This window comes from Peromyscus leucopus, chromosome 3, assembly GCF_004664715.2.
Source record: "Peromyscus leucopus breed LL Stock chromosome 3, UCI_PerLeu_2.1, whole genome shotgun sequence".
NCBI classification, from domain to species: domain Eukaryota; kingdom Metazoa; phylum Chordata; class Mammalia; order Rodentia; family Cricetidae; genus Peromyscus; species Peromyscus leucopus.
The window spans coordinates 3,705,256-3,993,613 of NC_051065.1; the positions used below are offsets into that span (position 1 = coordinate 3,705,256).

The 288,358-nt window shown below is 38.3% G+C and overlaps 1 protein-coding gene, 1 long non-coding RNA gene and 1 pseudogene across 2 annotated transcripts; 1 reads left to right on the plus strand and 2 right to left on the minus strand.

Annotated features, from left to right (window-relative positions):
- Positions 1–71,745: 71,745 nt before the first annotated feature.
- Positions 71,746–76,679, minus strand: LOC114695584 (annotated as a pseudogene).
- Positions 76,680–78,162: 1,483 nt separating this feature from the next.
- Positions 78,163–128,150, minus strand: LOC119087572. The gene is made up of 3 exons (XR_005091030.1): positions 126,951–128,150; positions 93,966–94,001; positions 78,163–78,473 (listed from the first exon to the last, which is right to left on the minus strand). It is a non-coding gene; the product is annotated as an uncharacterized LOC119087572 (long non-coding RNA).
- A 3,346-nt stretch (positions 128,151–131,496) lies between these two features.
- Slc13a1 (solute carrier family 13 member 1) lies at positions 131,497–214,345 on the plus strand. Its single transcript, XM_028872979.2, has 15 exons — positions 131,497–131,644; positions 145,749–145,877; positions 160,592–160,728; positions 162,850–163,037; positions 163,679–163,736; positions 163,818–163,866; positions 180,316–180,467; positions 195,087–195,206; positions 199,679–199,777; positions 200,205–200,306; positions 203,107–203,213; positions 204,774–204,883; positions 210,458–210,619; positions 212,050–212,187; positions 213,817–214,345. Exons 1-15 carry the CDS (start codon positions 131,546–131,548, stop codon positions 213,952–213,954), a joined length of 1,788 nt encoding a protein of 595 aa, XP_028728812.1. The 5' UTR covers positions 131,497–131,545; the 3' UTR covers positions 213,955–214,345.
- The last annotated feature ends 74,013 nt before the right edge of the window (positions 214,346–288,358 follow it).

Here is a 288,358-nt window from a genome sequence, read left to right on the forward strand (position 1 = left end):
GCTCTGGCCCCCTGAAATTTTGGCCACACGAGTTGGAGATCTGGCCTGCAAGTAGCTCTAGCTGTGCATAGCCGGACCACTTGTAGCTATGGTTGAGAGCAGTTGTGGCTGTATGTAGTCCAGATTGCTTGTAGCTCTGTCTGGGCCTGGGGCCCTGTAAGCTCTGGCTGAGCTGAGGCATGTAACCCCTGGCCTATAAGGCCACTAGTGGTTTTTTAAAGAATTCTTGCCACATGGGCGCCAATTGTAGATGAATTTCTAAAAAGTCTTATTAAATAAGAAACACAGAGCCACATACAGAGGTGCAAGCCATAGAGATCAGAGCAATAACCACCAATTAATCTTAGCTTAAAATATCACCGTAGCTTCCCAGGAGAACTTCTTTCTGTCTAATCTGTGCCTTTATTGTCTTGCTATTCTGCCTTCTCATTGGCTCTAAGCCCAGCCACATCACTTCCTCATCACTGCCTGTCTATACAGGTCTCTATGGTTAGTACTGGGATTAAAGGCATGTGTCACCACACTTGGCTGTGTCCTTGAACACACAGAGACTCTGCCTGCCATGTGATTGGATTAAGGGCATGTGTGACCACCACCTTACTTCTGCTTATGGCTCGCTATAACCTCTAATTTCCAGGCAAACTTTATTTATTAACATGCAAATAAAATATCACATTTCAGCACAAATAAAATATCACCACAGTGGTTATCATGTTTGCCTAAACCATTTTCTATCATAACTTGTATTATCAACCTAAAAATATCTTTTTAGACCTAAAAACATTCTTAGCTAAACAACTTAATCTGTTATGTCTCTCACCCTTACACACTTTACATCTCTTTTTGTGAGTTTCTATTCTGAATTTGATAATAAGAAAAACTATAACTATTAGTCTTCAACTCATCAAAGATCTGAGAAAGATATAATATTGTTTGGGTAAACAGGAAGTGCAGAGCAAATAACTTCTAAAACTATAGAAATAACAAAAAAATAGCTGGCTGCCTGGACAGTCACCCAAGGTTTTTCTGCAACATTGGGGTATCCATCTTCAGGCTACAGGCCTATAATATCTGACAGACTTTTCTGTGAAGTAGGAATTTTGAAGGACTCTCCCACCTTGTTTTGGCAAAGGCTGATAGTTGCTTTCTTTTGTGTCCTGCTTGTCCAATTTGTATAGCATACTATCATTAGTTGAGGCAAGGGCAGTTTCTTTGCCCAGTGACTAACTTTGCCACAATGAAAGCAAATTTCCTATGGAGTTTCTTCAATGTCTATCATTCTTTTTTGCAGTAAATTGGTGTTGCCAGAAGCAGACATATCTTATTGTCATGAAAAGCCTTAGGTACTAAAATGCCTTAAATGCCATATTCTGTATATCTCTGAAGTGTTTGAAGACCAGAATATAAAATAGGTATATGTTTGACCTTGAAAAACATACCTAACATGACTATATGTTTGATTATTATAGACGATTAATTACTAACCTGTATTTCTTAATTATCTTAAATAGTTTGTAATAATAATTTTCAAGGACTGGACATTTACATTATATTGTTAAATGAACTGCCTAGGCACAATACCTTAAACAAGAGTAGAAACATATATACAGTATAACAAAAATAACCTTAATTTGTATCAATATAGAAAAATCCATTCCAATGTAAAGCATTTGAGATTAATAGTTGCCTTTTAGTTTAAAGGACATTCAATAATTTACTCTTTTATCCTAAAATCCCTGTCTTCCCCTTGTTCTTTTCAGAAAGAGATCTTTGAATCTAACCTCCCTTGCTTAGTTTTCTCCCTTACCCTGACCAATAACAATTTGCAACCAACTCTGCCTAAATGATAACAAACATTCATAACCCACTGAATGACCAAAAACCACCCACCTCACCTCTTGGGAATGTGGGCATTGTGTTCTTAAAATTATTTCCTGCTCTCTGGGGGCAATAGCATCTTTACGGGACCCTGAGAAAACAGATGTAATTGGAGGTTTCTGTCCCACAAGCAATTCCCAAATACCTAGCAGCTGCTTCCCAAATAATTGATTCAGAGGCTTAATATTACTTATAAATGCTCAGCCAGTAGCTTAGGCTTATTACTAACTAGCTCCTACACTTAAATTAACCCATAATTCTTATCTATATTTAGCCACATGGCTTAGTACCTTTTCTCAGTATGACATTCTCATCTTACTTTCTCTCTGTCTGTCTGACTCCTTGACTCTACCCTTCCTCTTCCCAGAATTCTCCCAGTCTGACTTTCCTACCTAACTTCCTGCCCAGCTACCAGCCTGTCAGCTTTATATTAGCCACTGAGAGTAATACATATTCATAGTGTAGAATTGAGATAATGGTCAAGTTCTGGGAAAACTAGTTGTTGTCCAGTCTTGGTGTAAAGGGAAAGTGCAGGGCTTATCTGAAGTCCTAGCCTAGCTAAGATGGTCATCTTAGCTAACTGCTTTGAAGTTCTCATTAGCAGTTTGTAATCCAAAGCTGACCTTTGGGTTGTGTTTGTTAGGTTTAGTGGCATTACCATAACCCAGGTGGAATCATCATTGTGGGGCCCCACTATCTTCTTAGAGACAACAAAGTTCACTGCCAGGAATGGTCATGGGTCACTGTAGAAAACTGAAACATTTTAAATGTCATATGTAGCAGATCTCAAAGAGGATAAATGACCACAATTTGTTAAGTACATCTGGGGTACATAAACTTAATTCCAAGTTATCTGCTTCAGACTCAAGCCTGAAATCATATACAGAAAGCTAGATGGAGCCTATTTCTAGAATTAATTAGTGATTTATATGACTATTACTATCATGACAGAAAGTTTATATATATGCATATATATAATATAAATTTTGAGACATTAATACCTTAAGAAAAGTTTTACAGAGTCAAAATAAAACCGAAGGATTATGATATTAGTGGCAAACAGAATGTAAGTTTGGTTTTTCTTTTGTTTCATATCAGGTGGCTCTTCTGACAAGAGAGAGATTTTGGATCCTCCTTTAACAAGCATGCTTGGGTTTAGAGAAGGAGAGAGCCACACTCCAACTCCAAAGGCAGTTTTAATTTTTAATTGAATTGGGACTACAAAAAGACCATTTGCCTTATATGTCTGTAGATAACAACAGAAACCAACATTTGGGAAGATTTATGAAATTTTACCCTGTTGGAAATGCATTTTACTATTAGGCCAATTACTCTTTTTCTTTGGACATTTTCTCTGGATGATTCGTACTTTTTCTTCAGATGTCTCATTTGTCCAGTAGTATCTGGATTTCTTAGTTGGATGCTTTTATTCTCCTGGAAAGACAAAAACAAAACCCTGCCCCAAGTCTAACTTTGGGGAGATCCTTTTTGGCAGCTTATATCCGATCAAATGAAAGGTGTTTGTTAGTCTTATACATTAGTTTAGATTGAATAGCCATGCTGTTTGATGAACTGTTGCTGTTCCTAATCAAGAGACTTATTTTCCAAAAAAAGCTTTTTGGAATGTTGCCCTGGAAACTGTGTCTTATCATGAGATACACCTTAAAGATCTCAGGATTTCTTGAGCTGGTCTGGGTCCTTGTTGGACTACACTGGTCTAATTTCATATTGATAAGATAAAAGGCCTTGGCAAAAAACCTTTTAACTTACAGTTCAAGGTTATACCCCACTATTATAAGGAAGTCAAGGCTGCAGCAACTTGACGCAGCTTATCATATCACATCTAGTCAAGATTAAAGAAGAATGAATGCATGCTCACTTGATCTCTGCTCTTATCTACAGTTCAGAACTCCCTGACTAGAGAACCCAGACCGTGAGCTATGTAGTTCCAAATCAATTAACTGAATTAGGACAATCCCCTCCACATACACAACCACAGATCGACATAGTGTAGACAGTCAGTGAGATTCTCTTCCCAGGTAATTCTAGGATGTGTCAAATTGACAATTAGAGTTAATCACATTGTTGCTACTTTTTCATTCTCAGTAGATGTCAGCCATGAATGTTTGAATAAATGAGCAGCTTTGTCTCTGAGAATTCAGAATTGAAGTGTGATTTTTTTTTTTCACACAGGTTTCTAACTCTCTGGGAAGAGTCCCACTATGATGTCCCTCCTTCCCACAAGGATTTGGTTTGCATTTATTCATCTGTAAGTAATCAGGAATGCTCAGGTATTTGCTGAGGTAGACTCAAAGGTGAATAACCTCCAGATTCTTCCTGAAAGAGTTCAACAGTTTACAGTTCACAGCCTAATTAGGAGCAATGACAGCTACATGCATGAGCAAGTACAATGCCTTAGGAAAAATACTTTCCTGTGAAACTCTGAGGCTGGGTTAGCACAGTGCTTTGGCACATAGGCTTTGGGACAAGGAAATTCAGGGTTCAAATCTCAGGTAAGTTCATTACTGGTTATTTGAGAATAATCAGTTACAAACTCAGAAATGATTTAGTTTTTCCACTTATAAAATAGATAAAATAGTATGTATTTTAGTTATAAAGTTTAAATTATTAAACACATATAAAGCCATAATAAGCATTAGGCACTCAATATGCTGTACACACAATATAAATTTATGTTTAAACTTGTTTTTAATTTGATTCTGTGCACGACTTTGGCAATGCTAAGATTTATAAGGCAAAGTATGTAGTGTTAAGGGCTTGAGTGTTAAAGGCTTGGGATTCTTCTGAGGAAAATAATACCTTCATATCTCTTATCAGTGTAGACAACACATGCAAGAGTCAAGTCAAAAACTATACATTCCATGTGAGCACATGGGTCCTGATTTTCCTCACACAACTTTACTTCTGCATGCTTTCAATCCACTTCTCTCCTTTAAAATAATTCTTCAACCTAGGAAGTTTAGAAAACTAATTTTAGTAAGTTCTAATGTTTAACGAGTATGTCCAGAAGTACATTTTCACAGAAAGAGATAATTAACTAGCTTTCATTTTCACATGACTGTCTTGTGACAAGTGGAATCTCTGAAAACAAACAAACAACAACCACCACCCCCGCCCCGCCCCCGCCAAGAAACCACCAAATAATAAACTCATAAGCAGGTTAAACTATTATGTACTTAGCTATATTTTCTTTTTGAGCAGCATTCCTCTCAGTCAAAACCAAAACTGTTATGACTAGTACAATGTCTTCCTATTGTCTGTTCCTGACTTTGCTTGAATATGCATTAGCAAAATGGATTTGTCAGAACCTGCTTCTAAGGGGAGTTCAGCCTTCCCCAGGTACATAAGATCCAAAAAGACGTATTTAACCAGCTCAAAGGTTAAACATATAAATTGTCAGTTCATATCTTATGATGGGAGAACATCATCGTGGGGGCCAGAGGGGTCGAGGACATCAAGTGAGCACAGCCCACAAAATCAACTAGCTGGGCCCAAAGGGGCTCACAGAGACTGGCCTGAGTCTGACCTAGGTCCTCTGTATATGTTATGATTGCATAGCTTGGCATTTTTATGGGACTTCTAACAGTGGGAGTTGGGGGTGTCTCTGAGTCTTTTGCCTGCTCTTCGGACCCTTTTCTTCCTACTGTGTTGCTGCATACAGCCTTGAGGGTTTGTGCCAAGTGTTATTGTAACTTGATATGCTGTGTTTGGTTGCTATCCCTGGGAGACCTGCTCTTTTCTGAAGGGAAAGGAGGAGGAATGGATCTGAGGGAGAGGAGAGGTAGAGGGGAGAACTGGGAAGAGTAGAGAGAGGGGAAACTGTGTTCAGGATGTATGTATGAGAGAAGAATAAATAATAAAATTGAATTAGAATTATAAAGAGAAATAATGAGAGCAGTAAAACACCTTTAAAATACTTGATGTTTAAAGGGCTATATTCTAGCAAAACAAAATTATGCCCTTCACATCAATAAAATATTATCAAGTTGTGGGGATCAAATAAGATAGATGTCACATTTTGAGGGGCTGAAAGGGCAAGCAAGAGAACAGAACTCAGATAGGTGACATAGTTCTCTATGTTTGTGGGTGCTCATTTCTATAGTGGAGACAAGAGAAGAGATAGCCTTTGATCTCTGTGTGTTAAACAATAGATGAGAAGTCATTGTCACAGAATAGGTACCCACAAAACACTGCCTTTCGTTCTTGTATCACATTAAGACTCTAATTGATGAAAAGATTTATATATATATATATATAGTATATATATAAATATATATATAAATCTGACTTCTATTTTTCAGTTAGCATTTTCTTCCTATCAATGATGGATTGTTTATTAGAAGTCACAAAATGACAAAGACAATCCTTCATTTAAAAACTTCCTAAAATTTCAATTTTTTAATCCAATATCCCTCAATTCTTTTCAATCAAAATTTCAAAATGGATTCAGATAAAGATAGTAGAAAGCAGGCCATGCACCCCTAAACCCACTATGATTATTCTGCTAACTGAAGATAATATAAAATCAACTCCTAATGATTTATTGTTAAGCCCATCAGTGTGCCTCTTAGCTCTCATCAGAAAAGCTTCCTTTGCAGAAGATAGTGATGAGCACAGAGACCCACAACTGGCCAATGTGCAGAGAATAAGAGACTGTAAAGTTCTCAACCCTAAATAGGACATCTATATTGCACCCCTCCTCCCAAGGCTCAAGGATCATTGTAGAAGAGGGAACAAAAAGATTATAAAAGCCAGATATGATGGATCATCACAACAAAACAGTGTTTTACGGACACAACAGAATAGTGGCACATATAACTCACAGTGGTTTTGATAGCATGCATAAGACTTACACAAGCTCAAAACAGACCAAATGCTTGCATGGAGAGGGGAGGTGGGTATGAAGTCTGATTCCTACCTAAGGAACACTTAGTAATTGCTCCTCAGGGAGAGTTAGTTTTCTTTAATTATGTAGCTTTTGGTTGCTTAACCAAACTCCAGTGAATGGTTACATTCCCAAGAGTATATGGGCAGCACAGAGTGGATTCAATGGGTTAAAAAAATTGAAGACACAATTGGGGTGTATAGGGAAGTAGGGGATAGATTTGAGAGGACATGGGGAAAAGAAGTGACTATTATAAAAATACAACATATGAAAGTCTCAAAGAATTAATAAAAACACATTTTTTAAAAAATGGCAGAAAGTGATGTCTTTTATGAGAAAACTATCAATCATTTTTTCTTTCTAAATGAATAATAATTTATATCAACACTCTGAAAACATAGAGGACAAGCCTGTGAGTTTTGTCATTGTCATTTAGATGGGCTTTCAAGGAAGCAGTATTAATGCCGGTGACAATGGGAAGATGAGAAAGGGGGAGGTCTGGGAGCAAAGTGTCCTCACATACATCTTACACTGTCAGAGCAGAAACAGTTGTTTTCAGAAATGTATCCACGGAAGGAGGATGAAGAGAAAAGGTATAAAAAGGAACAGCAACCTTACAAGGAGAAGGGAGTAAGGATTCTGACCTCCTGTTACTTAAGGATGCCATCTCTCGGGTTTCTGTGAGCCCATTGTCAACAGTGGTTCCAACAATGGTTTCATGTGGGTAGGAAGTTAAATATTACCTTGCTAGAGCTGCAGTGTAGCACTACTCAGATATCTTCGATGATTTATTCCCAGCTTTGCTAACGTAACTTGGCATGTGAGAAACTACTCTCTCAGCAGCTGTAAATTTTCTAAAAGCTTTGTTTCATTTTGGGGAGAAAATGAAGTGTCCATTCCAACAGCAATAAGGAAGAATAAATCCCGTTATAAGTATACATTACTTGCTGTGAGCTTATGATACAGTTTTATGTAGCCTGTTTCTCCTTTTCTTGTGAGCTGATACTGAATTGCTGTGGTGGGATATTAAGAGTAGAGTTGGAGCTACCGAAAGAAGGGCAAAAAGGATCACACATCACAGATAATTTATTCTCTTGAGTTAATCCATATTTGTGTGCCATGGCTAATGTTCATTGATGCTCAGCAAATGGTTAGACTGCATCTGTATTGACAATTCTATTCTCAAGCTAATGGTTTATAAGGGTGGTTAGCTTTGTCCTTCGACTCGTGGAGGCCCAGGGCAAAGTTTTATTTCCAAACATGTACTTCCTACTTACTTCACGATTATCATTCTGGATATATCCAGAGCCAGCAGTAGTAGTTTTAAATGGCTGTTTGAAGTGCATATAAATAATGTGGCCTTATTTATGACTGAAGCCTTTGCTAAAATGATATTTTTTTACTGCTGCTTACATTTCTCATCTCTGTCTGGTAAGTAATAGTAGGAGAATTTTGCTCTAATACCTGGCATGATGAGTTTTCATACTGCATCTCTTTTATTTATTCTTTATTTTTCTTTCACATACTTTAATGTGGATTCCTGAAGATTATTTCCCCCTGTTCTTGTTGCCAATGATACAGGGAATCACAAAGGTTATTTTATGTTAAAATATTTTTCACTGCACTAGAAACGAAAATATTTTGTGAGTAAGGTGTTTTCCATGAGTACATATATTATTTACTTGTTTTGTTGTAACAAAACATACTGATGAAAGTAAGCTAAGGAAGGAAAGGGTCTATTTTGGCTTACAGGTTCTGGGTAAAGTTCATCATGATGGGAAGTTACAGTAGGAGTTGGTTTAAGCAGCTGGTGGTCACGAAGCAGAGGGAAGTAGTGTGTTTCTTAAATTGTGTACCTCCTTGGCATGGAGACTCCATTTTCTTGTTCTAATGCAAAACAGAACAAAAAGCAACAATACAAATACAAAAACATATATTTATAGTATACTTCACAGTAATGAAAACTGGTTGTAGATTAAATAACTTCCAATGTAGCTATTGGTTGGAATACTGAATGACCATAAAAGAGTTTGAGGAATTTCTATGCTTATTGTCATACAGTATATTCTGATCATGATCTCCCCTCTTCAGCTCCTCCCAGATCCTTCCCATCTCCCCACCCACCCAACTCCATGACCTTTCTTTCTCTATGTCTAGTTAACTTTATGACATATAATATTCATAGTTACTGAAAGATCTACAAATGAAGGCTGGAAAGGGAGCTAGGCCAGTAATCTCAGCTACTAGAAAGACTGAAGCAGGAGAATACAAATTTAAAGTCTGCTACACTGTAACTTCAAGGCCAACATGGGGAAATTAGTGACCTAGTGATCATGTCTTCAAAGAAAATGAACAAAGAAAGCTAGGGCTATAGCTCCATGGTAGAGCATTTTCCTCTCCTGAGTAAGGCTCTTGGTTGACTCTTCAGCTTCTTTTGAAAGAAAAAGAAAGTATCAAGTTATATTATAATTTGTAGTTTGATGTCTCTTTCTTGGTTTTTATTCAAGTCCTGAGAGTCATTTCTCCTCCCTGTTCTATACAGGAAACACAGGGCTTTGTTGAAATTCTTATAACTAAGATTCAGGACTGCCTGATGCCAACAGGGCTGCCTGTGGCCGTAACATAGGGGTGGAAGTGTGTAGAGAGTTAACTTCAGGCCAAACCTTTCAGGTCTGAGAATAGCACACATGCATGTATTGTTCCATCACCACCAAAGCTCAAAGTTTGTTCGTCTAGTAATTTATAGCTTCTTTTTTAAGCCACTAGAAAGGTTTTTAAACTACCCCTTTTTACTTAGGACTCATTTTCCTACTGGTTCTTATATGTGAAAAGCCAAACATTTTCTATTTTAGAAGGTTTGTTTCTGGAGCAAGTACACAGAGCTCCTTTTCCAACTCCAGTTTGAAACATTTTTTTTCCCAAAAAGATTTTTTTTCTTTTTAGAAGAATTTTGTCTGCTAGACTAAACTGTTTACCAGGCAAGCAAAAGAACAAGGAAATTGCTCCCATTAAGTTTCAGAAGAATCAAAGTTCTAGTAAGCCTCTGAAGTTTAGCTTAAAACTGTACATAGTAGCCTTTTCTACTCAAATACATGGAGCCTCCAAAGCAGAAATACTGTGTAAATACATATGAGCAAGTGGATTTATGGTTCAAGATTTAAGTGCTATTGTGTTTTGGAGAGCCATGGTATGAATTTATGTTTAGATGTTATTGTTAGCTACTGATAAAGTTTGGAGTATGTGCAGCAAATTTTTTTTAATATCTGCTTAAGTAGGTTCCTTCAGGCGAATACATTTATACACATACATACATACATACATACCTATATATCTACACACATGTGTTGGTAGGCTTTCCTTATTAATTTTTTTTATCATATATATATTACATATAAAATATCTTAAATAATATAGACAGGTGTAGCTTCTTAGATTAGCTTCTGTATCGCCAGCTAACCTGTCAACATCTCCTATAAGATGGCTACCATTTTAGCATGAAGTTGCCTACATCTATACTGAGATACACTTATGGACTGTGCTGCCAAAACACTCATGTAAACACTTATCACTTTAGAATATATCTTTGAGCTTTCTGACTGGTTAATCACAAAGGTATCATTCCAAGTATTCACCAAAAATCTTCAAAGGTTTTATACAGGGTTATCAAATACTTAGAACTAAAGGAACTTATATGAAAAGAATAATTATTGGATGCATCAGAGAAATTTTATACCACAGAATGGCAATAATAGGAAATCACATTAATTTGTTCCTAGTGTTAAGAATGAATGATAAAAAGTTATAGAATTTGGTTAGAAATAAAAGCAGTGAGTTATTTGTTTACTCTTGATATTGTCTCATGTTTTATTGATAGTAAAACACAATCAACATTTTGCTTAAAACTAGTGTTTAACTTTATTTTTCTTAGTATGATTCTTTGTTTTGACCAAGAAGAAAAAAAAAGTCTTCAAAGCTGAGAAGAAAAAGGAACTAGAGTTAGGTTGTCACTCTGTCATAAATATGAGAGAGTGTATGGATCAGACACTGTCAACCAGAGCCCATTACTACTTGAGAGAATATTAGCTGACAGAAAGCAAGCTAATACAACTGATGGAAGAGAGAATTGAGAGAGCCACAGGCTGTCTTTGGATTTTCCTGCAACTCCTGGCTATGCATACTAGAGTTTCTTCCACTGAGGACTCACAACTATCCTCCACCCCACTCCTGATCTTTTATAGTTCTTTCTTCCAGTACCCCATGATCTCCTTGGAACTCTCCAACATACAATCTGCTAAATGGTTGTGAGCTAACGTCAGAAAATGTCTAAGCATCAAGTACATGCAGGGTACTAAGTGCATGAAAAGTTCCATAAAACCTGGACTTCCTCCCAAGTATCACATGAAATGATCAAGCATTCCCAGTCATTTCTCCAATAGAAGGGAGTTCTGTATACACTGAACAGGTAACATTAGGTGAGTTTTTTAGAGAAAGGACTTGAGATAGCACTTGAATCACACCATACAGAATATAGATGCCAATTTTATGTTGTATCTTTGTGAATCTGAATTTAAAAATCAAGGAGATAATTAATGCTTATTTCTGTATCATACAGTGCATGGAAAATAACAATACTTGGGCAGTAATAGGTGTCATACATCAAAAATACTTTGTATCCCTCAATTTGATCCTTATTTTCTTTAGTTGATGCTTTTACACAGAAATACTTCTTTTCCATTCTGTTTAAGAACAGTATGCCCTCAAATACATAAGTTGTTTATCCTGATTTCTAAGAATAGCAACACTTCCACCCACACCTAACTGAAAGGTAATTTAAAGGCTATTAGGTATACTTTAGAATCTCAAGGTAGCAATAAACACTTTCATTTTCAGTTTGGTTGCAACTGGGAGATAAAATGTATATGCATAAATCATTTGGGGAAACTTGCCTTTTTATTATTTAAGTAGCATCTTAAAAATTTGAAATTTGACAATTGTAGACATTAACTTAGGTTATTTTCCTTAAACTCACTCCATAAATATATTGAAAGTGGTAGCTCTTCAGATGAAGAACATTATTCTGTCCATTAGATATAGCAATAAGGACCTGCGGTCATTACCAAAGACAACCACAAGCACCCCCTTTTTTAACTGCAGTGTCTAGTCTAATGAAATTTATTCAATGCCAGAATGATGAAGAGTCCTACCAGATAGGAATCTCTGCTCTTTCATTCTTTTGACTTGAAGATCATTATTCTGGTAAGCCTCTTGGTAAAACTTGTACAAAAAAAACCAAACAAACAAAAAAACATGAGAGCAATAAAGTTACTCTTTAGAAACTAATTACTTGAACTTTGATAACCTTCATCATTTTCTAAGAGGAAATAAAGTGAATGTGAATTTGCTTGTCTTCTTAAGGTCTTGTTAATTTAAATAACAAGTGCAGATCTTCATGAATGAAGCCCTTAGGATATTTCAGTTCTGTATCATACTATTGTCATCTGCTGTTTATTTAAAAGTAACAAGAAAAAAAGTATAAATTTCAGCTACTTGGGTTTTGTTTTTACTTACTTCATTTTAATTTTTCTTGTTTTAGATTCGGGATTAATTTAGTGCCTACAGTGAATACTGTAGTTTGCTGTTGAGACTCCTCATCCAAGAAGGAGGCATGGAAATTATGTGATGACTTTCAGCCTAGTCCTTCCCCAGGAAACACCTTGAGCCAAGAGACTCATCTTGTCTACAGCCACACCCTTCTGGTGTCAACAGGTTATCCAGGTAGGAGCAAAACCATCTAATCCCATTGTTCAAGAAAGGGGCAACTTTCAACCTCAAAGTACTTTCTCACAACTCTCTTAATTTAACTCTTCCCTCTGCCCAAATCCATTACCTATACCCTCCCATAAATTTTTCTAATAAGATTTTTTTTTTCTGAGACAGGGTTTCTCTGTGTAGCTTTGCACCTTTCCTGGAACTCACTTTGTAGACCAGGCTGGCCTCGAACTCACAGAGATCCGCCTGCCTCTGCCTCCTGAGTGCTGGAATTAAAAGCATTCGCCACCACCGCCTGGCCTTAGCAAGATTTTTGTATGCAAATATTTACTTCTTGGGAAGCATTAATGGATAAGTTTGATAACCAGTCACCTTTGACTCCTTAGATGAGTATTTCAAGGAAAAAATATATGTTACAGGGCAGAATGATCACAAAAAATTTTTTTTTTCAATGAGAACATGTAGCGTGTAGATAATAATAATTATATAATAGATATAATAATTATATATATAATATAATATAATATATAAAATATATATATATATATATAAAATATATATATAATACTTTCCCACACTATCCTGCTGAGCAGACACTGCTCCCTTAGATCTTTGTTTACGCCCCTGAGAAGAATGCTAGGAATGCTTCCACCTGCCCAAGGAATGCTTCAGGCAAAATATTTCCTTTCACCGGCTTGGCACATTCAAGGACATTGCACAAACAGCCTTCATATGGCAGTGAGACCTTCTGCCCCCTGAGTACATCTGGTGAATGTGATGAGAATGACTTCATCTGCTTATCATTGCTTCCCTGTCCCTGCTTTGAACTCTGAGCTATCTTGTAATAAAAGCTTCAGAGAAGTCCAGTAAAAGTTCTTAATCTGTGTCATTTAGAGTTCCCTGGTAAAGGTTCTTGATCTGTATCACCTAGCATCCCGTTTCTGCTGAATCTGGAATTTGACTTTAATTCCTTGGCACAGGTCACTGCCTGGTCACAATAAGAACATTATAGATAGATAATGCAAAGCCTCCCATGAACTGATAGATGTACCACAGGCAAGAGTTTTGAAAAGGACACTGGATGGGAAGTAGGTGCTTACTGATCATCAAAGATGCACAGACTTATTTGTCACCTCTGTGGAGACTGACTTGCATATTCTTTCCCAGTTGCATGGGTTGGGTGTTTTTCCAAGACTGTGGAAGAACAACTACTTACAAAAAGCTCAGCTGTTAAAAATCAGTAGAAACACATGTCTTTCTTCAATGAGAGTGTCAGGGTCCACAAACCAAGATAAATGACGAATTTGTAAATGATGATGATGATGTCCATAATTCATGCAGCAAAGGAGGCATCAGAGCAACCATAATGGTCCTAAAAGACTGCCCATAAGAAGGAAGTACAAGTTGGTAGCATCATAAGGAAGCGTGTAGGGATACGTCATGTCAACAAGTGGTAAAAGAAAATACCACAGAAGAAACAAAAACGGGAACCACAAGCCACAAAAAGATGGAGTCTATTCTGCATTTCTTTCTCCATGGCTTGTGTTTTAGTGAGCTGGCTCAGTTTGAAAATGACCACTGTGACTTACAGCTATAGTGAACTACTTTGTAGCACACTGACAATTCCTCCAAGAAAAACTAAAACTACAGAAAGTACATTACAATTACACAGGCTTTGTTTGAGGACATCAGATAGATGCAGAGTGGGAAATACTTGAGGGCCAGGCTGATGAAAAGAAGGAAAAGAAAATGAATGAGTGTTATTGCCCAGCACTTTTCCCCGCTTAAAACATTTGTCAGCATCCAGACATTTAATATTCTTACTAGGAGTTGTCTGTTTTAGGAGGCATGGCTCAGAAAAATACTATTTGAGATGACCAGGGAGGAGAGATCTAATGATGAATCCAGGATCTCAGTTGGGATTCCTCATGGCCTGTCCCTTAGAGGAAAACTAGACACACATTTGCTCACAGAGAAAGCCTCAGGTTCAAACCAGCTCAATTTTAATTTCACAGAATTTTTGTGATTCTAACTGCTTATCAAAAGCAAAATTTCTAGAGGTAGGTGGTGGCACACACCTTTAATCCCAGCACTCAGGAGGCAGAGGTAGGTGAATCTCTGTGAGTTTGAGGCCAGCTTGGTCCACAGATTGAGTTCCAGGACAGTCAGGACTGTTTCACAGAGAAACCGTCTAAAAATAAATAAATAAATAAAATAAAGAAATAAATGAATATTTTTTAAAAAAGCAAAATTTCTCTAGAATTCTTCAATTACAAACTTATTGGACCACAGGAAACAAGGGCAGAAAAAATTATAAGAAGAGAAAAAATGCTAAAAGTGTTTTTAGACATCCCAGGTACTGGATTTATTATGTACTCACCTTCCATATGTGATTTTGTGCATTCCTGGATTCCTTGTGTCTTAGGAGAATATGTGTTTCATTGAAGATAAAAGCTCAGTTATTTTGTAACCCAAGGTATGAATTATGGATGAAGAGAACTATTGCCACCTCCTTTAGTCATTTGATAAATCTTTTTTTAACATAAATTGTTCTATTTTTTAAACCTTAATTTCTATTTATTCATTGACAATGTGACTCTTTCGAAACATGATCTCAATAGGCTCTCTCCTTGGACCTATGACTTCCATAGCCATGGGTTTTGACCATGTTTACAGCACAGGCAGGAATTCTCTCCTGTAGAGTACACCTTACCCCCACACATAACCACGCCCCTGCCACACGAGTGGGACATTTTGCCTGGCCGGTTGATATTGTAGCAGCACAGGGTCCAAATAACTATTTGCATAATACAGAAAGGCTGTCAGACTAAGTAAGAGATGTGCATATAATAGCCACTCTCTAAGACTTTCTGTATTTCACACCATCCTCTTGTTTTAGAACACACAAAATGTTAAAACACACGATGTACTTTCATAACCAGTCCCAAGGTCACCAGGTCAGGACAGAGGTACCAGGAATACAGATGACCTAGTTGGTCATGCTTAGATGACTTCCTCGGCTTTGCTCAAGGAAGGTGTGCATCTGAAAAGATGGTCAACATGGGGATCTTGCTTTGCTTTTAGAGAAAGGAGTCAGACATTAAAAAGTATTTCTAGGTCTAGTAAAAGAAGACAAGAGCTTTTTTTTTTTTTTTTTGTAAGTTACAGTGTCAAAAAGCATAAGAAAGTAAGAGGGAAAATAAGAAATTCAGTTTGAAGAATGAATGGTTGTGCCCAACAGAGCCATTGTTCTGTCAGTGTTGGCATTATAAATCCTCATCCTTGGGTGTTTATAAAATCCAGTTAGACCTGAACAAAATACACTAGAATCTAGCAGCAAGCAATTTCAAAAAAAATTGAATAATGTACCTCAATCACTTTTAACTGTAGGCTTTGCAAATTGCTCTGCCATCAAACCACCCTGAATGTGCTCAACTTTGTTTGACCTGAGATGGAAGTTGATTTCTTTCAGACACATTTTGGTTTATAAAAGTATGGTTAAAGCACTCTTTAAAGGAACTTTAATTTAGATAAGTGTAGAAATTAAGCTTCATCACAACTTACAGAGGGTATTATCAGAATAGATCTACTACTGGGTACTGCTTGAATTAAGCACTTTGAGTAAATACTATATTTACTACATCAGATTTCACTTAGAGTGATGCTCTGCATTTAAAAACCTTCACTGAAAGTAAAGCCTTAGATAAGGATTGACAGATGATGAGAATGAAGTATGACAGCCCTCAATGTGGCCGCAGCTGCCTGTGTAGTATACTTGCTCAGGAACTATGAACAGAATCAATCTACCCTGCCTTGATCCAGCATTGCTGCATAAATGTTTCAGTGGGCTATTGATCTTTGTCTGAGAGACAAGAATAGGAAAAACACGGGAAAGTCAATTGAATAGGTACTCGAGGATAGTAAAAGAAAGAACTAGAAAGATAACGTGAGGGAAGAGAAATGGTGAAGGTAGAGGTGACCCAGAGCAGATGGACATCATGACCGCCACCTTGCTTGGGATTTTTCTTTAAAGGTTTTGTGGAGGTTACATTATGTGGGCATGATTGATTAAATCATTGGTCACTTATGATTAAATGAATCTCCAGCCACTGTCTCCTAAGACTGGGAAGGGAATACTATGTTCCTATAATTATAATCAAGAACATGATTTAACTGTTATAATATTTATAGCAGTTCGTTTGTTTAGCAGATAATCTCAACACCGAATACATACCAGAAACTTTTCTAAGTGCTAAGGATATGTCAGTGAAATAAATATGAAAATTCCTCTCCATGAATGTATGTGTTCATCTGCGGATGAATTATTGAGCAAAATATGATATATGATATCATTTAGTCTGAAGGAGGAAGGGTATTCTGTTGTGCTACAATATGAACAATACTTCAAGTGAAATAAACCAATTACACCAAAACAAGTACTAGGATTCCACTTATGTGACATATATAGCAACAGAGTAGAATAGTAGCTTATTCCTGGAAGGAGGGGAGACTAGAGAGTTGTCAAATTGACATAAAGGCTAGCCAGTACAGTAGGTGTTAGAAAAATAACAATGACCCTCACATCATACATCTAATGTAAATAGTGTAAGTGAACATGATTCAAGAAGACAACTGGAAAACTAAAGCAAAGGAGAGTCCAAACAGTCAAGGGACTACTAGCCAAATGGCCAATGCCTTCTCTTGTATCCTTCTGTAGAACTGAAAGAGAAACTTTCAGATAAACTGAAGAGAAACTTTCGGATCTTGATATTCTCATCTTGAGAAATTTGTCTGTGAGGGTCTTTAAAATTAAAGATGTGCTACATTGGCCTTTCCTGAGTTGAGTTACTCCTCACTCTTGCTTGCTCTCATACTTCTTTTCCCTTTTGAAGGTCAGGGATGCTTCTATGAGCCACCTGCATCAGATTCAGCTGGATGGTTTCTGAGCTGCCAGGGTTGATTTCTTAGAACTTAGGAATCTGCTTATGTACAAACTTCTTAGATGACTGGAAAATGTGAATGCTTGAGAATCATTACTAATGAAAGAAATTCCCTATTTTTGCCAAATTCAGCTGGGCCTAAGCCTCATGGTCATAATTTGGCTTGAAGCATGGCTGTTACTTTTTACCAGATACCTGCACAAAGATCACTTCAGCTACTGGAAATGATTGCGACACAACAATGTTTCCCAGAGTCCTGTTAGTATTTTGTTGCTGACTAGAGAGGAGATATTTACTTTGGCTCCTGGTATCAGGGAGCAAGCATTCCAGGAAGCATGGTGGGACATAGCTGCTCACATCATAGCAGTCAGAAAGTGGAGGGAAGGCCTGTGCTAATAGGCTCTCTCCTTCTTCATCTTTAACTCTAGTTGCCCTCCACATTCTTGACTGGTGCTGCCCATAATCAGGCAGGTTTCCCTGTACGCCCCAAATGAATTCTTTCTGGAAACATGCTCATAGACACACCCAGAATTGTTCTTTGATGATCTCCCATGATCTTCTTAGTCCAACCCAACTGTTCATTAAGACGAGCCACAGTGCTTGACAATGAAAAACTCTCTCTTCAGGAATGGTTGCTTTGAACAGTGAATGATTTTGGTTGCTGCAGACCCTCTCTGATGTTTCTTCTCATGTAAGTGGGTTAAACAACATTTGTTAGTATAACTTTAAAAATTCAATATGTACATAAATAAAAAGGGTACAATAATGGGGAATGATCATGTATCTGTGACACAGTTGGAAAAATGACAAAGATAATTTACTTCAGGCAGATAAACTCCTTCAAATTAATTAGTGAATGATGTTGGAAAATGGTCTTTTAAATGTTCAACTATGAGTTTTCCATTTCTCCTGAATTTACTGAGCATTTAATAATCATATAACTCAACTGGTAAACTGTTATATCCTTGCATCACTCGGTAACGCAGTGTGTCTAGCTACCTAGTTAGATAATAAATTTCTAGAGGGGAGATATTGGCATGAGATATCTAGAATAAGAACTCTGAAAAGGTTAGCCCTGCTTCCTAAATAAATATGGCTGTAAAACTGTTGTATCTTTATCCTTAGTGTTTCATTCTATATCTTGTATTTTTGAGGCGTTTGGGAAGTTTCATTTGAGTTAATATAAGATATGAGCATTGAGGGCCAGCCTGGAAGGCATGGACTTGGCAGAGATGCTCAGGAACAATGCTAGCAGCATGATCCTGAGAGTCCTGAGGTGTCATATTCTGCTGCCTAAAAAAATATGCTAGAAGATAATCCACAAGCGAACAAGCTCCTTGGGGATGAAAATTCAACGTCAAAAGTAGAGACATCTTTCTAGAAGGTTCTGTTACTCAGACATCACTTTTCTAACTAAGAAGTTCCTTAGCACAAATAAAAAGGAGGCCCAAGGGAATATATTCAAAAGCTATGGCTTTGGTTTTCAGGAAAACTGAGTGGCTTCAAATTCAATAAGGAGTTTTGTGGCTTGATATTGGAGATTCAAATTTCTCTGTATTGCATATCATGTTGGCGTATGCATTTATGCACAATGTCCATTTTTAACTAATGTAAATTTGTAACGTTACTACTTGCTCAAAGTCTGTTACTCAGTTTGTTGAATATTTTGTCTCTGTTAGAAAAAGAAGCAAAGGCCAACAGAGCAGAAGAGACATAAAGGTAAAAGCAACTTGGAAGCTGATCTTTGTCTTCCTCTATAAATGCTGACAAAATCCCCAGTGTGTGAGAAAGCCTATGACTTGTATTCTTTGTCTCTAACAAAGGATAATTTTGGAGGATTAAATTTAGACTAATTTTCAAAACAATTATTTTAATGGGTAAATAAATGTCATATGCATTTTCCTTACATAACTTGTTGTTTTTACATGTGTGGGTACAGCAGAAGGGTTAAGTAAGCCATGAACACGCATGCTACCCTTATAGTTCTTTGTGATGAGAACATTTGAAATAAGCTCTCAGCATTTTTTTTTAGGTTGTACCTTGTTACTAACTCTAGTTGCTGTGGTGCAGTAAATCTGTAGTGGTTAATCTTGAGTGGATGAAGAGATGCCAGGATCAGTAAAGCACAGTTCTCAGTGTGTCTGTAAAGATATTTCCAGAGACAGCTGACATGTGGAATGGTAGGTAAGGGGGAAAGACTCAACCCAGAAACTAGCAGCCCTGTTCACCCCTCTGGGGCCCAGATAAGATAAAAGTACAAGAGGAAGACAGCTGACATGTACAAGCTCCACTCTTTTTTGGTTAAGTGTATGTATTACTGGTAATGTAACCTGTGCACATCCAGCTTTTTTAGTCTTTCAAGACAGATTCATACCAATGACCCTCTTAGAAACTCCTGAGCCATCAGATCATCTGGGGTCTGCATTGGTGGTCTCCTCTTGCTCTGATACTTCTAAGTTCTCAGATTATGTGTCTGCTGGGCTCTCTACCTTTCCAGAATTCATACAACCATTGTTGTACTAACTATCTTCCAATAGTTTAGTATGCAATATATACTCCAATCAAATAAATTCCCATATACCACATTACAAACACAAAATACAAACTCCCTCCTCTGTGTGTGTGTGTGTGTGTGTGTGTGTGTGTGTGTCTACTGTTGGTTCTGTTCCTCTAAGGAATCTTAATTAATAAAAGAGCTCTTAAATGTATTCCTTCTACTTTCAATCAATATCTCTCAATCTCCAACCTCAAACCACCCACCCTCTGGAAGCCACATTTCTATTTTCTACTTTTTTTGAGCCCAGTGTTTTTATTCTTTCCATTACTTGAAGTAAAAGCCCAGGTATTTTTTTCCCCCGAGACAAAGTTTCTCTGTGTAGCTTTGTGCCTTTCCTGGAACTCACTCTGTAGCCCAGGCTGGCCTCAAACTCACAGAGATCCACCTGTCTCTGCCTCCCAAGTGCTGGGATTAATGGTGTGCACCACCACCACTGCCTGGCGAAAGCCCAGGTATTCTAAATCAAGAGTGTTCACTGTGCTTTTGGTGCAGTACTGATATAAGGACTATGAACAAGGACATCTCCTTTCTAATCCTGGTGCAATTTGAGGAGGATGAGGATGGTGAGAGAACGGTGTAGAAGCTGACCTCTGCTTGAGTGATGTAGGGAAGGAAGGTGCTCTTACAGGCATCTCGGTCTTCTTGTCTTTACAAATACTCATTTACTATACAAGCGCCACTGGAGACTTCCTGTATTGGAAACTCAAGGTTACTCTTGGTGTTAGTTCATTTTTTTCATCACTGGGACAAAATCTGACACAATCAACTTTACGGAGTAAAAATTTTCTTTGACTCAGCTTTAGAAGGTGGAGTCTGCAATTTCCTGGCCTCATGCAGTTGGGCAGAACATTATGGTGGCAGGGATTTGTGGCAGAGGAGGTTTTGTCACATGGTGACAGGTAGAAAAGAAAGAGCAGGAAAGGGTCATTGACAAGGTACCTCAGATGACTTGCATGCAGCGATCTATTTCTTTTAGCTAGGTTCCACTTCTAAAGATTTGCAGATCTGTCAAAACAGTACGACCAGTTGAGGACTGAGCATTTACATGTGAACCTTTTGGATAATACTTTATACATGATAATACTCATTTAGCAACCAGGAGATGGGATGCTATGTTCATATGATAAGAATTCCACCAAGCCGGGATAGGTCCTTGTCCTATTATTATTGCTAGTATAGTATTCTCTCTGATGTCCTTCTGTTGAAGAGCAGGGTTAAAAACCAATGGTGGGACATCTTGCACAGCCTTGAGGCAGGGGAAGGGGATTGGACCTGCCTCAACTGAATGTGCCAGGCTCTGCTGACTCCCCATGGAGGCCTTATCTTTTCAGAGAAGAGAATGGAGGATGGGCTGGGGGAAAAGCTGAATGGGAGCGGGAGGAGGGATGAGAAGGAGATCTGTGGTTGGTATGTAAAACGAATAAAAAATTTCTTAATAATAATAAAAAAACAGAATGACCTTCAGTCTGGGTTATGCACCCAAAAGTCTATGGCCACTAAACTGTAAGACAAAAAAAGTAGACTGTTAACAAGTACCGGACATAGAGAAGAGAAAGGAAATCTGTCCCACCTCCACAGATACCTCTACCCTTTGTCCACAAGAACCAGATAACAAAGGAGACCTTATGGGCCAGGCCGAGCACTCCAACACAGATAAGCCTGCCACTGAATCAAGAGGAAATAACTTCTGACTAAGCCACAGAATTTGATCAGAATTGGATTTGATTACAGTACTAGGACATATACCCTATCCTCAAATCTATACTCGTGACTCAGAAGTTAAGTATGTAAAAGAGAGTGGATGTCAAATCAGTCTTTCTCCTAACCATCTTCCAAAGATTTACCAATGGCAAGAAAACACAGACCCCAAGGGGGCAAAATAATAATAATGTTACCAAGTAAAATAATTCAGCAATTTTCTTTCTCCAAAGAAATAGGTTACAAGCTGGAAGTCCACATGGCTACCTTCAAGAGATAAAACAGATAAAAAAAAATTGTTCTGTGGAGAATGCTGTCTGGTTTTCTGAGATTTCAAAGAAAGTGATCTGGGTTTTTAAGTTATTTTTTGGAAGCTAATTTAATATTTTTTAAAAAGTATTATGTAGATCAAACACATATTTTTCGAGACAGGGATTCTCCATGTAGTTTTGGTGCCTGTCCTGGATCTCACTCTATAGACCAGGCTGGCCTCAAACTCATAGAGATCCACCTGGCTCTGCCTCCTGAGTGCTGGGATTAAAGGCATACACCACTGCCGCCTGGCCCATATGTATTCTTACAAAAGGCAAATGGTTGATGATCTACAATTTTGTAACTTTAAAGGAATAAATGTTAAATTTTATAGAAATTAACTATATTGATTTGTTGGGGTTTCCATAACAAAATATTACATGCTGCATAGCTTAAACATTAGATGTTGATTCTAGTGTACAGATGATAACTATTGACAATGATGTACTATTATTTTTCAACACCTAGAAGTTTTTAACCATAAAAATATAAACATGGGGAGGAAGCATGGTTCTTCCCAGAGCCATGACAGATTGAGTGGACGAGGAAACCCACACACAGGCCTGAGGTGGTCTGTCCCGGGTTCTGAAGAGAAAACACAGGTCCACCGGGTACCTCATGGCGTGAAGCAGACAGGCGCTGCTATTATGGTGGGCAAATGTATGGTGTGGTATGGAAGAGAGAGAGAGAGAGAGAGAGAGAGAGAGAGAGAGAGAGAGAGAGAGAGAGAGAGAGAGAGAGAACAATTCAAGTCCTGTGGACAGAGGCTATCTGAAGAGATGAAAGTGGTGAGGAGTGGGTTGAGGTGAATGGCTTGATTGCCATCCAGGACCATGGTGAAGTCTGGGCCTGGGCTGCTGCTGGGGCCCATGTCTGGGTTCATGACTCTGACGCAGCCATGATCTCTGTTGATGTCCACGGATCCCAATAGCAACAAAGGTAGAGAGGATAGGGCTGCATAGTGTTGGCCCCACATCTTACTGGATGCAACTCTAGGGAGAACTGTTTCTGCCCCTCATCGACTTAAGCATTCAGTTGAGAGGGTCCTACACCTCACCTGGGCAGCACAAGAGAGCCAATTCTGTTTGCAGGGGTATGGGTGAGCTGGCTCTGAGGCATGAGAATGGGATAACAGGTCATGCTCCTCTCATCTGCCATGTGGTGTCCTGGGTGAGGGAAAGATGCCTTCTCCGCTTGCCCCCTATGATCTGCAGCAGGTGGGAGACATGACCCAACTCTTTACCAGCTGCAACACTCAGGAGAATGGGCCCTGTGCCTCACCTGGGCAGCACAGTAGAATTGACCCTGTAGACCGGGGTGCAGATGAGCCAGCCAGCCCTGTGGGTATGAAAGGGACATAGTTGGTACTGCCTTCCTCGCCTGTGATGTGGTGGCGGGGGCCAGGGAAAGTTGCCTTCCCCCATCCCTCCTACCACCTCCATCTGGCCAGGAAGCTGACACTTCACTTTACCAGCTGCAACACTTGAGAAAGCAGGCCTTATCATCGTCTGGCCAGCATGGTGGAGCGGACTCTGTGATGGGGTGAACTGCCTGAGAACATGAGTGTGGAAGATCTGACCCTGCCCCTCATCTGCCATATGACAGTATGGGTCCGAGAGAGATGCCCTCCCCCATCCCTTCTATCCCTGACGAGTGGGAGAGCTGACTCTGAGGTCATAAGATCAGGAGAGCTTCCCCTGCCTCTCATCAGCTGCAGCACTTGGGAGAGCAGGCCCAGCACCATGCCTGGGCAACACAGAAGAGCCAATGCTGTTGGCAGAGTGTGGTGCTGTTGGTGTGGGTGAGCAGTCCCTACTACTCATCTGTCATTCCTCCGTGTGGGTGGGGGAGAGATGCCCCCCTTGTCCCTCACTCCTCACCACCTGAGACAGACGAGAGAACTAACCCTCCCTCTTACCAACTGCACCACTTAGGAAAGCAGGCCTTTTTCCTTATCTGGGCAGCACAGTAGAGCCGACCCTATTGGCAGAGGCACGGGTAAGTTGGCCCCGAGGGTGTGAGACTGGGATAGCTGGCCATACTCCCCCCACCTGCCATGTGGTGGTGAGGGCAAGGGAAAGATGCCCTTCCCACCTTGCCCCTGCATGTAGCATGAATCTTAAAGAGTCTTATTAATAAAAACAAACCTGAAGCCAGGTATTGGGGTGAATGCTGGAAGATCAGAGAAGCAGAACAAGCCACAGCCATCTCGCCTCGCCAATTCCTCAGCTGATCCTGTTTCCTCAGACTGGAAGCTTCTGAGTCCTCGTCCAGAATGAATCTCAGCTGAACTGCTGCTCAAAAGCCTAAAAGCTTAACCAGCCTCTAGTTCCTGGTCCTCACACCTTATATACCTTTCTGCTTTCTGCCATCACTTCCTGGGATTAAAGGCTCACTTCCTGTGATTAAAGGCATGTGTCACCACGCCTGGTTGTTTCCAGTGTGGCCTTGAACTCACAGAGATCCAGGTTGATCTCTGCCTCTGAAGGTGTGTGTGCCACCATTTTCTAGCCTCTGTATCTAGTGGCTGTTCTGTCCTCTAACCCCAGATATGTTTATTAGGGTGCACAATATTTTGGGGAACACAATACCACCACACCTGCAACTTGTGGTGGGCGAGGGAGCTGACCCTTCCCCTTATCAGCTGTAGTACTCACTTGGGAAACTGGGCCCTGCACCTCACCTGGCAGGACTATAGAGTTGACCCTGTTTCAGGGGCACAGGCAAACGAGCCCAAGAATTAGAGCATGGGAGATCTGGCCTTACCTTTCATCTGAAATATGGTGGTGTGACCAGGTGACAGATGCCCTCTGCCCTGTCCCTCACCACCTACGATAGGTAGGAGAGCTGGCCCTGAGATCATAAGAGCAGGAGAGCTGTCCCTGCCCCTCACTAGCTGCAGCACTTAGGAGAGTGGCCCTTGTACCTAAGCCATACAGTAGAGCTGGTCCTGATGGTCCAGGTGTGGGAGAGCCAACTCTGAGGGCATGAAAGCAGGAGAACTGGCCCTGGCTCTTGCTCATCACTTGGAAGGGGTGAACTAGCCAGGGCAATGCTGGAGAGCTCACCCTGGTGGTGAGGACAGGGGAGAGATGGCGGGCTGACCATCCCTGCAACTATCTAGGCCCAGAACCAGGGTTCTGAGTTGGCCCACCACAACTTCCACCCTCTCTGTGATCTGCTGGAACACATGAAATGACCTGCCCTGCAGACCCAAAGCTGCAGGATCTCCATGACACAGGGGAACAACAGGATATCCAAGAGGAGTCCCAGTGAAGGCCCAGCATCAATAGTGTAGCAGAAACCAGAGACCTCGAACCCAATCAATTACTCTTTGCAATGAACACTCACAAGTAAAGATATATAGATAAAAGGGTTTACTGTGTGACACACTGTGTCACACTATAGCTTCCATGACAAAATTTTTCCTTTTTTTTTTTCTCTTAAATTTTATTTTATTTTGGAGGTGGGCGGGTTGCAAGGGCAGAAGGCAGATACAAAGGGATGAGAAAAGAAATGGGATCAAGATGCTTGATGCTAAAGACACAATAAATAAATAAAGTTTAAAAATAAAAAAATGATGTTTGAGGAGATAAATCTATATACTGGTTGCTGTTTTTTTTGGCAACTTGACACAGCTAGAATCAACTGGAAAGAGAGAAGCTCAGCTGAGAAAATGTCTCCATCAGATTGGCCTGTAGGTGAGTCTGTGGAGGGTGGGCATTTTCTTTATTGATTGATGTGGGAGGGCTTGGCCCTGAGCAGGTGGTCATGGGTTGTGTAAGGGAACAGGTTGAACAAGCCATGGAATGCAAACTAATAAGCAGTGTTCCTTCATGGTCTCTGCTTCAGTTCCTGCCTTTAGGTTCCTACTTGAGATCCTGCCTAACTTCCTTCAGTAATAGACTGTGACCTTGAAGAGGAAGAACCCCCTTCCTCCATACATTGCTTTTGGTCATGGTGTTTATCACAGCAATAGAAGGCAGAGTAGGTCATTATGTTGAATCTGATTTTAAAACTACGTGATATATATGTGTCCAAAGTTAAATGATACATTATGAACATGTACAACATGTATGTTTTATTATATTAGTTAAAATAGATGAAATATCAATTTATTTTATCACAGTTCTGGAGGAGAGAAAGTCCTAGATAAAGATATTGGCTGGCTTGTTTTCACTGGGAGTCCTCTCTTTTAGGCTTGTAGACATCTGACTTATTTGATTGTTTATATATGACCTTCTATCTGTGTCCAACCAATCACTTTTTTATGGATTCCAGTGATTCTGGATCAGGATCCATCCATAAGCTCTTACTATTCATGTTTAAGTGTATCACATTCTGAGGGAGGGAGGATTAGGATTTCAATGGAATCTTTGGTGATAGACAACATTATTTACAATCACAAATAATTTTCTTCATAGATAAGTTGACTACATGTCCTGGCTTGCGCAGAATAGAGCATTTCTACTTGTGGTATTTGATCATAAGCTTAAAATGCCTATACCCTACTCTCCACAATATCCTTGTTTGGATGACAAATTTATGGTCATTTTATTTACAAAGAATCCATACACATTTTATAAGAGACCAATTAGTCATTCTTTATCAGATATAAGCAGATTAAATCTAAGTATATTGAATAATGTTAATAATCAATGAGGCAGTAAAAAGAAAAATATGTAATAAAAATATGTAATGAATTGGAATAATAAAGTTCAATCATACCCACAGAATATTTATTGTCATCTCTGTAGCTGCTGTTGAAGATGCTGCAGCTGAATATAATTTCGTACTGTTATGGAGTTTCTGTACAGCTCAAATAGATCTAATTAACACAGTCAATAAGCAAAATGTTAGAGAAAATGACACATAAGAAGATATTAATATAAATGATAGAATTTCCTGAAAATAGAGTAAAAGAAACAGAATAAATTTCCAAGGCGTACTTGAAGAGTACAACTTAAATTAAAATTTAGAGCAAAATTGTTATATGAAAAAGTTATATATAAAAGTATATTGTAAAATAATTATAATATGCAATTACATTTTCTGGAGAGGGCTGGTGAGATGGGCTCAGCAAATAAAGATGCTTCACCTAAGCCTGATGACCTGAATGCGATACCTGGAACACACCAGGGGGAGTGTGGGGTATTTGTATACTGTGTGAAAATGTATTGCTGTGATTGGTGTAAGAAAGAGCTGAATGGCCAAAAGGTAGGCAGAAGAGAATAGGCAGGATTTCCAGGGAGAGAGAGGGAGAGGAGGAGAAATCTAGGCATGAAGATTTAACCAGCAGACTCAGAGAAAGTCGGACATGCTGTAGTGAGGAGAGGTAATCGAGCTACATGGCATCACATAGATTAAAAAAAAATATGGGTTAATTAAGTTAAAAAGAGCTAGTTTGAAACAAGCCTAAGTTAAAGGCCAAACTTTCATAATTGATAGTAAGTCTCTGTGTCATTATTTGGGAGTTGGCGATCCAAAGATAATCTGACAAGAAAGCTTATTACAGTGGAAGCTAAGACACTAACGCTGAAAACTCATTTTCTGACTTTTTTTGTGCTCCTTGGTATTCAGTCATACATGTGCCCCATAAATAAAAAATGATAAAATAAAATATTAAGAGCAGAGACTGGAGAGATGGTTCAGTTAAGAGTATATATTGTTCTGTCAGAAGACCTGAGTTTCAGTTCATATCACTTATGTTAAGTGGTTCTTAATGACCTGTAACTTCAACTCTAGGGGATATGCTGCTTCTGGCTTACTAAGAACACCTGCACTACACACACACACACACACACACACACACACACACACACACACACACACACACAGTTTTAACAAGAAATAAAAGGTTTTGAATTTAAAGATTAAACTTTAGACAAATTTTTCTGTCTGAGAAGCAAGCTTGTTTCTCTGGAGGGAGGACTATGCATTTTTGTCATTCTCAAAGAGATCTTTGACTCAAAAGAAAAAACCATAATTACAGTAGATGATGGCGTCCACAATTTTTAAGATTACCTTTAAAAATAAAACTCTCAAGCTGAAAGTCTGTTAAGAGCTTAAGTGTAACCTAGGGTTACAAACTATTTCTTTTGGTGAGACTACAGATGTAGCTCCCGACATTACTAGGAGAACACAGTCTCATAGCAAATTCTCCTATTCTTTGGTACTTACATTCTTTCCACTCCCTCTTCTGCAATGTTTCCTGAGCTTAGGTGTGGTGGTTGTTTCATCAATGTATCCATTGATACTGGGCTCCACAACTGTGTATTCTCATTGACATGGGAAAGACCCCCAGACCTCAAGCTCACACAAAGAACTACAGGCAACTAAGAAATGCTGAGCATGGGAGAAATAGTCTTCTCCAGAGAAGAACTCTCCAATTGGTTATTCAATACCAAAAGACCAGCCCTGAAAACATGCATATAAGTAAGAATAAACAGACTGATCAGGTTATATTCAGGAAAATGCACATATATGCACATTCCTAAATATTATATATATGCATGTAAGAATAATTAGTGACAAAAGATGCTATGAATTTGAAAGTGGTGTAATTACATTATAAACTCAAAATTAAAAGAAATAATAAACTGATTTTTGAGTTGGGGTGATAGCTCAGTTAGTAAAGTACTTGCCTGAAGACCATGAACACGTGAGTAATATCCCTAGGAATCCACAACGACAGAAACCCAAACCCAGACTAACAACCACCACAACAGAAACCTGGACATGATGATGCACGCTTGCAGTCTCAGCACTGAAGAGATGGAGACAGCAGCTCTCTGGGCTCACTGTCCAGCCTACTCAGCAAATGCCAGGTCAGCGAGAGATCCTGCCTCAAATCATACTATGCTTTTATATTCTCTACTGTCACAACTTCTTTTATTATTTCATCTCACTTATGAGGAATTCTAAGAATCCAGTCCTGTTTTCCATGGTGTTAGTAAGGACAGAGGACACAGCCAGAGCTCTGTTCTGTTGTTCCTGGATTCATGCTCAGGGTTCTCCTGCTGTATCCCGTCACCCTTCTACCACCCTGTGGAGCTACAGGTTAACTTTCAAGGAGCTCCACCTTCTTCTAGGGGGCTCAGGCTCCTACCAGGCTACTGTGAGTACTTGCCATGACAGAACCTTCCAAGAAATTTTAACTCAACAAAGACAACCTTAAATTGGTTAGCAGGTGCCAGAGCTAAGTACTGACACCTCTGTCCTTATATAAAAATATCCAATCTCATGAGTTTTGGGGAGCCACAGGTCCTACAAGCACTTCCCCTCTTTGATATCACCTTTCTGCTGAGGCTCTTCCACCAGAGCATTTGATCCTTTTACTTCTCTAATTTCTTCTTTAAAAAATCATAATTTATTGTCTTCATAACAAAACCAGAACTGGATTGCCAGGCCCTTTCTCTTCTTGTCACCTCCCCATTCAAAATACTCTTATCTCTTTATAGTCAACATCTCTTAGATCTGCAACAGAGCTCAACACACTCAAGCCTTAGCACCACTGCCTTCTTCAGATCCTCTCCTTCTCTCCCTCTTCCTCCCTTCTCTTCTTTTGTCTATTTTTATTTTTTGTTTTGTAGAACACAGTCTTAGCCTGCCTACCATGGCCACTCTGCTTCTGGTCATAACGCTACTTTTCCTGGGAATAAGAGAGACTCCTTGCTCTTCTTATGCTGTGCCAGTTTATGGGGTTGGTGACTGCCACAGTTCTCTTGCAGAGTCAAGTGAGTTCCAGAACTTTCAGCATGTTTACAGGAGCACGATTAGCACAGACAGGCCTCTTCTAGTTGTAAGTCATATCTTTGTGCAGCTGTCAATATGAACAAAATTGTTCTTCCTGCTGTTTTGTTCATCATTTGGTTTAGTCACAACTTTCAGTCTCTTTCCAGAAGTCTTGCTTTGGCATGCTCATGTTTTATTTCCTCATCTCTTTAGTTTTCTTTTTCATTTTTTTGTTGTGATACTAGGATTTGAACTAAGTGTCTTGCACAAGCTAGGCACATAAGCACATGCTCTAAACAAAACTATAGATTCCACACAGCCCAGTAATGAAAACAAAACAAACAAGCAAACAAACTCTGTCATTCTTTTAAACACTCCATTTTGTTTTCCGACTGAAGAAATTAAACTAAAAGGAAACCATGGAGCCGGTAAAGAAGATAATGCTGGCACAATCAGAAATTAATGATTAAGAAAAGGAAGGGATGTAGCTGATTATTACAGATAATCAGCAGGCCAAAATCAAGATTCAACTGAAATCCTTCCCATCACCCACTAAAATGGCCTACAGATTAAACTATATCAGACAAAAGGAGGAAAACCAAAAACTCAATAGCTTGCTCTGCTGTGAAAGAGATCAAAGTTGTTGAGAGTTTGTGAGACAAAGAAATTAATGATTAACTTGGAAATAGTTCATGTGATTTAAAAATGTGTTTTAAAAAAAAAGCATTATGAAAGCTCCAATGTCAGAAAATGAAGTAAAACATCTATGTAACAAGTGCACTCAGATGATGGCCTCCATAAAAGCTTTCACCTAGAAATAAAATGAATATAGATTACCAAGTGACAGCACTGACCTAGCAATCAGTTGTGTGAATGAAAAGGTCTAAATTACTTATCAAAAATAATATATTGCATTCAAATCCATACTTAAATGCAACAATTGCATTAATAAACAGACAACTAAAATACCAATGAATAAGGAAAACAGCAAAAAAAGGTAGCATTCAAATGGAGTTCAAACAAATACAGCAAAAACATCTAACACATGCACAGTGCTGGACCTTATGTGTGTCTCAAGTGTATCTCCTAAATATTTAATTCTCACATAAACCCTAGGAGGCAAATACTGTTATTATCCTCATTTTTTTTAGATGTGTGGTGGAAGCACTTAGAAAGGCCAGGTAACTTGGCCAAGATCACATAAAGGTCCAATGTCTGAAGCCAAGTAGCTCTTCTCTATAGAGTATATTGTTTTTGTCTCATTACTATTTGTGAAAAAACCCAACTGAAACAAACACATAGAGAAAACCAATGATGGTTAAAGAGAATTAGTACATATATAAACAAATATTATCAATTATTTGTGCACTCCTATACCAAAATATGAGTTTGTCTATACAACAGAAAAAAATAAGCCTACATAATATGAAAAATAAAATAAGGTACAAATATGGTCATGAGATGGCTTACCAGGCAAAGATGCTTACTACCTATGAGGAAGCCTGATAGTTTGAGTTTGTTTGCCAGAACCCACATAAAGGTGAAAGAGAAAACCAACTTCACAAAAGTGTCCTTTGACCTCAGCATACATACCATGGCATACACACTTACACACATAACACACACACACACACACACACACACACACACACACACACACACACTAATCAAAGAAAACAAAGATACACAAGAATGAAAGAATTTAAAAAATTACCCAATATTGTAGAATATTATTTTAAGGTGTGTTTCTTTTGTTTATGTGGCATTTGTTTAACTCTGTGCAGCTGTGTTACTATGCTGGGGTAGAGAAGCCATGGGCTGACCTGGGTGCCATTATGGCGAGCAAATGTTTGTGGGGTATGTGTGTGTGTGAGAGAGGCAGAGTAGTTCATGTCCTGTGACGAGGGGCAGATCTGATGAGGTGAAGGTGGTGAGGAATGGGTTCATGTGAGATGTCTGCATGCCACCTCAGGTCCTTGGTGACATCCTGTCCTGGGCTGCTGCTAAGGGCCATGTTTGGGTCCATAGCTCTGATGCAGCCATGGTCTGTGTTGATGTCTTTAGGTCCTGTTACTACCAAAGGCCTTGAGGATGCCCTGGGGTCTGGGATACCACATGTGGCCATATTGGTGCCCGAGGGCAAAACCACCACACTAGACATCTCAGTGTGAGTGGCCTGGGCTGCCACCTGGAGCCATGGAGATCATCTGTGCTTGAGCTACTACCTAGGACCATGTCTGGGTCTGTGGCCCTGCTCCAGCCAGGGTCTGTGTTGATATCTCTAGTGCCTGTTGTTATCGTGGATCATATGGATGCCTGGTGTCTGGGCCTCCACCTGGAGCCGGTATGATCCCAATCTGAGTGGCTTGCACTACCACCCATGGCCATGGTGTCAACTGGGCTGAGCTGTTGCCTGGGAATCCCATCTGGGTCTGTGGCTCTACCTTAACCAGGGTCTGCATTGATGTCATTGGATTTTATTACCACCAAAGGCTGAACCAATTCCCATGGTATGGGCTGACATCAGGGCCATGTTGGAATTTCAGGGTCATGTTGCCACCAGGGCCATACAGATCAGAGTGGACTTTGCTGCCACCTGGGGACATGAAGATGTCAGGGCCCAAGATGCGACTTGGGACCATGTCTGGGTCCAGGGCAATGTGGCAGCCAGTTTGTGTTGAGGTCATCAACTTCTATAATCATTGGGTGCTGTGGGACTGTGTGTGATCTGGTTATGACCTAGGGCCATGTTGGAGTCTGAGGACCACCTTCTGCTGGGCCCATCCTGATCTGAGAGGCCTGTACTGCCACCCAGGGCCATGGTATCATCCAATGCTGGGCAAGACAAGATGGCCATGTCTGGGTGCATGGGCCTGCCACAGCTGATGTCTGTGTTGATCTCCATTCCCATGTTTTCACAGGGGACCATGCAAACCATGTGTTGAAGTACTAGGACCTTGATGAGCTGCCCCTCACTGGAGAGCTGACACTGACTCTCCCCGGCCCTGGTTTAACCTACTCTAATGCCCCGTGCATGGGAAATCTGGCCCCTCCTCTAGTAGGAGATCTGGCCCCAGGACTTGGGAAAGCTGGCCCCACTCCTTACCTGAGGAGAATAGTTCCAGTGGAGTGGACTGACCAACTAACTCAGCTGCCACCCAGGCACACATCCAGGGCTTTGAGTTCGTACACTACAACATCGATGACTTGCTGAAGCGACTGGCCCTATGGAGCTGTAGCTGCTGCATCTCCATGACTTGAGACAACAACAGGATATCCAGAAGAGTTTTGATGAGGATCTGGTGTTGATGGTGTACCAGAAGCCAGAGGCCTTGAACCTGACCTACAATAAAATAAGGTACAAATATGGTCATGAGATGGCTTACCAGGCAAAGATGCTTACTACCTATGAGGAAGCCTGATAGTTTGAGTTTGTTTGCCAGAACCCACATAAAGGTGAAAGAGAAAACCAACTTCACAAAAGTGTCCTTTGACCTCAGCATACATACCATGGCATACACACTTACACACATAACACACACACACACACACACACACACACACACACACACACACACACTAATCAAAGAAAACAAAGATACACAAGAATGAAAGAATTTAAAAAATTACCCAATATTGTAGAATATTATTTTAAGGTGTGTTTCTTTTGTTTATGTGGCATTTGTTTAACTCTGTGCAGCTGTGTTACTATGCTGGGGTAGAGAAGCCATGGGCTGACCTGGGTTGATTGTGGTTTTGTCGCATTTTGTGTGTGTTCTAAGAGCCCTGAGAAAAAGAACATGATGTTATGTGGGTAAAGAGATGGGAAAGATCTGGGAGGAGTTGAGGGAGAAAAAATGTGATTAAAATATAGTGTATGAAAATTTTTCACAAAAAATCACTTTAGAACACTTAAGCTAATGAACATCATAGCCTAACACACAGAGAACACTGTGACTTGCTATTCATGATCATGTGGCCAACTGGGAGCCAGTGTCATGAACAATTCTTCTATCATATACAGCACCAGCTCAGAAGATCAACATGAAAAATTTTAAGTTTGATTTGCTTTGAATGTTTTGTTACTTGATTTTTTCCATCACTGTGACAAAAGATCTGACGGAAGCTATGTGCAGACAGATGTGTTTCTTGGGATTCTCAGTTTGAGGGTACCATCCACCATGGCAGGGAAGACACTGAGTCAAGAGTGTGAGGTGGCTGGTCACATTGTATCTGTAGCCTGGATAAAAGAGAGATGGATGCTGGTGCTCAGCTCTCTATTTGTCCCCTCCAGCTGCCCCCCTCCACTTTCTCTAGGCCAGAACTCCTGCCCATAGCTGGTGCCGCCCAAATTCAGGGTGGGTCTTTCCTTCTCAGTTAAAATTCTCTGGAAACACTCTCAACAATGCTCTCAGAGGTATGTCTTCTGGTGATTTCCAGTTCCATCTAGCTGACAATGAAAATGAACCATCCAAAATGTGTATTACTTTCATGCTATAGAAAAGCTATAATCAAATCATTGTCTAAGGACCATTTTTACAGACATTTCAACTTACCACCTGAGCACCCCATGAATAGCCTCACATATAAGCAGTGCAAGTGATAGATGGGTGTCTCATAATCACCAAAGTTTGTGCTAGAGTTCACCCTTGGTTATGTACATAATAATAGTTTGGATAAATGTATGATGAGATGTATTCATCATTATAGCAGTACGCAGATCTGTGTCACTGTCCTAAAAATCCTATGTATTCTGTGTCCTAAAATAAACCCTCATACATTGCTTTTTAAAATACCATTGCCTACTAAAATGTCAAGAATCCACAGAGAAAAAGCCTGATTATAGGACCAAGACTTATAAAAAACAGAAAGATCCATTATGTTAGTCAGCTTTATGTTATTGTAACAAATGCCTACAGAGGCAATTCAAAAAGCAAAAAGTCAGTTTGGATTCACAAGTGAAGATGATTTTGTCCGATGTCTGTCTCCCATTGTTTTGAGCTTGTAGCATCACACCACAGAAAGAGTACATGGTAGAACACACACACCTCATTATGAGTTAGGGAGCAAAAGAGAGGGAGCAGAAGGGGCAGTGGCCCCACTCTGTCCATTGAGAGCACTCAAAATGGCCCGAGCACCTCTCATATGGTGCCACTTAAAGTTTCCATTACCTCCAAGTAGCACCAAGATGGGGGTTCACTCTTTACACGTGATATTTGGGGAACATTCTAGATCTAAATTACAGTACCTCTGAAAACCAAAAGTAGGAAAGAATATGCCTATTTGAGTATGGTAACATACCTACAATCTCAGTACTAGAATGCTGAGGCAGGAAGATGGCTGCACATTTGGGAATAGCCTACATTGAATTCAAGGCCAGCCTAGGCTGCATAACGAAATCTTATTTTAAGACAGCGCCCCCAACGTACCTAACCAAACAAAACCTAAAATGCTTGCATTAATATCATGTAAAAAACATAAAAGTTAAAGGATAAAATAAATGTTACTGTCTTAGGGTTTTCATTGCTGTGAAGAAACATCATGACCATAGCAAAAACCATTAAAGGATAACATATATGTTACTAACTGTCTTATTTAGGGTTTTCATTGCTGTGAAGAAACTCTGTGACCACAGCAACTCTTATAAAGGAAACATTTAATTGGATTGGCTTGTTTACAGTTTCAGAGGTTCAATCCATTATCATCATGATGGGGGGCATGGCAGTGTGCAGTCAGATGTGGTGCTAGAGTTGAAAGTCCTTACATCTTGACTCAGAGGCAACAAGAAGTCAACTAAAAGTCACACTAAGGGAAGCTTGAGAAAAAGAGACCTGAAAGCCCATCCTCAAAGTGACACACTTCTTCCAACAAGGCCACACCTATTAATAGTACCACTCCCTTTGGGGGCCATTTTCTTTCAAACCACCATACTAACCAAATACAAGTAAATTTATGTAAGTGTCATTCAAAGAAAAAAATTAAGCTAAAAAGTGTAGAATTGAAGATGAACAAGATACTATTTTTAAAATATTTTATTTTAAAATTATATGTGTTAAATAAGACTTCAAAATACACAAGAACTAAAACACTCAAGAATTATTATATCTTTAAAAATATAGAGAAATCTAAAACATAATGAGATATTTAAATTCTTCACTAGTTGCCAAAACAAGCAAAAAAAATCACTTCAGTTAACACATTTAAAACATTTAGTCTTTACTTACTTAGTCACATGCACATTAATTTAAAATGTAGGCTAATTGTCCTGAGCTTGCATGTCATTGTGTTATTTTGCTTTTGGAAAACATACCTAACTATAAAGACTTTCTCTTTGCAAATATGTGCTGGACAAAAGTAATGATATAGACAAGACAGTGACATTTCAGATGTAATTCTCTTAAAATTAAGTGGACTTTAGCATGGTTTATAAATAAATCAATGCACACAGAGGCTAAATATGATAGACGTGGCATGTACAATGAAAACAATATGCTTCTTCATATTTCCCAAACAGTTTGATATTCTAGATGTGAAGGCTAATAGCTAGAGCCCAACTTGGTCTTAACAAGTCAAATTTTCATGCACATTCCAGTATCAGATCACTGACATATTTCTGGTTCTATTCATTTGTACCCAGGAGTAAAAACTATGGACCAGTACTTCTCATTATCTATTTACATGTGATGACCAATATTCTTTTTATCTAATTTTATTTTAATGAAAGAATGGCACCTCAGCCATACACATGGGGTCATTCTGTGAGGAGAACACATCCTTGAACTGTTTTTATTTCTTCACCTTGTCCAGCTGTAGTTCAAAGATGTTCACATCCTCTGCCTCACTGGGCTTCAGCTGTGTGCCCTCCTTGCTAGTCACCTAGCATTTGAACATTTTCCTTAACGTCTCCAAACTGAAACTACCTCACACATAGAGCAGAAATCATATTATCTCACTTATTACATGGTTTGAATATTAAGTGACATACCACATAAAGAAAGCACTGTGCATGTATGTCAATATTCCCCTTATCTGACTCTATCTTTGCTCTCTGAGACTGATGTTTCACTAATCACTACCAAGGAAAGATTAGATAAGGGCACTATGAATTACAGCGTTACCTCACAGCATTATGTGTCCAGCTGCGATCCTCGTGTCAGACACCACCTCTTCATGTCTCCCATGTTCCTGTTGTGGTCACAGTCTGAGTGACTTAGACACCAACCTTACCAGTCAGGGGACCTGTATTATTTTTTCTTTCTGTGGCCAATGCTATAACTAGCATGGTATTTTGTGCTCACAGAACACTAGATCACAATTATTATCATTGAGATTGTGATTGATGATAATAATAAAACAGTCTTGAATTTCACAGACAATGCTGTCTGGCTGTTTCTGATATTTTCTCAGCCTGGTCTAAAACAGATCCCTAAGCTGTCTCTGAGCTGATAATGCCTCTCTTCACTCATTTGCTTTCGCTCATTTTTACCCTCCAGATTTTAAATGATGAACAAGTTCTATACAGACTCTTCTGAGAACTGATTTAGTTTAGATTCAGTAGCAGTCTTGCAGGATCATGGAGCGACTGCTAAGTTTAATGCCACAATCATCTCGGCTCCTACAGTGTATTCATTTCATTGTCAGCTGGTGGGAACAGGCAATTGCTGTAGTGTAAGGCTGATTCCCTTCAGTAATGAAGCAAGGCACAGGGACATTTTCATTTTTGAATTCCAAGTGACTACACATTGTCATTTCAGATACTATTCCAAGAGCTATCATTTGCTGGAGTACATCTGGTACCACGTTTATTTACAGCTTTCTAATTTTTTCTTTAAATCTTGGGGAATGTGGGAAGAAACCTAAGTTATTGATTTGGGGTATACAGAGCTCATCTTGCAAGAAAGGACCAACTTATATTCTCCAAGGGGAAAAAGGCTCAATTTCTCATCATTTCTGATACCAAAAACAGCACTAGAAAGAATAATTTAAAATAAGTAATGGACAATCAGCTAGAGGGTTTGTTTGATAGCAACAAGACATCTAAGTCCCAGAGAGAGAAAATCAAGTTACAGTAACAGAGTGCCCCATATAGTAATAAAGGGGATTGTGGCAATTCTTACTTTCATATTGAAACCTCTCTTATCTTGCACTGGATGACAGTGAACAGTATTTCCCCATTCCTTAAGATGAGAAAAGAAAATGGAAGGCTTCTATAGGATAATGATATTTTATGACCCCAAGAAGAAGCCATAAGGAAAGTAAAATTGTAACACAATACTGAAACATGAATCTAATATAGTTAACAAGGGATTCAAGATATTACAGCAGGCTGTAAATCAGAAATGTTGAAGTTCAGAAACTGTCACCATTTGCATTAAAAAGATATATAAAGTTGCAAACACTACAGAGAAATTAAAAAAGCATGTGAACCATGGCTTTATATACTGACCTTCAGTTTTCATAGTTATAAAGAACAAACTTCTATCACTTCTGGAATATTGTACCGACAAGTTCTCCTTAAGGTGTCTCTAAGAGGACTGTCTTTATCTAATAAGGCGTGCTTTTAGTGAAACGACCACTGAAAAATGTCATACATGTGTTTAGTTGTACATCTATGACTAAAACAAAGACGAGAACAAAAGTGAGGTTAGAATTTAAATGTTCGTCACACTAACAATCAGAAATAACACCATGAAAAAATCAACAAAGGAAAACAAATTGAACATGTATGAAACAGGTGTTGAAATGTAAAATATACACGGTATCTGAACATGTGGAAAACCATTCAATACTCTCAGAAAGGATAAATATTAATTCTACACAAAGTCATCTGTGACTACAAAAATTATAACATGATGTACTTAAGTTTAAATACTGTGGATTGTACAGAAATACTGGTAGTCTAAAGGAGAACAATAGACCTAAATACCACTTGGGGAAAGATACTAGAAAAGATAGAACTTGGGGCCAGAGACTTTACTAAGAGTGTTTACTGTCTTTTAGAGGACCAGAGTTTCATTGCCAGCATGCATTTCAGGTGACTTACAACCACCAATAACTTCAGCTCCACGGGGTCCTAGGCTATCTTTTGGGTTCTGTGGACACCCACACGCAAGAGCACATGCTCACATATTCATACAAATAAATAAAATAAATATTTTTTCATAAGAAAAAATAAAATTGGATTCTTCACATTTTATACAAGAATAGCTCCTTATAATGATCAGAAACCATAATAGTATAAAATGAATAAATTATATATGTACAAGAAATAAGTAAATAATTCTACAAGTTGGAAACAGTGAAATTTTTCATAATTAAGATTTATTAAAAAAACTGATAAATTGATAGCCTCCCAATTTTTCAAGGCAAATAAATGTGAGTAAGTTTAAGAGAAAAACAACTTTGAGAAGGAAAAGAAAATATTTCTGTTTTGCACTATGTTTAGTTTCCTCTTTCTAATTTAAGGTAAAATGATTTTAAATTAAAAAATTGGGTAACAATATCTATAAAATGGGTTTAATATCAATACTGCACAATTTTACTATGTTTGGCCTACGTATATATATGTTCATGATCCTACAATTTAGACCTTGAAGTTATTTAAAAGGCCCATGAATGAATGGGGTAGTCCCCAAATGGATGCTGTGGAGTGGTGGTGGACACTGTAAGATGCGGTGGTGATATGATGTGCCTCTACAAGGGATTAACACAAGTCTTTTGCCATCTCAGGCTCTCGTGGCTCTTTGGCTTCTATCTTTCAGTGCACTCACTCTCTCTCTGTACACGCGCTCACCACTGAGATACTATGTGCCGTGACATCTTCAGTCCAATCAAGTCTCTGATGGCTCTAGATCCTTTCTCCTGAACTGTGAGTAAAACAACCCTCCTTTCTTCCCCAGACAACATAGGCTATCGCCACTTCTCTTTGTTGTCCACCAAAAGTAGATGGTAAGGGCCTATTGCTGAAGACACCCCCCCCCCCCGCCCAAATTTTAAGTGTAGGATGTAGAGAAATCAGCCTTGATGGGTCAGGAAACATTCTCTCTGGCTAGATTACTCAGTGCCAGAAGATGCTGTGCAGCCAGCTAGGGAGGAAGAAAGACAACAAAGATCTTAGTCAGCACTGGGCCCTGCATTTTGTAATACTGACCTGCCTCGTAAGGTTCCTGACAGTAAAATACTGGTGCGATGTTTAAGGAGTTAAAAAGCACTTTCTCATTTCCTGTTCAACAGGAGGGACTCCACGCCTGGTACCATAGTGAACCTGGCCAAATGTCCTTGACCGGGGAGATTGTGAGCCTAGAGGTAAAGGTACTAGTGTTGCTTTGCTAAATCATCAGGCTTTCAATTTGCCCTCTAAATATTGATGTTTCTACACATAGGTTTGTGTTGCTTTCAATTTCGGTCAGTTAAACTTCTGTTTTCAGTGGGTAGTAGCTATTGCAGAGACTAGGTTGATGCACCTAGCATAAATAACACTGAGTGCTCAGTTATAGGTGAATCATCTTTATTAACCTACCCTCATCCAAGGCTCAGGAAATAATGTAAGAAGAGGCAGAAAAATGTGGTTGCTAGGGCATAGTGAAGGAAGCTGGGAAATACTGATTTCCAGACATGATGGAACTGTTGCATTCATCAACTCACAACACTTGTGGTTACCTGCAAAGATCTAGACAAGATTAAGCCAATGAAAATTACAACATCCATGGGGAAGAACTTTTCAGACCTTACCTTTAGTAAAGGTACTAATAATGGCCATTGGTGGCTGCTGAGGGAGGAAGAGTCGCTGCTCTGATGATGTGGCCACTGGTGTGCTGCCCACTTCCACATCCTCAGTGGACAGTCCCACATCCTTTTTTATTAAGAAAAAATTTCATTCATTTTACACACCAAAGATTTCCCTCTTCCCTTCTCCTACCCCCTAGCCTCCCCTTCCCAACCCACCCCTGACTCTCTCCCACAAGAAGGCAAGGCCTCCCATGGGTAGGCACATTCAGTAGAGGCAAGTTCAAGCCCCTTCCCCCTACCTCAAAGCTGCACGAATTGTCTCATCATAGGTAGTGGGGCTCCAAAAAGCCCACTCATGCACCAGGGATGAATTCTGATCCTACCGCCAGGGAGCCCCCCGCAAGCAGATCAAGCTCCACAGTTGTCTCACCATGCAGAGGGCCTAGTCCAGTCCCATGCATGCTCTACAGCCATTGATCCAACTTTCATGAGTTCCCACCTATTTGGTTTGGTCATCTCTGCAGGTTTCCCCATCATGATCCCAATGCCATTGCTCATGGAATCCATCTTCTCTCTTTGACTGGATTCCTAGATCTCTGCCTAGTGTTTGACTGTAGATCTCTGCATCTGCTTTCATCAGTCATTGGAGAAAAGCTCTGTGATGACAGTTAGGGTATTCACCTAACTGAAGTAAGCCAGTTCAGTTCAGGCACCCTCTCCACTATTTCTAGTATTTCAAACTGGGGTCATCCTTGGGGATTCCTGGCAAGTTCCCATGCACCGGGTTTTTCTCTATCCCCATGATATTTCCCTCTATCATGATATCTCTTTCATTGTTTTCTCACTCCATCCCTGTTCCAGCTTGACCATCCCATTCCCTTATGTTTTCATGCCCTATCCCTTCCCCTCTATTGCCCACCCCTCATCCCCAGTCTCTGAAGAAAGAAATTGAAGAATATATCAGGAAATGGAAAGATCTCCTGTGCTCATGGATAGGTAGGATTAACATAGTAAAAATGGCAATCCTACCAAAAGCAATCTACAGATTCAATGCAATTCTCACCAAAATCCCAACACAATTCTTCACAGACCTGGAAAGAACAATACTCAACTTCATTTGGAAAAAAAGAAAACCCAGGATAGCTAAAACAATACTGTACAACGAAGCCACCTCTGTAGGCATCACCATCCCTGACATCAAGCTTTGCTATAGAGCGATAGTAATAAAAACAGCTTGGTATTGGCATAAAAACTGACATGTGGACCAATGGAATTGAATTAAAGACCTTGACATTAACCCAAACACCTATTAACACCTGATTTTTGACAAAGAAGTCAAAACTGTACAATGGAAAAAAGAAAGAATCTTCAACAAATGGTGCTGGCATAACTGGATATCAACGTGTAGAAGGCTGCAAATAGATCCATGTCTGTCGCCATGCACAAAACTCAAGTCCAAGTGGTTCAAAGACCTCAACATAAAACCAGTTGCACTGACCTTATAGAAGAGAAAGTAGGAAGTAGTCTTGAACGCATTGGCACTGGAGACCACTTCCTAAATATGACACGAGTAGCACAGACACTGAGAGAAATAGTTAATAAATGGGACCTCCTGAAACTGAGAAGCTTCTGTAAGGCAAAGGGAACAGTAAATAAGACAAAACAGCCTACAGAATGGGAAAAGATCTTCACCAAACCCACATCTGACAGAGGGCTGATCTCCAAAATATATAAAGAACTGAAGAAACTAGACATCAAAATAATGAACAACCCAATTAAAAAATGGGCTACAGAGCGAAATAGAGAATTCTCAACAGAAGAATCTCAAATGGCTGAAAGACATTTAAGGAATTGCTCAACATCCTTAGTCACCAGGGAAATGCAAATAAAAATGACTGTGAGATACCATCTTACACCTGTCAGAATGGCTAAGATAAAAACCACTGCAGACAGCTTATGTTGGAGAGGTTGTGGAGCAAGGGGAACACTCCTCCACTGTTGGTGGGAGTACAAACTTGTACGGCTACTTTGGAAATTAGTGTGGCGATTTCTCATAAAATTGGGAACCAATCTTCCTCAAGACCCAGTATATCACTCTTGGGCATATACCCAAGGAATGCTCAATCATACCACAAGGGCACATGGTCAACTATGTTCATAGCAGCATTATTCATAATAGCCAGAACCTGGAAACAACCTAGATGCCCCTCAACTGAAGAATGGATTAAGAATATGTGATTCATATATACAATGGAGTACTACTCAGCAGTAAAAAAAAATGACATCATGAAATTTGCAGGCAAATGTATGGGACTAGAAAATATCATCCTGAGTGAAGTAACACAGACTCAGAAGGACAAACATGATATGTATCCACTCATACGTGGATACTAGATGTAAAACAAAGAATAAACAGAAACAACCCACAACTCCAGAGAAGCTAGCTAACAAGGAATACCCAAAGAGGGATGTGTGGATTTCCCTGGGAAGGGCAAATGGATGATGTCCTACATTTTTGTGCGTATGACTAGCAGCAATTTTACTCGTGGGCTATTAATTTAAAAAAAGGAAGGCAAGAATTTGGGAGGAAGATGGATTAGTATATACTAGGGGTTATAGGAGGGAAGTAGGTAATGGTAGATCTATATGATCAAAATGCATTGTAAATGTATAAAATTTTCAAATAATAAATAGAAAATATTATTTTAAAAAACTTTTTTTTCAAAAGTTATCAACTTCAGATATTTCATTGTGATTTTAGAAAACTGCCATTTATGTATATATAAAATATTATAGATTAATTTTATAATCATGATTTTATTTATTTATATTAAATAAACATACGTTTGCATATATAAAAGATTACTAATTTATGTATATAATCATGCCTATGTTAAATATTCATTATCTATATATAAAAGATCATATACCCATTTTATCATGATTTTGTAGAAATGAATATGCACAAAGATAAAAAAGAAGTAGACACATTGAGTTATAGAATTCTCCTTTCTAGATAAAAGTAAGCACAACTGGGCATGCAAACCCTGCCCTGGGAGGCACAGGCAGGCAGGTCTTTGTGAGCCCGAGACTAGCCAGGGTTACACAGTAAGACCCTGTCTCAAATAAAAGTAAAATAAAAATAAACACAATGGTTTTTCCAAAAGAATATGTATAATTACTGCCATTTTTTAGTAGTTTATTTCGAGGACCCTACACAGGAAATGGAAAGAAAACCTTTAACCATGAGCCTGTTATGAATCTCCCTCCTCCGGGATGCCCGAGGTAAGATTGTTCTGAAGTAGTATGCAAATTGCACAATGCAGACAGATAAAGGCCTTGTAACAATACTTACAGGAAGGTCTGCACCTTTTGTCTACTTTAATTGCTATAAGTAATCTGAAATTTAAAGATTTTATTCTGGTACTTTGATCAAAGAATTTGATTCAGCTACATAACCAGAACAGGTCTGTGTGATTAATGAGGCATTTAATTAAAAGACATCCCAAACTCAATCATTGCTCAGTGATAGTTTGACTGACATTTGATTACATAGCATAATACCAAAACAAAATGAACCTAAGCACACAAAATATTATTTGAAAATTGCACCTGATGTTTAAGGCCTTATGCATATAGATGTTCCTAGTATTATTGTTTTGCATTCTTTGTTGATCTTTAATAAATCTGTGGATGAGGAAGATAATTATTTCATAAGTCAGGCCTTTGCACTGCAGAGATAAGATAATAAGCTCCATAAGCAACAGTGCACCCAATTTTCTTAGCAAGGAAGGCTGACACGTCCTTACATGGTTGATTACTGTGACAAACTTTCTAACAGGTTAGGGCCCAGCAGAATGAAAACAAAGCGCTTCTATGAAACTCGGAGCTCCCAGGTGGAAATTTGCAGCTTCTTGAAGGTTGAGTTAATTTTAAGGACAGAATTTCAAAAGCCAAATGTGTGCTTTATAGATTCTTTTTTTAAATCCTTATGATCTCAGGGTGTATGTCAAGAGCCCTATGGGGATCTGTTTGGGACAGAGCATCTTGGAGAGTACCTGCAAAGCAAGTATTTGCTGACTGAGAAGAAAATGACTTAAGATTTAGATGTGCAAACAAGGTCTGCAGGGTAAAACTTGACTTTTGTTACACTCCCTTTAAACAGAAGTTCTTTGAGGATATTGGGGTTTGTAGCATGGGCTGGCCTGGAACTATGTAGCTCAGGCTGGGTTGAAACCTGCAGCTCTCCTGCCTCGGTCTCCTAAATGCTGAGATTACAGGTGTGCCATCACCTTCAGTTTGGGATTAGATGTAATTATATATATATTTTGTACTAGACCACTGTACACAGAATAGCAATTCTAGATGAATCAAAAGAGAGAGACTCATTAGTTTGATAGTGCTAATTGATAGCGAAACTACCTTTTTCATGCATTGTGTAATTGCAAATTATCATATAATCTTTGTTCTCCAAGTGTTGTACCCAAAGAAAATATTTTCCTGCCCAACAAAGTGTGATCCATATTGAAAAAAAAATCATGCTTCCTGACATAATTCTTACTATGAATTAAAAGGTGGTCTTTTGTCCAGCCAGCATCAAATCCATAGAGCTTTTTGCATTAAATTTGTATTTGCTTTACTGTGAGTGTCCAACTCTGGACCTCTGGGGACACTACCAAAATACAGATGCCCTAGGAGAGCATACCTGCAGTCCTGGATACAGCCAGTAGGAAAATGCCTCCTTATCAGGAAAGGCAAAGAAACAACACAATGAAACAAGAGAGCAGAGAATGTGGGTTGAGAACAGGAGGTTCAGAAATCTCTTGAGTATCCAGGCCCCTGATAATGAGGAAGTAACGCTTTGTTAGTCTCTGAATACATTGGTATTTTATTGTCTATCTCACAACTAAAGTGGTGAATTTACTCAAATCAGTCGACGGACAAATGTTTTTAATGTGGTTTAATACTAGGGAGACAAGTAGTTGGCAAGGTTGGCAGAGCTCCTGCTCCCTGGGAAACAATTACTTAAATGAAAGACATAGGTTTAATTAAGTACTCAATTGGTTATGCAATTATAATTGTGATAAATCTTCAAAAGGAGATCACTATGTGCAATGGAAGGTCCAGGGGGAGTGGAGGTCTGAGAAGTTTTTTTTTTTAACTTCCCAAGGTCGTGAAGCCAAATCAACAGAGCAGAGCCCTTGAAGTCAGGTGCAATCCAACTCACTCCTTTAATTGTCTCCAAGTACACAAATCTAGCAGTGGCACAAAGCAGCACCACGTGAGGAAAAAGGAGAAAGATGCTGCATTGGATTTCCTATAGATTCAATAACAAACCACTATGGTCTGCAAGGTCTGTAACGCAACAGGCACAAATGTATTTCCTTATAGTTCCATGGAAGCCCATAACAGACCTAGCTAAGTTAAAACAAAGCTGTTAGGTTTGTGTCTCTTCTGGGATCCCTGAGGAAGAATCTGCCTTTGCCACTGGGGAGTAGGGGTCCCATTTCATTAGCTCGATGTCTTCTTCCTGATGTGTGAGTCTTTTGTCATGTCTCACCACTCTGACTTGCTCTCCTGATTACTTGTTCCATTTCTGTTCATTATTTTCACATTTTATTTTATTTACTGTGTGTGTGTGTGTGTGTGTGTGTGTGTGTGTGTGTGTGTGTGTGTGCGCGCGCGCGCGCGCATGTGGGGGTCAGAAGACAACTTGGGGGGAATCACTGTTCTTTTACTGTGAGAGTCCCAGGGACTGTACTCAGGTTAGCAGTCTTGGCAGCAAACACCTCCACCCACAGAGCCAGCTCTCTACCCCCTACACAGCTATTTCCACTTTAGGGGCACTTTTGATGATACCTAGCTCAATTGGGTAATCTAGAAAAATCTTCTCACTTTAAGGTAAGCTGATTAGGTACATTATTTCCATCTTCAGTCTTAATTCCTCTCTGCCATGTGTTGGCACCATTTGCAATAGTTTCAGGAATGAGGATATGGGCATCTTTGGAGATCAATTCTCCCTTGGAGGAGAATACTAACCATAGGACGTTATTAGCTGTGTCACAAAGGTAAAGGAATCAGATGCAGCATTCGGTGAGAAGGAAACCAGAAGAGAGCTGCACAGGAGGAATCTGGGAAGGGGAATGTAAGTACGACTAGAAAGGAAGAAAGTTTGGTTGGTTTTCTTCCAGGTTCCAGCCATTGTGCTGGGAAGGGGGTGAGAGGAACATAGGGGGTACTTGTTAGGATGGAGTGCCTGAGATTATGGCAGGCTTGAGGTCAACTCCATGAGCACTGGTCAGCAAGATGGTATGGTGAACATTAGCTTTTCCTCTAAGATATCTCCTCTGTGACTCACTAAACTACGTTCAGACCTTTCCCAGGCTGAATACCAAGCCGGAGGGTTCTGAGCAGCATGCCCTTGTCTGGAACATGGAAGCCATTGAAGGGGCAGGAATGGTCCCCACATTATCATTGGTGCTGAGTACATGGAATCCTCCTCTTGGTCACAGTCTCCTGTCATGTTTCAACTTTAAGCTAAACAAGTTAAAAAAAAAAAAGCTCATCACATATTATGTTTCAGGTAAAAAAGAAGTATTTCTCTCATTTTTAACTCCCTGTAAGGAGACTTTTAATTTTAATGACCAACTAGTAATCAAAACAAAATACACGCCGGACAGTGGTGGCACATGCCTTTAATCCCAGCATGTGGGAGGCAGAGGCAGGCAGATCTCTGTGAGTTCAAGGCCAGCCTGGTCTACAGAGTGAGTTCCAGGAAAGGAGCAAAGCTACACAGAGAAACCCTGTCTCAGAAAAAAAAACCCACTGAAATTAACAATAAAGGTTTAACACTCTCATAAAACTGCTCATACCTGTCATCAAATTCCCTTTGCAACAGACAAAGACCATTACAGGAAACCATATGATCAAAACTTCGGAGAATAAGAGAGAGTGTTAGTATTGTGCCCAGTCCCAACTGATACATCTATAACATGCTTCCTTTACCTAAGGCTCAGGAATCATCAAGAACAGAAAGATTTTAAGAGAAGTTTGCTGTGATATTGTGTCTCTTAGAAAAACCAGAGAGGTTATCCCTGTGAAGTCACGTCAACATTGCTTTCTAAACAACACCTGAACACTTAGGATGCCAACAGACATGCTAACATGAAGGAGGGAAATTTCATAGTGCCTCAACTCTGGACAAAGAACTAAGGGCAACTACAGAATGCAGAGAACAGGAGAAATGTCTTCCTCAAGGAAGAGCCTCCTAATTGGTTATTCAATAGCCAGCCATGAAATTATATACACATACAGGTAATTCAGTATATGGACTGAATAGGTTGTATTTATATGTCATATTTAAATACAGATACCTAATGTGTGCATGTATTTATATTATTAGTATACACCTCATATTATTTATATATAATATATTAATCTCAAAAAATTTTAAAATATTATATAAGAAACAAGATAAGTCACCCACAACAAACAAACAGCCCTACTGAAAAAAGGAGCAAAGGTCACTCGTGTGTAATTTCACAGACTGACAAAGCTGCACATTCTCTATGCAGTTAATGAAGAGCATATACATTTTAAGTTTATAAACTTAAAAAGAGACAGTATGTAAAGCAACGACTTTGTACTCTACATAGATTTGTTTAAAAAATTCCTGATTTGTAATACGAATATGAACCTTTATAGTAGTTTTAAACTGAAAGCCTCTTAATTTGCAACAGTTGGAAATTAGTAAATAAAGCAAAGATTGAATCATTTATTCTGCCTTTCCTATTAAATTCATTGGTAGAAGAAATGTTTCTTCTTGTACAGGAAGTTCACATTATAAAGTGAACAAGAAACAATAGAAGTAAAGAGTTCTCCCTTAGCTCTTGATGCATTCCTAGATGTAGGCACTAATCAATGATGATATACCACAGAAAGGGGGAACTATCAGACAACATCTGCCTTTTGATGCTCTAACACAACCACACCCGTGGCATACTCTGGTAGGAGGTGAAGAGTCCTGATTTGGCACAGGCTTTTAGATTCAACTGCCAATTTAACAGAAGTGGATTACTTATTAATCCAGACTTGGAGCATGCCAAATGACTGCAGATGATTCAATGACAAAGTTCAGACCACAATGCAAACAACTTAGTTTCTTTAAATAATTAAGTTGGTATGAAGAAAAATAGGGATAAAGTGCTTACAAGTTAACTGAAATTCAAGAAATAAAGCAATGTAATTGCAAGGTGAATTCTATTGCATCCAGAATCAAAGAAACAACTAGAAAAATAGATATTTTATAATTATTACATACTGAAAATGTAAAAACTAAGGTATATCATATCTGATAATACTGAAAGATCAATTCTTTATTGTCTAGGTATAATTTTAATGCCACAATATTATAACCTAAATGTTTCAGAGATTTATTTTATTTTTAATTTATTATATGTATTCATGGATGTATGTGTATGTGCATATGAGTGTAGGTATCTACAAAAGCCTGGAGAAGGTGCTGGATTTCTGGAACTGAATTTTCAGATAGTTATGAGCCACCCAATGTGACCAATAGGAAGCAAATTCAGATACATATTTTTAACCAATGGGACATCTCTCCAGCACCCTAAATGTTTAATATACACATATTGTGGATACATGAATAAAAATTTTCAGTCATACACATGAAATGTTACCAAATGAAGTCACATGACACCTAAGTTTTGCTTCCAGTGTAGAGAAGGGTAGATTCAGGAGAGAACTGGTAAATGGCTGATGATTATTAAATGAGAATTGTGAGAACATGGGGATTCATCTCACTCTTCGTTTGAAATATTTCATACTAAAAATTTAAACTTAACAATAAAGACAACCTATCATACTTTTGCTTATTAAGTAATTTACAAAATACTATGTTATTGTGAGTTCTGCATTAATGTTTTGAGATGTCATATTTCTTCTGGACACTAATTGATCATTCAAGTAATTTTTTTCTAAAGCATATACATCTTTGCTTTCTAAATAAGGATCTTATTCAGGGTTGACACCATACCATAAACTGAGTCTATTGGCAGAGACTTTGAGCTTAGTTATCCACACAGTCAATCACTTCTTATTCCATCTCATAGACTTTTGCTATAATTGACACAGATAATGAAAGACTCTTGACCTTTAACCTCAGATACTATAAAAACACCGAGATAACTCTCAGCATCGTGGTCTTTGAGTCAGTATCTGTGCCACAGCCTTGCCCTCACCCATCATAATGCATTTTTTCATGGTCATGTTGACGACTTGCTTTGGGAACAAGCTAAAAACACTCATTTAATGGTGAATTACAGGAAATGGCATAGAGTTTGAGAGTTTTCTGTGTTAGATTTGATGAAAACAAAAAGATCAATAAGTGCTTCCACAGAAAACAATACCAAATTAGAGGATTGTCTCCTGTCTTTTTTCTCATGACAAGTCATGGATATAACTAAGAACATTAAAGACAGACAGGCACATGTCTTCTATAAACAGTGAGAGTGAGCACTAAGACATTAAGCAGTGACCAACTACCCCCTTCAACTGTTTATAGCTGGGGATGTCTTTCTGTATGCTGTGAATGTGTTGCTATGATTGATTGATAAATAAAATGCTGATTGGCCAGTAGCCAGGCAGGAAGTATAGTATAGGCAGGATAAGCAGAGAGGAGAGTTCTGGGAAGTGGAAGGCTGAGTCAGGAGACACTGCCAGCCGCTGCCACAGCCATGAGAAGTAAAATGTAAAGATACTGGTAAGTCACGAGTCACATGACAAGGTATAGACTTATAGAAATGGGTTAATTTAAGGTGTAAGAGCTAGCTAGCAAGAAGCCTGAGCCATTAGGCCATACAGTTTTAATTAATATAAGCCTCTGTGTGTTTACTTGGGTCCAAGCAACTGCAGGACTGGAGGGTGAGAGAGATTTGTCCTGACCATGGTCCAGGTGGCACATAGGAAAACCCCAGCTACAGTTTATACAGGACCTCATTCTCTGCTTTTGTTCTTCTTTTCCGACTTTACATTATCAAAAACTCACTTGGCTTTGAAGCTAAGATTAACATCTAAAACTTTAAGTTCACAGAGTCAGTTTGCTTTTCCTCTTTGATGCAGATGCTTCAAGCTACTGGTAATATAAGTAGCCCTATTGCTTTGGGCAGAGTGTTTAGAGCAGTGGTCTCAACCTGTGGGCTGCAGCCCCTTTGAGGGTCAAACAACTCTTTAGCAGGGTTGCAACAACCATTGGAAAACACAGGCATTTGCATGACAATTCATAATAGTAGCAAAATTAGAGTGATGAAGTAGCAATGAAAATAACTTTATGGTTGGGGGTCACCACAACATGGGGAATTGTATAAAGGGTTGCAGTATTAGAGATGTTGAAAACCACTGCTTCTGATGATCTCCAGAAGTCAGGGACTTGGAACAACTTGTTCGTGCTCAAGTGCCACCTAATATTTCCTATTGTTTGAATGTAAAGCTGTTGTTCGTCCTTTATCACAGGAGAAAACCATAAGGTACTGTAGAAGTAGTGGTTATAGATTTGTACTGTAATAGTCACAACCTAGTTTCCAGACTTTTCCGAGAAACTTGAATTTGCAGAAGACCAAGCTAGAAACACTGTCACCATCTATTCCTGCAAAAGAATGGGTCTCTGTATAATATCAGTCATGAAATGGAGTATTCTAGAGGCTATAACAACATTATTGACTCATTCATATTAGGAAAGGGAATATCTATTTTTAATTTTTTTAAACTCTATTATAGAAATTGCAAATAAAAAAATCACACACAGAAATAAACCAGACCCAAAGTCTATCTCAGTGAACACCTACACAGTTAGAACATCTATTCTGAAGCTATGGAACTTCACATTGGATTTTACACCTTCACCGTCAAATGCATTGTTATGCACTTATCCTCTACAGAAAATGAAAAGTCCGCAACAGAAGTAGAAAAACAATTAGCTTCATATCGTCTTTCACAACTTGCTTCCATTACCTGTGCTCAGTCCTTCCTCATCCTTTACTTTGCAGCCTTACTCCATTTTTTCTGCAGGGTCTACTGAGCCCATTTGTTTGCATAAATACAGATATTACTGTCTGTGCTCCACATATGAGTAAGGCCCTGTGGGTTTTTTCCCCCCTGAACCTGTGGAGTATTCTGTAGGCTATGACCTCATTATTGTCTTACTCTTTCCTATCAGAAAAGTGAGTCCCTAATTTGTTTTTAAAACTATTTTAAATTTATTATTTGACAGTTTCACATACATACATTTGATTGTGTTCACTTCCATTAACCTCGCTTACTCATATCTCATTCCTGTGATTATCTTCTTCTCAACAAGTTTCTCTTCTTTCATGTCATTTATTTCTTTATTTTTGTCATAACCCTCTGAGTTTAAACAGGATGACTTGCATGTGGAGCATGAGTGAGTTACCAGTGTCTATACCACTGATATAAAATGACTCCTCATCCCCAAGCAACTATTAATGGCCAATAGTTTCCCAAGGACATGTCAGGCCTCTTGAGCCCCTTTCATCCATGATGAAGTGTGGACAAACTCAATCTTGTATAGGTTTTTGTAATCTATACAAAATCACTGAGTTTAGGACAGCACCAGCCATGTCATGTCCAGAAGAAAGCATTTCACAGCATTGAAATGATGTCTCTTATTCTTTGCACACCTTCCTCTGAAATGCTCTCAGAGCTGAGTAGGGGGTGATACAGATGTCCCATTTAGGGCTAAACACTCAATAGTCACACATTCTCAGTATCTTCCAGTTATGATTCTCTGCATTAGCTACTGTCCACTTCAGAAAGACATTTCTCTGACCAAGACACAGAGTAGCATTAATTCATGGGTATGAATGTAAATATTCAGGAGATAATTTGACACATCCATTTAGTAAAAAACAACAGTAGTAGGCTCCTCAGGGGGTCTCTGACCTTTAGAGTATATGCTCTCTCTATATGTATATTGTTAGTATCTGTTGTTTGATAAATGTGTGGCATATGGAGCTCTTCGTGTGAGTGTATGTACAGATACATGTGGTAGACATGCACCCATGAGTGCATATGTGTGAAGGTCAGAAGCTAAAGTTCAGTGTATTTCTCAGTTGCTCTCCACCTTCATATATTTTTGAGATGGGGGAATCTGGTAAACCTGAAGCTCATCGACTTGGCAGTATTGACTGGCCAGTGAGGTTCAGGAATATACACCCACTTTAGTGTTTCCTATTGCTTCCTGTTTGGGAATTACAGGCATGTGCCCTGTGCCCATCTTTTTTAGGTAGGTTCTAGTGATCCAAATTTTCATGGCAGGCACTTTACAAATTGATCCATCTCTTCAGCCCTCAGCTATAGGCTTTTGACCAGACATAAAATTTCCTCCTGTGGAATGGGCCTCAAATTCAGTCAGAAAGCAGTTAGTTTCCTGCATCTCAAGTCATTTCACCAGCAGACACATCTTGCCTGCTAGGTCAGAACTGCAGCCCATGAAGCCTACAGCTGGGTAAGACAATTAACAATTTCTCTCCCCCTCAGTCTACACAGCATCTGTTGGCGATAAGTGATAGCCAGGAGGAAGGAAGCATCCAGCTGAGTTTTAGCTTGATTTCTCTTTGTCTTATAATCAAAATGTGTGGTGTTCTCAGCAGTAAAATAGGGGAACCATTTATCCACAACCATCAAATTAATTCAGAATGAATCCTGAAGAGCTGAGACTCATGAGATGGTTTGAACCAAGACCTTGGGGTGGTAGTTAACAACCCATTTAACATGGAAGATTTACCGTTTAGTATATGTATAACCTCAGAGTATAGAGCTGCTTTCCTGGGTTATGACCAAGAACAAATTTCACTTACAATATTTTATTGGCTGGTGTCACTGTCTCGAATATAATCCATATACTTGAGATTTTAGTGGTTAAGTACTGAGCCTCCAAGTAAAGGAAAAGAACCTGTATAGTGATTTGCATATTTACAAGAAAATGATTGTTCATTATGTATCAGTTTAATAACGCTTGATATCTTCACTACAGGATTCCATGAGGAAATGAGAATACTTGTTTTGCAAAATAGGAATAAATTCATTTATTCCATTATAAAATGAATTCACAATCATTACAAATAACTTTAAAGACACGTCTATGAGGAACAGAACAGCCGTCACCATAGTCTCATCATGGAAAGATAATTTCTACTCACAGTAAGGTATATATTTCCCCAGACTTTAAAAATATTTATTTCTCATTATAAAAATATGACCATGTTATATTACATGGACTACTTTTTCATGACCCAAGTTGCACCCAGAAACTCACTGTCTCTTTCCTCACCTTCCAGTTCAAGAAGTGCTTACATACATCTAGAACTTAAAGATGTTGAATACTGTCCAGCCAGGGATTTTCTGTTTAGGAGCAAAAAAGGTGGTGAAGCGCTATTTTCAGAGCATTAGAAATATCACAAGTATCTATGTTTCACAAAGATGTTTTCCACATGATTAGAAATCACATTCCTGAATTCTGTCTTATAATTTGAACTCTGCATTCACATTTTGTGTGAAAATATTTCATTGCCTCTCTGGCTACTGACAATTATGCATGTATTGGTTACCAGTTAATGAATACAAAGGTTCCTTTATATGGTAAGAATCAGTTAGAGAGAGAGAGAGAGAGAGAGAGAGAGAGAGAGAGAGAGAGAGAGAGAGAGAGAGACAGAGACAGAGAGACAGAGACAGAGAGAGAGAGTTGCCGAGGGAGACTTGGACTAGGCAGTGGGTGAGAGGAAACTGTGAAGTAGAAGTTGATTCAAATTTAAGATGCAGTTTGTTGGTCTGAACATTTCAGCCTCATGTTGACTGCTGAGAACGTACATACAAATAACATTATATAGACTGAGCAAGTTATACTTTGCTATTTAGGAATACACACACACACACACACACACACACACACACACAGACAGACATGTATACATGTATGTTATAATAATGAAAAAGAGCCCATGCTTATGAATGAGAATAAGGAGCGGTAGATGGGATTCTATGCAGAGAGGAAGTGGGTGGAGAAAATTATGCAATTATATAATAATCTCAAAATATATTTTTTAATATCCAGCCATGTTTCAACCTTGTTTTCTTACCTCATATTAAACTTACTAGGAATTTGTAACCTAATTTCTTGTCCTGTTACTTTATCAAATATAATAGGTAACCTTTTGTCATGTGATCATGGACAAAAATACTGTCAATAACTAAAATGTATTAAGGATTCATCTAGTCACATAAAATCTCTTCAACAGTGGAGGAATTCAAAGCTGGACAAGTGCCTTTGAAAATTACATATATAATCACTCAGAGCAATGATCTCATAGCCCTTGACACCTAACAAGTTCTCTAGACAACCTAGCCAGCTAATTATGTCTTCTTTTCTGTATTCTGATGCTTTGACATTAGGATCCTTGCCAGCCTAGAAAGCAGTTCTTTGGGAGAGTCTGGTCAAGTACTCTTCTGTCAGCCTTGTTTTCAATTACAAACTTCTAGTTGCACTATTATGTTTATATTTAATAGAAATAATATTACACTATGAAATACATATGAATTATATATTTAAATTGTTCCTTTTTATCAGTTCATTGTTTCCCTACTCAGCATTCATACAGATTTAGAAAATCAGGTTTGATACTAAAATCTCTGGTTAACTGATGCACACAATTAATCTAGGGTTAATTCAATGCACACAGGACAGACACACTTTTGGCTTTGATTTGGTAGTCTGGCTACTTATGGTAGGACTGATAACACTGTAGGGAGGAAGCATATGCCTGACATTCACATCCACAAGCTGTACTTCCTTGAGCATGTTGATACTTCCATCACCAGATAAGAAAATAGGAAGAGCTGCAGTAAGTATTTGGGAAGGCATTTGGGAATTTTCAGAGTGAGTAATTATATTCATATCAGATTTTTAAAAAATTGTTTAAACCATAATTTTTAAATGTTTTTTCTTAGCTTTTGCATTGATGTGCACTACAGGAAGTTTCTTTTCTTATATGTGTAAAGTGCTCAAATATTGATAATTCTCTCATTCTACCTAATAGTGAAGTAAAGAGGTTTTTCCTCTGAAAAGCACTCACTTTCTGTCAAAGTCAGAACTGAAGCAATGAGGCCTTAATTACCAAAGACAAGCTCTTTGCATACTCGTATTTTAATTTCCCACTTAAATTACAGATGGGGAATTACATTACATATATAATTGCCACTGGCCTAGTCTCATAGGAACAGTGGCTCTTGGGCTCATAAATAGAGGAGAAAGAAAAGAGAGCAGATAATACTTCATTCTAAAAATTTTATAGCTAAGAAGACAGAAAATTATACTCATTTCTGAGTGGTTTGCAGCTCTGACATTATTATTTACTTCCACTGTCCCTAATCTTAAAATTACCAAACTCTCTTCTAGTAGTGTCTATAGATGGTCACGTGGCATTATTTCTGCACCACCGCTGCATTTACAGATGGTGAATTTCATCGCGGTCATAAGAAAACGCCGACTATTAAGTGACCGCTTTTTCCTCGGTATTTTCTCCCCTGCCGTTGCATTTTAACAGCGGCTTTTGCAAACCAGATAGAGCATCTGGTAAATACAGATTATATGAGTAAAGATCTCTGCCTTCTCGGAGGGAAGGGCCTTGACTGAAGTGAGAAGGAGTGTCTGTGGTGTTTACCTTAAAGCTGACATTGGTAGAACACATCTCCCAGGACATCTCTGTGCCTCCACAACTACTTCTGCCTTTGCTTCTAGTCTTTGGTGTCAAAAAACACCCTGCATTCATGTGCAGTGGACCCTGCTCTTTCCTCCTGACATTTGGATAGCTGGAGAACACTAATGAATCTGCTCGTATATGTTCCATGTATACTCTTCTATCCACAGTGAGCAATAGAGTGGACGACCCAGGAGACTCACCTTGGATGGTTCTTCAGGAAATTGTCTTACTTGAATTATTCTCACGGACAGTTCCTAAGTACCATATTACAGTTTTGCATACTTTGCCTTCTCCTGTGAGAGAAAGGCATAATTTTCTAGTTGTCCGTGAATCTAAAATCTCAAGTCAGCCATATATACAGTATGGCTTTGACCATAGTAGTAGCTGCACAATTTACCCTTCATGGTCAAAAAGGTAATAATCTGACCAGCTGTTGCCAAGGACTTAATCAATTGTGTGTTATCTACTTATTTATTAAAATGGCAATAGAGTCAGCCTGCAGGTTTATTTTATTAACAGAGGCAATGAAGTAGTGTCCTAGTGTTCCGTAAAGCCATGGCCTGTGTCCCAGGCCAATCCCCTGGGCACTACAGCCTTTGCTCTCCCCTCTTGGCTAAGTTTTTGCTGTATTTGAAACATGTTGGTTCCTTCCTGACTTTTATAGTATGCTTGCCACTTTCTGATGCCTCTAATCTTTAATATCACAAATTGTTACAAATATCCAAAATTGCTGCTCTGATTTCTTTGCTTAAATTTCCCAGGTGTTTAGACATAACTCAGGACATCATGTCAACAAAGAGCTTATTGAAAAAATGAGAGCCCTGAAGATATTTTCTTTTTTTTAAATTTAATTTTATTTTATTTTACAATATAATTTAATTCTACATATCAGCCATGGATTCCCTTGTTCTCCCCCCTCCCTCCCACCCCTCATTCCCACCTCCTCCAGGGCAAAGCCTGGTAGACTCAGTCCAGGCAGGTCCAGTCCCCTCCTCCCAGGCTGAGCCAAGCGTCCTTGCATAAGCTCCAGGTTTTAAACAGCCAACTCATGCACTGAGCACAGGACCCAGTCCCACTGCCTGGATGCCTCCCAAACAGATCAAGCCAATCAACTGCCTCACCTATTTAGAGGGCCTGATTCAGTTCGGGGCCCCTCAGTCATTGGTTCATAGTTCATGTGTTTCCATTCGTTTGGCTATTTGTCCCTGTGCTTTATCCAACCTTGGTCTCGACAATTCTTGCTCATATAAACCCTCCTCTTTCTCGCCAATTGGACTCCCGGAGCTCCACCCGGGACCTAGCCGTGGATCTCTGCATCCAGTTCCCTCAGTCATTGGATGGGGTTTCTAGCATGATAATTAGGATGTTTGGCCATTCCATCACCAGAGTAGGTCAGTTCCGGCTGTCTCTCCACTATTGCCAGCAGTCTTTTGTGGGGGCATCTTTGTGCTTCTTCCTTTGCTCATGTGGTCTTCATTTACCATGGTCTTTTATTCCTTGGTCTCCCTCTCTGTTCTTGATCCAGCTGGGATCTCCCGCTCTCTTTCCCTCAACCCTCACTCTTCATTAACCCCACTCACATCCATGTTGTTCATGTAGATCTCATCCATTTCTCCATCATTGGGCAATCCTCGTGTCTTTCTTGGGGTCCTGTTTTCCAGGTAGCCTCCCTGGTGTTGTGAGTAGCAGTCCAGTCATCCTTGTTCCACATCTAGTATCCTCCTATTAGTGAGTACATACCATGTTTGTCTTTCTGAGTCTGGGTTACCTCACTCAGGATGATATTTTCTAGTCTCATCCATTTGTCTGCAAACCTCATGCTGTCATTGTTTTTCTCTGCTGAGTAGTAATCCATTGTGTATATGTACCACATTTTCTTTATCCATTCTTCAGTCGAAGGGCATCTAGGTTGTTTCCAGGTTCTGGCTATTACAAACAATGCTGATATGAACATAGCTGAGCAAGTGCTCTTCTGGTATGATTGAACATTCCTTGGGTATATGCCCAAGAGTGGTATAGCTGGATCTTGGGGGAGATTGATTCCCAATTTTCTAAGAAAGTGCCATATTGATTTCCAAAGTGGTTGTACCAGCTTGCGTTCCCACCATTTTTATTTCAAAAATTATAGCTTACTTAATGACTATTGGTATAAATTCAATTGTTAGGAAGTTTCTAATCTCATTTTCATCATTTTTAAAAAAAATTATTTAGAATTTCAAATAATGTATTTTTTAATTTTATTCATCTACTCCTCCTCCCCCAACTTCTCTCCAATCTACCCTACGTCTTTATGACTCTCTCTGACTTCATACTCTCTTTTTAAAACAAACATAACTTATCAAGTCCAATTTGTGCTGTTAATATGCTACTGAGTGTGAGCATCACTAGAGTGGCTGAACCACTAGAGGCCACACTCTTAAAGAACACTGATTCTGCTGGGCGGTCTTGGTGCATGCCTTTAATCCCAGCATGCAGGAGGCAGAGGAATGTGGTTCTCTGTGTGTTTGAGGCCAGCCTGAGCTACAGAGTGATTTCCAGGAAAGGTGCAAAGCTATACAGAGAAACCCTGTCTCGAAAAACCAAAAATAAATAAATAATAACACTGACTGTCCTCCAGAGGCATCAGCTGTTAATTGCTTCTCATTTAGAAGTAGGAGTTCATGAGCTCCTTCCCATTCCATGCTAGAATGTTGAGCTGCTTGATCCATCTCTCTCTCTCTTTGTCTCTGTCTCTATCTCTCTCACTCACACACTCTTTAATAAATGAAAATTTGATAAATGAAAATGTATTAAAAAAGCAAGCAATCAGCTTTGAAAATAGCTGTCAGCATTTTATGTTAACTTAAATAAAAAAAGCAACCTTCCACTCAGGCCAGAGAAGCAGAACAGGCCTTACTCAGACATTCTCAGAAAACCTCCTATAGCAGATGGGAACAAATACAGAGGCCCACAGCTAGATATTATGCTGAGAGAGACCTTGGAACACTCAGTCCTAAACAGGATGGCTCTATCAAATCAGTCCCTTCAGTGCTCAGGGAACCCCAAGGAAGAGGGGATGGAGGACACCAAAAAAACAAGGCCCCCAATATCAACATGACCTACACAAATATGAGCTCACAGAGACTGAGGCAGCATGCACAGGTCCTACATAGGTCTTTACTTGATGGGGTCCTAGAGCCAAAAGGAGAAGTGGGCACATGCCCTTATTTTTAATCCCAAAGCAATCTCCAATTGATAGCCACTTGCAAATAAAAAGTATTTCCCTCCAAGGGAATCTTATTGGGGAGGCAGACTACTCTCAAGATGAGGTTACTTGCCCAGCAGCAGATGGCCAACAGCAACCAAATTCAGTGGCATCTTTGGAGGTTCCTTCACTCATCATGTCATGTCAGGGCTCTTCCTGTTTTTTTTTTTTTAATCTTAATACACACACACACACACACACACACACACACACACACACACACACACATACACACACACACACACCTCTTTTAACCTACTGGTCCTTTGCATATATTTTAGTGGCTTCCAGTTTAGAGTTTATATGTGATTCCTGAGTGTTCAAACAAGTGGGGGTCTGTTTCCTGTGCCTTCTCTTGGGTTCTTTCCTTTGTTTGTTTTGTCCATTTCCAATGTGTTTATTTTATTTTATTATTAATCCATGGAAGACTGTTTGCTTTCCAATGAGAAACTGAAAGGTAGGTGGATACAGGTAGGAAGAGGGCAGGTAGGGAAAAGTTTGGAAGAGTTGAAGAAGAGGAAACCATAATCACAATATATAATATAAGAAAAAAGTCTATTTTTAATAACTGAGGAAAAAAGAAAGAAAATTACAAATGAGGACTGAGATCTCTGAGATTAAGAGCACACTAACTGTTTGTCCACTGCCAGACAGTCAGCTCTGAACACATACAAGTAACATTATATAGAAGGAACAGGTTATATCTAGGAACATATATGTATATGAACAGAATAATAGTAGTCGGTTCATCCCTGGGGCCTGTGAGCTTCTCAGTCATGGACTGTGAGCCCAGGTATAAGCATCCTCCTATAGAATGGGCCTTAAAGCCAGCGAGAAAGCGGTTGTTTACTCCCATAACATCTGTGCCACTGTTGTTCCCATGGACCCGTCTTGTCACAGCTATCATTATTGCAGTTCACACGGCTTACAGCTGGGTAAACTGCTGCTCATGGCCCCACACTCCCAGAAGCCAGCATAGCATCTTCCAGAACTGTGAAAGGTGGCTTTCAGGGAAGTAGCTTCCTGATAGCTGAATTGATTTCTATATATCCTTTGATTAAGTATTTGGCAAAAGAGTCTTACCATTAAGTTCTGGTGGGCAACCAAGAGCAATAGCAATAGCCTATATTACTTTGGTGGTCTGATCAACAACTTGGGGTATTTCATACTGGCACTTTTTTTAAAAAAAAAAAAACAATTTGGTAATCTATGGCTTCTGGAATGAGCATAATCCTGTGTGAAAAGTAACTCAAATTGAACATTTTTATCTGGAGCTTTCCATATGGCTTTTTCAAACATCTTTAGTATTAGGTATCCCTCTTTCAACATCCTCCCCTGTTCCCCACCCCCATCTCTCTCCCCATGTATTTCAGTTGTGGTGGGGCAGGATGGTAGGCTATGCTGAGGAGGCAGAGGCAGGAGGACCATAAGGATGGACATCATCATAAAATTCTTACAATAAAATGTCACGAGTGACTTCATTGTCAACTCGATTGACCATTAGATATCTGTTAAGTAGTAAAATGTTGTACTAAGGAACTGATAACAAACTGGTAGTGTCATCAGCCTCTGTGAGCAGCCTGTGAATTAGAAGGGACTCTTAAGAAACCATGAAAGTCTTCTATTCCGGGCCTGAGGAGAAGGAGGCCTAATAAGAGAATCAGAGATAAGTAACTAGAGGAATATTGCAGAAACAGCAGACTGAGGGAGGATGGTACACAAGGGAAATTTCAGTAAATCAGCCTGAGTTGACCTGGATGGTGTTTGGACATCAGAACTCAAAGGGCTATTAAATCTTGCTTCAGACATGGCTAGCCAAGCTGATGCTGTGGAATTTATCTGATGTTTGTGTCCAGTCCTCATGCTTAGAGAATACCAACATGTGAAAGGACGTTGGGTGCATTTGACTCCTTCAGTCTTGAACAGTGCTATCGATGGGGTTACAAACCTCTCTTTGCTGATAGAATATGAGTTATCACTGAGATCATAAAGAATATTTTATTATGGCTTTGTTTTGTTACTTGTTTGTTTTTTGAGGTCATTGTGTAGCCCTGACTATCTCATTGTGTAGACTATAGTATAGCTTGCCTGGAACACTCCCAGAGATCTGCCTGCCTCTGCCTCCCAAATGCTGATAATAAAAGCCACGTACCATCACATCCAGCTTTATTAACTTTTTAAATATTTTTAGAAGATGTAAAAACTATGCTATTTATGTTTAGTATGTATATTATTTTTGGAGACCAAAAGGTGATTTAAATAAATTTAATTTAAAAATGAAATTACATTATTTATTTATTTAATATTTGGGCATGCACATACGTATGCACACACACCTGAACTTATGCCACAGCATGTGTGTGGAAATCAGAAAGCAACTTGCATGAGTCAGTTCTCTCTTTGTAACACACACACACACACACACACACACACACACATGGTACTGAACTCAGGTTTTGAGGCTTGATGGCAAGTACTTTTACCTTCTAAGCCATCTCACCAACCAGGAATATTATTTTTGAACTGGAAATTATGACATGATCATTCAGACATTTAAGTTTCAAGCACCAACTAACATTTTTTTCTCCTTAAGTAAAATACGGAAGTTAGGGAATATGAGTTGGCAGTAAAGAGTAGTGTAATACAGAGAACAGGAGTAGATAGCGAGGCAAAGAGGGGGAAAAGGATAACACCTTCCAGTCTTGATCGAGAATGATCAGAATAGCCATGTAATAGTTCCCAAACATAAGAAGATGGATTGCTTGAGCCCTCCACACTAAGCCGGTGAACTCAAATTACTCCTAACCAACACCTGTGTAAGGGTGTAGTCATCAGGGCTAGAAGCATGTAGCTGTACAGCAGTAAATTTGCCTGGCATGCAGGAAATGCACACCAAAATATTCTCTGAAAATAGCCACAGTGCCCACTGCCCAAATCTATTCCAGGCGTGTGTGAGCATACTACTTAAAGTGTTTAATTCCTGCTTATTTCAGATAAACTCCTGACTCTGACCATATTCTCCATCATGTGGGATATAGTAGATGTGGCTACTCTGTCTTCATTTGACTTAGTAGCAATTCACTTTAGCTAGAATTAAACTATTGTTTCTGAATTATCATTGTTTCCAGAAATTTGTTGTCATTTTTCTTTGCTGGGAAGCACAGGACTACTGGTTGGTTGGTGTGGTTTCATTTTCTTCATGCGACTCTGGGATAGTAGGTGTTCAACTTTTCTTTCCAAAATAATTACAGATGGTTTTTACTTAAGTAATATCTTATTTATGTAATTAATATTTCTCCTGGCTGTTGATACTATAAAGACTTTAGTTGCGCTTCTTAATTTCTGAGCTTTTTGCCTCTTTCTGTAAGGCAATGGCCTGTTCTTTTCTGGTTGGTCTTCACTAGAGTTCATCTTTCTCATATTTGGGTTCTGGAGGTCTCTTTCTATCCTCTGCTAGCTTAGGCTTTAGATTGCTAGACTTTAACAGTGGGAAACATCCTTTAATCTCCTTTAGATTTTTATAGTTAAAATGCTGTTACACTATTTCTCCTTCCCTTCCATTTCCTTCTTCCAACCTCTCCCGTGTTCCCCCTTACTTCTCAAATTCATGACCTCTTTTTCTTTGGTTACTATAGTCACACAAGCACGCACATAAGTATCTACATACAACCTGCTCAGTCTATTTGGTGTTATTTGTATGCATGTGATTCCAAGGGCTGCCCACTCGGTATCAGGTAACCAATTTATGGGTGTCATCCATGGGGACAAACCAATTCTCTCTTTGTCAGCAGTCATTAGTTGCTTTTAGTTCCTTGTCTATGGGTGATACCCCTTGAGATTTTCTCCTTCCATGTTAGCATGTCTATTGTTGTTGCCATTGTTTGGGTGTTGCAGCCACATTGTGGGGTGTTACTGCCCAGTTATTTCTGGGGGACACAACCTCACAGTGGACTTCTTGGGCTCTGATTCTTACATTCTTTCAGTTCCCTGTTTTTTGGGGGTCACTGAGCATCAGATACTAGAGTCATGTTGTAGATGCATCTGTTGGGGCTGGGCACCTCATAATTTGTTGTTCTCTGCATTTTGACCATTTGTGGTTTCTGATGATTTCTTGACTTATAAACACTAGAAACATATTTTTGAGTAATTGCTTTCTAGGGACTTCATGATTTCTCCCATGTTTGCTTGTTTATTTATTTGTTTATTTCACCAACTTGAATCTCATTGTGTTCCTGTATGTTCTTATTTAGAAGCATTTGTGGGTAATTCACATCATCTTTTCTTTTTCTACTCCAGCTTTAACAACTTCCAATATGGAGTCCTCAGCTTACATGGCTTTTGTGAAGTTCATTGTCTATTTTGCACTCATAGTGAAGTCTGTCCTCTTTGCTCCTGGAACATATTGCTTACATGCCTCTATTATTACCTCCCAGGCAACCTTCTACGATTGTTGTGTTCATTTTCCCTAGCAGATCATAAGTGTCTTAAGGTAGAGAATATGGAACTTGTATTTCCTGCAGTGACTAGCATAAGCCTTAAACACATCAGGAAGTCAGTCAGTGCTGTGTGAGTTACATTACTAAGAATATCTGTGATAGACTGCACAATACCTCCTTAGCATGGGAAATATTGCTGTTCAGACTAATACAGGGTTTGTGTTTTTTCTCTTTAATTGATGACTTCCAGTTAATGATTCCCACTTGGATTTATGCAAATTTCATTTAAATTAGCATTGCTTTTATGGTTTGAGATGCCACATTATATCTTTTAGAGTCCGGGCATATAATAAGTGTCACATTTGTTCTAATCATAACATGAAATACAACCAGGAGCTTTATTTTGCTTTTTTAAAAAAGATAATTGGATGTTTCTCTCCTGGTGTTTAAGATTCTGACTGCTTTTGTTTTAAGGGATCTAAATGTTTACTCGTAGATTCTTCTAATTATTACATAAAATAGTGCAAGCACATTAGCATCGTGTCAGCCTCCTACCTTGTTTTTCCAGAGATCCTAGATTGCATGGGCCTTCAGGCCTTTACAATTTTCTCCTAGTTTTTTATGATAATGTACTACACTCCAAGTTTAACAGTTTTGTGATTTCAAAGGCAGAACAAATGCAGTGTAAAAAATTTAAAGACATGAAAGCATGAATAATGAATTATAAACTTTAACTTATAGCCTATGATTCTTATAAATGTTTTAGAACAGCTTTCAATTTCTCCATACAAATTTGTTTAATAACTTTCTTTTTTTCTAAAACACATATTCTAAGAAATTATTCTCTAAAGCATCATTGCCAATATTTACTTATTACCCTGATATTTTGACAGATCACATTATGGATAAGAAGTAAAAATCATATATTCATAAATAATATGTTGTATATTACATGAATAATAAATAATAATAAAATCATGTTATTTGAAGGAACTACATTGAATTTGGTGCCATCATATTTCATAAAATAACCCAGACTCAGAAAGGCATATATAGCATGTTATATCTCTCATGTGTAGAAGCTATGTTTCATACACATGCATCCCTCTATACACCTATATGAACACATATGACATGAAAAGAGAACAGACTATTTGGAAAGCAGAGGAGAAGGAAAAGAGGTTAATGGTGCAGGGGAGAGGATCAGGATTCCACGTGGGTTGTAAAATATGATGAAGGCACTTGGAGAGATATTTGTTTTTGCTGCTGGAGAGCAGCTAGAGTCATTAGGAATCCCAGATTATTTAAAGCTATGAAGACTAGGAATGATTGGAGGCTCAATTTCTTGTAATTTCCTTCAAAGGCTCATCTATTTTGGGATGATTATTCCTTCTAAACTGTAGTTCTTCACAGCCTCAAACTAAAGCTGTGGAAATTGACCAGAGCCTCTTGCGTTTGGAGCGCCTTGGTCTCTAGTTTGTATTCCTTTAGCTCAATCATTGTGTCATACAGAGATGCTTGTATGGAGGCAAGAGGTCAATCGCACGTGTTCCTCAGGAGTTGCCTGCTTTGTGTTTTGAGACAGAGTCTCTTGCTGGTCCCTGTGGCTTGCTGATAGGTTGTGGTCACTGGCCAGTGAGCCCACAAGCCTGCCTGCACTCACTTTCTCACCATGACAGTGTTTTACAGGGAGGCTGGGGATCAAACCCGGTTTCATGTTGCACATTGTGCTCTTTACTGATTGAGCTAGCTCCTCACCCCATATATCCTATTCGTTCTAGGTTCCACTGACTCCAATTCTTCTGCATTTCTTCCAATAGAGCTACTTTTCAGATTAAATAATTAACCCTTTTCTTTCTCCTCCATAATGAGTACCAGTGTTAATTTTTTTCAACCTTAGAAATTTTGACATCTTTTTTTTTCTCTTGAAATGTTGGCAAGAGTGTAACAAGTACTGTGCTCAGTTCTCAGGGATGCTTTCTTCTGGGTCTTCACCTTATAATTTTTCAGTTGATGTAGTACATCTCTGTTACAATTTGTTTTGTTTTTTGTAATGTTGTTCATCCTTTGGAAGTACACACTTTTCGAACTACCTAACTTCTGGATGGAATTCCCCCATGTCTTGTTTTTAAGGGATTATCCAAGATGTTCACAAAGTGTTTTCTAGTTAGATGCATGATTGGTCACATGGGTACAGCTGGCTGGGCTGAGATGAAACCTAGGAAATGTCATCTTTAACCTACCTGGCAAAACAACCAGATTAATTAAGAACTATGCTACTGTAGAAAAACATGAGACTGAGCACTGAATGGAAATTAGCAGTGCATTACTAAAAACAAATGGACAATACAAACAAGAAATAGGTATAGAAATACATCATTTAGAAAATCATGGAGAAGTAGTGTGAAAAAAGGGTTAATGAATTTTTTCTAGGAAATGAGATTCAAAGGTGAGAGAAGCAAGACAAGGGACTGCCTATATGTGCATGTGTGTGCACATGTGCACATGCATGTGCATACATGCATGTCTGTGTGTGTGTATGAGTGTGGATGGGTGGGGTTTGCATTCATGTGTGTGTGCATATATGTGTGTGTGCATGTGTGTGTCCCAAATCTTACAGTTCTAAGAGATTATCTATCCACTCTCTACATCTCTACCCATGTGTTGCTTTGACAAAATCAATATAAAAAGAAGTGGAGACTCTAGTTTCTATTTACCCTGGCCATTTGGTCACTTTGCCTGTATGCTTCTCTTGGCCTTGGCTTCTTCTTTTAAATTTTCTTCATGTTTCTGGTAATGCTTTATCATTAACCAGAATTAGAGGAAATGCTCTCCAATGACTCTTCCACTCCTGATATGAATTCAACTCAGTGCAAAGCATATGGTTTAAAATGTAACCATCCCCATATTTAGACACCACACACACACACACCCATGTATATCTGCAGGTGTTCTTCCAGAACCCGACCAGGTTCCTCTTTTCCAGAGATAGAAAATGATTCAACATTTACATTTATTTCATGACAGAAATGTTGAAATCAGGAATTTTCCTGAAGAGCAAAGATAAGATTTCCATTTTTTATTTTTTTAAAAAGTGAAAATAGCAGTTGAGACATCATAACACATGCACAGCATGTTTATTTTATGGTTTCTAATCCCAAGTGGTGTTAAAATCTGTACCTGACAGTTCTTACACTTGCACCCATGGATAGTATGCAAGATCACTGAGATAACATTTAGTAAGGTAGTCCAGTTCTTCATAGAAAAACTTATAGTACAAAGTGCAGAATTATTTATGGGAAATTCAATTTTCCTACTGTTTACATGAAATTGATTATAAAATTGTAATAGAGGTAAAATAAATAATTATATCACATGTCCATGGAAGGGAGAACAGTTAATTCACAGAGTTGACATCTAAAACTCCTTTATTGTTCCAGTGTGACTTATCCATTTTATGCCATTAAAACAGAATGCTACAGCTGAGGTAATTTATAAAGAAACTGAGGAACTAGGGCAATGTCTCAGTGGGTAAAAGTGCTTTCTGTGGGAGCATTAAGACCTGATTCTAAATCCCAAAGCCAAATCCCACAACCAGGCATAGCTGCCTGTAACCCCAGCACTAGATGGGTAGAGACAGGTAAATCAAGAGCTTGCTGGTTGGATGGTCAGCCATGCTAGCAAAGCTGCCCGCTTCCCATTCAGTGAGAGATCCTGTCTCAAGTCAGTAGGTGCATAGTGACAGAAGGGAGCTGATAATGCCCTCTGGCCTCCACATACTTTGCCTCTGCTGCACATCCATTTGCATGCATCACACATATGAACACAATGCAGTCACCCACACCTTCTTACATGCACACACACAAAGTTGGTTTCCCCTAGTTCTGGTGGCTGAGATGTCCATGATTGAGGTGTTTCATATGTTGAGGGACTTCTTATTGCTCTGTGACACAGCGGGGGGAAAAAAGAGACCAACACAGTCTCAATGCCTTTCGTGAGTGGCACTAGTCTGTTAATGAGGGCAGCACTCTCATGCCCTCATCCTCTCTTGACAATATTGCACAGGGACTAAGTTCCTATTAGGGTATGCCACTTAGGGGAAATAATACGATAAATAGCTCTCCAAAGATTGTCACAGCTGTCACCAGATCCCTGTGTTCTGTTTGCTGGCGGGAGTGATAGGTTTATGCTTGACTTAATGCTACCAGAATTGACTCTGATTTCTTCAGACACCCACAGCCATCAGTTTATGCAAAATTTACTGGGATTCTTTATAGCTTTAAAGGTGATTTCATATTGTCAAAAAAGACCATAGAACATACTTGTTGCAAAAAAAAATGTACTCATGTTCAAAATTTTCATGATTTGTGCATCATTAGATATATCTTCTAAGCTATTTTCTCTCTTTTTTCTAGAGGGAGGTACAGATTTGCATTAGTCTTACTTGTCTCCTTTAAGAACAGTTTCTTAAGTGGACGCCAGTCTATATTTCCAGTAGCTGAGAAACAAAAACCAGTCAAGTGTAAGAATTAAGATTCTACTTTAGCCTCTTCTAATACTTTTCAATGACTGTGGGGGTGTTTGCCAGAATTTTTGTTACACTGATGATAGTGTATAATTTAATCATTTTAAAGGAACAAACAAAAAATCAAAATGGGCAAACAGAATGTTTAGGATGACACCGTGGAATACTGACTACTCTCATCCCTTATGCTCAGAGCTGGGAACACCACCAGATCAGCCACTGCCAGTTTGTGTGCTTCCCTCAGAGGCTGCAAGCCAGGACAGTTGAGGTCAGTGACTACTGCTGGGAGAACTTGTCAGGATGCAGTTTCAACCATTTCACTAAATATGTGCACTTCCACAAACAACAGCTCTCCACCAACCGTCAAATGGAGCAGAAAAAAATCTCAATGTGAAATTTCAACATGAATGCGATCTACATCTACAGTCCTAGCAAGGAAGCTACAATACAAAAGAGGAGATCCACATTTGTTAAAGAAAGGAAACCAAATAGTTACAACTATGGAAGTGATTCTAAAGGTCCCATCAAAGGTTTGGGCAGCTGTGCTTTAGAGGGTTTGGGACTGTGAAACCAGCCAGAAAGAGAGTGGAACTGCAGCTGGTGACAAGGGAAGACTTATAGGTCAGCTGGAACACTGGAGCAAGGAGCTGAACTCTGCCTACCCCCGTGTCTATCCTGGAGCTCTGGCTACTCACAGCTGGGAGACATCAGAGGGGATCCTGTCCAGTGAGCTGATGGAAAGCTGATCCAGCACATCTAGGCCAGGAGGCTGTGAACGGGATGCATGAGCAAGCCCTCAGGCCTGTGAGCAAAATGGTGCCCTCTAGGTCAAGTGATACATCTCTGTCCCACCTTACTGAACAGGGTCAAGAACTCATCAAACGCAGTGATTCTTTGCGGTCTGTGCAGTTGGGGATTGGTGTCCTCTCACAGGGGGATAGTGCTGAGGAAATGGCCACTAAGATCCCCCTGCCTCTTGCTAACAAATATTGGAGCCTCTCAACCCCACACTTGTGATCTTTGGCATTCATATTATTCAGGAGAAGAGTTCCTGAAAATCATACCAGTCTCAGGGTACTGAGTAGCAAGTGCCATGAACGTTCCCACAAGTGATTCCCCTCTAGGGGAGGGCAGAGTGACTCCTGGACACTGAGGTAGCTGTGGAGTCCCTCCTGTCAGATGCCAAGGAGAAGGGGACCTAGTTCCCCTCTTGAACCCTATTTAACTGCCTACATCCCAGTCACTCAGGGAGGACTCACGGCCCAGCTCAGCTGAACCAGCTCCATGATGACTTTAATGCCTTTATGACAGTTAAAAAGTGTGTCTGGACTGAAAGTTACCTCTTTATAGGGAGAGGGACCCCAGGCTTCATTCTATATTCTTAGGTATGGATCATTCCCCGATAACCAGGCTAAAAACCTTGAGATACCACTCATCCTTTTAGAGGGACAATCTTTAAGGGAAAAGGAAGGACAAGAGGAAAAGTCCCCCTTCAGGTTCCATTTAATGGAAAGATTCCAAGTGTTGGGGCCTCAGATGTCCTTCCAAAGTGGTTGAGGGTTTACAAGAGAAGCTGGCCCTGCCCAAGTGGAATGAAGTTTCAGGGCACTGATAAGAACGAGGGAGGCGATCTCTGCATCTCAGATGACATGTCTGAGTTCCTGGAGTGCAGACTCCATGGAGGAGGCCCAGCACCTTAAGGTCACCAGGAGCCAGGCTTGGCAGCCAGAAGGTCTTATGTCTCTGAGAACTGGAGACTAGCTGGTAAGCAGGATACCTGCCTTCTGTCTTTCAGAGTGTCATTTCTGATGAACAAAATGGGCACCCTCAAGCACCAAGACTGAGAACTGAGACTTCTGGTGCCCAGATTCATATGATCCCAGCCTAGTAGTTAAGGTATAATAGACACTTTTGAGGCCCCCACCACTTTAGCTAATGGAGTGTTCTCTGGATGACTTGATAGTGTCCAGGAAGAAGCTGCACACTGCTGATTTTTAGTGTACTGATTCCTCCTTTGTCCATCAAAGGAAGTCCATAATCCCTAGAGAATTCTTGGGGGAGATTAAGTAACAGCTGAAACTATCTGCATTCACAGTATAGATATCTAATGCCTATATGTGTCTATCAGCTTTTTAAGAGAAAATATCACATCCTTCCTTGATAGATAAGTATAAGGTCTGGAAGAAACAGTCCTTGTATTGCAATCTGCACAACTCCTTATATCTCAGTCTTCAGCCTCCTATGGTTAGAATAGTATGAGTCACCAACAAATACTACCCAAAGAGGCCAGTGAGAAAGAAAAGAACTCAAAACATAAATGAAGTTTATTTTAAGGAAGCAAGATCTCTTTGGACCTGGGTTTTATGTCTCCTAAGTTTCACTAACTCAATTATCTTAATTCTTCTCTTGTACCCTTGATTCTCTTAACCAATTGTCTAGAGCCTTAGAAATACATAGCATGGCCTCATCACACCTCAGAATACTGCTTGAAACACCTTGAAACCCCTCCTTGAAGTTGGGACCCATGCCCTGCAAATTAACAGCTACCCTATACATGTTCTATATAGCCGCAACAGTCATAGCTGTGTAATATATGAACTCGAGCTCATAGTCTCTACAAGGTCATTGGTTACCCCCCCCCCTTTTCTAGAGCATTCCTCAGTTTTACTAGTATGATCTTCTTTTGTTCTGTAAGTTGAAACTTCATTTTCCCTCTCGTTTCTCACTGTGTTTCTGCTCTTCTATCTTAACCATTCCTTCTTTGATTTGCTGCTGTGGTTGCAGCTGTAGACTTAAGTCTGCACCATCCTTTCTCTTAGGCAACTGGGTCCAAAGATATCTTGACTTACTTAGAATCCCCCCTTAAAAGGCAGTTAATAGCTGACCCACCCACCACCCTTTCTGATCTTATACAAAGGTGTTTTTCCAAAAAGCTTTCCAATAAAATAAAGATTTCTGAGTAGCTTGTCATTGCCTCTCCACAATTAAGTCTCATGATCTTTGCTCTTTTTTTTTAACTTTAAACAAAATTTTATTACACAAAACTTGTCACATAATCGGATACTTCTCTAATTTGTACACAATTATTGTTACTCTCTACAGAAAGGCTGCTTCTTAACTTCTCATCTGGTGACACAGCACTACAATCCTGACTGTAACAGAATAGTAGAAATGCCTCAGTGATTTAAGTTGAAAGCAGGACACTAGTATATGGCTCTTGTACACAGTATCGGGAATGTACAAATGTCTTTATTCAAAAATACAAAATAAATTATCTGTAGGCATGGACAATGACAGCAGTAAACCATTATAGATCATCAATGGAAACCAGTAACCAATGGCAATAGTGATCAGCCAGCCTTCTATTCAGTCACTTACTTCAGGTGACTTCTATGAAGTTATCGGTGAGGAACCTGCCTTGAGCTTCCTGTCACAGTTCATTGATTAGGGCAAAGCACTATTCTAGGAGTTAGAACACACCAGCTCCTATACCCCCTCCCATTCTACCCTCTGTGCCCTTTCCAGGGTCCTTCTCTTCCTTAGGAATTTTGGTCACTACAGCTTCTACTGTAGTTAGCAAGGAGGTCACCCCAGCAGCATCCAGTAAAGCAGTTCTCACAACCTTTGTTGGATCAATGATTCCGTTTTCCACCATGTTCACAAAACCTTCGAGCATAGCATCATAACCAACTTCCGAGGAACTCTGCTTAATTTTCTCAACTATCAAAGATCCTTCAACACCTGCATTCTTGGCAATAGTCATTGCAGGAATTTTGAGTGCTCTTTTAGTAATTTCTATACCTATTTTCTGATCATCATTAGAAGGCTTTAAGAAATCCAAGGCTGGGATGCACCGAAGCAGAGCGCAGCCCCCTCCTAGAAGAATGCCTTCTTCAACAGCTGCCCTTGTAGCATTTGAGAGCATCTGTAACTCTGTTTTTCTCCTCATTCACTTCAACGTCACTTGTTCCTCCAACCTTCAACACAGCTACTCCATCCGAAAGTTTAGCAAGTCACTCATTCAGTTTTTCCTTTCATATTCACTGGTTGTGATGTCTAGCTGCTCAGTGATTTCTTGAATGTGTTTCTCAATTTGAGACTTGTCACCTTTTCCTTTCAAAAGCATGGCATCATCTTTGGTGACAATGACCTCTCCAACTTTTCCTAAGTCATGAGCTTGGACATCTTCAAGGTTTAGATTCAACTCCTCTTCTCCAAATACTGCACCACCAGTGGCAATAGTCATGTCTCTAAGCTGGTTCTTCCTGTTGTCCCCAAACCCTGGAACTTTGACTACTGCAACCTGGAGACCAACTTTTAGCCTGTTCAAAACCTGTGTGTTTAGGGCTTCTTCTCCATCCACATCTTCAGCAGTTGTGACCAAAGGCTTCCGATGAGCATTAACAATTTCCAGAGCAGGTACAATGGACTGTACACTAGAAATCTTCTTTTCACTCAGTGGAACATAGGCATCTTGGAATTCACATTCTTGACCTGTTGATGTGTTAATAAAATATGGGGAAATATATCCTCTGTCACACTTCATGCCTTCAATAATTTCTAATTCTTCATTCAGTGTTTTTCCATCCTTCACAGTGATGACGCCCTTTCTTCCAACTTTTTTCATTGCATCAGAAATGATGTTTCCAATGTCTTTGTTTCCATTTGCAGAAGTTGTAGCAACCTGAGCAGTTTCTTCAGAGGTTGTCACAGGCTTAGATTGCTTTATTAGTTCAGCAATTACAGCATCAACAGCCAACATGACACCTCTCTGGATTTCTACCGGATTGGCCCCTTTGCTGATCTTCTTAAAGCCCTCCTTGGCAATAGAACGTGCCAGAACAGTAGCAGTGGTGGTGCCATCCCCAGCCTCTTCATTTGTTATTGGCAACATCTTGAACAAGTTTAGCGCCGATATTTTTGTATTTATCCTTTAAGTCAGTTGACTTTGCAACAGTGACCCCATCCTTTGTTACTTTGGGACTTCCCCAACTCTGTTCAATAATCACAGTTCTTCCCTTTGGCCCCATTGTAACAGCTGCAGCATCAGCTAGAAGGTCTACACCTTGAAGCATTAAGGCTCGAGCATCCGCACCAAATTTTACATCTTTGGCATAGGCCCGAGTGAGATGAGGAGCCAGTGCCCTGGACACTGGTCTCATCTGGCGAAAGACTGGGTAGTCGAAGCATTTCTGCAGGGTGGCGGCACGAGGCGAAGCAGGCTGTCAGTGGTGAGTGAGGGCGATCTTTGCTCTTTTATTCCATATATTTCTCTCTTAGTACTTGGCTCCACTAATGCAAAAAGATTTCAGCCTCTCGCCGGGCGGTGGTGGCGCACGCCTTTAATCCCAGCACTTCGGAGGCAGAGGCAGGCGGATCTCTGTGAGTTCGAGGCCAGCCTGGGCTACCAAGTGAGCTCCAGGAGAGGCGCAAAGCTACACAGAGAAACCCTGTCTCGAAAAAAAGAGCAAAAAAAAAAAAAAAAAAAAAAAAAAAGATTTCACCCTGTTGGCATTTGGTCTCTTTAATAATTATCCATATGTTAACTTTTTTTTTTTTAAACTTTGAAGCTCAGTATGGTCAAGCCTACAGAAGATAGTCAACTCCAGACCTGTGAGAAAAGTCTTATCACCCAGTAGAAGATCATGACACATTCCCAAGATAGTCAACCCCAGACCTGTGAGAAAAGTCTTATCACCCAGTAGAAGATCATGACACATTCCCAACATTTCACCCTTTCAGTGGGGGTTTGAAGTTTATGAAACAGCCACAAGGTAAGTACAGGGCATGCCTCTACCATGACACCAAGTCTGAAACATAGAATCATATTTCTTTACTGAAAGATTCTCACCTAAGTAAACTCTTCTTGCTGAGATTTCCATTTTTGCATAGCAATGCTTGGCTTTAGGATGTTGAGCCAATCTTTTTACTGAAATAACTTATCTGAGAGTTCCAAATCACATTATTACATGATTGCTTCCCTTCTATAGTAATACTATTAATATGACACAGCAATTATAGCAATGTAGTAAAGTCTAGTAGATTATAAATAGAACTGTGTTGTTTAAAAGAGGTAATGGTGGCCCATCATGTACTTCCACTGGGAGATGGGGCAATTATTTAAGGTTATTCTTGGTTAGGTAAAGAGTTCAAAGTTAGCCTGGATGGACTACATGAGACTGTCTCAAACTCAGATTCGAGATGCAGGCTTTATTTTGTTTTTGTTTCATATCTATCTGTCTGTCTGTCTATCTACCTATCTACTATTACTACAGATTGAATCTCATGTATGGTAAGCAAGTGACTTACCAAGGACTGACATTTATGCCTAGCCCAAGGTGGCTCCATGGAAAGGCAGTGAGGGAAGACTTTATTCTAGACTTCTCTCTGACATCAGACTTCTCTCTTGTTCATCTTTACATAGTTTCCCTTCTATCGGTGTTGGTTTCTGTGTGCAAAATCCCCCCTTTAAAGTTTCCCTTTATTTTTGAGATTATAATATAATTATACCATTTCCTCACTTCTTTTTCTCCTCTTAAACTGTCCTATATATTCCCCTTTGTTCTCTTTCAAATTCGTGGCCTCCTTTTCCATGAATTGTTGTTGTGGTGTAAGTTCCTAAATATAATTTGCTCAGTCTGTAGAACACTGCTTGTATGTGTGTCTCCAGGACTTACCATTTGGTATTTGATAACTAGCTGCTGGGCTCTCTCCCAGGAAGACTATTTCCCTTGCTCTCAGCCTTTTCTTAGTTATAATGACACCAGTAGTACTGGATTAATGCCCAACCTAGTGACTTCACTTTAATGTGATTGCCTCCAACATAAGAATTTTGAGAGTACATAAAACCACGATAATAATAACATAACGGTGGCCTAAATAGTTAAGTTACTATAGAGTATGGGTACAATTATTGCTAATTTTAAAATAAATGCACAGATGCCTATGGTTCAAATGTGAATTTAATTGTATTCCCAGGACATAATCTTACTCAACACATCTTTATTTAATGAAGTGAGAAATACAACACAAATACCCCTTAAATCTCAATATTCTTCTTCATTTCAGTTTTGCTGGACTTGAGAGTTTGGCCACTAGGCTTCTTTAGAAAATTAGCACATTTTCCCTTCTTTTTAAAATTTTTTTAATTCATTTTGCATACCAACCACAGATCCCCCTCTCATCCCTCCTCCTACTTCCCCCTGCCTTCGCACCCCATCCCCTCCTCCAACAGGGTAAGTTCTCCCAAGTGGGGAGAGCTAAGCCTGCTACATTCAGTTGAGGCAGGACCAAGCCCCTCCCTGCTGCATCAAGGGTAAGCAAGGGGTCCGACCATAGGGGATGGTATCCAGAAAGCCAGAAGAGCTTACTCTGTGTCTCTTACTCCTCTCGGGACTGAAGCTGAAATCACTGAAGATAAAAACAAGTCAGCATGTTTCTTACCCACATGACCTCTACTGGATCACAGAGCATATGGAAAGCAGTGAAGTGAACAAGCTGTTATGATATTCGGGCTGTAATGTGTGCATGAGTGTGTATGTGAGTGTGTGTGTGTGTGTGTGTGTGTGTGTGTGTGTGTGTGTGTGTGTGTAAGATAGCCCATACAATATTGTTCAGTGTTTAAAACCTCTGTGTATCTTAGTTGAGCAGCTATAAGTATCTTAGAGGATGAAACAGATCCGATACATGTCATTGGAAGATGGAATAGGAAGCAGAGTGAGAACTGGGACTTCTACAGGTGCCATGGGGTAGGCCCGTCTCCCTGGGAAGCCTCTCTGGGCAGAGGGAGCAGGATCCACCCGAAGGGAGGTTAAGAAAAGGAAGTGCTTACAGGAAGAAGTGAGGAGGCCTGAGCCGGGGTTTAGAAAGGAAGAGAGGAAGGAGAAGAGAAAGGCTGATGTTGGATATTTCCCTCTTCAACATTCCTCTCCACTGATTTTTGAAACAAACATGTTAATCTAAGTCTGCCAATGAGCCTATCTCTGGGTCTTATCTACATGTTTAAAACTTTCTTTCAAATATTCAGAAAGATTTCTCTAAGATCAAGTACATCACAGGTACCGAGAGACTTGGATGCATTAGTTGCTTGTGTATGTGTATGAGAGGTAGAGAAACCCTTGCTTATCACGTTTGATGAGTCTAGTGTTCGACAGACACTCATCGGTTGTTTATTACCTAGGTATTCAGTTGTCAGAGAGAAAGGGATGGATCAAAAGTGCACTTTGTACTTGTACTGTGAATCCTTTTCGCTTTAAGCTAAGATTTTCTGGTTTCCTTGACGTACTTAGTGGCAAACAAATAAAGATACTACTAGAAATTGCAGCTATTACTTACTTAGTGACCTCCCTTTGACACATGTAGAACAATCTCTAAAAATATCGACTACTTAACAAATGTGGCTTGTGAGAAGAAGAGAAAGATGCTAATATCAAAAAAACTTACATTAATTATTAGAGTTAGAAATAATGATTCATCTGGAGGCATGAAGTTGTGGCATAAGCTAATAAGGAATTATCAAGTCACAATGGATGCAACTACCTTGAGCAAACTGTCTCATCTGGGCCTTTTCACACTCATTTGTAAGGTGGGAAAATAAAGCAATATGTCTTTCCATTTCATAGAAATTACATGGATCAAATAATATAAAATATTTCATAATAACTTGGGCCTATAGAGATGGCTCAGCAGATAAGAGCACCTGATACTCTCTTAGAGGTTCTGGGTTCTCTTCCTGGCACCCGCATGACAGCTCAGGGTCTTTTGAAACTTCGGTTCAAGGAGTCCTCCATGGGTACCAGGCATGTACATAGTGTACATGCAAGAAAACATTCATACATAAAATAAATCTAAATAATAATAATTTGGGGAGTTGTAAAAATACTACTAAATATGTGTTAATAATGTATATGCTAAATGTAAATTCAGATGTTTACAAATTCAAATGTAATTGATGTTTTAATAAGAAATATACCACACCCATTGGTCTGATTTTATTATTAAATGGAAAATTACAATCTAAAATTACTTGTGAGAATACAAATACTATGAACATCCAAGATAGGTATAGTTTCTTTCTATGAGAGTGAACAATTCCTAGTTGTTAAGATAATGGTCCATGCTAGTGACTCTGCTATCTCTGTAATCTCCATAGCAACAAACACCGGTGTACCAAACAACTGACTTTGATGTGGATACCAAAAGTAGCTCAGAGCTATCACAATGAAAATTCAGAAATCTACTGGTAAAGTAAGAAAATGTCTCTATATATGTACTTTTACTCTGTCTTAATTTGAAATTACCCTTTGGATATCACTCATTGCTATTCCCTCTATTAAAAAGTGGGTTGTTGAAAAGTGAAACATTTTTTGGGGGAAAACAAAATATTGTAAGCACAATAATTCCCAGCTCACTTAAGGGAACTTGTGATTTTTTTCATACAAGATTGTAAGAAAAAGATAGGCTTATAGGCTACAACCGAGAGGAAGTCAAAGTGAGGCTGGGTTCTCTTCTGAAAACATGCCCCCATATGTCCGAGGTATACCCACTGGGACTCTTAAAGGTGCTATCACCTCACACCCCATAGAGTGGAATATGTTCTAAATGTGTGGACCTTTGGGGAATATAGTCACACCCTATCCAAACCACAACATTTACCAATGCTTTATTGTACTTTCATTTCTTTATTGAAGAAAGTCTTCGGGGAGTAGCAACTCCAAACATACACCAAACCAAGTAAATAGTGGAGCAGAAATAACAAAACATCTTCCTCAGCTTTGATTGCTCAGAGTTGAGTGGGTGAGATGACAGACAAATAATAACATAGCTAAACACTCAGGATAAATCTCTTTGGGAGTGGTTAGAAAAGAAATGTCACAGAGGAAATAGTGTCTGGCCAGTCTTCAAGGTCTAATTCCTTTTCTTCTCAAGAAGTTTGGAGAAGGTCAAACTTCAACTCCTAAAGAAATGAGAATATTTAGCTTTAGATACCAGTGTGTGGGAAGGCAATAGAAAAATGTTTCCTTGGCTCAAGCCTGATCTTGTCTCTAAAACAATAGATTTTGTGCTTTTAAGAATTTTTAAAATCATGTTTCTAACTACCTGATAAGGACAGCTGCTTCTGGGACAGTGTGGAGTTATTAGAACTCTAATGCACTCTCATTTCAGTCAAAGGCATTTATCTAAGAAGGCTATGCTGCATGATTGCTGGATGGCTCCTCTATATTGAAAAATTAAATATTTTCACCAAAAGAACAGTATATTGAATGTTAATGGTCATTTTGTAAATTTAGCATTCATGATGATAAACTCTCCTCCCTAGACTTTCTGGCAAATGTCAATTCACCCTGTCAAGAGCATGCGGACACTACATCCTTTGTGACTTTTCCTGCTTCATAATTAATATGTTCCTAGCATAGTCTCCTTTATCATCCAGATGAATGAAAGACAACTAATACTCTCAGTCTGGTGAGTCTCAGTGAAAAATGTGAACACAAACGCAGCACTCTGGATGGTTTTGTGCACTTCTTTTGATGGAATTCTATTTTTTTTAAAAAAAATACAGAGATTGTTTTTCTGGGCTGCCCACGATCTGAAAATAATGAGTTGATAGGTAAACTTGCCTCTCTTCAGAGGATTTTTCCAAATTGTTTTCTTAACTGCTGATAAGTTGCCTAGTTCCATCATTTGATACTATTCACAGCTGCTAGCAGTACGCAACTGCTAGGAATCACACCCCCTCTCCATCAATGGCACTGTTGTACCAAGGCAAGTTTCCTGGAGAGCATGTACGCTTCTACGGGGGGGTGGACCAAAGACAAACAAATCCTAGCCATCATAGAATTTTCAGATTTTAAGAAGAAAAGAGAATTTAGAGATTATTTATCCCAATATTTCATTTTGCTAAAGATCAGATTAAAGCTAGAATCTCATAGCCAGTGGAGGAGACAAGAAGAGGCAGCAGGACCACAAAGTCTGTGGTGGGCCACTTTGCCAGGACCTCTCATAGTATATTTATGAAATCAAGTGGGTTAGGCTCTATGTGAAAAATATGATTTTTTTCTTATTATTTAAAGAGCTGGCCTAGAAGGTACTATTAGTCTGGTATATGTCAGACAACTTCTCTCCTTCTTTCTGTCCTTCTCCTTCTCCCTCTCCATCTCTATCTCTTTAGTACTAGAATTTGAATCCAGATCTTCATGGATGGTGGATATGTGTACTATCATTGATCTGTCTGCATAGCTGCAGTCTACCTCTCTCATTATAATCCTCACTGGAGTAAGAAAGTAGTAGAAGGAGACAATATTTCAAATTATGATATCCTAAACACTGAAGCAATTTGCGGGTTGAAGAATACAGATATGTAAGACGTGAGGCTCGTAAAGTAATTCCCAAGTTGTTTATATAATCTAAGTGTCTATAGGGACAAGATTTAATTTTAGAGAAACTGACCTCTGCCACCTTGTTAAGGCATGCCCCTTTGAAGGCTCTTGCTCTTACAGCTGGTATAAAAGCTTAGGGAGTAAAAGTCTGTATGCATTCTTGTAGGAAGCACAGCTTAAAATAAGCATTAAAGAAACCAGGATTGTCAATCACATGGGCCTGTTTTCTTCAATGGAAAGATATGAATGATGTCTGAACACCTAGAATACTTTTTTGTTCTGTTAAGAGCCAACCTCCACCTGAATCCCCCTAGTATCCCGAGCATTGTTTAGCCCCTCGTCCTGCAGTGAATAGAACACATCCTTCTGAAAGAGTCCCCATGTACTTTGAATCTTCCACCAGTACAATCTTTATGCTTATGCTTATCACAGATCCTTCCTCTTGGTACTAGCCCTAAGCTCTGTTTAATCAGTCAATAGAATTCATTCTTATTGTAAAGGTCATAGGTCACAAGTTCTACTATGTTTAAATGTGCATGAAAAGTAAACCCTAAGGTCAGTTTCTGGAAGACTACGATCCAGTGCCTGCAAAGATGGCACCATTCTATAACACCTGATACAAAAGTCTAGAATAGCAAAGAGAAGGTATGAGGTAGGAGCACAGTCCCTGTTTCAGAGAACAGGAAGGCTGCAGAGGAGCCTTGGATGACCACAGAGGTTGCTGAAACAGGATTAAGGTAGGGCACCAGTATGGTTCTTTGACCTCACAGTGTTAGTATTAATATCTTTCTCCCCAGTATTAATATCTAGCTTCCTTTTCAACTTGCTATTCAGCCATGTAGAATCAGTGCTGTGTATAGTACACCGGGTTGAAGGTAGAAGAGATAGAGGCTTTGGCAGCTTTGTGGATTCTGTGCATGCCATTTGGGAACCTCTGTCCTTAGAGCCAATTATGCGTTTGACTTTGGACAAACAGTACTTGGCTTCTAAGGTGTGTCTATCACATAATGTGTAGGATGCTGAGTCATTGGGAACTGACAAAATTCTCTGTGATTCTGCCCCTGTATCAACATCTGACTCCTCCTAGGGGAGAGATTATATTAGGAGCACAATCTGAATAAGTAATTAAATAATAGTTATATACTCACCATTGAATCTCAGGATCAGGCATCTTTCTAAGTATTACATTTTGGCTACACATTCATCATGGATCCTGGGGCTATTTTTACACAGTATTGACTCATTACATGAATTTAAATTTGAGTGCACTGTATGTACTTAAAAATTTTTTATGGACACTTCCTTATTTAACTTCATAATAACTTGATGAGGTAGATATTCCTTTGATAACTATTTTATTACTATTTTGATAATAGCTTAAATGTACTTTATGAATTGTTTCAATTAAGAAACATTACTTAAAAGAACTGACGATATGGCCCAGTAGTTAAAGGGCTTACTGTATAATCGTGAGGATGGGAGGTCAGTTCCTTAGAACCCATATAAATACCAGATGGACTTGGAAGCCTGCCTACAATTCCAGCACTCGGGATGCAGAGTCTTAGAGCAATCTGGCTAGCCAGACCAGTTTTACTCAAAGAATCTACCTTAGCGAATAAGGTGGAGAGATGGAGTAAGACATCTGCTATTTTCATAGGGCCTTCACACACCCCCTCCCACATATACGCACATCCCACAAGTACACACACACACACACACACACACACACACACACACACACACGCACGCACACATACACACATAGACACTCACGCAGATGTAAGTATTCAGGAACACATACGTACATACATAACACACACACGAAAATTTTTAAAAATTACTTAAATTTAAAACTGTGTTCAGCAGAATTATTCATTATCCCCCTGCTCCAAAATGCCAGCCTTCTAATCTCTATGAATTTATGAATTATGAATATGGAAAAGTTACATGGCAAAAGGAATTAAGGTTGGCAATGGAAATAAGATTGCTCATCAGACATTGACTTCTTAAGCATAGATCTTATTCTATATTACCCAGAAAGGGGCGGTGGGGGCGGGGGAGGGTCTGGCAATGCAAGGGATCCTTGGAAGCTGAAGACTGAGAGGAAAGAAAGGTCACCATGAAGCAACTAGGCCAGGTATTGAGGGCTGAGAAGATAAATGAATGAGACCAAGAGCTAAATGATGTAGGCAAGCTCTCAAAAGGAACAAGCAAAATGATAAGCTCTCCCCTCCTTCCTCCAGAAAGGAGTATAGTCCACCTGAAACCTTGCTATTTGTCCAGATAGATTTCCATAGACTTACAGGACAACCTATTCATATTGAGATTCATTCAAGAGAATGCTGTGGGTAAAGAAATATTTTTATTGGCTGCTTTAATCTTTCAGAGGGAAACCTCTTTGGAAAGTATTCTGCATGTCTTATCATGCTGAAAAGTGTATATTGGTTATGATTTGGCTTTTGGAGACATTCTACAGCATAAAATGGATGCAGGGGTTTGTACTGCAATGATACAGATACATTCTTGATACATAAAAGTCTGATGGCCAGAGCACCAAAAGAGCCCGGCTCTTTTTGTTTTAAATTCTTAAGTTATTTTCTTTCTTGTGATTTCTCACTGCTAGCTGTTTATACATTTCTACCAGTCACTTTCTAATGCTGCTTATCATCTATTTATGATCAAATTGCTATTAGTAAGCAGAAATGAAGTTACATTTAATTCAATTCAGAAAATGCATTCTTAATATTCCCCATATATTTACATATATCCTTGGCTTTTCATGGTTAGGAAATAATATGAATGTAGCATATGTTAGCATTTAATTATAAATTTGATATACATTAAGTATTATTTAGTGCATTGTTCTATAGACTCTTCTTGGATTCTGTCCTAATGGATAATATACTATATTTTAACTCAACAGGGAAGCTCTCACCTGACACATTTCCCACTAACAGAAGAAAAAAGGGCCTTAGATTTTAGAACAGAAGCAGACCTAGAATGAGATGTGGAATTTTCTAATCTTAGAGACATTTGAATGAAGATTGATTACCTGACTTCAGATCTGTAAGGTTAAAACTAGACACTCAACTCACTCTCCTTGTTATCCAATCTCAGATGGTTTTTTTCTCCTGCTGTACCCAGTACTGGACACTGACTGAGGGATCATTCTGGCAGCCAGGTTATCATACATCCCTGGTTAACTTTCTGAGGAAAACTTAGAAATCTGATAGCAATATTCATATATGAATAGTCATACATGACTCGACTTATTCAGGGATTAATTAACCCTGTGCCCAAATGTTGAATGATAAGACCTGAAGCATAAGAAAATCTAGAAAAGACATATGAGATATAATCCAGTTAAGCAATATGTACTTCACATGTTGTATAAATTGTTAGAAAGCTTTTGTTTGAAAGAGGAAAAGGCCCAGGTATTAAGATGATACGATTCTTTTTTGGCCTACATCCCTGGCTATGACTATCAGATGCCAATGTTCTAAATAATGTGATATTTTTCTAGTAAAAGCTCACATTGATCATTCAAATATAATTTTCATTTTTATAGCAATACACACAAATGAAATGAGCTTTTTAAAGCTACAAACTGGCTTTATTGAAAGCCATGGCTTCTTCTTGGGTTCTATATTCCCGTGAGAGTTCTAGTTAGTGCTCCATCTCTATAATGAAAAGGAGACTTTAATGAGGCAGATATAGGCCCCTTTTATGATATTAGGAACTAGAAATCAATTGGAAAATTTACTATTTTGTATACTAAAAATATTCTACCTAATCACCAAAAAATAAGAATATTTATAATCACCCCTAATAATCACAGTTGCGAGTGGTTACCAAAAGGAAAACTTGAATATCCTTTCTAAATCTCTTTCAAGCAAAATTAGATTGATTTTTTTAAAAAAAACATCAATAAAAATATTATCTTTTGTTCTATAGCAGGACTCTTCAATAAATCAATACTCACAAAGAGAGAGTTGGTGTGCACTAAGAATTCTAGATTAATACTTGAGTAAGTAAAGTCAGCATAAATGTTGAAAGTAACATTGATGGCCAGTGGTGACTCACAGATACTAAGCAGTCATTGGCTGAAAAGTTCATAAGGCTTTGGCTAAGAGAGCTCAACTTTGAACTTCATGTTAGAGCCAACTGGGGAGTTTTGAAATTATCTCAGTCATGGATCATACCCCAGAGCAGTTGAGCCAGAGTATCTGGACTCAGGAATCATGACTCTCAGGGAGAGTCAGGAACCATGTCTTTCCTAAGTAATCCCAACAAGTGCCCAAGGCTGAACCATTGCTGCATGACCAGTGTATGGTATTTGGTTTCTAGGTGTACCAGCATTAGCCTCATGATTTCCTCCAGGCTTATATGCTACTGAAGGGAACTGAAATTTAGACCACCTGAAGTTCTAAAAAGGTCTTTCTGCAAAGTCACAAAGCCGGCATCATACATTGTTTAGTGGCAGTGAGCAGGTGGGTTCTGTGTGGTCATTGAAGAAGTAAATAAAAACTACTCATGGCCACTTGAATGAAGCTGCTCTCTCAATAGACACCACCTTCTCATTTATTATTTTGTGCTTTTAATAATAACTGAAAATAAAAGCAAGGCATTGTCTTTAGGATAATGAAGGAGGAAGTTAAGCAATTACCTACCCGTTATAACAGGTTCCAAGTCACCTGTGAATCACAGTAAGTTGGTGAATAAACAGTAGTTATTAAGGAACTTGGCTTCCGGACAAAACTGAGGACCCTGTAAACCAGTTATCAGTGGACAATAGAAAAAGGCTGAGCTTGTTTCTAAATGGAGAAAATATCCCTTCTGTTCAAAGATAAATTCCACCTCACACATGCATAATACATTCTCAGTCCTTCTCTCACCCCTCCCTCTCTTCTCTTCCTCTCCATCTCCTTCCTCCTGTTTATATTTAAACTGAGTGGTAAGGACAGATATGAAAGTCTTGTTTGAAAAATACTTGACAAATATTTGAATAAAGGTCACCACTGAGTTCTAATTTCTATTTTCCTTCAATAATTCATATAATATTATACTACTGAGAAAACAGAGGTAGATTTTAAGAAAAGGACAAGAGAATACTGTTCCTCCACCAGCTGCAGTGATTATACCTTTGAACTTCTGCTCTATAACTACCAAACACCTATCAAAGTTATTATTCAGGGAGCATAGGTGAGCAGAGGGTTTTGTGTGGCAGAAATTGGTAAACATCTGGGAATCCAGGTGCTCAGCATTTAAATTCTGTGGTGCAGAAGTGTTCCTTCATTACATGAAACTGTCACATTATTATTTTGCCTAATGATACTATCATTATCATATTCATTTGAGTGACAAAATGCCAGATTCATGCCCATCAATTTTCTGCAGTGTCTTTCCGAATCAAAGAGCCTTTCCTTTTTAAATCCATCAAATTAGCATGGTGAGCTCAAGCAGCCGAAAGTGGAATACAGCAGCTACATTCAAAGATTTTAAGCTATCTTAGTCCTTTCCTCTAGCTCATGCATTAAATTTAGTTTTGCCAAGATTTAGCCATTTAAGCTTGAATTATTCTGGGTTTAATTATGCATATCAAGACAAATATTTAAGTGTGAAAATTTCAATCTTAAGAAGTGATTAAAAAAAAAAGTAAACACAATTTAGAGAGGAAGGACAAGAATAAATATTCTTATTATACCAAGCTGCTAATCTACATCATTCAAATCTCTTTGAATGAATTAAAAGAACACATTTTATTTCCATGTATTTAAAAAAACGATAGTTTGTCTGCAAACACATTATACTAAGTATAGTTGGTGGAGATTACAGGAAAAATAGTTAAAGGTATTGATGGGTCTCTAATAATTTACTAAATTATTTTTAGAAAGGGAAAGCAACCCAAAAGGCAAGATATTAGGTTAGCAAGAAAGCTTAATCCTTGAAGGACTTGCCTCAAAGAGGAAAGATCTGAGTTTATGCCCAGAACACATGTAATAAATCAAATATTGTGAAACACACTTGCAATCCCAGTGCTGGGAGGTGGACATAGGCAGATCTCTGGGACCTGCTGGCTAACCAGCTTAGTTTACTTCTTAGACTTCAGGCCAATGAGAGATTCTATCCAACAAAGTGAACAGCTTAAGGACACAACACTCAAGAGTCATCCTTTTGTTTTCATTTGCATACACATGCATGCATATGTGGATACACACATACATGCACCCTCACATACATACACTCTCACATACATATAGTAAAAACATTTTTTTTTAGAAAGGCAAGGAATTTTTTTATTGGGAATTAGGTCCTGTGTTCAAATAACCTAAGTGGCTGATCCATTTATGCACTTGGCAGCCTACTTTATTGCCCAAAGCCTTACTTCAGTGTATTCTAATTCATACATTCTTTTTTTGGTGTGTGAAAACCAAAGTAATAATGTGACTTGCAGAAGTAAGTATTCAAAACATACTTAGCTGTTGTTTTTAAATCAAAGAACTATTGTATATTATACTGAATTATGATATTATCATAAGGTGACTTCATTTCTACTTTTAGACTTTCAGGTAAAGGGGAAGAGTAGGCAATGGCTATATAAATTTTAGCTGACATTAGAAGAATACTTTATGATATTCATGTGAATCCGGCCAGAACCTGTGGGGTAGCAGTTCAGCATGCTGTGTTTATATGTGATGATTGATCACTAGGTTACTAGTTGCATCAGTGAAGCTGTACTGATTAAGTAGGATCTGCTCCATATGAACTAAAGGTATCATCTCTCCACTCACTCACACAGGGGAAACATCTTGGGCAGTTGAGATGAGTCTCAGTCCTCCACTGGTCCCCTTGTATAGCCATGAACTTAGAAGACTATTGGTTTCATTCTCTCAGAATCTCTCCAAATCCATCTTTTTTTTGTGCTGCTTTCCCAGTAAGGTACCACTTGACTTCTCTTGCCTCATGTCTCTATGGTTCTCCTATTGCCTTCCTAAGTTACCATTCCTACTGCCTAGTTAAAAGATTAATTACTTTTCTAAGACAGCTTGTTGTCTTCTTTTTCTTGTCATCACTCCACAGAAATCATCTATTTTTTGTCACATTATATGATGGCTGACAAAACTCTAAAAGAGTAAATCAAACCGTCTTTTGAGCACAGTTTTAATGAACATAAAATTTCTTACTTTTTATCTAGTTACATATAATATGTGCAGCTATTCTTTGGGTTGTAGATGAATGCAAACAGACAAATCATCTAGTTTAAAAAAAAGGAAGAAAAACAATAAGTTGATACCTATATGGGAAGGAGCAAGCTGCCTGGTCCTTTAACATCATATGAGTCAACAAAGTGACATGTATGTCAATAGCATAAAAATAAAGGTATGAGTTGTCATTACTTATCTAAGATGAAATTGAAAAATAATTGCTATGTCTAAGGAAGACATTACAGCAGTAAAGAGCATGGATAAGAAATAAGTCTGATTGCTTATTCCATCTGTTCTCCATGGAGTCCTTGGGAATCTGTCATTATGGTTTCACTATGTTTTTCCCCAACTCCATACCTTCACATGCATATCTCATGTGAAAACTCAATACTCAACATTAGATAGATGTCTGGTGTTTCATTATAATAATGCACAGATATCCATTGAACATGAAACTGGGGAAGACAATAAGGAGTCTGTGGAGAAAAAACCTTAGGTAGAGGGGAGAATGAAAGCCAAGTTCCGGGAGCAGCAACCAATGTGGTCTATTTGAAAAGCAACAGAAGATGGGGCAAGAGAAGCAGAGCTTGATGTACGAATAAAACTCACAGGATCTATGAGCCAACTTAAATATTTCAGCTTTTCTTACTGGGGAAATAGGAAAATAATGAGTTTAAGAGTGCATCAACATGATGTGAAGGGTACTTTTTAAAAACACAACCAATAACAGCCAGAACAACATGGCTCCACTGGAGCCCAAAAAATCTACCACAGCAGGCCCTGGGTGCTGTAACATAGATGAAGCTCAAGGCAAAGTCCTTAAAATAGTTTTTATGAATATGATAGAAGTCCTTAAAGAAGAAGTGAGTCAACCTTTTAAAGAAACCTATGGAAACACAAGCAGTGGATGCAAAGGAATAAAACACTTCAAGACCAGAAAGTAGAAATAGAACCATTAAAGAAAACCCAAAATAAGGAAAACCCAAAACTGGAAATAAAACATCTAAGAACGGAACACCAACCTCAGAGACCAATCTTACCAAAGAATATAAGAGATGGAAGAGAGAATCTCAGGCACTGAAGACACAAGAAGAAATGGATGCCTTGGTCAAAGAAAATGTCAAATCTAAAACATCCTGGCACAAAACATTCAGGAAATCTTGGACACTATGAAAAGACCAAATATAAGAATAATAGGAATAGAGGAAAAAGAAGAAATACAGGTCAAAGGCACAGAAAATATTTTTCAACAAAATCATAGAAGAAAATTTCCCTAACCTAAAGGAGATGCCTATCAAGGTACAAGACGCATACAGAACAACAAATAGACTGGAGCAGAAAAGAAATTCCCATCTGTATATAATAATCAAAACCTTAAACATTCAGAACAAATAAAGTATATTAAAAGCTGCAAGAAAAAAATGCCAAGTAATATATAAAGGCACAACTATTAGAACAATACCAATTTCTCAATGGAAAATTTAAAGGCTAAAAGGGCCTGGACAGATGTTCTACAGACTCTAAGAGACCATAATTGCCAACTCAGACTACACTACCCAGAAAAACTTCCAGTGATAATAGATAGAAAAAATAAGGTATTTCATAATACAACTAAATTTAAGCAATATCTAGCTATCAATATATCTCCACAGAAAATGCTAACATAATGAAGTTAACCACACCCAAGAAAACACAAGGAATAGATAGTCCCAGGTGAGCAAGTCAAAAAAGGAGAAATACACATATACACTTGCAGGCACATCACCACCACCACTACTAAAACAATAACAAAGCATCAGGAATCAGCAAACACTGCTTATTGATATCTCTCAATATCAGTGGTCTTAATTCCCCAATAAAAAGGCACAGACTAATAAAATGGATGTGAATACAAGATCTATCCTTCTGCTGCCTATAAGAAATACACCTTAACATCAAGAATAGACATCATCTTAGGGTAAAAGAATGAGAAAAGTTATTCCAAGCAAATTGATCTAAGAAGCAAGCTAGGGTAGCCATTTTAATATCTGACAAAAATAAACTTCAAACTAATCAGAATAGAAACGGAAGGACACTACATATATAAAGGAAAAATCCACCAAGAGGACATGGCAAATCTTAACATCTATGCAGCAAACACTAGGTTCCTAAAAGAAATGCTACTGCAGCTTATATCACATATTAACCCTCATAGTGGGAGACATTAATACCCAACTTTCATGAATAGACAGGTCAAACACAAACACAAAAGAAAATATCTTCTTAGCAGCTCATGGAACATTCTCCAAAATTGAACACATACTCAGATACAAAACGAGTCTTGACAGATACATGAAAATTGAAACAACACCTTGACATACTTAAAAAAAACCTATACCCCAGAAAGTTGGAAATTCTAAAATAAATGGATAATTTTCTCAATATATGGGGAGATTAGTTGTTAAGTCAATGATAACCAAGCTATAATCTGTGGAGCCATAGAAGATATATATAGAGTAAGAGACTGAGCAGGGACAGACAGGTCTCCTTAGGAAAGAGAAATAGAATTGACAGATGTGAATGAATGGGGTAGAGTGGATGGAGCAAGAAGATCAAGTAGAGTATGGGAGGTGATATGGGGAGAGATACCTTAAGAGCCATTTGAGGAGTAGTGTGGAAAGTATGAAAACCTAATACAGTAGAAGCCTCCATATATATATGGAAGCAATATTAATGAATAGCCAAATTATGAAGGAGACAGAGCCCCAAATGGCTATCTCTTGTCACCAAAGGAAGCTTCTAGTACTGGGATTGGGTTACATCTAATGGAGTTGTTGGCCAAAGGAGTCTCATACGAACCCCCAAACAACTCCAGCTGTTGCCAGGCCTATAGGTTGCTCTCCACAGTCTGACAGCAAGGCCCCATTGCTGAAGACAAACCTACACAACTCACTGAACAGGGAGAAGTTGAGCTGGTCCCTACATAGAGCCTTTGGTACATCTTTGGTACAGGAAGATACTCTGCATGCTACAAAAAGAGAAACATGAACATCCAGCTAACCACAAACCCTTTGATCTACAATGGTGTCCTGTCTGCAAGAAATGCTAGTGCAACAGTAGCACAACAGTAACACAAAGCTTGCGGGTGTAACCAACAAATATTTTATTTGACTTAAGGCCTACTCCACCAGATGAAACCCATTCCTGAAACTGCTTACTGACTAAGAGGCTGAGAATACATAGCCCAGTTACCTAGGGTAAAATCACTGTCCCCCCACCCCCCAAAAAACAAAAAACAAAAAACAAAACAAAACAAAAAAAACCGGTAGCAATAAAATGACTCCTAATGATGTTTTTCTATACTGATCAATTAGTGCCTTGCTTAGCCACCATCAGAGAAGCTTATTCCTGCAGCAAATGGGAACAAATACAGAGACCCACAGCCAGATATTATGTAGAAAGTGAGAGACCTTTGAAAACTCAGCCCTAGATATGATGTCTCCATCAAATCCCTCCCCTCAAGGACCCCTCTGGACCCCCAAGAAGAGGAGGCAGAAAAAGTGTAAGAGCCAGAGGGGATGAACCACATCAAGGAATTAAAGTCCTATAAATCAACATGATTGCCACACACATGTACTCACAAAGACTGAGACAGAATGTGCCGGGCCTGCAAGGGTCTGCACCAGATAGACTCTTAGAGCTGAAAGGAAAAGCGAACACATGCCCCCATCCCTAACCCAGAAGCAATCTTCATTGATAAGCTCTTGCAAAAGAAAATTTAGTTACCTCCAACAGAGTCTCACTGGGAAAAAAAAAAAACTACTCTTAAGGGTAGGATGCATGCTGTACAGTAGATGGCCAACAGAAAACAAACTCAATGTCGTCTTTGGAGATTCCTTGCCTCATAATGTGTCAGGGCTTTCCTTTTTTTTTTTTTTTTTTTTTTTTTTACTCTTATTATTTAAATTTAAACTTTTTTTTTTTTTTTTTTTTTTGGTTTTTTGAGACAGGGTTTCTCTGTGTAGCTTTGCCCTCTTCCTGGAACTCACTTGGTAGCCCAGGCTGGCCTCGAACTCACATAGATCCGCCTGCCTCTGCCTCCCGAGTGCTGGGATTAAAGGCGTGCGCCGCCGCCGCCGCCGCCGCCGCCACCGCCGCCGCCGCCACCACCACCACCCGGCTAAATTTAAACTTATTTTTATTTATAAATCTTTTATTCTCTCTCTCTCTCTTTTAACCATACAGGTCTTTGTGTGCATATTATGGCTTCCTGTTCAGAGTTTTTATTGGGTTCTTGAGGGTTCAAACAATAGATTCTCTATTTCTTGTGCTTTCTTTTGGGCTCCTTTTCTTCTGTTTGTTTCCCCAAATTCTTACATGTTAATTTTTTATTTATCTTATTATATTATTTATTTTACATTATTATTATGCCATAGAAACCTGTTTTCTAATGACATACAAAAAGGAGGTGGGTCTCGATGGGAGAGGAGGTGGGAAGGAACTAAGAGGAGCAGAATAAGAGGAAACCATAATCAGGATTTATTATGTGAGAAAAAAATGATCTATTGTCAATAAAAGGGAGAAAACATTCTGAATGGAGATCAGTAGTGGCCAGGATGGGAGCAGAAAAATTTTTACCAAGTGACTTCAGATATCTGACTAAGTGGAAGGTGGCAGGGCACAGCATGAAGGAAGGCTGTGAAAGCAGTGAGATGTGGTCAGACTCTCGACATAGTTTAAATACAGTACTGTCAGGATGAGCTGGTAGAGCTGTTGGTGACAGGTTTCAAGTCATTGCTTTCTCCACCCTGTTTCATTTCACCTTCCCAACAAGCCTGAGGAGTGATTGTTGAGATACTTGTTGTGGGCACAAGCTCTCCATCCACAACAGAGCAACAGAGTATTGAACCTTGTTCTTCCCAGCTGCCTTTGCTACAGGAGGTTTTCTCTCTAAGTCTTCCTTTCACCCCATGACATATTCTCAATATCAGAACAAACACAGTGGTTCCTTTCCCAGAGTCTTTCTAGTACGTATCTATATCCCACTAGGCTTTGCGAAATTTCCCAGAATTCTTATAGAGGGTCTGCATAGTGAGTACACTGGGAAGAAAAGTCAAATTGCTGTGAGCAACCACCCCCTATTTCACTGATGGACCATTTCTATAGCTTCCTCTCTGGGTCCACTCTCCAACTCCATCCATCCCTACATCCATACAATAACTGTACTTGTGAAATATGCTAATTAGGTGTAGTTTCCAGTATTTTATAATGTGGAAGGGTAAAAAAATTTGGCAATGGATAAAAACTGAAACTAAAATTTAGTCTTCATAAAATCTAGCTCCTAAAGCCCCACATCTTCCAATGACGTCATTTTTGGTTTTGCCTTTGCCTCTCAGTATAAAAGAACTGTCACTTTGTGCTTTTAAAACACCTCTGGGACAGGGTTAGGGGAAAAGAGGCTTTGAGGGAGCTGAGGCAAAAGGCAGTTTTTAAGTAGGCAAGTTGTTTCCCTGAGCATAATTAGGGTTTAAGCAGCATGGCGCTCATTTTTCTTCCTTCACTCTATGCTTGCAGAATAATGAGAATTAACAGCATTTTGACTGAAACTAAATAGAAAGCGATTCCAACTTAGTACCTTAGAAAACCAAGCTAATTTCCATTCCTGGGATAAACAAATCCTCAAAGGCCAATAAATGAAAACTCAAATACGATCCTGGGCAATTGCATTCACTTTAAGTCCTACTTGCTCTTTTATAAAGGCAAGCGCAGTATGGGAGGGTGATTATTTGGTCTCAAAACAACCCTTTAGTTCACTCTGAGATTCTGAAACTGGTGAGCCTGTGCAAAGAGCCACAGAATTCTGTTCTCATGCTGGATTTGGCATGCAGGATGCCTTTCTCCCTGAGCCAACATGGCACCAATATAAAGTAATTTGGCTGGATTGATTTCCTCAGGAATTGGGTCGTAATGTATTTTAGTATCCTCACACCCCGTGTAGAGCGGAAGGCTGTCTCAGTGCACCTACTGGTTATTGCCTTTGCATGTGATTCTCCTTTTGTTGTTGTTTGTTCTTTTGTTTGTTTGTTTTTAACTTGGTCACTTTGTCTTCTGTAAAATGAGTCTGAGTAGTTAGCTGGAGCTGTGGTGAGTAGGGAGGATGCATAAGTGTTCTGGTCATTATGCACTGTGTCTCATAAAGACAGTGATATCCACCCTTAGTCCAGTGCTCTGCTCGTGGGGTTCTGTCCTGCCATTCTGAAGAATGGCAAGTCTTACATTAAGATCAATCAGCATAATGATTTTTCCCCCTCAGTGAGTCTGTAATAATGATTTTAGAAGAAAAATAAAAAGTGTGACCTTCTCATAGAATCCCAATAAAGTGCTAATTGGCAAGTGCACAAAACAAATAGATCTGGAGTGTGGTCAGTCAGTTACCAATAAAAATCTACTTGTTACTATGCAGTAACATTCATTCATTCATTCACTTATTCATTCATGTCTATATATTAATTATAGTCACATGAAAAGTAAGTATTCTGGAGTAACATGCTAGGTTATTGGTTACTATCAATTATGTCAATTGTGGTAGGTTAAATTATTCAAAAATATTTATATGCTGGGTTTAGTGTGTGGCTTTCTTAGGACATATGTCTGCCTGAGTATAATTTTTGCCCTTTGATTTTGAGCTCAAGGATTTGTCCTGTTGGTCAGGGAAAAGTTAATAAAATCAAAGTGTAACTTCATGATTTCTGCCATGGCTACCTGATATGTTTTAGATGTAAAGATTCCCAAGGATCTGCCTGTTAAAGAACTGGACCCAAATTTGACACTATTGAGTTGTGGTAGAGAATTAAAGAGATGGAGACTCAGTGATAAAGCACTCACCTGGCATGTGTAGAGTCGTAGATTCAATCCCCAGGCCTGAAAAGGGAAGAGAACAAAATAAAGAGATAGGACCCTGTGAGAGATCTATCTTTAGGACAATTGAGAAGGCCCCTTCAGCTGATCTGCATACATATAGGAATATATTGTTTAAGTCAGTATGTGTCTAGAAGGGTCATTACTATGCAGTTACAGCTAGATAAGATAATGGGTACCCAGTGTTTAAATGTACTATGCACTGTCTCATTTAATGCTGATTTCAAGTCCCTAGACTAGATATTATTATTCATATTTTGAAAAAATAGCATCAAATAGGTGATCTGAACTTTCAAACCAATAAAGCCCTTTTATGACTCCAGAGTCAGTGGATATCAAATGTTTTTAAAATAAAATTATTCATTAAAATTAGCTGGGTGTAGTGGCACACACCTTTAATCGCACTACTCAGGAGGCAGAGGCAGGTGAATTTCTGTGAGTTTGAGGCCAGCCTGGTCTATACAGTGAGTTCCAAGATAGTCAGGGCTACATGGTAAGACCCTATCTCAAAAAAAAATTATTTATTAAAATTAACAATTAGCTTAGAAGCTGTTATCCTTAATTTTCATGATTGGTTCCTTTCCATCATTTGGGTTTCAAAAAAGTCTGCAGTAAAGTGTCTTCCTCTCTGTTATTTTCCTTCTCACTTCCTCCTTTGTTTTGTCAGAGTGTTATTACAGTTTGGAAATGTTTTATTCCTTCCTCTCTATGGTTCCCATGTCAGATGTAATTCTTTTAGGAAGAGAACATGCTCATCTAGTTGACTTTTGTATCTTATGCATCTAGTCAGAGCGTGGTAACTGGCATGTAGCATGTACTCAGTGAATCTGTGCAGAAAGAATATATCAACAGATGAGAGATGGGATGGGGATATGGGTGGAGGCTGGAGAGCAGAGAACTACAAGCTTGGATACTTTGAAAAGTAGCCCTGAGTAACAAGAGCCAGATTTAGGATTTGATACATGGGATACGAGAGAGGGCTATATACGTATACGGAAGAGAGTAAGAAGAGAAATTTGTTCACTTCGGGATTATACATAAAGCATGCCCTGGGTAATCAAGATTCTTTCCTTTTTGATAAACTCCAGTCAAATATACACTACAAAAACCACATCACTGAGTGGGCATTACTAATTTTTAATTTGAAATGGATGGGTATTTTTTTAGGGTTTGATAAAAGAAGCCAAGAGGAAAAGTCTCGAAGTAAGTGAAGTGAAGGAATCAAGGGGTTGCATCAAACAAGACCTCCATTGAGCTCTCTTCTCAGCTGCTGAATTCACCTTGGATTCTGGTAAGTTGTGAGAGAGGAAGTCATACAGCAGACCAGAAAATGATAATGACTTTCACTGGCGATTTCTATGAGGTCTTTTTTCTACCTAATTTCTAGCAGACTACCACCCACAGGATTTACAAAATGCCTTGTTTGCTTCTATGGCTTTCTAGTAAGCTTTCATTATGATCAAAGGACTCACTAATGGCACCTAAAGACATGTCTCAGTGATTATGAACACTTACAGAGGACCTAGGTTCAATTTCCAGCACCCACATGGCAATCTCACAATTGTCTGTTACTGTAGTCCCAAGGCATCCAGTGCCCTCTTCTGGCCTCCACAAGAACCAAACTAAATAAAAATGTGTGTGTGTGTGTGTGTGTGTGTGTGTGTGTGTGTGTGTGTGTGTGTGTGTATGCATGTATGTATGTATACCATGTGCATGTATATATATATATATATACATGAAGACAAAACAAACACATGAAGTAAAAATAAATACATATTAAGGGACTCAGTGAACAATCAAAGAAGTATTTAACAGTGGCCCCAGGTTGATGGAATTCATTAGTCTTATCATGTTCCACACCATTTGGAGGCAGCTAGCTAACCATGTAGAATGGTCCTTTGAAGACAGGTATAGTGCCAACTGGGTGTGAATATCTTGCATGGGTAGCAAAGGTTCTCCAGAAGTCTGTATTTATTCTAAACCAGTATTTAATATTAATCTCTCTTTCTCTGAATTCATGGGTAGAAATAAGAGTGGCACCACTCATCAAACTGGTTAATCCAATTGTCTACTTTTAAATCTTTGGTTTCTTGGCTTGGCAGCCTTAAGCTTTGATGATTACACATCTTAATTCCAGAGATAGGAACACTTCCAAAAGTAGATGTGACAATTTCCTTTTAACTAGAAGTGAAAACTGATGTTCAGCCATTGTGTGTTTCTCATGCTTCTGAGTCAACAACCGAAGAAGAGAATTACCATGTGGGCTGTAGTGATTGATCTGAACTACTAAGAGAACACAGAAATTCTCAACAATGGGACAAGAAAGAGCAATGTCTAAATCAGAAGACATTTCTTGGGGTCTCTCAGTCCTGACAAACTCTACAATGAATAAATGGGAAAGTACAGAACTGAATCATGGCTGGAGTATAAATGTCCCAGCATCCCCAGGAAGGAAGGACTTGCTCACCCTGCTAAGCAAAGAACTAAGACTGCCTAAGTCTCTTGATGAAGGCGAGAATGGAAAATAAGCAGTTATAAATGAAACCATGACCAGCTAACTACTTGAGAAGTGAGAATATATAACACTCATATTTTCTCCTTATTTTGTTAATGTCTGAGGGTATAATACATACACTAAGTATATACCTATGCTGTCTTTCTTCTATTCCTTGACCACATCATACAGGATTTATTCATTTTATATAATATTACTTAATTATAATTCATTTTAAAGCATTTTCTGAGATTTGTATTAATGGCTTTCTAGTTCTCAGGCTTGCAGATGCAGACTGAATTGTACCATTAGCTTTTCTGGTTCTTCAGCTTGAGATGGCAAACCACGGGGTTCTGAATTTGTTTCCACAAGTAGTTAAGTCAATGTGAATTTCTTTTTATACATCTCTATCCTACATGTCTATAGGTTCATCCTCTCTGGATAACCCTCGCTAATAGAACACAGGATTTGGAGATGTCACAACAAATTTTAAATGTGAAAAGGAAAACTTGAATGAGTTTTTGAAGATGTGTATGAAGTAAAGGTAACATAGCAAGAGACAGGAGAAGTTATAGTAGAAGTTATTGAGACAGGAAAACTAAAACACACAGTTATTTGAAGAGAGTAAAAGGCTCATACTAGTCCTTTTAGATATCTGCCTTCTTTCTATTTTCTTATTGTTTCGATTCCTTCTACTAGAATTGCTTTTCTAACACATACATTTCCTTAAAGCCAAGTTTAGTATGTGTTGGATTACATATACCAAAATGTACACACTGAAGTCTTTTGTCATTAGGTTTAGGAATAGATGAATGAGGTGGGTTTTGTTCAGCTTTTCTTCATTATTTTCTGGCATTTATGATTGTCCTCTGTTCTGTTTGCCATGTTCTTAATTGTCATGGTCAGGATGATGAAAGAGTTTCATACCACAGATGCTGACAACAAGCACATTTGTTGCTTTGGAAAAGGCAACTCCAGTCTGTAGATAAATGAATGTTTGAAAACATATAACAGAGATTGTATTTATAGACAAAACAGCTTATCTGATGTTCTGGAGTTCAGGCTGAGAATATCTGACATAAGGAATGACTTCCATCCTGATTCTAACAAGAATATTAATTGTTCTCCTCTTGCCTTGCATCTGGTGCCACAGTACAAACCTTGTTCCTTTAATTAGATTTCAGGAGCTTGAGAAAATGTCCATGCCTGATCTGAATTGTTTCTCTTGGTGACATTATTAAGTTTCATTTCAGCAGTCTAGAGGTAAAAGTCATCAACCAATCAGCAAGTTCACACAGCATCCCTACTATGCAGTTGGCTTTGTGTTAGGAGTGCTCTAGGAGCACATAATTGAACTGAGGAGGTAAAATCTGCACATATGTAGTAGTAAAAAAACAATGAGGGCCACATCAAGTAGAACTGACTTTCAGTACAGCAAAACTTTAGAGAAAGGAGAAGTCAGCACAGGGCAAATAGCCAAAGATTTTTAAAATTATTGTTTTCAATCAATTGCTATCATTATAACAACAATGGCTAGCATTTTTTGAACATTTTGTGTTCACCACAGGCCAGGTGGTATGCAAAGCACTTTGTGAGCCTTCACTGATTTAATAACCTATTACTATTCCTACTTGTGGAAAAAAAATGCAGTCTTATTAACCCCCATTTATAACTGCAGATATTTAAGGTGGTTAGGTAATTCATCTATAACCATTAGACCTATAAAAAGCCAGAAATCATCATTTAATGTAAGTTTTTATAATCCCAAAGCACTATACCCATTACCAAGATTTAGGAAGGTATTTCCTCAGATTTGTAGCAGGCTGCAACAGGTAAAACACGTCTCTGAAATGTATGGAGATTTCAATTGTAGGGTAGAAGAGGGAAGGCATTTCTGCAGAAGTCTATGTAGACATCTAGAGACACAGTGGAAAAGAGCGTGTGTGAAAGAAGACATTTGTGCCTGGAGGGTTGGGAAAGCCTGGGTAGGTCCGTTTTGTACAGCTATACTGCAAGTCTGTACAAAGCAGTTTGGAGAAAGAAGCCATTTTCCAATATGACACCGGAGGTGCTGTTTAAGAAATTACTGTAATCTTAGACATCAAAACCTTTGCATCTAATTAAGTGGTAAAGACTCCAAGGAGCAAATGAGTCAGAGTAATAGAATATGACTAGGCAGTTTTTCTGTCAGGTTTGGTGTGTTCATTGCTATCATCCTTGTTCAGCTGACATTTGGGCAGTCATGTTGATGAGACTTTGTAGCTGTAGACTCTGACATTACTAGAAGACGCAATCTGTGGACTGAACAGTTTATATTTAGGAATATATATGTATATACACGCAATAACTATTAGCAAAAAAAAAAGATACCGTGAATTTGAAAGAGAGCACTGAAGGGTATATGAGAGTGTTTGGAGGGAGGAAAGTGCTGTAATTACTTAAAAAATAGGCAGTGGTCATTTTTCTTTAATCCACTCCCAACAACATCCCTGAACATCTATACATTATTGTGATAAAATGCCTGGAGGAAACAACTTAAAGGAAGGAAGGCTTACTTTGAATTGTGGTTTTAGATTGGTTAAGGTCAGCAGAGCAGAAAGGAATTGGCCAAGCTTCTCAAAGGAAGCATATAGTGGAAGCTGCTGCCATGATAGCTGATTAGGAATCAGAATGATCAATCGGGGTCTAGGTATAATCTTCGAGGGTCTGACACTCATGACTTGTTTACCCCAGATAGACCCCACCTCACAATGATTCAGAGGCCTTGTTTTTCTCTCAAACAACACTACACACCAGGAGAACAAACATCCGAAACAAGAGTCTGTTGGACGCATTTCATGTTCACAACACAATAATCTAGTGCACTCAATGACAGAAACTGTGGAGTTGCAAAGAAAAACGCTGGATTCATTCCCTCAAGCAGTCTTCAGTCTAGTCAGGGATCTGGACCACAGGTAGTTAGAATGCATGAGTGTGGGGTTCCCTGACCCCACCGAAGAATTAGGCCCACCGCCACAGCAGACCTTGACTGAGGAGGGGTAGTGTGCCACCAGCCCATCACCCAGCCTCCCAGTACCTAGAGACAATCAGTCGCAGTGGGGAGCCATGTCAAGCAGGAACTCATTTACTAAACATCAGCACACCCTTTATAAAGCACCAAACCACAAGCCTCTAGGGGCATAGCTCAGCATGATGATCACGAGGAGGCCATGCACCTGTGCCATCTCTCCTGATCCCAAGAGCCAATCATAACTTTTGGTAAGCAAGTTAGGTCCCCGCCCGGCTCACTTCCTCTCAGCGCCATCTTTGGCTTTTGCAGCCTCACATGTGCTGGACCCACACCTGAGAATCAAGAGAAGGTGAAGAAGCAGTTCTTTGAAGAAACACATACCCCAAGAAAACAGAAAACTGAAGGTCATAATTTTTAGTTTATTGTTATATTTGAGCATTTACCATAAACTAGGAGTTGATAAAAATGTAGCTGTAGGAAAAAAGATAGAGGTTAAAAAGATGAGTTCAGACTGACATAAAAGATCAAATAAGTCTAATTAAGACTGTAGAGTTTGGTAACAATTAACCAGACACAAAAGAGAGGTAACATTCTTACCATTTGGGGAAAAAGAAAAGGCACATTTGAATGTTGCATTTGGATTAAAAGCAACATAACTATAAATAACTAAAGACAGCCCAGAGATGTTGATACAAAAGGAGTAACCGGGATCATAATATTGAAGACGCTAGAGAAGGAGCTCAGGGAAGACTTAGAAAGATTTGCTGTCCATCGGGCTGTTGTGATTGGACAATAGAAGTCTAGTAAGAGGAAGAGAGTGATAATTGAATATGAAACGACAGAGAAGAGCATGGGAGTCAGGGAAGAGTCAATTCAGAAAGCTCAGCTAGAAGCCTTGGCCAACACTGAGTTGATTTGTCTCCTGCCTCAGTACAGGAGAAGCATGTCAGGGCAAACGACAAGACGGGCAAAGGAGATGGTGCTCGCTTACACAACCTGGCCACTACATCACTGTGTTTAGAACTTCAGTGCTCATAATAACAGAAATTCCAGTAACAGAAACCCTTCTCCACATCAAAAAAGGGGGCTTTAGGGGACAAAGTAGGCACAAAGTAGGTTGTGCCCACAAAACATTGAACAGTCAAATTTTTATTTCAGGCAAAATTCCTGTAAGAAATGGAAATCACGAAAAGGAATTTGAAATAAGAGAATGGGTTCCTTTAATGCTAATAAGACCAGAATGTGCATTATAACTTGGAAGACATGTATCTGACAATGGAGTGTATTGAGAACATACGAAAAGTATTTTCAATTTGATAATAACAATAACAGTAGGAAGAATTGGATAACAAAAATCCCGATTTAAGTACACATAAAAACTTTCAGATTTCACCAATGAACACACACATACACACACACACACACACAGTGTGTGTGTGTGTATGTATGTATATATAGGAATTTATAATATGTTCACAAAAAGAACACATCACTATTCAATAGAGAAATAAAACTTTAAGCTATATATAGATACCAATACATATATACCAGAATTATTAAACTTTTAATCACTGATAGTACCAACTGTGGGTGATAATACAAAAAACTTGGCCTTACACTCCACTAACAGATATACAAAATGATAAAGCTTCACCAGGAAATACTGTGGTAACCTTTTAAACAAGTGATGCTTTCCAAATGCTCAAAAATCCTGTTCTTAAGTGTTTGCTCAAAATCAAAGAGGACATAAGTTCACAGAAGACATAATGCAAATGCTCTTAACAGTTTATACATAAAAGTGAAACACTTGGCAACTGTCCTCATACCCATCACTTACATTGTGGTTGCATCTACCCACAAAACAATATTATCCATGATGAAAAGGAAGGAGATATTGGTCACATATCCAGTATAGCTCAATCTCAGAAACTATTTACTTAATATAAGAAGCAAATTGTGTGAGTCCACTTTATATGACATTCTATAAGGACAAAATCATACTCATGTGAACAAAATCCTCCAGAGCCTAGTAGATACATGGGGTTGATCAGAATGTGGGGCCAATTTACTTGTGTGGCCAATCTAAAGAGCAAACTTCTGGGTGGTTACCTATACAAGAAATCCATGATCTCACTAGGACATAAAAGGAAAAGGGAGAAGAGGTGGGGGGGTGCTAGTCATTCAGTGACCCCAAGAAAGACAAAGGGATCACCCAATGATGGAGAAATGGATGAGATCTACATGAACAGCCTGGACATGAGTGAGGGTAATGAAGGGCAAGGGTCAAGGGAAAGAGAGCTTAGGGGAGCTAGAGATCCCAGCTGGATCAAGAACAGAGAGGGAGAACAAGGAATAGGAGACCATGATAAATGAAGACCACATGAGAATAGGAAGAAGCAAAGTGCTAGAGAGGCCCACAGAAATCCACAAAGATACCCCCACAATAGACTGCTGGTAATGGTCAAGAGACAGCCCGAACTGACCTACTCTGGTGATGGGATGGCCAAACACCCTAATAGTCATGCTAGAAACCCCATCCAATGACTGAGGGATCTGGATGCAGAGATCCATGGCTAGGCCCCTGGTGGAGTTCCGGGAGTCTAATTAGCGAGAAAGAGGAGGGTTTATATGAGCAAGAATTGTTTAGACCAAGGTTGGATAAAGCACAGGGACAAATAGCCAAATGAATGGAAACACATGAACTATGATTGGCTTGATCTGTTTGGGAAGCATCCAGGCAGTGGGACCGGGTCCTGTGCACATTGCATGAGTTGTCTGTTTGAAACCTGGGGCTTATGCAGGGTTGCTAGGCTCGGCCTGGGAGGAGGGGACTGAACCTGCCTGGACTGAGGCTTTGCCCTGGAACAACCACTTTTTTTGAGAATGTATCAGATAACTATGTAGCATGAATTTTAAAAGTTCTTATTAATAAAATCAAACCTGAGTCAGGTATTGGGGTGAACTGGAAGATCAGAGAATCAGAATAAGCCACAGCTACCTCACCTCACTGGATCCTCAGCTGGTCTTGTTTCCTCAGACTGGAGGCCTCTGAGTCCTCATCCAGAATGGCTCTCAGCTGAATTGTGCTGCTAGAAGCCTGAAAGCTTAACCAGCTAAATGCTTCTAGTTTCTGATCCTCACACCTTATATACCTTTCTGCTTTCTACCACCACTCCTGGAATTAAAGGCTCACTTTCTGAGATTAAAGACGTGAGTCACCATGCTTGGCTGTATCCTTGAACACATGGATTTCTGCCTCTGGAATGCTAGGATTAAAGGTGTGTGTTATCACTGCCTATCTTAAGTATCTAGTGGCTTTTCTGTTCTCTGACCCCAGATAAGTTTATTAGGGTACACAATATTTTGGGGAACATAATACCACCACATACCTGGATGGTCTGAGGTATCCTACACTATGAAATGGACCTTGTTTTCATCGTATTATACACTAGATGCTTATAGTCTCTGAATCTATAGCTTACCAGTAAATACATTGCATGAAATGCAGCAAGCAGTTAATTAATTCAGTATATCAAACATAATATTTTTGTTCAAAAATCATGAAACCTTAAACTTAAATAGGTCAGTTGCTATCCTAAGCATGTTAACTCATTGAATGATTATAATACACATGTAAGCTAAGAGCCTCTGATATCATCAGTTTTAATAGGAAGGTTAAGTCAACACAGACTGTGAGAGACCAGCTCCCATGATCAGCTCAGGGTAATAAAAGGAATGCCTCAGAGTAGTGAGGCGTAGGAAATTTTTTATCTGAGGGTAATTAGGAACAAGTTTTAATCTATGTATGACTGGTGAAATAAGGAAACACACATGCTTTCTGAAGCTAACTTTCTCTTTTACTTCATCTTAAAAATGATCTTTGACTCTTTCTCCACACTGCTACATATCTATACACTGCTGCATAGAGCTAATTATCTTTACATACAAACATCTTTTTTACATGGCTAAACACCTTTTTTCACATACATTTTTCTCTTCTACATCTCTTTTCTATACAGCTTCATCTCCCTTGCCTCTGTACAGTTACAAATCTCCACACAGCCACAGCTAAACATCTCATTTACACAGCTCTCTCACCATACAGCACTTTACACAGTTCCTAGGCACACCTCCTCTACACAGCAGCATCTCTTTCACACAGCTCTCTCTCACACTCACTCACACACATCTTCTAGATTATAGATTGTTCACTCACTCTTTCTTTACTCACTCACTTTTTCACCCACTCACTCCCTCACACTTCTCTCATGCTTTTACTTCATCTCTCATTCAGTGCGCGTGTGCACATGCACGCACACACACACACACACACACACACACACACTGGGCAGCAGCTCTCACATAGCTCTTCATAGCCATCTCTCCCTACACTGCCACTGCTGCTCCCTCTCAGCCAAACTCTGAACAATTACGTTACATTTTCAGAGCCCTACTCATTCTCAAAACACAAGATAAGCCACATAGTTTCTCTTAGGCTAGTAATGTCATATTGGCCCATGCTCGCAGCTCTAAGTTGGTGAAAGGTCCCAGACAGTAAACAATTGGTTGAACCTCAGGATATGTGCAGAAAGGGAGCTACTGCAAGGACTATGTCTTGATGTAAACAGCCTGGCCTTGATTTAGCAATAAACAACACCTGGAAATTATTTTTTGTGTGTATTCTGTAGGGGCAGCTTAATCCGTTTCGGACTTGTTCTAAGGTCTTTTGCAAAATGTGTAAAAGGCTGTCTTTGAGACTGAGAATACTGTTACTTTCCTGTGTCAATAAAGAAAATTGTTCTGATCCAGATCAAGGTCTCCCCCAAGGACTGGGATTGACCTGATAGACTCAGTCCAGGCAGGTCCAGTCCCCTCCTCCCAGACTGAGCCAAGCGTCACTGCATAAGTCCCAGGTTTCAAATAGCTAACTCATGCAACGAGCCCAGGACCTGGTACCACTGCCCAGATGTCTCCCAAACAGATCAAGCCAATCAACTGTCTCACCTATTCAGAGGGCCTGATCCAGTCGGGGGCCCCTCAGCCTTTGGTTCATAGTTCATGTGTTCCCATTCATTTGGTTATTTGTCCCTGTGCTTTATCCAACCTTGGCTTTAACAATTCTCACTCATATAAACCCTCCTCTTTCTCACTAACTAGACTCCCAGAGCTCCACCAGGGGCCTAGCCATGGATATCTGCATCCAGATTCCTCAGTCCTTGGATGGGGTTTATGGCACAACTATTAGGGTGTTGGGGGTGGGCTGGGGGAAGGGAGAGGGGGCAGGAGGGGAGAGTACGGGGGAGTCTGTGGCTGTTATGTAGAACTGAATAGTATTGTAAAATAAATAAATAAATAAATAAATAAATAAATAAATAAAAAGAAAAAGAAAAAAGAAGGAAAAAAAGAAATCAATGCTAAATATCACAGTTGCTAATAACATCAGGAGTTAAAGCTAATGAAATGAAAGAAAAAAAAGAAAATTGTTCTGGTAATATTTCTGTTCATCAAAATTATACAGCTTAAACAGAAATTCATAGCTAAATGTGTGTCCAGAGATGTAAAACACACTACCAAAGGGTTGTTGAAAGCACCCCACAGCTATTCTTATAGGGGGGCATAGCAGTGGTACCTGAGGAAGTTACAGACAGAAAACAACCACTTCCTGCTGCCGGTGACCCCACAGCTTTGCCAGGTGGGGCTCCCCATCAGGGAGTTACACTTCTGGTGGACTGGCTTGTCAAACACTAGTTGTTGCCTGCCGTATACTCCCACTGTCCTCGGCACTAAGTAACTTGCCTAAGGTCACACAGATCATAAGTGCAGGGACTAGGATGTGAACTTTAGAAGTTTTAAGGACTGTTACTCTCCACTACAACATACTATATTAGTGCTATACACCTGTGGTACTCCTTACCTATAAACCAAGAGTTACATTGTTGTGAATACTTACTGTGTGCAAGGACCAAAGTTGGAAACAATAGTAGAGGGAAACGAAGAAGGGACTGCCGGGGACAAAGTAAGCATGAAGTAGGGTGTTTCTGCAGAGCTTGGGCAGTGGACATCGAGACAGAAGTGGCAGAAGATGCAGAGTCTCCTCATTGTGCTCCTCATTCAACAGAGGTTGCAGAGTCAACAGTAAGGACAAGGACTAGATGGAGAATGAAAAGGACGTGAACCCTGTTTAGTGTAGTTTAGGTGTAAAAGAGACTAAGAGCAAGTGTTGACCTGAAAGTTAACTGACTCAACTTATGACTTCACCAAATTGATCATTGTGTATGATATACATGTATTGAGTTATTACATTGTACTCCTCAAGTTTGTACAGTTAAAATAACAGTGAACAAATGTTTTAAAAGTACTATTTCTCACATCATAGTATTGTGCTATCAAAGATACCTTTTGCTTTTAAAATATGTCTCCTTATTTTGTCCTTTCATTGAGCCCATAAAGGCCCTTCTATTCAATAAACAGCCACAAGTCCCTTCATCTTCCCCTGTCCCTCCACTTAGAGCTGAGGGCTCCATTGACTACACTGGTTCATTTCTCACTCCCTCTTCACTGAACCTGCTGCAGTCTGATGCCACGTTTACATATAAGGAATCTACTCATACACTCATGACCTCCATTCAAAGCCATGATAATTAATCCCCTTGGAATTCACTCTCTCTTTGACCCCCTCCTGTCATAATCCTTCTCTGATACACCTATGTCCATTCCCTTTTACAGGCTGATATTCCATTGGCCACTTAAAGGCCTAGGTTCATTGGGATCATCCTGTAGGCTGTCGCCTGAAGCATTTGGTATGGATTAGAAACATAATTCAAAGAAGCAAGTTTGACCAGAAATATATACAAAAGAGGAAGAAAGGAGAATGTTAAGATGGCTAAATGTATGACTTTTATATGACATAAGGTAGACTTAAGCTGAATCAAAACACAAAGTAAAACTGTAGCATAAAGACAACAAAGCAGGATGCCGCAGGGTAACTGAACCGAGCCTGTGACAAGACAAAGGGGCTAGGTCTCTTTAGTCCAAATAAAGGTCTTGCACACACATGAAGATTTAAACAAGTTTTCTGCACTTGTGATATTGCCACAAGTCTAATAGGGGCCATTCTCTCTCTAACAATGAGTCTTCTTTGGAAAATGGACTCACTAACAACTCCGATGATGGCTATATTCTGTTACTCAGAGGTAAGTCTGTAGTTTCAGATATTACTTCAAGATGTTCCCAGAATTCTACTCTAAAATACAGAAAGCTCCAAGTTTTGCAGCAAGCAGAGTGTGCCACACATTTATTTCTACTCTGTCTCTGTTTCTACCACTAATTAAAGCAGTGCAGTTCTTGGCAAGTGAATTTTGAGGATATCACACTATTGTTTTATTTATCTTCAAATGCTGTCTTGTTCTATTCTCCCCCATTCAGGGCTAAAAAGAAAACACTAATATCCTTCTCTTGACATGTGCTTGCCCCTCTTTTTTGTGACACTCAGACATGTATCGACTTTAATTCATGATAGATCTCAGTCCAATTACCCTTGGAAAGCTCTCTGTATGACTCACATAGTGTTAAATTATCTGAAGGGGAACAAAATAACTTGAATTTAAACAATGGTTTGTTACCATTAGTTTCTTTCTCACTCCGTGGAGAACAATGTACTGTAATAGAAGGTAGGCTAACATCAGATCAGTTCCTCATTGCCCATAACTAGGGTTACAGTAGAAGTTGTGTGGAGTTGACATGTTATTGCTTCTACTCCTATAATGAACATTCATCTAGTGACTTATTTAAATATTTTGAATATTTATAAAATTTCCCAGTTTGGTTTATGCAGGGGGATAGAACATAAATAAGAAAAGTCTCCACTTTCCAAGAGCTGAATCTCCTGGCTGAGGTAGACCAGTAAGTGATGCTAAAGAAAAATAATAAAGGGGGCCAGGGATATGGGCTCCCTCAATAAAACGCCTACTATGGAAGCACGAGAATAATTTGCTCGGGTGTGAGCCAGCTCACTCAGTTGTGAGTTTACTTACCTTAGGGAAGGTTAACCCTAAGAATCAACAGGAAGAACAGGAGGTTATCTACATAGCTGGAAACAGATGGTAGAAAGTTGCTGACGGGATGAAACCTCACAGAGCCTTGATGTGACACGTGTGATCACTGGGTAGCAAAGGAAGAGTAAGTTAAGGGAAGATTGATGAAGGAGAGGAAGAATAGAGTTTCCTCAAAGTAATCAGGTCACTGAGGACAATATAGGCTGTGCTGGCTCCTGATCACATCACTGCTCACTGGTTGCACTGCTTCATGATCCCAGATCACGATCTCAGTTACAAACAGTATCTGAGAGTACAGTAGTTCAAGAATGATCTCAAAACCCTTAAAAGGATTCTGCATTTTAGACAACAGTCAGATATGGCAACAGACTTTCTCAATTCAGACAGTTTAAATGAAAATCAATCTGAATTGATTGTGGGCACTAGAACCCAAGATTAGCTAAGGTGCTTGCTGTGCCAACATGAAGACCGGGTTTGGATCCCAACAGCGGTAGGGGGTGTGGGGGGGGGAGGCATACAAAAAGCCAAGCTTGATAGCATGCACCTATTTTTCTATCAATAGGTGATTGTAGGAGTCAGAGATAGGAAGATCCCTGGCAGAGCTCATTGGTCGACTAGTTTTGCTAAACTAATGAGATCCAGCTTCAGTGAGAGACCCTGTCTTGAAAGCTGGAGAACAATTGAAGAAGACACCTGGCATCAACCTCTGCCCTATACATACATATGCACACATGCACTTGCCAAACATACATATATTCATCCTCCAGATACCAAAGAACCCATGCTTGATGATTCCAGTCCTCAGCATCTTCCCATTAAATCACAGCTAATATTATATTTAATAATAATCACTAGATTATGTATACCATATTCAGGCAAGTAAAGAGTGTTCTGATAAATCCAGACTTACTTGTCTCTGTTTTACAATTGTACAAGGATGTCAGAAGCCCTTTGTGGTTGGTTGGTTGGTTGGTTGTTTTTGTAAGACAGAATCAACAGATAAACAGTGGATTTTTCAGGCCATATAACACTAGTTAGGCAGAGCTGCTTAGGTGGAAGGAATCTATTAAGATAGATCTATTTGGAACTGGAGGAACCTCCTTCTCATAGCCCCTGCCCCTGAACAGATAAGACAATCTACACTCTCCACACACAAATGCAAAGAAAAGGAAGGCTTATCCCTGCCCAAATGGCACAGATGACATTGAAGAGTTTTTGTCTTGTCCAACAAAGGTCCTAAAGAGCCTGACAGAGCTAGGAGGACACAATTAGCACAGACAAGGCCTTCACATTGCTGCTCTGGAGCCTCTCTCTGTGTACTCAGCCAGGGGGAGTCTGTGCCTGTCAATCACAACTGCAGAGGACTGTGCTCACTGACTGCCAGGTCTCCACTGAGACTAGACCAGGCTCACAGCTTCCTACCATTGACATTCTCAAGAAATTCACATAGTGCTGCTGTGGTGATGATGGGATAAACAGTAACCTATCTTTGTTATTTAAGTTTGAAGTCCAGACTGGCTCAAATATGGTAGCTATTACCACAAACTGCATAGGGAAATGTTCCCTATAAATACTACACAGTGACACCAATTATATATTTAGATAAGTAAGTCATTAATTACTGACACAGCCATTAACTAGACAATGAACTGCCAGGAAGAGCAGCATCTGATGATTTACTGAAGAAGTTGACTCCTTAATATTGTTACTAAATAAGTATTAAATTAAATAAATATATAAATGTCATTTGAAAAATTATAATGCATACGTACTCCAAAAAACGGAAGTCAAATGGTTTTAGTTTACTTCATTGAACAAAACCAGGAACTTTTGAACTTATTATTTCGTTTGGTTAATGATACTGGAAGACAAAAGATACAATAAACAGATTTTTCTATATCACTGAAAATTAATCCTTTAAATGTCAAAAATACCTTCATTTCCTCTTGTTACCTTTATCATCAATAGCCTTCCTTTTTCCTAGTTCTAGTTAAGAATGTCGTTTTGTCTGTCTTGAAGATTCCTTTTCCTCTCAGGGTTCTTACTTGATGCTTCAATTCTGGAGATGTCACTCCTAAATGTTCAGCCTTGATTTCTCTTCTCCAGTCACGCTGCTGACCCCAGAGCCCATTTCTTCTTTACAGTGATCTTGGTGGTGACTCCTTCCTACTCATCATAAGCTGCCTTGCCAGGTGAGGTAGCCTTCCACTTGGAAAGCCCAGCCAACATCTGCAGTCCGTGGTATCGACTGGAGATGTTTCTGCTTTACAGACCAGGGCTTCCTATAGCAGAGCCCAGAGATCTGCCTTCTCATGCAGCTCGGTTCTAAGGTCTCAGACATGAGACTGGGGATATGGTAACTGCAATTGCTCACGAACAGCTAGGTTCCAAAGAGAGCAGGTGGAGGAGGACGGTTTCCATGGATTCCATTTTGTTAGTGACGGCGGTGGGAGCATTATGTCAGCAGAGTTACTCTAGCATCCAGTGGCAATGGCAGCACTTTGTGGTCCATTCTGAAAGTGATTTTGAATGTCAATCCTCTGGTTTAGCCTTGAGTCAAGTCCTTCAGCTCTCCTGAGGGTGAGGTTTTCTGCATATCACCAAGGGCCTTTAAGGAAGTTCAGTTCGATTTCTTGAACCTATTTAAGTATTCTTCCTGAAAGCAGAACAGAATCTATTCTCATTTTCTGATTAAGGTAGTTCCTGGATCCCTGCTGCTTGTGGAATAAAGTCTAGATTTGTTAAGCTGTAATTTATGACCCATCATCATTTACATTCCATTGGCTTTGCCAGTCTATTTCCTTCCCATCATCCATAAACATACTATAATTCAGACACCCCAGACAACACACAAGACTCTACCTGCTTATAGTTTAATGCTATTAACCCTTCACTGGGTTACCCTTAAGTCTTTTCCCATTGCCTAATAGGTGACCATGCTTTTATGTCTCAGCTCATGCCTGACCTTTATTCTCTATTGTTGCCTTGTCAGAGTTATGCAAATTTTCTTCTGTGTTCTCACAGTGTGCCTTGCAACTCTTTTAATGCCTGTCATATTGCTGAAAGTATATGTTAATACCTCACCCACCAGGTTGCAAGTCTCTCAAAGGTAAGAAATACATTATCTTCCTCCTTGTAACCCCACCCCAGGTAAAGTTCTAGTTATTTGAAAAAGACATGGTAAATGAGTGGATTGCATACTCCTTTTAATCCACCTTCCTTTAAGTCTCAATTCACTTCCTACCTACTTGAGCAGAAACTTCTTTAAGTAGTCATAAAACTCCCAAGGGCTCTCTGTCCTTGGTTGCAAATCCCTTCTTCCAAATATTCTCTTGCAACACCAGCTCTGTTAAAAAGTTGTCCTCTTCGCTTTGAGCAATTCTATCCTCTATTTCTATACGCTGGGACATTTGACTTTTCCATCATTTGTGTTCAAACTATGTCCTACCTCAAAGCTCATTAATTTCTTTTCGTATTGCTGTGCAAGATACGTAACAAAAATGACTTAAGGAAGAAAGGATTAGCACACAGTTCTAAAGGAACTCAGTCACGGTGGGATGTCCTGGCAACAGGAGTATGCAGCTGCTGGCCACAGCCAGGAAACAGAGGCCTGCTGGCTCATGCTCAGCTAGCTTTCTGCTTTTTATGCAGTCCAGGACGTCAGCCCCTGGAACAGTGCTGCCTACATTGGGGTGGGTCTTCCTGCCTAAAGGAATTCAATGTGAATATTCCTCACAGACATGTGCAGAGGCCAAGGCAGTTCTGGGTTCTATCAGGCTATCTGTGTCAACCATCACAGAGGTGGCAATCAAATTCTAAAACAGTTTCTTGATAGTTTTTCACACATTCTATTTTTCTTAAACCATTCTATGAAGATTTTCAGGGTAGCATGCTTTGTAATCATCACATCTCAGGCACTGTTGAAATAGCTAATAAAATTTCCAAGTTTTTAGCTTAAAACTGTCATAATATTTAAATGGTGACTTTCTTCTTTATGTCTTCCATTTCTTTCTATCTCCTTTTCCTTTGTCCTACTTACTATTTTACTTAAAAAAGAATATTTCCAAATAAAGTAGCATTTAAAATTTAGTTTTTTAAAGGAGATGGATAGACAGATAAGTAGATGATAGACAAAAATGAAACACTACTTAAAAAAATACCAGAAAGGCTATAAGTTGGTACAGTCATATTGAAAATAACGTGTTTCCTAAAAAAATTAAAAATAGAATTATCATATGATATAGCAAACCTATTTCTTATGCTATACTGATCCATTTTCTGTTACTATAATGAAATGTGTGAGGTAACCTAACTTTATAAGCATTAGAGGTTTATTTAGTTCATGATTCTGGTTGGTCCTCAGATTGGGTGGGCCTCAAAGATTTTGCCTCTGATAAACATGTGTGGAAACAAGAGCTTATAGAGCAAAACAGAAAGTCAGAAAGTGGCCCAGGCTTGCCCTTATGACACCTTTTCTGTGAGAATTTCAGAATTCTAATCTCGACTAAAGGAATGCTTCCAGCAACCAAAAGCTCTCTGACTGGACTTTACCTGTTATAGGTTCCACTGCGTCCTGGATCACTACTAAAGACTAAGCTTTTAACATGTGAACTCTTGAGGGAGGCACTTAAATGACTTCTAAGTCATGACATGGAATTATATGCAAAAGAAATGAAATCAGTGCCTTGAAAATACTTTTGGTCATTTCAGCATTGTGACAGAGCCGAGACAAAGCGACAACATGAACTCTGCCAATGGATAGATGGATACGGTTCTGTGTGCATAACACATTGTCATTCATCCTGGGTGAAAGGCTATCTGTCATTGTGAGAGCACCCAGGAATCCAGGGGGTATTATGTTAAAATGAATAGTTGAGACACAGGAAGATAACTACTCCATTTCTCACTTAAATGTGAAACCTTAAATAGTAAAACTCACCGAAGCAGGGAGTGCAAAGGTGGCTGCCACACACTGGAGAAGAGAGATGGAAAAACATTGGTCGAGCAGTTTAACTTTATTTATGTAGGAGGAGAGGTTTGCAGACTTAATAAATGGAATTTTGACAGCAACTTACAATATTGTATTAAATCGAAATTTGATTAGAGGATAGAAATGATGTGTCATTACCACAAAAGAATGAGGTAAAAAGGAAAAATAATAGCTGTCTTAATGGCTGTGTTATTTAGCTTAAGTCTGATGATCCTTTGGATAAGAGTATCAAAATTTAAAGAAATATATAATCAAGATATATATTATATAAAATATATAACATGTATATATTATATTACATTACATTGCATTGCATTGCATTGCATTACATTATATTTATTATAGTATATTATATCATATTTATTATATTATATATCAGAAATATATGTCAGTTGTAACTCAGAGTTAAGTTAGGATGAAAAATACACCCCCTTGCCATTTTTGGAAAATAATCTGCTTTATTTTAGCATGTAATAGGGTTATTGCTGTTTTGTTTTAAATAAATATGAAATGCTTATTTAAATATATTTCTTATTTGATATCTTTGTTCATTTAGATATATATTATTTAAATATGTTAAATAAAATATATTACTCATTTATTTTTATTTGTCTTATTGTTGAGATAATTTTGATGTATGTTAGGTAAATCATGTATCCAATTTGCTGATATTTTCCTTTTCTGTGGGTCATCCTTTTACTTTTCTGATTGTGTCTTTGATTTACTTAGCTTAACGTTTGTATGCAGTAGAAGGAAGGGGTTCATTTTTTTTAACATGTAAATGTCCAGTTGTCCTCGTAGGCTTTTACAAAGTCTATTATTTTCTCAGAAAAATGAAACATTTGCCCTAATTTTCTTTGCTTTTAGTCTCTACTAGGTATACTTACTTATAGCTTAAATCCAAAGTGCACATGCTCAGACCAAGAAGATAATATGTGAAAATGTGTAACATGAAGTCAACTCTGGGGATCGGTTAACTCAGTGGCTATGAAGAAATGCTGTAGGCTACATAATTACAGCGAAGCATTGGTGCTGATATGAAAAACTCCATGTGAAACTCACCTTAGAGTTTCCCTTACCTCATGTAGACTGGGCTTCCTGGGGTCCTTTCAGAAAGGTGTGCTAACACCATTTGTACGCTGTGAATTTCTTGGTATTTGTTGGGATTGGCTTTGGGAACTCTTCTTCTTCTTCTTCTTCTTCTTCTTCTTCTTCTTCTTCTTCTTCTTCTTCTTCTTCTTCTTCTTCTTCTTCTTCTTCTTCTTCTTCTTTTTCTTCTTCTTCTTCTTCTCCTCCTCCTCCTCCTCCTCCTTCTTCTTCTTCTCCCCTCTTCCCCCTCCTCCTCCTTCTCCCTCTCCCCCTCCCCCTTCTTCTTTATTCGTTTTTAACTTTATTGATTCTTTGTGGATTTCACTTCATGCATTCCAATCCCACTTATTTCCCCATCCCTTTGCTTCTGTTCTCTGCAAACTCCTTTCCTAAACAAAAGCAAATTCAAAAGAAAAAACAAGCAAAACAAAGAAACAAAACACAGGGGTGGGGGAAAGAACTTTTTGTGGAAGCTGTAGTGTGACCCATCGGGTCACAGTTTACTCTTCAGTCCGTTCATCTTCACTGGCAAGTGTTCATTGCCATGAGTCATTGGTTTGGCTCGAGGCCTCTGGTTTCTGCTATGCCACTGACAACGGGCTTTAGTTGGGACTTCTCTTTGATATCTGTTGTTTTCTTCTGTCATGGACATCCTGCTGTTTTGGATCTGTAGGTTTGTCCCCTTCACCTGCTTCTGTAGCAGGAATCTTAAAAGTTCTTATTAATAAAATCAAACCCGAGGCCAGTTATTGGGGTCAATGCTGGTAGATCAGAGAGACAGAACAAGCCACAGCTATCTCACCTTGCCAATTCCTTAGCTGGTCCTGTTTCCTCAGACTGGAAGCTTCTGTGTCCTCATCCCAATGGCTCTCAGCTGAACTGCTGCTGGAAAGCCTGAAGCTTAACCAGCCACATGCTTAACCAGCTAAAATCTTCTAGTTTCTGGTCCTCATGCCTTATATATCTTTCTGCTTTCTACCACCACTCCCTGGGATTAAAGGCTGGCTTTCTAGGATTAAAGGTGTGTGTCACCATGCTTGGCTATTTCCAATGTGGCCTTGAACTCACAGAGATCCAGAGGGATTTCTACCTCTGGAATGCTAGGATTAAAGGAGTGAGTGCCACCATTTTCTAGCTTTTGTATTTAGTGGCTGTCTGTTCTCTGACCCCAGATAAATTTATTAGAGTACACAATATTTTGGGGAACACAATACCACTACATTTCCTCTCTTTTTGTCTAAAATTTAAAAAGCATATAACTAATACAAGAAAAACTATCTTCAATAAGTATATGCAATATACAGTCAAGATTACATTAACAATGTCTAGTCCATTAACATTTGACAGATTCAGATAAAAACTCCATTATATATATTAACAATATCCAGTCCAGTAACATCTGATAAACTCAGACCAAAAAATTTTTCATTACTTATCTTATTTAAAACAAGTAGTTTCTTTTTAAAAGTAGATTCCATAATCTCCCTTTTTATCTTATCATATCCATATTTTCTCTTTTTTCTTTTCATAATAGATTCATTAGTCTACCTTTTGTCATTTTTATATCTTCACCTTTTTCTTCAGTGTAGATTCAGTGATCTACCTATTTTATCCTATGATTTATCTTTTTTCTCAGAGTAGATTCAATGATCTATCTCATATCTATATTCTCTTTTTCTTTTTGCTTTCTAGGGGTGAAGATATCTTTAGGGAATCTTGAAAAGAAAATTTTTGGGTTAATCATCAAGTCCTGTATCATTTGTCCAGTCTCTGCATAATAGGAAAGTTCAGGGCTTGTTTCAAGTCCTTGTTTGAGTAGTCTGTCAGGTTGGATCATCTCAACTAGTCCTCTTGAAATTGTCCTGACTAGTTTGTAGTCCAAAGTCGATTCTTCCATGGTGTTAATCGGCTTAATGGCTTTATCATAGTCCATGTGGAATCATCGTTGTAGGATCCTGTCATCTTTTTGAAGATTTCAAAGTCACTGTTAGACATGGTCATGGTTTCCTGCAGACTTTTTTTTTTTTTTTGCCTCCTCTGTGGTTTGGAGCAATCTTAGTCTGATAAATGTCTGTCTCTCAGAACCATGAACATTCTTCCCTAGAACAGAAAATCTTCACAGCAATTTTTCCCCACCATTTGTCTTGCCAAACTTTTCCAAACTGACCTTTGCCGATGCTTTCTTGTAACATGATGGTCCTGGCAATTTTTCTCTGAACCAGAAGCAGTAAACCCTTCGTCCCAGGTAGCAGCATCACCAAAGTCACCAACATGATGAGAAGGAGCTGGCAACGTGGAGCAGTAGCCACTGCTTCCATGGTCCCACCACTGTTTGTGGCTCAGTCCAGGCCAAAGCTTCTCCCAAGCCTCCTAGGCGGGCTCAAACTCGGGATCCTACTGCCTCTGCCTCCTTCAGCAAATCCTACCAGTGTGCGCCACCACAACCGGCCGAGTGTAGCTTGGGCCTGAGCTGGGGCTCACAAGGCCACAGGCAAACAGCTTTTTCATGAATTCATAACACAAACGTTGGGCGCCAGATGTAGCTGGAATCTTAAAAGTTCTTATTAATAAAATCAAACCTGAGACGAGTTATTGGGGTCAATGCTGGTAGATCAGAGAGACAGAACAAGCCACAGCTATCTCACCTCGCCGGATCCTCAGCTGGTCTTGTCTCCTCAGACTGGAGGCCTCTGAGTCCTCATCCGGAATGGGTCTCAGCTGAATTACTGCTCAAAAGCCTGAATGCTTAACCAGACAAAATCTTCTAGTTTCTGGTCCTCACGCCTTATATATATATCTTTCTGCTTTCTACCACCACTCCCTGGGATTAAAGGCTGGCTTTCTGGGATTAAAGGTGTGTGTCACCATGCTTGGCTATTTCCAATGTGGCCTTGAACTCACAGAGATCCAGAGGGATTTCTACCTCTGGAATGCTAGGATTAAAGGTGTGAGTGCCACCATTTTCTAGCCTTTGTATTTAGTGGCTGTCTGTTCTCTGACCCCAGATAAATTTATTAGAGTACACAATATTTTGTGGAACACAATACCACCACATGCTCCAACTGCTTCAACTGCTCCACAGTTCATAGATGAGGTGGATATTGGAATAAGTGCGCTCACAGCCATGGTTCTGGGCCTGGGTGGTAGCTGGTTGGTCAGCTTTCCCTCACCATTACTCTCTGGGCAAATTCTCCAGCACTGCCCTGGCTAGCTCACCCAATGCAGCCTGCAGCAAGGAGTGGGGCCAGTTCTCCTGCTCTTGGGTCCTCAGGTCCAGGTCACCCACACTCACAATACCAGAGCCAGCTCGGCTGTTTTGCTCAGGTGAGGTGGAGGGCCCTTCCTCCCTATTGCTATAGGGGAAATTCAAAGTGGAGGGCATGATCAGCTCTCCTATTCTCATGCCCTCCGGGCTGGCTCATCTGCACACTTGACAACAGTGTCAGCTCTAGTGTGCTTCCCAGGCAGGGTGCAGGGCCTGCTCTCCCGTGTGCTGCAGCTGGTAAGGGATGGGCTAGTCCTCTCATTTTTGTGACTCTGGGGCCAGCTCTCTTGCCTGTGGCAGGTAGCAAGGGGTAGAGGGCAGCAGGGCATCTTTCCCTTACCCATGCCACTGCATGGCAGACTAGGGTAGGGAGTCAGCTTTGTTGCTCTCACACCCCCGGGGCTGGCTGCCTTGGGTCCCTGACCCCAGGGTCAGCTCTAGTGTGCTGTCTAGACAGGGCAGAGCCTGCTCTCTTGTGTGCTGTAGCCAGTGAGGGTCAAGGCCATCTTTCTCTTGTTAGCCCCAGGGGCCAGCTCTCTCACCTGCCGCAGGTGGGAAAGGGTGAGGGGGTGAGGGCATCTTTCTCTCTCCCATGCCACCACTACATGGCAAATGAGGAGGGGGCAGGGTCAGCTTTCCTTCTCTCCCACTCTCAGGATTGATGCACCTGTGTCCTCCACCACAGAGTGAACTCTAGTGTGCTGCCCAGGTGAGGTGCAAGCCTGTAGTGAGGAGTAGGGTTATCTTTCCAGAGTGCTGGGCCAGTTCTCCCCTGAGGGGCAGGGCCAACTCCCCTGCTGCAGAATCCAGTGGGGATTGGGAGGGCAGTTATCTCAGGGTCAGTGAAGGGCAAGGCTGGCTCATCACAGCATGGTTCCAATGACCCCCTGTGCTAACTCAGGCCATGGACATCATCACAGACTCCAGCTGCAGTAGGACCATGGACCCAGACATGGCCTTTGGCAGCATCTCAGGCTGGACATCAACATGGCTCTGTGGCAGCACAGGCCACCTGGATCAGTATGGCCCTGGTGCCAGCATAGCCTTCGGGCACCAACATGGTGGCTCACCATACCTCAGTCATCTGCACAGCCATTGGTGGTGCTGGGTCTAAGGACATCAACTCATACTCTGACTGCTGAAGGGCTACAGACCTAGACATGACTCTCAGCCTCAGCCATGACCAGGAGGACATCATGGCCCTCGGACACCCTGTGTGGTCTTTGGTGGCAACATGGGCCACAGATATCAATACAGATCACAGCTGTGATAGGACCACGGACCCAATCATGGTCCTAGGCAGCAGCCTGGACAAGATGTCACCATGGTTTGTGAAGCTTTCTTAACATTTGAATACTTTGTCTTTCATTTTTAGAGGAAACAACATCAAAGTTTAGAAATTATCTCTAAAGCTTTTGATAATTATAAATTTATTTCACAGGGAGAACAATGCTGTATTTACTGAAGAGAGTTTTCTTTTAATCAACTCTAAACATACACAGTAGGGAAATGAGTGAGATATATTTCATCATATAAATATTTGATTTTTAAAGGAGACATAAAGATGTCTACAAAATAGTGGTCTATCTGGAAAAGGCCAACATAAAAGAAGCCACACAATGAACAAAGAAAATAAGGACATGTTAGCTTTGTGTTGTTGCAGCAATTTCATGACCTCAAGATTACCTGGCTCAGTTGTGGAAGTCCCTGCTCATGATTGGGTGGTTCATGAGCCTCAGTGGGAGGGGCCAACCCAGAGAGCAAGGGCAGGAAGTATGTGGAGGATACAAGATGCTTACCTTCTCTTTAAGAAGAAAAATAGGAAGAGATCAGAGTCCAATGCTCCCCTTAATGCCACATCCCAATATTAATGCCCTTCTAATAGGTCCCACCCCCTAAAGGTCCACAGTATTTCAAATATCAACTATCTGGGGAACAAGCCTTAGATATATTGGTCATTGGGCAACATCTATCTGAATCACAACAAGATGCTATCTCTAAGTGCCTCAAAACATTAGAAGAAATGAAGGGATTTTCAAACTAATAGTAACTGTTAGAGAAACCAGCTTCTTAGTAAACAGTTGGAAATTTTCTTTAAACATGAAAAATACTGATGTTTTAACTATCACAATAACATATATAAACTAAGCTAATGTAACCAAGCAGTATGGTTACCAGAGAAAGAAATACCTGAGGTCTGTCAGACCAAGTATACTTCATGAGAGGATTTTAAAACTAGGCAGGAGAGCTTAGAGAGATAGCTCAGCTGTGGGAGGCACTTACCTCTCTTCTAAAGAACAGAAGTCAGGCTCCAGAAAGCCCATAACTCCTGCTTTCTTTTGCTCCAGAAAAAACAAAATAAAAAAGTTTGTGTGAAAGTGTGCATGTGGGGGGGGGGGGGAGGAAGAAGATTAATGATGTATGTCTGAGATATGAAGAGACTCTTTAAGTTGAAATGGATAAATTTAAACATAAAACAACATTTCAAATACTTAACTAGAATTTGCAGAAAGATCTGTAAAAAAAGATCAAGTACATTTTTCCTTAGGGAGAACTTAAGTTTGCCAACCTGACTAATGTGTTTTGAACTGCCTTGGATGGTAAGACTCTTGGTGTTGCATGTACTTATTCTGCTTGCACATGTGGGAATGTAACAAAGTCCCTCTAATCTCAGCCCAGTTACGATCTAGCCTTTCCACATGGCTTGATGCAGACGAATGCAAATTAAGGAGGCGGCACAAGACTGTGCCTAGCAGCCACACTGACTCACAAAGACACAGCAAAAGAGAGCTAGAAAGTGTTTTGACATACATTTCATTTCATTGTAGTTGTAGCTGCTGTTCACAGTATTGTTAGATGATGGATATGAGTTGTTCAGTAAATCAGAAGAGTACTGGAGTTAGTGGACACACTTAACCTATTTTGGAAAAATTTAAGCAGTTGTTTTGAATCATAATTTTTTTCTCAGTCCTTACAAGTGTCATAGGACAAAATTGAGTGAGACTGCCATTCAAGTACTTTTATAATTAATTTTTCTCTCACTAGGGTTCTGAAATCTTCCCACCACTGATAGAAGCAAAATATTATCTATTATGATATTTGTATATGTCAAAACTGGTAACAAAAGCAAACATTATTCCAAGGATAACCGTCAAGGGACTGAGACCCAGGGCAAGCATCCATATGAGAAGGTCCTTTGCCAAAATTTTAAACTTTATGTCAAATACTATGGCATACTGGCTTTAGAGAAAAGGAAATGATACTAAGATGGACAGTCTCAACAGCACCCAGATGGACACTAATGTCTGTTTCCGTATAGCTGGTCTTAATGTAGCAGGAATCTCTAAAAGGTCTTATTAATAAAGTTTGTCTTTAATAAAGCCAGGTATGGGGTGAATGCTGGAAGATCAGAGAAGCAGAACAAGCCATAGCTAACTCACCTCCCCAGTTCCTCAGCTGATCCTGTTTCCTCAGACTGGAAACCTCTGAGTCCTCATCCAGAATGAATCTCAGCTGAACTGCTGCTCCAAAGCCTGAAAGCTTAACCAGCTAAAAGCTTCTGGTTTCTGGTCTTCACACCTTATATACCTTTCTGCTTTCTGCCATCATTCTCTAGGATTAAAGGCTCACTTTCTGGGATTAAAGGCGTGTGTCACCATGCATGGCTGTTTCCAAAGTGGCCTTGAACTCACAGAGATTCAGACAGATTTCTGCCTCTGGAACGCTAGGATTAAAGGCATGAGTGCCACCATGTACTAGCCTCTGTATCTAGTGGCTGTTCTGTTCTCTGACCCCAGATAAGTTTATTAGGGTGCACAATATTTTGGGGACCACAATACCATCACATTTTAAAGTCATTATTATAAATAACTTGTGTTTACCCACTGTTAAAAAAACTGTGAAGCAAGTCTGTGCTTATCTCTTTGGAAAGAATGGAAACTAGAATACAGAGAGGTTAGACCCCTCGAACTTGTTATATGGGTTGATGGTGGGATTCAGACACTGCCTTCTGGATTTAGACCTTGACATTCTTCACAGAAAATCTCTCCAAATTAATTAGAAATGGCAATTTCACAAAAAAGACAAGATATGACTGTCCAGGAAAATAGCTCTGAGATACAATGGCTTAAATTTTTAATATAAAATAGATTGTTACACGTGGCTTGAGAAGTCACCTCTGTTACCATACTCATGATTTTAATCTTGTAGGCCATTTAAAATGCATGCTGCCTGGCTAGGGATGTAGCCAGAGATAGAGTGTTTACCTAGCATGTGTAAAGATCTCAGATTAAATTTGCAGTACTAGGTAGATAGATAGATAGATAGATAGATAGATAGATAGATAGATAGATGATAGATAGATAGATAGATAGATAGATAGATAGATGATAGATAGATAGTATTCTATTAGACTAATGGTTCTTTTACCATCTAGGATCTTGATTGGATTGGGTTTTCTCTGATAATTAAAGAATTAAAAGGCAGAAAGACTCTTAGACACAGCATACAGCAGTAGGTAGCAAACTTTATTGAGAGAGAGGATCACAGAAAAAGAAGAAGGGACTGGTGGTCTTAGCAGATTGCTGACTTGCCATGGGTCTCCCTGGGTTAGTCAGCTTAAGCAAAAAAAGGGGAGCTGATAGGGCCACAGAGTTACATGATCAGGATCAGCCTTGAGCATTTGATGCATGAAAAAATATTAGCCATCAGTAACTAAGTATTGATGCATGAAAAAATATTAGCCATCAGTAAAAAAAGAATTTTCTTTTCTTGGATCTTCCATAATCTGATGAAGACCTGTTATTGTAAGAGTACCAGAGGTGAGTTCACTGCATAAGCCGTCTTTCAGCAGTGGCTTCTCTTTCAGCAGAGGCTTCTCTTTCAGCAGTGGTCTCTTCAGTGGTGAAGAGACCCCTGAATGCTTTTCCCAGAGTTTTCACATACTGTTACATGAGAAATGAAAAGACTGTCTGGGGGCACCTGTGGCATTATGTATATTTTGTATTGATTTTAATTCCTTTTTAGCACACACAAACATTTCTAGTTGTCTAATATTTTAGGTTAATCCTTTTTTTGGGGGGAGACTTCTTAATAGGGCAAATGTATATTTCATAGTATAATTGATTTCTTTATGTCCTGCAGTCAAAATGCGTGTTTCTGGAACAATAGGGTCTCACCGTACAGTAATGATGAGTAGCCAGAGCAATGGCAATTGAGGTGATGTGTTGGAGACCTCAGTGATCTCCCGGACCAGTAGCCTGCTGGGAAGTTATTGGATCTGCCTGGCCCCACAGTTTTCATTTAATAGCTCGTGTCTTCTGGAAGCAGCATTGTCCACGCATACAGGGCACCTCAGTTCAAATGCTTTTAAAATTCTATTTTGAAATTCACATTCTAGCTAGTGGATTTCATAAAGCTTTTTATATATCCTTAGTTTTGCTTAACCCTCTCCCTATCCCATCTTCCTTCCACCATCATCCTCGATTAAACCTTTGATCTCCACCATCCTCTCACTTATTCTCATAAGACACACTTTTTACTATTCCCTCCAATTAAATTCCCAATTGGATTGTGAAATAGTAGTTTTTTAATATGCATTTTTATACCCCTGCCTTTAGGTTAATTCTCTACCACACCACATAATTTCTCCTAGTCTCTCTTGATCCTCCGTTACAGAGAAAGTCCCAAGAATAATTAAGACTATAGATGAAACTACAGGAAGACAAATTTTGGCTCATTGTCAATGAAAAAATAAGATGACCAGAGAGGAGAGGAGATGTTTAAATCTGGAAGGAGAAATGAGCCACCTGTCATGAGAGGAATCCAGCAATATGCTGGGAGGGAACAGGTTTTGACATGCATGTTTCTTAGGACTTAGAACATTTTTCCAAACCAAAAGTACTATGATTCTAAAAACGTCCAGTAAACCTTATTAGGATGAGATGTTTGTGTGAGAATTTATAATGAATTATTGTAGAGGAATTATTATTCAAGGTAACAAGCCATAGTTAATTGCCCTCCAATAGTACTTGTCTTATCTCTACCAAACCAGAGGATTCCTTACCATGTCCAGATGGCCTTTCACATTGGAAGGGATAGTATCCTGTGGATAAGACAAGACACTTACTAGAAAGATTTTATTTGGATCCATTTTAATAGCCTCTAAGGTAGTCTGTGTTCTGTTGCTTTAACAAGATATCTGAGGCTGGTGACTCTTTCAAGAAGCTGCTGTAGGACATGTCTTTGGAGATGCAGAAGTTCAAGAACTGAACACTGTTTTTGCTTGGCTTCTAATGAGGTCCATGTGATGGAAGTGAATGAGGTCCATGTGATGGAAGTGAAGTTGACATGTGTAGGAGACAAGTCACACGACCACAGAGAGGCAAGAGATGCTGGTGTGCTCAAACCTGTCTCACAGTCAGTAATCCAGTCTTAGGAGATTTCATTACAGCAGGTTCTCATCCTGTCCTGAGAATACTAACCTCATCTTTTGAGAAGGACTTCAGTACATTTATGAGAGTAGTTCTCATAACTTAATTGACTCTTGTTGATTTCTACCTGTTAAACATTTTGTCACCACCTCTCAATATTTTTGAACTGGGGATTAAACTTCCAGTATTTGAACTTTTAGGGGAACACACTAATCCCAAGTCACAGATGCCTAGTTTCTTTTCAAATGTCCCAGGGCTCACACTGTTCCTAAATACTATTGTTTGTGTATTCAGTTCAAAAGTATATACTCAGCTGGATCCTCAGGGCATTTCAGCTAATATGGTATAACCATACAATGATATAAGTCAAGAAGAAAAAGTTCTGAAATTTTATCTCTGTAAGTTTTTGATAAAAGAAGAGGAATTTGCCACCAAACCAAATAATAAAAGAATCCAAGTGGTGAAGAACAGAGAATGCTGTAACTATGCCAACAGAAAATTACTGCAGCAGAGCAGTCTGGCCATCTTCCATCTTCATGTTAATAGCATATTGTCAAATATTCTACACTTAGGTAAAAAATAATTTTTGAAAGAGATGGGTCAGCTTGACTGCAAGCTGAACTGTGTCAAGGCCATTTACTACACTTAAAATAAAATCACCATTAGGAATCTTAACATTTTGTTTTCATCATCAGGGACAGGAAATGTTTCAAAGGGACAATAATTTTGGTAGTCAAATAGGGGAATTTTTTTCCTCCTTCTTAAGAAAGATAAACAAACACATTTGGCCGAGGGCAATAATGATTTTGTAGCAGACCTGAGTAGGAGTGGTAGAGGGGGTGGAGAGTGGGGAATAGAGTGGTGAGGTAGTAGGGGGTGGAGGGCACGTTGGTCTCACTCATTTCCTTCAACTAGTCTGTATAGCTTCCCTGAAGAGTTGGTTCCAAGTGACTCAATATATCTAAAGACAGAAATCTGACTTCTCAGGAGGTGTGATAGCTTGGATAAGCTCAAGTTGTATGATGGGTCTAAGTAACCAATTGCTGAGAGTCTTCAGTTTCCCTTGCTGAGAGTACTAAATGTATCAGTGTTCAAAATCATCACAAACTCTACTTGCTTCCATATCCATGTACAAATGTAATAAATCCTGCATTCAGGAGTCCTGGGTTTCCTTCTGAATACCATGGCAGCTCCCATTAGAACTGAGGTACTGACCGCTGAGACTGTTGGAATGTGAATATTACATTAGGTAGTTAGGAAAGAAAGTAAAACACTAGCATGCAAGGGCAGGAATGCTATCCTTGTACTTCTTAGGATAGCTTCACTCACTTTCCTTTTTTATTCTTTTAGTTATTTTTCTAAACAGTTTGGATGATATTTTGTTCATTATCTGCTCATTCCTATATCAGATAATTATAAATGTCTACTCTATGAAGAATGCCCACTGAAAAATGTTCATAAAGAACTTGTACTCTACTCTTCCTTTACTATTTGTGCTCTTCCTCACAAATAATAAATCAGACTATGCAAAAGAAAAGTTCAGCATTAAAAAGTCAAGCTAACTACTTGGGTCTGTGAAGTCATGAATCTTCTTTTTTTCTTTCTTTAAAAAAAATTTTCAAAAAAAAATTTTCATTTTCCATACCAACCACAGTTCCCCTCTCCTATTCCTCCTCCCATTCCCCTCTCCTGCCTCTCCCAGACCTACCCTCATCCACTCCTCTAAAAGGGTAAGACCTCCCATGGGGAGTCAACAAAGCCTGGTACATTCAGTTGAGGCAGGACCAAGCCCCTCCCCACCACATCAAGGCTGAGCAAGGCATCCTACTAAGGGGAATGGGCTCCAAAAAGCCAGCTCATGCACCAGGAATAGATCCTGATTCCACTGCCAGGGGCCCCTCAAACAGACCAAGCTACACAACTGTCTCTCACATGCAGAGGCCCTAGTTTGGTCCTGTGCAGGCTCCACAGCTGTCAGTCTAGATAGAGTTCATGAGTTCCCAGGAGCTTGGTTCAGGTGTCTGTATATTTCCCCATCATGAAAGAGATATCTTGATAGATGGAGGAGCCATTAAGGGGTTAGGGAGAAACTTGGTGCTAGGGAAATTTCCAGGAATCTACAAGGATGACCACTAGCAATAGTGGAGATGGTACCTGAACTGGCTTACCCCTGTAATCAGATTGGTGAAAACCCTAACTGTCATCATAGAGCCTTCATCCAGTAACTGATGGAAGCAGATGCAGAAATCACAGCCAAACATCAGACTGAGCTCCAGGAGTCCAGTCAAAGAGAGGGAGGAGAGATTATATGAGCAAGGGGGTGGGAGGTTAAGATCATGAATCTTAGAAGAGAACCAATTACCACCAGTTTACTAGACAAGCATAATTGCTAAGTACATTCTAAAACTTCTCCTTATAATCACGGATATGTGTAGCTCTCACCCATCATCAAAGAAAATTCTCTACAAAGCAGGCAAAGACCATTACAGAAAGATACAATGGGTCATAACGCATCGATCAATGGATCATGTGGAGCCCAGCTCCAATGGATACAACACAAGTCCTGTGCTGAAGGCACAGTGAACATCATGGAAGAAGGGGTCAAAAGATTCTAAGAGCCAGAGGACCAGAATGTGAGATTGTGCCTACTAGAAATGACAAGGAAGTGACACCTGATACTATAACCACATGACTCCCTAAACAAGACCAAACAGTGACACCATCCACAGACAAGCTGATGTGAAAGCAGGGAATCTCACCAAGCCCCACTTCCTAGACAAAAAACTACAGTTAATTAATGACTACTGAGAGAGGGAGAATTAGACTTTCCTAGAGATGAACCTCCTAATTGATTATCCGATACACAGTGGGCAGACCTAAATTATATACACACAGGACACACTGAATGGACTCAACAGGTTGTATTTATGTATTTGTGGGTGTATATGTCACATTAATAATAAAAAAGAGGGGGTCAATTTGAGAGGGAATGAATAAGGGGGCACATGACGGGTTGGAAGAAAAGGGAAAGGAAGAAGTGATGTAACTTCATTTTAATTATTATCTGATAAAAGAAAAAAGCTAATTGAAGAAACAATTGGCAGGTTTAATATAAAATGTCTGTACGTAATAAATAGAAGTAAACACACTAAACCATAAACAGTAACTATTTTCTCAGCTATTTTTATAAAAACACTTAATACATATATTATATTGGAGGTCATTTTACCTTATAGAATATATAACCTTACTTTAGAAAATGTGACCTATTGTAAAACATTCAGATTAGCAAGTGAATAACATCTTCTGCATTGTGTGACTTTAGTTCTATCAATGACATTGATTCTTAAAAAAAATAGCTTTATCTGTTGGCATTATTAGCTAGTAGCACTATGGGCTTATTATGTAAGTAATAATTAATTACATTTGTTTACAAATCATAATGCCAACGACTCTAGGGAGAAATACAACACTCTATAAAGAACACATTAAATTAATTTTATTTAATATTCAAATCTCTGGGCTTACGAGCTAACATGCACTGCTTATTACCCCTTTGGAATGAGTATTGGTGTTCCTGAATGGTCCTTCTCTTCTTCCCTTCCTCCCTAGTCCTTACCTCCATTTTATCATCTCTGAGTTTCTCAGTTTTATCTTTCAGTGGTCCCAAAGTAAAAATGAGGTTAAGAGTTGGTCCAGAAGAAGCATTTCCTCAAGCGAGCAGAGGGCATGGCCAGTCTTGTGTTGGCCCTGGTGCTGAGACAGTCAGCTAGTCACTATGCTCGCTTGAGTAGTCCCTCCTCTTTGGAATTTGCTTCTCTTCTCGGTTCACAGAAGCCCAGGTCCCTGCCTCTTGGGACACAGTTCAATCTTTATCTACTTGGTCAGTTATTTACTTCATGATTATTGAGGTTATGGTTAATGAATGATGCCAACTTAAGCATTTGGGGGACTTGTGTTTGAATCTACAGTCTACATGGTAGATAATAGATAAATATTTATACTTCGTTTTAAGAGATGGGATGTCGGCCTAGAAATTTGCCAACATATTTTTTATTTAGTTTTGAAGCAACATTTCACTCTATTGCCCATGTTACCTAGACTGTCCTGGAACTCATAATTCTCCTGTTTCAGCCTTCCCAATAGTTGGAACAAGTAATTATTAGTCATATAATATTACTGTCTATGTTTTGGTTTCATCAAGAGAATTTGGTTCATCTTAAGGCTTTGATTATGAACCTGGAGTAATTGAAAAGGCAAGGTAAATGCCAGGACTGCTAGATGGTAGTGAGGGGGAAATGTCTTGTCTTAATAGCTTGTAAAATGTTTGGGAGATCAACTCATATACAACACTTCCTTTCCCCCATGCAATGACTAGAAGCTTTGAGATTTATTAGGATGTTTGGAATATATAAATAGGAACCTCAGCTGGTGAGACAGTTTGGCAGGTAAAGGCACCTGGTACTTCCTGAGCACAGTGAGTTCCGTTTTCAGTACCCACGTGGCCAAAGGAGAGAACTGGTGCCTGCACATTTGTCCTCTGATCTCTATACATGTGCCACATCGTGGATGTGTTTGCCCAGTCATAATACACAAAATAAATAAATTTTCAAAATAAATAAATAAAAATCCATCAGGAATGACACCCAGTTTTGGGGCTGTTGGAGGCTTAGGAACAAATGAACACCAGGAGAAATCCTGATTTTCAATTCCCTGACCAAAAGCCTCAATTGAAATTGACTAAGATTGATATGGATTTTATGCTCTAAAAGTTCAAAGAATAAAAACAGCAGTGTGACTGATGTAGCTGCGGATTCACTAAGAGTAAAGGCATATTGACTATTGGTGTGTTTTCCCCTCCTTGGCAAGTGCACATTAGTACACCGCTTTTTTTTTTTTTTTTTTTTTTTTTTAACTTAGAAGCCTTTGAAATGCCATGTATCTTTTGAAACCTGAACACTCTACTGATCAACACCATACTACATAAGCAATGTGTCTATTTGGCTTCATTTGATTACAATCACAGATAAGCAGAGAAGACCCATTGGGTATGTACTTATACCCAGAACTTTGCTAGAGACATGAGAGGTAAATGAATCCACCCCCACCCCCACTCAAATGATTAACAGTCTTACTGAGGATTTAAGAATCATTTGCATTAGTAAAATTACATATAAAGCTAACTAAACATGAATAGTCTTAAGACTTCTTTTGGTCCAATGTTATAGTCATTTTCATTAGGTCAAGCACTCCAGGATACATGGATGCATTTAGCCTAAGAGGCTTCCTCAGATGGACTTGTAAAGTAATGGATTGGGGACTCGGGCACAGATTGGAGTTATCATTATAGAGAAGCAGATTGGACATGAATCAGTAAGATCAAATTTCAAGATGGGTGGGATTGAAGGAGAGAAGAAAATCATTATTCTTAACAGGAAAGGCTTGAAGGAAAGCACAAATTTGACAATGAATATGTCATAAAGGAAAAGACAACCAGAAAACAGGTATGAGGGAAACTTACTTCTACTCTGTTGCCACTGATGGTCTACACAAATATGATGGGCAATTGAAATGCCTTAAAATAGATGGGGGGGGGGATCCTTCCATCTGTGCTCAAACCTTTCATATCACTTATGTTATCCATAATGCCCAAGAGTAAATGACAAAGATATATCCTTAAGCTTATCAATCCACATGCAAAGTCTATATTTGTTAATGAGTTGAACAATTAGTCAATATTGTAGATATATGGTATAGTTAAAAAGGAAAGCATTGCTTTAGGAGCTAGAAAGAGTTGGATTCAAGTTATTATTATGTCACTTAATTGCTGGCACATTTTATCTGACCTCTTTAATTCTGAGTTTCCACAAAATACAAGTGGTAATAATAACAGCAAACAGCAATACAAATGTCATGACTTGTATTTGTGTTTGTTCCTGTTACTAGAGATGGAACCTGGAGTCTTATGCTTTCTAGGTAAGGGCTCTACCGCTGAGTTATTATTCCACCCCACTCCTCTTTTTTGCTTTTAAATACTGAGACAGGGTCTCACTAAATTATCTTAAGCTTACTTTGTAGCTCGGAATGTCCTTGAACTTCCAATCTTCCTCCCTGAGTCTCAAGAGTAGCTATATTTATAAGCCTGCACCACCTGCCTGCATTATATTGGGTTTTGAAAATTAAACGGGGTAGAAATTGCAAAATCCCTGGTGCACAGAAGACCGTGTGCAAGGCAACAGTATTATTAATTTTTATATTTGAACAGAATGTGTTTTTAAATTAACTAATGTTCACCTGATATTACAACTTAATTTATATACAACACAACTGTTGTATGTTAAAATAACACAAATATAGTATGTCACAGAAGTTTCAGTGTGTTTCATGGGAATTACTTTGCCAGCTGGTTTCTGTCTGTGGCAGCCAGAGAACACAGCTGAGATTAGGTGAATGGCTGTGTGGGAGAGGCGAGGCGGAGGGTGGACACTTTGTAACTGTGGGCTGAAACTTCTTGTGTGGACACCCACAGGGGAAAGGTGGAGTTGTAGCTTCAGGCCACAGAATGAGTCTCCTGAGAACCTTCAAGTGCTCTCCTCGGCCTCTGTGTCACTGAAGTGCCGCCTCGCTGAACACCGCATAGGTCCTTATTTCCGTTCAATGGCACACGAATGCCTTTTCCTTTTTTGATATCATTTCACAAAGTAATATCCTCTAAGATGAGAAAGTGAAGTTCAAATGGTCGCACCAGGTGGTCTAAGAAAATCAGAACAAAAATTGGCTTCAAAAAATCGAAAAGAAAAAGAAAAAGGAAAAAAAGCATGTGATGAACTAGTCAGTGACTTAGTAGGAAAAATAAGTATAATTCTGGCAACTCGGCTCCTTTAATCTGTTCTTAATGTTCTTTATTATTGCTACTTTGTGGATAGTCACTATTATATTACTGTCATTATTCAAGTGGCAATCACCCTCTCTTTCATCTGTGAATTTTTTTTATATGATGCACCATTCTTATCCAGAAACTTTTTTTTCTGTTTACTTGTCTAGTTTTCCTGAATCACTGTGTGTAATTTGCCTGGAATGTATTGTTTTAGCAGGAGAAAAAAATCTTATTTACATCAATACAGGGACTATTACCAAAATTTTTTTTTTCCTTGACAGAAAGGTAAAGCAGAGTCAACACTAATATGTAATTAGAAATCTGGTCTAAATAATAACCATACACTATATAAGAGTGAAATCCGTATCAAGAGAAATTCACTATAAATTATAGGAGGTCTGGGAAGCGCTTTCTTAATATCTGGGGCTGAGTGCACAGGTGCTTAGTTGAGCCTTAGTGGATAATACATTTACAACTCAAAACACACTAGAAAAACCCTAGTCATTCCCTCTATTCCATGTTGTAACAGTTTTCGTCATTACACACACACACACACACACACACCTTGAATGGCCCCAGTGAATGATCTCTGTACAGCTCCCTTGATAATTATACAGCTAGTGACGGGGCAATAATACCAATTCAAACCCATAAAGATCTTAAAGGTGAGGGTTTATATAAGGCTCATTTTTGTTGCTTACCAAAAAGAGCTATTAACATCTCCAAGAGGCACAGAGTACTTTGCTTTCAAAGTAAAAGGAAAAATTCTTATCAGTTTTTCCTAATGCTGACTCAGTACAGGACCTGAGAAGCCCCCGGAAAGCTCACGAGCACCAAACACCCTTTCTCTTACCCACTCCCCACACTGAAATCCCTGCTGGTGGTGTTGCTATTTCAACTTAGTCTGTGGAGAAATACGGAAGGTATCACTACGATGGTGACAATTCCTGCTAGGAGAAGCCAGGCATCATGCAAATGGGGGAGGGTGATAAAATGTGGACAGACTCAGTTAAATTCATGATCTTACCTTCTCCTGGTCACTCCAGGCTACAGTCCAGTCACTGTACACTCAGAAAGAGAGGAAAGGAACCAGTATTTTTTTTTTTCCCTGAAAACCACACAAGCAAATGGTCTTTGAGTACTCAAGCACTCTTGGGCTTATCTCTCTGTTTTGATTATGATAGTAAAACAATAAAAATGAGATTTAATTTTAACTAACATTGGTGTGTCTGAGGCAGTAAGTAAAGGTGATAGGGTAGAAAAATATTAATCCAGGCTGGTTATTTAACATCTGCCTGAGTGTGAGGAGGACACTGTTGAAGTACCTGCTCAGGACAATGAAACTCCTCAATTATGCTTTGGTCTATCGCCGCTTTCTCATTGTGGTTCTCAGTGTTCTCTTTTTATTGCCACTACCTCTCATCATCCACACCAAGGTAAGTAAGTCTGGAGCACAGACTGGCACATTTCTTGAGCTATTTAGGTTGTCCTTCAGTATTGATAATGGTCTGGTTCAAAACTGAATGAACAGTAACAGTCTATGCTTTGCTAACTATTACATTTGGTCTATTTTCTTTGTTTTTAATGGTTAGTCTTATTTGCTTCTCAGCATTATTAACTGGAATAATTAAACATAATGATCAATGAGAATTGTTCCCCACCTGTCAACTAGATGAAAGGAAGAACAAAAGAGACAGAGCCCTTTAGGTCTGATCTTTCAAGTTATCAACCTGTAAGGAGCACCATGGATAACAGTCCCTTCCCCTGAGAATAGGCAATAATAAATTTCTGTATAAAAGACTAACGGGGGTGTCCAGTCTTGTGACATTGTGACAGGATGCTATTGTCAGCTACAAATGTGTTGTGCTGTATTCTTAGTTATCCGAGGTTACAGGAGGCCTGTGGGCTGCGAGTTAGACAGCCCTGGGCAGAACAAACAGCAGTGTAGGGTCTAGGGCCAGCCACAAAACTTCCCAGAAATTTAATTTCCTCCTGGAATAGCGACACCAAAAATGTGAAGTTGTTTTCCAGGTTAATCAGAAAATCTAATAAATCATCGTACCATGCTTTGATCATTTCGGATTTTAGCGTGCTTACTTCAGTGTGCTGATGACTATCTTTTCAGCTGGCTTTTGAAAAGAATCAGTCTTTTAAGTCCAGAATATTAATCTCAATGAATTCCCCGTGTTTTGGTGACGTGATCTGAACTAGCAAACACTCAGCAAGCACCTCCTCTGTGCCAGACACACGTGTGATTTGGTGGTAGGAGAACAGGTGCTGGAGACAGGCTCTCTGCTTGAGATGCCGTATATAGCATTTGCAAGCTGTGTGACCTGAACAACTTACATAACCTTCCTGTGCTTCTGTTTTCCCATGAGAGCAGAGTCACAGTGGGCTTGTTGTGAGGATGAAATGAACAAGAAGCAGGGGACTCCACGTCTCCCTTCCTGTGATGCCTGCCCAGGTAGGGTGATCCTTACCTCCTGTGTTGGGCGGTCCCTCTACTCAGTAGTAGAGAACCTACCTGATGCTCTTTTCTCATAAGTACCATTGGATTAATAAAACAGAGTAAAAAATTGCAATATCCTGGGTGCACCAGCTTCTCTCAGAAGTCTTAGCCACCTATCTGGAAATCTCTGAAGAAAGTTCATATGCAGTAATAGAGTAGTTTATATTCAGCCAAGGCTCTCTTTACCTGCAAAGCCAGCAGAGCGACTGTTCCTGCTTCACAGCTGTGGGTGCTCCTCTGCCAGGCATGATCTTTCCATTGCAGCTTCCTACACTTGATTTCCACCCATGAGCATAGGCAGCTGTGTGGCCTTGGTAGACAAACCAGATAACAGAACCGCCTCCCACACACAGAGCTCTAATTCAGCTCCTCCCCATTGCATTTGTAAGTCTGTCGGTCTATCTAGCGTGCATAATAATCTCTTCTTAAGCCCCCTGATCTTACGACTCTCCAGATGTGGCAGAATCTTCTCATGGGCACATTTTGATTCACACATTGGTACTTGCCATATTTTAACATGTCTGCCTTTAACATTTCTCGACATAGGCCCTTAACTCATTGCAGAGAACACAGGGAATTAAACCAGAGTCAATCTTGTGCCATGGCTACACATCATCTGTGCTGTACTTCTGATGTACAAATGAATCTCACTCCATTTACCATCTATAATTTTAGGGGAAATAAATATGAGCTCACTGAGAAAGAAAACAAATACATAAATAAAAAGCAATAATATGAGTTCATGATTCACTAACTGGAAAGTGTGTTATTGCTAAGAAATGTACTCATTGATTTTTCTTTTCCAAACATGCAATGATAAAAGTATATTACATTTATACATTAGCCCAAGTACATCGAGTGCAAAGTGAAGAGCCCCATATCACACTGCCTTTATGAATATATTCCTCTTTTGTTTCCTTCTAATCAACTCATTTGTTAAAATTCAATTAATGTTAATGAAAAAAAATTTCCCAACAGTATTTCATTTTTTGGCTATTTTGAACAGATATTTTATCATTAACCAAATGCTAACTAAACTTAAAAGAGTATTATTTTAACTCTTGAAATGAAAGCAGGAAAAAAAGGTATGAAATTTAATAGAGGCTTACATTGACAAGGATGTACATCAATTTGCTGTTAACATTTTGTTACTGAAGTGAGGAAGCCTACACTTGTAGAGACACAACAATAAGTTAATAGAAAAATCAAGCAAAACCAAGTCCAACTTGTCCTTTAAAAACACAATGAATCTATGTGACATAGAACCAAGAAGCAATGAAACACTGACTGATATTTTCATTCTTCTACTGGTTACTGGTGCTTTTAGGAACTGGCCTTGTCTCCTATCTCAATTCCATCTATAGCCAAGAAAGTGTCATCAACAAAGGGACCCTCAGAGAATTTTGAAGCAACGTTAAGAGGGAAAGAGAAAGGACATCTTTACAGCACACTTCTCTCTTCTAGGCGTTCTGCCAAATGCTTTGCTCAAATCGTCATATTTAACCTTCTAGCAAACCAACAGACGATGGCTGACATGCCAGCATCCTCATTTCACATTTGAAGGAATCCGTGCTCAGAGACACTAAATACAACAAAGGCTGAGAAACTTATTTTGAACTTGGGTTTTGTCAAAACTCAGAATTCAAGTGTTAACAGGTGTTTTGGACTCTTCTCAATTTCGTGTTTTTGAAGGCTTATTCCCTGTGGATTGTTAATCATTTATCAACAGCTCAGGCAGTTCTAAACATGATAATGCTCCCAATAAGTCAAAGAGCAAAGGAGACTTATCCTAGCCATTTCCTTAATTAGCGTTATGCTATTTAGAGGCTTCAGGTAGAAAAATGTCATTGCATCCCAGCACTGGTAAAAGGTCTTTTGAGAAATGAAGCAATGAGCCAGGGGTGTGCCAGTTCCTGATGTCACAGAGTCCTGGCTGTATCACATGATTATGTCTGCTTGTCAGGTTATGGTGACCCTTTTCCTGCCAGTGCTCACTGAGTCATGGCACTGGACTGGTATCTTCATGCCGTTTTGTTGAAGAGAACTCGGGCCCATGTTTTTCAATGCTTTCATTGGAATGGTATTTTATAAGGGAGGAGATTGGGCCTTAATCCTGAAGCTTCTGGGCCTAAGTCAAATAGACGACCAGATTTAATATTTACCAATTGGTTATCACTATTATTCATTCACTCAAAGTTTTCAGATTAAAAATAAGAAAGAAAAAAATGTAAGGAGTTTGCCATAATCTGGTTGCTTGTGTTTCCAAATACTTGTCAGAGTTCATTGTCTGACCAGCAATGTTAATTACAAGTGAATTTCTGCATCTGTATTACTTCTGTGTTGGTAAGAAGTTCAATTCCAATGCATTGCTGTAGATGATCCTTTAGTAAATTATATCTTCTTATGAATCTGAAATACCAGAAACACTTCTAAATTCTCACCTAAACACAAAGGTACTCCCATTTCTTCCCCAATTAGTAGTCACTGATCAGTAAACAAACTTCAAATGCAACTGTTATTTATTTAAATTAAATAGTCACAGCAAATTTTTCTCACTTTAAAGGAGAAATTCCCTAAATGTTCCCATACAGAAGTCTGTTAACATTGAACTAGGTGGTGTGCCACGGTTTCATTTATTTTGTCTATGTAACTGTATTCGTTTATGACTATTTCTAGCCATTTGCTAATTTTAAACTCTTCAGTATGTGTTCAGTTTTATTTCCATTCTTATTTTTATAGTATTTTGGCTTTTCTTGCTATTACTATTTATGAAACAAACAAACAAAAAGATTAAAAGGAAGATCAGCTAAGGACATAGCTCAATCAGGGCAGTTCTTGTTTATCATCCATAAAATCCTGAGTTAAAGGCTCAGCATTGTGTATACAAGCTGTGGTAGTCCATGCCTATAATCCCAGTACTTGGGAAGTAGAGGCAGGAGGAGTAGAGGTCAAGGTTAAGGCCAGCCCTGGCTTCACTAGATACTGTCTCTATAAATAAGTAAATAAATAAACAAGCCCAGATTGTTTGAGAAGCTGTAGGAAAAGCCCAAGCTACCATATATTATCCCATTGGGTGTATTTCTCCAAAGTATGCCTCACTCCATTCAGCTGATGCACTGGCTATTATATTCACAATAAAGAGACAGGGAAACAATCATATGGGTACTGAGGAAAAATTTACTAGTTGATGGATTGTAAAATGCTGGTCACATTTCAGTTTTAGGTACTTCTGGCTTTTTTTAAAAAAAAAAATATTTTACAGCAAGATAGACTCAAAGGGAGAAGACAGTGGGAGGTCATGATATAAGTAGGGGCCCCACACCCACCCGTGTGTCCACTGATGCTTTCCCCTCCATCACTCTTCCATTCCCGAGGACGTTGTCTTTCCATCTAGACTTTCCATTCTCCAGTCTTGTTGTACTTTCCTTGAGATGACAATCTCCATTTCTCCTTTTCATATATCATCTTTTCACACCCACTTTTCCAAATATCTCACCAGAGTACTGATTTCAAAATACCTGCTTGATCCAGTTATGATATCCAGTCAAGCATCTTTGACATTGGTGGAAAACTTCAACTTTGACATGTGTCCTAATAAACCTCTCAGATCCATCTTTCACAGTCACTATTTGCAGTCCCTAGAGTACCAGTGAATATTCCTGACCCTTTCCCTTTGCACATGCTCTTCCTGGAATGCCCTTCTCCTTTGTCCTGCCCCCCCCCTTGAGAAGACAAGCTCAGATTGATGCAAACTAAAAAGAATCATCATGGCTACTCTTCTTTTAAACATAGCTAAGTTGGCCCCTTTGTAGTGTGTATTCATGTGGCAGCTATCTTTCCTCTACAGACTGTAAGTGCTCTAACAGAACCATGCAGATTGTTAACCTGTGTCCTCTAGCCTCAAATACAGGGCTTGTCACACAGATAGTAGATGGCAATGTTGATTGAGATTTTCTTATGTGGCAGAAAGATTTGAGATTTAAGTTACATCTAATAATAAAAATAGGATTCACATTTTCCCTATGAGCTATAAGGTGAGAGAGGATGATGAGAGGAGAGGGTTTCTAATACAGAGAAAAGAGTAGAAAAGAGACAGAGCAAGAACATGACTCTAACAGGAAGATGCCTGACCCATAAAGCTCAATTTGGGGTATTGTGTATTTTTAAATTAACATACAATATATTAAACACACTATGGCATTTTCTTCTCTTAAAATACACTTTGTTGCCTGGTGGTGGCAGCAGCAGCAGCAGCAGCAGCAGCAGCAGCAGCAGCAGTGCACACCTTTAATCCCAGCACTCGAGAGGCAAAGCCAGGTGGATCTCTGTGAGTTCGAGGCCAGCCTGGTCTACAGAGCGAGATCCAGGACAGGCTCCAAAACTACACAGGGAAAGCTTGTCTCAGAAAACAAAATAACAAAAACCAGAAAACCACTTTGTTATGAAACAACATTGATGCTGAATAGTCTTTCTATCAGATCTTGAACAGGCATGTTCATTTTGATTTAAGCCCTTGTGTCCACATTTAAAACCAAGCAAGCACTCAATAAGATGCAGCTTCCCTGGACTTGTAGTAGATGCTTGCACCAGAAACTTGACCCATGATGGACACTCAAGGTGTCAAGAAATGCAGGTCATTTGCTTTAAGCTTTCTGAGATAAGTGTTTAGCCTCACCTGTCTTCCCTTATCTAGATAATTCTAAGTTTTCTAAGAAACATTTTTAAAAGATTTTTTTAAATTCATTTTACATACCAACCACAGATTCCCCTCTCATCCTTCCTCCTGCTCCTCCCAGGCTTATCCCGGCCCTCCTCAGTCCACCCCCCATCCCCTTCTCCCAAAGGGTAAGGCCTCCCATGGGGAGTCAGCAAAGCCTGGTACATTCAGTTGAGGCAGGTCCAAGCCTCTCCCTCCTGGCATCAAGGCTGAGCAAGGTGTCCCACAATAGGTAAAGGGCTCCAGAAATCCAGCTCATGCACCAGGGATAGATCCTGATCCCACTGCCAGGGGCTGCTCAAACAGACCAAGCTACACAACTGTTTCCCACATGCAAAGGGCCTAGTCTGGTCCCATGCAGGCTCCACAGCTGTTGGTCCAAACTCTGTGAGCTCCTGTGATCCCAGGTTAGTTGTTTTTATGGGTTCCCCTGTGATGACCTTGATCCCCTGGCTGGTACAATCCTTCCTCCCTCTTTTCAACAGGATTCCTTGAGCTTGGCCCAGTGCTTGGCTGAGGGTCTCTGAATCTGTTTCCATCAGTTACTGGATGAAGGCTCTTTGATGACAATTGGGATATTCACCAATCTGATTACAAGAGATGGCCAGTTTAGGCTACCTATCCACTATTGCTGGGAGTCTTAGCTAGGGTCATCCTTGTAGATTTGTGGGAGTTTCCCTTGCACCAGGTTCTACCTGACCCTAACTAGGTATGCCATGCTTTTTTGTCACTGTGGGAGGCCTGTATGTGGTGATATTTTATTTGTGCACCCCAATAAAGCTTGTCTGAGGTTCAGAGGAAGAACCAGCCACTATATTAAGCATCCAAATCAGGCAATGGCAGCACACACCTTTAATCCCAGGAAGTAATATTACAGGACACAGAAAGGTATATAAGGCATGAGGACCAGGAACAGAAACTGAAGAGGAATGGATGGAAGTGGGGAAGGAATGGGAGGGGAGGAGGGAGAGGAAACTGCAGTTGGGATGTAAAATAAATGAATAAATTTAATAAAAAAATAGTTAACTGCAGGACAAATCAACTTACCAAAATTAAATTTATTTCGTGAAAAAAAAAAAAAACTTGCCAAGTGTTTCCAGAAGCTACCATTTAATGTTCAGACAATATTTAACTGTAAGCAACTGATGGAAACTATGAAAAATGAAAGTAAATAAAGAGAGCTCATGTGCTACAAATTAAAAAAAGAACACAGAGGTACAAGTAAGAATAGAAGACTGTTTAAAAAAATCCTAGGTAGATATGTTAAGCATGAATAAAGGTAGTCATAGAAACTGAAAACAACAAAAATAAAAAATCTTAACTGTGTTGGGGGTTTTGAGTTGTTCTAGGTAGCCAACTTCCCCAGGAGAAACTCCTCTTTTTTGTTTGAATCCAGTTCTCATTAAGGATGAATCTTACATATCAACTAATGTTTAAGCAACTTACTGTGACAACATCACACATGGTAAGATAAATAGCATGACCATATCAATATCATGGCTCAGGTTCAGTCAGGAGGCACACTGATTAGGGAGTTATTTATTTGGAAGATTCTCCCTTCCTTATGCCTGAGTAAGCTGGGGTAATTTTGCAGTTGTTTCTTTAATACAGGGAGTTTAAGATATTCTTTTGAGGATAAGCCTTTTTCTAACTGTGCTTTGTTTGCCTTGTCTCCTTGTCACCATTTTACAGCAAGATTGGTAATAACAGCTCTACCAGATGTCTGAATTGGTCTCATGTCCATCATTAATTTTATATTTTCTTAAGGTATACTACATTCTACATCCTGACCTTGAAGAGTCAATACACCAGTCTTCCAGCACTTGAAAATGTAGCCCAGTGGTCTGCCAAATATTAAGGAATAGATACCGGAAAGTGAGGAAATCTTGCTCCAAGGGCTCTGAGTGCAAGTTTTAAATGTCCTGGAGGCCATGGGGTCAATCAAGAGAGCAAATCAAGGGACAGATAAGCTTCTTGGTTTAGACAGCTTTGGTCTAGGTTTCTTAAGTATCTGGCAAGAATCATCTACCCACCAAGAGCAGAAGGCAAAATTCAAGGAATAAAATTCTCCAAGAATGTCAAAAGATAGCTAAGAACAATAGAACTATCTAAAACTATGACCCCCCAACAACCAATAAGAGGGCAATGAAAATCTCAAGAGCTTTGTGTGTCAACTGTAGCAGGTAGGGTATTTCTCTTACCATCGCTATTCATGGACTCCAAGAATTATCTTTTTCTCATATAAGAAACATCTACTGTCCCCTAAGATTAGTCTCCATAACAACTACCACAATTGTCCTACCATACTTCTATGAATGGGAAGTGAAATAGTAAGGGCCTGCAACATTGGCTACACACATGTAAAAGAACTCAAGAAGAGGCAGGGTGATTCTGGGTTGACTAACTATTCTAGAAATAGACCACCCCATGATCATTCAGGACTGTTCAGGTGAGAGAATGCTCAGGAAGCCACAGTAGAGGCTCCAGTCTGAATTAGAGTATCCTGTAGGTTAGGGTATACGATTCCAGTGCTAGCAACAGAGAAATGGTTATGATCCACAGAACAATCTAGTGGGACTAAACTACATAGCTGTCATGGAGAGCAAAGTAGGTCCATCCAGCTGAGCACCTAGAGGACATGAGAGCTAAGCTCAGCTGTGGATCCAAAGCAGGCACCCGTGGTGAAGGAAGATCTGTTAACAGGCTATAAGCAGTTGTTTGGTTTGGGATATGGATGGAGTGTGACTTTCTTGGCCTCACATACTGGAAGGTTGGCCCCAGTGTGATGACATTAAGAAGTGATAACACTTTTAAGATGTGGAGACTAGTAGTTGATAATTACAAGGGCGAAGTCATATGAAAAGACTATTAATAGTTCTGTGAGGCCCTTATTAGTTCCCATGAGAATGAGTTGTAAAAAGACCAGGTCTGGACCCTCACTAGTCTCTGGTTTCTTATTTGGTCACATCATTTCCCTTTCCATGTATTCCCCTATTGTGATATTAACCATCACAGGATAATCATGGCCTCCCAAAGTAGACCACCAATATTGGGTATTTGTATTATAACAATGGAAAACAGAATAACACACAGGGTGTAGACCAGTGAGGGAAGTACAAGAAGGCCTAGCATGAACCTATGATTCTAATTTTTATTTCTCAAGTAAAGCTCAAGCCTATTAAGGCAAGTTTGAGAAAAATAAAATGCTTTACCACATAGATCAGAACCCTTATTGAAAAACCATAGAAATTAAAAAAGAATGATAATATTGTAAGAAAGAACTTGAAAAAAACAGCAATAGGAAAGGAGGCTGGGATTGTTTTACATTGTTGTACCAACAACAATACTATAAATTAGCATAACCATCTTTTTAGAAAATAGAAATACCTAATAAATTTTAAATGAGCTTTTCCACCAAGAAATTTTGCTACTTGTTTTCTGTTCTAGGATTGAAAATCTTTTGCCTATGTCCCTATGGAACTTAGGCACAAAGATGTTTTTCAGCCATATATTATTGAAAAATTGGGAAGAGTTAGAAATCTGTACACACAAATACTATTGTATTCTTTAACAGGAAAATTCAACCCATTTAAAATAAATTTAACAATAGTTATACATGTTAACATAAATGCATTTGCAATGTAAAATATTGAGTGAAAATGATACACAAGTAAAGCACTGTTTAATTTTAAAAGTGCATTTGGGGTTGGGGAGTATCAGTGGGTGTAGTGTCCACTGCACAAAGGTGATTATCTGTGTTTGGGTATCCACACTCACGTGAAAGCCAGGTGTAGTGGTCTGTATCTGTAACCTCTGTGCTGGCAGGTGGAGACAGGAGAATTCTAGGGCTCACTGGCCATCTAGGTTAATTCAGATGTTGAGCTCTAGGTCCACTAAGAGCCTGTCAAACAAACAGGGAAGAGAAGTGTTTGAGAAAGACATTCTAATGTGAGCCTTTGACACCCCCCTCCATACATGACTACACAGCAAAGTGTACTCATACACAAATCTCCAGACACCACACACAAAAAAAGAAAAAAAACATAGTTATTACAATATTAATAGTCTTGCTGACCTTCATTTCCAGCTGGAGCAAGCCTTCAATTCTAGCACTTGGGAGGCAGAGGCAGGTGGATCTCTGTGAGTTCGAGGCCACCCTGGTCTACAAAGCCAGCGCCAGTATAGCCAGGACTGTAAACAACACAGAGAAACCCTGTCTAGAAAAACCAAAGAAGAAACACGGATGGAAAGTGACAAGCCATATGGTAGACAGGGGCACATCTCGGGGAGGAGTCCAGGGAAAGGGTACAAAGGAGCGACTGACGAGTTTTTTCACAGAAACATTCTGTATCTTAAAAAATAAAGTAAACGTGGCTGAATGTCCATGTTTCTTCAATGTGATAAACAACTGCATCTGTTATGTAATTTTCTAACTGTTCTAAATATTTTAGAAACTTGAAGGCTCTTTTAAAACAGACTGTGCCAAAGCTTTAGCTTGATGTTTTCCTGTAAAGGAACAGTGTCTTCCCATAACACTTCCATCACTCTTAGTGGGAGAGAACCTTCCTGCAGTAGGAAAAGGTAGAGGCAGACAAGAGCAGGCAAGGGAGATGCACAGGCAAGCATCCCAGGTTATGGGAGAGGGCGTCACTTCCATGTGATCTCGTGGAATGTCTGATGAGCGTATAATAAACAGCTTCCTCTCCCTGAACAAGTGTCATTTCCTCAAACCAATTATGTCTATGGAATCTAGAGACTTGAACAGGTGAGTGGCATTTTTAGTCGTGAGGAAGTTCATGAGTGTTTTCTGTCTTCCTTTTCCTTCCCTTCCTCCTTTCATTCCTTCTCTGCCTCCATTTTGCTCACTTCACATATGACATTTTGAAAAACCCATCACGGATTTTGAAGGCATTTTGTAACGTCTGTGATAGTCATAATTCCAAATAGGTCTTTTCTTCCTGTATTTTCTGTCATAGTGTATAAACAAGATAAAAAGAGCCACTATGCTGGTTTCTGTCTCTCCGTTGAAGAATTTATAATAGTAAAGGAATTTTCTTGCTACAGTTGCAGTTTATTATAACAACATCACAAGCATTGCACACTTCTGCCAGACTATGGAGGGTGGCTTCAGGTGGGGAGAATAATTCCCTCACTCGACCTAAACAAGAGTGACTCTGTTCCCTCCTTATTCAGACCTTCAGTTTCATTCAGCCATGGAACATTCCTGTGATTAAGGAAAATTAGCTAACAGAGACAACAGAAATAGGGTACAATTATAATTCCATTAATTACTCACATGGAAAAATTAATGTTCAAATGCCATTGTGGGAAATTCCATGAATGAGATACAATTTTGAACTGCACATTGCAGGATAACAAGATTTTCCAAACATCTTATAAATTCAGAGATTTCACCTGACAGAGAGATATTCCCTACAAGCAGGATTCTGGACCAAGACGTAAATATGAGAAGAAAAGAATGAGTGATCATATATCCCATAGCTTTTGAATCTTCACTCAACAAAAATATCACTTGGTTACCTTGAAAATGCTGATCTTGCTTCAGTATATCCAAGAACAAGCCAGCATTCTACATTTCTTGCAAATTCCCAGATAATCTCAATATTGCTGGTCCATGGATTATATGGGATATATGCAGAGAAAGCCAATGAGCAAATATGAAAACTCAGGGAGAAGGACACAAGTAGGAAAGTCAGAATGAAGAGGGAATGGATTGCTACTAGACACTGACTCAAATACTAACTAAGGCCAGGAAGGGAAGCAGATGAGTAGGCAGTATGGAGGTGCTATGTGGAACCAGAAAGCAGCTGTCAGTCTATAAGATAGAAGTTCTTTTTGAATCTGGAGAATTGTTGCCATGTCACAATGTCATGCTAACATTACCCCGTCTCTCACTTGCTAAAATCATAAATTAACTGTATTTTAAGATAAAATCTACTTATTTATAAATCTTGAATCAAACTTTTATATATATAGAAATTTATACATATATAGAGAAAGACACAAGTATTGTGAGGCAAACAAATTGAATTTGCTTGTTAGACTTTCAACTATTTCAAGTCATTCAATAAGGTCAAGAGTCCATAATTCAAGCAGAAATGGGTAAAAAGGAACACTTGGGGAGGTCCTGACTCTTCCCGGGAGACAACCTAGCTAAATGTTGTGAATTAGAGTTTGATGAAAAGTGAGCAGCAGGCATCAGATCCATACATCAAAATGCTCTAAAAAGGAGACTATTTTGAAACAGTTTTGCTATGTAGACCTGGCTAGTTTCAATCTCATGGTATCCCTCTTCCCCATGTCTCAGTCTCCCTAATGCTAGGACTAAGAGTGTGTGCCACCATGTCAAGAAGCATCTTTGCAAATAAAGAATTGATGTCAAGAAGTATTGGGATAAGTCTGATTGTTAAGTAAAGGTGATTGTAAGTTGAAAATCCTGAATTATCAAAAAAAAAAAAAAAAAAGCAACTGAAAGGTGCCAATTCAATGAAGTCACAGCTGTGTTAGTTAAAATATAAAAATCTCCCCCAAAAGGTAATCATTCAGCAATTGAGATTTTGCTTATTGTTCTGTTACCAAAGCTGCCCCATCTGAGTAGATTAGGGCGGTTGAGGTAAAATGTCAAGCCCATGGCACAGGTTAGAGGTGGTGACCAGAACTTGCCAGCCTCCTTTGGCCTTTCCTTTTATTTTTCTGATGCAGACTGTTATATGTGGATGCTTTAGAGTGTTTTCAGGGTGGATGGGCCTAAATCTAGCTTTATCAAAGAGAGTGATCAAATCAAGCTGAGTTCTTAGATGACAGTCTGGAAGCTTGCTTCTAATGGACACGGGTGGAGGCAGAGGGGCAGAGTTGAGGCTTAGTGTAAGAACAGTGAACAGCACCAGAAGACTGGTTGGTGGGAACTAGAGAGCATATGATAGTCAAGGGGTCCATGTTGTCTTTGAAACCTATCTTCTTGCAAGTACGGCAGAAAACATAAAGTTGTAAGAAAAGGTTTTGGGGCCATCTAAAATGAAATACACAGTCTTCCCTCTACACTGGCATTTTAAACTAAACTAGTGCCCACAGATTTTCTCTAGACCTGTTTAAAAGGATTCAGTCAAGGCTCTGCTTTATTTTGTTGTTTTTATTGTTTGTCAGAACTACAGAGACAGACCCTGTAAGAACTGTCAACATCAAATACCTTTATTCTTCTTCCTTTAAAAATGTAATACAATGAAGATATGGCAGAGTCTGGGCTTATTAAGAATCTCTTAGATTCACTGAAAGAGCAAGGATGCTGGGGAGCAAATGCCCAGTACAGAGGATTCAGACTGATGCCAGTGCATCATAGAGAGGAAAGCTGCATCGTGCACAGGCCTAGAGAAAAGACCTCATCAAAACCCTAGCCACAGTCTCTCTCAGTAAATTTCCAAACAACTCTGAGTTCCCAGACAGCAAACAGCACTAGAACAAGCAGCAGCAATGTAATGGATGACAACATTTATTGATTGTTCAGCACATTTCAGGTGATTTCATACCAAATTATACAGGTTACAGATGGTTATAAATTTAACCACTTCCTTTTAGTGCCCTAAAACAGAAACCTACAGTTTTTAACTAAGCAAAGCAACAGATTTCATTAAGATTAAGATTCCCTTTGAGCTTCCCTGTGCTGTCTGTAGTAACTCAGCTTTCCTCAAAAAGCAAGTTTTTTTTCTAAGCACACGAACCTCTGCACCCCCAGATTCATGTGCTTAGAAACTGTATTCAGGCTCATCTGAATCAGCCACATATCTCATGTGCTTGGTCTGAGATTCAATACAGGAAGTCTTTTCTTCTAGGTTGATTTTCCACTTTCATTTAGAAAGTATGGATGCAGTTCCTAGCCAAACACACACAGTTAAAAGAGAAAAACAATACAATTAAAAGAAAGACATATCATGAAGAAATGTCTACAGTCTTCCTTTTTCTGCACCCCAACAATACTCAGAGAACATTTGAGATGCCAAATGAGTGTGAAGACAGACATCTATGTACATTAATTAGAGCACAGAAAATTGACTCTAAGATATTCTGTTTCGAAAGAAATATGAAAGAAAATAGGGAAATTTTTCTAGGTTTCCAGTTTTCATATTTATTAACTTTTGCTCCAAAACCTTTAAAAACAACTATCTGGTGGAAACTTAACAACACAGAAATTTTCACAGCTCCCTCTCTCTCAGCTCCATCCAGCAAATGTGGTCATGATTTGAAGGGTAATTTCAGAGGCTACTTTTTTCAATTTATGCCTTGTCTTTATTCCTTGCAGGAAGCAGAATGTGCCTATGTCCTCTTCGTTGTTGCCATCCTTTGGATCACAGAATCCTTCCCACTGTCAATCACAGCTCTACTGCCTGGCTTAATGTTCCCCATGTTTGGGATCATGCCTTCTTCACGTGTAAGTTCCCCTTCAAATGTCAGAATTTGATTGCTTATTTTATGTGGTGACATGGTTTGAGAAAAGTTGCCTTTAAAAGGAGCCATAATCCTGAAGTAAGGGGGTCTTCATAAGTGCCCCAAATCTTCAGGTACTCCCTCTCTGACATTCTGCATGTTTTCTACCTCCAAGGGACCAACAGGTCAGAACTTCTTGAGTCACATGTGTCTGTAGAAGAGATGTGTGCCCATCTTCTCTTGCTGACATTTCTAGCTGGTGCCTTCCTCCTAACAAAAGGGGCTATTCATTCACATCCTGAATAATCTTGTACTATTCCTCAGAATTTGAACTGACAGCATCAAAAAAAAAAAAAAGAAAAAAGAAAAGAAAAACACTTTGTGCTTTTAATGAAGAAAAGCCTTCCCTGTTTTCTTTTCCAGAAACCTGGTATTTCAGAAGATAAAGCCAAATTAACTTTCATGGGTATTTCTGTTTTGTTCTTGCTGAGAGGAGTTTATTCATGCTGAGAGCTGTTTTTTACCTTTATGAAGTCTAAGAGTTCCCATCCATCTAAAGAAAAAAGATTCGGTTTTCCCTTAAATTCATGAAACGCTCTGAAACCAGAGCTCTTATCTCCAGGTAGCATACAATTGCCTAGAGTAGCACATTCAGCAGAAGGAGTTCAAGTTCAAGTGGTTAGTTGGTGCCATCTACCTTTTCTCACATCTTCTGCTTTGGTCCAAGGCTACTGTCTGGTCACTCACACATCTTTCATGTGGACAGAGGTTTTTCTTTCTTACTAGTCTTGGTTAAGTTCTTCCTAGGAAAGAAGTTGTTCCTACTTCATTTTCACATAGTTCTCTATTTTGGAGCCCAAATCTTTCTGTTCTTATGACCCTGTTTGTCCCTCTTTCCATATCATGTTTGTAGCTTCCTCCTGACTGTTTCTGTTCTTTCTCATTATGATTGGTTTGGAAGAGAGTGTGGCAAAGGTTAGCCTTCAATTCCTCTTACCTCTAGGCTGAGGTTCAGCTTTTAAGGAATTCAAGACCCAAGATCTAAGTTTCTTAAATGGTCTAACATGCTGAGGGGTGTGTAAGACCAACCAGAGACAGAAAATATGCTGTAGAGTTAATCTTATTGTACCACTGTGGCTGGCAGTATCTGTCCAGAACTCTTTATTCTCTAAGGTGACATCATCACCAGTCCTAGGGTCTGAGAGGTGGAAAAGAGTTCTTCTGGGACAACTCTCACAGAGCAGGCATCTCCTCTGTTTATGACCTACAAATGACATCACTCCATGTCTTTCTGATTGTAGGTCTTCCGTAACTAACAAGGAGGGTAATTTTGACTTTCAAGAAATTAAGCTTCATTTAGACCAAGTCTAATGTTCAATTAAATTGACCCATGCAATTTTTACTTCACATCTATTCTGTAAATAAATGCCATCTTTCTTTTGCACATAACATTTCTTGGATTTTACAATTAATGTAATCCCTATGTCCAGTCTTTATGAGTTCTAGACTATAACTCCTCTTTTCAAACCTACCACCTTCAACTCTATCACCACTATTACCCCATATTCTTTTCTCATCCCAGAACTAACTCTAGTTTGTCAACAATACAGAAAATTAAGCCACGTAATGAATTAGCTGTGTTTCTATCGCTGTGGTAACATATCCTGACATGAGTAAGTTAAGGAAGGAATGGTTTACTTTGGCTCACAGTTTGGATGCACAGTTCATCATTCTGGTGAAATATTAGCAGGAGGAATTCCAGGCAGCTGGTAACATTTTATCTGCAGTCAGGAAGCAGAGAACAATGAGTGCTAGTGTTCAGCTCATTTTTTCCTTTGTATTCAGTCCAGGATAGAAGTCCATAGCATGGTGTAGCCCATACTGGGCAAATCTTCTTGCCTCAACTAACTCAATCTAGAAAATCCCTCTCAGGTATGTCTAGAGGCTAACCTAACCTAAATAATTCCTTATAGGGATCTCCGTGGACTTTTATAGCAGATGAATCTAGATATCAAATTGACACTATTAACTACCGCAGTTGGTAAATGTAAATCTGCTACAGAGTAATTACTCAATAAATACTAGTTAATGTAGCTAGAAGACTGACGAAAACAGACCATTTTAGAAATATCTGGAGGGTTGCAAAGGCAAATAAATGTACCCTCTACATTCTGGTCTGATGTATTTCAATCTTTTGAATCTTTTCACCTTGTAAGCAGAACTGGAGCCTACAGGAAGTAAAATACTTAGGACATAGTGGTGGTGTCTGTTCTTCATCTCATGGTCCTTTTTCCACAAAGGACAATTAACTTTTAACAAGTAAATGTCTGACCAAAGCTACTATGAACAGAGCTACAAATTTAGTAAAAAAGAAATAAGGTGAGTAGTTGATTTCATCCTATATATGTGTATAATCTTTATCACGTCTCTTAGCTACTCTTTTTTATCATTTGTAAGTAGAACATGAAGCCATATGAGTAAAGGTTGTACAATCAAATAAAATATGTGAAACAGTGTTCAAATACTGATACAGCACCCATGAGTTTTCATATCAACAGTGTTGAGAGCGTTAACTATCATTGTACCCATACTGGCACTTTTAAATATCAGATCTATCATTGAATATGTGAGGCTCTTCATCCAAGTGGAAAGCTCTAAGAATTTTTTTTTTTTGGCAACCATAGTTATAATCTTACACAATACTGAATATCTATACCTTGCTATGCACATGACTGTAACTGAAAACTACCAACAACTACTGAATTTTTTATACTCTTTGAATTACATCTAAACAGCTAAATAGTTTGGTGCAATCAATTTGATCTTCTATAATAGATACTAGTATTACTATTGCTGAAAATACTTTTTAAAATAAAATATATGAGAAAAAAGTCTATGCATATATAGATGTTATGTTATATACTTACTAAGTCATCCAATAAATATTTATGTGGTAGGGCCTGCCAGACACTTGGAAAACACTAATAAATAAAACTTGGGGACAATTTCATGAATAAAAATAGAGAAAAATTCCCTATTTTTTAGGAGACTGGAGAGAGTGAATAATATATCTGATAAATAGATGAGCTGAACAGTTTGTTAGAGAAGTAATTGATGTAACTAAAGAGATGGCCCAGGGTTCCATGTACTTGCTATGCAAACACCAGATATGAGTTCAGAGCCCCAGCACCCACACCGAAAGCCAGGTGTGCCAGCATTAGCCTGTCATGTTAACTCCAGGAAGGTAGGAGATAGAAGGCACATGGTGGGAAGTCAATCTACAGAGACAACTGCTGAGCCAAAAATTCAGTGAGAGAATCTGTCTCAAAAAATAACTTAGAGAGTGATAAATATATGGATGTCCACTTCTTGACTCCATATATGAATTCTCAGGCACAGGCACCTGCACACACATGTGCACATACATGGATACATCATGGACTCTCTCCCACACACACCAGAAATATAATTGATAATAAGGAAGATTCAAAAAGTTCAAAAGATGAGAAGGAGTGGCAATTTTAGATAGGGATGTCTACTCTAATATGAGTTTGTTATCAGGGTAGAACAATCTATTTAACTGAACAAAGAGTCACTGGAGATGAGGAAGTTAGTCATTTGAGTATTGGGGAATGCCAACTTCTTAAGGGAGAAACACCAAGTACAAAGGCCTCATCAGGCCAATACCTACAGTATGATTGTAGCCAAAGTAATAAGTGGGAAATCAACTACTGTGTTAGGGAGGTAATGAGATAAAATTTGGGCTGGCCGTGATCAAAGAAGGTCATAGTAAGCTTTAACCAATTGAGGAAGTAGAAACTTAATGGAGAATTTGGAGCAAAAAAATAACATGATTAAACTGACTTTGATTTTCACAAAGTAATTTGAGAAATTAAACAGAAAGGAGCCAGGCAAGCTACTTCAAGCTAGGTGGAGCTCATGATAATGTAGGTGTCACATACATTGACTATCTTGATAGTGAAGTTTGAAAGAAAAGCCAACTGACTTCCTTTACTTGTTAGATATGGCATATGATTGCAAGAAAAGACTCAAGGATACCTCCCAGGTTTTTGACCTGTCAAGTGGAGAAATAGAATTGCATTCTATGAATTTGGAATAATTATGGGAGAAGCAGTCTGGCTGTGGAGAAGGGCTAAAGCATGGGGGTTCAGTACTAGATGTGTACATTTGAAATATCTGTATCTAAGTGAAGAGATTGAGAATGGATATGCATATAGCTCAAAAGAAGTTCAGAGTTCATGAGAGATGGGCTCATATGGAGTTATTAGTTATCTAATAGTAATCAGCATATAGACGTTTTTTAATGTTGATGACATGAGATCATTTAGGGAAGTAAGTGAAAACAGAAAATTAAAACAGAATCTTGGATGCTGCTACCTCCAGGGGTCGGTGAAGCTGGGTATGGATGGTACCATGAGCCTGTAATCCAAGCACTATGGAGACACTTTTGAGGCCAGCTTGAGCTACCTTGTGAATCCAAGAGCATTCTAAGATAAATAGGATAAGCCAGTCTCAAACAGAGCAAAAGAGAACAGCAAATGGTTAATGAGAAGAGAAGGGACTGGGCAGAGACCAGAAGAAAAGGTTATTGAGATAAAATGGAAACCAGAAAGGTGTGGAGTCCTAGAATCCAAGTGAAGTACATGTTTCAAGGATGAAGCAGGGATCAGGCTGTCAAGTTTGCTGGTAAGTCAGTTAATAAGAAGGCAAGAAATTTTATCATTGTATTTAGCAGAACAGCATAAATAAATATTTTTAAATGAACTATATAGTCATATTAATTTTAACCAACAAGGCACATTTTTAAGAAACATTCTCATTTAGCTCACAGACAATGTGAAGAAATACTTCTTAAGAGATTTTATTGATTTGTGCAAAGGTTGCTCAGCTGATAAATTATATGGTTAGGCAGGAACCCAGGTGTTCTGATTGAAAAATTCCATATTTTTAGATGAAATCCCATTTAGGGCCAGGAATGGAACTATCTTGATCTTGTAAATAGACTTTAAATCTCATGAATTTCACTTGACATATCCATTTCTTCTCTCCAAATAGTTATATTTATCAGTGTCGTTTCTAAATCACCAGCACTTCCTCCATTTACTTATTTATTTATTTTACTGACTCATGCATCCAGTGTTGGCCTCAAGCTTAATATGTAGCCAAGGATCACCAGAACCTTCTTCTTATCTCCCTGCTTCTACATTCTGAGTGCAAGTTTGAGACTATAGGCATGCACCAGGCTCTGGTTCATTTGGTGCTAATATTAAAACCCAGGACTTTGTGCACTCCCAGACATCTGTGTATGCTAGGAAAGCACTCTACTGGATGAGTTACATCCCTAGTCCCTAAGATCATACTCTGCTATTATCCCTTGGGACAGTTAGTCTGTATACAATGTTCTTCCTCAAGTCTATTTGATCCTTATGAAAAACTAAAGAGTATAGAATCTACAATAGTGAACAAAGAATATGGGCCTCCTAAATTAGTCTCTAAGTTTGTTTACAAAGTATACCACACTTTTCTAGTAAAGGATTGGTAACCTATAGACTTGAGGGCAAATCCATCTTGGTACTTAATTTTCAAACTGAAGTTTTATTGCAATACCCATTTATTTATATATTGCTTTTGGCTCTAGCACGCCACAATAATTGTTATAGGGACCAAATAACTCCAAAAATCTAGAGCATTTACTATCTATCCTTTTAAAAGTATGACAGTCCTTCAAGAAACTAAATAGGTTGCAGGAATATCTTTCTAGACGTTGGTGCATATCATTAATCCCAACACTCCAGAGGCAGAGCCAGGTGGATAACTGTGAGTTTGAGACCAGAATGGTCTACACACAGATGCCACAACAGTCAGGTCTACATAGAGACCCTTCTCAGTGCCCCACTTACCCATAAAAAAGATCATCTCATAGTCCTGACCTTGTGCTTAATCACTTATTAATGCAGTATTTCCCCCTCAATTTCAGGTATATATCCCAAGATGCCCAGAGACTGCCCTCAAACTGTTGGCAGTACTGAACCCCTTATGGACTATGATTTTTCCCATGTGATCGTCAGTGCTGTCATATAGTTCCAGAGTTAATCTGCCCTTTTGTATTTTATGCCCTGCTGTTTTCTTTTGCTTGAGATCCACTAGTAATTAAAATACGAATAACTTTATATGAGTACTTTTGGTAATATAGTTATCAATATGATAACCAAGAAGGCTACTAGTGACTAACTTGGAGGTAATATACATCATGGATACATTAGAGAAAAAGTTGACTGATATCCCTATATGAATGGAGAAAGATAGTGTGAGATTTTATTATATATCTCTGAGCAAGAGGATAGTGTTAAATTTATGAATTATTCATTCATGCTTCTAAAACGAAATAACAAAATTCTCTTAAACTGGGAAATTACAAACAATTGAAATTTAGTTGCTTGTAGTTTTGGAGGCTGAAAATTACAAGACCAAAATAACCAGTAGGGTGGCTGGAGAGATGGTTCAGCAGCAAAGAGCACTTGTTGCTCTTGTAGAGTTGAGAGTACAGTTCCCAGAACTGGCATTGGATAAATCACAATTGCCAGTAAATCCAGTTCTAGGGAAATCAACATCCTCTTCCAGCTTCTGTAAATACACACACACACACACACACACACACACACACACACACACACACACACACTAAAAGTTAAAATATTAGTAGATTTGGTGTCTTTTAAGAGTTAACTTTCTGCCCTGTAGATGTTGCCTTGATGTTTCACTTATTCTAAAGGAGGAGGGAGCTTCCACTGTTCTCTTTTATAAGAAAGTAGAGCCAATATTATGTTCATGTTACAATCCAAAATATACAGTTTGGGGAACAACAGCATTATGCCATAGCAGGCATTGAGTTATTTCTATAAGCCAAACTCAAGAAGAGTTAAGAGCATCTTTCCAAATTTGAGTATCAGGTCTTGCAGAATGACTTCCCACATTTCCTAGGGAAAAGTGGTCCTTTCTTAACTTACTCTTTGAAAGTTAATTATTCCTTGAAGAAGTTATCTCCCATATACCCATGACACGGTCTTGCCTTCTGTGCTAACTTGCTTCTTTTCATTTAATAACTACAAGATTCTTGAACCTAGGGACTTGGTAATTAAATACCTATTAAACACAAACAATATGTGCTGTGTACATGCTAAATTCATAACTACCTGATCAATAAAATTCATTCTATCTTCAAAATTATCTGGTCAAATGAAGCGGACATTAAGTGAAAAAAATCAACATAATAGGCACTGGTTTTTGTCATAACATGAAGAAATATGATGCAGTCCAACTTAGGGTCCCAGAGAAGGAATCTTTGGAGAGTTACCATCCATTTTAACACATGAAAGAAGATTAAGAGTTTGGAAGAAACGTAAAAAGGCTATTTCTGTTTAAAACGGAAACAAATACCAAATTATTTTTGTGTTTGGGGAAATCTACACACAGAAAGCACTTGGGTGAGGGGATAGAATATTGAACTGGGGAGATGAAATGAACCTGAAGTTTGGTGGGTTATGTATGACAAATGTAGAATAAAGGATTTGGTCTCAGATACCATAGAATTAACTGAAAGGGTATAAAAAATCAATAACACAAACAGATTCACACTTTAGAAAAGTGAGTAGTGGTGGTTTAGGGTGTGTGAGAAAAAGAAAGGTGGGGGCCTTGATTAAGGTAATCATGTGTGTATGGAGAACACTCAATGCATTTAAAAATATAGAGAATATAAAAAGAACAGGGTACATATATTGAAAATGAAAAGTGAATCACAGATAACTCTGAAATTTGACTTAGGCAACAGAATAGATGTAGTTTTATTCTTCATGAAACAGGGAACAAGAAGAAGAAAATGTAGGATTTTTGAATTGAGAAAATGGGTGTCATTTTGCATTACTGTGATTTTACGTGTTTGTGGAAAATAGAAGTATCTGTTGGGTTCCTATTCTGGAACCTGGACTTCTCTATCAGGATACAAAGAGCATAGTGTTATTCTCACTACTCATTCAGTAAGCATGTAGTTGATCTATCTCTACTATGCTAGATAGTATGAATGTTAGTCATGCAGAAAGGAATTTTATCTCCAGCATTTGCCATTGGATGTATGAAACAAGAAGAGCACACATGGAACCTTCTGGAGAAATGCAATTGTGAGAACAGATTTTAAACATTTCAAAGTAGGCAAGAAAAAAACTTGCCAACGAGCAAGGAACAAACTATTGAGGGAAAAAAGTTGTTCACAAGTACAAACACACAAGAAAATCAATATACTAACAGAGTTATGTCCCAGAGTTAGGTGTCTGGAAGGCTTAGAACAGAATAACCACATTTGGAAGGAAGGTGGGAGCTTAAAAATCCTTTCCTTCATTTCCTCTTTAATTTATTTAATATTATTTACTGTTTTTACTTTGTGTCAGGATGATCTAAAAACATCAAGTTTCTGAAGCCTCAGGGCATGTGGTTTCATGGGTAAGACAGGGAGCATGGAGTTAAGAAAGCAGTTGAAAGATATGGAAAAGAAAAGAAGCAAGGTGGGTCAGAAAGACAGCATGATTTACGTAGAAATTCCAGACATTTCATCCCTGAAGACATTTAGAGGGGGAAGAACCTATTGAACATCTTTCCTTTTGTCTCTGATGAGAGCTTCTCCAGCTCCTCAAATCGTTGTCAGTTCTTTGTGAGATGAAACCTTGAATTCTTCTCTTTTAGTTTTTCTTAAAAAGATGTAATCAGTTATTGTGAACTCTAGTTAACCTATTGTGCTTTAGAATATTTGAGTTTAAACCTCTTTTCTAAAAGTTCTTGGGACCCAGCCTCTAACCCTCCTTCTTCCCATTCCCTATTGTAACTCCTAAGGACCACCAATCTCTGCTTCTATGAAATCATGTCTTAGTTTCCACCTGTGGGAACTCACACATCTTGTCTTCCTGTGCTTGACTTAGTTCCTTTAAGCCGCTTTCAGTGCACTGATGTTGTCAGACAGTAACCTCCAATCCTCCGCTTCTTTAACACTATAGGATATATGACAGATACACTTTCAAGGTTACAGTAATACATAAAATAATACTATTATTTTTATTGCCTAATTACTACCAAATATAAATAACATACACTAAAATGAATTTAAAAAGTCAATGTTTTACAAAACATTATAAAGGTTTCTGCTTGTCTGCTTTTAATTTCAAGAACTAGCATCAGCTTTTTATTTTACTGAAATCAGGTCAGTTATATGTGAAGACACAATTCAAAATAGCAAAATCATCACCAGAATTCATGTTTTGCTCTGTCCTTCATGGCATTATAATCATTTTGCTCTGTCCCTCCCTTTTCACATTGCCAGGGGTGTGAAAGGATATTTCCTCTGACAATCCCCTCCTTTCTGCACAGTTTGTGATTTAATTTTATAAGGCATTTCCTAATGTCAGTTCTCATAAATATCAGTTGCATGAGAAGTTTCTTTTAACACATTTCAAGTTAATTTATTGAAAGTAAAGACATTCTGAAAATGGGCAGTAAGCTATGCTACTTTTTGGAAAAAAAGAGATAAACTATCATTTAAAGGCTTTATGAAAGCCTTTGGGGGAAAATCTAGTATTTTAAGAGTTGACTGAACACACTATTCTCATGGAGTGGGAAGATTTGTACTTAACATATTAGAAATTCTTTGGAATTACTCTGGCAAATGGTCACTCAAAGTGCCTGGACAGAGTTCCTCTCTGAGTGATATTAAGTAAAAGTGATTTAATGCAGCTGGATGTTTTCCTGTGTCCTGCTCAGTCCTGCAGCTGCTCAGACCCAAATAAACACATGGAGGTTTATATTATTTTCAAACTATATGACCTAATGACTCAGGCTTTTTGCTAGCTAGCTCTTAATTCTTAAATTAACCCATTTCTATAAATCTATACTTTGCCACTTGACTTGTGGCTTACTGGTACTTTACATCTTGCTTCTCCTAGTGGCAACTAGTAGCATCTTCTCAGCTCTGTCTTTCTCCTTCCTCTCTCTCTAGTTGGAATGTCCCACCTAACCTTATTCTGCCTCACCACTGGCCAGCTTTATTTATCAACCAATCAGAGCAACATATATTCACAGCATACACAATGACATCCCACAACACTTCCCCTTTTCTGTCTAATAAAAATGAAGGTTTTTAATTTTAACATAGTAAAATTACATATAACAAAACATTTATCAAGCAAGAATTACAGTTATAATATCTAGTCTATTTTTATTTTGCAAAATTAAAGAAAACATTCTATCATCTATCCTATATTTGTGAGTTTAAAGTTTCAAATCTAATTTATCTTATTATAACCAAGGAAAATTATAACTATCTAGTCTTTGATTGCATCAAACAGCCCAGAAGGATATAATATTACCTAAGTAAACAGAAAATTCAATGTAAGCAACTTTCAAAATTCTGGAAATGACAGAGACATCTCCCTGCCTGGATAGTCATCCAAAGTTTCTCTGCAAATTTGGGGCATCCATCTCTAGCCTATAGGGCTAGAGTCTCTCAGTTGCTTCTCTCTGTGTCCTGTAGAATGTCTGGCAGTTTTTTCTGTGAAGCAGGAACCTGAAGGACCATCTTGCCTTGCAAAGTTCAGTGGTCACCTTCCTATGGGTCCTATATGTCCACACAATATAAGATTTTGTCAAGCAGTCCAGGCAAGAATAGTTTCTTGCCCAAATGGCTATTTTTTGCCAAGAAGATAAACTCCACATGGAGTGTCTTCAATGCCCATCTTTCTTTTTGAAGTAAACCAATGCTGCCAGGAGAAGATGTGTCTCACTGTCCAGAAAGTCTAAATTTTTAAAACATTTTAAATTCCATATTCTGTAGGTCTTTGAAGTGTTTGAAGATTACCTACCCAATTGAATTATAGCTAAGTATATATACGTAGAAAACATGAAAATAAGTTTGACTATCATGAAGACTAATTATTAATCTATATTTTTTAATTATCTATTACAATTTAAATGAGTTACATAAACATAATACCTTAAATGAGAGTAGAAATATATATATATATATATATATATATATATATATAATAACAAAATCAACTCTAATTTGTATCAATAAACTAAAATCCATAGAAATGTAAAACATTTTTTAACAAGTTGCTCTTTAAAAGTAGAATCAATAATCTACCCTTTCATCCTATCATATCTATATCCTATCCCCCTTTTTTCTTTTAGAAAAATATTGACTATGACCAATAACAATTTGTGACCAATCTTTAACAAAGACAAATATCCATAATCTGGGTGTAGTGTTCTAGGCTACTTCATGCTGGCTGATAGGTGGCACTGGTAGTCATATGGGGATCCTGAAGAAATTAAGAATTATGGTCAAGTCCTGACTGGAGTAGTCTATGATGTTGTATTTTCTGAGACAGTTGCCTTGAAGCTGTTTTTGGATGTTGGATCATCTGGGCCTCTCAAGGGGGTCTTCCTTGATCAAACCATATTAGCCTGGAAGCAATCCATAGGGTCTCATTTTCTGTGGAAATAAAAGCAGAACCTCTTTTCCAAAGCAACATATTCTTAGACATAAACTTTGAAGTCCAGACACCTTTAAAATATACATATTGGTTTAACTGAGTAGCCTTTATAATCAAATATCTTTCTGCAGTTAAAAATCCCAAGGACAACACAATCCAGATTCTCTGTGTAATATCCATCTTTACATGGCTTATTTTTATATTAACTTTACTGTCTCCTTAAAGATTTTATTTTTTAAAACTATTTCTTTATATAACTGTCTATATTCATTTTTTTCAATCCTATGTACATTTTTACACACATTATAAACAGTATAGAGTTTTACTTTATCTTAATCTGTCTCATTGTGAATCTATAATTTTTCTCTGACCAGGAGAGATTTTAAATTGTTCAATTGCATGGCTAGTACAAAAACAACAGCCTTGGCTGCTGACTCCACCCACCTCACCTTCCCAATATGGTGGTGGTATGTTTACAGCCAGCCCTGGATGCCATGCTCTCTGCTGACTTTGGGAAGTAGTGGGTCCATGTCTCCATCTAGCAGCATGTAGCCCAGAATCTTCTTTTCTTCTTCTTCTTCTTTTTCTTCTTCTTCTTCTTCTTCTTCTTCTTCTTCTTCTTCTTCTTCTTCTTCTTCTTCTTCTTCTTCTTCTTCTTCTTCCTCTTCCTCTTCCTCTTCCTCTTCCTGGTTCTCCTCCTCCTCTTCTTCTTTTGTATTAGCAAAAGCTAAATCCACCACACAGCATACTGTGTGTCTTGGAGATGCCTCTGTGTACCACAGCAGGAATCGCCATGCTGTGGCTCAGCCCCCACGCCATGAACCCCTTATACTGTAGCTCAAGTCCACACATCATGGTGGCTCTGTACCTCGGCATTTCTATATCTCCGCCCACATGAGGCATGAAGTAGAAAGCTGTTTTTTTGCTCCATTATTGTGTGTTTAGAAGCCCTTTTTAAACTCCTTTAGGCCTTATGGAAATTCAAAAGCCCCATGTTGGTACACCCGTTGTAGCTGGATGTTTTCCTGTGTCCTGCCCGGTCCTACAGCCGCTCAGACCCTACTAAACACATGGAGGTTTATATTATTTTCAAACTATATTGCCTAATGGCTCAGGCTTCTCGCTAGCTAGCTCTTAATTCTTAAATTAACCCATTTCTATAAATCTATACTTTGCCATGTGACTTGTGGCTTACTGGTACTTTACATCTTGCTTCTCCTGGCGGCAGCTAGCAGCATCTTCTCAGCTCTGTCTTTCTCCTTCCTCTCTCTCTAGTTGGAATGTCCTGCCTAACCTTATTCTGCTTCACCATTGGCTAAACAGCTTTATCTATCAACCAATCAGAGCAACATATATTCACAGCATACAGAAAGACATCCCACAGAGGTTTAAAGTGATAGCCTTTAGGTAAAGACTTTTAAAATATATACTAAATAATTTTGAAGATGAAATCATTCAAATATGCAGGAGGACTACAGTTATCAGAAAGCAGGTAGTAATAAAGATGTGTATTTGGTTGGTGAAAAAAAGATTTGGAGGGGTGTGTGGCACAGCCATATCTGATGGGAACCGCAAAAGTAAAAGGCCAGCACAGCTGCTTGACAAAGATCCAGCAAAGCTGAGTCGCATGATGGCCACTGTGCCACCTTTGGTTTTCAACTCCACCTGCTGTATACTTGGGGACTTCCAACATTTGTACAATTGAGGATATTGGATTGATGGAAATTTTCTTACAATTTATTTATGCCTTCTCCCAGGAGAACTGTTTCTAAGCTTCCCCAGGAAAGTCCTGAGCATAGCAGACATCCTTTGGGAGATATCCTTATTTACTTGAAGGTCTTCCTTATGCCTTGGAGGTTGTGATGCACATAAAGAAGCCAGAGGTCTCTTTATGAGGTTCTGAGATATTCTTGAAACATCTGCCCCTGTACCTATTCAGGAACAAAATAATCAAAACAAAGTAAACTTAAAAAGGTCTACAATATTCAGTGGGCTAGAAGAGTTGGCCACAGATCAGATTACAAGCCTCTTCCTAGTACACACTCTGGAGATTACATGATATATACAATAACAAAGTTAAATTAGCTGCAATTAACGCTACCTTACACAGGGACTTACATTGATGGACAAAAAATGATATAGAAAGATGATAAAAGAATGAGGTGTCAGGACCTCCCTTTCTTAGAAAAGTTAGCTTATGCAGGGCCACTGTAGTGTCTTATGGCCAAAAACCGAGACAGTGCCAGGATTAGACATATAAATAAATTCTATAAAGATATGAAATATAAAACATTATATTATGCTAGAAATTGAATAATAACTGAAGCACCTTTGGCCTGGAAATTTTTCTTGGACACTCATGCTTGAGACATGGCAATTTTCCCCAGGCTGGCTTGGAGATTTCATTTTGGTCTAGCATCCTTGAAGCCACAGAAACTACCAGCCTGAGAACAGGGTGTCATATGCTTCTAGATTCTTAAAAATTGGGTTATGGGGTTGATAAGTAAAAATGATTATAAAAGATAACTCTATTCTGTCATGGTTTATCAATGACCACTAAACTTATAACCTCAGATATGCAAGAGAAAAAAGTTACACACATGTTCAGAAATAAAAGTGATATGAACTATGTTTTGGAACAACATGAATTTATTCCTGTTTACTAAATTCTATATAAATAAAGAAGCACTCTGGCTGCTAGTCAGTCAGGCTGTAAGATTCTCTCAACCATCATGCCTGACTTATCCTTATCTTGCCTACTCCTTATCTCCTCTCTGGGACTTTGCCACAACCAGGGCTGACTCCCAGAAGGTGGAGAGTGGTGGTGGAATTTCCTGACATTTCAGTTATTTGCCCTCCACTATAGGACATTTCAAAAGTCACATCAGTTTATAGGAGGAGAAATTATAGCATAGGACCACTTGTATGAAGCAACTCTTATTTTAAAATCTAGTGTTCTGTGTACACATATTTCCCTGTATCCTTTTAAATAGCACTATTTCTGAATAAAACTATAGTTCATATTTGTATTCAAACACATTTTTAACACAATAGAAAATTACATAGTTTAAGGTCATGGTTAAGAATAGTAGCCTATGAATGTCTTTGTTGTACATCGTTCTCTCAACCATGATACATAATCATGGGTTAAATGCAATTCCAGGTGGCCTCTTCTTATTTCAAAGACTTTCACCTGCTGTTAATTGGAGTCATCTGTTTAGCAACATCAATAGAAAAATGGAATTTACACAAGAGGATTGCTCTGAGGATGGTGATGATGGTGGGTGTGAATCCGGCTTGGTAAGTACTGTGTTCACTTCTTCCAGATTATATCCCAAGCAGACCATTTCATGTAGAGGAAATAACAAATAAGTAATGCAGACATGACTTGGGTAGCAGGGTGACTGAAAATATGAAAGGGATGTGAAGTGTGCTTGAGGGGTAGGAGGAAAAGAAAACAGCTTTCCCTTCACTGCAGGTCAAATTTCAGGGAGATTGGAATAAATGCACACAACTCTCTCACCTTAAATGCACCATTGGAGTCAAAGATGAGAGGAGCCTTGAACCTCAACAAAGGAGACTGATATCTTCAGAGTAGATTTCAATCCCACTTTGTTTATTTGGCTGATTACACATTCAAAACTCATTCAAGAGCATCCTTCATCAACAGGGAGGATGTTATGAACCAAAGACAAAGACATTACTGACAGAATACAAATCTGTGCAGAAAAATTTCAAGGTGAACACATTTTTCTTTTCAAATCAAGTGTTGCAAAGAGAAACAATCAATTGAAAATTTTCTTCTAGACATGAAATTACTCATTTGACTAATTTCCCTTCACTGAAATGGATGCTTTTTTTAAATTCCATTAAATTAATTGGCTATTTGAGTTCTACTCCACCTCTTGTTATAAACACGAACATCAGCTAAGGAACATTTCCAGTGTCATAATCATTTGCATAATGTTTTACTTTAAAGCCTTAGGTGGTTTTTCTCCTTATCATTCTTTGGAAAATAAGAAGAAAAATTGACTTCTGTTGTGTAATTTCTTGAAGGGCATAGCAGACTCTCTGTTTACCACTGTGGAGTAAGTTTCTTGCTAAAGTACTAATACTATGTGTGTATATTCATGCATACTTCTCTGTGTACATATGGCACGTATGAGACAAATTTGACAAAGTATCTTGCTTAGAAAATTTATCATTCAAATGTATTTATAGTATATTTATTATATAAATACAGTGGAATAGTATCTCTTCATAGACATCTTTTCCTTGACTATCTGGCCATTGCTCCAGGAGAAAGGTTAGCACACTGCACAGTAAAGCAAGACTCCTGTCTGTTACATCACTATATGGCTCTTTGGTCTGAGGCATTTCCACCAGCAGAAATTTTACCTGATGCTAATGTTTTTTGATATGGAATAACTACTTATTATACAGATACTATATATTAAAAGTTTTCATTTTTTAATTACTTCTTGTTCAAACAGATTTCTAAGATGTTTTATGTTGTTTCACACATAGAAAGTATTCACCATACTCAAGTCTGAAACATTGTAAAGAACGGTTTATATAGATGTATTTTCAAAAAGAAGAGTCTATAATTGGCACTTCATAGAAATATCTGCTTCTGAATGATTTGGAGGGTCTCCTATCAGATCACACTTCCCCCCAAGTATTGTTTTGAAAGTTTATAGAAACGCTTGAAGTCCCAAAGTCTCAGATTTGTTATTTTAAGGATAAATTACTCTGTTTATAAGAGAAGACAAGTAATAAATCTAATTCTTGACAACCGGAAGAAATGCTAGGTTCAACAGAGCATAAATAATAGAATCTATAGAAAATTCTGAAACTTCATTTTATCAAGGGATTGTAACCATTTTCTCCACCCACTATATATTGAACCAGGAGAGTGAATGAATGAATGGAAGATTTATAAATATTAATCCTGTTCCTGGTTCTGTTTGCTGCACACACTAACAGAGAAATGGTCAAAGGATGAAATAAAAGCAAGGGACTCTCATAGGTTGGCTGCACTGTCATTTTACTTGTGTCTAAAGATAACTAGCCATTCATAAGAAAGTACTCAAGTATTGGGGTAACTGCAATCTGTTGTGCTATATGCCAATTTGCAGTTAGGTGTAAATTTAATCATTTATCTAATTTTTGGAAGAATGTTCTTCTAGTAACCTTAAAGGGATATATAAATCTTAATAACATGACCCTTACATATTTTATGTTGATTCTACCTGTCTATATAACTACATTCAGAGTTCCCCATCTGAGCAGAAATTTTATCTTCTGTGTTATTAAACACATAGTTTGCAATTTGCAAACAATATCCTTTACACTTAGAGAATATAGAGAGCTACATGAGCTAGACAGCACAGGTCTACACTAAAGACCCTCTCATTTCAGGCTGACGTTGGGGTTCATGAGCAGCACTGCCTTCTTATCTATGTGGCTTAGCAACACCTCTACTGCTGCCATGGTGATGCCCATCGTGGAGGCTGTGGCGCAGCAGATCATCAGTGCTGAAGCAGAGGCCGAGGCCACTCAGATGACTTATTTCAATGAATCTGCCACCAATGGACTGGAAGTTAATGGTATCATGTATTGATATGGCCACACTGGGGTCCAATCATTTGGGCAGTAAGCATAAATTCAAGAATGCTGGGTTACGTTCTGAATTAAGTGTGCATAAATGCATGAGATGCATTTAGTCTCACTATTTTTGAAGTCTCCAGAACCTACAAATAAATTCTACAAATATTTTACTTTAAATTAACTGCTGAATATATTCTCTGGCATAAAAAGGAAGGATGCTTTTGTACCCTCCAGCTAGTCCAATGGAACACTCTCATGCTCTCATGTCCTATCAGTAGACATCCAGGTTACTTTCCTTTTACCTGAATGGCTTTCCTGAATAAATTATAGATCTTTAATTCCTATGTTCTACTTGGGTACAATACAGCATTAAATTCCAACATTGGTATTTCTTACTCTGATGAACTTCTCTGATGCAATGGAAGATGTTGCAGGATATTTGCACTTATAAAAGAAGAATGTTATATTGGTATAAGGTGAATTTGTTTACTTTTAATTTCAAATAAGCTTCCATCTTCTATTGCATACATATGTAATACGTACATATTACACATGCACACATACACATTCATGCATACACATGCAGACTCAATGATAACTCTTTACTTAAATGGTTTTTCTTTCATTTAATATTTTACAGAAACTATTATTGGACAAGAAACAAATGAGAGAAAAGAGAAAACAAAACCAGTTCCAGGGTAAAAACTATTGATATTTTGATAAGGATTTTCCAGATTACATTTTAACAAAATTACAAACTGGGTCAATTTATGTTTCAGAAGCAGTAACGACACAGGGAAAGTTTCAAGCAAGATGGAGACAGAAAAGGTACATCACATTTGATTCCTTCTACATACTTATACATGAATTATATTAGAACTGTAACTGGTTACATATCTATCATGTAAAATTACTTTGTATGACTAAGTCCAAGTGTGGTCCAATGGTTTGATAAGTCTTTTTGGATAGGCACCCAGATAAGAATTACTTTAGGCTCCACAAACCAACATCATTACTTTTTTTCCTTTTATTAGAATCTCAGTTGGCAATTATCCAACTGAGTTTAAAGAAACACAGTTCTAATTGCAGAATACTGCTTTGGTTCTTATTAAATGTTGTTCACCTGATATGCTGGTTTTCATTAGCATCATCCATGTTTCTTCAGGTTATGGGTTTACAACACCTTTTCCCATATAATTACAAGTGATTGTGTAATTTTAGTTTTCCTGTTGTCACTAAAAATTCAGTGTGAAATTCATGAGTTGCTTCTGAAAAATCCAGGCAAAAGAGTTGTAGTTGAAGACAGGAAGGAAAACTTAGTGAATGGCAGCATATAATTCACTTCCTTAGAATAAATCAGTATAAAAGCACGATACTACATGGCACCAGCAGCAGAGTTTCTCAAGACTACTAGGAAATAGTCCTACAGTAACCATGGCATTGAGAGGAGGAGAGCAAGGTATATATTCCCTCTCTGGGCTGTATGATGTATTGGCATACAGCTCAATGGGAAAAGGAACGTCATTGTTCATAGAAATTTCAAGGAGAGAGTGAGTTCTATGGAAAGAGGAAATAAATGCAAGATAAGGTTTAAACCATTAGTTATGTCCACCTGAAGATTTTTATGAGAAAAATTCATATATATTTGTGAAAACACTATTATCTTTGAGGATAGAACTATTCCTTATAAAACATTAAAAATTGAGAGTGAAGCCAATGTGTTATAGAACCATACATTGGAAAATGAAGTTTGCATATGCTCATGAAAACTGTTAAGTCTAAACAGAGGAATAAGAATAAATAAATAGCCTGTGACTTGCTTGGAGATATTTTTAGCAAGCTGGGTTTCTGGCACCATGCCTAAATTTTGAATTCAGATTGATTTGCTATCAGTTGTGTCCTGGGCCTTGTAGGGAGAGATGTTGAAAAACAGATTGCTCTTTATTATAACATTGCAGAATCTAGTGAATGTAAAACAACAAACAGACACAAAAAAGCTACAACAAAATTTGCCTTCCAAAAAGGCACAATTAGTTTAATATAGGCACATCATGGAGAAGAGTAGGAGGTAAAGATGCTTGAGTCTGGGGAGATGACATCTGCATTAGAAGAGTGTGAATTCCTTGTGTTTAAGGATGGGTCTACTTTATTCTAATTTTGACCCCAGAATATCTCACAACCTGAAACACAGTAGGTATTCAATACTCCCCAATTCAGGAATAAGAGAATTCAAAGCATGAAAATAGGAAAGACACTCTAATTAGAGAGCATATTCATTAAAAGCTTAACTCAGCAAAACTCACAGTCTTCTGGACACCTCTGCAGGACAGATGCTAGAGATGAGTGAAATGATGGCGGCAGTTCTTTGAGCCTGTAGTGGAGTTGCTGAATCCTCTGTGAGAAGAAGCCTCGAAGCTAGTAGGCAATATGGCAAATTCTGCTTTGGGATGCATTTTTCTGGTAATATTGTGAAAGGCAAGGGGGTATGGAACCTACTGTTTTTTGATTAATCACACCATGGGAATGATAAATTTATTGAAAATATCTCCACTGTACTAAACTAAGTGAGGGTAGACTGGAATACAGAACATTGGGTTAGAGAGCACAGGGGGAGGAAAACCTTTCCCACGGAGAAAAGTGAGGTAGTTGGAATTACATTGTAAACAACAAAGACTGATATCTAAGTTTGGGAGAGAGAAACAAAACTCTAAGTGCTCATTCTATGGTCTCCTCAGACCCTAATACTTTAAAATTCAAATATAATGGAAATAATTTCTTTTTTCTTTTTGCTGTAGAATGGGCTTTTAGAAAAAGAGAACAAACGTTTCTTTGTACATATAGAATATATTTTTATTTATGCTTTGAGATGTTCAGTGTTCCTTCTGTGTCTATTGTGGAACAATTTGAGGAGTATTGGTATTAGCTCTTCTTTGAAATTCTGGTAAAATTCTGCACTGGAACCATCTGACCCTGGGCTTTCTTTGGTTGGGAGACTTTTAATGACTGTTTCTATTTCTTTAGGGGTTATAGGTTTATTTAAATTGTTTATCTGGTCTTGATTTAATTTTGCATGTGGTACCTATCCATAAAATTGTCTGTTTCTTTTAGATTTTCCAATTTTGTAGAGTACAGGTTTTTGAAGTATGACCTAATGATTCTCTGGATTTCCTCAGTGTCTGTTGTTATGTCTCCTTTTTCATTTCTGATTTTGTTAATTTGGATATTCTCTCTCTCTGCCTTTTGGTTAGTTTGGATTAGGATTTGTCTATCTTGTTGATTTTCTCAAAGAACCAACTCTTTGATTCATTGATTCTTTGTATTGTTTTCTTTGTTTCCATTTCATGGATTTCGGCCCTTAATTTGATTATTTCCTGGCATTGATTTCTCCTGAGTGAGTTTTCTTCTTTTTGTTCTAGAGCTTTCAGGTGTGCTATTAAGTCACTAGTGTGAGATTTCTCCAACTTCTTTATGTGGGATTTTAGTGCTATAAATTTTCCTCTTAGCAATGCTTTCATCATTTCCCATAAGTATGGATATGTTGTGGATTCACTTTCATTGAATTCTAGGAAGTCTTTAATTTCATTCTTTATTACTTCCTTGGCCCAGTGGTGATTCAGTTGTGCATTGTTCAGTTTCCATGAGTTTGTAGGCTTTCTGTAATTTGTGTTGTTGATGAATTCTAACTTTAAGCTATGGTGATACGATAAGATACAGGGGGTTATACCAATTGTTTTGTATCTGTTGAGATTTGCTTTGTGACTGAGTATACAGTCAATTTTACAGAAGGTTCCACGAGGTGCTGAGAAGACGATGTATTCTTTTGTGTTTGGATGAAATGTTCTATAGATGTCTGTTAAGTCCATTTGAGTCATAACATCTGTTAGCTCCCTTATTTCTCTGTTAAGTTTCTGTCTGGCAGACTTGGCCATTGGTGACAGCGGGATGTTGAAGTCTCCTACTATTAGTGTATGGGCTTTGATTTGTGATTTAAGCTTTAGTAGTATTTCTTTTACAAATGTGGGTGTCCTTGTATTTGTGGCATAAATGTTTAGGATTGAGACTTCATTTTGATGGATTTTTCCTGTAATGAATATGTAATGTCCTCCATCTCTTTGTTAAGTATAGTTTGAAGCTTATTTTGTTCAATATTATGATAGCTACCCATCAGCCTCTTTCTTAGATCTATTTGATTGGAAAATCTTTTCCCAACCCTTTACTCTGAAGTAATGTAAGTCTTTGAAGTTGAGGTGTGTTTCTTGTATGCAGTAGAAGGATGGATCCTGTTTTCATACCCATTCTGCTAGCCTGTGTCTTATAGGTTAATTAAGTCCATTGATGTTAAGAGATATTAATGACTAGTGATTGTTAATTCTTATTATTTTTTGGTTTTGTTGTTGTTGGTGGTAGTGTGTGTGTTTCCCTTCTTTGGGGTTTACTGGTGTGAGATTATCTATTGCCTGTATTTTTGTGGGTGCAGCTAACTTCCTTGGGTTGGAACTTTACTTCTAGTTTTCAATAGGGCTGGATTTGTGGATAGGTATTATTTAAATCTGGTTTGTCATGAGATATCTTGTTTTCTCCATCTATGGTGATTGAAAGTCTTGCTGGATATAGCAGTCTGGGCTGGCATCGTGGTCTCTTAGTGTCTACTTTTCATCTGTCCAGGACCTTCTGGCTTTCATAGTCTCCATTGAGAAGTCAGATGTAATTCTGGTAGGTCTGGCTTTATATGTTACTTAGCTCTTAGCTCTTTTCCTTGGCAGCTCTTAATATTCTTTCTTTATTCTGTATGCTTAGTGTTTTGATTATTATGTGGTGAGGGGACATTTTTGGTCCAGTCTATTTGATGTTCTGTAAGGTTCTTGTGTCATCATAGGCACGTCCTTCTTTAGGTTAGCGAAGTTTTCTTCTATGATTTTGTTGAATATATTTTCTGTGCCATTGAGCTGCAATTCTTTTCTTTCTTCTATCCTTATTATTCTTAGGTTTTGTCTTTTCATGGTGTCCCAAATTTCCTGGATGTTTTGTGTTAAGAATTGGTTGGATTTAACATTTTCTTTGACTTATGAATTTACTTCCTCTATCAGGCCTCCAACACCCAAGATTCTGTCTTTCATACATTTAAGTGACTGTGAAGTGCCCCAACTGTGTGGTATCTTCAGAAATAGGGTTTTACCTTCAAGTTCTGTTGAGTAACCAGGAGCAATGACTATAGAGTGAATTGCTTTGGAGGTCTATGACATGTTCTGACCAACAAATCAAAGGGAGCCACACATGGCACTGGGTTCTTTGTTTGATAACCTATTGTATCTCGGAGAGCATCATCTCCCTGTGTAGGAGAACTCTAAAACCTTTTTTTAAGACTCATTTTTATTATGTTTAGTTATGTATATGTGTGTTTCTGTATTCTGTATATGGATGTGCACACATGAGTTTGGGGCCTGAGGACACCAGGATATTGTGTCAGACCCCCTGGAGTTAGAGTTACAGGCGGATACATGCTGCCTGGTGCTGGTGCTAGGGAAGAAACTTGGGTCATCTGCAAGAGCAATGTGTGTTCTTAATTGCTAAGCTCTCTTTCTAGTGCCCATTTACACACACACACACACACACACACACACACACACACACACACACACTCTTTCAAAACTCCTTAATGTTAGTTTTCCCTTTCCCACCCCTTTGTCTGCCTTACTCCTCCTACCCCCTCTCCAATTTATCCACAACCTCCCAATTATTCCACTTTCTGCCTTCATACCACATGTGCTCCACTGTTCCTACCCTTAAAAACATCTTTCTTCACCGTCCCCCCATTAGCCTTCCCTTGTCTCCTGGGCACTAAAAGTAAAACCTACAAATGTAAATTTATTTTGATTCAACAAATATACCTCTCTTTTTAAGAATAAACAGGTCATATGGTTTATGTAGCAATTATAAAGAACTGCAGTTGTTCTTCATCAGGTTTACATTAGGCAATTTAACACTGACGGATTATATGAAAGAATTTATTCCTAATTTATCTAGTTATGAAATATAAGGCATATTTGAGTTCATAATGTTTTGTTTGTCTGCATTCTTCTTGATTAAAATAAACCTAGTATAGTTTGACATTGCATTTTATCTACAAGCCATAAAAGATGTATTTATTACTGGAGATGGTGATTACAATGAGCTGGAATTGAGGGTGATCGATATTCAGTTGTCCCTTGGGTTTCAGGAGCCGATTTAATAGTGCTCTAATCTAAGGGACACTTTCCTATGCTGCATACATAAGAAGGGAGAATTTTTCTCCTACCAGGTTCTCCTCTCACTAGCATTAACAGGTGTCCTACTGATGCCTAGAAGGAAAGTGGCTGGCCCACGAATTCCACACTGCTCTCTAAACACAATTGTCATAGTTTTAGAGAAAGGAGCTGGAAAAAGAAATGGCGACCCCAAAGAACACTGGAATACATGGGGGATGATATTTCTCAGGTTCCACGTGACAGCTAGAAGACCAAACATCCCTTATAGGACTTTCATGAGAAACGAGTTATAGGCTTCCAGAAATGAAATCGTAGTCACCAAAGGAAGAAGCCACTGGTTCTTTTGCCTCTACTACAAACATTAGCATTATTCAAAGAGACAGCTCAGAGTTTTATATTCTCTTCAACTCTAAACCTTCAGGCAGCTTTGGATAGACAAAATTGGAAAATCAGTATGTTTTATGAAAATTTTGAGATAATTGTTTTTTCATTCATTCAATATAACTTGTTCCTCAAAGGTAAAAAATAGTTTAAGAGAACATTATCATTGAACAAATTGCATCAAGCTTTTAATTTGGTGTTGTTTGGTCTAGGGGTGAAAATCCTTATGGCTGAAAATTAAATTCTAGAAGACAACACGTCTTAATACTTGCCAAGAATTTCAGAGTCGGTAAGCATAGTAATAAACACAGTTCTTAACATTAGGAAAGAAGCACGTTAGTTCTGCAAAGCAAGGCAAGAGCAATTTAGAACACCTGGCCCTAGATTAACTATAAAATTGGTACTTTAAGTTAAATTACAGTTGCGGAATAGACATAAGCTTCTTCTTCGCCATCTCTTGACTGGATGAAATTCAGTCACCAGGTTAATTGTTGTACTAGTCAAGTCCTGCTCCATTCTCATTTGACTCAACTTAGATATCTCCCTTTACTCTGAAAATCTCATGGCCAAGAGACAATATTAACAGAGAAGGTGAGCATGGACAGAGGGGATAAACATGACCCTTTAGGAATTGCATCCACCATCTACAAACTCACTTTAGATATTTTTAAAATCTCAACCAAATTCAAAGTTCCAGATCCTTTGGTGGCTATACTTCACTGTGTTTCAATAAAATATTTTCTTGTTAAATTATTGCTGATTATATATTTTCGTAAAACTTTTCATTTTATGAATTTCAAAAATATTACTGAGTAGAGAACATAAGCACAGCCATATTGAAAGAATTTGCAGGTTAATTTAACTCACAAGAAGTCCTGCACAGGGAATCATTCACTTTAGAACTGTTCCTTGAGAACAGGAGCAAAGAGAGACTGCTCATCTGCCTAAACCAGGCCTAAGTTTACTTCATTCTCAATTTGTTTTCTTTTATTAAATATATTTTGAGTAGAATGTTTCACAACTTATAGATATCTTTTAAAGTAATGGAACCTTTTAAATGTCAATAAAATAAATTAAATGACACATATTACATGTCAGATTTAGAAATCGTGATTAAGAATTTTAGAAGTTTCTGTGGACCCTTTATCTGGTTCTGTTTCTTCTTTACACAGTCACCCCTATGCCTTCGCAAAGACAGCTGTAGTCCAAAATTGTGTGTTCTTTTCGGTTTTCCCATGTGTACTAGTAAGAGTAAGGGTTTGAACACTACAACAAATCTCCAAAGTACAAAGGGTTTCAGGAAGACTGAAATAGGCTGCAGTGGTGGCTCCATGTCTACTTTCTGCTTTTCCTCAGCACCAGAGCTTTTAGTCTGTTACAGGCCTCCTGTCTCCCTCTGTTCTGTACTGTCGCTAGCAAGGACAAGAAAGAAGGCAAATGGATTCTTTTTTTTTTTTTTTTCATTTGACAAATGGATTCCTATGATTGCCCTGGGCCTAGGACTATTCAGATTTTTCTATTTCATGTTTAATTAGCTATAGTTTACTACAAATAAATGCAAATGTGAAGTTATTCATAATGTCATTTATTTTCTACAATATTTGTACTTTTGTACACTATGAGTATCTTTTGTAATTTCTAATATATTTCCCTTGTGCTTTTAAGCCTTAGTTTTTCTTTGAGGTCTATTAAATTGGTCTTACAAAGTTAGCCAAGTTTAGAACTAGATTATACTTCAGAAGAGGGTTTTTGGTGTTGAATCTCTACTTTTTTGTTTACTAGAAAGCTATTTGAAATATATTTTAGTAATTATTCCCACACTTTAAAATTCTATTGCCTTTTGAAAATTCTGTAAGAAGTCATCTAACTATCAGTCAAATTATCATTACTTTTAGCCAGTCTTTTGTCATTGGTTACTTTAGAGGTGTGTGTGTGTGTGTGTGTGTGTGTGTGTGTGTGTGTGTGTGTGTGTTAGAGAGAGACAGAGACAGAGACAGAGAGAAAGACAGAGACAGACAGAGAAAGAGAGAATGAATGTGTGTGTCTTTGGAACATCATTTGGGATTTATATGAATATATGCTTCCTGTGTCTGAGTTGTCTCTCACAAACACAGTCGATCGTCAGTGTTCACTGGCCTCACCCTAGTCAGGCCAACCTCTAATTAAACACTCTCAGTAACCTTGTTTCCTAATGTTCTCTTTTGTTTTTTATATTTGTCTGTGGACTTGTGCATTATTTACAAATAATTTAGGTAAATCCTACTATAGTTCAGCAATTCTTCTTTAAAAATTTAAAGACTTTAGTTTCTGGTCCCTCTGTTGGTCACTTTCTGACCATTTTTGTTTTCTGGTCCTTCTCACACTGCTGCCCAATTTTCTTACATGTTTCATTCTTCCAAATGATGAAATGCTATTTTTCCTTGAAATCTCCACAGGAAAAAAATCTGAGTTCAGGGTTGCAGCTGCTGACAGGAGTTTTCAATTATAGTACCACATTTCCCTTAACTTACAAGTAAGGACAATTTATGTTTTGAAGTATGTATGATAAAAAATTTCAGGATATTTTATAGTTTACTTTAGCTTAACTTGGCATTTCCTTCTCTCTGCAGAGGTTATAGGCATTACAAATGTTTTCCTTTACTCATCCCCCCCCCACACAGCTGGCCTTGGGCATTCTCTTCCATTCCAAATTCCCTTTGTAACAAGATAAATGAAATCTCTTGAGCAAAGTCAGACATGTCGCTCCCTTACACTTTATTTTATGGTTAATACAGATTTCTTCTTTCATACAGTTCAGTGAGATATTTTTCAAAATGATGTTTAATGTTTTTAATTTAAAATTGTTAAACAAGGAGTTTGATTTGCTATGATACTAAATAAATAATATGCTATTATCTATTTATTATTTCAGGCATTTTACCACTACAGAAAGAATATCTTTTATCTAGTACCACATATATTTTCCCTTAGCTACAAAAATGCAAAGAAAGCTTCCAAATAGTTAGCATTTAACTTAATACAAGTTTGTAAGTAAATATTGTATTGTGAAAACTCATGGTTTTAAAAGAATTGCTGAAAAGCAGCATCTTTTCACACTGAAGAGACTCCACACCCTGAATGCTAAATTTTAAAAACTGTTCTGTGCATCTCCCTATTGCTTTGTAAACTGGTATTCCCATTCACAATGTGAAACGTAGTCCTTTAGTAGCTTCAAAAGATGGAAACCCTATTCCAAAGACTATTTCAATAATTTCAGTTTTACTGAAACCCTGAGTTCCTCAAGTACCACTGACTAGATCTTCAATAGATCTTCATGAAGTGTCCATTCCGTAGTTGGGGAAAGAATCCTCTCTTACCTTTCATCCTGCTCACTTGCTTATTAGCTACATGCTGTGATTTCTTTGCAGAAACCATTTCCTTACAGAAATTATTTCAAGCTATATGCACATTATGGAAAGTCAAGCTTAATTAAAACTAAATAACAGTATCTGATATTCATTGAACTGAGCACATGGAAACTCAATGTGCAAACAAAATGAGGCCCAATGTTTTCATTCTTCTGTGCCTTTGAACTTTCACTCTACCCCTGTTTCATTAGTTATATCATCCGCTGACATATGGAACATTAAGGCACCAAAGTTAATCTGTTCATTTATTATTAGTAAAGAGTAATTCATTAAAACAACAGCAACTAAAGGATTGTCCCAAGGTAGTGCACATAGTAAGCACACACTCTACCAATGAACTGTATCTCCAGCCTAATTTTTTCTCTTATTTCCACACAAGGTCTCACTAAATTGCCCAGATTGTTCTTGAACTTATTATGTAATCAAAGACTTGTCTGTCTCAGCCTGCTAGATAGATAGCTGTCCTTGAACTCACTTTGTATAACAGAGACCTTCCTGCTTCAGCTTTCTAGGAAGATAGCATTACAGGCCTACATTACATTTTTGTTGTTGTTTTAATAGAAATATATGCATCAGCACTTCATTGAAATGACATGTTAAACAATTCAGTTTACCTCAACTTTTTCTGAATCTCCACTAAAATAAGAACAAGTAGATTTTTCAGCCATAATCATGATCATTTTGCAATTATAAAGGTAAGGAATAACAGCAAAATTATTCCAGAAGCTGGAATGCCAGTGAATGGGTGGGAAAGACTTGGCTATCTGTGGGCATGGAATTGAAAATCAGTAATGAAGAAAGCCAGTAGATCAATTTAAACAGTACATACATCAAAGTATTTATGTTGAAAGGGGAGAGGGTTGACAAACCCTCTTTGCTTCTGAAGCCATTAAGTTTCCAAATGTCTTCCTCAAATCCACAAAGATGCTGCTGTTCCATCAAGGAGAAATGTGGTCATTGGATATGGCAGCACAGAGAATAAAGAGAATCAGAGATGGCTGTAAGTCAAGGGAGAGATCACAATGAGACTAAGGCCACCAAGTGAAAACTCATGCCAAGGCCATTAAGTAAAAGCTCATGCCCTGGGTGCAGGGAAGCTGCAGTTCCAATGACCTCCAGAAGAGCAGGCAGCTGAGACCTGCTTTCTGTTCTGCTGGAGCCAGGTCTTACTCTGATGCCCTCCAGATGTCAGCAGACAGCAGTCCAGAAGGTTTTCCCTGGGGAATGCAATCAGCACAACAGAGTAAACACCAGCACCCTGACATTAGAACTTTCCGAGAAAAGCCTGCCAGTGAAGCTCACAGCCAAGAGCGAGCCCCAAAGCACACATGCCGAGCTTCGGAGCAGCGTTTCACTGCTTTAAATATGAGCAGGCAACCCCAAATTCCTAGATGTCTGAAGACAGTCTGAGGCATGAAGAAGAAGTGCCAAACAAACAAAGAAATCAGCTATGTGCAGGAAACAGTCGGTGCAAGGAGAGGAAAATATGAGAAAGGAAAACATCATTAATATGTTTAGAGAGGCAAAAGAAAAGATTGCATTTATAAGATATAATCAGCATTCTGGAGAAGAGAAAGAAGAGACAAGAATATAAAATATAGAAATATACAGTGCAAATAAATGTATAAAGTATAAATAAAAATGAAGATTTCAGAGCATACTGTAAAGGGAAAATTCAGATGATGAAATATGAGAAAACAAGAATAGGAAAGCAATGGGAGACTCGGGAAAAAGATAGAGAAAGGTAGAGAATAAAGAGAGGAAGAACTCTGAGAAATTCAAGAGAACTTCCAGGCTGGAAGAACGAAACATTTATCATTAAAATCCCACTGATGGTAGCTCAGAGACAGACCTCACAGGGCAGATCTCATTTGAAATCTGCGAGCTTGGAATACCATGGGTAGGAAGAGGACCCCACAAGCTTCCAGCTTTCAGAAAAGCAAAGGGACTGGGGACTAATTCCTTTTAAAAGACTTAAAAATATATGGATAGCTAAATACCCCTCTCTATTTACACAGAATATTCAGAGACAGTAGAAAACCAAATAGTGCCTTCAAAATTCCAAATAATGCTTACTTCCAATCAGCACCAATGCCCAACCAAAAGAACAATGAAGTAGGAGTTATCTAGTTAACTTTGGTAATTCTAAGGGGGAAATAACCAGATGAAAATGTCCTGGCAGATATGATACCTAGACAATGAAAATGGAGAATATTTGATGTGTTTTAAGTAGCCTAGCATTTGATTGTAATGGGAGGAAATTTACAGAAGGGAATATTTAGAATTGAGTGGCTTGTCCACAAAATCCTGAGCAACTGAGTCTTGTATATCACTATATAAACTCCTTTGTCTACTTCTATCTATCCATGTATCTATTCTTATTCAGCTATTTTCCTATTCACTGAAACACTGAATTCTACTTTCAGACAAATTATGTTGTTATAATGTTAGGACCATGGAAGTGTAGAAAGTCTGGGTGTGTTAGGAAAGGAAGCTATAGGAAAAGTGTTAAATGTTGCTTATGTGGTGTATAAAAATTGAATTGCAAGCCGGGCGATAGTGGCACAGGCCTTTAATCCCAGCACTTACTTCGGAGGCAGAGCCAGGCAGATCTCTGTGAGTTCCAGGCCAGCTGGTCTACAGAGTGAGATCCAGGACAGACACCAAAACTACATGGAGAAACCCTGTCTCGAAAAACAAAACAAAACAAAAATTGAATTGGAATTCTTGCATCTGAGAAACCAAGATTTGGCCTGAGTAGTGCAGGCATGTCTACTTGGGAAAATGAAGCAGGAGAATTTCCAGGTCAACGGCTACCTGGGTGGGCTACAGAGTGACTTTAAGGCCAGCCTGAGTAGCTTAGTGTGACCTTGTCTCTAAATCGAGAAGTAAAAAGGTTGCAGATGTATGGTCAAGGTTCTAGGTTCACTCTAGTACAAAAAGAATTGACAGTAAGTGAACACTAAGGTGAATGCACATCTACACAAAGAGATCTGCAAGGTTACAAGCTAGCTGTTGGCAAGCTGAAACTGCTTGACAAGAACTAATAGCCTTCATAATCATCCTTTTATAATGATAAAATATAAACAAAAGCTATAGTGTGTTCAAAACATATTCAATCCATTCTAGTAAACTGACTTGTGGGGCCTCTAGAGATGATTGGCTGGCTGTTGGTAATTTATACCTGTAATTTCAACATTCAGAGTTGGAAATGTGCATCTTGCCTCTGACATCTACCATCATTGCCACCAGGAGGCGTCACAAAGTGACACCTAGGCCTGAGGTTTCTGTCTGACTTGTCTTTGATCATGTCACAGATTCCTGCATTTGGTCATGATCGAATTGAAACTATTTCAGTTACTCAGAAGATCTAGAAAATCACTAGCAAGTTCTTAGATGTCATATTTCAGTGTGTATGACACTACTGTATGTCAAGTATTAGAATTGGGTCAAATTCTTATAAGTAGGTTTAAAACCTTACACAAATAAAAAAAAATTGCAAGGGAAGGTGGTAAAAAGGAAGTCGCCGATAGGGAACTATGATGAAGGGACTGTGGCTTCAGTTCTGTGGTGAATGACTGTCACATTTAAGGCTTATTCTGAAAAAAAAAAGATGTTTTTTCCATATCAAATATAAATACTTGTCTGCTCTAGTAGTCTATAACCCTTTTACATGTTAAAAAATACATGTAAATTATTTATATAATTACAGAGGATACAAAATATATCAAGAAGGCAGCAGATACTATAATTACATTATCAAGAAATATCATCATTAACATTTTGCCATATCCTTTTGGCATTGTTTCTAGTCACCTATGCACATGTGGATATGTTATGTGTTTGATGACACACATCAACCTGTCTATGTAATTTCACAGAAGTCTTCACCTTATGACATAAGCACTCTCCCATTCACAACACACTCATGGTACAAGAATCACCTGGCCACCCTGGTACAAGAGTCTTCCTGGCCACTTGTACCTCATACATGTAGATGCTTCACATTTAATTTAAATCCTTCTTTTCTTTGAAATGCTTATATTCATACTCTCCTCCCCCAACACCTGACTCAGTATGTATAAACACAACACTTACCCAAATCCTCCACTATGAAGCTACAGAGTGATGGTTTTCTCATTCCATATTTACAAACATGTGTATCCTTCTGGGCAGGGTCTTACTGTCTTTTTCAAGTGATCTAATCCTGCTTCTTCTTGCTCTTGTGTCAAACACTTCATTCTAGATTCAAACTATTGTCTTAAAAGGACACCAAAGATTTATTGCTGTGAAAATTTCTTTTTATTCATAATTTCTGTACTAGCAATTGGCGCTCCTTGCTTCTGCAAAACTACTTAACCTCAGCCTCCCATGCCCACCCCCCCAAAAAAAAATGACAATAAATCTCAATTATGAAGATTATGGTCACAGGATGGGAAAAATATGCATCTCCCATTCTACACCAAAAATATTCTATGAAACATTTGATTAGTGTGATCAATTAATGTATAGATCTACTTATTGTGAAATTTGAATTGACCCTAAAATTTCTGTCTGTCTAAATCCATCATTTCTACACGAATATCATTTTATGTGCTCGCAATGCTGTTTTTACATTCTTTATGTAGAAAAAGACTCTGGCATCTCAGTATGAAGTTATTTTTATTACAAACTTTCCAGTGCATTTTAATCATTATGCCTATATATGCAAATATTTATAGTTCATCTTTCATACAAAAATCTATATTTTTATTTGTTTTTAATCTGTAAGCATTAGTGTCAATGGGGAACAATACATAAACTACATTTTCAAAAACCTACATCTACAGTTTAATAATGTCCAAATTATATATCACTTCTTGGGTTGTTGGATGTCTTTTTATGTAGTAAAAATACTTAATGTGTAAGCTATGTTCCAAGTTTTACTTAGGTTCACTCATGAAATTTTTAATGAAATTTGCCATATTTTAATACCCTTTTGGGTAACTTTTAAATAGAAAAAACATAGAAAATACAAATCATTTCCATGTAGAAAACATAAGGCAAATGGAATCTTTATAAATTTCTTTCTTTTGGGTGAGGAGTAGACACCTATGGGTGCTGACCCTTAAATTAATGAAAAAGTATAAGCTAAATTATAGTCCATAGTGCTCGACCCTGGCATGCTACATGACATTTCTACATCCATGATGACTTTTAGAGAGCAGTAACTTTTTCCTTATCATGATTTTGTGAAAAGGCCTTACCTTGACAATAGTGCAGACAGCATGCATATGTGCATGGAATACCAATGCACCCTGTTGTGCTTGGTGGGTGGGAATATACATTGTTACAGCATTATATAAAATACTATAAAGGTTATTTACAAAATGAACTGTAGAACTAACCTATGATCCACCAATACTACTTCTGAGCATGTATCAAAAAGAAATGCGATCCAGGTTACAGATAATGTCCTCAATAGTCATTATAGCACTATCATGACATGGATAAATGTATTTTTAAAATGTGTTCTTGGTTACCAAAATAACCCATGGATATCGTTATAGCAATTCTTGACTATTTACAATGTGTCCCATACACTACAGATTTAAAAGTACCTTTACATGTTAAAATACATGTAAATACAGCATGATAAAAGATGTCAAGTGCTAATATAGTTCTTAGATTTATTTGAAGACTGGAATGTATAGAACAAGTGTGAAACCATCAAGGGTTGATCCATGGATTCTCAAAGATATTATTAGATCAGCATAGGCTAGAGATAATATTGACTTAGACCAAGATGACATTATGGCTTTGGATATGGAGGAATCTAATCACATTCGTGGCACTTTAAGTGAAAAGAGATAAATGGAATTAAGTGAGTAGAGCAAAAGAACACTTTCAGGAGGACAAGTCACACAGAGTAAGGGCTGCAGCTCTGGGCTTTAAAGCACACCAACAATTTCATTGTCCAGGTTTGCCACTTTTAGGCACCAACACTGGATAATTCATTTGACATCTATGTGCCTTATGTCTTCATTAGTAATTTGGTACAATATTTCCCAGCTCACTATGATAGAAAACTTTCATGGATATAATGTGGTTCGGGGAATCCTGAACTGTACAGTGTGGAAAAGTGATGTTGAGCATAAACAAGTTGGATGTGACTAGCTTCTGCCCTGTGACTTCCCCACCATGCTGGACCGTAACCTAGAATTGTGGGCTGAGTCAACCCTTTCACTGCATCCATTTTTGTCAGGATATTTTCTCACAAAACCAGAAATGAAACTACGGCATATGTTTTAGGCAAAGTGGAGAGACCAAGCAAGACAGAAGAATTACATGAAAGCACTAAATGACTACTTCAGAATATCATGGTCAAAAGTAGAGAAAAAAAAAGAATATCCAGTTTACATGATCCAGAGAGTGTGAGAAAGAAACAGTGTGTGTGTGTGTGTGTGTGTGTGAGAGAGAGAGAGAGAGAGAGAGAGAGAGAGAGAGAGAGAGAGAGAGAGAGAGAGAGAGAGAATGTGTGTGTGGACTTGCAGGATGTTTTGGAAGATATAGTGAATAAAAAGGATTCTGATTCCGTCTCTCAATACTAAAGATCATGAAGATGAAAACATTTGTTTGCTAGAGAGATGTCTTATGAACATCAACCATCAAAGGACCAAGGAAGGAAAATGCTCCCAAAGATGTTGAGGAACTTGCTGACCATGTGCCATCAATAACAGCAGGAAGTGACAGAAATCTTTGGAAGTTGTGATGAGAGGGAAGAGATGAAGGAAGAATTGGCTCAGAGACAGGAAAGAAGTATTAAAGAATGACTGAAATTATGTTTGGGAAGTATTTCAAAGTCTTGCTTAAATGTTTATTGTATTGTTACATTTCTGTGGACAAGAAGGTATTATGTTATTAGTTAGCCCAGGCTGCTATAACAAAATTCCACAATGCCCCACTTGTCACACTTACATCTAGGATTCAAGTCTGGCAGGGTTATGGGTATGATGAAGGCGGCTTCCTGGGCACAAACATGGCCACGCCCCTGCATTTCCACTTGGTGGAGAGAAATCTTAATGTCTCCTTTTAAAGGGGCTTTGATCTCACTTTATGACATTAACTCTAATTAGCTACCAAAGATTCCATCTTCAAACACCATCATGTATATGAAACAGGAGAGTTGGAACACATTCATTATATAAGAAATATAGTTATGACTGCAAATAGACTGTTCTCATAATGTATTTTTTTATTAACAGAACTCAGTTACAGGAACAAAATATCGGTCAAAGAAGGACCACATGATGTGTAAACTCATGTGCTTATCTATTGCCTACTCTTCAACCATTGGTGGGCTGACAACACTCACTGGTACCTCCACCAATCTGATCTTCTCTGAACATTTCAATACGTAAGTAATATGAGATTGGTGATTTAACAAGTGGACAGCAAACAAACCATAGAAATTTTCTTACCTGACTCTTCAAATCCAGAGACTGAACTGTTACGCAGGATTTACATATCTTTGCTTCTTATCAGGATTTCTCTAGATCTAGAGACCTTCCTTTGGATTGGGAATGAACTATGCAGGATCTAGTAAATTAACGTGTACTTGAAGATTCATTCTTCTGTTAATCTAAGATTAGATCATGTATTTGTAAAATGACCTTATTCTGCCAATATCACTGACAACATGCTTATCTACATGGGATGGAGCAGCTTTCCGATCTGAGCCTCTTACCAGAGAGAGAAAATTTTTCATTGTGAAATAATTCAATAATGTGATAATGAGTAGACATGAAAATACACTGTTGCATGAGACAATTTATGCAGAGTTTGGTACTGAGCATTTGAACTTAAATGGTGAACTGTGAACAGAGGCTGAGGTTGGCAACTCAAAAAAATCTGAAGAATTTGGTAGCTGCCAGAGATGAAAGCACTAGAACATCTTACTGATGTATAGATGATTAAAGTTTATCGTTGTGATACCAGAACATTACAAAAATTGGGGAATCTGCAATTTCAACCAAAGCAGTGTTTTAGTTAAAACTTCTACAACTTTACTTACTACTTAATAAAATTTAACTAAAGAATATTTCATGATGTAATTCTTCCTACATAAAAAGTCACATTTTGAAAAAGTACTATGAGAATTAAATGTGTAAATAATGCTAATATATTTTTGTATTATGTAAAACTATTGAAGCAACCATTAGAAATACATGTTTTTCTTTGAGTTCAGAAACAAGGTCTAGTTCGAGTATTAAAGGTGCATTTTATACTTGCCAGAGTATTAAGAAGATGTATGGCATTTAAGAAGCCTAATAAGAGGAGATAGACTTTTCTCATAAAAAGTAGGGTTCAGAATTAGGGAATTAATTACACTCTAAAAATCAGGACCACAGACTCTTTGGCCCTTCTCAAATTATTTGTAAAACATTTTTCATGCAAATTTTCTCCAACAAATCCATCACTAAGAATGCCATTTTCCACTCTCCAAAGAGAAGCATCTTGGGTACAAAGAACAATGATGTAGAAGTACAGGCTCAATATTAAAGACCTTCATGTGTATTTAATGTTTCTGGGAATACACATGCATTATACATTTATTTTACTTATATATTTTATATATATGTTATTTTTATTATTTTAAAAACACTGTGTTTTGATCATGTTTTCCCCTTTCTCAACTCTTTTCCGATCCTTTCCATCTCCCTCTCCCTCTCTCTCTCTCTCTCTCTCTCTCTCTCTCTCTCTCTCTCTCTCTCTCTCTCTCACCAAAATAAGACAAAAATGAAAATCAAAACAAATAAGCACACAAAAAGATAAATAAAAAGCCTTTAAAAATATGGAGTACATTCTCCATTGGTTAACTATACCTGGGCATGGGGCCTGCCCTGAAATACCCAATGCAATCCACTGGAGAAAATTGATTTTCCCTTTCCCCACAGGTATCAATTGCAAATAGCTTGTTGGTTAGGCATATAGCTTTGTGTCCACTTGCCCTTTTCAGTGATGTCCCATAGATTTAAAAAATCACTTAGGAAGAAATGTTTGAAAGGTAATTGATTTATAAATGGAGGACTTCTGAAATTCAGTGTTGAAGGGCTATGTTACATGAACAGCTAAACTCAGAACTTGAATTGCACCTGAATCATTTCTACAAGCTAGAATTATATCCACGGTTAAGAAAAGAGATTCTGCATCTCAGCCGGCTCTTCAGAATCCTCTTCCAAATGTTGAGACCCAATTCAAACAGTTTTACTATTGTTAGTGTCAGAGAATTGCTGTTATGTATAGAATAGTAAGACCATTCTAATGAAACCACTTTATACATTGAATCCATGCAGAGTTTGCCCCCAGCCTTCATATTCCTGTGTAGTGTATCAACCAGTTTTAAAAATTATTTTTATTTCATGTTTCTTTTGATTATTTACATGTACTAATCTATTTTTAGTACCAGGTCAAGAGCATTTTGACCATTTAAACAAATGTTTCAATAACTTTTCATGAATCTAATGTTTCTAATTGTGAAATTTGACTAAAATATCCTTTAAATTTAGAAACTATTTAATGTATACCTGGAGATGCAGTGTTTTTCTTCAAAATGTTGCCTTTACATTAATAGTATATAGAAATCAGGATTAAAATAAAATCAGTTACACCATTTGATAAAAAATACTGTTGTAAAAGAGAAAAACATGTCATTTAAAAAATTTAATTTATATCATTAAATAAAAGTCACTTAGTAAGCTTTTCTTTGAATGCTTCTTTGCAAAATAAAGTAGTATCGTAAAACTATGATGGGGCAATGTTCATTCAATTTCATTGGAAAAATGTCAGACGCTTAAAGCTCTCCAATATTTATTATTTTATCATGTGTTTAGAGCTATAGCGATATTCTGCTTTATTTAGGAATTCACTAAGACAATACAATTTTTTTTCCTTTTTATAAGGCTTGCCATTGATTTGAGAAATAATGAATTTGCAATGACTGTTTTCAATGCTGAAGGCTACAAAGTAACTTAAATATCAGCAATTTCTGTCATTGATATTTAAAGTAAAAGGCCATCTTCCAAGTGAACTATTGAAAGGAAAATATTGTATAACCTATTTTGAACCTGTCTATTTTATCTTCTAATTATTATCATGTATCTACTCATAAATCCATATGTCATTTTTATAGATAGGTTGAGAGATAATGATAGAACGTCATCATAATAGAAATACTTCAAAAATTGCCTTCATGAAAAGTCACCTCCCCAGAAACTGAAGGTGTGTTCTAAGGGAGGACTTTGGTTACATACTACAGAAAATTTGCTAGTGAAAATTTGACATGATTCAGAAAAACTTTAAAGGCAAACAGTATGTAAAGTGATTAAATTAGTGTGAATAACTCATAAACTAATGAAGCAATGTATGCAACATCTTTTTTGAGGACTGGAGTAGGATCCATTTTTTTTTATTTTTATTTTTTTTTTTACACAGCTTAGCATATACTATGCTCCCAGATTGGCATTCTAAGAGTCTAGGGAAAGGAAACCAATTAGGAGTGCATTACTAATGTGCTGACAAATGATGAAAGGCAATTTCTGAGATGTTACGATTTAAATCTAAGACGCTGTACAGCTAGAAGGTCATTATAATTAATCATGAGAGTTCCAGGTTAAAGAGGGGTTAAAGCAACTCTGATGACATCAGACTAGAGAGTGGTGCATGAACTTCTATAACGGGTATGGCAGATCCACTGGAAATATTAACAAACTGGATGTGGACAGACTGACCTGTGTAGCTGAAGTTTTCCTGTACTGCCAAGTCTGCAGCCGCTCAGACCCAAGTAAACACACAGAGGCTTATGTTAATTAAAACTGCTCAGCCATTAGTCAGGCTTACTACTGACTAGCTTTTATATTCAAACTCAGCCCATTTCTGTTAATCTATATGTTGCCACGTGTTGCGTGGCTTTATCTGTGTGCCATGACATGCTGCTCCCTGGATGGTGGGCTGGCGTCTCCTGACTCAGCCTTCCTCTCCCAGAATTCTCCTTGCCTGCTTATCCCACCTATACTTCCTGCCTGGTTACTGGCCAATCAGCATTTTATTTATCAACCAATCAGAGCTACACATTTTTATAGCATACAAAACATCCACAGCACCTCTCCTTTTCTGTCTAAATGAAAGGAAGGTTTTAACTTTAACAATAAAATCGCACATAACAAAACAGTTATCAAGCAAGAATTATAGTTATAGCCGGGTGGTGGTGGTGCACGCCTTTAATCCCAGCACTTGGGAGGCAGAGCCACGTGGATCTCTGTGAGTTCAAGGCCAGCCTGGGCTACCAAGTGAGTTCCAGGAAAGGCGCAAAGCTACACAGAGAAACCCCGTCTCGAAAAACCAAAAAAAAAAAAAGAATTATAGTTATAATATCTAGTCTATTTATATTTGAAAGACAATATAAGATAGTCTTTGTTAGTAATAGAAGTTAGGATAAAAAGTGAATCAGGTATATTTTTGACTTACCAAAATAAGATAGATAATGGAATATTTTCTCTGAGTTTGTCAAATGCAAATGGACTAGACAATGTTGATGTATTTATTGCTTGTAAATATTGTATATAGTTTTTCTTATATTAGTTATAACTTTTTTATTCTTTTTTATTTTTATTAGTAAAGGGGGGAAAATGTGGTGATATTTTATTTGTATGTTAAAAAATAAAGTTTGCCTGAGATCAGAGGTCATAGCCAGCCATAAACAAAAGTCAGGCAGTGGTAGCACACGCCCTTAATCTGATCACGTGGCAGGCAGAGTCTCTGTGTGTTCAAGGACACAGCCAAGTGTGGTGACACATGCCTTTAATCCCAGTACCAACCATAGAGACCTGGAGGTCTGTACAGACAGACAGTGACAAGGAAGTGAGGTGACTGGGTTAAGATCCAATGAGAGAGCAGAACAGGAAGGCAATAAAGGTGCAGGCTAGACAGGAAGAGGCTCTCTTGGGAAGCTATGGCAACGTGGTGAGCTAAGGTTAGTTGGTGGCTATCACTCTGATTTCTATGGCTTTCACCCCTGTATTTGGCTCTGTGTTTCTTACTTAATAAGACTGTTTAGAAATTTGTCTATAGACATGACCTACTGAGAACCTATCCACAAGGAGATCTGTAGCAGGATTTGTAAGTGTATTCTCTGAGGTAACTATAAGTCAAATAGTATATCTCTAAGAGCAGAAATTATATTCTTGAACATGGAAATAGCCACAAAGACAGAAAAAAAACATTAAAAGAATACAAATGGGAATATACTTCTGGGAAGTACTGTTAATAGAGAAAGGGAAGGAAGTTAGTTCAAGTAGGAGGAGAATCAGAAGCACACAGTGTTCTGAGAGCCAAAAGTGAAGTCCACCTTCAGGTGAGGAGGTGGAACAGGGGCTCCTGAAGTGACAGAAGAGGCAAGAAGATGGCTGAGCAAGGCACAGTTCCCCTTGATGTGCTGGAAGAGGGTGGGTTCAATTAAGCAGTCAATGGTGCACACAATTCAGACTGATAAAAAGGAGGAAGTCCAGGGGTGGGGGGAGGCAGAAATTTGAAATTATTCAAGTTTGAAAAAGACAAGAATAAATTTTGGCCTGATCAAAACTCAGGGGGAATTTTTTTTAGAACAAAGGTAAGATGTCAGGCTGGTTTTAACAGCTGAAAGAAATAGAAACTCTTGGAAATGGGAGGTTGAGGGGAGAAGAGAAGTAAGGAGGAGAGAGCTACGAGATAGGCATTGCTTGAGATCAACTGTGTCAAGATGTGCATGGAGTCCATAAAGTACTGGGAATTCTTGAGGCTTGTGCTAACAATGAAATAATCTTTATATCAAGATAAACTTGTGAAAGGAAATACACTATTGAGAATAATTGTTATTTTCATAGTAGTAGGGAGGTTTGATGTATTATTATCACAAAAATATGACAGCTATTAGTCAGGAAAGAGCTAGAGAAATAGAAAATGGATTGTTATCCTAAGTAAAATTACATAGCTTGATAATTATAAAAACATATTATTCGGGTTTTAAGTTTTAGCTGTAAAATTATGGGCATAGAAAGGAGTGTGGAAGGAAGGCATATTTTAAGATTATTACAGTCATTCTAACTAATTGTGTATCCAATCGTTACAGCAGTCACCTTATCTACACAAGATAGGCTCCAAAAATCTCAGTGGATATCTAAACCTATTGATAGGATCCAACCACACATGTAGCATTTGTTACTACACATATATAGTACTGAATTTGTAATGTAGTCACTATAAGATATTTACAATATGAATCAAAACTTAAAAGAGCAACATCCTGTAATAAAGGTTGAAAAAACGTAGCTAGTTTCTTTATTGAAAGAGTCAAGGAAAATATGATTATTTTTAGATTGTGATTGATTGCTGACAGCTGCTCTGTAGCAAATGAAACTGTGACCAAGGAGGGGAGTGCTCTGCATGGGCCAAGGTAGAGTAAAAGAAATGCATTTGTACTTGCCTTGGTTCCAAAGCCTCCCTGGCTACCATACTGTCTTTACTAATCAGAGATGAAGAAAGTAAACTTATTCCCTCCCAATACAGTACTTCAACAACTACCATGGCTCTCATGTTGGAAATGAGCAGTATCTCTTAGAACAAATTCCCTGACAACTATCAGAGAAGAAATGTGGGGACCATTAAAATGCCTAAGCAGGCAAAGGTGTTTGCCCCCAAGGCTGGCAGCCTGAATTTAGTCCTTGGGACCAATGTGATAGAAGGTGAAAGCCAACTGCTTTAGGATGTTCTGTGACCTCCATATATGCTCTGTGACATGAACATACACACATACACATACAAACACACACACACACACGCAGGCACGCAGGCACGCACGCACGCACGCACGCATGCATGCATGCATATACAAACAAAACCCTCACACAAATACAGAATCATTTTTTTTATTTAAAAATGTAGTCATCACAGAATTTGGATCATATGTTGGTTCAGATTTTAACCCTGTCTTATATCAGCTTAACTTCTTTGAACACCAGGGTTCTTTTTATCTAAATAGGAGAAATATTATAATTTATTATCATAAAGATTAAAAGTGTAGCTCTGCATAGAACCTGGGGATGGCAACACTGTCTACTACTCTGATTTGTTGCCACCTCTCTTCTCTCTTCTCTTCCCCCCCCCCCTCTCTCTCAGATTTTCTTGAGAATTACATATACCTTGTTTTGGTCATATTCACATTCTTTCCCCCAACTTCCTCACATCTATGTGCCACTTCTTTGCCCACTCAACTTGGTGTCCTTTAAGTTTTTCCTTATCAAGGTCATTTTGTTCTACCCAAATATTCTAGGATGCGTGGTCTTCCACTGAAGCATGGTCGACTTCTCAGAGGCTACACTCCTATAGAGAAAATTGACCCTTCCCTCCAAGCAGTTGGCAATTGCCAACAGCTCCCCAGCTAGGGCTGGGACTTCATGCTCACCCCCATGCTGATGATGCTGGACTTTTGTCTGGCTTGGACTTGCCCAGGCCTTGTGTGCATGCTGTCACACCACTGTGCTTTCACATGTGCTGCCTTGTTCTTACTGTTAGAAATCATGCCTGACTTATGACAACAAAAAGAAGTCAACACTTTCAAACTTCTGTTAAAAATAAGTATCTTTCAGAGTCCTCAAATCCAAAGTTGAGAATTAACTTTGCCTCACACAATTGAAAAATTCTAAATCAAATAGATTATAATAAAAAAGGATTATAATCGGTGTAGACACCACCTCATTATGACTGTTAATGATCCAAATCTTTAACAAGGCTATGGATTTCCATAACTGCATTATTTCTTTTGAGGCTGTTTCTGTGTATTTTCCACTGGGATTAAAGTTGTTCATCTTGCTCGTAGTTGGGTCATAAGAACTGCAATAACAATGGTATCTTCTTCACTATAAGCATTTGGGGATATACATGTTTTAGGTCCAGGCAAAGCTGTTTTAGATGAAAAAATTGTGGCTATTTTAAATGCCCTTAAAATAAAAAGATTTCAAAAAAATAAAAAATAAAAAGATTTCATGCTAGTTTATGGATATTTTATGATATATACAGAACTTTCAAGTTTTAGCAGGGAGCTGTAGTTGAAGACACAGTGGATTAGTGATAAACAGTTTTGTTTTAAATTAAATTTCTCCTGGGTTGAAAATCCCACTTGATCTACGACCTTAAATAATACACTTAGTCCCTGAGACTTCAGTCTTTCCCCTGTAAAATAGAAGTTTAATGCCTTGCTTAGGGAATTTCATTCAAATTGAAAGTGCTTCATCTACCTGCTCATTCTTGCACATTTTCCTGACCTTTTCAAACACTGAGATTCAGTTTCACATCTAAATCACCATTTCATCCTTCACTGGTAATCCCTCCCTGGCTTAGAATCCCACCTATGCTCTAATTGCTCCGTCTGCATCTCTGCCCTCTCCACTTAACTTTAGCCTCACGTGTATAGAGGTCTATCCAACAAGATGACTTGGAAAACAAAAGGACATGTTGAGTCATTCTGAATCAGCTCCCCTCATGACCTGTTCCTCAGTCAACCTGTCCTGCAGAATTCACCATCTTAATATGTGGCACATTTTCTCCATATCTATAGAAAAGCTTCTTATGTTCATGGTTGGTAGAGTTAATATGCTGAAAATTGCCATCCTGCCAAAATCATTGTGTTTATTCAATACAATTCTCATGAAAATTCCAATGCAACAATTCACAGAATTTATTTTTTGAAAATCTTAAAATTCATAAGGAATCACAAAAGACACCAGACACACAAAGCAATCCTGAAAAACAACAACAACCAAACATTGCTGGAGGTATCACCACATCTTACCTCAAGCTATACCACAGAGTTCCAGCAATAAAAAACCACATGGAGGTGGCACAAAATCAGATGCATTGGTCAGTGGAACAGTGGCTACAACTGAGGACCCAGACATAAGTCCACCCACCGGCAACCACCTGATTCTCGACAAAGACACCAAAAATACACATTAGAGAAAGGACAGATCCTTTAATTTTTTTAAATTAAAATATATAATTTTTCCCTTCCCTTTCCTCCCTCCCAACTTTCTCATGTACCCCCTCAAATTTATGGCCTCTATTTCCTTAATTATACATACAAAATATATAATAATTATATTCATAATATATAATAGATAAACACATTCCTAAATATATCAATACAACATGCTCAGTCAATATAATGTTACTTGTATGCATATTATTTCAGGGATGACCATGTATTGGATAACCAATTGGAGGCTCTTCCCTGGGAAAGACTTTTTAGTGGCGTGCATACCTTGGAGGTAACCAATAGCCCTCTACTTGGACTTGAGGCCTACTCAGCAAGAGGGGAGTCATGCCTGGTACTGCAAACTTATCCAACCTCTCAGGGCTAGTGAAGTCATGGATCTTGGAGAAGAAGCTACAGTGGCCACTTTACTAAGCCTGCATAATTCCTAACTATATTCTAAATATTTATCCTCATACCCACAGGTGAGACAGCACCTTTCACAAGTACTGCTGGAAAACCGGCTATTGATTGATATTCAGATGAATGAAATTTAATCCTAATCTCTTACCTTGTATACATTTATATAAGAAAATCAGTTTATAAATGGATAAAGCCTCTTGCTTTCTTTTTATCTTTACTACCACCAACCAAAACTTTAACTTGACAATTAAAATATTCCTTATATTTATGGGATGCAAAATTATGCTTCAGCACATAGTTTCAAGGTTCAAATTAGGGTAAACACCTCAAACATTTATCATTCTTTGAAGTGAAACATTCAAAAGCATTTCCTTTGTTATTATTACTTATATTATGATTATGGTTATTATAGTTTATAATTATTAATAATGATTATTATTAGTAGTAAATACAATCTATAATACAATGGACCAGAATTTGTTCCTCCTATCCCACTGCAGTTTCACAACTATAGTCCAGTCTTTGCTTATCTTCCTAACTCTTACTGTCTCCAGCCTCTGAGAACCATTATTCTGTGTTTCTAGGTTCCAAACGAGTGGGATCAGGCAGTGCTTGCTTGTCTTTTCATGCCAGGCACATTTCACTTGCTATTATATCTTTTATGATTATCCATAAATAAACTTTGGGAAAATGAAAGGATTTCATCCTTTAGTGGCTGAATACTATTTCATTTGCATATCTGCCATATTTCCTTCCTTCATTCACTAGCTGGCAGACAACTTGACCACACTTCATGGCTAGTGTGAAAATAAGAAGTACAATAATCATGGAATTTGTATTTTTTTCTACTCACTTCATTTCTTTTGGATGTCTGTCCAGTAGTGAGATCGCCAGATCATGTAGAAGTTGTACTTTCAGCTGACTTAGAGGGCTCTATCATGTATGCTCTCATTTCCATTCCTACCAACAGTGTGTAAGGGCTCCACATCCTTTCCAACACTTGCCATTTGTCTTTCATCTTTGCTAATTCAGTTTTACCTTAAACATCATTTCTCCACTTTTTATTTCACTGGTCAGCTTAATTCTCCACTTGCTGCCTATATGTCATACTTTAGTGTGAGTTTCTTAAGAGCTTGGACCCCATCATGTTAATTTATCTTTGTATCACCAAGAGCTAGAAAAACTCCTACCACTAACACCCATGTTCAAACATAGCTATACATCCCATAGTGTGAGATAAAAATAAAAGAATTTTATCAAGACTGATTTTTTTAGCATAATCACAATAGGAAAAGATAAATGATTACTTTGGATATAAATTTGAATTTATTAAATTATAGAATATGAAGAGCCACAGGAAAACGAATGCCATAGGAAAATAAATCTTTGATAGTATATATACTATTTGGCATATTCATTCTAGGTATGTGTTACAGTGATGTTTATAGGGCCATATTCCTATGTAGTTATTTATAGCCTTCTTTATTACTCAAGAAAAGAAATAATCACAACAAATTTAGCTTTTCAGGGTTTCCTTGTTTTTTCTTAATGAACTATTCCTCAAAGCAAACTTTTTAAAAGCTTCTTTTTAGCCAAATATACTCTATAGAAGTCTATCCAGTGGGAGTGGGAAGCAGCGCAGCCTGATTCAAGGTGTTAGGACAGACGGTAAAAGTGAGGTGAGGCTTCGGAGGGCATTACTCTCATCCTGATACATACAGTGCATCCAAGGGCCAAAGGGCTGGACAGGAAAAAAAAGTCATTCTGTAACCCAAGTTAAATACAATGTGAGTGATGCAATGTTCAGCTTGAGTGTGTCTTCACATGCTTTATTTTCCAATTGAAAGCAATAGAACCTTCTGGACATGGTAAAGCATTTTCTTTTCATCTAGTCCTATATATTTTTAGACATTTTAAAAATTATCACTGGCCACTTTCTAATTATATAAACATAAACCAATCCTTGAATTTCTTCAAGGTAGATAAAAATATAAGTTATGATTAAGTTGATAATGCTAGCTCCAGAGGTCAGAAGATTCAAGAGTTTTTATAAGCTCAAAGAAAACTAGGGGAAAAAAATCACAAGTCTAAAGTTGTGAACACCTAATTGCTTCATGGTAAAAGTATAGATTTAATAAAATTCATGGAAGCAGCACAAGCAAGGTGCCTCTGGGTCATTACTTAGAAGCTGTCTTCGAGAAAAAACTGAAGTATGTAACTTTACTACATACATATAACATAAAATATTTCATTTATTTAATGTTTTATTTAAATTTTTTCATATACTATATTTTGATCATATTTTTCTTCTCCCAACTCCTCCCCAATCCTCCTCTCCTTACCTATCCAACTTCAAGTTCTTTCTGTCTCTCAAAAGCAAGAAAAAATCAAATCAAACAAACAAAAGAACCCAATAAGACAAAAGAATAACTTAGAAAACAAAAAGTCCACAGAGAACAAAACTAAAACCAAAACATGGAGTCCATTTATGTTGGCCAACTACTCCTGGGCCCGAGGCTGCCTTGTGGTGTTGTTGATATGCTCAGTGACATTCCATTGGAAAAGACTGATTTTCCCTTTCCTAGCAGGAATCACTTGCAAAAACCTTCTTGGTTAGTTATGGGACTCTGTGTCTACCCCAAACAGGATGGCCAAGATAAAAATTTATATGATTTTTTTCTATTATTAAAAATAGATTTTTTTCATACAATATATTCTGATTACAGTTTTCTCTCCCCCAAGCCCTCTCAGTTCCTCCAGATCCACACCCTTTCTGTCTCTCATGGGCATCTAAGGAATAAAAACAAAATAAGATAAAACAAAAACAAACACATTAGAATAAGACAAACAAACAAATAGAAAAAAAGAGACAAAGAAAAAGCATGACAAACACATATAGACACAGACACACAAGTTCACATACACAGGAATGGCATAAAAACACAAACTAGAAGCCATAATATATATGCAAAGTACCTGTAATGTTAAAAAGAAAAGAAAAGAAAAAGCTCCAACACAGCACTATGACACAAAGACCCTCCAAAGATGCCTTTGAGTTTGTTTTATGCTGGCTATTTACTGCTGGGGCCTATCCTTAAGAGTGGTTCATTTCTTCAGTGAGACTCCCTTGGAGAAAACTAAATTTTCATTTGCGAGTGCATATTAATTGAAGCTGGATTCTGAGTTAGGGATAAAAGCATGTATCCACTTCCCCGCTCATCTCAAGTCCCATCTGATCCAGACCTATGTAGGCCCTGGGCAGGCTGCCTGAATCTCTTTGAGTTCATATATATATCAGTGGTGCTGTGTTTAGAAGTCCTTGCCTCCTTGGTGTCCTCCATCCCTTCTGGCTCTTATACTCTTTCTGCCAAAGGGGTCCCATGGGAACCCACAACCAGCCCAGACTATTGCCAAGGCTTTTGGTTGCTCTCCACAAATTGATAGTAAAGCCCCATTGCTGAAGACAACACCTATGCAACTCATTGAACACAGAGAAGTTGAGCAGGTGGCTCCACAGAGTTTTCACTGCTATGGCTAGTGTTCATGCTACTGGAAGGTCCTCTGCATGCTACCAAAGGAGAAGGGTAAACACTAACACAGCTACAAACCCTTCAGTCTAGAGTGATAATCTATACGTAAGATAAACTGGTACAATAGTGGCACAAAGTTTGTGGGAGCAACCAACCAAGACCTGATTTTATTTAAGGCTCGTGCTGTGAGACGGAACCCATACCTGACATTGCTTGGGTGGCTAGATAACCAAGAGATCTAGAGTAAAACCAAAGTTTCTACTAAAGGACCATAGTAGTAAAATGACTCCTAATGACATTCTGCTATATCAGTGCCTTGTTTAGCCATCATCAGAAAAGCTTACTTCTGCAGTAGATGGGAACAAATACAGAGAACCACAGCCAGGCAATCTGCAGAAAGTGAGAGATCTTGGAACATTAGGCCCTAAGTGGGATGTCTCCATCAAAATTTATATGATTTTTAAAAAGTTATGGTCTTACTATGTAACCCAGACTGGCCTGGAACTTGAAATATTCCTATTGCAGCCTCTCAAGTGCTAGCTTATAAGCAGGCTTCTAGGCCTGGATGTACAATTTTTTTAAGCAACAAAACGCAAACTGTTATTTAAATATGTTTTGTGACTTTTCCTGAGGAGATCTGAACCAATGACTACTCACACGAAATAGGGTACCCAGAACAGGCCAAATAGACAATTCTATTGAAGTTCAACTCAGAGAAACATATTGGAGTTACTTACTTATTGAATTTACTCAGTGACAGCTGCACCACCAAAAAACTCATGCTAGCATAAGTGATAACTCTGAAATGCTACAACTCCAGAGATCTCGGCTGGATTTGCATGCAGCTCATGGTGTCCCAGAACCTCTCCCTGGCAACTGTTTCCTTGATCATAACCTTGAAAAAGGGCTCTGTGATTTAGTTTCAGTTTTCTGGATTTACATTTGTTTACTTTCTAAGTCCCATGAACTTCACTCCTCCCTTCAGGAAGTTATGTTTCAATTTGAAGGAAATTGCTATGAGACAACTATAACAAAAATTGAAAAATCTTTACTTTCACAAAGATTTCTGTATTTTGTCATTTCAATAAGCACTAAAAACAGATTGTTAATTTTTTTGTATATTTAGATTTTCAATGGCCTTTTGTTATTACATCAAGAGCAAATTAATCAAAACCAATTATTTTTCAGATTTCCAGATGTTCTTCTGTAGTTATAATGTAGAAATGATTGTGATATGATAAATTATTTAGTATTTAGGCCATATTTTAAAGTAATGAATGTAAGATCACCAAAAGAAGATGTTTGTTATCTTAGCATGTTTAATGGCTGATGTGTTGTTATTATGTTCATTTGAAAGTAAAAAAGCTAGAAGATAAAGAAAAAATCAGATGTCTTACACAAAATATTTTCATCTGTCTCATTAGACTGAGCAAAAGCTAGATGAAATGGCCTCTTACATAGCCAAGAAGGTACTATGCCTTTTGGTTAAAAAAACAAAAAACTGAAAAACACTGGAGGAGACAGTCTGAGCAGAGCATAAGTTCTTCATAGGTATGAGGATGCCTACCTACTACCTATGGGGAATGGTACTCAACAGTGAGTTCTTCCTACCTCATCTGTTCCCAGCCTAGCTGATTAGTCTTTGCTTATTCCTAGTCTGATGATTTGAACAACAGCAAAACACACTGCTTCATGCACACTTGTTCATTTTGTATTTAACGAATATGAGCTACAGTGATAAGCATTTTTCACAAGTATTTCATTAGAGATTGATTAAAAAGAATAAAAATTAAAACATAACCATCCTACTTTTGTGGAGTGTAGTATAATTATGTAGTTACAGAATGAGGGCAGGGAATAAAAAAGAATACTAGTTAGCATACATATTGTGAGTGCACTCCAGGGCAGCCTTCTCTGCCCGGAGGACAAGAATGATGTAGACTGCTGCTCCCTGCCTCATGACTGTCGGTGAAGACTCCCATGTCTCTCCTCCATAACCCAGCATCCTCTTTCCATACAGACGTTACCCTGATTGTCGTTGCCTCAACTTCGGATCCTGGTTTTTGCTTTCCTTCCCAATTGCTGTTATCCTCTTACTCTTGTCCTGGATCTGGCTTCAGTGGCTTTTCTTGGGATTCAAGTAAGTAGACATTTTACTTTCATGTGATAAAGGTTATCTGTGACCCTTGCTTTTAGCTCTATATCCGGTGCTCTTTCTTCCCTATGCTGCACACAGTGTGTTTCCACATTTTTCACACTTAAAACATTAAGATACATGAACATATTTTTAGGATAGGCTGGGATAATTTAAACAATGTTGGCATTGGCAGAGCCTACTAAATACAGATCCAATCGGGTGCCCTTTGAATCTTCAACCAGTGGCATAGTAACTGCTCAGAAGGGCATAAGGAACTGATTACATTGTGGTCCCAATCCAACTATCACAGTGAGAAGCCATAGATGGCCTCTACTTGTTTTAGGATGAACGTCCTTGGATTATCAAGTTAGTTTCAACTATTCACATGCAGAGTCTCCGGCTTCATGCTAGTTCCAAAGTTGGTAATACCTTCAAAATATAAAGTAAAATAAAACTTGAGAAGATTCTCTGTGAAGAGCTAGTAAGTAGGAGAAGGAAGGTGTCTTTTTTTGTTTTTGTTTCTTTGTTTTTTGTTTGTTTGTTTTAGTTTTTGTTTGTTTGTTTGTTTGTTTGTTTGTTTTTTGAAACAGGGTTTCTCTGTGTAGCTTTGTTCCTTTCTTGGATCTCACTCTGTAGACCAGGCTGGCCTCGAACTCACAAAGATCTGCCTGCCTCTGCCTCCCGAGTGCCAGGATTAAAGGCGTGTGCCACCACAGCCCAGCAAAGTGAAGTATCTTTATCACTGTTCTACTGCTATGTAGAGACACAATGACCATGGCAACTCTTAAAAAAGAAAGCATTTAATTGGGTGCTTACTTACTGTTTCACAGGTTAGTCCATTATCAACATGGTAGGAAGTATGGCAGCATGCATGGTGCTAGAAAAGTAGCTGAGAGCTATGTCCTAATCTGTAGGCTGAGAGAGAGGGAGAGAAAGGGAGAGAGAGAGAGAGGAGAGAGAGAGAGAGAGAGAGAGAGAGAGAGAGAGAGAGAGAGAGAGAGAGAGAGAGAGAGAGAGAGAGATTGGTATGGGCTTTTGAGAGACTGGTATGGACTTTTGAAATATCACAGTCCACCCCCAGTGACACATTTCCTTCAACAAAGCCACCCCTCCTAATCCTTCTAATCCTTTCAAAAAGTTCTACTCCCTGGCAACCAAGTTTTCAAAGATAGGAGCCTATAGGGGCTGTGGTAGTTTGAATGTAATTATCCCCATAAGCTCATAAAGAATGGCAATATTAGGAGGTGTGGTTTTATTGGAGTAGGTTTAGCCTTGTTGGAGGAAGTATGTCACTGTGGGGGCAGGCTTTGATGTTTCCTATGCTCAAGATACCACCCAGTATCAGAGTCCATTTTCTGTTGCCTTCTAATCTAGACATAGCCATCACCATGTCTGCCTGCATGCCTCTATGCTCTCCACCATAATGGTAATGGACTAAACCTCTGAACTGTAAGCTGCCTCTTCAAGTAAATGTTTTCCTTTATAAGAGTTGCTGTGGTCTTGGTGTCTCTTCACAGCAATAAAAACCCTAAGACAGGGACCATTATTATTCAAACCACCACAAGAGGCAACTCCAGCTTCTCACAGGACAGATAACTTAGCTCCGCAAGCTCCGCCCATGATCAGTCTCAGCATCTCTCACTGTAAACATCAGGAATTACCTGTAAGTTTGGTAAGATCACTTCCAGCACCATAATGTCAACATTTAAGACTCCAAATTGAACATGAAGCAACCAAAGTAAGATGCACTGATCAATAAAGAACCACAATTGCTACTAAAATGTCAAATTCTGAATTCAAGAGAATTCTAGTATGCTGCTTTTCTAGGATTGAGGCTGGTAGTTTGGTAAACACTCGATAGTTGTGTGACTGAGATGACAGCCACCGAGAAAACCACAAAGGGCTAAACAACAAAGCCTAAAGTGCAGCCTGCACTTTCAACTCCTTACACTCCATTAGGAATTAGTGTATCACAAATCACGAAAATATTTTCCTCAATAATAAAATATTTAAAATTCATTTTTATGGTTTAATTTAAATAACCTCAAGGACCTATGAATCAAGCAGCATGCTATTCTCTAAGACAGCTAAGGGGAGCTCTGTCACTGGGACTTCTTTTGAAAAATGCACAGTACGGTAGGGTGTGGTGTCTTATCAGCAGCTATAGTTTCCAGGTCTATCCAGGTAATGACCAACATTTTCCCCTCTCCATTTTTCATCTTATTTTTTCTTCATAACTGCCCAATTGGGCTAGTAGTTGGGAGGTAGGACCGAGGATTTTTAAAATGTTCTATCCAGATTGTGGAAGCAGCATGTGACAGTCCTCCTGCTGAAGCAAATGTGTGGAATGTCACTGACTTCAGCAGGTGGCCTTCAGTGTGACAGGCCAGCTGCATACTAAGTGCCCCTCCCTGGAAATCCAAGCTTTGGGAGGCTGGTTCAGTTGCACAGGTAGCAAGATTGGAAGCAGGGAGAATGATCCCCACAGTGGACATGGACACACTGTCCAGTGACTAGCCACTGCTGCTTCATTCTTTGTTCTGATTTTAACAACTTTAAACAAATACTTAGGCAACCTCCATTATTATTTTAATACTACATGTCACTGAGAATTTAAAAAATTAAGACAGTAAAGAGCAGAAATATTAGTATGTGCTCCCAAAGAGGAACCAAAAAGTCTCTATGAAATGCACTCATTAGGCAAAGTCCATAAATCATGATCAGTGTTGTATTAAACAGTCCTCTTGCTGTCCACTACTGGTTAGACATGGCAGTTTCATGTTGCAGTTAATTTTTCAGAATCCTTTTGAGTTTGCCAGGGTGTTTACCTCTAAAGGCTCCAGATTGACAAACAGAAATGAGCTGCCACTCCCCTGGCAGACTACCATACATTCTGATTAGTGCTCTGGCTGTTAGCACAGTTAACTCACTCATTGTAAACAACTCCAACATATAAGAGGCTCATCCATCAGTCTTCTGCATTTATTTCAATGGAGATGTAGACACATCCTCAAATGCTTTATTTGTTTCTTTGTTTAATATTAACTTTCATTTACAGCAAAGCAAATTTGGCTTGACCTAACTGTTTACCGCCTGCAGTTGAAGGGACAAAGGATGTATGCAGTGTACAGGGTGGAAAAGGATTTCTAAGGAAAAATTTTATCTTTTACTATTGTTTTCTCTTCTACAGATAGTTCTCAAGGTGGTCCTCAGATTTGTTTCTTGGAATAACAGTTTTTGTGTTGTGATTAGGGATAAAAATTTGAGACTGGCATTAGAAACTTAATTGAAATGAAAATTTGTTAGCCCTTCTCTGATTATAAATGAAACAATACCCAACCAATTACAGTCAGAGGTCATTGCGCTTGCATGGAGGTAACTGTGAATGCTTAGGATGGGTAGCTTAAGAATCACAGAAATTCTGTTCACCCAGGTACTTGAGAGGCAGATGCAAGTAGATTTCTGTGAGTTCAAGGCCACCCTGGTCTGCATAATGAGTTCCAGGTCAGCCAGGAGTATTCAGAGAGACCCTGTCTTAAGCAAACAAACAGACAAACAACAACAGCAAAAAGAATCAAGGAAATCCTGCTCCTTCAAAAAGGAAGCATGGAACAATGTTTTATAACAGAGTTACATGGAAAATGATGACCAAGCATGAACTCCATCTGTGTTGGTAATTACTTTCTCACTGTTTCATTGTCCTTCTCACTGTCTCCAAAACTACAACTTTGCAGAAGATTGTTTCTGTGTTTACTGCTCACACAAAAGGACCTAACTGAACTCATCATCATTCCAAGAGATAATCCCTAAGAATCGATTTCGCCTTTTGATTCTTCCTCCAGGGGGATTTTAAAAAATATTACATCTAGAGTTATGTCCCACAAAAATTGTTTAAAGTTTTAAAGATCCTAGACCTTGAGACTAAATCATAATAATAATCACAGTGAAGAGAGGCTACAACTGCAAGCAGCTAAAGGTAGAAATGGATTGGTACTTAGGCCGAAGAGAACATCTATGTTTCTTTTCTGTCCCTGCCCTCCATGCCTACATAACAAGATGGAACTTCCATGTGTTCAGAACGTAGCCACCAAGATGCTCCCTAAATACACATTTTAATGTAACAGAATTATCAAATATATAGCACATACTTATAATTATCATTGTACAGAGACTGATAGAGGTGAGTGGTACAGGGAAATGTGTGAGTAGTACAAGAGGTCTTTGAAAGGGAGTAGATGGGTAGATGTCACAGAAAACAAAGCAAAAATCAGACATCTAGCAGTGAGCAAGCCAGACAATACAGAGAACAGTCAATGAAAGAGACACAGGCATGGGCACAGGACAAGGGCTCCTAGTGTCAGCAGAGAATCACAGCTATGAAATCCTCACAGACATTCCTCCATGAAGGAGGGTGATGATAGAATAATTTCCTTAACTTTAATTTTCTTTAACTTTAATTTTCTTACCTGTTTCAGCTTTAAGGATATGTTCAAATGTGGCAAAACCAAAACACTCAAAGAAAAGGCGTGTGCCGAGGTGATCAAGCAAGAATATGAAAAACTTGGGCCAATTAGGTAAGATATGCATGAGTGCCCACCACACACACACACACACACACACACACACACACTACATGCATGCAAACCCACACAGATAAACACAAGAAGTTAATGTAAAGCAAATAATCACATATTTGCCAGCAAGAATGCCATAACACTTGCCTAAGACCACAAACCTGTAAAGTTCAGTGACTATAAGCCACTAAAATGAAATACATAACAGTGCCCAAGTAAAATTTGCTAGGTAGAAAAACCAAAACAAAATCCAGAGAATCTGAGAAGGAGAAAAGGTTTTTTCTAAGAGCACCCATACTCTTCAAGTAAGAACGTATCAAGTTCCCACAGCGGCCATGACCTGTGAAAATTAGCCTGACAACAAACAGCTCAGAGTTTTCCCAAATGTTGAGAAAATAAGAAATGACCGCAGCGGGTTTTTCTACAGGTATCAGGAAATCGTGACCTTGGTAATCTTCATCCTAATGGCCTTGCTATGGTTCAGTCGGGATCCTGGCTTTGTTACTGGTTGGTCAGTCCTGTTTTCAAAGTAAGTATTAATGTGAGTCTGGCAGCCCTCCCTTCTGTTCAGTGCCGTGTCACGGCTACATATGTCCTACACTTTTGAAAAACTGCATGAGATGCTTTGTTCATTTCTTTGAAAAAATATTTTTATGTCTAATCTTCTTGGGGGTGAGGTATTAAGGATAAGGTAAGAAAGCAAAAAAGGATGACCATCATACCCTGTATAAATATGAAGGTCCATTAAACATGGGGCTATTCCCTCAGGACAAAGTTAGACATCTGAGCTGCATAGAGGCCAGAATCTGCTCTGGTTAGGATGGCGGCTGTGAAACCCGCACCCACCTGACTGTGCTCTGGAAACTTCTGTTTTTTCTGCACAAGTCACTGCACACGCTCTCACTTCTTTTACCGGGAAGCTGGAAGTTACAGTAGTACAGAGAATACTGCTATTTTTTCTAGTAAAAGTGATAAATAAATATTGTGTGACATAAATGCTACACAGTGTGTTCTCAGTCTATTTTCAACCAATATGCTCTGGTTCTTAAATCTAGAAGAGTTTCATCTTGGACTTCTGGTCTCACACGCCCAACAAGAATCCATTTAGTTTGGGAGCACAAATCAAAACTGTTTGAGTCAGGTGTAATTTGGCCTGATGGAAAAGAGAAACACTACCTTATCTCAGCCTGAATTTTCTGTTTTCACAGGCATTGTCAGTATTTTTTTTAAGGTGCAAAGGATGAATTCAAATTTCTTATGACCAGCTTGCCTCAAGCAATGCATGAGGTAGATAATTTGAAAGATCAGCTTGGTCCTTTTGATTCCTTTAGGCAAAGAACTTCTCGTTTTGATGCAAAAGCATCATCAAATTATTTAAAACAAGCTATTGTCCAATAGAAGATTAGTACTTTGTATTTTTCTAATAGGATTTAGAGCAAAATAAATAAATAAACAAATAAACAAACTCCACCTCCCTTTAAAATCCAATGTCCAGCATTATACAGTCTCTCTCTCTCTCTCTCTCTCTCTCTCTCTCTCTCTCTCTCTCTCTCTCTCTCTCTCTCTCTGTCTCTCTCTCTCTCTCTCTCTAACAGTAATATATTGAAAATATAGCAAATAATGGCAAATAACAACTAGAAGAAAATCCCAATAGAATATTCAGTATAATCAGCATCTAATTTTTCTTCCTTACAGAAGGATACCGTAATTCAGGAGATGTTTTTGTTTGTGGCAGGAAAACAGGGCTGCTATGAGCAGTTGCTTCTGCTGCCACCCCGCACTGTGAGAGACAGCAATAGGAAAGGGGAAAGGCTTGAAAGAGGATAGAACTTGAAAATATAAATAAAACAATCACAAGGCAAATAAAATCTGTATAGGATTAATATTCGATAGTGCTGAGATAACCCAGTTCATAATGAATCAAAATTCAAAGTAATAAATACAACAATTATAATTTAAAATGTTTTATGAAAATGTCTGTCAACATTTATACTTGGATTTATCTAAAGTGTGTATTCTGTAAAATATATATATGACATGCAGATTTTAGGCAATTACAATTTCTAAAGCTGGTATGATATATTAAGATTTATTGCTACCACCTAATGTTTTCATTCCATCTGTTTGAATCTGGACTGATTTCAATATGTCTTTTCATATAAAACAAAATTCAGTTACATGACACCTGGCCCAGTTTGGCAAAAGCTTAGCCAAGAATTGTAACTAAAATAGAATAATAAGGAAACAATATATTTACAAGGATTGGTCAGGTTTTTAGAAATAATTAAGCCACTGTAGGTTTTTAGTCAACAAGGAAAGAAAGTAAGCCTGTATTTAAGATAATTTTCTCAATTTGATAAAACATTTTCAAATTGAGAAAAATAATGTACTTCCTTGATTATTTAGTTTTTTTATATATAAACTACAAGAGCATACACACTTGCATAGCAAATAAGTAGATTGAGTTATAAGATAGAAAAACAAGCCTTATGATGTACATATTTCTTCAGGCTACAAAAATGCACATAGTTGATACTGCTGACATCTAAAGCTGTATTCTAATTATTTGTGTCTGTTTCATTTGTATAATATCCAGGTGCCTCTTAACTGCTGAGCTTCCGGGAACCTGTCTTTTTGCTAGAATGGTCTGGCAATTCTTAGCCCCATCTGTTCCCGAATTACTCTTAATTTGCACAGGGCTCATTTGTGAGCATCTCGTAAGCCATTCTGATAATTAATCTTCTTAAGTTTCTAGAAGGCAAAGCATCAAATGGGGCTGATTTCCTTTGTATGTAGGTCTAGTGCCCACTGCAGAAGCAGGTGTTTCATCCCAGAAACCAGATCAATTTGCTTTCACAGTTTATAGAGGAGTTTGAGGGGACACTAGCAACAGCATGTCTCCCTAAATTCAATAGAATGACGTTATAAATCAATTACACGGGTCTTTGCCAAACTCCAGCAACTGTTTAAACCTCAATTCTCTGACATTATAATAAAAAGCAATATTTCAAAGAGAAAATTGGTTAACACACCTGAAGGTTTACCTGAACATTTTTCTCTGTTGGTCTGATAAGGTGTCATCTGTTTATCTTGTATTGACAATATGAGAAATGTATTGAATTATTAGGAATGCATTCTGAAATGATTGGTCCTTATAAGTTGCATCACTTCATTGGGAATCTGTGTGTTTTAGAACAGATTTTCCACAGTAAATGACCTATATTTATTATCACTTCTATTTAATTATTATTAACATAATTAACTGACATCTTATCTCATGTAACTTCTTCATACCATTTTTAATGTACACGTTTGTTCATATTTTTTAGGTACTCTGGTTACGTTACAGATTCAACTGTTGCTTTAGTTGCAGGACTACTTTTCTTTCTAATTCCAGCTAAGGAATTGACAAAAACTACATCTACAGGAGAAACTGGTTGAGTATCATTTCTAATACCAAATTTATAAAAGACCTTTTTGAAGAAACTAAAATTCCACAAGCTTTAGTTAGCACATAGGATATTAAAATGGCCATGCCAGCATAACCTCTATCTTAGCATATCTCACTGACATCCTGAACCCCCTGCTTAGCCAGCGTTTATCTCTACCTACAGGAAGATTTACTAGAGTCTGCAGAAGTGAAAAGTAGATTTCCTTTTATACCCAGGTTCCAGTTCTACTATAAGGGATACTCCCACATACCCTGCCAAAATCAGAATTTGGCTAACAAGGAAAGAAGGATTTAGAGTCACTTTTTTTGTGATGTGACCTCAGTAATAATTTTGAGGACCCAGAAAAGGGTGAGTTTCGTGAGAAAGATTACTTACAGTTTCACAGAAGTTCTTGAAGAAACAGAAAATAAAGTCCCATGTGAACATTAACCTGGGATCACAACTGGAAAAGTTATTCAGTAGGAGCACTGACTGTACTCACAACCCATGGACAAGGAAGTGCACACATCTGCAGGAGCATGCATTCTCCTACATGCACTGCTCATACACAATTCATTCATGCCTGTGCTTTATGTTAACAACAGCTTTCAGGAGCTGTATTCTTATGTTACATACATAGGAAAAATGGGTTATAACAGTTTGGAAATACAGTTTCATGTTGGCTGCTAACATAAATACCCTGACAACAGAACAACATAAAGAAGGGGAGGCTTTGGCTTACTCCCCTGAGTAAGTAGACATGAAGGCAGGAACTTCAGTCACATCACATCCACAGTCAAGAGCAAAAATACATTCATGATTTTGAAGCTTCTTCTACTCTTATAAAATCCAGGGCTCATCACATGAAATGGTATGATGCACAGTTGGCTGGGTCCTCCCACATCAATGAACAGTCAGGACAGCCCCCTACAGAAATACCCAAAGGCCAAACCAATCAAAATAATTTTTCATTGAGTCTCCCTTCTCTGCTGATTCTACATCATGTCAACTTGACAGAGTTCAATACACTGTCCTATAGTAAGAGTAGAAAGATGAGTCAATGAATGAATGGCATTACTAATGACAACATCATAATAATTTATCTAAATGTACCTCAAATATTATCTGAAGGATTTGTCCAAGTTACTTTCTAATAGTTTATTGAAGTATTTTTTATGTGTGTTAGTGTCTCCCTGCACCTATGTGGATCTCTTGTGTCTGTAAAGATCTGAAAAGAGTGTCAGATCAGTGTAGAATCAGAGTTACAGACAGTTGTGAGCCACCATGTAGATGCTAGGAATTGGACTCATGTCCTCTGGAAGAAGAGCCAATGGGCTTAACTGCTGAGCCATCTCCCCAGCTGCAAAGTTGTAGCATTTTTAATCATTATAATACAATATTCCACCTAAGGTCAGTGGAAACTCAAAGTCGAGATCTAATTGCTGCCTTGAAAACAGTATCATAATATTGTAAGTTTCTTGTAAAATGACTATTCAGGATACTGATAAAATTGTCAGATTTTCTTATTTTCAACAATATTTAACTGTAGGGTTTTTGTTTTGCAGTTGCTTTTGATTACTCTCCCCTGATTACTTGGAAAGAATTCCAGTCATTCATGCCCTGGGACATAGCCATTCTTGTTGGTGGAGGTTTTGCCCTGGCAGATGGCTGTCAGGTAATGCTCAGTGTGTAAGATATTTAACAATTAACTAGGTGGTTGAAAAGAAGAATACAGACACACTCAAGCTTTGGGCATATTCACCTTTATCCTCTAATTTTAATAATGCAGACTTCAATAGCCATGCAGTATCCCACACAGATGAGGTGAGTTCATAGTCCAAGAACTTTTACAGGCTGTAAGCATAAACATTAATGCTATGGTGTCTCATCATGTCAAAAAATAATGCAAAGAAGATTTAAATTTTATTCCATGATGTCATATTAGTAGCTTAGTGAGAGCAAAAACAGATTAAAAAGCATGATTCCTAATGGAACATGTTTATTTGCTTGCTTATATTTTTACATTATTTCATTTGGAATTTGTGTGGCTCTTGAGCTTCAATTCAATAAGCCATAATTTTGTCATTGTCAAATAAAGAGAATAAAACATAACACCATAAATAAATATATCTAGTGAATGAAGTCCAGAAAATTTAATGTGACAATTTCTAATATATTATATCCACTGTCAGGAAGAAATGAAACCATCATGAGTTAGAGAGATGGCCACTTCATTGATCTGTTCACCAGCTGATACAAAGCCAGCTCCTATCCCTTCTCATTGCCCTGGTCATTGTAGATTTGCTAGAAGAAAATTATCCTCTCTAAAAATTCTTGGGCACATTTATATACAAACAATGTCGAATGGACTCAGGAAGTTGTATATCTATGTATATTTAGAAAAATAATACGTATGAATAATAATATATAATTGAAAATGAGACCATGAATTTAGTGGGGGAGATATGGGAGAAGTTTGGGGAGGGCAGTGTAGGAGTGGTATTGATGCAGCATCATGTATGAAGCTCTCAAATTTTTTTTTGAAAAAGCCAAGAATATCCTCGTGTCTGACTACAAACTGTTCACTCATGGGTTTCATAGCTTTCTTTAAATATTCAGAGCTTGTTTGCATTCATCTCCATACTCAGTCACAAACAAGAGGATGGCAAGGGAGGAGCTGTGAAATGTCCCCTGGCCTCTTAGAAGTCATATGTTTATGTATTTATTTCAATTCTCGGGACAAATTGCTATCTTTTCTTCTTGATAATTTGTTAGGAGAATATCATTTGCTTTTAACCTTACTAGTTTCTGTATAGTATTTAGATTCTGAGCTTTAGCAATAGGATTTAGTAATAACTGTAAGTTTTGGAAATCATCTCAATTCAGAGAGCCTTTTGCAAAATTGCTTTAGGCTTAGATTTGCCTTGCCTCATAACCTGTCCAGATAAAAATGGTAGAAATATAAGACAATAACAATTTTCTTTTCTACTATTTCAGCAGTAATGAGATCTGAATTGTCAGAATAAATAACTGCCATCTCTATGTCTGCTGATTTGAACTGTGAGGAAAGCAGAATCAGAAAGTCTGGCATTCATAAGAATTTTGCTCATCTCTCCTCAAAATATGTCTAGACTGGATTCTAGACACTCAAAGTGGCTTTGAAAGCATCGACCAGACCCTAGAACAGCCAAATCTGAGGAAATGAAAAGGTGTGAACTTAGTTGGATGCACATGGCTCTCTCAGTGGAAAAATTAGGGAAATCATGGAGGGAGGACTAATTCATTATAAAAATCCTAGTAACCAGAATCTGCATTGTACAAGACTTTCCAGAAAAAACTATTCCTGAGTAACCAAACTGAAATCATCAGCTTCCCAGAAAAAAGTCTGTACACAAATATGACCCCAAAGATTGTTTTTTTTTTTTTTTAATGCTAGGAGACAACTTGAAAAACATTTGTTCAAAGTTACAATTTGTCTGGCAAGTGTCTCAAGCCAGGGAATATTTCTAATTGAAAAAAAAAAAAACATGAGATAGCAATTATGTACTATTTACCTCATGCTGTGACTCTCTCTTAAATGCCCTGATTTGTTTTAAGATGATTGATGTCCCACAAAGTGATAGACACGGTCCAACTCTAACCAGTGAATAATTTCTTTATTATTGGTTTTTTACATATTCCTCAAATGCTTTTTTGAAGATAACTCTGAAAAATTAAATACTGTTTTCTCAAATATTCCTAAGCTCCCAAGAACATAATAATAATAATGACAAAACTCCTACTAGTCTTTTAAGGTTAAAAACTCTATAGCACAGTCAAGAACAGGCAAAAGGTGTTCAAACCACACACAATAAAAGGAAAGTATTGTAGGAGTAAATAGTTTTGTGCTAGTAGATGAAGTATATAGGTCAGAAAATGGAGGAGTTCTCAAGAAATTAGGCGATTTAATAGTAAGATCCTGAAAGTGAGTAACAATTGTAAGCAACAGATCATATTGTAAGCATGGAAGAAGCCAGAGCTGGATATTAAAGATGGTTTTAAAAGCTTCCAAGGCTATGCAATTTCTTCAAATCTATCCCACTCATGAAGGGCCACACAGCCTTTAGAAAGTTGCCTTATTCTGTAGCAAAGTTGAAGCATCATCTTCATCAACAGTCCTTGCTTATCACCAAGAGCTTTAAATCACCGCTTAATGATCTCTTTAAATAAAAATGAGTAGGTAGTCAAGAGTCACCAGATAGTTGGGGAAAACCCCATATACAATAACCAAAGACAGAAAAATAAAATGAACATAGAAACAAAAAGAAATGAAACAAAGAAAAGGTGAAGCGAATGAACAAAGCAAAAAACACTTTAAATTTTATCATTGGTGCCTCAAAGAGATGTAAGAACTATTAATGATATGAAAAGTAAAAGAAAATATCATTTAAAAAATAATCACCAAGTAATCCTCTAAAATTTAGAATTATATCAACTTTATATTTAAAAGGCAGCAACACTGTTCAAAGATAAAATTGAAATACATCAGAAATACAAAAAAGGTATAAAAGACAGTAAATACTAAAAGGAGATGACTGTCCAGTGCCAAGTGGTCAGCCTACAACATATACACACAAGCAACACTAACACTCGTGTGTGTGTGTGTGTGTGTGTGTGTGTGTGTGTGTGTGTGTGCATCATGTATGTGAGTCTGGGTATGTGTGTGTATAACAATAATAAAGAAGGGGCATGGGAAGGGTTGCAGAGAAGAGAGAGGGGGAAATGATGTAACTCCATTTTAATTAAAAAATAAAGTAAAATTGTGAAAAGATAACTAGAGCACTAGTCTACAAACTCCTCAAGAGTCTGTTTAGAAAGAGAAAAAAAAGTAGAAAGGAAGGCCATTTCTAACAACAACACAAGTAAATTCTCAGAAGTGAAGCCTCCAAGATGCTTGGCTAAGAGCGCTATTAAGAGGTTCATGCTGGAGGAATTCAAGAAGAGTCTACATTTTAGATCTCAGAATCTTGAGGTGGAGATAGAATCATAATGGACTCCAGAAAGAATCCCAAACAAGTACTGAATTACTCTCAATCAGACCTAGATAAAACACACTCTTCTTTCATCTGCTAGGAATCTATGTCCTTGTACTTCAGTTTTTATACTTCTAAACACTATACTCAGTATCCATACCCATATATGTATAAATCTATAAAACTAATATCCAAACCCATCTACGGCTCATTGGATAAAATGCTTCCTCTATGAGCTTGAGGAACAAAGTTCAAATCCCCAAGACCCATGTAAATGGCAGGTGGGTGTGGTAGCCCTCCGTAATTCCAGAGCAAGCTAGACAGATAGATTAACCATGTCAGTGTACTATGAGTTCAGCTGAGAGAACTTGCCTCCACATATAGCATGAAGGGCAGTCAAGACTCTTGACATCAAACCCAGGCTTACACACACAAACATGAGCCCCCACACATATAAACACACACAGCACACACATACAAGTGCTAAAATACAAACAAATAAAATAGTTAATTCTGTATATGAGTCAAAACAATGAACAATACAACTTATATCTAGTGTCCATGTCTGTGATGTTTGTATTCACTTTGGAACTGAATTTACTACTTATAATCAAAGTTTCTTCTGATGCATAGCCTAATTTGTCATAAGTGTGATCTCATAAAAGGTAGATTTTTTTCTTCTAGGGGGAAAAACAGAATAACAAACCTATTAATCGGAGTGTAGGCAATTTTTTGGACTACATGCAATCAAAGACCAGTATTCAATTAATCTAAAGAACTCCACATAAAACAAAGAAAATAGATTAATAGCTTAACATTGTTGAACAATTTCAATGATTTCAAAATTGGAATTCTCAAAATCAGAACTAGAAAAAAAAGTGTGAAGAGAAATGAAAGAATTTTCAGACCTATAGACCTTCTGTCCCACAATCTCAGCACATTCTCCAAATGAATGGAATGAAGGAGAGGTTCCCACAAAGCAGAGTGGTGAGTCAAGGAGGAAGTTAAGTAAGTTTAAAATGAATCTAGTCCAGATGGAGTGGAGAGAGGCTCTATTCCAGGACAGACAACTTGAAGGAACATGAACAAAACAAACCCACATAATTCATGTGTTTGTTTGCTTGTTAGATAGGTCTCCAGATAGTTTGAAGAGCATGATGAATTAGTGATAGGTACTTAGAAAACTATGCAAACAGAATAATGTTTTCTTTGGAAAACAAAGAAAGTAAATAAAATCTTAGATGGTTAAGTGGCTCAGCAATGAACAATATTTATATAATTACAGCAGTAAATATCAAATATTGATTTAACTAAAGTATTGCTATGTCATGGGGAATTAAAAGGTAGAAAATGTATGTATGATGAATAGTATAAGAAAACATAATCCTCAGGTAACATATTAAGAAATCAATAAATAATATTTCAAGTTGAAATTTTAAGAAAAAGCATAATTAGAATATTAATTTGAAAGATAACTATATTAATACATAAATATCAGTATAAATAGCTAACAGCAATTTAAAGTTCTTGCTCTGGGAGGTGGGGTACAGCTTAGGAGAAGAGAGAGGAGCCTGAGGGCTTCCCTTTTCTTAATGCTCTATAGTCTATCATGACTCATCAAAACATTTATATATGTTAACTACATAAAATATAATAGAAAAAAGCATAGAGAGATCATTTAAACTTCTTAAACCATGGCAATAGTATTAAAATAATTCTGAAAATTTGTCCATATCAAAACTATCCATATTTACCAAAAAACAAGAATATGGGAAATGATATTTCAGAAACTAACTCAGTAAACACTTGTGTGTGTATGATTAAATTGCAGTTCATTAAAATGAATGGAACACTTGTGTATCTTGGTCTATTTGTGGGACTCCTAGAAGTGAGATCAGGACCTATCCCTAACTCTTGGACTGGCTCTTGGGAACCTATCACTCATACTAGGTCACTTCATCCAGCCTCAATACAAAGAGAGGAGCTTAGTTCTACCTTAACTTGATATGCCATGCTTTATTGACACTCAGGGGAGGCCTGCCCCGTTCTGACCAGAAACAGAGAAGGAGTGGATCGGGGAGCAGAGGGAAGGCAGAGGGAGGGAACAGGAGGAGAAGAGGGAGAGGAAACTGTGGTCGGGATGTAAAATTAATGAAAAAATTTAGTTAATAAAAGTGAATTATATGAATAATAAATACTGCAAATTTGTTTTTTTGTTTTTTGTTTTTTTTTTTTAGGAATCAGGACTATCTAGCTGGATAGGAAGTAAATTATCTCCTTTAGGTTCATTACCAATTTGGCTAATAATTCTGATATCTTCTTTGATGGTCACATCTTTGACAGAGGTAGCCAGCAACCCAGCTACCATCACCATTCTTTTCCCAATATTATCTCCTTTGGTGAGTACTACATTTGTATTGTTTTCCTGTAGAGTAGGTTTTGCTGTTGTTTTGACTGTAAGTTCTCATCCTGTGGTCTGGAGCTTCTTTTGGCCCAAATGGACCTTCTGTAAGCAACTTATATATGGTCTTTATTTGCACCAGGTGACATTTGCTCAAGGGAATTATGTTTCACATTCAAGTAGTATGTGAATCTATGTAATAGTATGTAATACTATGTAATCTATGTAGTAGTATGTAAATCTTTAGTAAACAATTTACCTTCTCTCTGAGTTTTTGTTTTGTTTTGTTTGAGTTTGCAAATGTGAAACCATTCATAATCCATTGCAGCTATAAAATGATTCATAGTTCCTGGCACTTTAAAATATCTCCCTTCAGAACAGTGTTCCTAAGTTTTTAAAAAGTTCTTCCTATAGGAGATGGACAGATGAATGAGAATGAGAAATAGTCTTAACCATGGCCTAAATACCTTAGGTAGGTCTCTGATGCCCAGGAAATAAATGAGACAATTTGCTAAGAGAGGTGGAAAGACCCCCTTTTCCTTGCTCCATAACAATTACATGAGATAGCTTTGTGTGAAATGTTTTTCTGATTTAAGTGGGTTATTTTGGTGAAAAGAAATTACTTTAAATTAAGAATTGTTTTAAAGAAACAACCAGGATAGTCTCTCTGAACATGCTTTCCAGACACTCCACAGGGTTATTTACTCATAGACTTGAGTTGCTGCTTCAAATTAGAAAAGAACATAAAGATTGTTTATCAATTGTTTATTGGCAAGAAATCACAGGCAAAATGCCATCTCAGCTTTCTGCTTTCTGTTTTTATTTGAGAAATTAAGTTTTTAGAAAATTATGCAATGAGTTTCAGATAATAACAATTCTTCTTAAGTAATTATCACTGAGGAATTTCACATTTCTCGAAGAAATGATTGAATTAGTAATACACTGAAAATCTCTAGAGCCATAGACACCCAGGCCTCCTCCAGATTCTCTTGGATGTCAGCTGCATGCTTGATAATTTCTTTGGTGTCTCTGACCTCAGTGACATCACCTATTATTTTGAGCTAGACTAGCCAGCTTATAATATTCTAAAATGTTTAAGAATACACAAAGATATTATATTATATGGTATATCATGTGCGTGCATATACACTAATTATATAATAAATCATTTTGGTTTTATGTAGTTTCTGAGATAAGTGATACTTAACTTTCTAAATGAATAATAATATAAAGGTCTAAATACATAGCAATAACTATAGAAATAAGGGACACTTTAAAATTCTCCAAAAAGTTATAAATTATGCAAAATTTTATGCCTTTGGGTTTCAACTTGATTCTGGGAAAATATTTTACAATAAGTTTGTTCATTTTCATGTTTGGTGCCCACCCTCAGTGTTTTAATTCAACTCTCTTTGGCTTTTTCCACAGTCTGAAGCCATTCATGTGAACCCTCTTCATATTCTGCTGCCTTCCACACTCTGTACATCATTTGCATTCCTTCTGCCAGTTGCAAATCCACCCAATGCTATTGTTTTTTCATATGGCCACCTGAAAGTCATCGACATGGTAAGTTAGCAGCTGAAAAACAGGATGTCCCCCAATGCACCACTCTACCTGCTGGCCCAAACAAGCGCTACCCTTGCACTCTAATCAACCACTGAGAAAATTAGGGTTCGAAGTCTGTTTCTAAAACTATGTGCATGACTGGTCATAGAATTATTTTTAGAAAGTGGACATGCCATTAGAGTTTATGGTCACAAATAAAGATGTGGAATGCATGAGCACAGGTCTGGGGAAAAGAAAAAGAACACAGAATTTCTTAACATGACTTCTTCAAATTATGGCAAGATTAGGATCCAACCTAAGGCAAGAAGAAACAGAGTCAAAAACCTTCATCAATCAAAACAACATTACAGTTCTTTACTACAATTGTTTATGAAATATTTGCTCTGAATAAGACACTGCCCAGTGCCTGAGAAAAAGTCTCTTTCCTTTAGATTCTAACACTTGTAGGGTTTTTGTGAGAAACAAAGTCAAATTTAAGTGATAGAACATACATTTTGTCTCCAAATACAAAAATCATGGTATCTGAGAACCAATATGAGCATATTCTAGTTTTAAACCAAACTCATCACCAATTTCCAACCCAGCCCAAACAAGAATACAGTTAAAGTCAATTCTCTGAGTTTGCTACATACATGGAGTTAAAAGATGTTTTCCTGTTCCTTCTTCCCACCCAGATTGCTATCCCTGCCTCCAAGCAAAATAAAACTTCTGGGAATGTTTCTATATACAAGGCACATAACATCTTGTTGGAAAATAGAATATATTTAACATAAAATATGACACATATGTATACATGTGCATGTGTGTGTCAATACAAAAAGACATGTAATAAATGAGTGGCTTGCATGGATAGAGAAAAGGGTCTCCATAGTAATCACGTTAAATATTTCCCTTTTGCTTTGGAAAGCCATTTTTTTTTAATGCAGAGAATCAGGAGTAGCTAAACATTCAGTGTGAGGGGACAAACCATGACTATTTCAGGCTTTGCAGGCCATAGAGTCTTTGTCACAATTACCTTCCTCCACTATTGTATCGTAGAACCAGCCAAAGATATTATATAGACAAATGAGCAAGGTTATGGTATAGGGAAAAAAAACAAACGGTAGTGAGAAAAGCAATTTAAGAGCAGAAGTTGACAATATCTAATGCGTAAAAAACTATTTTGAGATTGTCCAATGGACACTGAAAGTATTATGTAAGAGTTTCAAAAATAGCACCACTAAAGAAGAGGAATATCAGTGACAGTACAACTTTTCCAATAAAGAATGGCTTCATGGGAAACCAATAATGTCAGGCGATCCTGAAGAATACAGTTATCACATGGCGTTCTGAAACCTATCCACTGAGAAAGAAGATCATCAATCTCCAATTATAACTTGACATACAAGGGCAGATTGACTTACATATATTCCTAAGAGAAACCCCTCTGGTGCTGTCAAAATGATAGTTGGGGACAGATTCTCATTTGACGTGAAAGGAAGAATATCCCTAGTTGATGATAATCACAAGTTGTATAGGTCATTAAGGGTGCATGGAAATCAGGTTTATACTTTGTGTGGTGCAATTCTGAAATCTTTGTACAATTTTTTCCCCTGGGAGACTGAAATTTATGCTTTCTCCCTTTTCTAGGTGAAAGCTGGACTTGGAGTAAATGTTTTGGGAGTTGCTGTGGTGATGCTGGGCATGTTCACCTGGATCGAACCTATGTTTAACCTCCACGAGTACCCTTCCTGGGCTCCTGACTTTCTTAATCAGACCATGCCATGACAAACACAAAATTGCCACCTACTTCATGGTGACTTTTGGACTTGCTAAGAATTCATTCTAAGATGTAGCTGTATATAACTGACACATATAAATCAGTGATATAGTCATTACAGTTCCAATGCATGCTTCCCACTCGCTGTCATAGAGTCTATGTCTTTTGAAATACAACCAAAGAGCATCTGCATGCCAGAAACCCAAGGTTGAAATTGTGTTGGCAGACCGACTACATGCTCTTTCTCCATAAAAATGATGTCAATGACCTTCAAAGCAGTTAGGCCATTTGCCACATCTTAAACTTGGAGTTCAGTGTAACATTTCAAACATCAATTTATTATTTGAAAATCTTCATATGAAACTAAAAGCAGAAAATAAAATATAAAAGTAAATGAGATACTTGGATAAATCATTTCTATAGTGTTTGTCAAGGGAATTTGCTAAAGAATCAAGCTGTGGTCATTTGGTGTAATCAAAGTAAAATGTGTATTTATTTATTTATTTATTTATTTATTGAAAAGTCCGACTGCATTATTACTAAGGTGTAGGCAAGCGAAATTGAATTTATAATAATTACAAATTCCAAAATCCATGCATCCATTTGGTAGTGGAAAATTCATAATGATTAATTTATGTGTGTCCATATAAACAGGCTACTATTTTATGCTTCTGTGCTGAATAATGCATTTTGAATAGTTATGAGTAAGTGAGTTATGGGTTGTAGTATTTTTGCAGTATAGTTAGAAAGCTATGCATTACGGCTATCTACACATTGATGCAATATATAACTTTTGAATCTGCCAGCACAGAATCACAGTCCTTTGAATTTTCTCCTGCTTAGTCTCATAGAGAAAAAAATAAATAAATAAAGGCCCCAGTTTCACAAACCCTGGGTTGACATAAAGATTACTGTAACACAAATTTTTTTTTTTTTTTTTTTTTTTTTTTTTGGTTTTTCGAGACAGGGTTTCTCTGTGTAGCTTTGCACCTTTTCTGGAACTCACTTGGTAGCCCAGGCTGGCCTCGAACTCACAGAGATCCGCCTGGCTCTGCCTCCTGAGTGCTGGGATTAAAGGTGTGCACCACCACCGCCCGGCTGTAACATGAATTTTAAAAGGTCTTATTAATAAAATCAAACCTGAAGCCAGATATTGGGATGAATGCTGGAAGATCAGAGAAACAGAACAAACCACAGCTTCCTCACCTTGCCAGTTCCTCAACTGATCCTGTTTCCTCAGACTGGAAGCCTCTTAGTCCTCATCCAAATGGATCTCAGCTGAACTACTGCTTAAAAGCCTAAAAGTTTAACCAGGCTCTTGTTCTGGGTCCTCAAGCCTTATATACCTTTCTGCTTCCTGCCATCACTTCCTGGGATTAAAGGCGTGTGTCACCATGCCTGACTGTTTCCAGTGTGGCTTTGAACTCACAGAGATCTGGATGGATCTCCGCCTTAGGAATGCTAGGATTAAAGGTGTGTGTGCCACCATTTTCTGGCCTCTATGTCTATCTAGTGGCTCTTCTGTCCTCTTACCCCAGAGAAGTTTATTAGGATGCACAATATTTTGAGGGACACAATATATCATCACAATTACAAAGTTCGAAGACCATAGCCAGAAGCATATTAATTTCTCTCTAGTACTATGATAACGTTGCTTAACTTCCTTTGGAGGGACCTGTAGCCACCTTTGTTATAAATACTGACTCTTTACTTTGGTTAACAGATGTCTAGTAGGTGACCATAGCAGGATAAAAGCAATTAAAATCCCTTCTTCAGATTGTTTCCATTATTTTATTCTAATTAAATTTATTTTTATTTTAAAAAGAAAACAATATTTGAAAAATGAGTCATTAGTTAAAAATATTACTGCATGTAGAAGAAAGTCACATAATTTCATTGTATAAATACTAAAATGAGATAGAAGTAAAACACAGAATAAAAAATTAAAATTATATACTTGACAAAAGAGAAAAACTACTTATAATCAGAGGAAAAAGAAAACCAACCTCCAAGTATATAGACAGACATGCAATAAGATGGAAAAAAAGAAGAAAAATCTTTGGCATTCCAAACCTGGACTAACAAAAAAATTATCAAAACCAAATAATCTGCCCAGTTAGGAAAAGATTGAGGTGTTAGAAAATGGAATTATTCTGATAAAAGTGAAATGGAGGACAAAAATACACCCTTGCTTTTTAATTCTCATAAACATATTTCTTGATGTTAAAGACCTTGTTTGGAATTTTTTTAAAAAAGATACTTGAAATTAAATATCAAGAGAGTTCTAAAAATTGATATATCTTTTAACTAACTTTTTATTATTTACACTAATTTTTAAATTTAAATATATTTTGATCATATTCTTCTCCTCCAAGTTCTTCCAGATTCTCTTCTCCTCCCTACTCACCCAACTTTAAGTTCTTTTTCAAGAAACAAACAAAAACCCAATACAACAAAAGCCCCAAAACTAAGTGGGGAAAAAAAAAACATTACTCCCCCCCAAGAAAAAAAACCAAACTACCCATCAAACTGTAACCAAAGAAAAGTACGCAAAACAAATGAACAAACAAAAAAACTGTGGAGTCGGTTACATGTTAATCATCTACCCCTGAACATGAAGCCTGTCCTGGAGTGGTTGATATAGCCAATGTCACTCTCTTAGAGAAAAAAAGATTTGCCCTCTTCCAGAAAATGTAAGTGACAGTTCAGTTATTAACCTTTACCCTAGTGGTGAGGTTTTCATTCATGCATTCGTTCATTCATTCATTCATGATTTATTCATTTATTTTTTGAAATATAACAAAAAATAATATAATAAGATAAAACAAAAACTATCACATTGAAGTTGGACAAGACAAATCCACAAAAGAACCCAAGAGAAGGTTCAAGAACCAGATGCCCGCCTTTTTACGTGCTTAGAACTGGAAGCCATTGTATGTACACAGAAAACCGGGTGCAGACTTTGGCTGGCCCCGTGCTTGCTACTTCAGTCTCTGTGAGTTCATATGAATTTTGACCATGTCGATTTAGAGGCCCCTTTTCTCTTCATGTCCTCCAACCCTTCTGGCTCTTACATTCTTTCTGCTTTCTATTCCATGCCCTGAGCTCTGAGGGGAAGAATTTGACAGGAGATCCCATTTAGCGCTAAGCGTTCCAAGGTCTCCCTCACCCACTGTATAATGTCTGCCTGTGGGCCTCTATAATTGTCCCACTTGCTCCAGGAGGAAGCTTCTGTGATGATGGCTGAACAGGATACTGATATATGAGTATAGCTGAAAATCAAAATTTTATCCCAACTTTTTTTTTTCTATGTTTAGATCAGTAGTGTTTGATTTTAGCCTAGGTCCCTGGGTTATCCCGTCTCAGGTTCTTGGTCACTCAAACTGTCAGGTATTTCTTCTAAAATAATGTACAATTAATTGTCTATCTTCATTACATGGGGTTATTAATCAATGAAAAATTAATGATCTTTTCAAATAAAAATTTGTTCTTTTTCAACCTTAAAATTTATTACTGCTGCTTTGTGAAAATCATCTATGTTCAATAATTTATTTATTCCTTTATTCTTTTTTCTATTATATGTTACATTTTTATTTATGATCTGGAATATTGATTAAATTCTGCTCACTTCTTGTCATTTAATCTATCACTGCTGAATTATTTTATATGATAGGTACATTTTTATTATGAAAAACTAAAATGAATTTTCAAATTATCATGGATAAGTTTTGGTCTCAAGAAAATGTTATCAGCATTTCAACTTAAAGAATTTTAATGTAACATTTTCAGCAGCTGCCATCTGGGTACAAGAATGGTAATACTTAGCCCAAAATTGTTTAATTGAGCCATCCTATTTTCTTGCCACATCTTTATGTTTGGTTGATATATCAGAACTGACTGATTAATTTCACATTAATCTATTTTCTATCAAAGTTCTGAAGCTTTTGAAAACTGAGGATTGCATCCTGTCTTTGAAATTTCTAAAAGACATTCTTAAACAGATGATCAAACACATCTTTGTCCTCCCACTCTGTAGCGGATAGTGTTATTGCTATTATCTTGAGCATTGCTTAAAGGTTAACTAGAAATCGTTGTCACTTTCCATTCTAGTAGCTTACTTGGGATCAGATCTTGTCTGGATAATAGTAGCAATTTCACTAAGTACCCCTTCACTGTTCATTCCACTACTTTGAAGGCTCTGCTGACATAGGGATTTCTTTCTCTTGCCCCAGTTGCTGATGTACATGGCAGTGTCTTGAGAATCCAAACTTCTATTTTCTGTACTGTGTGGGATGTCTTCTCCTACTTGGTTTCCATGTCTTTAATTTTTAGCCTTAGAGGTGGAGAAACTGACTTTCAACAAATGCTACTAATTAACATTATTGCATACAGTTGACAAAATAATATTATGGCATGTTGTTTGTGTCATGACATCCTTTCTATATGTAGGATATTGTTTCATTTATTTCTGTATCTCGGCCTCAGCTAATTTGGTAAGAACCTTTGTGATAACTGGTCAAAGTGCAGAGAATAAGTTACTATGGAGTCCTTAGCCCTGTATGTGACATTTATATCACACTCCATCCCAAATTCAGGGGACATCACTGAAGAAGGAGTAGAAAAAGTATAAGAACCAGAGGTTAGAGAGGACTGCTGTTGACTAGATCAAGCCAGTCAACTTTCCAGCATCTTTCAGGCGGGGCTTACAAGGCCCTACCCCTAGCTGGAGACTTAATACCACTTGATGGCTGCTGGAGGAGGGGTAGTTAGTTTTCTTCAGTGGTGTTATCCATAGTAGATTGGCCATGCCCTAGTGGATGATCCTATACTAGTTCACATAGGAACAACAATAATTTGGCCTTAGTGAATTAAGAAAAGAAGGAGGAGGAGGAGGAGAAGGAGGAGGAGGAACAGGAAGAGGAAGAGGAAGAAGAAGATTAGGAGGAGGGGGAAGGGGAGATAAACTTGAGTAGTGGGGCCTAGGAGAGTTAAACATGGGTAATGGGTGGTTATGATAAAAATATGCTGAATTAGTATATGAATTTGTCAAAGAATAAATAAAAATAGTGTGTCAATAAAAAGAGTCCGTATGATGGTACTTTTATTCCAAAATTGTATTGATTTATTTGATGAGTAACTATTATTTGTACTTGAGTGTTTATTTTACCAAAGTAATTTACCAAATTAAATGGATTTTTCCCACTTATTTTTGGTAGGAGGTGAGTGCTAGGAAAGAAACAGTAAAACCAAGGGAAATGAGCCAATTTTACTAGTGGAACCTAGCCTAAAGTAGAAAAATCATTAAAACTGTTATCCAGAGCAGCGCTAATGATCTTACACCCAAACAAACCACTTTAATTCAGCAAAAATGTACTAGATAAGTTCTGGGAATGCAAATATCAAAAGCATGGTCACTGTTGTGAAGGTAACCCACATTAGTGGAGTTGTCACTAGAAACAGCAAACAAGCGAGGATAAAAGGATTTGTGGAAATATGAGAACCTTTGGCTGTCTAACAAGCCTGAAAATCCTCCTGTCCGTCTGCCTTCCCCAGCACTGGGGTTACAGCTACATATGACCATGCTTTTCACATGGGTGCTAGAGGTTTGAACTAATGCTTCCACAGCAAGCACTCTTAATTTCTTAGCTATCTCTCCAGCCCTACTTTGTGTGGTGTTGTAATAAAAACTGACAAATTACGCCAATGTGGAAGTAATGTGCATGACCCAACATGAACAAAATAAGTGGAATCCAATGACAAAGAGATCAGGTATTATTATTATTAAATATAGGCTATAAAATCATGAGAACTAATGTGAAAACACTGAAGAGAGCTTTGGAAACAGTGTAAAGATAGTAAGCATGATCTGACAATATTCCCTTAAGATATCAGTACCTAGATATTTCGTTTGTGCTCTAACAAATAAAGCTTGCCTCGGAAATAGGAGCTAGGACCCCCTTTCATTCTGAGGATTTGGTAGAGGTAAGAAGTCTTTCTAGTGGCTGGCTGCTTTACTTCTCTGATCTTTCAGCATTTACCCGAAAAAAAGAAAGATTTCAGTACCTAGATGTTCAAGGAAACATTAATATAGTTATTGATGTGAAGGAACTTTGAAGATGGATATTATCAGTTTAAAAGAGCAGCTGATTTTTAAATAGATCATGACAGATTATTCAATTGTACCCAGGAAAATTGTATCAGCCCTTAAAGGCAGAAGAGGAAGGCAGAGAGGAGAGAACACGAAGATGAGTGGAAATCAGAATGAGAACTCAGCCACTTTGATGGTTGTGGGTGAAGCAGATCTCAAGCCAGGTAGTGCAGGCAGCTTATAGTGGCTGAGGTTGGTGTTCAATAAAAACTCAACTAGGAAAAATGGCAACCTCTGCCCTACAGCTATGCAGAACTGAACTCTATCAATAGCCAGTGTGATCCATGGAACACCTGTGAGGGTTGTTGATGTAGTCCTGAGAAGACCATAAATTTGTCCTTCAAGATTTTGATTTGGCCATCAATTCCACAGAATTTCTGATTTTGATGGGTGTAATTTTTAGCCACCAAATTTATAGTATTGTGTTGTGGCAACAAGAAAAACAAATACAATAAGGAACATGAGACTGTAAACCCCAGCAGAGAGAGAGCAGATGTATCAAATAGAAAATTTGGAAGTAGGAAGTATCACATTGTTAAAAACCGTAAGAGGTTAAGTAACACATCTTACAAACCGGAAGTGTGGCCTGGAAGGAAAGCTCCAAAAGTGTGAAATGTATAGCCTGGCAGCTGGGCATGGTAGAGTGGCAGCTGGGCATGGTCGAGTGGCAGCTGGGCATGGTGCAGCCGCTCACATTGCATGCACCTGGCAGCTGGGCATGGTGCAGCCGCTCACATTGCATGCACAGGCAGCTGGGCATGGTGCAGCTGCTCACATTGCATGCACATGGCAGCTGGGCATGGTGCAGTCGCTCACATTGCATGCACATGGCAGCTGGGCATGGTGCAGCCGCTCACATTGCATGCACAGGCAGAGAGCTGAGAGAAATGCATGGCAGTGCTCAGCTCGCATTCTCCTTCATATTCAGTTTAGGATTCTGGTCCATGAGATAGCACTACCAACATTCAGGGTGAGTCCTCTCTCTTCAGTTAAACTTTTCTCAAAAGCTTCACAGAAATACCAGGGGGTATGTTTCCAAACAATTATAAATGCCATCAAGTAAACAATGATGATTAGTTGCCAGGAGAGTTAGGAAAAATCAACTTAAAATGAGAAACATACCTTCAATCAGAATAGGAGTAGATAATACAAGAAAGAGGTGAGATTTGGGAAATATACCTGTAATCTTAGCACTTTGGAGCATGAGATAGGAAGATCAGGAAGACCAGGAGTTCAAAGCCATCTTGAGATATATAGTGAGCCCTATTTTACCAAGAGGGGCTGGACTGGGAATATAATTTAATGGGAAAGTGCTTGCTAAGCATGCCAAAGATCTAGAACAAAGAACTATCAACCCATAATTATATGTTTCAAGAATGAAAGACAAAAGGAGATTTCAAACCAACAAAACTGACCTTAACAGCAAATTCTCACTGAAGGTCTTCTAATAGATATATCATGAAAGAAAAAAAATTAGAAGAAATGTACATGACCTAATGAGGAAGGATGAGTAAAAAACTGTCAAACATCAATTAAAAAAATAAATCTGGAAAACTGGAAAATTATAATGTATAAGTTCAAAGGACAATGATTGCTCTAATTATCTATCTTCAGAAGGGTAGAAACAATACTCAATATTGGTAGCTATTAATTTAGAGTCAGCACTTTTCAGGAAGCTATGATAGCCTGTGGACAAGACTGAATGACTGGCAACTTGAATGAAAAACATCCCCATAGGTTCAAGAGTTTGAATGCTTAACCTCAGTTCTTGGTGCTATTAAGGGAGGCTATAGCCAAGATGTAGACTTACTTGTTCTACAGGTTCATAGGCCAAAGAATAGTAAAAGAAAGTTTGGAGGGTCATCTACCCTGTTTCTGGGCCCCTCCTTCACTGGCATTAGAACCTACTTCTTTGGAAATCCATTGTAGACTAAAGAGCAGCAGCTCATGAAGAATCCCCTAGGAATCCAGCAGCACACTGGAAGTGCTGAGACATCCAGTTTTGTAGGCTGGACAATTATTAGATTCTTAGCCTGTCTGTTAGGAGACAGCCACTACTGGACTACTTAGACCATACCCTGGAAGCCACTCTAATAAATCCCCTCTTTTATATTTTCATTCTATCATTTCTGTCCCCTTGGAGAACAATGACTAATAGAGGAGGGAATTTTGACATAGGGAGGTAGATGTTATGTGTCTGTTCCAGAATTTTACACACACATACATGACCAACAAGACAAAGAATGCCCAATCCAACTATATGAGACAAAATGTTTACAAAAAATAACTTTGAGTTTATTTTGTGTTGACCAACTACTCCTGGTCATGAGGCTTTCCCTTAAGTGTGGTTAATATACCCAACAAGACTCCATTAGAGAAGACTAATTTTTCCTTTACAGATGGCTACCAATGGAAGACAGCTTCTTGGTCAGGGTTGGGAGCTAGTGTTCACTTTGCTCTTTTAGCACTGGGAAGGCATTCTTCCTTAGCATTCAAACTTACATTTTCCCTATAGGAAGTGTTTTCAACTCTTGCTTTTTCTACTATAGATTTTTTGTCTTCCCTCTGTGCTAGCTAGGCTGCTTCAAATTTTTTCTTTATTGCTTGTTTTAAGAAATTTCTTTGAAAAAGAAATTGAATGCTATTTTTGTTGTTTCTCTGTCAGGAGTTTATTAAGATATATCTGTTTGTTTCTTTTGTCCTCAGTCATTTTCTCTCTATCAAAATTACCCAAATATTTATTTTACACAATTTCTAATGTTGTTCTTTAGAATCAGTGGCTGTTTTTGTTGTGTCTAATCTGTTGTTAATTCTATTTAATTCCACATATGTCACATTAATCTCTAGAAATTTGATTTGGCCTTAGGGTATAGCTCAGATTATAGAGTACTTGCCTAGCATGCATGAAGCTCTGGGTTCCACCCCGAGCACTAGATGAAACAGATGTGATGGTACATACTTATAATACTAGCACTCAGGGGATGGAGGAGGGAGGATCAGAAGTTGGAGCTGTTCTTGGATAAATAATGAATTTGAGGCCAGTCTAAGATAAAAGAGACAATATCTAAAAGGAAGCAAAAAAAAAAAGAAAAAGAAAGAAAGAAAGGAAGGAAGGAAGGAAGGAAGGAAGGAAGGAAGGAAGAAAGAAAGAAAGAAAGAAAGAAAGAAAGAAAGAAAGAAAGAAAGAAAGAAAGAAAGAAAGAAAGAAAGAAAGAAAGAAAAAAAGAAAGAAAAAAAGAAAGAAAAAAAGAAAGAAAGATTGTGTTTGGCTTTCACTCCTAGATTTCCCAGGAATTCATAAAAACGCTTCTGTACTCTGTCTTCTTTGTTATGTATAAACAGGACATGTGATTGCTTCGTGTCTTTGCCAAGGATCGGTGTCATTTCAGCCACTGTCCTTACCAATGGTTCTTTTTCTTTGAGTCATTTTTGTTTTTTTTTTTTTTGGATTCTACCTCGGTGTTTGTTTTGTAATTGAGGCCTAGCCATTGTTAATTCTATGTTATCTTTGGTACTGGACTTTTTTATGTCTATATTGTTCTTGGGTATTATTCTGGACCTTTTAAAGTTATTTGGGAACAGTTTTATCTTCTTGAGATTTGCTTCTAAGACCTGTTGGTTTATTTGGTTCATTTATTTTTGAAAATTTTATACATGAGTACATGATATTTACATGATTTTCACCCCTTCCTTCTCCCATCTGTAACTCCTCCTGCCTCCCACTGAGGTTCCCGACCTTTTATTATTATTATTATTATTATTATTATTATTATTATTATTATATAGCTATCTAGACCAGTGTTTCCCAACTTTTCTCATGTTGTGGTGACCCCCAACCATAAAATTATTTTCATCGCTACTTTATAGCTGTAATTTTGCTACTGTTATGAATCATAACGTAAATATTTGTGTTTTCCGATGACCTTAGGCGACCACTGTGAAAGGGTTGTTTGACCCCCAATGGGTTCATGACAGGTTGAGCAACACCGATATAGATACACACACACACACACACACACACACACACACACACACACACACACACACACCCCTTACTAAGTTCATTTAGTATTGCTCATATGCACATATACTTTGGCATGACCACTTAGGATTATTGAACAATCTATCAGGGTTCTCTTCTCTGGAGAAAATTCTCATCTCTTTCATCAGCCATTGATTGCCTGTAGTTCCTTACCTCTGGGTAAAGCCTTGTTAGGCAACTATATTTGTTGTGAGTTCATGGGCACAGAATCCCTGTATTATCTAGAAGGGGCTATGTCATGGCAAACATCTTGGTCCTCTGGTTTTCACAATCTTCCTTGATATTCCCTGAGTTTGAGGTGTAGGGCTAGTACTATAGATGTACCAATTGGGTTTAGTACTCCACAGTTACTTATTCTCTAAATTTTGACTAGCTGTGGATCTATGTCGTAACCCATATGCTACAGAAAGAAGCTTCTTTGATGGGGGTTGAGAGTGACATGACATTTATATCCAAATTTGAATTACTACAGCCAAAATACCTGATTTAAACAACTTAAGGCAGAAAAGACGCATTTTGGCTCAGTTTCAGGGGATTCAGACCATGATTCTTGACACAATGTGCTTGGACAGCACATTACTGACATGAGTGCGTTTGTCGGAATAGAGCTACTCACTTCATGACCACCCCAACCAGAAAGCATTGCAAACTTAGAGAAGCTAGGAACATCATACTCACAAGTACCAACCCCTAGGGACCTTCTTCCTTCAACTAGGTTCCTTAAGTTTCCCCAACATCTCAAACTAGCACAATCAGCTAGATACCAGGAGTTCTGATCATTAGTTTGTGGTAACAATTTGTATTCAACACATGACAAGTAAGAATGGTCTAAGTTTTGATTGATTCACTCCTGAGGCAATGTATCAGCATTGCAGCTGAGTATTGTGCCTGGTGCTCCATGGGTTTAGTAGTTTTCCACTCTGAATAGCAAGCTATTTTCAGTACTGCATGAGCCCTGAGAATTGCCTTGTCTGGAATTTTTATGGAAATCACCGTTCAATAGATTATATGGGATAAGGGAATGAGGTACTTCATATTTCTGATGATCTTATTTATGGCCTGGGTCTATGCATTTTTCTCCTCTATGATTCTGATCTGCAATCTTTTATCACTTCAAGCTCTCATTTCCACAGTGAACAGTGGGATCAGGCTGAATTCCCTTGGATGAACTTCTTCCTAAAACCTATCTCCATAGAATAATCTAGAACCACTATAACACTTATTTATCGCTATGTTGCCGTCCTGTGTTGCCTGGAGTTTAAACTGTGGAAATATTGTTTCATATAATTTGATAATTTGTTCTGTTTCCTGGTTGTTTCAGACAAAAGAGTAAATTTTGTTCCTAATTTTCTATCCTGGCAAATGCAGAATGAAGTTCCTAGAACAGTCCAACTTAATTATAATTTTTTAAAAATTTTTCCTAGGAAGCTTGGAATTGGGACAAACTGAGTTAATGGAGTAATTACGGAATATCTTATTATAATTGGTGATGAGTAAGAAAGCCCTTAATAAGAGAATAAAATCACTGAAAACCTTTATGGTAGCAATGAGAAGTGGGAAAGATGGCTTCATGAGTTGAAATGTGAATCTTGTTCAGTCTGAGATGTGTTTAGCACTTATCAGCAAAAATTAGGACTACCTATAAATATTTACATGTAGCATGAGAACAGTGACCACATAAACATTTTAAATTTCAAATACAGTGTTTTTATAAGGTGAAGTGAGTATGCCCTTTGCAAATTTTTTATTTTACTTTATAATTTAATTTAATTTTACATATCAGCCACGGATTCCCTTGTCATCGTCCCCCCTCCCCCCCACCTACCCCCAGCCCACCCCCCATTCCCATCTCCTCCAGGGCAACAACTCCCCTGGGGATTGAGTTCAACCTGGTAAATTCAGTCCAGGAAGGTCCAGTCCCCTCCTCCCAGGCTGAGCTAAGTGTCCCTGTATAAGCCCCAGGCTCCAAACAGCCAGCTCATGCACTGTGGACAGGTCCAGGTCCCACTGCCTGGGGGCCTCCCAAACAGTTCAAGCTAATCAAGTGTCTCACTTATCCAGAGGGCCTGATCCAGTTGGGGGCTCCTCAGCTATTGGTTCATAGTTCATATGTTTCCATTCGTTGGGGGATTTGTCCTTGTGCTTTTTCCAACCTTGGTCTCAACAATTCTCGCTCATACAAACCCTCCTCTTTCTCGCCAATTGGACTCCTGGAGCTCCACCAGAGGCCTGGCAGTGGATCTCTGCATCCGGTTCCCTCAGTCATTGAATGAGATTTCTAGCATGACAATTAGGGTGTCTGGCCATCCTATTACCAGAGTAGGTCAGTTTGGGTTTTCTTTCACCCATTGCCAGTAGTCTATTGTGGAGGTATCTTTGTGGGTTTCTGTGGCCCTCTCTAGCACTTTGCTTCTTCCTATTCTCATGTGGTCTTCATTTATCATGGTCTATTATTTCATGTTCTCCCTCTCTGTTCTTGATTCAACTGGGATCTCCTTCTCCCCTAAGCTTTCTTTCCCTTGAACCTTGCCCTTCATTATCCCCACTCATGTCCAGGTAGTTCATGTAGATCTCATCCATTTCTTTGTCATTGGGCAATCCCTGTGTCTTTCTTAGGGTCCTGTTTTCTAGGTAGCCTCCCTAGAGTTGTGAGTAGCAGTCAAGTCATCTTTGTTTTACATCTAGTATCCTCCTATGAGTGAGTACATACCATGTTTGTCTTTCTGAGTCTGGGTTACCTCACTCAGGATGATTTTTTTCTAGATCCATCCATTTGCCTGCAAACCTCATGATGTCATTGTTTTTCTCTGCATTTTTCGACATTATTCATTATAGTTACTTAGTATTTTTATTCTGTGTATTTTATTCAGTAGTTATCCACGTGTATTAAAGTACACAGTCTACAAGAAGCTATATGTGGAATGTTGTAAGTTTGGACACACACTCGATTTTGTCACTACCACCATAATCCAGGTACTATCTACAGCTATCATCTCTAAGTCTTCTTGTGTCCTCATTTTCTGTTGTTGCTGACGTTGTTTTTGGTGCTTTGATATCCTGATCTCAGAGAGGAAAGAAATTGTTTCTGGACAGCATGGCATTAGAGGATACTGAGAGCTGTGGGTCCTGACCTCAGGGAAACTTGCAAGTTTCTTGGGGGATTTCTTTTCATCCTCCTTCAGGATGAAGTGACCCATGGGTCATCTTCACACTTAGGACAGGGACAGAATCTATCAGTAAATCTAGGACTTGACTGTCTTAGTTTTAGTTCTATTGCTGTAAAGAGACAGGGTAACCAAGGCAACTCTTAAAAAAGAAAGCACTTAATTGGGCATTTGATTACAGTTTTGGAAGTTTGTCTATCATCATCATAGTAGGAAGCAGACGCCCATGGCACTGGAGCAGTAGCTGAGAGCCTTACATTCTCATTACCAATTAGCAGGAAGAGAAAGACAGACACTTGGCCTGTCATGGGCTATAGAAACTTCAAAGCCCACCCCAGTGACATGCTTCCTCCACAAGGCCACACCTCCTAATCCTTCTCAAATTGTTCCACTAACCTTGGACTAAGCATTCAAACATAGGAGCCCATGGGGTCATCCTCATTCATTGACATTCTATTATATTGCACCTATACTCATAATTACATGTCAAGCTTCACGATAGATGATTTGTGCTGTGGGTTAAAGTCATATTAAAAGTTAATACTTGAAAAGGCTAGTGTTACTTATGGTTATTTATTTTCCTTAATTCAAGAGCTGAGACTTTTTTTAATGTATCAATTCATATTGAAGAGCTGAGAATCAGTTCTTTTACAGTTTGACCAGTTGTGTTTTACTGTAATGATATCCCATCTACTGCAAAAAGAAGCTTATTTGATGAAAAGTGAAAAATACACCTATCTGTGGATATAAAGATAAACATTTAGAATGCATGTAGGGATTATACTTGTTTAGAAAAGGAGCATTAGTTAGGTTCTCCTACAGGATCTATGACCTCACGAACCACAGATTCCATACGATGTATGTATGTATGAGGCATGATGCCATAAGCAAAGTGTCAGGTGAGCAATAAAGGGAACCTGATTTCTCATGCAGAGTACCCACATGGAAGCCCAGCAATGAGGCATGCATCTGTAACTCAACAGGCAGAGCTATATGGGTCCTTAAAGCTTATTGTCTAACCAGAATAGCCAACTTGATGCAACCCAGGTTCATTGAGACACGTGTTGCAAAAAGAGAAGGTAGAGAATGGTTGAGAGGGTTGTGTGGGAAAGACTGGAGGAAGACAAGGAAGGCTAAAATGATGTAATTATGTTCTAATTTTGAATTTTTATAAACTCAAAATAAAGGAGTGGGTGAAATAAAAAGATAATGTGGAAATAGGAAATGAACATGCCCAAAATCTATCTCTGATTTCCACATACACTTACATATGCATACATACCTGCATACATACACACAAATATGTAAAGTCTACACATTTCAGGAGTATACAGATATATATGTACAGTGATCAAGACTGTAGTATATAAAAATATGAAATATATACATACATGTACTATATATGTATATATCTATATCCATGTATATATGTGTGAAGATAACAGAAGTTCCAGAAACAATCCCATAAAAATGTGCCTTGCTGATTTTTTTGAAAATAGATTATCCTCTCATACAATACATCCAGACCACAATTTCCCCTCCCTCCATTCTTCCCAGCTTCCCCACCTCACCTCTCACCTCGATCCCCTTCTCTATTTCCCTTCAGAAAGGAACAAGACTCCAAGAGGCAACAACCAAACATGAAAAAGCAAGATAAAGATACAATAAGACAAGACAAATGCCATCATATCAAGGCTGGACAATGAAACCCAATAGGAGAAAAAAAGAGTCCCAAGAGGCAAAAGAGTCAGACACACCTGCTCCCACTGTTAGGAGTTCCACAAAAACACCAAGCTAACCGGTATAAGATACATGCATAGGCCTCATTTTTTTTTATGAAGTTCTGAATGCACTTCATTGCAGGAATAATGATCTTTCCCATAATAGAGTGCCAGAACAAGTATGCATCTATATGCCACAAAAATAAAAGGAAAAAAACTTCAACTGTCATATCTTAGGCAAAAAAACTACTCAAAATATATTGTGGGGGACTTGCTCCTACTTTTTTACCCAGAGTACTCTTGAAGAATGAGGGATAAGAGATTTAGATAGAAATATAGAGGGGAGAGAGACAGATAGAAACAAAGGATAGCCTTGGGAGGGCCTGAATCCTTAACCACTGGCCCCTTCTGTCTCTTCTAAAGGGCTTTTAAAGGAATGCCAAGGGGTGAAGCAAAAGACCTCCCCCTAGCACAGCCAAGTGCAGACCCTCCCAAACACCTGATAACCACACATGTGGTCATTCCATCCCCTTATGCAGTCCTGCTGGGTCAAGCAAGCTCAGAGATCTCACTAGGAAACCACTGTGGGTTCCCACAATGGGTCTAAATTTAAAATAGAAGATTATACAACTATTAGAAAAACTCAGAAAAGGCATCTGGAGCTGTGATTGGTGAGGACCTCACAGGCTTCATACTAAATGTTAGTCCCCCTGCTCCCCAAAAATAATTAAATTGACTTTATCAAAATTAAAAACATGCCCTCATCAAAAGACTCCATTAAAAGAATAAAAATACAAGTACAGGAGTAAAGAAACTATTTCCAAACCACATTTAACAAAAATCACTATCTAAAATACATATTGAAGCCTTAAAACTCAATAAGCAATCAATGCAACTTAAAATGAGCAAAGGACATTTCACAGAGGAGAAAATATGGATGTCAAGTAAATTCATGAAAAGATACTCAACACAGGAGCCAGGGCACTCCGTTTAGTGGCAGGCCTCTTGCCTGATATGCACAAAGCTCTGAGTTTGATCCCAGCCCTGCAAAGCAATTTAAAGAATTTAAAATATATATCACACTGTCAACCATAATGTAAACACAAATTAAAATGATGAGCTATTGCTACACACTTGCTGGAATAGCTACCAGAAAGGACAATGGAAGCATCCATGGCAGATGAGGAGAAACTCAATCACTTAGACAGCACTGTTGAGATTGTAATAGCTACAGCCAGAGTGGGAAACAATAGCACTCTGAAAGCAAAACTACCATAAGGCCCACAATTATTGTGGTGATATTTTATTTGTGCTGAAATGTGGTGATATTTTATTTGTATGTTAATAAATAAAGTTTGCCTGGAAATCAGAGGAAATAGCAAGCCATTAACACAAGTCAGGCAGGAGTAGCACACGCCCTTAACCCGATCACTTGCCAGGCAGGGTCTCTGTGTATTCAAGGACACACTAGGGAACAGCCATGTGTGGTGACACGTGCCTTTAATCCCAGTACCAACCATAGAGACCTGGAGGTCTGTACAGACAGGCAGAGACAAGAAAGTGAGGTAGCTGGGTTAAGAGCCAATGAGATGGCAGAACAGCAAGGCAATAAAGGCATGGGTAGACAGGAAGTAACCCACTTTTTGGGAGATGCAGAGCTGGAGAGGTAAGGATGGTGGCTATCACTATTTCACTGATCTCTAAGGCTTTCACTCCCATATTTGGGCTCCATGTTTTTTAATTCATAAGACTGTTTAGAAATTTGTCTACAAATTATAGTCTTGAAAAAGGAAAATTTATGTTCAACAAAAAAAACTATATTTGAATATTTATAGACACTTACTAGTAAATGTGAAAAATCAGAAATCTGGATTCTCTAAACATATCAAGTTAATCATAAATTATAGGCCACATCTCTGTGTTCTTACCAAGTTTTCTTATTATGTCATGTGCAATTGAACTCATAAAGTGTTTCTGGCCACACATATCAACTAGGATTATCTGGAGCATCTTCAGTGTTTTTGCCATTTAGGGAGAAACTGTAAATATTCTTGTGTAATCTCTAATGCTTCTCACTACAATTGCAAATGCCACAAAAAAAGGAAAAGGAAGCCTGAAGATGGAGGCTTGGGAAGCAAATCTGATGTTGTGGGTGGGAATGCTGCGGGCACACAGGCTCACAGAGGTGCTTCCCAGTTACTGTTGAAACTTGGGTTAGCTGAAAGGACAGACTTGATGCTCTGAACATGTGGGCGTGACACTGATGCTTCTTTTTTCTTCTCCGACTTCCATGCTTCTCAGTCCACCTGTTTTTCATTCCTATTGTCAGAATGGCTGATGGAGTACCTCTTTAACACACTCAGCACACCAGTGTGTTAATTGATAGATGCATCGCAGCGTAATTGCACATTCTCAGAGAACAGTCACACTGTTCAATTTTATTACAGTCTGATGAAGTACTCTCTAAGAAATAAAGTGGCAGCATACGAGATATCAGTGTAGACACTCCCTGTTTATTTCTGTGTCTTTTCTATGAAGAGATACCAATCTGCTTATTAGGATATTTTTCAAAAAAATATTTGTTGACATGTTCTAATCCATGTCTTTATTCTGTCAGGGAAAGACTGATAACTTAATGGTGCTGTCATCATTTCAGTTATCGCTCTAAATTCTTGAGAGTGTATGCTCAAGACTTCTCAAGAGAACTGGAAGATTCAGAAATCTCCAGTCACTCAGCGGCTGATTCAAATCACTATGAAAAGCATTATTTAAAATCAAAAGTCTATAATGGACTGTAAGTTTTCTCTGATAATCCTTGTTTCATTCTTTAATGAAAATGTACTACCATAACAAACATTCCTATTGCAATAAGGAAAGAGTATATGAAAAATTGACCGAGATATTTGGGAGGAAAGTTATCCTGTGGTTTTGTTAATATGAGTTCATAAATATCTTTGATTATGAAAAGTTATGCTCAGTTGATTCTAAAGAAAGTATGAGTCAGACATTGTTTTGAAGGTTTAAGTGAAGTTAAGAGGACCTCAGAATGGAAATGATAGTGGAGAAAAATGTCTTAAAATTATGTAGGATGAAGACTTAGGTGCAATATTATCTAACATTATATTACATTAGGTAATTTGCTGGGGTACTGTTATCTAATTTAATAGTAGGGGGAAATTTTAAAGTACTAAGAGCCTGGGTTAGGCATAGAAAAAAATGCCCAGGTCTGAATATTCCTGCTGCATTAACTTTGGTTCAGTTATTTAATTCTTAAAACCTTTTTCCTGCTCTGTAAAATGTCATAAGACTAGTGCACACCTCATTATGACTCCTGATTTAATCCTGATTCATGTGTCCAATTTTTTCATTTAAAATTTAATTTTAAAGAGTGCTCATTATGTTATCATGGTTTATAAGATGTGCTTTTGCCTACATGAACATATTTTTATGCAAGAGGAGGACTGAGGATTCAAGACCTTGTGTAATCCTCTTGGTGACATACCTTTTCAGGTTTTTTTGTTTTTTCCTGTTTGCTTATCAAAAATCTTTAAAATTAAGATATTTATTTTTATTTCATCACACACTTTCACTGTGTAATATACGTTGTTTTTAAATTAATAAATGTATTCATCAATATTCATGTTGGAGTTAGGTTCCCAAAACGTATTCATTTTATGGCTGAAAGTTTGTGCTGTCTGGTTGGGGTCTCTCCACCTCTCCCATGCTCATCCACAGCTAGCCACTGTTAGACTCACCATTCCTATGAATTCAATGTTTTAGATTCTACCTGTATGGAGAGCCTACAGTACATGTTTTTCTGTGTCTGGCTGATTTATCCTAGCATAATGTTCTCTGGTTTCATCAGTGTTATTTCCAAATGGCTTAATTTCCTTCCTTTTGACCTATAAATGGTGTTCATTTATTAGAAGATATTTAGGTCATTTCTATACAATAGCTATCATAAATTATGTTGCCAAAAATATACGGGTGCAGATATTTCTTTTTGAGACATCAATTTCATATTCTTTAGATACAAACACAAAAATGAAATTGCTATGTCAGATGGGCATTCTATTTTTATTTTTTTTAAAGAACTTCAGTGATCTTTTCAAACTGACTGTATCAATGTGCATGCCAACTAGAGGAGAAGAGTTCTATTTCCCCTGTAGCCTCAGCACTTGCTACTGTTGTCTTTCTGATAGTGGCCATCCTAACAGGGAGGGTGATACCTCCCTGAGCTTCCAATTTTCATGTCTCAGACAACCAAAAATTTGAGTATGTTTTCATTTACCTATGGGCCAATTGTACAGATTTCTTGGAAATGTGTCAAATCATGTTTTTCTGTCAATTTTTTAAAATTACTCTACATATTTTCTCTTTTTAGTGTTATTATTGTTCTTTAAAAATGTAACCCTATTACTTCCTTCCTCTCTCTCTTCTGTCCTACCCTGTGCAAGTCCACCACCCCTCCAAGTTTCATGGCCTCCCCCGTTGTCATTTTACACACACACACACACACACACACACACACACACACACACGCGCGCGTGCGCGCACACACACACACACACACGCATTTGTGTGTGTAGCTAGAGTTTTCCTGCCTTGCCCACAGTCAGGACAAATCTTTGTCACCCGCCAGTCCCACAGCCGCTCAGACCCAACCAAGTAAACACAGAGACTTATATTGCATACAAACTGTATGGCCGTGGCAGGCTTCCTGCTAACTGTTCTTACAGCTTAAATTAATCCATCTCCATAAATCTATACCTTGCCACGTGGCTGGTGGCTTACCGGCATCTTCACATGCTGCTGGTCATGGCAGCGGCTGCAGTGTCTCTCCTCCTCAGCCTTCTGCTTCCCAGAATTCTCCTCTCTCCTTGTCCCACCTACTTCCTGCCTGGCCACTGGCCAACCAGTGTTTTATTTATTGACCAATCAGAGCAATTTGACATACAGACCGTCCCACAGTGTGTGTGTGTGTGTGTGTGTGTGTGTGTGTGTGTGTGTGTGTGTGTGTATAAGCAAACAAATAAATACAACCTCCTGAGTCCATTCAGTGTTGCCACATGTTTCTAGAGCTGCCCCCTTGGTATAGGAAAACCAATCAGGGGCTTCTCTCTCAGCCGTTTCTAATTGCCTATAGCTCATCTAGGGATGGAGCCCTACAAGATTTCTCCTAGACAGGTTAGAATGTCAACGTTTATGGGTCTTGCTCGGGTTCTGTCTAGGAAGCGAAGTAATTGAGATTTCATAGGTACAGCTAGATAATACAACCTTACAGCAAACTTCCTGGCTCTTTCGATCTTCCCTCTCCCTCTTCCAGAGCGTTCCCTCAGCACTGGGTGCAGGAGTCGTGCTGTAGATGTATCAACAGGGGCTCAGCACTCCACAGTCATTTATTCTCTGCATTTTGACTACTCGTGGTTTTCTGTACTTGTCTCCTTCAGCTTCAAAAAGAAGGTTCTTTGATGAAGGGTGAAAGCTACATTCATCTATGGGTATAAAGATAAGTGTTTAGGATACAGTTAGAAATTATTATGGTTTTGGAAAGTGGTAGTAGTTTCTCCTATAAGATACATGACCTTAATACCCATATGTTCACTAGGTGTAGAGTACCAGGCATGATTTATCACCTGTTAGGTGGGCCCTGAGTCAAATGAGACATCAATTGGTTACCACTAAGGTGTGTCACTATTGCAGCGTTAGGGAGAGCTTGTCTTGTGGTTGTGGTTCATCGATAACATGGCCTGGTAGGACTATTTCTTGTTTTCCTCCTGTTTTCTGCTCTAGATGGTGGCAGGAACCTGGGAGAGCAGGGCCTAAAAATGAAGCAGACTAAAGTCTCATGTAATAGCCAACTTTATTGAGAGCATCAGGCAATTTGTACTCTGAAGGTTAAGAAGAATCACATGAGTTAGGTGTTCAATCACAAAGACAAGCTACACATGGCAAGAATATGTTTGCTCATAGAGGCACATAAACAACAGCTGAAGTAAACTATATCCTATACTCTACACTTGAGAGAAGCTGTATGGTAAACAAAAACACATTCTATAAGACCTGTCTTTAGTGCATGAGCCTGCTTTTTTGGAGCCTAGTGCCTATGGTGAGACACTTTGCGCAGCCTTGGTACAGGGAAGAGGGGCTTGGACCTGCCTCAACTAAATGTACCAGGCTCTGCTGACTCCCCATAGGTGACCTTGCCTTGGAAGAGGTAGGAATGGGGTGTGGGTGGTGGGGGAATGAGGGGGTGGAAGGAGGGAGGACAGGGGAATCTGTGGTTCGTATGTAAAATGAATAGAAAGTCTCTTAATAAAAGAAAAGGAAAGAAACAACAATTCCATGTTTTTGAAGAAACTGAGGTCACAAGACTCTTATTTTCTTTGAGTTTTCCACAAGCACTCAGAATTCTCTGCACACAATTCCATTCTTGGGCTGTGTTCCAACATCTTCCCTGAGCAGCTTGCATAGCATCTTCTGACCCTATAAAGGCTAGCCCTCACCAGCTGAAGAGCAAATATGCAACACATGAGGTTATGGGAGAGATTTACTATTAAAACAACAATACTATCAGCAAAAGGAATTAAGACAATGGTCACATTTATAATTACATCAGGAATAAAGAGCTGAAGAACAAATCAGAGGCAAAAAGGCCTTTACAATTAAAACTATGAGCCACTGGAGACTAGAGAAATGACCCTGCAGGTAAGAGCATGTACTTCTTCCCAGGACCTGAGTCTGGTTCACAGTACTCACACTGGGCAGCTCACAACCACCTGCAACCCCAGCTCCAGCAGATTTGTTCTCATCTGGCCTCCATAATTACTGCATTTACATGTGCAAATTCAGATTCAGATTCACATACACATAATTTAAAATGCTCATTTAAAGCATATGCTACCGGTGAAAGAAACTGTAAAAGACAAATAAATAGAAAGTTACCCTAATAATAACTATCAGAGTCAATACTGTTACAACAACCATATGACCCAAAGCAATCTTCAGCTTCAATATAATCCCAATCAAAATTACAATGATATTTTTCACTGAAAAATATTCTTAAATTTTGTAAGGAACAATCTTGAGAAAAAGCAAAGCTAAAAGCATCTTTTTTTTTTTACATTAAACATATTATGAAGTAACAGTAATCTAGGTAGCATGATTCAGGCATTAATAGAGAGTGATAGAATAATGGAACAGAATAGATAAGCCCTGCAATAACCCACATTTAACTACAGTGAACTAAGCTTTTGGCCCAGTACCAAGAGTATTATGCTGACTAGTTTTTGTCAACTTGACACAAATTAGAGTCGCCCAAGAAGAGGCAACCTCGACTAAAGAATTGTCACCATCAAATTGTCCTGTGAGCATGTCTGTTAGGGCACTTTCTTAATTAATAATTGATATAGGTGATACTACTCCTGACCAAGTGTTCCTGAGTCTCATAAGAAAGCATCCTGGGTATATAAAAGTGATCTGTCACCCATTGATTGTCAGGATTGATTCAGTAGATGTGGCCCTCTAGGCAGATGTCTTCCTCCTTCACCATTCCTTTTCACAAAGGGAATGTAACTCCCTCATTCTCTCAACTTATATATTTATAACTTTTAATCTGATCCTTCACAAGGAGGATTCCATGTAGATAGTCTAACAAATTAGGATTATTTGTAAACTAGAGGAAGGAAAAATGTGGGGAAACAAGTGCAGGAAAAGCAATTGACGTTAGATGTAATACAGTGCATTAAGCATGCTTCCATACAGCCACAGGTGTCTTCACTGTAGATCCTTAATTACGTTGTTACAATGGCCAAGTTCCTGAGTTATTCCTTTTAATTTCTTATGATTTAAAGCCACAAAATAATAAAAATTGTCAATAAAGTAAAACAGGTACCACAATGGCCCTGGGTATTGTTAGGATGGCAGCAATGAAGCCAGAGCCATAGCGTGAAGACAGAGTAGAAAACATCATGATTCAGCTCAGGAATCTAGAATCTAACTGACTGGATTTTAAATACTGTATCTAGAAAAAAATAGCCTTATGGTATTTCAAAGCCATTCAATAAATATGAATTCCTTTGATATTTAATAAATAAAACTACAAAATACCTCAAAAATACAAAAAAATAGCAATGTCAAGTTATCTACTTTCCTATGTGCCAACCATGCATAAAATGTGTTTCAAATCATTTTCCTCCAAAATAAATATTCTATATAGCAACTGAAATCCCCTAATTCATTATGATCAACTCTTTTGCTAGAGGTAGTCACTATTCTGAATTTTGAATATAATGTTTCCATCCATCCATATTTTACCACTTTTCCAACATTTGTAAATATGTGTAAATAATTTATGGTGTTACTTTTAGAGCTTTAAAAGTTTCATACAGCTTGGGGCTAGAGAGATGGCTTAGTGGTTAAAATCACTGGCTGCTCTTCCAAAGGACCTGGATTCAGTTTCCAGCACCCACATCATTGTTCATAAATTCTAACTATAGTTCCAGGGGATGGTATGCCTTCTTCTTGTCTCCATGAGCACCAGGAATGCACACAGTATACAGATATATACAAGCAAAATACTCATACATATAAAATAATACTTGTTTGAAAAAAATTTTAGATGGCTCATTTCGGTGTATTTTTACAGTTTATTTCTTTCTTTTAAAGTTTTACTAATTTGATTTATGTGTATGGGGTTTTTTCCTCCATATATGCCTGTATACCATGAACATGTATGATGCCGATAGAGGCTAGAAGAATGGATCAGATCACTTGGAACTGGAATTACAGAAGGTTGTAAGTCATATTGTAGGCACTGGGAATTGAACCCAGGTCTTCTGGAAGAGCAGCTAGTGACCTAGAGACTGTTATTGTGAGAGCTTTACAAATAATGCAGCTGCTTTCTGCCTTGTCCAAAATAATCTTCCTGAAACTAAATTGAAGAGTTTTAGATTAATGTTATTAGCAGAGGAGATTTCAAGACAACCTGGTATTGACTCTATAGTGTAGTTCCTAGTGGCCACTCTTATGTAGATCTATAATGAAAAGGAGCAAGCTGAACAAGGAAAAATATAAAATGTACAGTCTGAGGAAAAAATGAGCACCAGGAAGTTTAGTGGAACTAAGTATAGTGCTCAAAGAGATTAAAAGTTTAAAGAGAAGACTGATGCTAAATGCAATAACAAGAGGCATGACCTCAGGGCAAGACTCAACATAGCTTAGTTTCCAATTTGTGGAAAGTAATTAAAGAAAAGCTTACACAATGAAAGAAACCATCAACAACAAAAATTAGTACAAATATAATTGAAGGAAGAAACCGAGTTTCAGCACCAGAAAGCAGAAAAAATTGGCATCTTTGGCCACATGGTTCTGGCTTTAGAGTCAATGGTACAAGAATGGAGATGTGGAATCTCCTTCTGGGGTTAAGGAAAGTCACTGAGGCCTGGAGAATGTTAGGGATGTCCCTGCACAGAGACTCAGGGAGATCATTTCATGAAGTTGTGACAGAGAAGCCTGGATTCCAAGATGCTGGAGATGTCAAAGTCATGAGGACACCTGCCAAGGAAAGCTGCAGATTGGGTATGGAACCTGCCCAAGAAAGAGAAGTTTGTTGCAGTAGACAAAGCTGAAAGGATTTGGAGATTTGAAGAGAGCTTTGATATCAGACATACAGACGCAAAGATTGGAGTTTGTCCAGCTAGTTTTCAGTCTTGCTTTGGTCCAGTGTTTTCTCATTATGCTCCCTTTCCTCCTGTTTAGAATAGTAATGTAAATCCTGTGACGCTGTATGTTGGAAGTATGTGATCTGCTTTTTCCATCTTGATTTTTACAGTGTTACAGTTAGATTGCCATGAGTCTCAGAAGAGACTTTGAACTTTCGACTTCCAAACAGTGTTGAGACTGTCATAGACTATGAAAACCTTTGAAGTTGGACTAAAAGCAGATTTTCATTATGATATGTCTACAAGCTTATAGGGACCAGGGAGTGGAAAGGGGAAGTTTGGATAAGAATGGTCCCCAAAGATTCATATATTTGAGTGCTTAGGAAGTGGTGCTATTTGAAAGGATTAGGAGATATGGCCTTGTTGGAGTAGGTGTGGCCTTGTTGGTAGAAATGTGTCACTGAGGGTGGGCTTTGAGGTTTTCAAAAGGCCATGCCAGGCCCAGTTTCTCTCTTTTCCTGATGTCTATGGATCTGGATGTAAAACTCTCAGCTACTTCTCCAGCACCATGTCTGCTGCATGCTGCTATTCTCTCCACCATGGTGACAATGAACTAAACCTCTGAAACTGTAAGCAAGCCCTAATTAAATGTTTTCCTTTATAAGAGTTGCCATGATCATGGTGTCTCTTCACAGCAATAGAACAGTGTCTAAGACACTATCCATTAATGGCAAAACTATGTTTAGAGATTAAAAGCATTTCTAGTAAACTTTAATATGCATGTGTTTATTTATGATTAGTTATTGGTTCATGTTTTATCAATTACTTGCTACTAATATCATCTGTGCTCACAGTATTTGAGTATTTGAGTATATGCAGCATGAACTCTTCTTTTATATTACATTAAAATGTCCTTCATTTTATGTCCTTTTATAATATGCTACAGTATTATTTCCATGGGTACTCTGCTGGTCCCATCAGCATATGGCTGATGTTATCCTCAAGAGAACTATGCTTTCCTTCCAACCTCTTCCACTGTGGAATTCTACGTAGGTTTCAATGAGATCACTATACTCAGTATGTCTCCCCGCACTTGTTTCATCATGTCTAAAAACTGTCACCCATCTGTTCTTGCTGAGTGTCACTGATTTTTATTACTAGGATTTGTTTCTATTCAGATTTCTCATTCTGTTTCTGACTCTGAAGAGTAGGGCTTCAGGAACTGGCCACGCAGGCTGATGTGTTTCTGTAATATATGTCTGTACTGCAGAAGACTACTTTCCTTTTCAACTAGATGAGTTTTTCTCTAGATCATTTCCCCTGCTGTTCAGAACCAGTAATATGAAAACTTGTGCCCTGAGAACACTCTATGCCATGTGATTTTCTTGAAGAGACAAACATCTACCTTTGCCAGATATGGCACCAACAACAGATTTTTTTTTAAAAAAAAAAATATGATTTCACTCAAGGTAAACCCCATAAATCAATGAGTTTAACTAAAGTTGTGAACAGGAGAGTGGGTGAAGGGTTATTTACAGGAGTATGGGCTACTATACCAATGCGGGGGGGGGACCTCTCTACCCCCAACTTTAAACTCTTCTTTGGTCCATATACATCGAGCCCTCTCCCTGGTAACCATTCATGGCTTGTAAATGTTTGGAGAGGGGAAAGGGGCTTTGTAAGACACACACACACACCCAACTCCTTAACGGAAAATCAATAAGCCCAGTCTTCTGCAGGTCTTCTTGGAGTAAGCAGAGATACTAATAGCTCAAAAAGATAATGTCCATGCCATGCCCAAAGCACAGCACTCCCCAATGCTATAATATTTTTTTCATTTCCTTACTTGCAATATTTATAACAAATATAATTCTGGGAGATTTATGTGTATTTAATTACAGAGATTGTATATATATTTTACTTAAAAGTAACATTTTAAACTTCATTCTTCATATATGCTCAATGTTTGTCTCAACGATGTGTTTAAGGTGAAAAAAATTAATTTAGTTCAGATTCAGCATTAGCAAGGTTAATAATAAACAGGTTTTCAGCTTTTCCTCTTGCCCTTGATGTTAAGATTAAATTAAGATTGCCACAATACATTAAATTTGCATAATTTCAGTTACTATTTGCATAGACTATGGAAAATATGCAAAGATATCTGAATGTAATTTACAATTTGGCTTTTAATGCACTTAACTTTTTCTATAGACTATATAAATTTTAAAATGATCTTTGCAGTTTGTTTTGTTATTTTCCTTCTCCATTCATTTGGTGGCATTTATAAAAGTTATATCTGCTGCTTTTGCATGTTTATTGGCAAGTTTTGCTAATGTTTAAATAGCTTAGAGGAAAGTACACATACAGTTTTTATACAGTCTATGGAAACAGAATTTTTATTATGTTTTATGACCAAATGGGATTTCCAATAGACTGTTGTTTACAGATGCTGGTAACCATTCACTCATGCTTTGTTTTGTGGCTCTGTGATGTAGCCATTGGTCACAGAACCCACTCATTCAGCTTTTAATGCTCCTTTGACTCAAATTGCCTTAGCTTGTCCTTGCTCTTCTCTATGATGAGCAAATTGCCGTCCTAATCACTCTATATATACACATAAGTTTTTGCCTAATTTTCAGTCTTTTAACATACACTGGGGAATGCAGGATTATTTCTGCCAACTGTTATTCAGGAAGAGAAGGAAATCAAACAAAAAAAAATTAGAGCCTTCAATGTGTATTGAAATCCGGTGTGTGAAGAGGTTCTGATTTCTGTTCCACATTTGTTCACTTGGGAGGACAAACTTGTTAATCACTGAAAACTTCCTTTCCTCTGTCCTTTCAGTTCAGATAATGGTGTGCAGAAGTGACCTTATTGACATATTTGTACATTTCTCTGTAATGAGTTTGTTCTGCACATAGTAGAGTACTTAGCAGCATACCTGTCCTTTACCTTCTCAATGCCAGGAACAGCTCCCTCTAATTCTGACAACAAAAAATATATCTGAGCCTCTAGTTGCTTCCTTGAAGACCAAAATAACTTCCAGATCAGAAAACTGATATGTGCCATATTTAATTGAATATACAATGCATCTAATAAAAGTTATACCTTCAACTGACCAAATATACAGAAAATACAGAAATAAAGACGGTTATTATATAATAAAATGTTTTTAAAATCTATATTTTAAAAGAATCGAGTATTTTCAAGTATTGATCAAATTTGTTAAAATAAATAATTCCAACATGGAACTAATGTTAACAGTAGCAAGAGTATATTATTATAGCCTCCTGGGCACAGCAGCTTCCTATAAGGCATTTTTATTATACCACTTGAAATGTACTATTTATTTTCTTTTTCAGTAATTCTGAAATGATTATTAGGTTCTAGAGACTGCTCAAAGCAACAGACACAGAAATAAAAAAAACATAGAATCTTATTTTCAGGTAAAATGCACAACAAATAGTTTTCCTGAGCATACAAACATCATAAAGTTTAAGAATGTAGCCACAGCAGGAAAAAAAATGTATCATTATTTTGCTAAACCACTGCCTACTTTTGTATATGTCCCCCAAAAAAGTAAAATTTCTGTGACTGTGAGGCCATCCTGATCTACAAAAATCATTCCAGGCCATCCATGATAACATACAGTGAGACAGTGAGACCTTGTCTTGACAAAACAAAATAACAAAAATAAAATTTTGTTGTAGTCAACAAAAGAAAATTGCAAAGTACCAAAAAAAAAAAAAAAAAAAAACCAAGTAATAACCCCCTCTTTGACCTTTTGTTACTCAAACACAATTATTTTAAATGACCTGTTAGGTACTTTAGACAGCAGTCTTTATGACTGGGTTGAATTATTTCTGAGGGTTTTCTGAAGAATGTTATTCTTTAGTGAATTAATATTATTATGTTTTCATTCATGTATTTTGATGATAATCTTTCTCCCCTCTAATTCCTCCCAGATCCTCACCTGCCCCCCTACCAACATATGCCCCTCTCAAAATAACAACAATAACAACAAAAAAATCAAAAAAAAACCCCAGTAGATTAAAAACACCACAACAAAGCAAAAACATGTGTACATGCACAAACAAAAATAGACAAACCAAACATAGAGTCTCTTTTGTGTTTGGCAACTACTTCTAAGCATAGGGCCTGCACCAGAGTGTAATTAATATACTCACACACTCGTTGGAGAAAACCGGTTTTCCCTTTCCCAAAAGACATTAATTACAAATATTTTCTTGACTAGGGGTAAGGCTTTGTATCCAGTTTCCCTCCTTTTTTGCTGGAATTTTGTTTGGTTTGAACCTGTGCAGTGCTTATATATGCTGTCATAGTCTCTGTGAGTTTCTATGTGTATCAGTACTGTTGTGTCTAGAAGGCAGAATTTCTTTGGAGTCATCTACCACCTCTAGCTCTTAAAATCTCTCTGCCTCCTCTTCTGCATAGATCCCTAAGCCCACAGAAGAGGTTCTCGGTAAAGCCATTCCATTTAGGGCTGATTGCTCTGAAGTCTCTCACTCTCTGCATGTTGTCCAGTGGTGGGTTTCTGTGATAATTACAATCTAATGCCAGAATATTATCTATTGAGGGTTGAGAAATGCCCCATCTATGGGTATAGAAACTGAAGGAAGCCATTATTATCTTGAAACCAAACTACATAAAGACTTAATAAAAAAGAAAAAGTATAGATCAATATCTCTTATGCACATAGATGCAAAATCTCTCAAAAATACTTGCAAATAAATTTAAGAACACATAAAAATTATACATTATGATCAAGTTGACTTCATCTTGGAGATGCAGAGATGATTCAACACATGTAAATAAATAAACATAAGCATCACATAAAGAGATTACAAGACAAAATACACATGATCATCTCATTAGAGGCAGAAACTACCTTTGACAAAATCCAACCTCCTTTCATGATAAAAGTACTATAGAAACTAGGAATGTGAAGAGTCATACTTCAACATGATAAAGGCAATTGATAACAAGCCCACAAACATCATCCTAAATGGAAAGAAACGCAAAGTATTTTCACTAAAATCAGAAACATGACAAAGAGATCCCCTCTCTCCATACAAATTCAATATAGTTCTTGAAGTCTTAGCTAGAACAATAAGACAACTGAAGGAGATCAAAAGGATACAAATAGGAAAGGAAGAAGTCAAAGTATTCATATTTACAGATGATTTTTTACATAAGAGACTCTAAAAATCCACTAGGAAACTTATACAGTAGATTAACACCTTAAGCAATGTAGCAGGATACAAAATTAATGCACACAAATATCAGTAACTTACTATATACAAATCACAGAAATACTGAGAAAGAAATCAGAGAAAAGGTACCTTTCACAATAGCTTCAAAAAAATTGTGATAACTCTATCCATACAAGTAAAAGACTTGTATAATAAAAAAAAATCTTAAGACACTAAAGAAAGAAATTGAGGAAAACACTAGAATATGAAAATATCTTCCATGCTCAAGGATCAGTAGGATTAATATTGTGAAAATGGCCATACTACCAAGAGCAATTTGCATATTCAATGTAATCGCCATCAAAATTACAACATCATTCTTCACTGAAACAGAAAAACAAATACTCCACTTTATATGCAAACACAAAAATCCAGGATAGCTAAAACAATCCTGAAAACTAAATTCTAGAGGCATTACCATTCCAGATTTCTGTTTATATCTGGAGACATTTTTATTGTCACATTTGGAAGGAAAGATTCCTCATGCATGGAGAGAGACCAGGAATGCTACTAGACATCCTACAGTGCACAAGAAAGCCCATGAGAGACTTACTGGCCTCAAAAGCTGAAGGTGAGGAACCCTACTTCATAAATGCAAGGAAATGAACATCACACTGATGTATGTGTACACATGAGCACCTGTATGCTCATATGGGTGCTCTTGTATGGTAATTATTTTCTAGTTAGCTACTTTCCATGTCAATGTTCTTCATTTCAGACTTCCATAGCAATTCACTAGCATTACAATGTTGGCCTTGGCCTTGTGCCCTAGAAAGAGAGAACAATGTGATTGAATTCTCAAGTAATTCAGAACCACAAAATTTTCCTTGGGGGCTGCACAGAGAAGGTTATTTCTCAAAGTCTTTTGCTTCAACCATTATGTAATGGTTGATTGTCTTTTGTTGCTGTGTTCTTTTGCTTATAAATTGTGGATAACTTTTCCTAAGCAACAACACACTTCTTATTTTTTAACATGTTATTGATTTCTAAGCACCTAATTCTAAGCATAGAGAAGAATTCACCTTCATATTCATTTTAACACTTCATTTGGGGGGCAGATGTCTTTTCCTGCTTGGAATAGAACCTAAGGGAAAAACTTATAAAATATTGTAATGATTTAATGTCACAGAACCACCTGACAACCCATTTTTTGTGAAGAAATTTGCAATCACAACAGGATGTCATTAAGTCTTAGACCCAGTGTCTAGCAGTAAACTGTTCTGCGACACTTTTTTTTCTACTAAAATAATTGATTTTTAAGGAATTACAAAGCAGGATATGGCTTGTAGCCACATGCTGAAGGCACAAGGGCAAGTCCATTCTCTTTGCTCAGACCTAGTGGAGTTATGCTTGAGTGTATAAATAAATGGTTTACTGATTATGTGTCAACAATATTCAGAAAGACAGATTGACTGACATGCCTTACTTTAAGTGTGGTTATTATGCAGTTCTAAGTAGCTGATTTGATTTTCTTTGTCATTGCCCCTACTTCCAGATTGTATTTCTGTGCTGTAAATATCAGAAGTGTGCTGAGCTAAATTCTACCGACCCATTTCCTGGGTAGTAAGCCAGAATGAGGTAGACCCATATGAATAGTCTTTCTTGGTTACAGAAATTCGAGTAGAAATGGCAGGTGTGTCTATTATGATGAATCCACATGAGTCTATTTAATGAGTAATAGGGATTTATTAAGATATAAATTGAGAAAATGCACTCACAAATTTCAGAACAGAATAGACAGCTTCAGCTGTCCTCTGATCTGACCTGAAGCGAATCCACCTAGCAGGCAGGAGCAGGGAGAAGGGGCATGTGACCCTTTTCCCTCTCCTTTAAAGAGGTCACTTACAAGGGCAGGAAGCACCACCTCCTTTAGGCTCAACAGCCCAAGATCATGGGCAGAACAAATACCACTAGATGTGTCCTCTAGACTTGAACAGGAAACAAAGTCTATGTAATCCCCCAGTCCTTTCTCCCCGACCCCTACTGCCTTGTATTGTGATATCAGTTCTTCCCTTAACCGAGACCTTTGAATGACTCTGACATGTCCTACTATGAGCATAAAATGTTATTAAAGCAAACCTATAATGCAATGTTGTATTCATGTTAATGTCACTACCACAGCATAACCTTGTTTATATGACTAATATGTAGTACAATGCTTCCTTGCTAATGCTGGGAGAAAAGAAATGTTGATTGTAACTATATTTTTATGAATCAGATCCCATCACTGTAAAATTAATAATTGGAATTCATAATTAATACATATAAATTCTGCTATTAATACTCTTATTATTTTCTGATACTGTGGCTGGATCAAAATGTAATTTAATTCAGCTTGTGTGTACAGATATTATCTAAGTCATTTGTTTTCTTACCACTATAGCTTATAGAAATTAGGAACGAGTATACCAAGTCTGAACTGGCCATCTTTTGTAGCCAGGCAAGACTTCCAGGGGTGGGACTGGGTTATATTCTGTTGGCCAAGGAGGTCCTGTGGAGATCCCTTAACAACCCAGGCTGATGCTAGGACAGAAAGCTGACATCACTACCCTGTTGTCAAGGGCAACTTGGACTCTGCTCATTGAGCACAGAGAGGTCAAGCTGAACCGGGTTTGGAACCTTCATCCCTACATTCTAGTCTACTTGGAACTAGATGGCATTCTGGAGGCTACTGAAAGAGAAGCCTGGACACCAACCCAACTACAAAACCCTCGACCTACAATCTGTCCTGCCTGCAAGACATGCAGGGGCAATAGTGGAGCAGAACATGTGAGAGTAGCCATCTAATGCTTGGTTTAACTTGCTGCCCATGCCACATGAGGAAGCCCATGCCCTACACACTGCTGGATAGCCCAGAGACCTAGGGTAGAACCAAACACAACTGGAAAAAATCAAAGAAATGATTTCCAATGATATTCTGCTATACTCATAGATCGATACCTTGTCCATTCATCAGAAAGGCTTCCTCCAGCAGCAGATGGGAGTAGGTGCAGAGACCAACAACCAGAAATTATGTGGAGAGAGAGTCTAAATTGGAGGCCTCCATCAGGTCCCTTCCTTCAGAGATTGAAGAACCCCATGAAAAATGGGGAGAAAAGATTGTAGGAGTCAGAGGGAATGGAGGACACCAGGAGAACATGGCCCACCAAATCAACTAAGCAAGGCTCACATGAGCTCACATAACCTCATAGGGCCTGAATGGGTCTGCACCAGGTCCTCTGTATATATGCTCTGACCGTTAGCTTCGTGTTCTTATGTGACTCCAAACATTGGGAGCAGGTGTATCTCACTTTTTTTGCCTGCTCTTAGGACTCTTCTTCTCCTATTGAGTTGTCTTGTCCAGCCTCAATATGAGAGCTTTCACCTTGTCTTATTGTATCTTTTTTTTGTCATGTTTGGCTGTCATCTCTTGGAGACCTGCTCTTTTCTGAAGAAAGAATGGAAGTAGAGTGTATTTTGGGGCCAGAGGAGGTGGGGCAAATAGGAGGAATGGAGGGAGGGGAAACTATGGTTGGAATGTATTGTATGAGAGAAGAATCTATTTTCAATAAAAGAGAAAAGAAAAAGCAATTAGGAATGATGACTGTTTAGAACAGGGTAAGCTTTTTGTGTGATATGTTTAAATATAGGCCAGATTTCACCAGATCTTTGAGGGCACATACAATCAAGCAGTGATGTTTACATAGCCTTGTATCTGGGAATGTAACATAAGGTGATATGAATTGACATTGTGTACCTAATCTAGTTCTTCTACTTCATTTCTTGACAGTGATGAAATATGGAGCTATCTAGTATTTCTATAGTTCCTGGATAGAGGTCTCACCTACATTTCAAGGGGAAGTCTTTTAAATTTACATTTCATTTGCATTGAAAAAAATCTTTACATTTCAAACACTCTAACATCAACAGGGACCAGATCTTGGTCATTTGTACAGCCTGAGTAATCCCTCTTCCAAATCTCAGATGAGAAGGGATTTGTCTTCCTGCTCAGAGCAAGCTCCAGATCTTTAAAAGTACCAGATTGTTACGCTGAACAAATCACTGAGTCTTCTTTACCATCAATATCCTCAACAGGAAGTGTGTTTGTAGGTATTTAACTCAAGGAATCTGTGCTACTTAATTGCTCAAAATTACTTAGTAAATAGATACAAAAGTAGATGAGTAGAAGGCAAGTATGAGTTTAGATAAAAATAATATTGATAAGAAGTTATCTTCTAAATGGGCAACTGATACAAGGATACAAAATATTATCAATAAAGTATTTTTCTTTTTTAAAATTTTATTTATTTTTCCCTTTTATTAAAGATAGATTCTTTTTTCATACAGTTATAATCAGAATTCAATTTCCCCTCCCTCTACTCTTCCAAGTTCCTCCCTGCCACCTCTCCCATCAGATCTACCCCCTTTCTATGTCTCATTAGAAAACAACAGGCTTCTAGGAGAAAACAACAAAACATAACAAAATAAAATATAATACAATAAAATAAATACCATCATATCGATGTTGGATAAGATAAGCCAACAGAAGAATAAAAGAGCCCTAAGAGAAGGCACAACAATCAGAGATCCACTTGTTTATACATTCAAGAATTCCATAAAAGCACAAAACTGAAAGCTATGGTATACATGCAGGGAGGGGAACTGGTGCAGCCCATGTAGGCCCTGTGCATGCTGCTTCCAGCTCTGCAAATTCATATGGGCTTTGCTTAGTTGAACAAATACAATATTTAAAAGCTGTGTGTGTGTGTGTGGTGTGTGTTCGCGTGCGCGTGCGCGTGCGTGTGCGTGTGCGTGTGCGTGTGCGTGTGCGTGTGTGTGTGTGTGTGTGTGTGTGTGTGTGTTACTATTTATGCTGGTGCATATTTGTGCAGGTAAATGTGAAGGCCTGAGGTCAACCTTAGGTGCTATTCCTCAGGTACTGTTCATTTTAGGTTGTTGTTTTGTTGGTTGTTTTTAGGCAGAGTCTCACTATGTAGGCCTGACTGGTCTAGAACTCATTATATAGACCAAGATAACCTTAACCTCATAGAGATCCACCTGGCTCTCCCTCTTAGTACTAAGATTAATAGTTTGTGCCACTCAACCTGTTTCTGTTTTTGTTTTTGTTTTATATAAACTTGGTCACTGAGTGACCTGAACGTCACTGATTGAGCTAGGAAAGTTGTCCAGTGAGCCCTTGGGATCCTTTTGTCTCCACATTCTGGGGCTAGAATAATTAGTGTGTGCCACTATGCATGGCATTTTAGGAGGGTACTCGAGATCAAGTTCATGTCCTTATGCTTGTATGGTTGTGGGGAGCTAGATCAAACAAGACTTGCTCAGAGACCCTGATTAAAGAAAACTTGGTATGCCAGTCCATGTTGACTACCCAAGGGAGGCCTTACCCTCTATGAGGAGGGGATGGGGGTGGGATGGTGGGTGGTAGGAGTGGGAGAAGAGGGAGGAGGAGGAACAGGGGTTGGTATGTAAAAGGAAAGAATTTTTTTTTAAATAAAAAAAAGAAAATATAAAAAAAATGAAAGGACAAAGGGGAGGGTGCCTGAGCTGGCTTACCTTGGTAATCAGATTGGTGAATACCTTAACTGTCATCATAGAGCCTTCATCCAGTAATTGATGAAAGCAGATGTAGAGATCCACAGCCAAACACCAGGATCAGCTCCAGGAGTCCAGTTGAAGAGAGGGAAAAAGGATTCTGTGAGCAAGGGGCATCAAGATTATAATGGGGAAACCTACAGAAACAAACAAACTAACCTAGTGGCAACTCATAAACTTTAGGCCAACAGCTGTGGAGCCTCCATGGGATAGGACTAGGCTCTCTGCTTAAGGGAAACGGTTGTGTAGCTTGATCTGCTTAAAGGCCCTGTAGCTGGAGTTTTCTCCAGTCCCGTCTGGGCCCACAGCCACTCAGACCCAAATAAATACACACAGGCTTATATTAATTAAAACTGTATGGCCTAATGGTTCAGGCTTCTTGCTAGCTAGATCTTACATCTTAAATTAACCCACAGTTCTTATTTATGTTTATCCACATGGCTTTGTACCTTTTTCCAATTCTGCCTTCACATCTTGCTTCCTCTGTGTTTGGCTGGCTGACTCAACCTTTCTGTTCCCAGAATTCTCCTCTCTCTTTGTCCCACCTATACTTCTTGCCTGACTACTGGCCAATCAGCACTTTATTTATTAACCAATCAGAGCAACACATTCACAGCATGCAGAGTGATATCCACAGCAGGGCCCCTCTGGCAGTAGGCTCAGGATCCATCCCAGGTGCAAGAGCTGGCTTTTTGGAGTCCATTACCTGTGGTGGGACACTGCACAGCCTTGATGCAGGGGGAGGGGCCTGGACCTGCCTCAACTGAATGTACCAGCCTCTGCTGACCCCCTATGGGAAGCCTTACCTTTTCAAAGGAGGGGATGGGGGAATACATTGGGAGAAAGGCTGAGGGGGCAGGAGGAGGGAAGAGAGGGACATATGTGATTAGGATGTAAAATGAATAAAACAAATCTTAATAAAAAAAAGAAAGGACAAAGGGAACTTTAGTTCTGTGTCCTTGTCCAGGGGTAGACATGACAAGGTCAGTCTGACCCTGGAACTGGTGCCTTAGAAGAGTCAAGGTTGCAGTTTCTGAAGTCCCAACTCTTCCCCCTGGGCTGTGGTTACCAGTCCTTAGGCACCTGTGTCTGAGGTATCTTGTGTTCTCTTTGCCAACATTGTTTGACTTAGCTCCCTGATGACCTTGGCCATTCTGCCTTCTACAAATAGTATATATGATGCTGTACTTCCTCATAAACTTGCTTGGCACAAGTTATCAGCTTATGCAAGACCTTCTGGTCCCAGCTATTGCTTCTTTCTTCTTTACTTCTCATTTCCTTTATTTCTCATCCCTGGTCGGCCCACTCAACACCTCACCATTAGGGACCCTTCTTCCTTCTGGTCCGGAGTATGCTGCAAGCACTTTACTGGCTAAATCATCTCACAACCAAAAGCATAATGCTTGGCTAGATGTGTGCTCAGAATTTGAGTTGACAACACGGAAGAATCTATCTGAGCCATATCAGCATGTAGTGGACTACTCAAAAACTGAGACCCTTTTCTTAACAAGAGAGGATCAGGTGCTTCTGCCACCTGCTTCATGGTATTCTGGGAAAAGCTTGCTCAAAGCATGCTTGGACTTCCTAGCAAAGTGGGGTTCTGCATTAGGGGGGTAACGGAGGATGCTTCTCTGTCTTTTAGGAGGAATTATGCAGCTATATTTAGACTTCACCTTCCTGCACTCACCCCTCATGGAGGAGGCTGCTAGCAGAACATCCACTCCTCCTTGGGGCTCCTGAGGTGTATTTTTCTCAACACTATGGATACATGTTAAAGACTTTCCACCCTAAAGTGGCACAAGGGTTTATTTAACCTGTGGTATAGCTGAGGGTGTTGTTATCACTGGAATGTCTAACACTTACAATCATTACTTCAAATCAGATTTCCAAAGAGTGGCTCTCCACCCAGACCTCAAATCTAACCCCAGCCTCCCGGGTTCTCTCAGAATCCCAAAGCATTTTATCACCGTGACTGGTTTTAATATTCTTATAATTTTAGATGCAATTGGCAATTTACTGTTATTTGTGAAATTGATCTGCAGCAGCTATTAAACTATTTTCATCTCTAAAAAAAGGACAGAATCCAGCCAGATAATGACTAGTGATTATATTGCTACCACTTCTTCGATATTTTATTCATGTTGCTTGTTGCTGTTCCAAGCTCCGTATCTCTCCTCTGGACACAGACACCCACCCCCATGTTTGACATCTGCATTACCTGGTTTTAATTAGGTTGTCTTTGTGATGTGCTGTAAAATGAAGAGCATTTTTAAATTTTTCAATTAAAATTGATTAATTATGTATTTTAATGTCTTCTTAAGACAGCATTTTAGGTAGTCTTGGTTGTTAATTTGTTTGAATCTGGAATCAACTAAGAGGGGAAACCTCCAGGAAAATCTGCCACAGCATTTCCTAGAAGGTTGTGCCAAGTGGAGAGGACTTTCCCCGCAGTGTGATTGGACCACAGTGCAGCTGGACCAGGCACAAAGAGGCTTCAAAGGGAACACTTTCACTTTTTGTCTGCTTGCTTTCACCTCTTGGTGGTCGGCACATCTAACCATTAGCTGTCACTGCCACTACTGCTTATTGATATTGGAACCCAGCTTCTTTATCCTTCTAGTGCCTTCCAGTATGGGATGAAGACTAGGAGCCCTATGAAATCATCAGTGCTTGAGTGCCGTACTTCGGCTACCGAAGCATACAGCCTCATGGGCTGGAAAAGTATTTTTTTTGTCAGCCTTTCCTATATGAAGACAGGACTACCATGCAGGCCAATCTAATGTATCCTCTTTTAATATATATTCATTCTAACAGTTATGTTCCTCTAAAGAACCCTGACTAATATTGGTAGTTTTTAATAACAGTTGTAAAGATCTAGAATTGTAATAGTCCCTGGACAGTTCATAATAGGAAGTGTATAAATGATTGTGGTCTTTTCTGCATCCAAAGATTTTTTTTTAATTAAGGACAGGAATTTTGCCCTCAATCTCTGTCATTCTAACACTCAGGAGGATGTGGTCTCATTTCTTAGCAAGTAATGGTCCTGAAAGGAAATGAGCAGAAGCCATCACTAACACTAGAAAGTGCCAAAATATTTGTGAGAAAGTAACACATTATAAAAAGTGGTTCATAGTTTTATGCGGTTGATTTCTTTAAGGTTATGAATATGGTGGCTAATCTTGGTTGTTTACTTGGCACACCTGGTAAGAGAGAACAGCAATTGCATAGTTTCTTCCATCAGATTAGGTGGCCTGTGGGCCTGTCTGTGGGGCACCACAGTCCACTGTGGGCAGAGACAGCCCTGGGAAAGAGGGCTTCTTTGTATGTGAAAGGTAGCTTCCCTGGTCTCTGCCTCAGTTCCTGTCTCCAGGTTTCTGTCTGGAGTCCAGCCCCAGCTTCCCTTGATGGTGAACCTTACTTACATAGAAGATGAAACAAATCCTTTCCTCCTCAAATCGCTTTTGGTCATATTTGTCAAAGCAACAGAACTAGGACAAACTAGGACAGAAATTGGTTAGGACGTCTCCGTCATCCCAGGGCATCTTCAAATGAAGCTTTATCTTCACTGGGGGCCTCTCCTGAACTCTTATGTTGTCAAGCCTTAGCTTCTCTCCATCAACCTCTCAGTTCTGCAGCCCTTTTTCTGCCCAAACTAGTACAATTTGGGAGATCTCCACGCATTTCTAAGTTTGACTCTCAACTTGAGATATACCCTTGACCCCCTTTTGGACCACTGCTTCTGTGTGTTGACTCTGAAGAAATTCCAGAAGAGTTAACCTTAGTGGTGTTGGTCTATTCTTAATCACAGCTGATTTTCTAGACCTAACTGACCAGGAAACCACAGATTCTTAATTCACAATATCACATGAGTGGCCCTGATAGAGTTTCTGAGGGACTGTCACACTTTCCCCTGAAGCTTCACAAGCCAGGCCTCCATAATCTGCATTTCTCTCAAAATTGTCTTCCAAGTTCTCACATAAGCTCCAAATACATAATGGGTTTTCCTTAACAGAACTCCAAAGTCCTCCACCTTCCTTGCACAAAACAGTCAAACATCAAAGCAAAATCCCATGTTTCTGGAGAGGTCATTGGTGAATATAAAGTTTCAGCTGAAGTAGATGCCCCAGGGTACTGGAGATATCAAGACCACAGTATGTTTATGATTCATAGCCAGTAAGCAGCACGTCTCCATGCTCTCTACTTCAGGTCCTACCTGGAGTTCCTGACCAGCTTCCCTTGATGATGAGCAGCAAATTAAAAGCTTCAATAGGTAAAATTGCTGCATCTTAAACCAGGTTCCAAGCTAGTTAGTTGAAACTGAATGAAAATCATCTTTCATCTCTACAATTGTAACACCTGTCATAACAAATGAAGATTCCTTAAAGGACATTTTTTTTCTGTGTATAAATCCCTCAGTATCTTTTCAATCATATTCAACATCTTATAACCAGAGAATTAATTAGAGGGATGTTCCATTTGTAGGATTATGATCTTCATTCCCTAACATTCATCCACCATGCCTCAGTTGGATGCTGTATTTACTGTTCCTCTTAGTAGTTCTGGTTATACTGACAGCCACCAACATTACCCAAACACTGTACTAAAATCCTGCCTACTTTCCATTTTCTATGGCTTTCTCAGTGGCAAACAGTGAAAGGACATCTTTTTTCTAAGAGGGATGGTTTCTTGAATGTTCTATATACTCTCTGGAGAAGAAATTCCCTTCTGTAATATATGAATGGCCACCCAGCTGGATTCATGAACACAGCCTTCAATTTTATAAAGGCTCCAATTACCCCTATTTCCCCCCTAACACAAATCTAGATGCTTCTAAACAAATGATAAAAGTGGAAATCTTAGCAGAATAAAATAATAACTGGGCTTAATTTCTGCAAGGCATTTGTTAAGGGCTGTTAGAAGTCCACCTGCAGAATGTGGGGCATGTGTTTTTATTTGCTTCTCATTGAACATCGTCCTTTCCATTTTTTTTTTGTTTCATTCTCATGACTTTTACCAATTGTAAAGTTTATGATGCTTTTTAAAAATTCTTTTTATGATATATTTTTAATCAAAATAGAATTATACAATTTTTTTCTACTCCCAATACCTGTCTAGCTAGAAATCCCTCCCATGTCTTCCCAACTCTCAAGTTGATAACCTGCTTTTCATTGATTATTATTGCTGCATACACACACACACACACACACACACACACACACACACTTACACACACATATTCCTAGGGGATCCGTGTGTGTGTGTGTGTGTGTGTGTGTGTGTGTGTGTGTGTGTGTGTGGTCTTTGATATTCTAATACATCAATTACACGTCTTGCCAATTTCTAACATAGTTACACATTTTAATACACACTCTTATTCTCTAGGTCCTTCCAAAGGGGAGCTGAAAAACATACAAAAAATACAAATTTGCTCACTTCTATTCCAATTTATGTGGGTGCATTCTAACTTATTTTCTCAAAATCTTTCCATTTTTTGTTTGAATGTAATTTGAACAGCCAAAATAAAAGCACCTTTGATTGTTTCATGGAAGTAAACTACACACACATGCACACACACATGCACACACAGATGTATTTGCACACCTATCCTATAGAAGTTCAGATGTAGCAGTATTTAGTTATTATTAATTTTTCCTAATTCTTGTGCCTTTGTGGAACACCTCATATATTTCTTAGCATTGTATAGCAGCAAATTTTCAACATTCTTTGGAATATGTGTACTATTAGAAACAAACATTGTTCAGGCTAGAGCACACTGTTGAGATGAAAACAGAAAGTCTTTTTGAGCAAAATATTCTTAGAAAAACAATTTTCATCCACAGGTCATCCCAGTAAAACTGTGACTCTGATGCTTTTCTCAGGGCGGCAAGACCCGCAGTGGTGGTTTCTCGGATACCCCAGGTTGGTAAATGACCATGGAGCAGCCCTCACTTCACACAGATGTCTATGAGCCATTTTCTCCACCCTGTAGCTTCTCAAGCATCCTTATCCTTTTCTCTACTCGGAAGATCACAGGAGCATCTGAGAGTGGCAAAGAGACTCTAAGAACAGAAAGTCATACTGCTATTCGCTTTCTCTGAGATGTCAAATAATAGGATGGAAGACAAAACTTGCACAGACTATTTAGTGGAGAAAGAAAGAAAAACTCTGCAGGTGAAATGGCCACACATAAGACTGTGAGTTCCTTGAGGGACGAATGGCATACATCACACAAACAGCTGTCTGTGTTCCAGCGTATTCTTTGGTACTTATCGGGTACTCAAATATGCACGAACCACATCAATTTTTTTTAGTGGTTCATATTCAGCCTGTAGAAACTAACAGTCAAATGTGTAATTGAACAGAGTTCTTAATGACTGCAAGCAATGCTTTCCATTTAATTGAATGGCTATTAAATGAAAATAAACTAAAGGTCTTTAAAGGGAAGAAAATGAAACATTTAAAATTCCACTCTGTTTTAAGTGATTTGTTAAGAAGTCTCCATTATATGCAACACTTGAATTTTTAAAACATTTTAATATTACTCATTATATATTCAAAGAAAACATAAAAATAAGCAGAATGATTCATACCACTTTTCTCTGTTGTGAACCACAAGATGGAGAGTTGATGCAGCCCAAACTGCTAACCCTAAAATCTCAAGTGTTATATGTTCAGCTCAGGATCATCTATTGTTAATTATTAATGACATTTTCTGATATACACTGTTTCTGGCTCCCCTCCAGAAATACAAGTCAAAACAATTGCAAATGATTCAAAGGAAAATAAAACTAAATTAGAGCTAACAAAATAAATAACTGAAAGTATAGTCGACAACTGTCTGATCAGCTTCACAATGCTCTCACCAACCAAACTCTGATCCAATAAAAGAATAGTACAAGTTCCTAACATAACACGAAACTTTCTGCCACTGTAATTTAAGGAAACAAAAAAATGGCTAAAATTATTTCTAATAATATCTTTTATTTAATCCAAAATACTGTACAATTGCACCATGTATCAATCCTGTTTTTAATGTTAATTTAAATACAGCTCATGTGCTAAAGAGAAAAATAATAGTTCATTTTGACCAACAGCAGGAACGTGGATTTAGATTGCCTTCTATTGTGGAAGAAGTTATATGAATAGGCACAGAACAAAAGAATGTAATAAATCAATGCACTTAACCATATACTTTGGTGGGAGCATTGAGTAGGCAGGTTATAGCAGAACAGGGAAATCTCATCTATGGGTTTTACATGCTATCCTGCATCATTCTTAGTGGTAGAGTTGGTCAAAGTGAGTAGTCTGCTAAGTAAATACATTCTAAGTGTTTTACGTAAGTGTCACCAGGTGTTGGGTCAAGCATAAAGGTTGTGAATACATTATTTTTAGGAGTCTAAAGATAGATAGGCCAAGGTATTTTGTCCCTCAGTCTTCGCTGCTCCTTTCCTTCACAATCACAATGTTCTAGTTTATTTCAAACCCAGCTGGAGGATCTTTAGTACATATCCAATGCCTTCAGAGAACAAAGTGCTCAAAAGTCACACGTGGCTAATGGCTACCCTTTGCTTAATACAGACCTAGACTGTTAAGATGGCAGGGCCTATGGCATACTTAAGTATGCATTCCTCCTCATTTAACAGGACTCGTGCGGAAGAAGCACCCTGTATCAGCAGCTAGAACAACACCCTGCTTCGGCTGACTGGCCTTCTTGTGTATTTAGGCCTCCACTAGATTTGAGGAACTTTTTTACTATTGTTTTCAAATATTTCCTTTTTTATTCCTTTAGACCCATCAAATTAACAAGGCCTGGAAAACACTAGCAATTTTACATATTTGCCACACAATTTGTAAAAGCCAACTTTGAATCGAAGGAAATATGATTATAATTGATCTGTCTACTAAGGAAAACTTAATACAATTCATAGAAAGATAATATAATCCAGAATCATTATATGTTCCTTATAGGCCACTGTAGAATAAGACCGAAAAGCCTGACACATTTCCAAGTAAAACAGTTATAAATTCCCCTTCTTCTGTCCCCCCCAAAGGCATAAACACATGTGAAATTGATATTGAAATATATTTAAATATATATACAAATATATATTAAATTAACTAAAACTTTCCTTAATAGAAGAGAAATTTAAAAAAATCTCAACAAGTAAAGACATGGAATCTTATCCTAAGTCCCAGGGATCTTTGTAGAAGAGGGGATAGAAAGATTGTAAGAATCAGAGGTTGTGGGTGCTTTAAAGGAAACAGCATCTTCCAGACACAACGGCACAGATGCACACGTGAACCCACAGTAATTGTGACAGTATGAACAAGAACCATGCATGTCCCAGGCAGACCAAATCCCAGTGTATGTGAGTGTAGGGTGGGTACATATTCCTGGCACTAGCTAAGCCACTATAGGCATATTGACATATTGACTCTCTCACTGGGAGAGGGAGAGTCAGGTTTTTTAAATGATACAACCCCTGGTAGGTTGACCATAACCCGAGAAAGGCCCAATCCCAAAACTCACTGTGCAGTACAACTGAACTCAATAGAGAAAAGAGGAAAGAAAACAGTAATCTGTTTGCTTTTAAAAATGAATGACTTTATTATTTTTAATCTTAATATTACTCATACTTCAGATGCAGATTGTGTTCTATAATATCTCGATATAGAAGTATGCATATATCACAGTATTACTGTACAGCACAGGTAAATATCTATATTGGTGCATGTGTACATGTGTATTTAGAACCAACATAAAAACAAGACCATCTCAAAAACAAGATTGAGAAGCCAGTAACTATTGTGGGGTGGGCCATCACAACCACATCAGACTTGACAGGTCTCCACCACATCTTTTCAAAGGATCACGGAACAGTGCCATTGTTGCCTTTCTCCTAACATTATCTTTGTCATCCGGTGTCCTTCCTCACTAAAATTCAACCAAACTGGATACAAGTGAATGATTTTTGTCTTTTCAGGGTTCTTTGTGTTTATGGATTTATTTCTGAAAATCTCAAACATGTAAAGGTCTGAGCTCTTGATAAAAGTACTAGAGCTTGCCTTATTTAGGAAAGATCCTATCAATAGGGAAAAAAAATAAGAGTACTTGACGCAGATGTCTGAAGAATTGGAAATGCTGACTCAGGGTCAAGTTCTGCTTTTCCCTAAAAAATTTCATGGTTGGGGAGTCTGGTGTTGAATTTGTGGTCTGTACCTAGCCTACCTCTTGGTCTGCAGGGATAACCTGAAGTTCTAATCAAGAGTTCCTATTTATTCTGAAACAGTTTTGTTTTAACTTTACATTTCTCGTGAAGCTTCAGGGACATCAAGAATTCTAGGGGTTGTACACACTGCGGAGGAATTCTTTTAGCTTTGAGACCTGTATTAACTTGATGCAAGTATTTTGTTTCACTCTATACAACAGCTGGCTAATGGGGCCTTGAAACGTCCCCTGAGCCTCAGAGTCATACAATAGCTAAGTGAATGCTGATCTTTCTACATGCAGGCATGATTTTAACACGGAGAGCCAGGAATTATACTGTTGTGGAATATTATTTTAACTAGGTAAAGATGGTTACATTTGTTTATGATGTGGAATACTACTTTAACTGTGTAAAGGTGTGTTGCATTTCTTTATGCTGCATTTGTTTAATTATGAAAAGGTACGCTGCTGTTTCACCTTGCCTACTTAAGGCACCTGATTGGTCTAATAAAAAGCTGAACAGCCAATAGCCAGACAAGAAAAGGATAGGCAGGGCTGGCAGCCAATAGCCAGACAAGAAAAGAATAGGCAGGGATGGCAGCCAATAGCCAGACAAGAAAAGAATAGGCAGGGCTGGCAGGCAGAGAGAATAAATAGGTGGAGAAATCTAGGCTCAAGAAGAAAGGAGCGAAGAAGGGAGAAAGAGAGGGAGACTTCCGGGGCTAGCCAGCCAGGCAGCCTCCAGACAGACAGATACAGAAGCAGCAGGAAAAGTAGGGCATACATAAAGAAAAGGTAAAAAATCACCAAGGCAAAAGGTAGATAAAGAGAAACAGGTTAATTTAAGTTAAAAGAGCTAGCCAGAGATGATCCTAAACTAGACCAAGCATTCATAAATAGTAAGTTTTCATGCCATGATCTGGTAGCTGGTGGGTGGCCTAAAAGAAAAAGCATGTTATAGTTGGTGTTCCATCTTGGGGCCCAAATTTCCACATAGGGCCTGAGAAAGTTAAAGAAAAAAAGATACTGCTCCTTTAAGAAACTCTACCATGTACAGCAGAGCAATTAAACTGATGCATGGCTAAGTAGAAACCAAAAACTAAGTGAAAACGCCTGCCACAATGCATGTCACCATCATCCTAGAGCTGGGGTGGTTGAATGCAGTCCCTGGGGAATCATACCTTTGGACAGGGGCCCTTAGGCTTGTCTCTCACAGACCCAAAGAGGGGGGCAAGCCAGCTGCTAGGGCCACACAGCTACAGCTTAGCACTTTAAGGTTTTGCTCATGCAGACAGACGTTAGAGATACGCAGTAAAGCAGGTTCAGATGGGGAAAAAACCCTCTAAACAGTTTACAGTGTGTTTAAAAATGTGTATAGTCTTAAGAAAGAAAAGAGAATGGGTCTAGATGGTCATAGAAAAAAGTTAATGGTTTATAAATCATTTTTTTAAAGAAAGGGGAAATACACAGAGTCTAGATCCTGTATGTTGTGTTGACTTTTAATTTTTTGATTGCTGATAAGCGAGTGACAGCTGCTGAAAGACATGGGATTGTAGGAGGGACTGCTGAATTAAACCAGCCTAGATACTTTAGGTATGCCTTAACTTCAAAATGGAACTAACAAAAATGTATTGTGTTGGGGAAGTGGTTATGCTTTTGCGTCCACATGAAATGAAAAACTGTGGATTTATTCCAGGTTGATAGAGATCTGGTTTAATTCGGGGAGAACTTCTGAAAATCTTGACTACAGTTTAAAGAAATAAATCTAGAAAAACTAGAGTAGGTGACATCTATTTTACCTATTCAAACATAAAACAAAAAAATCATCTTTGGCTGGCTTCTGTACAATGCACAGTCCATACTTGTGTTAATGCAGATATGTATGTTACCTTTGAAAGTTTATGTATTTTCAGAGCAAGGGGACCAAGCACCAACAAAAATAGGTGATCTAAGTAATCCAACCTCTTAGAATGCCTCTGTTGCAGTTTCCTCTGAGTTCTGCATCCAGAACAGCTTTAAGGCTGCTAGATGAGATGGTTCAGCCTCAAAGACTACTCTAGCCAAGACTTCAGATAAGCTTTGCACTTTCCCATTGTACAGAGACTGGATAACAAATGTTATGGCTAGTTTTCCGAGGACTTGAACATTATCTCGATTTTCTCAGGTTACCTAAAAGATGCCATCACCCCCAGACAACAGGAAGTAAGTTTATGAACAAGACAGCCACATTCCCAAGAGATGGGGTGGGTAGTTTTATGGGTATTTGTGGGTTATGAATGTTTGTTATCAATTAGAGGGGATATAGGGATATAGGATAAAAAAAACAACTATTTACCTCAAATATCTTACATTGGTATGGACTTTTGTATATTGATATAAATTTAAAGTTACTTTTATTATACTGAATGTATGTTTCTACTCTTGGTTGGGGTATTGTGTTTATGCAGTTCATTTAAAAATGTAATGCATAATTAAAGATGCAGGTTATTAGTCATCTATAATAATCAAACTTATAGTAATATTAGGCATGTTTTCAAAGTTAAACAGATATATTTGTATAGATAAGTGATCTTCAAATACTTCAAAGAGCTATATAATGTGGAATTTACTATTTTTAATTACCTGAGGCTTTTCATGACAAACACATCTGCTCCTGGCAGCACCAATTTCTTCAGAGAAGATGATGGGCATCAAAGAAACTCCATATAGAGTTTGCTTTCATTATGTCAAAGCTAGGCATTTTGGCAAGAAACCTTCCTTGTGTTGACTAGTGATAGCATGCTGTACAAACTGGACATGCAGGACACAAAGCAAAGTGATGGCCTAACTTTGCCAAATCAAGGCGGGACAGCCCTTCAAAATTCCTACTTTAAAGAAGAGTCTGCCAGACATTGTAGGACAGTAAACCAAAGGTGGATGCCCCAATATTGCAGTGAAACCTTGGGTGACTGTCCAGGCAGCCAGATGTCTGTCATTTCTATAGTTTTGGAAGTTGCTTACTTGGTACTTTCTGTTTACTCGGGTAATATACTGGGTCATTGATGGAGTTGAAGACTAGATAGTTATAGTTTTCCTTAGTTATGATAGAAAGTAAATTAGGTACAGAGCTTTGGACTCATCAAGATAGGATAGATAATAGAGTGATTTCTCCCAATGTGCCAAAAGCAAATGGGGCTAGATATTGTGAATGTAATCCTAAATTGATAATAGTTTTTATTGTATATAATATTACTATGTTAAAGTTAAAATATTTCTTTTTATTTAGACAAAAAAGGGGAAAATGTGGAATATTACTTTTACTAGGAAAAGATACGTTACATTTGTTTATGCTGCAGAATATTACTTTAACTGTGTAAAGGTGTGTTACATTTGTTTCTGCTGCATTTGTTTAATTATGAAAAGATGTCTTGTTGTTTCACCTTGCCTGCCTGAGGCACCTGATTTGCCTAATAAAAAGCTGCACAGCCAGTAGCTAGGCAGGAAAAGGATAGGTGGGCTGGCAGGCACAGAGAATAAATAGGATGAGGAATCTAGACTAGAGAAAAGAAGAGAAGAATGAGAGGGGAGAACAAGGAAGAAAAAAAGAAAGACAGCTAGGCAGCTCCCAGCCAGCAGACACAGAGTAGGACATACAAAAAGAAAGGTAAAAAGCCCTAAAGCAAAACATAGTTGAAGAGAAACAGGTTAATTTAAGTTAAAGGAAAAAAAAAAGCTAGCCTGATAAGGCCAAACATTCATAACTAATAATAAGTCTCCATGTCATGATTTAGGAGCTGATTGGTGGCCCAAAATAAAAAACCTGGTACATTATACAACTTTTCTTAAATCTACTTTCTATGATCATGGGCAATCTACAAAAACAGAGGCCATTAATAACATTGTTCAAAACTTGGACTATAATGTGAACCTGTCTCTGCTTGCCTGCCCCCACAAAGCTCATTAAACCCTCATATAATTCAGTACATTTTCTATCCACAGAACAATGCCTTCCTCCCCCCTTCCTAATACAACGACACTTGTGAGATTCCTAGTGGCAAGCAGCTTATAGCAGTGCTACAAAAACCCTGCAGCCTTCCTAGGACCTGCTCTCAGTAGTGATAAGGTGCCAACCTAATTATGTATGTCAGGTGCCTTTACTCCCTCTCCAGAGAGGATTCTGACTCTTGAGTGTACTATGTGTCTGAAAAGACAAGATAAACCTCATTTCCAGCCGCCAAGTTTAAAGCGGTTTCTTACTGAATTTCCATCTGGGTATCTCATAAAATACTGCCTAAAACTAATTCAGCTGTGTGGGGAAAATATTAATAAAAACAGACTGGAAATTTTGGAATGATTTTATACATGTTTTGGAAGACGTGAGATCATCAGCAGAGAAGAACTACCAAAGCTCATTACTTGACACGTGTACAATTCAAATATCTTCCTCCACATAAATTCCCAGGAATTGCTTCTGTATCCGCAAGGGAGAGAACATTTTTTATGTTCTCGACAATTTTACCAAAATAGGAACAACTTAGTAAGGAAACTACGTGTCAGAGGAGATTCAAACGTGCTTCAAAGAAGGGTCACTAAGACGATCAAAATAAACTGAAGGTCCATGATGAGGTTTGGATGATTATTTACAGACAAAATCATTGAGGATGTTTTTACATTGAATTTTTAGTACTTAGAGTGTGGCAGTATTCCAATGATTTTGGAAGGGATGATTTCTTATTTCATTCCTTAATACATGGAATGGAATCAAGTCCTATGTGCTACATTCTCATAGTGCTTGTAACTCCTTTTTAAGACTAATTTATGATTCTTTATTCCAAGGTGCTTTACTACAATTCTTCTATAACTATAAATACACCTGGGAAATGTGGTGTTACATGGTACCAACACCATCAGAACTGTAGAAAGGTGACTCATCTCAGATCTTAATATGACCACAATGAAGTTCAAAATGGCAATGTTTTAGAGAAGCTCACAGACACATAGAAGAGATCTGCTAGAATAGTTCTTTCTCCTTAAAAATTTCTACTCGGGGATGCACAAAACTGTACTGATTTATTTAAAAGAAAGGTGTTGGGGAAGGAGACAGGAAGGAATGAACTATGAGATAGCAACCTCCTTGAAGTTGCCCAATGGGGATGTCGTAACCCAGCCAGCTGCCGAGGTTCTTCTTGCTCACTCAGTAGTGGTGTCCAGAAACCCATCCCCCGCCCCACTGTCCTCAGTCCACTTTGTTTGCCTTACCTGGAGCATGTTTGTCTTACTCCCATGTGTTCGCATGTCTTTGAAATGTAAGCATTTTGTCTTTTTCTTTTCTTTTCTCTTTCTCTCTCTCTGTCTTTTTTTCCTTTTTATTTTTTCACTGAATAAATCCAAGGCAAATTACACAAAACTGAATTCTAACATGTCAAGTTGGAGTTCTCTGTTCCTAAGCTAAATGATAAAGCCGCCATACCTGACAGACTTTTAAGTACTATAGGTTCTGGGCATCTGATATAGATATGATAGGGTGAAAGGGTAGATTAATGAACCTACTTTTAAAGAGTAACAACTTATTTAGAAATGTTTTACTATGTATTGCTATGGATTTTAGTTTATTGATACAAGTTTAAACTTAATTTTGTTATACTGTATATACATATATATATATATATATATATATTTCTACTCTCATTTAAGGTATTATGTTTATACAGCTCATTTAAAATTGTAATGGATAATTAAGAAATAGATTAATAATTAGTCATCTATGATAATCATACTTGTAGCCATGTTAGTTAAGTTTTCTAGGTATACATAGATATAATTCAATTACATAGGTAATCTTCAAACACTTAAAAGACCTACAGAATATGGCATTTAAAATGTTTTTAAAAATTTAGACTTTCTGGACAATGAGACATGTCTGCTCCTGGTAGCACTGATTTACTTCAGAGAGGAGGATGGGCATTGAAGCCACTCCATATGGAGTTTATCTTCTTCTTGGCAAAAAATAGCCATTTGGGCAATAAACTGTTCTTGCCTGGACTGCTTGATCGACTGGACATGCAGGACCCATGGGAAGGGATCAATAAACTTTGCTTGGCAAAATGGTCCTTCAGGTTCCTGCTTTGCAGAGGAAACTGCCAGATGTTCTACAGGACACAGAGAGAAATGACTGAGAGACTCTAGGCCTGTGGGCTGATGACAGAGTCCCAACTTTACAAAGGAACATTAGGTGACTATCCAGGCTGCCAGCTGTCTCTGTGTACTCTTGCAAGACTCCCAAAAGTTGCTTGTATCCTTCTCCCATTTCTCAGGTAATATTATATCCTTCTGAGGTTTTTGACGTAGTTGAAGACTAGATAGTCATAATTTCCTTAGTTATGACAAGAGATAAGTTAGACATGAAACCTTAGACTCACAAATATAGGATAGATAAAATATTTTCTTTAGCCGGGCGTGGTGGCGCACGCCTTTAATCCCAGCACTTGGGAGGCAGAGCCAGGTGGATCTCTGTGAGTTCAAGGCCAGCCTGGGCTACAGAGTGAGTTCCGGGAAAGGCGCAAAGCTACACAGAGAAACCCTGTCTCGAAAAACCAAAAAAAAAAAAAAAAAAAAAAAATATTTTCTTTAATTTTGTCAAATACAAATAGACTAGATATTATAAATAGACTAGATATTGTAATTGTAATTCTTGCTTGATAATTGTTTTGTTATATGTAATTTTACTATGTGAAATTTAAATCCTTTCTTTTTGAAAAAAAAAAGGAAAGAGGAAGTGCTGTGGATATCGCTCTGTATAAATACAATGCTGATTGGCCAGTAGCCAGGCAGAAAAAACAGAGAAGAGAATTCTGGGAACAGGAAGGCTGAGTCAGGGAGACATTGCCAGCCACCACCATGAGTACCAACATGTAAGATACTGGCAAGCCATGAGCCGTGTGGCAAGGTGTAGATTTATAGAAATGGGTTAATTTAAGATGTAAGAATTAGATAGCTAGAAGCCTGAGCCATTAGGCCAAACAGTTTAAATAATATAAGGTTCTGTGTGTTTACTTTATAAGTGGGCTGCAGGACTTCCAGGGCTTGGCGGGAGCTGGAGAGCCTCTCTCCAGCTACAGGCATCTGATTCTGACTCTCTGAAAAGCAAAAGTTCAGTTGCCAAAGTATAAATTCTGAGATTCTCTACTCTCCAACCAGGGATGGTTAATTAACTGTTCTGAGTTCCATTTCTGTGTGATGGAGGATGGATGACCTGTGCAGGAATGGGGAGCAGGATAGCATCTCAGCTCTGAGATGCTGCCCTAAGACCCCACTGTTGCTGGTTTTTACTCTTTACTCTTTGGGAACCCACCACCCAGCTCCCAAATAAATCACACAGAAGTTTATTCTTTCTTATGAATGCTCAGTCTTACCTTGGCTTGTTTCTAGCCAGTTTTTCTTAAATTATCCCACCTATCTTTTGTCTTGGGGGCTTTTATCTTTATCCTATATGCCTTTCTTTACTTCTTACTCCATGACTTGCTGTATAGAAGGGTGGCTGGCCTCTGATATCCTCCTCTCCTCTTTTTCTCACTCTTTCCCCAGATTTCTCCTCTTATTTATTCTCTCTGCCTGCCAGCCCCACCTATCCTTTCCCCTACTTAGCTATTGGCCATTTTAGACAGGCAAAGTAACACAGCTTCAGAGTTAAACAAATACAACATAAAATAATGCAGTACATCTTTGTACCGTTAAACAAATGTTCCACAGCATAAATGAATGTAACACATTTTTAACTAATATTCTACTACACCCCACATTTCCACATTTACATTTCCCCAATTGTGTATTAGTTAAAGCCTCATTGTCAAGTTCACCTGAGGACCTGTCTCTGTGTGTGTGTGTGTGTGTGTGTGTGTGTGTGTGTGTGTGTGTGTGTCTGTCTGTCTGTCTGTCTGTCTGTCTGTCTGAAAGATTCTAACCACTGTTCACTTGAAGAAACCTGGGTCACTCAGTCTCTAGCTGCCTTTTTTTGGTATGAAGCCACTTTAACTTTACCCAGAAATGTTTTATTTTAAATATAAAATGTCAACAAAGTATATTCAATCTTGAGGTTTCATAATATGACTGCTTGAAAGAATAACATGGCTTAGACTTCTCTGAAAAACCTAGATAGGCATTTTTTCCCTCAACTACCCAGGTTTTAAAATTCTGTGAGGAAATCTAGGTGCCCTAGAGAAGAAAGTTATAAGACTTTCATTTAAAGTTTTCATCCTCATCAAAGAAAACTAATATAACAATCATATTTCCTGAGTTTAGTTTTTAACTTTACCCCTTTTATTATATGAACTTGTAGAGAAAAGAAGTTAAAATAGAAACTAGCTCACTTCATTTCTCCAAAACACACATTTTTAGTGCCTTGTACAATATCTTTTCTAGATTATTTTTAGCAAAATTTTCTCTATTTGAACTATAATTTAAGATGGGCTTATAAACATTCCTGCCCCTAGATCTTATATGAACAGATGTCCAAAAGCATTGCCATTCACAAATTGTACTTAAATGAAATTTTTGAAGGTAAAATATAAGACTAGGATTAATAGATGTTACTGAAATGCCAAAATATGAAATGCTTTACAATCTATAGTGTATAGTAAGCTGATTTGGAGGGGTAAAATGCATTTTGGTACACTGCCTTTAATTTAGAAATTTAGATGATTTGAAATCAGATTTACTCTAGCTTTTTGTTTAAATTAAATTATCTCAGAAACGAGATGTCAACTGTGTGTTTGGAATGGGTCTTTGTGCCTTTTAACAACAGTTAATGAAAGAGAAGTCATGAATTTGAAAACAGCAAGGAGGGATATATGAGATACTTTAGAAGGAAGAAAGGGGGAAAGGGAAATGGTGTAATTTTGTTAATAAAGATGCCAAAAATTAAATATCTTATATAAAACATCATTTTTCACTTCTTATAATTTAAATTTTTTCATGCAGTGTATTGATTATTGAAAATACATTTTCCCCCAACGCACCCCCCATTCCCATCTCCTCCAAGGCAAGGCCTCCCATGGGGAGTCAGCACAGCCTGGTACATTCAGTAGAGTCAGGTCCAAGCCCCTCTCCCTGCACCCAGGCTATGTATGGTGTCCCACCATAGGCACTGGCCTCCAAAAAGCCCACTCATGCAGCAGGAATGGCTCCTGATCCTACTGCCAGGGGCCCCTTAAGAAGATCAAGCTACACAACTGTCTCCCCTATGGAGAGGGCCTAGTCCAGTCCCATGGAGGTTCCACAGCTATTGGTCCACAGTTCATGAGTTCCCACTAACTTGGTTTGGTTGGCTCTGTATGTTTCCCATCATGACCTTGATGCCCCCTTGCTGGTAGAATCTCTCTTCTCTCTTTTTGACTGGAATCCTGGAGCTTGGCCTGGTGCTTGGCTGTGGGTCTCTCTGCATCTGCTTCCATCAGCTACCAGATGACGGCTCTGTGATGACAGAGTATTCACCAATCTGATTATCGGAGTAGACCAGTTCAGGTACCTCTCCACTATTTCTCATAGTCTAAGCTGGGATCATCCTTGTGGACTCCTGGGAACTTCCCTAGCACCCTGTTTCTCCCTGTTCTCTTGATGTCTCCCTCTACCTTGGTATCTCTTTCCTTGCTCTCCCACTCCATCCCTGTTCCAGCTCAACCTTCCCTTTCCCTTATGTGGAAGGCTGGGGAGCAGGAGGAGGGAGGAGAGGAGAATCTGTGGTTGCTTTGTAAAATGAATAGAAAGTGCCTTAATAATAAAAAAGAATAAGTAGATAAATAAGTAAATAGAAAATACATTTTTCTGATTATTCTCCAACTCCTCCCAGATCCCCCACTTCTCCACCCTTCCAAATGAATACCCTTTATTTTTCTCTCTATAATAAGCATCTATAATAATAGTAATAGTAATAATAATGATGATGATGAAAACATAAAATTAGATTAAGATAAAAAACAAACCAACAAATCAGACTAGGAAAAAAAAACAGACAGTTAAAAAAAAAAACAAGAAAAAGGATAAGGAACTCGGGTACATGCAGAGATGCACACACATTCATAAACACAGAAATCCCATAAAAACATAAAACCAAAAACCATACTGTATACACAGGGGCCTGTAAAGGAAAAGAAAAAAGAAAAAATGTCCTGACAAAGCATTATGAGATAAACCATCTCCATGGATGGCATTGAGTTCATTTTTTGTTGCCATCTACTGCTGGGCATGGGGCCTGGCCTTAAGAGTGGTTTGTGTACCCAGTGAGACTCTATTGGAGAAAGCTAATTTTTCATTTTCGAGCAATTATCAGTTGGAGATAACTTCTGGGTTAGGATGGGGGCTTGTGTCCCTTTCCCTTTCAGCACTGGGACTCCATCTGGTGCAGACCCGGGGCAGGTCCTGTGAATGCTGCCACAGTCTCTGTGAGTACTTGTGAGCTTTGATCATGTTGATTTACAGGGCCCTGTTTCCTTTGTGTCCTCCATCCCCTTTGGCTCTTTTAGTCTCTCAGCCTCCTCTTCTGCAGGGTTCTCAGAGCCCTGCAAGGAGGGTCTTGATGGAGACATCCCATCCGGGACTGAGTATTCAAAGCTCTCTCACTCTCTGCACACTAGCTAGTTGGGGAGTCTCTGTATTTATTCCCATATATTCTCCAGGAGGAAGCTTCTCTGGTGATAGCTGAGCAAGACACTGATACATAAGTATAGCAGAATTTTGTTAGGGCCATTCTTTTTCCTATGATCCTTCAACAGAGTAGTAGTACTTGGTTTTACCCTAGGTCCCTGGGCTATCTAGTCTCAGGTTCTTGGTCACCTGAGTAGTGTCAGAATTGGGTTCATCTCATAGAATGGACCTTAAGTCCAACCACATATTGGTTCATTAGTCACACAAGCTTTCGTGATGCTATTGTACTAGCACATTTTCAGACAGATCACCAGAGTAGATCAAAAAGTTTGTAACTGGGTTGGTGCTTACCTTTTATCCTTTGGTAACATGCAGAGTACTTCCGGTACTATGAACACTAGTTAGTAGGTTAGGCACCAACTCAACTTCCATGTTCAGTGGGTTGTGTAGGTGTTGCCTTGCCATCTATCTGTGGAGAGCGACCAACAGCCTTGACAACAGCCTGGATTGCTTGGCAGTTCCTATGGGGCCCCTTTGGTCAATAACTTAATTTGATGTAACCCATTCCCAGAGGCTTCATTTAGTAATGAGAGATATCCAGTTGGGGCTCTGTCCTCTCAGCTATTGGACTATCCTGTTTAGACTCCCTCCATCTATCCATACAGTATATTTTGATCATGTTTTTCCTTTCCTCCAAATCCTTCAAGATCCTCCCCACCTTCCCACTCATCCAACTTTGTGTACTCTCTCCGTTTCTGTGTCTCAAATGGCAAAAGAAAACAAAACAAAAAGCCCACAAAGAAACTATGAAGTTCATTTTGTGTTGATCAACTACTCCTGGTCATGGGGCCTGCCCTGGAGTGTTATTAATGTAGTCAATGATATTCCATTGGAGAATATCAATTTTCCCTTTCCCAGCAGGTATCAATTGCAAATAGCTTCTTTGCTAAAGGTGGACATCATGTTCACTTCTTCTCAGCACTAGGATTTTGTCTGGCTTGAATCTGTGCAGGTCTTGTACATGCTACCACAGCCTCTATGAGTTCACATGCGCACCAATCCTGCTGTGTTTGGAAAACTCTGTTTCCTGAGAGTCATCCATCACCTCTGGTCATCACAGAGATTATGGGAGGGATCAACCACATTTGATTGGATTTAAGGCCTCATCCATGTGATAGTAGCCATATCTGACATTGCTAAAGCAGCCAAGAACTTGAGACTGGATAAGCCATGGGACTAAAGGGAAACATACTACTATTATTCTGCTAAAGGTACATAGCAATAAAAACATTTCTGATTTAAAATTTTAAATCAATGTAATTGAACAATGAAAACCCAGTCATACATTAGACTTATGCAAGGAGGGCTAATTGCTACTTTAATATTAATAGTGCAGAAGTCGGGGGAAACACAAGACTACTACAGAAGTCTGTTTGAATGTTAGTGGATACTTTTTTTTTTTTTTGGTTTTTCGAGACAGGGTTTCTATGTGTAGCTTTGCGCCTTTCCTGGAACTCACTTGGTAGACCAGGCTGGCCTCGAACTCACAGAGATCCACCTGGCTCTGCCTCCCGAGTGCTGGGACTAAAGGCGTGCGCCACCACCGCCCGGCTAGTGGATACCTTTTTATCCCATGCAAGTTTTATGGTTAATAAAGATATCAAAGTGTCTTTTTTTACTTTTATATACTGGCAATCCCTGTATTTTTTCTTAAATTTCTTTGTACAAATTCATGAAGGACTTTTATTTCTGATCCTGCATTTGGGGTAGAGAAATGAAAATTCAGACTGGGCCATGTTACTCTAAAAGCTCACATACATGCTTGTTTAGGTAGGGCTATGAGTGATTGCTCTGTGCAGTCAGCTCAGGGTTTTACTCCAGATGATATAAGGGCTTCTTGAAAAAGGTGGACAGCCACAGAAAACTTTATGTGTCTGATTCTAAATTGAAAGTCTGAGAATATTTTATGGACGATAGTCAGCTAATTTAGGAAATACCTTTAAAAGTAAAAGTCCCTTTTATCCTTGAGCTCTTCTTTTTTTTAAAATAACTCAATTGGTTACTGTTCTGTTGTGATGAAGCACTATGGCCATGGGAAAATGTAGAAGAAATACTTTATTTGGGCTTACGATTCCAGAGGGTCCATCATGGTAGAGAGCGGCATAGGAACTGACAGCAGCAATGGCAGCAGACGCTGGATTCTGAGAGCTTACACCTTGAGCCACAAACACAAACCAGAGAGTTTGAACTGAAAGTAGGGTGAGGCTGTAAACTTTCAAAGCTCACCCCCAGTGACATCTTCCAGCAAGGCCAGAGCTCCTAAACTTCTCCAATGGGTACCACCACATTCAGAACACCTCCTGAATGTTCACATACAGGAGCCTATGAGGGACATTTCTCATTCAAAACAGAGTTCACTTAGTGTTTGCTCATATCTGCATGGCTATGAAGGCATTCACTGCAGCATGGGAAACGAACCAGTGGCCACAGCCCAGAGAAGAATGACACTCCACCCCGGTAGTTCTTAAGTTAGGGCTGGAGTCATGTGAGATCTTCCTCTTTTGAAAAGAAGAGTTATTAAGCATGCTTTGGGATGTACTGTGTGGTTTGAATGTATTAGAATGTTCTGTCCCCAATTAGAGGTACTGTTTGGGGGAGGTTATAGAGCCTTTAAGAGTCTTCTAGAGAAAGTATGTCTCTGAAGGCAGTCTTTGAGAATTATGACCTCACATCATTTCCAGTTTTTTATCTATGATTCATTCTTGTGGTTGAAGATAAGATCACTCAGTTTCCTGCTCTAGCCCCCATTACCAACACCAACACCCCTGCCATTATGGACACTCCCTCTAGAACCATAAGCCAAAATAAACTCTTTTTTCCATAAGTTGCTTCTGATCATGAAGTTTTTATCACAGTAGCAGAAACGTAACTAAAACACCCACTGTTTTTTCTTTCCAAAGCATTTGAGCTCAGTAGTATTTTGTGCATCCAAAAGACACATTTCTCACAACCTCCTCCTTGCCTGGCAGAAAATAGATACTCTGCAAATATTTTGGAACTCAATTGAAAAACAATGCTTGAGTTCAAGGAAAAGAAGCTTTCTCTAGAAAAAAACCTTATATAAAAACTGACTGCTTTGAAATGAGAAAAGAAGAATTTAATTTAATCAGCTTGGTCATCTGGACAACCTGAAAATACATAACATCAATTAGAGAGACTCAAGTAGTACTGTTCTAAAAGCCAATGTTAGAAAACTTTATATTTTGCTCAGAATAATATATTCAAAGTTTTTTGTTTTTCAGAATAATAAAAGAGTATCTAATATATGTTAAAGAGGTATAGCTTAAACAACTAAATGGCTTAAGTACTTTAATGGATAAACTCTGTCTTAATTGTTATAAAAGCACAATTATTGTTAACAGCTCTTTTGTTCTGATAAAGCAAGTAGGTGAGATGAGTTTTCTTTCTCTGTAGGAAACAAAAATTCATGATCTTAAAGTGGCTATACATCTGTGTTCCCATTGAATCTCACACTGAACTGCCACATGTATTCTTGCTATTGCTCTCGTAATGGATTGCATACCAGTCAGTGTAAGCTATTGACTCCTGGTGTTTTCTGAAATTTGCATGCTGACTGTGCAATTAAAAATCTGTAAAAAGAAGCAACTGTCAGATCAAACCTTACCTCCTTCAGCCGGGTGTCTGTCAACTCAAGGGTTTATTTTTTCATGTAAAAAATTCCAGTTGCCCTCTGAAATGATGTTTCCTGATGATTCAATAAAACATTTAATTCCTGATGGTTAAGTAACAGAATAAATATATACATACAACATGTATACACACTATACATATATATTATATGTATATTTGAGAGCATATAGAGTGAGGCTATTTTATATATTATAGATAATATTATATATATGGAGAGAGAGAGAGAGAGAGAGAGAGAGAATTTTAAGCAAGAAATTTGTATTTATCAGGAAATTTGCATGTTCCAATTTGGAAGATGAAGGAATACATACACATAAATTTAAGTGTTCATATTTCTGATATAGGTTTAGAATTCCTTGATATAAAAAATTTCCACTATTTTCTCATCCCTGAAGCTGTTCTTGTGAGAACAAAAACCTTCTCAGTGGGAAATACCAGGAAGTTTAGTTGCAAAGATGTTATTTATTCATTATTTCAACATTTCATCATGTGATATAGGAGCTATGCTGAGCTCATGCAAAATAGCAGGCTAATGGTTTTGAACTAGAAGATGTGTTAATGCACATGATCTTCTGAACATATCTACATGGTTGTATTTCTTTATTGAACTTATCTGTGGGAGTCTGAGTATGGCATACCAACACTTGTAAACATTCAGCATATAATTTTATAGGGACAGGGAAACAGTAAAAGCCTGGATTATTTCTTTTACTTTTTTCAATTTTTTTATTTAAAAATTTTCCCTACAATGTATTTTGATCATACTTTCCCCTCTCCCAATTCCTCTCAGATGCTCCCCAGCTCCTTAGCCACCTATCTCCATGTTTTTCTCTCCAAAACAAAAAACCATGAAAATAAAAACAAACAAAAAAGGACAAAAAAATAAATACCAAAACCAAACCAAACAAAAAGCACACACAGAAAATCATGGAGTACTTTTCTTTCTTGGCCAACTACCAGTGGCCATAAGACCTGTACTGGAGTGTGGTTGATAGACCCAGTGACACTCCACCAGAAGAAAATGGATTTTCCCTTTCCCAGCAGGCATCAATTGCAAATAACTTCTTGGTTAGGGGTGGGACTTCACTTTCTTGGTGCTGAGATTTTTGCCTGGCTTCATCCTCTACATACCTTGTGTTTGCTGTCACACTCTCTCTCTGAATTTATGTGTGCATAAACCCTGCTGTTGTGTGGAAGTCACTCAGCATCTCTGGCTCTTACCATGTTTCAACCTCTTTTTCCACATAGATCCCTGAGCCTTGAGGGGAGAGTTTTGATCAAAACATATCATTTAGGCTGAGTGTTCCAAATTCTCTCACTCCCCACACATCCACTTGTAGGTTTCTTTGTTAACTATTGTCTACTACAAGAAGAAGCTTCTCTGATGAGGGCTGAGTGACACATTGATCTCTGGGTATAATGATCCTAATCCTGTTGCCAAACTTCAGTCCCTATAGATTCCTATCAGTGGTTTCTGGCTCCCATAAAGCTCCATTATATTCTAACACAATCCTGTTCTGCAAGATACCACCACTGTTCTCTGCAACTTATTATCCCTTGAAGATTTTGCCAAAAGAATTTCCCACTAGTACCATGTGACCCTAATCATTCCAGAGAGCTTTGGGTGCTCCATTTCCCATGTACTTTCTGAAATAGTTCATCCTCTGTGAGTGTTCATTGGTGCCATAAAAGAATTGTGACTGGAGACTCATCATGCTGTCCCTTCCGCTTCCTCGATTTCCCCTCCCAGTTTGAACCATTCTCACATGCACTCCTTCTTGTTCCATTGTCAGGGAAGAAAGGACGGATGCAAAGCCACTTGTGCGAATGAATCCATCTAAGGTGTATTTTAAAGGGTTTATTTAAGTCTTGCCACAAGAGTTGTCCTGACATGTTCATTCCTTCAGTCGGTATTTATTGAGGCTTTGCTATTTCCCACTCATCATTAAAAGTAGCCAAGCAGGATGAAGAATAGTGACAGGATGCTAAGGAGTATAAGTATACATCAGTCAAAAGAAGATTAAGATCATGTCTCACCTAAGCTAGATGAGCAGGAGGGTGTGTGTATGATTGTATCAAGTTCTTGTCCTTCTAGATGGCTTTAATTTTAAAGCTTAACAGCAATTCCATCTTTATTTCAAAGTTTTATGAATATATCAAAAGGCTTGTTTGAGGAGTACACTCAATAAATCCAGTTAATAGCCAATAACTCTCTAAGATCACTCAATTACTAAAGAAGACTGTACATGCTAAATGTTTATTTGGAGGCATTGAACAAAATTACTCTATTTTTATTTCATATTAGACAGAGGTTGGAATTACTAGAGACTTGGAACCCATTACTAATCTATGTCTTTCACAATCCATAACTACATTTTAGTATCTTTATCAAAAAGTGGCTATTTTGATACATTAAAAAGTGAAAAATTCACCTTTATAAAGATAATTAACATCTAGCTTGGGGAGAAAATTCGTGTGTGTGTGTGTGTGTGTGTGTGTGTGTGTGTGTGTGTGTGTGTGTGTGTAAACTCTAACATACTTACATTTCAAATTAACATATACAATAATCTAAATTAATATAATTGATAAAGTTTGTAATTATATGTACACGTGTATAAGCCTCTAACTAATAGCTGTTCAGATATCAATTTTATTGGCTTATTATTTTGCCATAAAACTGTATGTAGTTTGGAAAACTGACTCGTTACAGCCCTTTCATTAGCATATGAGTTTCATTCCTTTTGAATGCGGTTTCCTTGAGATTCATTCCCCTTGTTTGTTTAAAAGGTAATATATGCACTTAGCAGTTTATTCAAGGTAAAATATACAAACAGTGAAAGGCAAATAGAAATCCTCTCTTCTCAGATGACCAGTCTGTCTCCTCTGAGTTAGTGCTTTTGCTAGTTTCTCATACATCTTTTTCAAGAAACACTGTGAGATATATAAATATATATATATATATATATATATATATTGAGTATGACTGTCATCACAGAATACATACTTTTGCATACCTGTTTTACTCAATAAAGATTATATTGAAGGCATTTCTCTGTCACTCTTTAGAAAAGTAGATATAATATATATTTAATCAGCAACCTTTTGAAGGATATTCAGTTATTTTCCAAATTTTGCCAGTATAAAAATTTAAATTAGTGTTTCTGTATATTCATTATTTTGCTTTTAGAATTAAGTTGTTTGACTAAATAGAGGATATAATCCTATAGGTTTTCAAGCTACACACATTAAACATGTTTTTATGCATTTCATGCATTGTATTCATGTAGTACCTGACTATATATATAAAATCATTCATTGAAAAAGGTGAGGGACAGGAAAATGAAGGGATGCAGCCTGAGAAAATTTTGAAATAAAAGTCATTGACTAGATCCTGTAAGAGCTTAATAGAATTTTGTGTCTTCCATGTCAAAATTTACTAAATAATCATCTGTGTCAAACTGGCCATCAGAATTTGATACAGAAGCATATTCCAAGAACATGCATATCTATAGTGGGTAGGAAAACTATCAAAGGCTCTGAGCAGGTCATTCTGAATAAGAAGTCTCACCTATTATTCCCAATGAACACATAAAAGTCTATGTGTATCATAAGGGGGAAGTAGGGACACACTACTCTACACTGTAGGGAGGGTTTTTTAAGCCTTTTAAGCCAGTGAATTATATTCAGTTTAGAAGGATCACTGAGATAGAACATTTTGCAAAAGTTTGCACAAAAGATATTAAAGGTTTAAAGGCCAGATACAAAGGTCAGAGCTGATAGCCAGGAAGTAAAAGTTCAACATTTACAGTTCTGCTTTATTGACTAAGAGAGTACTTACAGCTTTGTGGAGTTTAATAAGGGGAATTATGAAAGGGATGAGTTGAGTTTTGAGTTCCCATGAATGCCAGTGAGAAACCTGTGACACATTGAAACACCAGGATAAATATCAAATATTACCATTGGATACAGGGCTACTTTAAATTAAGTAGCAGGGAGTATAGATGCTATAATTATCCTAGAAGCTGCTCTAACTGTGAAATAAAATGTGCGCCAATGTGGATTAAAAAGATGGGATTTTTTTCTATGAACATACCCAGTCTGGAGTTGGATATTCCAGGGTTTGATGCATCAGCTCCAGTACATGATGGCTGCTCCCAGCATCCCTGCATTTTCACTCTATTAACCTGCCTGGTGGTTTCCAATCTTAAAGTCACTAGCAGGCCATGAGATGGCTATTGCCATTTTGTTCGGAGCATACACATTCCAGAAATAAACAATGGGGAATAAGGAAGGAAAGCATCAAATGCTGATTGTCTTTATCCCCTCTTTCATGCCATTTCCAAAAGAGGAGTCTGACATGGCATTGGCTTATTCATTTGTTTCTGGTTGTTCCCACTCTGCCGCCTGACTATACCAAAACTTTGATCCAGGAGGAAGATTAAACACTGGAGACATGATTAAGTCTCTTTGGTATTCAAAACACATAAATAGAGGGGGGAGATTCATTTGAAGGCTTATTACTCCACAATTACATAAATGTTCATAACTTACAAAGCCCACTTTTCTCTTTTAGTTGATTTGATCTTCACAGAATTCCAGTGAGCTCCTAGAAGAAGCAACACCAGCAAAAAGAATGCTGCACATTAAACATAATACTCAGAAGCAAACTTGGTAAGATCAAGGCTTTATTATGGTTATAAGCAGTAAGACTGATTGCATTTGCACTGTACTGACAGAATATTTTTAATTTCACATCAGCTATTTTCCCAGAAAGTACAGGAAATTAGACCAGTTTATTTCCAACTTACTACCAGAAAAGGATCTACAATATGCCTAAATTATTCAAAAGTCAGTATTACTATGAGTCTCCAAATCTCTACAAAAAGATGGTGATCAAATGTGTTTTGGGTTAAGAAGTGATCAGAAGAATAGGTGGTTAGGCAGATTCCCTATTCCCTTTTTCTATATTTCCACATGTTCCCTACTGTGAGGAGAGTGGTCTTTGGTAAGACATGGTTTGTTTTTTTCGTTTACTTTATAATACATGGTCATAAGATGTGAGCTGAATGCAGACATTAAGACAATTCATTCTTCAATGGCTAAAAGAAGGGAGCCTCTTCCTTTGGCTGACAGCAACAGCATCACAGGGTAACTGACTATGGGGCTGTCAGTCATCAGTATACTAAGGGCCTTGAGACTTGTCTCTAGAACGGAGCTGCCCCCTATGAATGATGTCATCACACTGGAGAACACAAAGGGACATCAGGAGACCAGAGGGATGAGATGTCATTAGCAGCTGACTCTACTTAACAGATAAGCAACTTGATTTAAAAAGTAATTTTTGAGCTACTCATAGAGTCCCACTTACATTTGAATAAGCTACTTGTGAATTTTTTCTCATAATAACATAAAATTCATTTCTAAATATTATGATCAGGAAAAAAATATCGATCAAAATGAAACAATAAATTTTTGAAGGTACCCTTCAAATGTGACTGAAGTCATGAAATTTGTATCACTTGTCATCCATATTAACCAATGCTTCCTTTCTATAGTACTATGCTTTATAAAATACCACAAATATTGCTGAAAGTACATATACACACACATACACACAGAGGGAAGGTTTTAAAAGAACATGTTTTACTTGAAAGGGGGGACACAAAAAGAACTTGCAAAGTATCACCTGCTTTCCAGGCTCCAGGATCTGGGCTGGTTTTAGCTTGCCACACCTCAGCAGTACCAGCCTTCAGGCCCATGCTTACAGCACATATCCATGCTGCCTCTGAGGTTAGGTGGGGTTTTTTGTTTTTTTTTTTGTTTTTTTTTTTTTTGGTTTTTGGTTTTTTTTTTTGTGACAGTTTACTTAAATATCTTGGTATAACTAGAAGACGGCTTTTTAAAAAAAATGTGATTTGATCGCATTACAACATAAGAATTAACAAAATGAGCAATAAAATCATGAGCATTGCCCACTGTCTCCTTTTGATTAGTCCTCCAATGTTCCCTAGATTTGTTTTCAGGGTCAGAGAAAATACAGAAAGGTATTGTTGATGGAAGTTTTATTTTATTTATTTTGTAGAACAAAATGACAACTAACAGATTCAACCTCTTTCCTTGATCCTCAAGCAGTATTTCCTTATATGGGTTGTTTTTTTTGTTTTTTTTTTTTTTTTTTTCTGATGAGTATGCCTCATAAGTAAATTATCTTGGTTTGGACTTTGATTTTCCTCATTGCCAAATGTTCATGAAATAACAAAATATCACAATGATTGTGTTTAACTTCAGACAGCCTTTTTCATAGTCTTTGCCCATTATATAAAAGCAATTTGTCATGATCATGAATATTATATAAAGAGATCAACTTTTGACATTCCTGGTATAAAACATCGTTCCCACCAATCTCCCTGTTTCTTTCATCGTTTCTTTCTGTTGTGACTCATCCATTTCTGTTTCAGTTACCATTCTATCTACCTCTTAAATTAATACTTAGTAAAAATGTAAGTGCTATGACAATGTTATATAAATAATCCCCAAGAAAACCTTCAAGAACATTATTTTCCATTAACTCCTTGAGAGTTGTTTTTGTTTCTTGTAAAAGGCAATTTACTAATCAAAAAAAAAAAAAAAAAGTCCTAGCAGTTTAGGAAGTGAAACTGTTTGATCGTGTGTGTGCTTCTGTTCAGACATGATGCAGCCTGTCTGAGCTGGACTCTTTTCATTGGTCAGTTGAGTGGATCACACCCTAGGTCGTCCTACGGCTCTTTATAATGATGGTTGCCTTTATGAAGAGACAAATGTTCTTGGAAGCTCAGGTAATTTACATATGTTATTTCTTTTTTTTTTTCCGTAGGACTTAGATGATCTTTTTGTGGGGCTTATTTGTTCCTTCTACCTTCTATTTTCTTCTCTGGCTTCCAACAGTCAGGAAATATAGAATGTGTCTTTTACTTTTATTCTCAAACTTTCAGTCTTTCACACAAAATAAAAAGTGTCTGAAGTTAATGAAAGGCAATTTTTCCTTCACCCACTGGGGAAATTGAAAATATGACCTTTCTGAGAGACAGACTGAGAGGCAGGTTAAAGTATGATGAAAATCTATGTCCAATTAAACGATCTCCTCCCCACCCTATAACCACTCATCAGTAAGTTAGCGTACTCAGTCAGGATTACTAGGGAGCTGTCCCATCTTGTACAATTTACAAATACTCCCTGCCTGTGAACTGTACCTTTGTTTCAGTCTCATTACTTCTTTCTGTCATTTTTTGGTTTCCATGGATTTGCTGATCAAATTACACATCAGACACCTGTAACCTTGAGCAGAAATTTCAAGTACAGTAAGTTGAAATGAAGAAGCTCATAGCAACCTTTCCTCTACTTGAAAAAAGCATATTCACTTCTGTGCCTAGGAAAAAAACTGTGTCCTATTCCAAGTTTACTTATGACTAATAATTTAACTAGAAATGGTGATGGATTAACAATCCTTTAGAGTGGAGGTGACAGACAGTACAGGAAGTGCTTAGGTAGGATCAATAAAGAGGTTTACAGTAGAAACAGTGACAACAAATACATCATTGTCTAGATTTTAAATTGTGCAAAAGGCTTCATATAGGTTTCTAGTCTAGTTTCAAACCACAGCAAACTCCTGAAGAAGGCAGCTAAAAGGTATTATGGCTCAGGAGATTTTTCTTTGTTTGCATTTTTTTTGAGCCAAGATATCCCTAAAAAACCTTGTCTGGCCTTGAACTATCACAGAAAGAGCCACCAGCCTCTGTTTCCCAAGTTCTGGAATTAAAAATGTGTACCAAGGTCCAACAGAAATTTAAAGGACTTGCTTTGAAGGACTTGGTTGATCCAATTTTCCAAACTATAATTCTATAAATAAAAATAAATAAATTAAAATGAACTGTGCTTATCTACATTCATAATTCACTACTGTTCCACCCACTGAGAAATGGACTCTTGAAACTGTCATTGTCTCTGAATGAATGAACAAATACATAAACAATAAGTAAATGATTGAGATGAAGCAGCAACCAGTGTTTCTTGCGAAGACTTCCCAATCTTTCTTCAGAAAACAAAGAATCCTTGGGAAGGAAACACCACCCAGCCTTCAAAGTAGTCAACCTCTGTTATGCTCTGAGTGTAGAGCCCAGGCTCCTGAGCCAGCCCCTCTGCGTGACAGATGTTGCATTGGAATAAATTAGTACACAGCCTGCCCCCTCCAATATCTTTAGATTTTTATTGAAAACCCTATTCACAATGAATTGTTTTTAAGTGAAAAGTGAGCTGGAAGCTCCTGGATACCAAGGAACAGAATACTGTTCAAGGGATTGTCTCCCACTACTAATACTTGCCAAGGCAATCAAAATAATAATGTGTGTGACTCTACTGGTCAAGTCTTTTCTCAAGAGAACCAGGCAGACAATAAAGTTCTATATTAATTTAGTTTCCTAATAAACAGATATCAACACTTGATTAAACATGCATGAGCTAAAGTAATGGAAATGCCCTTGTGGAAGAAATGAGGGACTAAAGATGGCTGGAGGGACTGAGTGGAAAGTCTGGCCTTTCGGGCAAAAGAGAACAAGGAGATGTGAGGTGTCCTAGAGGCCTGAAGCAGGTTTGAAAAAATTCACTATGGACCAAAGTCAGCAAATAAGGGGAGTCCATTGACACCCTAGACACACTCACACCATGCTACACTCAATTATATAGTAGAAGGAAAATATACACAAATGTAGTGATGAACTTCTAAGCACTGTTTTTGGGATCCTGGGTAATATACCTTATGGAATAGGAGGTCTACAGGCACATTACAGTGCTTCCATCTCTACTATGCTTTGTGCAAAATGAACTTCCTACAGGTAGTGGGGATACATGCCTTTCATTCTGGAAAAAACAATATACAAGAAAAGTGATAGGAACTATGGCCTCCAACACAGCAAATGATCTGAGCATTCCTCTTCTCCCTCAACTTTCTATCCTTGAACTCTTCTGGCTTTAAGCTAAGATCTTAAAGGATTCCCTAATGCTATGACCCATATCACTGTATGTTACAGTTCTGAATATTTGATAGTCATACCTTTTAAATTCAAGTTTGTGTCTACATACATTCATAGTTACAATGCAAGAAGCACATGGCCAGAAAACATTCTTACAATATCACCTGGGTTCCATATGCAGGATCTCCCACCCATGTTAAATAAAACAAGCACTACTTACTATGGGAACTATGGTCAATCACCCCAGTAACATAGCTATTCATTTTATCCGAGGATCCCAAACACTGAGTCACTAATGCCAAATATAGCCACAATTTTTCTTTCTATTAGATCCTAATTTAATACCTTTGTAAAGTATGTACTCTTTGAAGACTAGAATGACCAATCCTGTAGGACCTGAAGTTACAGTAATAGGAATCACAAAACATTCCAGTAACTGTGAGTCCTGCACCCCTTGGTTCCCAGACACAGCTATCCTTCCTTTTGGTGATGTGTGTTTATAAATGTCTCCAATTTAGTAAATAAATTTTATCTGGAATGTTAGAATTCCATGCTTTCAGAGTTTTATCTCCAAGATTAACTTTAATTCTGCATTTAAGGGTCATTTTAATATCCTTGTAGAAGATATGAGCAGTAGATTCCATGATGATGGACAAGTTCCTGTATCATCTTTTTTAAGAAGTAGGTCTTGGAATTCCATTCTTCTACAGCAAAACTCCATAGCCTTTATACAATGGTTCTGCAGTCAGAAAAGTCAAACCTGTATCAAATAATGTATACCATGTCTGTGATAATGGAACATAACCTTTCTAGGAACAAGGAGAGACAACATAGTCTACTTACTACCAAGTGACCAGTTGGTCTTCTCAAAGCATAGTGTTATGTCAGACTCTGTCTTTATCTCTGTTGCTGGCCATTTGGACATTCAGAGGCTGCAGTAGTTAAGTCAGCTTCATACACGTGAATGCATGCCTTTGGTTCCCTTGCTCACCTCTGTCTCTGACTCCATGACTGTTCTAAGCACACCATTATTGTGGTGATCTGTACTGACCACTAATGAGGCCTGGTCACCTCAATGTGTTTGGTTGTTTTGTATATTTTGTCATTTAGTATTTTTCCCATGGTGAATACTTTCTGATGCACTTTAAACATGTTATATAAAGCCTTCCTATTTTGTATGCTTACAACTGCTACCTATGTACCTGTATCCTGATTGTCTTATACCCTGTTCTCCGGTCATTTTATTTAAATGAATCTCTTCCACAGGACTATGTCGTTGACCTGTAAAAAATAATATAGTACCATATTTTATATTAGTGAGCTTCCCATGGCTGTGACAAAATATATGATATACTTAAAAGGAAGAAATAATCATTATGACTCATGCTTCAGAGACATTGGTCTGAGTTTGGATAGTTCTTTTACTTTGGGCCTGATGAGAGACAGAACGTCTTGGTGGCAGAAAATGGTACTTACCTCATGGGAGAGAAGAGAAGAGTGAGAATGAGTGTGCCCAGGATAATGAGAGAGAAAGAGAGAGGGAGGGAGAGAGAGAGAGGGAGAGAGAGAGAGAGAGAGAGAGAGAGAGAGAGAGAGAGAGAGAGAGAGAGAGAGAGAACAGAAAATACACATTCAAAAGCATGTTCCCTGGTGATCTACTCGCTCCAACCAGGTAAAACCTCCTAATGCCCTGTCCCATAGGAAATCATCAACATATTAACCTGTTTTCAAGATTAGTACCTTGTGATCCCATCACTCTTTAATAGTTCCAACAGCTACAGAAAAACCCTCAACATATGAGCCTTTAGAGGTTATATTAGAGCCAAAGCATAAAAGTCTTCTGTTTCTTTTCCTTTTTTACAAAATAAATGGCTAACTACACTCCCTAGATTTTCACTTGGTCATACTCCCTTCTCCAGTGGTCTTTAACTTCTGGATGAGGCTGCAATGCAGACATATTCCTTTTTTGTCTGTATACATACACTAAATAAGCCTATGCATAACTCATGGTGGCACACTTTTTTTAATCTTTTTAAAATTATAACTTTTATTTTTGAGATTATAATATAATCATATCATTTTCCCCTTCCCTTTCCTCCAAGATGTCCCATACATCCCTCTTTGCTCTCTTACAAATTTATGGCCTCTTTATTCATCAATTGCTACATAAATACACGTATACATATATGTATATATATTCCTAAGTATAACCTGCTCAGTGTGTATGTTACTTGTATGTTTGTTTTCAAGGATGACCATTTGGCATTGGATAATCAAATAACGATCTCTTTCCTGGGAAAGACAATCTTCCCCCCCTTTTATCCCTGAGTTACCTGTAGTTCTTTGATGCCTTGTAGTCGTTCTCCTATCTACTTTAGCATGTTGTTGTACATGTTCAGCCCATATTTAGACAGTCATGTTGCACATCTTATGTGACCAACAAAAAAGCGTAATCTTGTTAGAGAGGTTCTTAAAATGTCCAGTGGAGGTCCTTTGTAAAAGTGGTAAATTTGATCGAGGTCATGTGTACATGCTGATGTAAACTCTGATAACCTCTGAGTCTGCTAAATTGACCTGAAATACCATTTCCATAATTCTATAGAATACCAGTGAGCTTACTAAAAAGATGTCAACTTTCTTTTTTGGGGGAGAGGTGGGTTCATGGCATTGTTTCTCTGTGTAACTCTGACCATCCTGGAACTCACTCTGTAGACCAGGCTGGCCTCAAACTCACAGAGATCTACCTGCCTCTGCCCCTGAAGTGCTGGGATTAAAGGCATGTGCCACCACTGCCTAGTCAGATGCCAACTCTTAATAGAAAATTCCAGAAATATGGTCACTTTCTTGGTTAAGCATTCTGTATCTAGCAGGATCTAGCCACATGCTAAGAGTTCTTGTTCAAATGGCATGAGATTTCTTTGTTTGGCTGATATCGCACCAACCTGGACTCTGAGATGTCTTTGATGTGATTTTTCATATGTATTCATTCCATGGGCCTCTGCCTACAGCCTTCCCTAATCATGACAGTTCTCCCATCATGATGTCTGCTGTATTGCTCAGTACAACTAGTAATGGATATTCACAGTGTCCTTTCATGCTGTGGCTCCACTGAAAGAGAGCAGATTCCTGTTTCCAGGTTTATTCGCCACGACACCATTCCTAAGTATGGAATATGTCCTCTGCAGCAATTTGGTGTCCATTTCCATTTATTTCCTTTAGGGATATTCTACTTTATTAGCCATCTCTACAATGGCTTTGATGATCATTTTGATTACCGCGCCCCTAACTTCTAGTACAGTACGGCCCCATCATTCCCACAGATGGCGGTGTGCCTGACAAGGACTGTCTACTGTCATCACCTTTCTACGTGTAACTTGTTTTTACTCTTTTTTCTCCTTTATTGAAAAATAAATTTTTCTATATCCTGATTATGGTTTCCCTTCCCTCTATTCGTCCCAATTCCCCTGCACCTCTCCTGCCATGTGGCAGGCAAATTTGCTCTCCTGAGAGAAATGAGTTCCATCTTATCCTGCTGCAATAACTGAGCATTATCAAAATCTCATCCCAAGTGTACCTGTGTCTTGTTATTATGGAGATGTTACACACTGATAGAAAAGACATCAACTAGTCTTAATATTCTGTTTTGTGGTTGAAAGTATTTTGTTTTTAGGATAAAAAAATTATATGTAACTTTCAAAATATATAATTTCTATATGTCAAATACCTGCACACAAAGAGAACTTTAGATTTTTATATAAATTATATGTGTAAAAATCATTTTTTTACATTTAACTTATTTTTTCTCAATTTTACTAGTTCTTTGAGAATTTTCTACAATGTGTTTTGACTATATTCCTTCCTCCCCATCTCCTCCAAGACATACCTTCTAGTCTTATTATTCTTTAAATTAGCTGTTCTCCATTGCAAACATTTTCCTCAAAGGACTTTTGACAATGTCCAGAAACAATTCTGATACAACTAAGGCACACACCACTGGTCCCTCATGGCTAGAGATCAAAGATGATGGTAGAGACATTCTAGAATACATAGAGCAGTGTCCTCACACATACATGAATCTGTTCAATGTGAACTCCAAGAATGTCAGCCACAGGATAAGAGCACTGGCTTTTGTTCCAGAAGAGCACGGTTTGATTCCCAGTATCCACATGATGGCTCACAACAATCTATAACTGCAGTCCCAGGAGAGCTGATACCCTCTTCTGTCCTCTGCAGGTACCAGGCATCACATGGTGCACAGGCATGCATGTAGGCAGAACACCTCACACATAAAAATAAATGTATTTTTAAAAATGGTGTTAGTCATCCAGTGCTTGATAAGCTCTGTTTCTGGTCTTCCTTCCTGTCCAGATCTAGTATGTCCCAGTCAGATGATACTGGGATTCAGTCCTGATAGTCAGTCTGGCAGCTACAAAAGGACGTGAATAAACCTTTTTAGGAACATCTGTTGATTTGCATGAAGGGAAAAAGGAAGAGGTTTTCTGCAGGATACTGTAACAAAGCAGAGCTCCTAAGCCTTACTAAAGAATGGTGGTCCACCTCAGCAAACCTAGAGGATACAGGTTTTGGAGAAGTGTGATACTCAATAGCACCCATTTGGTCTTTGTCCCAGTTTTCAAGCTGCAGAATTTTCCTACTAGGTCCTTGAGTTTTACATACAGTCAAACATCTCTGGAGTTCTTCTACTTTCAAAATCTGGTCTCTACCTCCATCTTCCCCCATAAATGATGAGTGTCTCTTCCTAGCTACTAGCAAGGCTTTCTGGTTCTAACACTTAACTATTTAACTGCTGGCTAGCAGGTATCAGTTCCTTACAGTGGTATCAATACAATAGACTAGCAATCTCCCAACTATGCTATGTTGGCAAGAATCATTCTCCTCATGTTTCCAAAATGTCAGCATCTTCATAGTTGCCAGTTTTCCAACAGTATGTTTATCAAGGCCACCACCAGTGAAAACTCAGGAACCACCCACTCATACCACACACTGTCTACATACTACCTGTCAATCAGTGGATCATCCTCTTCACCCACTGGGGTTGGCTGCCTTTATTCTTAGACTGCTCTTCACTCCACTTTTGCCAACCCAAATCCCCCAAGAAACAGATGCTAGACAAAATTAGATATGCAAATGAGTTATTAGGAGAGAAACCTATGTAAGAGGAAGTAGAAAGGTAGCAGAAGAAGGAGAAGGCCACCAGACCATGATTCGAACCTGAAGACTAGAAACAAAGGCTGCAGTTTTGACCAAGTTTGTGAACTTGTAAGGCCAATTGTTGGCCAATTAAAAAAGTCATATGTCTCTCTCCCCAAATGTCTCCATTGGTATGCCCATTTCACTTACCATTGTTGTGGAGCATTCCTTGTGATACAGTCTTCTGCATGGATATAATGACATATATTTAATGTGCTGCACCATCTGAGGCACTCAGCCAAAGATATTTCCTTCCTGTGGTAGATTACTTGTAGGTTACTTTTGCACAAACGCAACTGCTTTAAAGTGGGAAATACTATTTTCATTTAGTGTTCATAGGCAGTCATAAAAGTCGGTCAGGGCCTGGTCTCTTACTTGCTATGTGTGAGAAGGGATGTTTTAATAGACAGGAAAGTTCTGCTTTTGTCCTCCTGGATGCTGACACGGAATAGCAAGTGAGGAAAAGCTTGCTGAAAGGTAAAGATTCTCATAGGAATTTGCAGAAGCTCTCATCCCCTTTACAATGTGTTGCAATTTATCACTCTCAGAAACAAGCATAGACCTTGACACTACTGAATTCATCAACATAATTTATTAATTGTTAACGTTTCCCCAAGGGAAAGTGAGAAAAACTTAATTATGTGATAAATATCAAAGAGTTTTTTGACGTCTACTGAAGGGGACTGCTTAGAGATCTTCAAAAACATATTCCAATCTGCCCGAGATACTGTGCTTTAGAAATAAAAATGCTGCTTCTAAATGCAGGCTATACTTCACTATTTGAAAAATTTTGGATACAAATGGAATGTTAATGGAGTTCCAATACTATATCTAAGCTACAGAATAAAGTGATGCCTGTAAGTTTATTTAAGTATTTGGCATATGCATATATCTCAAAACATAAAACTGCTGTAAATATAATTTTATCAGGCCACTTCTCTATAAGTTTAAAAGTGGATTAAAAACAATTATTTCTGTCTTCAGATGTAGTATAGAGTGGTATCAAGATGTTTGAAAAGGCATAGACTACAATTCTAGAGCTAAGAGCTGAAATTGTA

Coding starts and splice junctions, on each gene's coding strand:
- Slc13a1 (XM_028872979.2), top strand. CDS start 131,546: ATGAAACTCCTCAATTATGCTTTGGTCTATCGCCGCTTTCTCATTGTG. Junction 145,878..160,591: donor GGATCATGCCTTCTTCACGT/GTAAGTTCCCCT, acceptor ATGCAATTCCAG/GTGGCCTCTTCTTATTTCAA. Junction 203,214..204,773: donor TACATCTACAGGAGAAACTG/GTTGAGTATCAT, acceptor TTTGTTTTGCAG/TTGCTTTTGATTACTCTCCC.